The following is a 288,358-nucleotide window of genomic DNA, read 5'->3' as shown; positions in this document are numbered from 1 at the left end:
AGAACTAACGCCACCTCCTGAGGTTGCCAGATTTTGCTAGGAAAACAAGCACTGCTCAGCATGAAAGCTTGCAAGCGGGCTGGTTCAACAGACACTTTAGTTGCTACCAGTGACGTGCAGATGCTATGGCCCAAGGTGCTTGGGCAACTGCCCTTTTGCCATCCTTGGCTGTTATTGCCCTTCCGAGGGAGGGGAAAAAATAATATAGGCAAATATGATTTCATATTTGAACATGATTTTCTTTATAATTCGTAATTTTGATTGAAGTTTCCTAAAAAAAAGTTTTCAGAGTCAATCATTCAGATTCAGACACCTCGAGAGAAAAGGGAGGGGCGCGGGCGTTGCGGGGGACAAGCAGCACGCTTCACAAAAAAAAAAAAAAGAAAAAAAAGCGCAGCACACGACTGGTGTTCTGTCGAGTTGTGCTACCTTGTCAAACCGTGCTACCCTAGTGTATGTTTAAAGGTAAAACTAGGAAAAACTAAAACATTCTCCCAGTAGCAGTCTCGGTATGATATTTAAATAGTCTAAATCGCTGTATCAAAGTAAAATTAAGGCAACATAGGTGATATAGTTTAATATATAGTTAAATATAGATATATTTTTATTACAGTATTTTTTTCACACGGTTGTAAACCTTAAGCAAACAATGAGAGTGAGCTCAGATTGTATAATTGTATGTGTTACTATTTTGTTATTTCCGTCTTTTTCCCGCAAACATGTTCATCGGAACACCACCGCACATGTCCTACCGCCGCCAGACTCTGCTACAGTGGAGAAATCATCCAGAAAACACGCTCCCAGATGAAGTTCTGCAGACGCTACGTGAGCTTAGCCTGCTACGAGACCCAGGCCTACAGTCCGCGGGATCTCCTGAGGACGTAGCCCGGCGGAAGCGGTGCGAGCGAAAGCAGAAGCGCGGGAAGAGAGCCGGGATCCGCGCAAGGCTAAAGGCTAGCCCTAGCCGCCCGGCTATTCCATCGCTATTTCTCGCAAACGTCTGCTCCATCGACAATAAACTGGACCTGATCCGACTCCAGCAAACTACCCAGCGTGAGTTCAGAGACTGCTGTGTTTTGGTCTTTGTTGAATCGTGGCTTGGTGACAACATTCCGGACAGCGCCATTCAGCTAGCCGGGCTAACCGCGTTCAGAGCGGATAGGAGCGCGGCTCTATCCGGGAAGACTCGCGGTGGAGGCGTGTGTGTTTACATCAACACGGAATGGTGTAAGAACGCTGTGACTGTCGCCAAACACTGCTCTCCGCTGGTGGAGTTCCTGATAGTCAAGTGCAGACCTTTTTACTTAGTACGGAGTTCTCCGCCGTGCTGATAGCAGCTGTTTACATCCCACCTAGCACTAGTGCTAATGCTAAGGAGGCACTGTGTGAACTGTACGGGGCCATCAGCGATCTGCAGCACAAGCACCCAGACGGACTGTTTATTATCGCCGGAGATTTCAACCACGCTAATCTCAAGTCAGTGCTCCCTAAATTCAACATGTGGACTTTGCAACGAGAGGAGCTAACGCGCTGGACCTTGTTTACACAAACATCCCCAGCGCGTACCGGGCGGAGCCCCGCCCCCACCTCGCTAACTCAGACCACATGTCTGTGTGGCTCACACCAGCATACACACCTCTCATCAGACGCTACAGACCAGTCCAGAAGCAGGTGAAAACCTGGCCGGCAGGCTCCATCTCTGCCCTTCAGGACTGTTTTGAATGCACTGCATGGGACATGTTCAGAGAGGCTGCAACTGAAGGCAACTCTGTTAACCTGGAGGAGTACACAGCATCAGTCACTGGCTACATCAGCAAGTGCATTGATGGTCACTGTCTCCAGGACCATCACCACACGCCCAAACCAGAAGCCGTGGATGACTGCTGAGGTGCGTGCGCTACTGAAGACCCGCGACTCAGCCTTCAGAGTGGGTGATAAGGTGGCCCTGAGGATAGCGAGAGCCAACCTGTCACGAGCCATCAGAGAGGCAAAGCGCGCACACGCCCAGAGAATCCACAGCCACTTCAAGGACATGGGTGACACAAGGCGTGTCCACCCCCTTCATCTCTCCCTCACCCACCTGGAGAAGAAGGACACTTACGTCAGAATGCTGTTCATAGACTTCAGTTCAGCATTCAACACCATCATCCCACAGAACCTCATCAGGAAGCTAAGCCTGCTGGGCCTCAACACCCCCCTCTGCAACTGGATCCTGGGCTTCCTGACAGGGAGGCCCCAGTCAGTCCGGTTCGGGAACAGCATCTCCAGCACCATCACACTGAACACTGGGGCCCCCCAGGGCAGTGTTCTGAGTCCTATGCTGTTCACTCTACTGACTCATGACTGTGCTGCAAAACACAGCTCTAACAGCATCATTAAGTTCGCCGATGATACAACTGTGCTGGGTCTCATCAGCAAAGGCGACGAGTCAGCATACAGAGAGGAGGTGCGGCGGCTGACAGACAGGTGTACAGTCAACAATCTTCACCTGAATCTTGGCAAGACCAAGGAAATGATTGTTGACTTCAGGAGAGCACAACACACCCACTCTCCGCTCAGCATCGAAGGGTCCTCTGTGGAGATCGTTAAGAGCACCAAGTTCCTTGGTGTCCACTTAGCAGAGAACCTCACCTGGACCCTGAACACCAGCTCTACAGCCAAGAAAGCCCAGCAGCGTCTCTACTTCCTCCAGAAGCTGAGAAAGGCCTGCCTCCCTCCACCCATCCTCACCCTCTTCTACAGAGGCACCATAGAGAGCATCCTGAGCAGCTGCATCACTGCCTGGTTTGGGAACTGCACTCTCTTTGACCGCAAGACCCTGCAACGCATAGAGAGGACAGCTGAGAGGATCATCGGCATCTCTCTCCCCTCCATCACGGACATTTGCACTGCCCGCTGCATCCGCAAAGCAACCAGCATTGTGGAGGAGCACACCCACCCTTCACACACACTGTTCTCCCTTCTGCCATCAGGAAGAAGGTACCGCAGCATCCGGTCCAGCACGACCAGACTCTGCAACAGCTTCTTTCCCCAAGCCGTCAGATTCCTCAACTCCAGAGACTGAACTGATGGTCCACCGCCCTCATTTTTGCACTACAAACTCTACTACCTCACTGGACTGTTATATTGCACACTGCATAACTTGCATTTTTGCACAATATACCATATATTGCACTGTATATTTATTACTTATATATATTTATATATTTCTGCTTTACACTTACCAACATTCTGTACTGTCTGTGTATTGTGTTGTGTTGTACTGTCTTGTCTGCACTTGTACTGTGTTGCACTTGTGTTGTGTCTACACTGTTTATTTTGCACCATGGTCCTGGAGGAACGTTGTTTCGTTTCACTGTGTACTCTGTATATAGTTGAAATGACAATAAAAACCACTTGAAACTTGATGCACCTGATAAAAAAATTATCAGGAGAAACACGAGAAAACAGTTAAAAATAAATAAATTATAAGAGTTAACGCATGCGCAGAGCTGCTAGGTAGCACATATCGATGGGTAGCGCAACTCGACAGAACACCGGCGGCGCTTCAGCCGACTAGCAGAGACCCAAGAGGAGTTTGAAGATGCCTTGGGAGTAGAGCCACAGCCCTGAAGGTGAGCTTGAAAAGTAGCCTTCACAGTATTACAAGACATGATCACAATCAACTTGTCTAAAATCCAATGTCGAGTTTAGGGCGTTTAGTGATCCTAAATAATCTGACAGCCACCTACTGTGCCACGTTTAGGTAGGGGGGGGGGCGGGGTGCCCTTTCTTCAGGTTAGAGCAACTGCCCTTCAAGATTCCTGTGCATGTCCCTGGCTGCTACAGTGCCTAAAAAGCCTCGGCATTCCTCTAAAAGCTCAATGACCTAAAGAGAAATAAAACTAGAGTAAATATTGGCAGTGAGTTTGAAAGATTGAGAAGACTGAGAGCTCAAAATAACTGCAAGACTGAAGCAGAGCTGGCTTCTGAACAGGTAAGCTAACTGGCTAGCTACTTCAGCCTGTTAATGTATCTGTCATACAGCCGGTAATTGATCACAGCCACTAGATTAGGTTACTATGAACTAGTGTATAAATTAATTTAATAATGAGTGTTCTCATTTAGCTTATATCAGTGGTCTGTGTGCAGCTGGGATAACAAGGCAGAGGCAGCCTGAGATAGCTAAGCTAGCTAGCTCGCTACTTTAGCCTGGTAATGTATTCGTCATACAGCTGGTAATTTAACTAGGGACTGGTGTTTAAATTAATAAAAAACTGAGTGTTCTCATTCATATCAGTGCTCTGTGTGCAGCTGGGATAGCAGAGGGTACTCGAGATGAGATTGCAGTTGTATTAGTTAATGAACTAGTCTTTCACATATTCATGTAGGTTCAGTTTCCTCAATCTGGCAACCCAAGTGAGCTTTCTCAAGCGGGGAGAGCGGGGCAGATAACGCTGGCCTGTGTTTTGAAATTGGACTGCTGTAGCCATTTCACACACTCGCTCTCATTTCTTACTGATTGCTCCTTTAAAATGTGATCTATTACGCTTTTGTAGTCTTTTGCATTCATTTAGTTTGTTGTGTAGCTTCTTGTGTTTGTCAAAACCCACCTCTATAGACCTCTTCAATTTGTAATATGGTAATTACTTTATATTGTACTCTTCTGTCTTTTTTTTTTTTACATGTTTTGTGTGACTGTGGGCACTATCGTACACCCCGCGCAAGGCGTGTAGCGTGGCGCGTTGCCATCTTACACCCAGTCAATAGTCTATTTTCAAGCCTTGTGCACACGTCCTTAAAATAGCAATGGACTTTCGGAATATATTAACGCCGATGGGCGTGGTGGTCTGGAAATGAGGTGTGTTCAGGTAAATTTCTGGCGTGTTTCTATCTTGGCGGCGGAAAAACAGATTGCGCGATTGATCCCCAGAAACCACGTCTAAATTCAGCAGTCACTGGCACACACACCCCCGATCCTGATCATCCTGCGCCCTGCGCTCCAAAATACCCCATTCTATCACTTTTTTACCACAGAAAAATACACCTCACCCACAGCCTTCAGCAATCAACGATAAAAAATAAAATATACTGAAAAAAACTATAAATTATTATTAGTTATATTTATTTCTGTCAGTTATAAGGATTTATATTTATCTTCGGTACACAGACTTAATAACTGTAGCTTAATATAGCAGATGTGTGCATTCTGCTGTTTAAGAATTTCAACAGATGCTTATTCTTACTCAAATGCTGGAGTTTTTGAAATGGAAAACTAAAATAGAAAATAACTTTGACTGAACATAAATTTATTTTATTTTCACTTTGCTAATATTTAACTGAAATTCACTTCTATATCTGAACAAAATAAAGTGCATTGTCCTTCTGGCGTCTGAGGCTGCCCGTCAATTATATAAAACTTAAAACATTTGAAATACACAGAAATATAAAGCTATATGTTAGAATTCGTTTCTGTTCACCAGGGCAAATGTGTTAAATTATTAAATATATTAATTTAGCGAGTTAAAATCTCGTCCAACCTCTAAAACATCAGGCACGCAAAGCTTGCATTGCGCGACCTCAGTGAAGCTGGCCCCTCATATAATTAGAAATGGAATAAAAATATTTCCATTGGTTAGTGCTGCGTTTGTGCTGGTTTGTGCAGCAAACATTAACGTTTGTGCTGTTATCGTTATTGAAATATTAAACATTTAATTTTCTTACCTGTTATGTAACCCAGCCCCTCATTTGTGGCCAAATCACACCAAAGTGGTCTCATTGGTTAGTGCTGCGTTTGTGCAGCAAAAATTAGTGTTTGTGCTGTTATCATTATTGAGACATTAAACTTTATTTACTGTTATCGTTATTGAAATATTTAACATAAAAAGTCTTCCCTGTTATGTAACACAGCCCCTCATCTGTGGCTAAATTGCACCAAAGTGGTCTAATTGGTTAGTGCTACGTTTGTGCTGGTTTGTGCAGCAAAAATTAGCGTTTGTGCTGTTATCATTATTGAGACATTAAACTATTTAATTTATTACCTTTTATGTAACACAGCCCCTCATCTAAGGCCAGATTTCACCAAAGTGGTCTTGTTTTTTAGTGCTGTGTTTGTGCCGTTAGAATAAATGTTTGTGCAATTTTAGTTATTTTGTTATTAGGTAAAAAATATGTAATGGGTGGCATTACCCAGCCCCCCAATAAAGCCCAAACCACACCAAAGTGGTCTCGTTCAGCAGTGCTGTAAAAATAAATGTTTCAGGTATTTTGATTATTCAGCTACAGGGAAAACAATATTTATTTACACACGACATCACCCAGCCCCTAATAATTTATGTTCATGACTGCATATTATTTTTCCATGAGTTTTATCGCATGCACCTGATTAGACTCCCACGTGAACAACTCGTGCTGACAGTGTGGATGTGAGAAGATCTACAGGGACGCGCCTTGCTACCGAGCTGAGCAGTCTGTTCTAGTTGGTGAGTTGACTTTTAATACAATCTGCTCATAATAACACTAAGAAGAACGGCTTTCTACTTAGTTTAAAAACCTCTGAGCAACAAGACAACACACCACCTGTAATCTTTGCCTATATATATATATTATTTTTATTATTATTATTATTTTTTTTTTTACTTTTTTTCCACTATCTGGGCTCTTGCTTAGTGTATTAGCTACGATAGTCAGCTTAAAGAGATGGTAAAGAGGTAAAACTACAGCTTCCATGTACCACTCCACTGAGGAGTAACAGGCAGAATAGCATCCCTCTGAATAAAGGAATCCACACCTTGTTCACGTGCTGAGCTCATGGCCAGAGAGTGATCTGCTCAAGCACCAATCAGAACGCTCCAAGAATTACCAAGAACTGAGGTCACCTGGACCTGCTGCTGAGCAGATTTGAGGAGAACGCATGGAGTTACAAGGATATCAGCGCTAACTTTGGATGCTACGAGGCTTTTGGACGTTTTATCGTGCGTCCATGAGACTGTAAGTGTTTATTAATATGTTTCTGTTTGGCTCTGTTTAGTAGTGTATGGATGGAGCGCTGTTGTTTGTTGTTATTGTGTGAGAATATGCATTAGTTCGGTGTTTAGTTTAGTTTTAATAAAACAGTTAAATGTTTAATACAATACACAATGTTCACCCAGTGTAGCATTATTAATGCTTTACTTGAAGAGAAAGTCTCTCTTAAGTTAGAATAGGTGGTAACTGTTACATTCTAAACACATTTGCTACACTACTGCGTGTTGCTTTGTGTGCTGATAAATAGACAGTCTACTAATAGTAAAAGTTACCTTTGTATGTATTTTATTGCCAATTATTCTACTAATACAGATGTCAGATATATTTAAGCTCTCATTTAAAGTATTCTAGAGTATTAGTTGAACTTTACCAGATATTACTTGTCACTGTATTTATGCCTTGCATAACATAATCAGGCTTTATTTTATTTCACTATTATCTTATAGTGATGTGCACAATATTATTGTCACATATTTGTTTATTGCCCTTATTTAATGATTGTTTATGTCCTGTTCATAGAAACCACACACAAACAAGTTTATATGTCAAGTGTAAAGTGGTCAATAAAATAAATGAGTGGCATGTTTATAAGAGTGTGTGAATAAACAAACAGTTTGGAATTTACAACTCCTTGTTCTTGTCAAACAAACCTGAGGCAATTGCTGCTAACTAAATCAGCACTAGTCTACATTACTCTTGTGCTGGCGTCAATTTCAACACCCCTTTCAACACACCTCAATGGAGTGGTGCAGTGATTTTAAAGCTCTAATATTACTTTTTTTTAATAATAAAGAACCAAAAAAATATCTTGGCTTTTTGGAGGAAAAATGAGAACAATTAAAATATTAGAAAACAATGTGTAATTCTGGGTTTTTGAAAAATGCTTTATAATTCCTTTATAGTTATCTGAAAATCTGTAATAGAAGAACATACTTAAGAACAGACTAAGTAGTACTACAATAAGTAGTATTACTATGATTGCAAAAGCAATTAGGAATTATGCAGTTGACTATAAGAAACAGGAACATTTTCAGAACTAAAATGAATAGTGGTGGTTTAAATCACTTAAACACCAAGCTATGATGTTTTAATGTTTCTGATGTATATACAAATGGCTAGGCAAGATTTGAAACCTTTGAATGGCCAGCCAATGTTCTTTAGTCCTTTGTGTAAACTACAACATGTGGTTGTACTCTTGTCTTTTCAGGTGCTGTTGTGACACGATTACAGAAGTCATCTTATCGTTCCCAGGCAAGGTAAGACCTCCTGCAGAAAGCAACATAGTGTCCTAGGGTGTTCTTGGTTGGCCCAGGGAGAAAAGCCACAATGCCTCTCAGTGTGAACTGCTCTTTGCTCAGGGTGATGTTGGCAGGGAATTCGCTTAGTGGAAAACTTTGTTCTGCGGCTGTTTCAATGTACAGTGCTGGACCACAAGCATAACCGTGTGTGATCAAACCAGTGCACATAATTTTCAGTGATGAAGGGTTTTTTGTTTTTAGGCTGTCTGGACAGTTTTCAGGAGATTTAAGTGGCTGAAGACATTTTGAAGGGTTAAGCCGCAGACCATCTTCAAGTGCAGCCTGAAGTGCCTCCATTCCTTCTGTATGTAAAATATCAGCATTCACTGGAAGCAGAGGAATTTCCCTTGTGCGTACCAGACTGCGGCTGCAGTGTGGAGAGGAACACTGACTTTTGCTTGTGGCACTTGGAGTATTTTTCATTGTTGAGGTGATGATGTAAGCAACATTACATTCTGCATTTACTTGTTCCATGCCTGACTTAAGTTCCACAGAGTCAAATATGTCAAACATCATTTTTGCCCGCTATGTGTACACTTCTTTATGTACTCCTATTGTAGAAATGGTTTGGACCAAACAAAACATTTTATTGTTGTTCAGTTACATACTGACTGAAATTGCAACTGTCACAGAAGGCAGAGCAGAGACACTGGCAAAAGGAGTCAAAGGCACAGGTATTGATGACGCTCACAAGGGATTTGTCTAGCTTGATAGACTGCTTGGCTGTGTAATTGCCATTTTTTAATATGGCCATTTGGGTTCTTCTTTTTTTAGGAGTTGAGTCTGTATGTCGCCACTCTGGACAAGGTAGAAGGAAAGAAGATTTCCAAGCCCTCTCCAGTTTTCAACAGGTGTCTCCTGTGTCAGTGGGTCTTTTGTTGTTGATTTGATTCGTTTGTTGTGTGGAATCAATGGGTTTTGATCTTCCATGGTTGAAGTTTCTCTACAACAGGGGTCACCAACCTTTTTGAACCTGAGAGCTACTTCTTGGGTACCAATTAATGCGAAGGGCTACCAGTTTGATACACACTCGTGAAATTACAAATTTTCTCAATTTACCTTTAATTATATGTTATTATTAATAATTAATGACATTCATCTATGTGAAGACACAGATATCAATAGGCAACACTATTATTATAAATCTCTGCAAGTGTTTACATTTTATATTATATTTTAATATAATATTACATATTATATTACATTATATTGTATAATAATATATAAACTATAGGCTATCTCTAAGCTAATATTAATGTAATATAATCTAAAATTACATCAATGCAACTGTGATTTAAAAAAAAAAGAATAGCAACAAAAATGCTATTTTTAGACCAGGCCTGCGGGCTACTCATAAGGTCCTTGCGGGCTACCTGGTGCCCGCGGGCACCATGTTGGTGACCCCTGCTCTACAATAAGTCAATTCTGATGTACTTTTCAGGGTGTTGGCAGATTGTGCTGCAGAGGAAATTCGCATGTTACCTTCAATGAACGAAAGGTGTTAGCTGATGAAACGGTCCAGACGAATTGGCAGGTTTTCATGTTTGAAGAGACCATGCTTTAAATTTTTGAATTCAGCCTCAACGTGGGAAGAGCTGGCAGTGATGTTGTCACATTTGAAAAAAGGAGCCATTACACCTGTCCAGAGAGGTAGGTAAGAGCCTAGTCTAACCAGATGTGGGATAAGCTCTGGAAGGTGGTGCAGATTATCCCGGTCACCATCATGCACAGCTAATGCCTTACTCTCCTCACAGATATTGGTCACCCACTTTTTGACATCAGATGTACATTCTTGGATGGAGTGTGATGGATCTGGAGTGTCGAGACTTTCATCATTCCATGTGAGTTGAGAACGTCCATCTGCAATTCTTTTTTTCAGGCTTGTTTTGCATGTGTCTGAAATGACAGGCAGGCCTTTTTCATCATTGCCTTCTGATTCACTTAGAGCAACAACTGCAATCGAGTGAATGAGCTGTCTGGCATCTTGGATTGTCACAGACTGAAGAACTTGTCCCATGACTCTCAGGTAAAAATCTCTCACTCGTGTTGCTTTTTTCTGGAGACAGTCCCACTGACCAATCATTTTCATACGGTGTGCAACATCAACTCTGATGAAACAAGGTGGCAGTTTTGTTGAGTCGTTGCTTTGTAGAACCCCAAAACATTCATTTATGTATGTTTTCAAATCATCAAGGGGTAAAGGCCTTGACAAGACTTCCCAGCAATGCAAGAGAGAAGTCTGACACAACTTCTTTTGGAACAGCTGCTCCTGCCCTGCGCCATTCAGAGATCCAGTTTGCTATGGCATTGATGTCATGCCGCTCAGACAACATTTGCACCACTGGGATGTGAACAGACTCCTCTCCATGTGAGGACAGAACTCCTTGGTATAGGAAGATATGTCCTGATGTTTCTGTTGGTCTGGTGAGTCTTCTGACAACTGTTCCTGTAGCATCAAAACTCACAATTGATCTCTGATTCGTCCTTAGTGTTTTGTACACCTGTAGCTGAGAGGGGGTCCAGTAATGACAAAAAAACTTGTCAAGGCCAATGTCGTGAATGCTGCCATTGTGAGGCACGCTGTATTTCATTAACTGAAGTGAAAGGATTGGATCTTTGTGCCCTATCTGCTTATCCCCCCACTCTTGTTTGGCTTTTCTTAATGTGGTCAGGCTTGGTAGGTGGCTGGGCTCTGGGTCACCAAGTTCCATTATTTTGTACGCCTCTGCAGCTCGCCAGACATGTGGCAGTTTTCTACCCTCCCAGAGTTCTTCAGAGATTTGCACTCTTTTCTGTCCAGATAGCATGCGCTTTGATTTTCCTGTATGAAGACTGTCATCAATGCTGTTTACTGAACATTTTAGCACAGCTGGTGTGCTTATTTCTGGCAGTGTATCACTGGAAATGCATACTATTGCATTGCACTCAGTACAATGGCCACTGATGTCAATACATTTAGCTGCACTGTGTGGGTACACTTTTGCTCTCTTGAAACTAATTGTACACTGTAATTTAGTCATGTTCCATATCTTTTCATTTAGGACATTAGACCAGGTGCCACGCTTCAGGATGGTATACATTCTTTCGTTGGATGGTGCAGATCTGTTTTTATATACAGCCTCCTCTTACCAGATTTCTCTCCACTCTGGAAAGGAATGGTGAGTTCAAAGTTAATGTCACATGTTTCTTGTGTGGAATGTGAATCATCATTTGGACTGTCTCTGCCTCCATCTGCTTCTATACCTAGGATTTGCCAACTGTTGTGCCGATTTAATTTGACAAATGTGTACAAACTTTTTGGTGACATTTTTCCTCCAAGCTGTTGACTAAGCTCTGTCCACACCTTTTCAGATGGGCAGGAAATACTCTGTCCTCTCACAATAGCTTCCCTGGCAGCAAGGATGAGCTTTATGACCTCATCCTTGTCACAAACTGGCCCCCTCGGCATCTAAGCAAAAAATTCATATTCACATTACTGCAGTCATGATTATTTTCTTTTGTTTTTCAAAATTGAAAACCTCTGAAATATACTCGAGAAAGATGGATGATCACAAGCCATCAAACCAAGCTGAACTGCCTGATTTTTTGCACCAGGAGTGCCATAAAGTTATCCAAAAGCAGTGTGTAAGACTGGTGGAGGAGAACATGCCAAGATGCATGAAAACTGTAATTAAAAAACTTGATTTCTTAACTCTTTTTTTTTTTTTTGCTTTATTTGAGGTCTGAAAGCTCTGTATAATTTTAACCATTTCTCGTTTTCTGCAAATAAATGCTCTAAATGACACCTTTTATTTGGAATTTGAGAGAAATGTTGATTGTAGTTTATAGAATAAAACAACAATGTTCATTTTACTCAAACATAAACCTATAAATAGTAAAATTGGGGAAACTGACAAAACCTTTTTTTTTTCTTTTTTTTTAAACTAAAAGACCACTTCAGTTTCTGAATCAGTTTCTCTGATTTTACTATTTATAGGTATATGTTTGAGTAAAATGAACATTGTTGTTTTATTCTATAAACTACAGACACCATGTCTCCCAAATTCCAAATAAAAATTTTACAGATATTTACAGAAAATGAGAAATGACTGAAACAACAAAAAAAAAATGCAAAAAAACAAGAAATCAATATTTGGTGGAATAACCCTGGATTTTAATCACAGTTTTTTTTCATGCATCTTGGCACGTTCTCCTCCACCAGTCTTACACACTGCTTTTGGATAACTTTATGGCACTCCTGGTGCAATTCGAGCAGTTCAGCTTGGTTTGATGGCTTGTGATCATCCACATTACTCTTGATTATATTCCAGAGGTTTTCAAGTCAAAGAAACTCATCATTTTTAAGTGGTCTCTTATTTTTTTCCCAGAGCTATCTATATATATATATATAAAAAAATATTTTACACACACACACACACATATATATATATATATATATATATATATATATATATATATATATATATATATATATATATATATATATATATATATATATATATATATATGTGTGTGTGTGTGTGTAAAATATATTTTTTTTATTATGTTTTTTTCTCTTCCCTCTGTACCAGTCAAAAGTTTGGGCACCCCTTCATATTTTTTTATTGTCTACCCTTTTCTTCAACAGAGTAATATTAAAGACATGTAGTAAACAAATTATGTGATGAATAATAAAGTGTTAAACAAAGAAGAATATGTTTTACGTTAGATTCTTCTAAGTAACTGTTTTAGCTTTGATGCCAGCTTTGCCCACACTTGGTCATTCTTGTTGTTTTTGGGTTTGTGGGATTTCCCATATGTAGTTCTTGTTTTAGTTGAAGGTGTTTTTGTTGTGTTTTTTTAATAAAGCTTGTGTAAAATGAATGATGTTCTCTCTGATTCCTACAAAAGGTGTTAACATTTGGTGTACTCCCCATAGTGGGATGCAATTAACATGATTAAAAAAATTCAAATGTTAAAATTAAATATATTTTGTACTTAACATAATTACATTCATACATGATTTTCATAATTATGAGAATAAATTGCCAAGCGTAGTGTCATAGATAAACAGCTGAATCAGTATTTTTTAACTGCTACTGGGCCGTGTGTAAGCACCACTATTCCAGCACCAAACTAAGTAATAATTAAGGTATTTGGTGTCTGATTAACTGTGCACCCGCTGACTGATTACAGTCTACAGTGAGGTATAAAACGGTACAGTATTATATTTTACAAGAGCCTTTATTGTGTGGTGTTTTTAAGGTTTTGTAAATACACACACACACACAGAAATCCATAGTGCCAATATGTTCATGTTTATCTGCTCCAGGTAGTCCTATTTTTTGGCATTATTTTTCTACATAACTAGCCAAGCTGTGTGTGCATTTGCACATCTAGCTCCTCTTAGCTAAACGTATTCATTAGAAGGGGTGTCCCCTCTCTTTTGAACATATAGTATAGCTTAACCATGATTGTGTTCTGATGATCTTAAAACAATACAGCTATGGATTGTTCATTTAGTGCATGTATTTATTACCTTAATAATGGTTAAAGTGTGTATGCTAAGTAAACAACATTAATATGTCTTTGGGCTATGTCTGCTACAGTCAGCTAGTGAGCACTGCCCCCTATGCTTCTGGTGCCCAAAACTAAACTTATTTCATACAAAACATTTAACACATTATTTAATGCCACAACACACTATTTAATGTCAAGCCAACATTTGTCTGACAGCAGATAGACTAGTTTATTTTAAGCCCTGTTTTACCTTAAAATCATGTGCAGGTTGTTGAGAGGTTTGTGTGTTTTCTGGTCCTCACAGAAACATGACTCAGAATAAAGATTCCTTTTCTTAGTATTTATTAGAATAATTTGTTTTTACTATATTCTTACCAAGTTACAAATATTTTACACACACAAATAAATATATGCACAATAAAGCCTGTGCACTTTACCTGCTATACTGACCTCACCCACTTGACCTACTACCATATAATGTACATTCCTGACTGTCACCAGGCAAAAACAATTAGTAATTTACAGTGTAAAATGTAAATGTCTTATTTTTGGTTAATGTTCACATTATTCTTTCATAATAAATTATTATAAATTATTATATTATATTATTATTTATAAATTATAAATTATTCTTTCACAGTAAATAATGTTTAATATCTCAATAATGATAACAGCACAAACGTTAATTATTGCTGCACAAACGTAGCACTAACCAATGGAAATATTTTTATTCCATTTCTGATTATATGAGGGGCCAGCTTCACACCTATTCAATATTTTTTTCCTAATAAATCAATAATGATAACAGCACAAACACTAATTTTTGCTGCACAAACCAGCACAAACGTAGCACTAACCAATTAGACCACTTTGGTGCAATTTAGCCACAGATGAGGGGCTGTGTTACATAACAGGGAAGACCTATTATGTTAAATATTTCAATAACGATAACAGCACAAACGTTAATTTTTGCTGCACAAACCAGCACAAACGCAGCACTAACCAATGGAAATATTTTTATTCCATTTCTAATGATATGAGGGGCCAGCTTCACTGAGGTCAGCGCGCGCGGCATTGCGCGCAGAATAACCTCTGTCTTCTTAAAAAAAAAAAAAAAAACGTAATAAATAAGTAAAATGCAGGTTATAAACTCATACTTTTACTAATTAAGAGAAATCAATGCACCACAACACTCTCTTTCTCTCTCCCTGTCTCTCTCTCTTTCTCTCTGGGTGCGGAGCTGAATCCAGCGCGAAATAATATAAAACTCAGTTCAGCTAAATAAAAATAATTAAGGAACTGTAAAGTTAATCAAATAGTCAAAAATAAAGCATAGGTTGAGGTTTTGATGAGCTGTTTCAATTATTTGAAACTGAAACTAACTCAAACTGAAACTTTTATTATTCTGCACACTATCAGAAAGCCTGTGATTGTTTTAAATTAGTTTTTTAATGAGTTTATATTTTATATTATTAGTTTTTTATTCATTTTAATTATTGTTAATATTTTATTAATCAAATTATTAAATATATATATATATCTTTATGATTCCCATGTTCTTAATTTATTGGTATAAATTTGATAATTTCTTATAATTCTCATCATTTTACTTTAATTTCACTGCTATTATTATTTTATAGAGTTGACTGTTCCGTTTGAAGACGAGGTAGATGGAGCTTATGAAAGGAAAAGGCTGAAGTATACAGACTTGGTGGCTGAGGTGAGAGAGCGTGGGTGGCAAGCATATATTAGACCGGTAGAGGTAGGTACTAGAGGCTTTGTTGCGAAGTCTGCCACAAGACTGCTGTCTGAATTCGGAATTAGAGGTCGTGTGCTAAGGACTGTAGTGAAGGAGTTGTCAGATGTAGCTGAAAGATCTAGTCAGTGGTTGTGGTTCAGAAGGGCTGAGGCTGTGTGGGGAAGGGAGTGAGTTTGTGCTTCTACAGCAAGCTTGGAGGGGGGTGGGTCTGGGACACCAGACTTCACTGTTGAGCCTTCTGGAGGTGTCGTGGGCCTAATTCAGAGAAACACTGACGAAGGAAGGTGCCTGCCTGATGACCCCTGAGAAGAGCTTGCACTGAAGTTTGTGTGAGAGTTTGGATGAAGGGGATTGGTGTGGTCCTGCTCTTGTAATAATTTGTCTCATGAGTTTTTGTAGACGTCTGAGTACTTGGCAGTTGAGGCACGGACCATGAACATAGTTCGCTATGCTTCTGGATTCTTGTCGAGCCAGTATCAGATGGTAGTGGTTGCTGTGTTCTGCTCACGCAACTTATAATGTGATTTATTGTGTGTGATTGTGCTTAGGTAAGTGTGTTGTTGCCATAGTTAAAGGAAGTGAGCTTAGATTAAGGAGGGATTCTGTTTGTTCATAGGTTATTTTTTGGTAGGTCTGTTACTTGGCAGTTGAGGCAATGGACCATGAACATAGTGTTAGGCTGTGCTTCTGGATTCTTGTCGAGCCAGTATCAGATTGTGGTTTTGCTATTGTTGTTAGTTGAGTGAGTAGTAGATCCTGGCTGAGCCCTATGCATAACCCCAGCTGTTAGGTGCAGGATTTGTCAATTTCCTGTATTATATTACTTGATATCTAGTTAAGCTAGTGACTGCTGTGAAGAGAACAGTTGACAACAGAGGAAAGACCCTGTGACAGCATGGAAAGACAGCTGACAAGAGGGAATAGACCCTAACGGTGCTGCCATGGGCTGGCAATCCATGGTAGCAGCCACCATGGTTAACCATGTGTGTGCAACCAAGCAAGCTACATTGAGAAAGAAAAAAGCAATACCCCAGGAGTCAGCGAGAGCAGGGGTGGAAGATGACTCACAGGCGGATAACATGGTTACGGACTCTGGAACGGACATGACTACGAGAAGTGGGTTAAGCATAGAGGCAGGTGGGATGGTAAGTGGAAAGGAGTTGCTGACCTGTGTGTGTGGGTGGAGCAAGGTCACATCAGTGAGAGGGCTGAGGATACACCAAGGAAAGATGAGGTGCTTGAGTGAAGGAGTGCAGGGGCCCCGCATTGAACAATACTTTGAACAGAATTGTTTGAGTCAGTCGGCTGAAGTCCAGCGGCAGGTTACGTGCCACATTCCGCAGGATATCAATACCTTTGATACTAGGGAGGCTAACTTAAGCACAGAAGGAGTGGAGGATGAAGGAGGTGTTGATAGGTCAAAGGCTAAGGGAAAGCAGATGGGTAGGGAGAAAGGAAGCGGTCAAAGATCCAAAGTTAAATGGCCTGGCACAGGAGACAAGATGGCATGGAGGAGTATTAATGATGATTTGAAAGGTATGTTTGAGGGTTTGAAGGGAACAGCAGAGAGTACATTGAACAGGCTAGGTAAAGTCATTTATGATTATGGAATGGCAAGATTTGGTGTTGTGCAGAGGAACGTAAAGTGTCAAGATGTAGTTAAATCAAGGCGGCAGGTAGAAATAGAAAAAATGGTTAAGGAATCAAGGTTACTCAGAAAGAAGTGGAAGAAGGGGAATGAGGCAGAAAGAGAGGGCATTGAGTTATTGCAGGAGGAGTTGAGAAGTAAGTTGGTAAAATTGCGGAGAGCAGAGGCTATGAGGAAAAGGAGGAAGAAGAAGGAGCGTGCTAGGATAGAGTTCTTCAGAGATCCATTTAGGTTTGTTAAGAGTCTGTTTAGTAAGGAGAAATCAGGAAATCTAAAGGTCGGAAAGAGGGAGTTGGAGGAGCACTTTAAGAGTGTCTACACAGAGAAGGAAAGGTCTAGCGACCTGGACCTACCAGCAGACATGCTGCCGTTAGGTGATATAGAGTGGAAGATGGATGTTAACCCCCCTAGGTGGAGTGAGGTTCAGGAGGTGGTGAAGGCTGCAAAGGCAGGTTCTGCCCCAGGGCCAAATGGGGTTCCATATAGATTATATAAAAGTGCACCAGATGTTTTGAAGTTTCTATGGAAACTAATGGCTATAGTGTGGAAGAAGGGGATTATTCCAAAGGAGTGGCGCAGAGCAGGTGGTGTTCTTATCCCAAAAGAAAAGGATTCTGTGGCTATTGATCAGTTCCGTCCCATAAGCTTGCTGAATGTGGAGGGTAAGATCTTCTTTAGTGTGGTTGCACGTAGACTAGCAACGTACCTGAAAAGAAATAATTTAATTGATACGTCGGTACAAAAGGCAGGAATTTCAGGTTTTTCTGGTTGCATAGAGCATAATAGTATGATTTGGCATCAGATTCAAACAGCAAGAGCCGAGAAAAAGGATCTACATGTGGTGTTTTTAGATCTGGCTAATGCTTTTGGTTCGGTACCGCATGCATTGTTGTGGAAGGCATTCAATTTTTTTAGGGTTCCAGAAGAGATTTCAAGGTTAGTTAAAGCCTATTTTGAAGACATACAGTTTTGCTTTAGTGTAGGGGAGTGTGTCACATCTTGGCAACGACTGGAAATAGGTATAATGGCAGGTTGTACAATTTCACCGCTAGCGTTTACGATGGCAATGGAGGTGATTATTAGGGCTTCTAAGTGGGTCGTAGGCGGGGAGAGGCTGCATGATGGCACCCGGCTCCCACCAGTTAGGGCGTTTATGGACGATATGACAACATTAACGACCACAGTGCCATGTACCCGGCGACTGCTAGGGAAGTTAAATGATAATCTTAGGCTGGCTAGGATGAAAGTTAAACCGAGCAAGTCTAGGAGTGTATCAATCGTTAAAGGGAAATTGATACAAGAAAGGTTTATGATGGAGGGAGAAGTCATACCATCTATATTGGAAAAGTCAGTTAAGAGTTTAGGTAGGTGGTATACTGCAGCACTGAATGATAAAGAGCAGGTGGAAGGGTTGAGGACAGAAATGGTGGAGGCCATTAATAGAATTGATAAGTCTTTTCTGCCAGGTAAATTAAAATTGTGGTGTCTGCAGTTTGGTTTGTTGCCTCGTCTAAGGTGGCCACTTACAGTTTATGATATTCCGATTTCTGAGGTTGAGAGGTTAGAAAGGGTTATGAGCAAGGCTATAAGGACATGGTTGGGGGTGCCGCGTTGCCTTAGTAGTGTGGCGTGGTGTGGGAGAGGGATGCTGGAACTGCCGTTGACGAGCTTGGTTGAGGAGTTCAAATGTGCTAAGGTAGGACGTGAAATGCAGTTGTTAGGGTCAAAAGACGGGCTGGTTAAAGCAACAGCACCAGTGACTAGGTCTGGGAGAAAGTGGAATGCTCGAGAAGCTACTCAAGCCGCAAGGAGGGCACTGGAGCACAGGGATGTTGTGGGGCAGGTGCAAAATGGGAGGGCAGGATTAGGTTTAGGTGATGCTTGGAAAGCATTCGGCAAGGCCACATCACCTGAGAAAAGGCGTATGGTTACAGGGTTTATTCGTGAGCAGGAGGAGGAAGCAAGGAGGGCAAAAGCAGCAGGGCAGAGTAAACAGGGGCAGTGGATGAGATGGGAAAGTGTAGAGGGAGTGCGGAGAATCACCTGGCGAGAGTTATGGGGATTGGATACAGGCCGTATAAAGTTTCTTTTGGGAGCTACATATGATGTTCTGCCAACGCCACAAAACCTTGCTCAGTGAGTGGGTGAGGATCCAAGTTGTAAGCTATGTGCAGGAAGTGGCACGCTGAAGCACATTTTGTCGGCATGTAAGGTGAGTCTATCCCAGGGGCGCTACACATGGAGACATAATCAGGTACTTAGATCTCTTGCAGGTGCACTTGATAAGAAACGGTTAGAAGTTAATAACATGCCCGTGGTAGGTTGCAGTAGGGTAATCACGTTTGTGCGTGAGGGGCAGCATAGTGGAGAAACAGCACAGTGCTTGAAAACTGCTGGTAAGTGGGCCAATGCACGAGATTGGAAGTTATTAGTGGATGTAGGTAGTAAACTGCAGATCCCAGAGTGCATTCTGGTTACAACCTTGAGGCCGGATGTAGTGTTGTACTCTGAAAGTAAGCGGATAGTGTATTTTATAGAGTTGACTGTTCCGTTTGAAGACGAGGTAGATGGAGCTTATGAAAGGAAAAGGCTGAAGTATACAGACTTGGTGGCTGAGGTGAGAGAGCGTGGGTGGCAAGCATATATTAGACCGGTAGAGGTAGGTACTAGAGGCTTTGTTGCGAAGTCTGCCACAAGACTGCTGTCTGAATTCGGAATTAGAGGTCGTGTGCTAAGGACTGTAGTGAAGGAGTTGTCAGATGTAGCTGAAAGATCTAGTCAGTGGTTGTGGTTCAGAAGGGCTGAGGCTGTGTGGGGAAGGGAGTGAGTTTGTGCTTCTACAGCAAGCTTGGAGGGGGGTGGGTCTGGGATGCCAGACTTCACTGTTGAGCCTTCTGGAGGTGTCGTGGGCCTAATTCAGCGAAACACTGACGAAGGAAGGTGCCTGCCTGATGACCCCTGAGAAGAGCTTGCACTGAAGTTTGTGTGAGAGTTTGGATGAAGGGGATTGGTGTGGTCCTGCTCTTGTAATAATTTGTCTCATGAGTTTTTGTAGACGTCTGAGTACTTGGCAGTTGAGGCACGGACCATGAACATAGTTCGCTATGCTTCTGGATTCTTGTCGAGCCAGTATCAGATGGTAGTGGTTGCTGTGTTCTGCTCACGCAACTTATAATGTGATTTATTGTGTGTGATTGTGCTTAGGTAAGTGTGTTGTTGCCATAGTTAAAGGAAGTGAGCTTAGATTAAGGAGGGATTCTGTTTGTTCATAGGTTATTTTTTGGTAGGTCTGTTACTTGGCAGTTGAGGCAATGGACCATGAACATAGTGTTAGGCTGTGCTTCTGGATTCTTGTCGAGCCAGTATCAGATTGTGGTTTTGCTATTGTTGTTAGTTGAGTGAGTAGTAGATCCTGGCTGAGCCCTATGCATAACCCCAGCTGTTAGGTGCAGGATTTGTCAATTTCCTGTATTATATTACTTTTATTCATAATATATAAATTCTTTACTTTTTTGTCAATTTTTATGATTTTTTTAAAATGTCCTATTTTTCCTTTTTATGTATATATTTTATTCGCCTATAGTAAATGTCAGTTTTTATTTCTATTTTATATATATATATATATATATATATATATATATATATATATATATATATATATATATATATATATATATATATATATTTAATCCCTTCTAAACTGTAAATGAGGGTCCCTATCCAGTGTAAATAATCGATTGCAGGATTAATAGTCAGTGTTGCAAACCCAGTTTTTACGCAAACAATAAACACAATAAAGAATAAAATTAATTTACCCTTCCCTAAGCTGGTTTATCTTCACAGCATGAGGCACAGTCAGTTTCCTATGCGCTTTTAAAATAGGAATGAACAGAAGTCAGCGCGCTCCTGTCTCTTAAAGGGGATGGATACTGACACACTGATTGGGTTATTTCATGTTACGCCCAAAACACACCCATGAATAATTCAGAGAATTAAAACACACCCTTTGCGCCTTTGGAGCTGCGCAAGGCGTATTTTTCGCACCCTCAAGATACCAAAGACACAGGACACGCCTGCGCAAAGCGCAATTACCTAGTGCGCTATAGATCGTTAAAATAGAGCCCTTACTCACTTTCCCATTCTCCCCATTTTTTTCTTTAACTTTCATATTCTTACATTTATGTTTTAATGAATTGATTGAATCTCGTGAGTTTTTAGGGTTCTTGAATTTTGACTTTACTTTGTGCTCTATGCTTGTTTGTATGTAAACTGTCTGCAAACTCCACAGGAAAGAGACTTGTTCTTGTACAGTTTCCAGTTGTTTACAAGTGCGGTGACTGACCAATCAGAACAAAGTGAGTAAGTTGACCACTCAGAGCACACTAGACTAGGGTGGGGCTTAAAAAGCAGGCACTCTGACAAAAAGCATGTAAATCTATTCTAGTAAATACTTAAAATAAAACAATACCAAAATGAGCATAATAGGTCGCTATTACTAATTATGGAAGGTAATTTCTGACGCTGTAATATAATACAATAATATAAATTAAAGATAAACCTTGATCAAGTGATTAAAATGATATTTATGAATGTGTTTTTAAGTCCTTTGTTTATGTACACTTATGTATGTAAAATTTGCTTTGTCAACCAAACATTTACCTCGCATTTTCTTAATTTTCTTTGTTTTTTTAAACTTGTGCTTCTTCATGCATCTCTTCATAGATGTCTTCTTACTTCCTTGTGTTGACTTTTCATCTTCAGAAGACTCAGAAGAAGAGGAGTTGTCTGTTTCAGAACTTTGATTCCTCTGTCCTGTTGCCAGGGACTTGACTGCTCTCTCCTCTTGCATTCCACTTCTGACTGCCAGAGCTATGACAAATAAACAAAATTAATACAGCATTTTCCATATATAGAAACAATCTAGGTGCCACAGTGAGAAATAGTTTACCTTGTTTTTACAGAATCATTTTCAAAGTAGAATGCCAACAAGTTTCAGAATAGTTGCCTCATTAAAAAAACAAATGAGCTTACTTGTGGAGTTTTATGTCTTAGTCTAAGTATTTTGACTGGCTTGCTGAGCTGTAAATAAATTTCCTCTAAAGCCAGACAAACAGTGTAATTTTAAAAAGTTTGTTTTTGAAGGAAAAAAAAAAGCTTGTTTTTGGTGACTTGCACTATACCTTTGAAAAGTATACAGTGGGGAAAAAGTATTTAGTCAGTCACCAGTTGTGCAAGTTCTCCCACTTAAAAAGATGAGAGAGGCCTGTAATTGACATCATAGGTAGACCTCAACTATGAGAGACAAAATGAGAAATAAAAATTCAGAAAATCACATTGTCTGATTTTTAAAGAATTTATTTGCAGATAATGGTGTATAATACATATTTGGTCAATAACAAAAGTTCATCTCAGTACTTTGTTATATATCATTTGTTGGCAATGACAGAGGTCAAACGTTTTCTGTAAGTCTTTACAAGGTTGGCACACACCGTTGCTGGTATGTTGGCCCATTCCTCCATGCAGATCTCCTCTAAAGCAGTGATGTTTTGGGGCTACCTATGATGTCAATTACAGGCCCCTCTCATCTTTGTAAGTGGGAGAACTTGCACAATTGGCCCCACTGTATCATTAAATGACAAAGCTTACAACATATACTCAGACCATTCTACTTGAAATAATACATATTAATCAACCCCTGGAAAGTAATGATAAATGCAAATTAGCTTTACCTTCTTTAAGGCTTTCACGGAGGAAGTCACGGTCTTGAACAAGCAGGTCCATCTTCTCCTTTAAGGTGGCAATCTCTCCCTTTTGGGATACAATTGTCTGTAGTGCTGCTTGAAGGGTAGATGCTTCTGCACAAAACATGATCAAAAATCATAAATAGACTTCTTATAAATAATATTCTTTACAGTAAGAGGGATTGCATAACATGCAACCCTGAGCAGATTAATAACCATCTAAAAGACAGGGTAAAAAAAAACACATTTGATTTTAGTCTATCTATACTTAATTAAACTTTGGTCACGAAGGTGCTACAATGCTACACAAATTATCCACCAGGTTTCTAATATAGACAAATACAAATTCCTGCTTTATATAAACATTTCTGATGTACCTGAAGCATAGCACCCTGCATACTGTTGAGGGAAAACAAATACTCTCTTTTATTTGCCTCTAATCTTAATGTTTTTAGCCTAACAATTATGTTGTGATAGAAGTGGATAATTTGATTAAGTAGTATTGTTATATATCTTTTTTTAACACATATCCCCCTGTCAACACAACATGATCAGACCAAATTGGGCATAAGCGTTATAGCATTTAGAAATACTTTATGCGTAATCGCTTTAGCAGTGCAAGTCCAAAAAAAGTCAAAAAAGTCTTGCTTCTATGCTCTTGGTCAATGGTGGAAGTGACTTTTGTTGTTTTAAAACACAAGAGCAATAGTTGTGCTAATGAAGTTAAAGTAAACCATTATAAACACAGAACAATACATTACTTCAGCCACTCATTCATCTTACTAAAATAACTATATGAAACATTACTAAGTAATTATGTACATTAGTATTTATTTGTTTATATAGTTGGACACACTACACAGGGTTTTTGAATTTTGAATTCAAACTTATAAAAAAATAAGGAATAGGAATACAGTTGATTTGATAGTTTGCTTTCTGATACTTTACAGCACATCTGAAAGAATGTACAATATATAAAAACAACTTACCTTTTTCTGAAGCTTTTGCCTCCTGAAGGGTAGTTGGTTGGTCATGATCAAGGCACTGAAATGCTGGAGAAACAAAAATAAATAATTAAATAATAAAAAAAAAAAATTCTGGCTGTAATTTACCTTTGTCAGCAGTGGTCCTCTCCCTCACAGACAAATCTGTGGTTTACAAAATGTTTTTGCACTTGGAACATCAATCATGGCAAAATATTATTTGCCTTTAGGTTTAAACAGTATTTAACATCAAAACTAGAAGAATATATAGTTTACAAATGCATAGCTTACATCTCTCTGTAGCTTTTCCCCCCCTTACAGGTAGTTGGCTGTTCGTAGCCATAGGGTTGACATTGTGCAGAAGCAAACACACATTAAATTACAACCCTTTAAAACATTACTACCACCTACAGCTCATAATATTACAATAATATTTACTAGCAATGTTGAATGTTCTGTACTTCACAAAAAATAATGATAGCGATTATAATCACCACTTCTGTTGTTTGTCTGTTCTTTGCTTTTTTCTGTAGTGCTCCTTTTCCTCATAGACAAATCTGTAGTTAAAGAAGCAAATTCATATGATTTGAATTAGTGATGAAAGGGCTAAGCTTTAAAGTTTCTGAGTAGAAAGTGTTCATCATGAAAAAGTTAGTGTTAAAACAGGGCCTTGCTAACTAACCTTTTATATTCCAGGATAAAGTCTCTTTTGAATGACTTACCTGCTAACCAAGCTAACATTAGCTATCCACTATTAAGCCATGAGTACATACTACAATGACGGTCAGTGTTGAAATAAAAGTACTCAGTTCTTTTTTTCTTGTACAGTGAAAAAGAAAAGGAGATGGCTGCAGTTGATAAAAAAAACTAATTCTTAAAAATGAATGTTCCCAACTAACATTAAAGCCAATGTCAAATGCCAAACTGCCCCATGCCAAACATTGTTTTCCATTGGTTTGAGAATTATAACTAACCTTATTAAGATTATAGACATCACCTTGTCTCTTTGTCATCACAATGGAAGAGACAAGATGATTAAAAAAATGGCCTAATGTCCGCTTTCAGTCAGTAATTATCCATTTCCAGAATGGTAGGAGTGATTTATTTTACTCTTATACCTTTATAAGTATAGTATACAGTTTATTAGGATTAACCAGTTTGTACATGTTGACCATTTTATCTAGTATAACAATAGTATAGGTGCACCCTGTTTACATTAATCATTGGCCAGGCATTGCATCTGTAATGACACTGACATACCATGAGACCCATGACAAATCCAATAGAGTTCAGTCTGAAGCTTACATCCATTTAATTACTCAATACTTTCCCAAAAGCACTGGCAGAATAATTGGCATATTCCCTAGATCTCTATTTGCATTTTTAGAATATATTAATAATCAATGCTTTATAAGAAAAATAAGCAACAAAAAACATGATTTAAACTGTTAGACATTTTAACCGGCTTTAATGGCACATCAATCAATAAACCATTCACATACCTATGTACACTATAATTAGCTTCAATTTAATAAAAACTAGAAATTATGAATAAGAAGTACAAAAAAGCTTGTGATTATATTTTAGTGTTTTTGCAGTCAATCTTGTTTTTATTTCATGGTTCTTTAAACATGCAATTAATGCTTAGCTTACATTTTTCACAGTCCTCAATAAACAATTACATGTCATCTCAATTCAAAAATAAGAAATTAAATTTTTTATATTCCATATAACTAGTTCTGACAGGATTTCTAAAACAAAATGTTAAAGATAGGTGTTGTAAAATTAAATCAGGAGAGTTAGCTAGCGGCTAGCTATGCTAAAATCCAGATTTGGGATTAATCTAAATTATAATGATAGTAATAATTTGGGGTTACGCGCACTATAAGGCTAAACCGAGCCCGGCACTGTTAACCCGGCGTCCTCCAACGACGCTGACGCCGGACTAAAAAGTAAAAACCATATGATAACGTCTACTACACAAACAATACATGTACAAAAAGTAAGATGCACCATACAAATCTATCGCTAAGGAAATCTTACCATAAATATTAGAATCACACACGGCTGTTGTTTTAAGCTTTGCTCGGCGACTTCGTGTACTTGGTGCTTGATTCATGTCGCTAGCCTTCCCTCTCTGCAGCGCGACGTCTTTACCCAACACTAGGGTCCTGCTGGAAACTGGAAGACCCGCAATGCCTGCAGGAAGAACGCGGAGCCGTCTTTGCGCTGCAACTCCGAAGTGAAGCTCGGGTGGGTCCTGGATTTCCTTGGTATTGTCCCAACTGGTAACTTCTGTAACAGTAGGAGTTACTCCAAAGACACGAACTGCGTTTAACACGTGTATGATGTTTGCAGTCATGTCTAATTTACCCGTCAAATGTGTATGTCCAATCACAGCGCTCGCTTTTCGCGCGATTATAATTTAAATGTAAACGAATGATGGTTAATATGAATTATTTAACTTCACATTTTTCTTTACTAATAATAAGAATGGATGTTATTATTATTAGTAGTAGTATATTAGTAATGTAGTATTATTAATTAAAATTACAATTTACTGAAGCCTGGAGAACACCAGGGCAAGGCACCGCCCCGTTGGCGCTGTTTTCTTGAGCACGAGGGATACTTTTCCGACTCGTCCGAAAACAGCTCGCTGTTTTTCGGGACAATATGAAATTACTAGACAAAATAATTGTTTTCACTGAGGGTAAGCCAACCAAACGCAGGACTGCAAGACTGATCGAATGGATGCAGAAAAAGAAGTTGTTGGCAGTTAGGATGAAGTGCAAACTGTGTCACAAGACAATGAAGCTGACCAGGAAATATGGCTCAAGAGATCTGAAAGTTTATGTCATTTGACTACTATAGGTATAAAAATAGAACAGTATTAACTCCAAAAAGGTAGAATTTAATGAAGACTGGTAAAACCACTATATTTGCAGGAATAATTGATTGTGCATTCATTGTGATTTATATCTGTTTATTTTTTTTATTTAAAGGGTATGCAGAAACAAAAATCACAGGGGGAAAAACAACCAAGACTATCAGATCTGGATCCATATTTGAGGGCTCAAGATCCAGTCTGTTCTCATGGATGAAATTCTATATTAAGCCCCCTAAATTAGTTTCTCAGGGGGACGTCTGTGAAAAATATTTCACACTTCTACTCAGTGATAAAACTCTTGTATCCGGATTGCAATTGAAAAAACAGGAGGACCAGTGAGTTTTTTATCTTTCTCGGTCACATGACATGGTTTATATAACAAACAGACAGTCCTCCTGCATCAGTAAATGCTTTATTTCCTTTATTCGTGACTGGATTTGACTGTATTTATGTTAATTTGGTCGCAAAGTCTTGCTGAAACTTCCGCGGAGGAGCGCCTTCTCTCCCGTTGTTGCACCGAAATCCGACTCCCCGCAGAAACTTACTCCACTTGGCGGGCACGCGCTTGGGTTCTGCAGGGAGTCAGATTTCGGCACACCACCGGTGCGTGCGGCATCTCACGGCAGGGCGCCGAATGCAAGGCTACCGGGACGTGGATCTCTGTGAAATGCGCGCCCAAACTTGTAACTACGGTGCGTGGCAGTGGACAAATAGCTATTTTATTAAACTAAAAAATTACCCCAGGACCCCCTGATAAACTAATCCCGTCATTTTAGGGCTTTATTTATGTTATGAGAAACAATCTCAGAAATTCACACTGTAGTCAAGTAAGTGTTGAATTATGAAATTAATTTGCCTTATCCACAGGTTCGCACAAGGATTACGTATGAGGCAGGTTGATATGAAGACAGAAGGCATAGCAAAAAGTTCAAGAACACTGTCAAAGATGTCCTCTTGTGTAAGAAAAGTGTACACTTGTGCAATGCGTCAATATGAAAGGACAGCAGGACAGCGCCTTGGGGATGGAAGGGAATTTGTGGCGATTGACGAAAGCAACTTCCGACATAAGCAAAAGGTATGTATTATTAAATTGTTTAAAGGACGCATATCTTAGATCAGGGGTTCCCAAATAGAAATGATGAGGGGCCACAATTGATTTTTTCAATGACTCAAGGGGCCATTTATTGGGACCGTGTATGATAACTTATCATAACAATATAACATATAACATTTATAACATTTCCTTTTTATTCAAAACAAAAATATTACCTGAAACTAAATAAAACCAAACATAACCATTTTCAAGATCTAAAACAACTAGCTTTCAGACAGCTCATTTCTTGTGCTTTGTTTAACAAACTATGCATCATTGTGTCAAGAACTCTTTCACATTTCTCAGCTTAATGTGAGAAATGGCCTCTTGTGTCTTTGGCCAATGTTTGGTGGAAATGATGTGATGGCTAAAATGGTGTGATGGCCAGGCAGACACACAGATGCTCATGCACATGCTCATTTGTGAGTCGACTGCAGTACTGATTTTCAACAATGTTCATGGTTGAGAATGCAGATTCATAGCGGTAGGTTGACCCGAACATTGTCAGAACGTGAATTGCCATCTTCTGCAGAAGAGGGGAATTGGCTGCAGTTACCATTTTTAACCAGAAGGTGATGACGTCACACTGAGTCTCTCTCAGTGCAACATGTTCTTGCAGGTCAATGAGCTGATTTTGCAATGCAGCAGCTGGCATCCAAGGGAAGATCTGGTTTGCCTCTGAAGAGAACTCGCTCACATTTCCTACCAGAAATGGGTTTCCAATGCATAGAAGGATTTGTTTTCCAAGATTGAAGTCATCAAATCTTGTTTTGAAATTCTCAATCATCTTCTCCACAAATTGAATATGTTGCAGATGGGCTTTTTCTTTGGTCTGCTCCAAAAGTTTGGGGAAATGGAGCAATTCCTCCTGTACATAAAAATGAAAAATAGTCATTATTTTTGGCATTTCAAATGATTGTTGTTAGGACTATGATTATGATTATTATTATTATTAGTAGTTGTTGTAGTAGTGGTAGTAGTAATAGCAATAGTAACTAGATTGCAGTTCCTACAGAAACTGCGAGTGTGATTGCAGTGCTGGCGTGCATCTGGTTGTTGCTGTGGTGTTGCTAAGGGGTTGCTAGGTGGTTCCTAACGTGTTGCTAAGGGGTTGCTAAGGTGTTGCTATGGTATCTGGGGTGGTTGCTACAGTGTTGCTGAGTGGTTGCTAGGCAGTTGCTAAGGTGTTGCTAGGTGTTGCTAAGGTGTTGCTATGGTATCCAGGGGTGGTTGCTAAGGTGTTGCTGACTGGTTGCTAGGGGGTTGCTAGATGTTGCTAGGTGGTTGGTAAGGTGTTGCTATGGTATCCGGGGTGGTTGCCAAGGTCTTGCTAGGTGGTTGCTAGGTGGTTGTAAATGTGTTTCTATGGTAACCGGGGTGGTTGTTAAGTGGTTGCTAGGTGGTTGCTAAGGTGGTGCTAGGTGGTTGCTAAGGTGTTGCTATGATATCCAGGGTGGTTGCTAAGGTGTTGCTAGGTGGTTGCTAAGGCATTGCTAGGTGGTTGCTAAGGTGTTGCTATGGTATCCGGGGTGGTTGCTAAGGTGTTGCTAGGTGGTTGCTAGGGTGTTGCTAGGTGGTTGCTATGGTATTTGGGGTGGTTGCTAAGGCGTTGCTAGGTGGTTGCTAGGTCGTTGCTAAGCAGTTGCTAGGTGGTTGCTAAGGTGTTGCTAAGGTATATGTGATGGTTGCTATGGTGTTGCTAGGTGGTTACTAGGTAATGTATATGCATGAATGAGATTAACATGTGTTTGCAAATACATGACTCAGCTATTCACACTAGGTTGCTCTGGCCGTTCGGGGGTGTCCAAACTTTTGACCAATAGCTGCTCCATACACTCACTATACTGGTGAACTGGCTGGGGGGCCGGGGGTGTCCAAACTTTTGACCAATAGCTGCTTTATCCCATAGCTGCTCCATACACTCACAGTACTGGAGTTCCTTCGATGGGCCCCATTCATTCCTATTGGGGGGACTTTATACGACAATCGTACGAAATCCGTACATCGTAATATTTCGTGCCACATATTTTCCTGTCAGACGGAGCTTCAACTCCCACCTCCGGGAGAGCTTCAAACACGTTCCGGGGGAGGTTGGGGATATTGAGTCCGAGTGGGCCATGTTCCGCACCTCCATTGCTGAAGCGGCCTACCTGAGCTGTGGCCGCAAGGTTGTCGGTGCCTGTCGTGGCGGCAATCCTCGAACCCGCTGGTGGACACCGGCGGTGAGGGATGCTGTCAGGCTGAAGAAGGAGTCCTATCGGGCCTTTCTGGCCCGTGGGACTCCGGAAGCAGCTGACGGGTACCGGCAGTCCAAGCGGCATGCGGCACGGGTGGTTGCTGAGGCAAAAACTCGGGCGTGGGAGGAGTTCGGAGAGGCCATGGAAAATGACTTCCGTACGGTTTCGAGGCGATTCTGGTCCACCATACGGCGTCTCAGGGGGGGGAAGCAGTATCCCACAAACACTATTTATAGTGGGTGTGGTGTGCTGTTGACCTCAACTCGGGACGTTGTGGGCCGGTGGGCAGAGTACTTCGAAGACCTCCTCAATCCCACCAGCACGCCTTCCATTGAGGAAGCAGAGCCAGGGGACCTTGGGGTGGGCTCTCCAATTTCGGATGCTGAGGTCACCGAGGTGGTTAAAAAGCTCCTCGGTGGTAAGGCACCGGGGGTGGATGAGATCCGCCCGGAGTTCCTTAAGGCTCTGGATGTTGTAGGGTTGTGTTGGTTAACGCGACTCGGCAACATTGCGTGGACATCGGGGGCAGTTCCTGTGGATTGGCAGACCGGGGTGGTTGTCCCCTTATTCAAAAAGGGGGACAGGAGAGTGTGTTCCAATTACAGGGGAATCACACTCTTAAGCCTCCCTGGTAAGGTCTATTCGGGGGTCCTGGAGAGGAGGGTTCGTCGGATAGTCGAACCTCGGATACAGGAGGAGCAGTGTGGTTTTCGTCCTGGCCGTGGAACACTGGATCAGCTCTATACCCTCAGCAGGGTCTTGGAGGGATCATGGGAGTTCGCCCAACCAGTCTACATGTGTTTTGTGGACTTGGAGAAGGCGTTCGATCGTGTCCCTCGGGGAGTCTTGTGGGGGGTACTCCGGGAGTATGGGGTACCGGGCCCTTTGATACGGGCTGTCAGGTCCCTGTATGACCGGTGTCAGAGCTTGGTCCGCATTGCCGGCAGTAAGTCGGACTCGTTTCCAGTGAGGGTTGGACTCCGCCAAGGTTGCCCTCTGTCACTGATTCTGTTCATAACTTTTATGGATAGAATTTCTAGGCGCAGCCAAGGTGTTGAGGGGATCCGTTTTGGTGGCCTTGGGATAGCATCTCTGCTTTTTGCAGATGATGTGGTCTTATTGGCTTCATCAGCTCGTGATCTACAACTCGCACTGGAGCAGTTCGCAGCCGAGTGTGAAATGGCTGGGATGAGAATCAGCGCCTCCAAGTCCGAGGCCATGGTCCTGAGCCGGAAAAGGGTAGAATGCCTTCTCCGGGTTGGGGAGGAGGTCCTGCCTGAAGTGGAGGAGTTTAAGTATCTTGGGGTCTTGTTCACGAATGAGGGAAAGATGGAGCGGAAGATCGACAGACGGATCGGTGCTGCGTCAGCAGTCATGCAGGCGCTGTACGGGTCCGTCGTGGTGAAGAGAGAGCTGAGCCAAAAAGCAAAGCTCTCGGTTTACCAGTCGATCTATGTTCCTACCCTCATCTATGGTCATGAGCTTTGGGTCATGACCGAAAGAACGAGATCACGGATACAAGCGGCCGAAATGAGTTTCCTCCGCAGGGTGTCTGGGCTCTCCCTTAGAGATAGGGTGAGGAGCTCAGTCATCCGGGAGGGACTCAGAGTAGAGCCGCTGCTTCTCCACATCGAGAGGAGCCAGTTGAGGTGGCTTGGGCATCTGATTAGGATGCCTCCTGGACGCCTCCCTGGTGAGGTGTTTCGGGCACGTCCCACCGGGAGGAGGCCCAGGGGAAGACCCAGGACACGCTGGAGGGACTATGTCTCTCGGTTGGCCTGGGAACGCCTTGGAATTCCCCCGGACGAGCTGGCCCAAGTGGCTGGGGAGAGGGAAGTCTGGGTTTCCCTGCTTAGGCTGCTGCCCCCGCGACCCGACCCTGGATAAGCGGAGGAAAATGGATGGATGGATGGATGGATATTTTCGGAAAGAGCTCAATAAGTTCTACAGGTTTCGTCTTCGTATCTCAAAAATTGTGACGTACACGGGCGTTCAAAGTTCTTCCCATTCATTTTCAATGGGCAAAAAAGCGCACATTTACGAAGTTTTTACGAAAAACGTAAGTACGATCGGAAAGCTGTATACAAGCCTTCCATTCCCGATAAGGACGCATGTTTTGTCTTTTGAACGAAGCCGATATTTCGAAAACTGCGGCACTAGTTAACCGGACAAAAATACGGAGGAATAATAATAATAAGAAGAAGAAGAAGTAGACTTAAGAAGAACAGTACTGTGATTGCATTACTGCAATCACACTAATTAGTAGTAGTGTAATTATTATTTTAAAAGGGCGTGACATTTATAAAAATTAAATAAAGATGTGTGTGGCAGACAGTGTTAAACAGCCTACCTGTGAGTCACCCTTGTAGACCTCTAGATTCCTCTGGAATGCCTGCACTGCTGATATCAGCTTACAATGTTGCCCTTCCCTCGGAGCTTCAGATTCAGGTTATTCATGTGAGATGTCATGTTAGTCAAAACTGCCACAGCCTCCATCTTTTCTGGATTGTGCAGGAAATCCATGAACAGTTTTGCTTTTGCACTTTTTTGTTGTGACAGAAATAGTTGTAGTTCATTCCTAATGGCCCCAAACCGCTCCAGGACCTTGCCCTTGCTCAGCCATCTGATATTGTTGTGCAAAAGCAAGTCATCAAATTCAGCATTGACTTCAGTCAGGAATGACCGCAGCAAGCGATGCTGTAGTGCAGATGAAGCTCTCAAGAAGTTCACCAGCTTCACCATTTTGTTCATGACTTCAGTTGATTGAAATAATAAAATTTTACTTTATACTTGGCTTAAATCACTAGGAAATCTTATTGTTACTGAGCTACTGTGTTACTTTTGGTCACATCTAAAACATTTTTAGGAAACATTGGAATAAATTATAAAATTGATCAAAATTATGATATAAATTATTATTATTATTTTAGACAGCTATTCTTATTTTATATACTGTTAAGGATTCAAGGCACATAAGCCATTCCATAAACCATTCATAGACAACTGTCACACATTGCATTATATATAATGTTTATATTATCCTATTTCCTCTTTACTTCTTTACGTTATTTTTTCTGATTGAGTAATTAATAAACACAATTCCTCATTGTAGAGATCATAACTTTGACACGCATATCATGATTCACATTTGAAGATTTCCTCGTGATTTAAGTGAAGCATAAAGCAAAATTTTATTATTTCAATCAACTTTAACATTAAATCAGAGAAACTCTGTAGTGCCTTGGTAGACACACATAATTAAACTACTCATACTTACGAGATATTTATTTCATAATAATCACAATACTATGTCGTTTTAACGTCATAATAACTAAAAAATAGATATTTTCTCGTTATAATAACATGTTGAAGATACTCTCTCTCTCTCTCTCTAGTATAGGCGTGGGAGAATATCAAGCACCTGGAAGCGCAAGAAGTGGGTTTTTGGAATGCTTGGCGTGAAGGGAAACCAACGAAGACCCATTTTAAAGTTAGTGAAGAGGAGATCTCGCCACCACTTAATTCCATTAGTGGTGAAGCATGTGCGTCCTGGGAGTGTCATTGTAAGTGACGAATGGAGAGCTTATAGGGGTGTTCTCACCAATATGGGCTACAGACATTTGTGAATCATTCAAGATGGTTTGTGGATCTTACACTCAGCATTTGGAGAGAGCATGGTTAACATACAAATCAACAGTGTGGCGCTTGAGGGGGAATAGAACTGAAAAACTTTTGAAAGAACATCTCAAAGTGATAGAATGGTCATACTGGCTTGGTAACAGGCATAAGAAAGGTGCTCTTGGTCGTTTACTTAAAGACATAAGGTCTCAGTTCCCTTTGTAAAAAAGTGGATTTAGAAATGTCTAGTGGAAATATGATAAAAGAAAATAAATCTCCAAGCATTTATTACCAATGCAGTTAATGTTACTGGGCTAACTTGAAGACTGTAAATATGTTTTCAGAGCACAATGTATGTATATAAATCGGTCTAACCCAGTCAGATTACATGCTTTGTTGGATTTCTGTAAATAATTGTCAATAATTGCTGTAGCTTGTTTATAATTAATTCACATCCTCTAGAGTGAACACAATTATCCACATTGAACTGCTCAGTTACTATTTATTAATTTGATGTAACATATTAAGAAAAATGTAGTGTGTGCAAATGTTTATGCAAATGCAAATTATGCTAAAACCTGCAGAAAAAAAGTTTACCTTTGTACAAATGAAAAACTTCTTGCCCTCACCAGAACAATGAATTGAATCTAGTTTTTTTGTACATGGTTCAGATTCAAAACAATAATTTATTTTGGCTTAATCAATGGTTTAGTTCCTCTGTTATTTAATCAATACAACAGTTTTATAGAAGGAGTATTGCATCCACTGACGTAATTTAGGTGGGCCGTTGTTTTTACGGCCCAAAAATGTTCCGCTATAAATGGAGATGGATGTAGCTAGGTGGACTAGGACCAAGTGGGAAATTGCAGCTAAACCTGAAGCCACAGCTGTCTGAAGCCCATTTCCCTTTTAGAACCGATTGGCTCTGTCATTTCTTGCTAACTTGTGATTGGCCATCCCCACTTTCACCATCTGGTTGTAAACAATCTGGACTTGCAAATCAGTGTTTTTCAAAAATAGAGAGGCAATGCTATCCAGAGGGTCCATATTCTGAATAATTAATTTATTGATGTTACATTGCACATACAGCAGGTCTCACAGCCTCACCTGTACATTTGTACAGGTACTTAAAACAGCAACTTTTTAAAAAGCACCAACAAGGAAAGCATGTGGAGAAAAAGTCTCCCCCTCCCCAGGACTCTCCAAGACAGTTGTGCCCCCCCCCCACATCTATATTCCACATTTTGTCCATGATTGCATCACTCTACATCAGGAATTCATGAAGAAATAATACTTAAGCTGCAAGTAATGCTGAATATTGTTCCACTTTACTTTGAAGGCCACAAACATCATGAACTCATGAAGAAATAATGCTTAAGTAATGCTGAATATTCTTGTTCTATGAGGTGTTGGCTGACTGTTTTTTTTTACCACAATTTTCCTGATGATTAACATGAAGACCTGCATGAACATCATGAATAACTCATGCCACCAAATGACATTTGTACCTTAATTACTACATGAACTGACATAGTGTTCATGCATTAACACATGTATGAGACATGCTTACTCCATGCATGTTCATCATGACTCATGATGTACTATGTGCATGAATGAATGATTACTCACTCATGAAATACTGCATGAATTTATGCTATTTCATGTACCCTTATTGTAAAGTGTTACCGAAACTTTTATTGTGCTTTACTTGATGGGTTAACCCTCCTATTATGTACATTTGTCAGGAATTTGACCCGATGCATGTTTAATAATCCATAAGATGTTTGAAACCCAAATAAATCTTTACAAGCAATGTAAATATTTTTTTTACTAACTCCATTGCTATCTATTAATATTTAGTGCAATTACCTCTAACAGGTAATCGTTCAATTACGATAATTCACTTGTTTTTCATAAAAAAAATATGTTTAAACTTTTTAAATGTTTCACTACTCTATTACTTTTAAAAGACCAACATATAAAACAATAGTTTTACATAACATTGAAACATAGTTTTAGTTTGAGCAGGGGGTGGTTGCATATATGTGAGATTGACCATTTTCAAATTATATGTTCATTACACTAATTAAGGCAAGCATAAAAGTTTTATACTGAAAAAATATTTGTAATTATTTTTCCTAGATCTTCAAACATTAAAACGTGTCAAACTGACCCGGAACATAACAGGAGTGTTAATGACTTAGGGTGTTTTCACACGTGTAATTGGTTTCTCTGGTCCGAATCAGTTGATGAGTATGTTTACTTGGGAGCGTTTTCTCCCTCTGTTTGGTCTGGTTATCAGTTTAAACTGCGTCTTATCAGCAGTATAGCTCAAATAAATAGACTATATTTAATAGCTGGGTCGGATCGAGACCGGATCACGATCTCACCAAAGCGAACCGCTCCAGAGTTTGTTTGGGACCGGACGTTCACAAACACCTCAGGAATAGGAGACTTGATATATGATCAGTTCTGATTAGATCAGTGTAATCATGATTATAAATTCTATAAATCTGATATCAGTTATGTTACCCATTTTAATACCACAATATTTGTGTAAATGTGATTTTGGCCAGTCTTGATCAAGTGACATACTTAATTTATTGTCAAAGTAAAACAAAAAAAAGTGCTGAAAATAAACTAAAATATGCCATGCATCTCATTTGTCTTTTGCATTTATTTATTTAATCTAACATTGGGAAAGAGAGCATTATAAGTGTCAATTGCCTAACATTTATGTTTATTTTTTTTAGGTTTAGTTTTTTTTTTTATCAGTAAACTACAGTGCATCACAAAGGTTAGTACACCCCCCTCACATTTCTGCTGATATTTAAGTATATCTTTTCATGGGACAACACTGACAAAATTACACTTTGACACAATGAAAAATAGTCTGTGTGCAGCTTATATAACAGGGTAAATTTATTCTTCCATATAAATAACTCAATATACAGCCATTAATGTCTAAACCACCGGCAACTAAAGTGAGTACACCCATAAGAGACTACACCCCTTAATCTCCAAATTTAGCACTGCTTGTCATTTTCCCACCCAAAATGCCATGTGACTCATTAAAGTTACTAGGTCTCAGATGTGCACAGGGAGCAGGTGTGTTTAATTTTCTCACACCCTCTTATAATGGTCACTGAAAGTTCCAGCATGACAACTCATGGCAAAGAACTCAATGAGGATCTTAAAAGACAAATTGTTGCGCTACAAGAAGATTGCCAACACCCTAAAACTGAGCTGCAGCACAGTGGCCATGATCTTTCTGCATTTTAAAAGAGCAGGGTCCACTCAGAACAGACTAACATAGGTCATCCAAAGAGGCTGAGTGCATGTGCTCAGCGTCACATCCAAATGCTGACTTTGAAAGATGTCACCATTGCTGCAGAGATTGAAGAGGTGGGGGGTCAGACCATACACTGCACACTACATTAAATTGGTCTGCAGAAGAGAGCCTCTTCTGAAGTCTGTATTCAAGAAAGCCCACAAACAGTTTGCTGAAGACATGTCTACAAAAGACATGGATTATCATGTCGTCATGGACGAGTGAAAAAGCATTCCAGTGGCAACCAGTGAATCTTAGGTAAACTTCATGCCCAGGAGAGTTAAGGCAGTTCTGGAAAATAATGGTGGCCACACAAAATATTGACACTTCAAGAACTTTCACTAACTGGTGTACTCACTTTTGTTTCTGGTGGTGCAGACATTAATAACTGTATATTGAGTTATTTTGAGGGAAGAATAAATTTAAACTGTTATATAAGCTGCAAACACTACTTTTTAAATACTAAAAAGTATCGGTATCGATATCGGCCAAGGGCAAAGGAGCGTGTTGGGGAGACACATCTGCTAATATGAATCAAAGTCCTGAACAACATTTGTGGAATTACTTTTAATTACAAAAAAAAAAACATTTTTTCTGTACTTCTGCTCTGCTCCCTGCTCTGCTACTCTGGTCTGCTCCCTGCTCTGCTGCTCTGGTCTGCTCCCTGCTCTGCTGCTCTGGTCTGCTGCTCTGCTACTCTGGTCTGCTGCTCTGCTACTCTGGTCTGCTGCTGTGCTGCTGAAAGCTTGCTCTAATCTTCAGCTTCTACACTTTTCTCTGTTTTCTTCTCTTTTACTCTCTTCACACTTACTAATCCACTTTTAGTCTGCTTCCTCTTTGCTCTACACACCTATTAATCCACTCTCAGTCTACTTTTATATACTTTTTCCTCAGGTTTGCTGGATTAGCTGTTTGCTGCTGCAGTTTGTTTGTGTAAGTTTCTAATTTCAACTGAAACAAGGTGAGTGCTTTTTTTTCTCCATGGCTTCTGCTCAGGTTTACTCCTGTTTAGAGTGTGGCATGTTTAGCTTAGATCCCTTGTCCACCGATACTGGTAAAAATAGTGGTATTTGTACTAAGTGTGAGATAGTTAGCACCTTAGTGGATAAGGTGAATAAGTTAGAGCTGCACATCCGGGGTTTAATAAGGGATAGACAGCAGGATTCACTGTTAGCAGCCCCGGGTGTCTCAGGGAGAGTAAGTACCCCCTCGACTCCGGCCTTAGAGCCCTCACAGCGGGGCGAATGGGTAACTTCTCAGCTGGCATAGTCGAAAGGCTAAAGCTAATGCTACTGCAAAGGCCACAGCCAGCCCACCTGAACACCACGCTCCCCCAGTTCACGTTTGCCCCGCTCAGTGAAGCACCAACTGAGGAGCCTGTTAAAGGTACTCTGGTGATAGGAGACTCTATCGTCCGACACGTGAAATTAGCTACTCCTTTAGGGGCACCAGCGGCAACAGTTACTTGTTTACCGGGAGCCAGAGCACCGGACATAAGTGGCAACCTTAGGCTGTTAGGGAATAGGAGATATTCGAGGGTAGTAATTCATGTAGGGGCCAATGATATTCGTCAGCGGCAGTCTGAAGTAACTAAGGCTAATATTAAAGAGGTGATTAAACAGGCCCAGACGCTGTCCGAGGAGGTAATCTGCTCTGGCCCCATCCCAATGAGGCGTGGTGATGAAGCTTACAGCAGGCTTTCTTTGCTGAACTGCTGGATGTCCAAGTGGTGTGCAGAAAATCATGTGGGCTTTATAGATAACTGGCTACACTTTGAGGGCAAGCCTGGTCTTTTAGGTAGGGATGGGGTCCACCCCACGCGGGAGGGTGCTGCCTTACTTTCATGCAGCATAGCTCATAGTCTTTTAGCTAGTCGGCAGAGTAGTGTTAGAAGCTGCTGACAATCCAAAGCTGGGACCAGGCTGCAGACAAAGAGGCTTAACCAACCGTCTGTGAGCTGCAAAGAGACATTACCTAGATACCAATGTATTCAGACTGTGTCTGTCCCCCGAGTCAAACAAAAACGGTGAAAAACTCAGTCAATCTAAATAACTTAACTTACATTAAACAATCGTATCCAGACTGTAGTACTAACACTTCAAACCTAAAGATTGGTTTACTTAACATTAGATCTCTAAATTCAAAAGCAGTTATAGAATTTTTAAAAGAATTTAGTGATTTTGTCACAGATTTAGCAGTATGTAGTGATAAAGCGATTATAGTTGGAGACTTCAGCATTCATTTTGAAAAGTAGGATGATCCATTAAAAAAGACATTCACATCAATTTCAGACTCAGTTGGTATTATTCAAAATATAACAGGACCAACTCATTACAGTAATCATACTCTGGATTTAGTTTTGACCCTGGGTGTGAGCATAGATAACCTGAATATTCGTTCTCAAACCTCTGCAATTTCAGATCATTACCTTATTTCATTTAAATTACATCTCAGTCTTTAATACGTACATCCCCTAGCTACTCTATAAAACGTTCAATTACGCCTTTTACAGCCCAACAATTTACAGATAAGCTTCCCGATTTATCAACTCTAATGTATTCTCCTGTAGACCCAGTAGAACTAGACAAACTAACCGAAGGTTTAAACAATACCTTTCGCTCTACCTTAGATGTTGTAGCACCCCTTAAACATAAAATAGAGAGAAGAAAAAGACAGAAGACAGAAAAAGCTCGCACCGTGTTTCAATGATCAAACTCGTACCTTAAAGTTAGTACGAAACTTGAAGCGTAAATATTGATCAACTAAACTGGAAGTGTTTTACTCTGCATGGAAAGACATGGAAAGACTTAATAAAGCCCGCTCAGCGTATCTGACCTCACAGATCGAGATTAATAAAAATAATCCTAGAGTTCTCTTTAGTGTTATTTCCAAATTAACTAAAAGCCAGGCAGGTACTGAACGTCAGATTCCAGCCATTCACACCAGCAACGATTTTATGGACTTCTTCGATAGTAAAATTGAAAACATTCAGAAAATATGAAAATTATCTAGAGAAATACTAGAGAAAATTATCTCCTCTTCAAACAGCACAACCTGCACACTTGATGCAGTTCCCACAAAATTACTAAAACAGGTACTGCCAGATATAATTAAACCTCTGTTAATGATAGTAAACTCATCGCTCACCCTGGGCCATGTACCCAAAGACTTTAAAACAGCTGTAATAAAACTTCTGATCAAGAAACCAAATCTTGATCCTACTGTACTGTCTAACTATAGACCAATTTCAAACTTACCCTTTATTTCTAAGATTTTAGAAAAAGCTGTAGCTCAACAACTTTGCTCTTACCTGCAAAGAAACCAGGGCCCGTATTTATCAAACTTCTTACAATTGCTCCTAAGAATGCTGCTAAGAATGGACTTAAGTCGAAAATTATTCTTAGTTAAAAGCTGAGACAAAAAAATGATTTATTAAGCCTCTCAGACTCACTTTAAGCGAAGTGTTGGAATAATTCTCAAGTGTCAGTCTAAGAGCTAATTTACGACACCTGTCAGTGCCGCAAAGCTAATTCTGGGATGACGTCATTTCCAAACCCCCGGCAAGAACCAATCACTGCATCGGATTTCAAGTTTAAGATTATTTCCTGAGAAATGTGAAGATCAAAGTTTTAAAAAAGTTGAAATACTTTCACATTTTAATTAAGAATGGTGCAATTTTTATTTTTGTGAAGAATGTCTTAAATAAAACACTGTATTCATGTTGTTAATAAATAATCTGAATAAAAACAAGTCTCCATGTTGTTGCAATCATGTATTTGTTGCTGACAAATTTAAACAGGTGCTAGGCTGATTAAACAATTTGTCACGTGCTTTTCATCAATTAAAAGCTTTCATTGATGCTGTGATCACTAAAGCCATGGATTCTAAAAGGAAACCGAACTGGAGAGTGGAGGAAACACTTGTAGAGTTAATAGAAGAACGAAAAAATATTATAAAAGGGAAGTTCAGTCCCACAGTAACTAGTGCGGACAAAAAAAATGCTTTGGAGGACATCTCACGACTTGTGACTGCATCTCATGTTGCCTGCATTCGCTCACCATCTGACTGTGAAAATAAATGGTATAATATTCTGTCAAAAAGCCGCACAGAAATATCCGCCTATAAGTCATATATGACACGCACTGGTATGTATAAATTTCCATTCTTTCTTTTGTTATTCATATATTTTCTCTGATTTATTTTGGAGACTGTATACATTCTAACTGAATCACATTCAGGCGGTGGACCACCGGGAAAGCCTCTTAGCGCAGTTTCTGAAGTGGTACAGCGTATCCTTGGGGAAGACAATGCAGTGATTTGTGGTGTGGACGGGGGTCAGGATCCAGCATTATTGAAATTTAAAAACCTATCTCAAAGGCAAGTTTTTTTAAATCATTTATTTACATTTTCACACAAACACTGTGATGTTAATTATCAATTCAAATGTATTGCATCGTCAGTAATGAAGAAGCTGATCGTGCTATGGACCCTGCTGGCTTGAGCACTGATTCTGCATCTGCTCCTCCGTTTTTGTCCGAGCTTCCAAACACCTCAAGTCATGACTGGCCGGAGGAAGAGTGGGCGTCTGAAGGAGGTCTGGTAGAGGACTCACTCCCGAATGACATACAGGAACTGAAAAGGCAAAAGTTAAAGCTACAAATTAAAGTATTGAAATTGCAGTCTGAATATTATAGTCTAGCGCTAAAAAAACGAAAGGAACAACAATAAACCTGTAAAGCCATGCTTATCTTGATGCCTAATTATTGTGCACATTTATACATAAAATTGACATCTGTACCTAAAATGAAGGATTGCAAAGTGTTGTCTGTGGCCTGTCGCGTCACGTGTGCTGGCAGGGGTGCTCTCATCGCCATCTTCATCACCGTCATCACGGTTCTCCAGTGTTGGGGGGGGAAGGGATGTTGCGCTTCTTACAAATATTATGCAGAATTGCACATGCCATTATGATTCGGCACACTTTTTCCGGACTGTACCGAATTTCAGAATGTAAAATGTGGAATCTGCGCTTCCACTGGCCAATCCCTCTTTCTACCACACTTCGTGTAGAACGGTGTGCCCTGTGAGATGTTTTCACGAAAATTAATTAGCTATAGCCTAAATTTGGATTATGCAAAAACAAAATACATATGGATAACATAGTAGACATACCTATTGTAGTTGATTTGGGCTTCCGTCACTGTTCTGGAAAACGGTGTGAGCAGCCACCTGCGTAAGGGATATCCTTTATCACCTAAAAGATGACATCCGGGTGGCACAAGTCCTGTTTCAAAGTGTTTGTTCAGGCCGCTTTCAGTGAAAATCCGAGCGTCATGGGTTGACCCAGGCCATTTGGGTACAACATCTAAAATGTTGTATTCTGCATCAAACACAACTTGAGTGTTGATGCTGTGGTACCTCTTTCTGTTCACATAAACATCCTCATTAATGCTGGGAGCAATGATCTTTATGTGAGTGCCATCAATTGCACCTACAACTCTTGGGAATCCAGCTATCTGCATAAACTGGGTTTGCTTCTGTTGGATGACACGGGGTGTTGTTGGAAAGTCAATAAAATGCATGACAATGTGTCGCGCTGTAAGTGCCATAATTGTTTGCATGACAACTCGGCTAATTGTTGGTTGGGATGGTCCCAAATCATCAGCACTACACTGCTGCATTTTTCCTGTAGCAAGAAAACGAAGCATCAGCACTACTTTTAATTCAGCTGGGATGGCGTTGCTGCGTGTAGTTGATGGTGAGATGACATCTCTCACTAAGTCAGTGACAAATATAATTCCTGCTCTGTCCAGTCTATATCGTTTAATTAACTGAAAGTCATCAAACATTTCAAAGACATTTTTCCGCTCTTAGAAGGTTCGCACGCGTCTCTGTCTTCTCAGTGCCATCTCTGCCCCTCGGTGGCGACTCTCAACAACTTAAGAGACCTCTGGAGCAGTCTTAACTTTTCGGGAGAGTAAGAGTGATTCTTAGACTTCAGAGTTTTGATAACTGGCACTTACACTTAACTCTGTGATTAGGAGCAAATCTAAGAATTTTTCAGCACTTAAGTCCAAAAATTCCACGCTAAGAAGTTTGATAAATACGGGCCCAGATCTATGAACAATTTCAATCTGGATTTAGGCCCTGAGACAGCATTAGTTAAAATAACAAATGATCTACTTACAGCCGCCGACCAAGGCTGTGTTTCCCTACTCGTACTTCTCGAATTATGGATGTCGCACAACTTCCTCCTATTAAATAGTGATAAAACAGATGTTCTCCTACTAGGCCCCAAAGCTGCTAGAAATAAATGATCAGACTTAATGCTAAATCTGGCCAACTTCTCCGTCACACCTGGTTCAGCAGCTAAAAACCTTGGAGTTATTATAGATTCAGATCTAGCATTCGATAAACACATATCTAATGTTACTAGAACAGCTTTTCTACACCTCCGTAATATTGCCAAGCTAAGAAATGCCCTATCACTGCATGAAGCAGAAAAATTAGTACATGCCTTCATTACCTCAAGGCTAGATTATTATGTATTAGTAATGTGCTACTGTCTGGATGTTCCTGCAGTACTTAAATAAACTTCAGCTAATTCAAAATGCTGCAGCCACGGTCCTTAATAAAACTAGACAATTTGAGCATATAAGTCCAGTACTATCAGCACTGCACTGGCTTCCAGTCAAATTCCGCATAGACTATAAAATTCTCCTGTTAACGTATAAAGCCCTACACGGGCTCGCTCCTGAGTATTTACAAGACCTCATCTCATATTATGAACCACCACGATTACTTAGATCTCAGGGTGCTGGTTTCTTAGTAGTTCCTAAAATTCAGAGGAGCTCTGCAGGAGGAAGAGCTTTTTGGTTTGGCTTTTATTATCCATTGAGGAACTAGTGTAGGCTGATACTTTGTTAGTTAGGTGTCCGAGAACCAACTTAATGACGTCACTTTCAGCGCTGGGACAAGATGGCGCTACACTTACTTCAAAAAGCAGTAAATTTAGAAGAAATTAAGATTGCTTATTATTTTAATTCCGTTCCACTGACAACTGTTAAACTTATAAGATTTGTTGGAGTGAAAATACATCTTGTGAATTATACTAAATACTGCTTGTACCAGGAGTTGGGTGGCCTGTTGCATCAGAAACTGTCTAATTTTCTGATGTTATAAAGGGGGAATGGGCTGAGGACAGCTGTCCTTGCTATGACACCTTGAACGAGCGCCCAGTGAGGTATGATCTGAACCATGACAGCACATTGTCTGAGATCCCCATGTTTGAAAGTATAGTTAGGAGGAAGTCGTGGTTGACCGTGTTGAAGGCGGTCGAGAGGTCCAGCAGAATGAGCACTGAGGACTGGCCTGCAGCTCTAGCAGTTTTCAACTTCAGTCACAGACAACAGAGCCGTCCCGGTACAGTGTCCTTTTTTGAACCCAGATTGGTTCTGGTCCAGGAGGTCATTCTGGGAGAGGAAGCCAGAGACCTGATTTAAAACTGCTCTTTCTAATGTTTTAGTGAAAAAAGTTAGTAGTGAGACCGGTCTGTAGTTATCAACCTGGGCGGGGTTGAGAGAAGAGAAGGGAAGAGAGAAGGGAAGAAGAAATATTTAGTATAATTCACAAGATGTATTTTCACTTTAACAAATGTTATAAGTTTAACGTACCTAACTAACAAAGTATGAGCCTACACTAGTTCCTCAATGGATAATAAAAGGCAAACCAAAAATCGTTGCAAATGGGGGCCACTTTTGTTTTTTCCTCTGAAAAGCTGGGATGTACAGACCGTCTGACAGAGGGTAGTATGAAAGCAGCAGCTGTGAGCTGCAAGGAACAAGCCAAACGACGCGCCCACCCAGCAGAGCAGCGAGAGGTACCGAAAGTTTAGATAAGCTGACAGTTAAAATATAACATATCTGGCATTAGCTACGTATTAGCTACGCAAGCTAACGCTAACTAGATGAAGCTAGCTACCCAGCAAGCCTTCTAACTTCTAAACTGAACGGTTTACCAACCAAACAGCGTCTGGATGTTTCAATATCTACTTAAATCATGTACATTTCATTCAGTCTTAATAAACTCTTGACTTTACATGCTAAATACCTGAATGTATAAAAACAAGCTAGTTAACTGGATGGCAGGGCAGTACCTGTTGTTGACAGACTGCAGGGTTTCCTCATGGACCTCTCGTAGAAAGAGCAGAGACACTTCAAAAAACAGTCCTCTCTTAGAAAAGCATCTAAAATTTTTTGCTCAGGTTTATACAGGAAAGGTCTCTGAGCAAATGGCCTAGCCTAGTTCAGCTTCATCTTCATCCATAATCTCCACAAACAACAAGCTCTTTTTCTTAACCCTGGCCGCTAGCTATGTACCTAGGCTCTTTAACCAACCAACCTCGTGACATCACCAGTACTGCGTGGGCAAAATGGCAGTGCACTAGCGCAAACATAACAAGCATAAATATATAATAATTTAGTGTGTAAACATTTTATAGAAAAAATTCCCCACACTATTTTAAATGGAGATGGCATGGGGTCACATATTCTGATACCAGCTGTCAGAAAGTGTGACCCCTATTATAAAGCATTATGGTCAAGTCCAGTAATAAATGTTTTTGTAGCTGAAAAGGTGAAGAAATAGTGAGTAATCTGAGAGGATTTGGTTGGTTTTACACTATTTTAAATAGAGATGGCATATTGTCACATATTCTGATACCAGCGGTCAGGAAGTCATCATCTCACGCCTCGACTACTGCAATGCCCTGCTATCTGGCCTCCCGGCCTGTGTAGTAAAACCACTCCAAATGATCCAGAATGCAGCAGCACGTCTGGTCTTCAACCAGCCAAAACGGGCACATGTCACCCTGCTGCTCATTGAGCTCCATTGGCTACCAGTTGATGCTCGCATCAAATTCAAAACTCTTACAATCGCCTACAAGGTGATGACAGAACAGGCTCCTTCCTACCTGCACTCGCTCCTGAAGGCTTACGCTACCTCCCGGCCGCTGCGCTCCTCCAATGAACGTCGCCTCGCTTTACCAAACAAACATTCACACAAAGCCATCCAGACTGTTCTCATACAGAGTTCCCCAATGGTGGAACAAACTACCTTCCACTACCAGATCAGGAGAATCTCTCGCTATCTTTAATAAACTCCTGAAGACAGAGCTCTTCAAAGAGCACTTACTCTCCTAACACCTCTAACTAACTACCTTCTACTACCAGATCAGGAGAATCTCTCGCTATCTTTAAGAAACTCCTGAAGACAGAGCTCTTCAAAGAGCACTTACTCTCTTAACACCTCTAACTAACTACCTTCCACTACCAGATCAGGAGAATCTCTCGCTATCTTTAATAAACTCCTGAAGACAGAGCTCTTCAAAGAGCACTTACTCTCCTAACACCTCTAACTAACTACCTTCCACTACCAGATCAGGAGAATCTCTCGCTATCTTTAAGAAACTCCTGAAGACAGAGCTCTTCAAAGAGCACTTACTCTCTTAACACCTCTAACACACTAACTACTCCTAACCTCATTTCCTTCTTCCCCTCCTTCACTCCTCTATCCTATTACTTCCCTTTGACCTCCTTTAGGCCCTATATAAAGATGTTTTGACCTCTAACTTCTATTACTTTTGTACTTCACTATTGTAAGTCGCTGTGGACAAAAGCGTGTGCCAAATGTAATGTAGTGTAATGTAATGTAACTTAAAATGTTTCATGTCATAACATTCTCTACACTTCAGCTCCTTCTCCAGCTTCAGTCAGTGTGAACTAAAGCGTCAGTGCGAACTAGTGGGCTCTGGTCGAGTTTCTTCTCTTTTCATAGGGGTACACGTCAGGGGGAAGTAAGTAAATTAAATTCTACTAAAAGTGAATTGTTCCCCATTAATATTTTAGTTGAGGAATTGCCTCAGAGTTCCTTGCCCTTCTGTATTATCTTACACAGTTTTAAATATCTCTATGTTACTTTAACCTGTAGATACTCCGACCTTTTTAAATATAATTTCTTGTCTTTACTTTCTTAGATTAAGGATGATTTATCATGTCAGTCTTCTCCTCCCCTGTCCTTAATTGGCCGGGTCAATTCAATTAAAATGAATGTACTACCCAAATTCTTATATCACTTTCATTCAATCCCTTTATTTTTGTTGTTCTGTAAAACTATTGACCAATGTATGGTTAATATTATCTGGAACAAGAAACCCTCTTACACAATTTGTAATGTGGTAATTCAAAGTCCTAAGCATTTAGGTGGCCTTGCATCTCCAAATTGTATTTTTTATTACTGGGCAGCAAATATGCGTAGTATCCTGGGCTGAGCAATTGTGAGCGGCCAGACCCATATCCCTTATGCCTTTGTTATGTGCTCCTCTAGCATCAAGTGTTAACACACCTACTACTAACCCAATTTTAAATGCTTCTTTTTGTATTTCTGCATCATTTTGGTCTTCTGTCCCCATCTTCTAATATGCCAGTTACTGCCAATCCTCTATTTCCACCTTCAACTATAGATTTTGCCTTTTTTTAATTGGCATAAGGCTGGTATCAAGAAGATTCAGGACCTTCTGATGTCACATTTTGCAGTTTCACACAGCTCTGTACCAAATTTCCTCTTCTCAAATCTAATTTTTTTTTTAGATTCTTACAAATTTGTAACTATGTTAGACGTGCTTTTGCTGACTTTCCCAACCCTCCCAAAAAATCACCCCTTGATGATATTCTGGAAATTGATGCTAATACTAGAAGCATTATCTCTATAGTATATAGAGTAAATAGTATATAACATGTTATTTGCTTTAGCCCCTGCCCATAGATCCCTTCTTAAACAACAGTTGGAACAGGAACTACAGTTATTAAGATAATTTTTGTAAGATAATTTGCCGCATTCATTCTTCATTATTAATAATAATGTAACATTAAGTATTTGGGATCAAATGGATAAACAAATATAAACAGTGCGGAAGGTCTCTAACTTTTTTTTCGAAGTTGCCATTGGATTTATTGGTGCACAGGATTTGGTAAGAAGAACCACTCTGTTGCATTGTATAGGAGCATCTACACAGGGGATTTTTGCTCCACTCCAATGAGAAATGTAGTCCTAGAGAGACACAAGTGTATGCAGAGAGCTCAGTGCCCTGATGAGTCAGTAGATGCTTTCCTGAATGCATTGAGAGAACTTGTGTGACTTTGGTACACTTGAACATGACAAGATAAGCGATCCAATAGTGGAGAAATGTGCCATGAAAAAGCTGCGCAACAAATTGTTGCAAAAGTCCAAACTTTCCATGGAAAATGTTAGTCACAAACCAAGGGACAACCAGGTTAATTTCACTAAGAAAAATACACGTGTGTACCGCTGTAATAAGCAAACTGTAATAACACGAGGAGGAAGAGGCAGCCAAGAGCAAGCAAACAACAAGCGACACCCAGTGTCACAGATGTGGAATTGGCACTCACACAGCAGATGAATGTGTAGCAGAGACAGCAACATGTCTTTTCTGTCAGAAAACATAGTGTGACACTATGCTATGTTTTAAGAGAAATAAGAAAGAACAGACAGAAAGGAACAGTAACAAATGCAACAACAAAAATAAATGGAAAGAAAAGATGCCGTCAGGTAAACCTGTGAGAGCAGTTATACAGGATGCTACTGATTCAGATGAGTTCATCCATGCTGTAGATCCTGAAGATACTGAGACAGTCAAGATTAATGAACAATGGCTGAAAATGGTAATAGACACAGGAAGTGGTAAAAACTTCATAGGGGAGGATCTATATAGAAGAACAATGTCTGCGCGAACAAAACTGAACCCAACCAAGAAGAGGTTTTATGCCTATGCTTAAACTACTCCACTTGACTGACATGGAATAAAAATGTAACCAAAGATAACATATATGTAATAAAAGGAAACGTAGAAGCCCTGTTAGATAGAAGAAACATTCTTTGAATTAAAGATACTTCACGTAAGAGAGACAGTGAGCGCAGTGGGACAGACAGATGGATTTGCAAAACTTGTTGAAGAGTACCCACTAGCTTTTAAAGGATTAGGTCAGATCAAAGGTTACAGCTGTAAAGTTACAGTCAATGAGAAAGTTCTACCTGATGTGCAGGGTTTGAGGATAGTTCCCTTTTACATGTTAGAAGCTGTAAATCAGGAGCTAGACAAGATGCTTGAACAAGGTATAATAAAGGAAGTGAATGAAGGGTCAGAATGGCTATGGAATTGATATTATGTGGAATGCCTGGCACTGTTTGCTTCATGGACGATGTAGTCATATATGCAGAAAACGAAGAGCAACTGGAAAAGAGATTGAGACTTTCAAAGATGTGAGAACAGAGGTCTGACTCTCAACAGAGATAAGTGCACTTTTGGATCACAACAGATCCTCGGACATGTGATCTCTGGTGAAGGGATCACAGTGAGGACTGTCAAATCAAATCAAATCAAATGAAATTTATTTGTATAGCGCTTTTTACAACAGGTGTTGTCACAAAGCAGCTTTACAGAAACATGATTACAGAACAAAGAATCAGACAAAACATTAAACATAGAAAATACAGAATACAGAACCTCCAGTGAGCGCGGAGGCAAGGAAAAACTCCCTCAGAGCTGCAGGAGGACCAAGACTCACATTTAAGGGGAGACCATCCTACCACTGGTCAAACGGCTTTTAAATGAGTTTCAAAAAGTCTTTTATACATCCACATAGGTTTTATACATTCAGGAGTATAGCAGCACCACTAATGGCTTGGATGTAATCTGTAGTGGAGAATAAGATGGATGATGAGCAGCTGATCTGTGATGGGTGATGGAGAAGAGCTGACTTCAGAAACTTCAATCAGTCTGGCCGGACAGGAGACGCGAGAGCCTGAGGGTCCAACATCCATCAGTATTGGGTCAGACAGGTGGGCAGTCAGTAACTCGGAGGAAGGCAGAGAGATGGAATTAGTTTTAACTGGATTTATGTAAAAAAGAGAATATAAAACATTATCAGAGTGTGGCTAATGACTCCGGCAGATCTAAATAAAACAGCCTAACTAAAGGCAAAGAGCCAGAAGGTAACATAGACATGGAGGCTCCCTGAAACACTGGCATCCACCCACTCCACCAATCACAAACCTGAGTGACCGTGTGCAGTAGGAGAACAACAGCACCAGCATCTCAGTTTACCACAATTCCCTCTGTCCATGAACCCCTGAATCTGCAGCCTTATCTAAAGGCAGAAACATTAATTACCAAAAGCTAAACTAAACAAGTAAGTTTTCAGTCTAGACTTAAAGATTGAGACTGTGTCTGAGTCCCGAACATATTCGGGGAGATTATTCCAGAGTTGAGGAGCTTTATAAGAGAAAGCTCTTCCTCCTGCAGAGCTCCTCTGAATTTTAGGAACTACTAAGAAACCAGCACCCTGAGATCTAAGTAATTGTGGTGGTTCATAATAGGAGATGAGGTCTCGCAAATACTCAGGAGCGAGCCCGTGTAGGTTTTTATATGTTAACAGGAGAATTTTGTAGTTTATGCGGAATTTGACTGGAAGCCACTACAGTGCTGATAGGACTGGACTAATATGGTCAAGTTGTCTAGTTTTAGTAAGGACCTCTGGAGCAGAGTCCTTACCTTTGTCGTTGTGTGCTCCAGAGCATTTTGTGCTCCAGCATCAATGTGTGGCATGAAAGCCTCCCCAGCACCATGGACATCTACACCTTCAGATGCAGGAAAAGGGCCACCTGCATCAGTAAGGATCCCACCCACCCAGCACACGCACTTTTTGTCCCGCTCCCCTTATGCAGGAGGCTGCAGACAATCAAGTGCAAAACGACCTCAGAAACCGCTTAATTCCAGAAGCTGTACGACTCTTAAACTACTCCTAAACAACACAATGCACTGACACTTACTATTTACAAAAACACTGTCTATTTACCTGCACTGATACGCTTTATCACTTTTCATGTTACTAATATCCACACACAATCATCATGCTGCTTAATTAATTTGCACTTTGGATTTCATGCTGCTGCTATTCCCCTACTCCTTTAAATTTTTCTGTGTATTTATCTTATCTATTTTATTATTGTGTTTTTTATTCTATTTTATATTGTCTTATATTTACCTATTTTAAATTACTCTTTGGATGTAATCTGGACCGTGAGTATACAATTTTGTTCCACCTCATGTACCACATGGGATGTAAATGACAATAAATTCTCCTTGAATCCTTGAATTCAAACTTCTCCACTCATTCTTGGGCACCTGTGGATTTCTTATGAAATTCATACTGAACTATGCAAACTTATCCAAGCAATATGAGCAGAATATGACAGAAGATTATACACTGATTTGGCCAAACCCTGTTCCAGAGGAAATGCAGCCTTACAATACATGTGCTGGAGAGTTAAGCACACAAGATGGACTTGTGAGGGCACAGGATAGTGCTACCAAGTTCAATAGTGAAACAAGCACTGCAGATCGGACACGAGACTCCGTAAAAAACAGAATATGAGAAGCACTCGGATCTCTGCTAGATACACGCCTGGAAACTATTGACGGATGCCTGGACACTTTAACTTTAAGTCTTTCCTCACTGTGTGCAGCTCTGGCTGATTTAACGGAGAGAGTTGCTTCAAACGAGACCAGGCTGTCTGGAGCGGAGAACCGTGTCTCTGATATGGAGGACTGTTCAAACTCTCACAGCAGCCAACTGGCCGCGCTGGAGAAGAGGGCTCAGCTGCTTCAGTCTAAGGTTGATGACCTGGAGAACCGCGGGCGGCGAAAGAATATCAAGATTGTCGGCCTTCCTGAGCAAGCGGAGGGCTCTACGCCTCTCGCGGAATTTCTGTGCGCAATGCTGCCAAAATCTTTTGGCCTTCCATCGGGCTTTGCTCCCGAAATAGAGCATGCTCACAGATCTCTCGCACCGGCGCCGCCTGAGCGCGGCCCGCCGCGGTCTGTGCTGGTGCGCTTTCTCCGATACCCAGATAAGGAGACAGTTCTGCGAGCCGCGCCACAGAAACGCGAGGTAACACACGATGGGGGCAGCTTCGATTTTACCAGGATCTCTCTGCTGAGGTCCTCCGGACACGGCAGAAGTTCGGTCAGCTGAGACAGGAGTTTACGGCTCGGCAGATGTTTAGACAAGTGACTCTGCTGAAAATGTATACTTTTTGGTGTTCTCTCTATTTTCTTTATAGACATCATTAGAGGTAGCTGTTAGAAATATGCTTTAATTTTTTATATAATCAGTAACTTTGCTATAATTAATACTAATCAAGCTAATAAAGTATAATCAATTGCATTACTATAGTCCTAATACTAATAAAGTAAATGAAGTAAAATTAAATGCATTATGAGTAAGAGTGTGATACTATGGTAGGCAACAGAGTTTGACATAAAGCTTGCCCCACTGACCTAGAGGCCAGCTAAAAGAAAGGTGTTGACATGTTACCGGCAGAGTGGAGGAAGGCAGTTGAGACAGTTCTCTAAAATACGTCTCTGTCTTAACTATCAGTTACTTGCAAGATCTGGCTGTTGGTGTTTAGGCCCCAAAACCGCTGTGAGGCAAAAGAGGATTGAGTCCTACTGTATGCGTAGGAAGTTTTTGACAGACAAGCATCTGATCAAGACCAGCTAGAACCAGTTTTTGGGGAACTGACCCAGGTGCCTTTCTCCGTGACCTTTAGGTGTGGTTTGTCTATAAATGCTTGTGTCTGTGAAAAACTCTTCGGACTATTTCTTTTGAACTCCTTGTGAGTGGAAGTGGTCCCCAGAGATCTCTGTACAAATAAATTGTGAGGTGCACCTCCTGGTATCCAGTCTTGGTCATTACCTTTTCCCATTGCAAACGAACACGTGAGTAACGACAAGAGAGAGCAGCCGAGGGCGTACTCAACATAGCCTTTTGTCCGGATCTCATATTTAGCGTTAAGGTGACAGGAATTGCGCTGTCTGACATTTAAACAAGGTAGAAAAATTTCTTACTTCTTACTTCTTGATATATTTTCTGTTGTAATTCAGCTGTAATTCTTTACTTTTCCCTTGAGACCTGGACAAACTTTGGTTAACTGCAAAACTGTGGAACGATGCTTGGTTCCATTTCAGGGTTTATGCGGATGGATTTTTTTTTTGTTTTTCTATCTTGCTCTTTTTTCTGCGAGGTGTGGTTATATTAATTAATAAACATTTACCATTTATTCTTGAACAACAAATAAACAATCCTGAGTGCAGATATGTTTTAATCTCGGGCCTGTTGTTCAATGTTCAATATTTATGCTGCAAAGGAGGACTGCCCTAAATTTATGTCTGATGTAATTCTGCTGTTTAATAATAGCTGCAAAAATTTAGGGATTATGCCCGGCGATTTTAATTGTGTCATGGACCAAAACTTAGACAAGTCTTCCGCTCTTTCAACCAATTCTAAATCGGCAGCGGTGCTCAATCAGATGTGCGCGGAATCTGGGCTAGTTGATATTTGGAGGGAATTAAATCCTACTGTCCGGGACTATACCTTTTATTCTCATCCTCATAGTTCATATTCACGGATTGATTACATACTCATACCCAATTTTTCCACCTAGTATCCCATAGTAAAATAGGTCCTATTGTTCTGTCTGATCACACTCCAGTCTACATGGAAATGAAACTGGGCATTCCAATGTCTAGCAGTAGGACTGACACTGAGTTTAACTCTTCTTTGCTTACAAACAAGGAATTCTGTAATTTTATGCGCCTACGTATCCGTTACTTTTGGGAAGATAATAAGCACTCCCCTGTGTCATCAGCCACTTTATGGGATGCAGCAAAAGCCACAATTAGAGGTGACATTATCTCATATTCTTCTTCAGTAAAAAAGACTCAGGCTCAGGAACGCTTAGATTTGGAAGCAGAAGTTATTTGTTTAGAAGGATTACATAAATCCTTCTCCACTCAGTCATTTTTTGTGAAATTATGTCAGATGAGAGCTAAGCTTAATTTAAACCATATAAAAAAAATACTTCATTTTTCGAGACAGAAGTTTTATGATGATTTGGTAACAAATCTAGTTGGCTGCTTGCTCATCAACTTAAAAAGGAACAGAGTGACAGAGCTATTAAATCTTTAAAAAACTCAGAAGGTTCTGTTACATATGATCCTCTGGTTATAAACAGGTCTTTTAAAAAATTTTATCAGTCTCTATATAAATCAGAGAATACTATGTCAGAGACAGATGTTTTGGCTTCTCTTGACACATTATCTCTTCCTGTCATATCAGAGGAGGACAGGGATGCTCTAAATGCTGAGTTTTCTGTTGAGGAAATTTTTCAAGCACTGCAAGTCATGCCTTCCAATAAATCTCCCGGTCCAGACGGCTTTCCACCTGAGTTTTTTTAAGTTTTCTGGCCTGAGCTTTACCCAATTTTGCTACCTGTTTTTCATGATCTGCTTGAATCTGGTTCGATACCTGACACCTGGAAAATGGCTTAAACTTAATTTTAAGTTCATGCACAGAATCTTTTTAACACCAGTACGAGTACAGAGGATATACCCAGAGAGATCGGACCTATGCTTCAAATGTCAGACACAGAGAGGTACATTCATTCACTCTTTTTGGACCTGTAAAAAATTAAACCATTCTGGAGGGAAGTGCATCTGGTTATTGAGGATATTTTCAGTGTAAAGTTTGCTATGTGCCCCGCACTGTATTTTCTGAGTGCCCAGTTGGATGACATTTTTGATGCCCAGTTGAGACAAGTTTTCATTCTGTTGGTTTTTATAGCCAAAAAATGTATTTTGCTGCTTTGGTCTTCCAAACAAGCCCCATCATTGACCTTATGGCTGTCTCAGTTGACATCTCTCCTTCCTCTTGAGAAACTGACTTATGACCTCCGCCAGAGGTCTGAGAGCTTAGAAAAAAAACAAAAAAACATAGAAAATATACAGAACCCTCCAGAGCTGCAGGAGGAGGAAGAAACCTTGGGAGGACCAAGAGTCACATAAAAGGGGGGACCATCCTACCACTGGTCAAATGGCTTTTAAATTATTTTTAAAAAGTCTTTTATACATCCACATAGGTTTTATATATTCAGGAGTATAATAGTGCCACTAATGGCTTGGATGTAAACTGTAGTGGAGAATAAGATGGGTGAAGAGCAGCTGATCTGTGTTGGTGGATGGAGAAAAGCTGACTTCAGAAACGTCCATCAGTCTGGCCGGGCAGAGGACATGAGAGCCTGAGGGTCCAACATCCATCAGCATTGGGTCAGACAGGTGGGCAGCAGTGATGTCATACTTAGTAACGCGTTACTCTAATCTGACCCTTTTTTTCAGTAACTAGTAATCTAACGCGTTACTATTTCCAATCCAGTAATCAGATTAAAGTTACTTAATCAAGTCACTGTGCGTTACTCTTTCTCTCTCTCTCTCTCTCTCTCCACCTCACACACACACACACACCGCTCCCTTACCGATTCCCCCTCCGCTCTCTCCCAATCACACGCGTCTCGCTTTCTCCCCTGTCTCTCTCTCGCGCTATCTGTTTATAAAGGCGTTTTTTCCCGGCCGCGTCCCAATTCACTAGCCAGGGCAGCGGTCTGCACAGATCTGATTGGCAGAGGAGAGCGTTTGAAGATTTTACACCACACGTGATTGGTCTGCAAGTTTTCGGTGGGCGATACAGGTTGGTGCGATGGCCTCGTGGAGCGGGACCCGTGGGACTACCTGGGGTGCGATCCCAGCAGTTCCGAGGAGGAAGAGCACTTCCTTCCTACACCAGCCCGTCTGCCGCTGCCTCCGGGGGCTGTCCTGCCTCCGGCTTTCACGTGTTCATGCTAGCTCCTGGAGGAAGCGGCATCCACTCCGGGGAGAACTGCAGCAACACCAGCCCTCCAGAAGCCGTCTCCCGTCCGCTCGCCTCCCATGACGCTCTCCGACTCTGTGACTAAGGCACTAGCATCTCTGGCACCTCCCAAGCTAGCTTTTCCAGTGGCTAGAGCGCTAGCATTTCTGGCACCTCCAGAGCTAGCTACTCCCGCGCTCCGTAACTCCCGTGGTAGCAGCCGAGCCGCGCTTCGACACCTACGCGGTGAGCCAGCCGCGGTCTGTGATTTTCACCGCGCCGGTCTCTACCGGTGGCCCTGCGCTTCCCACTATTGACTCTGCCGGTAAAGCTGCAACTCCAGTCCGGGTTTTCATTGCACCCGCAGTCTGAAGAGCTGGCTTTCATGGCGGCTGCAGAGTTGGATTCAGCTGTTGCGCTCCGGGACTATCTCCGCGGCGACCCGGCCGTGCTCTGGGACTTTCTCTGCGGCCACTCAGCCGTGCTCTGGGATTTTCTCTGCGCCGGACTTGTTGGTTCAGGTGAATTATGGGAGTTGGAGTGAGGTCTGATTGTGGGTGCAGGTGAATTATGGGAGTTGGAGTGAGAGCTCATAGTGGGTGCAGGTGAATAATGGAAGTTGGAGTGAGGTTTGATAGTGGGTGCAGGTGAATTTTCGGAGTTGGAGTAAATGCTGATTGTGGATGCAGGTGAATTATGGGAGTTGAAGTGAAGGGCTAATAGTGGGTGCAAGTGAATTATGGGAGTTTTAGTAACATCTGATCGTGGGTGCAGGTGAATTATGGGAGTTGGAGTGAGAGCTCATAGTGGGTGCAGGCGAATTATGGGAGTTGGATTGAGGGCTGATAGTGGGTGCAGGTGAATTATGGTAGTTGTAGTGAGATCTGATAGTGTGTGCAGGGGAATTATGGGAGTTGGAGTGAGGGCTGATTGTGGGTGCAGGTGAATTATGGGAGTTAAAGTAAAGGGATGATAGTGGGTGCAGGTGAATTATGGGAGTTAAAGTAAAGGGATGATAGTGGGTGCAGGTGAATTATGGGAGTTGAAGTAAAGGGATGATAGTGGGTGGAGGTGAATTATGGAAGTTGGAGTGAGAGCTGATAGTGGGTGCAGGTGAATTATGGGAGTTAAAGTAAAGGGATGATAGTGGGTGCAGGTGAATTATGGGAGTTAAAGTAAAGGGATGATAGTGGGTGGAGGTGAATTATGGAAGTTGGAGTGAGAGCTGATAGTGGGTGCAGGTGAATTTTCGGAGTAGTAGTGAGGTCTGATAGTGGCTGCAGGTGAATTATGGGAGTTGTAGTGAGGTCTGATAGTGGGTGCACGTGACTTATGGGAGTTGGATTGAGGGCTAATACTGGGTGCATGTGAATTATGGGAGCTGTAGTGAGTTTTGATAGTGTGTGCAGATGAATTATGGGAGTTGGCCTGAGGGCTGATAGTGGGTGCAGGTGAATTAGGGGAGTTAAAGTAAAGGGATGATAGTGGGTGCAGGTGAATTATGGGAGTTAAAGTAAAGGGATGATAGTGGGTGCAGGTGAATTATGGGAGTTGAAGTAAAGGGCTGATAGTTGGTTATTATGGGTAATTATGGGAGTTGGAATTTGGGTTGACAGTGGGTGCATTTGAATTATGGGACATGGAGTGAGAGCTGATAGTGGGTGGAGGTGAATTATGGAAGTTGTAGTGAGGTCTGATAGTGGCTGCAGGTGAATTATGGGAGTTGGATTGAGGGCTAATACTGGGTGCAGGTGAATTAGGGGAGTTGGAGTGAGTGTTGATAGTGGATGCAGGTTAATTATGGGAGTTGGAGTGAGCGCTGATAGTGGGTGCAGGTGAATTATGGGAGTTGTAGTGAGAGCTGATAGTGGGTGCAGGTGAATTATGGGAGTTGTAGTGAGAGCTGATAGTGGGTGCAGGTGAATTATGGGAGTTGGAGTGAGAGCAGTTAGTGGATGCAGGTGAATTATGGGAGTTGGAGGGAGCGCTGATAGTGGGTGCAGGTGAATTATGGGAGTTGTAGTGAGGTCTGATAGAGGGTGCAGGTGAATTATGGGAGTTGTAGTGAGGTCTGATAGTGGGTGCAGTTGAATTATGGGAGTTGTAGTGAGGTCTGATAGAGGGTGCAGGTGAATTATGGAAGTTGTAGTGAGATCTGATAATGGGTGGAGGTGAATTATGGGAGTTGGAGTGAGGTCTGATCGTGTGTGCAGGTAAATTATGGGAGTTGGAGTGAGGGCTGATAGTTGGTTCAGGTGAATTATGGGAGTTGTAGTGAGGTCTGGTAGTTGGTTCAGGTGAATTATGGGAGTTGGAGTGAGGGCCGATAGTGGGTGCAGGTGAATTATGGGAGTTGTAGTGAGGTCTGATAGAGGGTGCAGGTGAATTATGGGAGTTGTAGTGAGGTCTGATAGAGGGTGCAGGTGAATTATGGGAGTTGTAGTGAGGTCTGATAGTGGGTGCAGTTGAATTATGAGAGTTGGAGTGAGGTCTGATTGTTGGTTCAGGTGAATTATGGGAGTTGTAGTGAGGGCTGATAGTGGGTGCAGGTGAATTATGGGAGTTGGAGTGAGGGCTGATTGTTGGTTCAGGTGAATTATGGGAGTTGTAGTGAGGGCTGATAGTGGGTGCAGGTGAATTATGGGAGTTGTAGTGAGGGCTGATAGTGTGTGCATGTGAATTATGGGAGTTGGAGTGAGAGCTGATACTGGGTGCAGTTAAATTATGAGCGTTGGAGTAAGGGCTGATAATTGGTTCAGGTGAATTATGGGAGTTGTAGTGAGGGCTGATAGTGGGTGCAGGTGAATTATGGGAGTTAAAGAAAAGGGATGATAGTGGGTGCAGGTGAATTATGGGAGTTGGAATGAGGTCTGATTGTTGGTGCAGGTGAATTATGAGAGTTGGAGTGAGAGCTGATATTGGGTGCAGGTGAATTATGGGAGTTGGAGTGAGGGCTGATTGTTAGTTCAGGTGAATTATGGGAGTTGGAGTGAGGGCTGATAGTTGGTTCAGGTGAATTATGGGAGTTGTAGTGAGGTCTGATAGAGGGTGAAGGTGAATTATGGGAGTTGTAGTGAGAGCTGATACTGGGTGCAGTTAAATTATGAGCGTTGGAGTAAGGGCTGATAATTGGTTCAGGTGAATTATGGGAGTTGTAGTGAGGGCTGATAGTGGTTGCAGTTGAATTATCAGAGTTGGAGTGAGGGCTGATAGTTTGTTCAGGTGAATTATGGGAGTTGTAGTGAGGGCTAATAGTGTGTTCAGGTGAATTATGGGAGTTGGAGTGAGGTCCGATTGTGGGTGCAGGTGAATTATGGGAGTTGAAGTACAGGGATGATAGTGGGTGCAGTTGAATTATGGGAGTTGAAGTGAGAGCTGATAGTGGGTGCAGGTGAATTAATGGAGTTGGAGTGAGGTCTGATTGTGGATGCAGGTGAATTATGGAAGTTGGAGTGAGGTCTGATAGAGGGTGCAGGTGAATTATGGGAGTTGTAGTGAGGTCTGATAGTGGGTGCAGTTAAATTATGAGCATTGGAGTAAGGGCTGATAATTGGTTCAGGTGAATTATGGGAGTTGTAGTGAGGGCTGATAGTAGGTTCAGGTTATCGATTTGTTTCGCGATCATTTTTCCCTTGATGACGATGATAAGCCTGTGCGATAGAATTCGATAAACATTCATTTCCATTTCCCGTCTAAGTAGCGCCGCAAACGGGCGCAGCACGTGATCACGCTGAACTGCATGCTCAGCCAAGTACCACTGGGGCTGGATCTGATCCAAGTCCTCCCATAAGTCCGCAGACCAATGAAAACACAACGTAGGAGGCGTTGGAACAGACCCAGCCGCACGCCCATCTTTGCTCAGCCGGAGGACCGCGGTTAATCAATAGCAGGTTACGGGAAGATGGCCAGTAGAGAGAACCCCGAGAGTGAAGAGGAGGGTGAGCCATCTACTCTTGATGACATTGTTCCAAAGAAAGGCCGTACCACTTCCAATATATGGAAGTGGTCCTGGACCCGAATATTCGGGTATTCGGATATTCGTTCGTTGAGTAGGTATTCGGTTTTTAATTTTAGTATTCGGATATTCGTTTTTTTTTTTCTTTCCAGAGCTCCACCTCACTCTAACATCACACTTCTGTTCTCGCAGGTCCTGTCAGAATATCTTGCGCGTGAGACAGAACTAAATTGCTATTGCGGGAGTGGGAGTTTAATCAATCCAGAGGATGCGGGAGCAAATTAATAAATAGTTAAGAAAATTGTAATAATCACGCAGTGATTCTCATGCGCAACAAATAACCCTAAAGAAAAGTGGAGTATGGACCTACACACACACACACACACACACACACACAAACAACGATGGTGTTTGGACTGTGGGAAGAAACGGGCCGCACTGTTCAGCACGTTTTTAATAAAATTTAAAGTAAATTTTAAGCACTAAATGTAATTAATTCAATTTATATTAGGACCGCGGGGCAGGCGCGGCAAAAATGTGTATGTGGCGGGCGCGGGATTAAAAGAAGTGTTTTTTTGCGGAGGGGTAACAGGACAAAAACACCCTAAGAATGATGAATGAAAACATAACTACACAACATGAGTAGACATAACGCACTCCAAATATTCAGGACTGAAGTGAAATAAATGATACTGTACAGATATAATCTGTTTCTAGTAGATATTTAATGAGAAATAAGAACAGTGTGAATAAAAAAAAACAGACGCATATTACAGACTTCTTGAGCCCCAACGGCCCAAGGAAAGGGGTGGGATTTTTTTTTTTTTCGGGCCGGGGGTCTGTGGACAATTTTGCTGTGGATTAATTCGTTTTTAATTCATCTTTAAAAAAAAATAATAATTCAAATATTCGCTACCAATTACTGCAATAATAGCTCAAAAAACGCTATTCGGGCCAGCCCTAATAATATCGAGATACAGAAAAAAATATTGTGATAAAACTTTTGTCCATAACTCCCTTATTCTCTCACGATATCCACTGATATGGAAAACTATATTGTGATAAGATTTTTTTTCCATATCGCCCAGCTCTAGTTCAGGTGAATTATGGGAGTTGGAGTGAGGGGCTGATTGTGGGTGCAGGTCAATTATGGGAGTTGTAGTGAGGTCCAAAAATGGGTGCAGGTGAATTCTGGGAGTTGTAAGATTTGAATGTAGGTGCAGGTGGATGGGATGTTCCATTTCTGAAGTTGTGTTTCAGGTATTTAATGTTCCTCCATCCACATTGTAAAGTAAGTACCAGGTATACACCATAGAATGCTAAAATTATCACCCACAGTAAACAGTGCAGTGCAGTTGGGGACAATGATGGTGAACGGCAGTGTCTGGCTGAAATTGTCTGTGTGAACAGCGACTACAATTTAGAAAAAAATTACATTCATAGCCAGTCCAGGAGACTTTTCCCACAAATCCCACAGGTCAGTGAGATGTTCTTTAACTTCCATTATACATGGTAAAAGTCATGGGACACCATACTAATTTTGGTTGGTAAGTGCATTTGTTCCTTGCAAGCTGCACCATGACCAGAATATGTAACCAGTCTTTCTGGAAAAGTTGAAATTGTTTAAACTTAATGTGCTGGTTTATACAGCTTCATTATTACATCCACTGTATTTGGTACTACCGCCAGCAAAACACCCCAGAGCAACAGCTCCCACCACCATGCTTAACAGCTGCCACAGTGCTCTCTGGTTCCTGTAAGTGGTCTGATAGTCCAAACCTTCCAAAACAGCGTTTCACACTGTAAAACAATCGGACCATGGATCAGCTGTTCCGGACCGAGACCACCTTGTGTTTTCTGACCATGGTTTACAGTACATTTCACTCTTGGTATTGATGTTCAGAGCCAACAAAGACAGGTGTTAAAACATCCTTACATAAACAGAAATTTAAGAGGTTTTGACTTTGGAAGTGGAAGACATTTTGGAACTTTCAGCAGCTCTGTTTATAGACTTTTAGCACTGTATGAATAATTGTAACCCTGATAAAAAATACAGCCATATGACAAAGTATTCATTGTTCAGTATATTGTCTTTTACATATTCTTAATCATTTTAGATCAAATATAATTTAAATCTGTCACATGGCTGATGTGATGATAAAGATCATCTGAAAACAAAAGAAGGGAAACAATAAAAACATTCAATGAAGATTCCTTAAATTACTTTAGGGGTTTATTTCCAAAGAAAAACAAAGGACCATCAGGAAAATACAGGACTTCCTGCCATACACAGAGGATGAACGATACAGTGCCACGACTGAAACACAGACATCCAATCAGCCGGGAACATTTCTGAAAGGTCAGCACACCACTGAGAGATTGCTGCCTGAACGATTATCCTTATAATAACAGCAGACAAATACTGACAAAAAAAATGTTTGATAGAAAAAAGCAAAGAATTCTGTGAGATAACAGAAATATAATATTGATGCACATTAGTGTAAGAAACCTCCGTCTCCATAAACATTCTCAATAGGTCAGCATTATATTACGTGAGCACTAGATTAGGTCATAGTCATAGAATTGAATGAGGAATAAAAAAAAAAAGAAAAATACAGAACCATCTATGGTTAAGCATCTTAACTATGTCTGGAGTTAAAAAATACCCAAAGCTCCTAAACATAAGCCCAGAAATGTTTGTCTTTTTCATGTAGTGGTTTCTTAACACTGGTTCTGGTGTTTTTAAATTTGTCACTTCAGCACAATTTTTATTTTTTTTCATGTTGGTGTTCTTATATGCAAAGCAGCAATATGTTTGCATAAAGCAAAATATTAAGGTTAATTAACTCCCCAAAAATTAATACCTATTACTGCAAAAACAAATCATATGAAGAATCAAAAAAGGAAAAGTGTGTAGTGTATGAATGTGTATTGGTGGTCGGTAGTTTGAAAAGTAGAAGAAAAATGAAAATGTCAGAATTGGTCGGACAGAAGAATCATAAAAACACAGGAGGGGTCGTCCAATCACGCAGCTCCAAAGGTTTACCTAATACGCACGTACGAGTACAGTTTCAGAACCAAAAGCCAGCTCATTGAACAGAAACTGATTTTCTGAACATTTAAACGCATCAACGTATTTCAGCCAATACTGCGTTTGTCTTTACGACATGCAGAAGACAGCAGGCGGGGTTCAACTGTCGAACACAAAAAAAAATGTTGATGTAGTAACTTCACTATACCTGTTTACAGATCATTAATTCAGAGGCTAGATTAAAGAGCAGAGGAAATAAAGCTGCAGAAAGAAGTGATGCGAGAGAACAGGTGAACACATAATACTTCCATCCATAATCCGCTCCAATTATTCATTAATGAAATGCAATCTGTAGCAATAAAACGCAATGTGCAGCCTTAAGCAGGCAGTACAGGACTGCCACTGGAGGTTTTGGCTTGGATACTGCTCTCCACAGAGGTGTAAAAACACAAAGTAAATGGTATTCAGAACCAGCGGACACTGCTCATACTGCTGTCCGTGTTCAGTGTTCATATCAACTGTCCACATCCGCAAAAACACACACCATGAAGCTCTGAAATAACCTGATAAATATTTACAACACTGGAGAAAAACAACTAAACTGTAACGAAGAAGTAAAAATCCTATTTCCCACGCCGCTGAACCGAGTCACTGAACATAATCTCAAAATCACGTACACCAGAATCGATCGGACAGGCTCAGTCGCTGTAGTTATACTGCTGAACATTTTCGGGAAGAAAAACAAGTGGATCCATGCCTTTCATTTCAACGTTAACCACAGAACAGTATTTCATACCACATTCCAACTTGCATCGCATACATCTGAAGAAAATCAAAGGCAAAAAATCAAATAAATAATTCAAAACAATTCTGTTTGATTTCATAACACTTATTCACAGCAGGTATATAATTTCCAACACAGTGAGAAAGAGAGAGAGAGAGGGGGAGACAGAGAAAGAGAGAGACAGAGTGAAGAGGAGAGAGAGGGAGAGAGGGGGAGAAAGAGGGAGATAGAAAGAGAGAGACTGAAGAGGAGATAGGCTGAAAGATGGGGAGAAAGAGGGAGACAGAGAAAAAGAGAGAGTTAGAGTGAAGAGGAGAAATAGCAAGAGAGGAGGAAAGAGAGAGAGAGAGTAAAGGGGAGAGAGAGGGAGAGAGGGGGGAGAAAGAGGGAGACAGAGAGAGAGAGAGATAGAGTAAAGAGGAGAGAGGGGGAGAAAGAGGGAGACACAGAGAAAGAGAGAGAGAGAGTTGGAGTGAAGAGGAGAGAGAAAGTGAGAGAAAGGAGGAGAAAGAGGAAGAGAGAGAGTTAGAGTGAAGAGGAGAGAGAAAGGGGGAGAAACAGGGAGAGAGAGATCATTAGAGTAAAGAGAAGAGAGGGGGGAGAGAAAGAGACACAGGGAGAGGGAGTGAGAGAGATAGAAAGAGAGAGAGAGAGAGAGAGAAAAGTTGAGAGAGAGGAGAAAGGAAGACAGAGAACGAGAGTGAGGGAGAGAGGGGGAAAAAGAGGGAGACAGAGAGAGAGAGAGGGGGGAGAGAAAGAGGGAGACAGAGAGAAAGATGGAGTGAAGAGGGGAGAAAGGGAGAGAGGGGAGATAGTTAAAGTGAAAGGAAAAAAGAAAGAGGGAGAGGGGGTGAGAAGGAGGGAGGAGAGAGAGAGATAAAGAGATACCAAGAGAAAGGGGCTGACCATAAACGTTGGCTAAGTTCACTTTATGTCCAGGTGTGTTCCTTTCTCTGGTTCTTTCAAAAGTAGGGTGACACATTGGGCTCTGATAAAATGTAGGCTATAAAGTGGCTAAAATAGCAGGACACAGGGCATGCAAACCTTGGAGAAAAAAAACTCAGGATATTTAGTGAATATTAACAATAAATAATAATAATAATAATAATAATAATAATATTTAGAATTTTGAAAATATATTCTTTAAAATGGTCTTAGTCCTAGGCCCATCCCACACACACTAAAACCTGTCCACAGTGTGAACAAAGTTCACGTCCACACCTTCCTTACAGGCAAAAAAAAAAAACACAAAAAGCACTAGAGCATGTTTTTTATCTTCATAGTGAAAGACTCACTCCAGCTTCACTCTACCAGCCACTCAAGCAGGGATTCTAGATTAAAAAGGACAAACAGACTAGCATTAATACTGTAATCTCCAGCCTCGCTCCACCTCCCCTCACCCCACCTTTTTTAATCGTCGTCTAAGTTGAAGTTTTCTGTACAGTTTCTGTTTCAGTCTGTCTCACAAAGCAGGAGGACGCTGTCCGATTAGCTTCTGCTTGTCAAATCATGAAGTCGTCGCTCGGTTTTGTGGTGGTTGTTGGTTTTCTGGGTGTCGTAAAGAGACTCGTCATGCGGCAGCTGTGTCTACCAGCTCAGTAAGGAGGTTCGTCCCAGGGTCATGAAGTAAACCTGACTGGAGCCTCCAGAACGCACTGACGCGAAGAAAACCTGAACAAATAAAACATAAGATAAAGATTAAATGGCCGGCTCCACCAAACACATCCTTTTATCTTACTTTATTGTTTGTTTAGTTTTGCATATTTGTGTTTTTTATTTTTATCATTGTCCAGTAAATAATCTGTTTTATTTTATTTGTTGTTATCAAGCTAAAATATTCAGTTAATTGTGCTCTGCATTTGACATCATGGGGCCCTATATATCTACAAGAATACAGTGCCTCCAAGTAGCATTTAACCCCCTGCACATTTTGTAGGTTTACACATTAGGAGTTAACTTGGCATTGTGACATTTGGACTGTAGATCAGCCTGGAAGTGTGAAAAACACTGCAGCAAAAAAAGAATGCCCCTCCCAAAACTTGTGAAAAGCACTTATACATGGTCAACATGGGAAAGACTAAGGAGCATTCCAAGGCCATCAGAGACAAAATCTTGGAGGGTCACAAGGCTGGCAAGGGGTACAAAACCATTTTCAAAGAGTTGGGCCTACCTGTCTCCACCATTGGGAGCATCATCCGGAAGTAGAAGGCTTATGGAACTACTGTTAACCTTCCACGGCCCGGACAGCCTTTCAAAGTTCCCTCCCGTGCCGATGCCAGGCTTGTCTGAACAGTCAAGGCTAACCCATGGACAACAAGGAGGGAGCTCCAGAAAGATCTTATAGCGGTGGGGACACTGTTTTTAATAAGTAACGAACTCCACCGCAATGGTCTCCATTCCAGGCGAGCCCATAAGGTACCTTTACTTTCAAAGTGCCATGTCAAGGCTAGTCTACAGTTTTCTTATGATCACTTGGAGGACTCTGAGGCAGACTGGTTCAAGATCGAGGTCTTTGGTGCCAACCACACCTGTGACGTTTGGCGACAAGATGGCACTCTATACGACCCCAGGAATACCATCCCTACAATCAAGCATGGTGGTGGCAGCATCATGCTGTAGGGCTGCTTCTCAGCCAAGGGGCCTGGTCATCTAGTCTGCATCCACGGGAAGATGGATAGCACAGCCTACCTGGAGAGTTTGGCCAAGAACTTCCGTTCCTCCATCAAGGACCTTAAGATGGGTCGTCATTTCATCTTCCAACAAGACAACTACCCCAAGCACACAGCCAAGAAAACCAAGGCCTGGTTCAAGAGGGAAATGATCAAAGTGTTGCAGTTGCCTAGTCTCCTGACCTTAACCCAATTGAAAACTTGTGGAAAGAGCTCGAAATTAAAGTGCACATGAGACACCCAAAGAACCTAGACAACTTGGAGAAAATCTGCATGGTAGCCAAGATTAATCCTGAGACCAGTGCAGGCCTGATCAGGTCTCATAAAAAAACGATTAATAGCTGTAATTGCAAACAAGGGTTTTTCCACAAAATATTAAACCTAGGGGTTGAATAATAATTTAATAAAAATGTTTATTTTTAAAATGTATTATAATTTAACTGAGCAACTTATATTTTTTGTTTGTATTATTTAGGCATCTGTTAATGAATTTTGCTCTTGTTCAAAGATTAAAATCTCTAACTTATTTGCAACTTGTTAAATTTGCTAAATGTACAGGGGGTTGAATACTACTTGGAGGCACTGTATATCTATACTAAATGAGGTGTGTTCAGGTAACTTTCTGGCATATTGCTATCTCTGCAACAGAAAACACAAGTGCTCCACTGTCAACAGTCAGGCATTTATTGCTATATTGGCAGTGAATTACGTGCACAATGCATGTAAATGCGCACGCAGCAGTGAACAACCCATAATATGTACCAGTTTATTTCGTTACGCCCAAAACACACCCATTATTATTTAAGAGAATTAGTACATGCCTTTTCCGTATTTCAAGCCACGAGTTTCCTAAAGATCTCCAAACAGGCCTATATCTCTTATCTCTCAGAACTAAATATTCTTACACTCATAAGAATGCGTGTGCATGTGTGTGCGTGTGTGTGTATTTTTTTTTTCACCTTATCATTTCGTTCACACAGGAACTTCAGTCTCTGAGCTCTCTTATGCATGAAGACTCCGTCCAGGTGTCCAGTCTCTACAGAGCGAATCTCGATGGCTTTCTCTCCCCATCCCATGATTTGGTTGGAGCGGATGTAGGCTGTGGGACGGGTATAAAAGTGTAAGTTTAACATACAGCCTTTTTAATTTAAATTTCTGGTATAGCTTTTGAAACAGGTGTATTAAAAATATTAGACAGTCTAAATTGTTATTGTAACAAATAAAACAGGAGAATTTAATCATTTTTTTTTATTGACGTATTTCACTGTTCTCTAGCTCTGCTCTGGGACCTTGAACCCTAGTCTAGCCACCAGATCCAACTGAACACTGTGTGAACTAAGTGGGTCAGATTTGGGTTGAAGTCAGCAGGAGCAAACACTACATGGACAAAGTATTGGGATGCATACTTATTCATTGTTTTTTGTTTGTTTTGTATGAAGGGATTTTATCCTGCTTTGTTTGGAGTAACTGTCTCTACTGACCATGGGAGACTTTTTACTTGAAAAGGAGAACAGGATATTGGATGATCTCCACCCCATTTCACCACCAACCCAATAACAGGGTTATAATACTTTTGAGCTTTTAATTATAGTTTAATTTTATTTTGTTTTGGCCCCTCCTCCAGTTCAATTAGTTTAGAGCAGGTTTGCTAGTTTTGATTTGTTTAATTCTTTGTTTACTTACGTTCTAGTATTAGGTTTAGTTTTTTTTTCATACTTTGTGTTATTTGTGAGGTGCAGGATTAAAACATGTATTGTTAATTAGAAACCCAACACAAAAATAATTTAAAAAATGTATGTAAATGTATATAATACTGCTGCATCACATCAGGGAGCTCAATGTGAGAAAACCACAAAGTCAGAAACCCAATAAACTCTAAACTAACCAAAATTTGGCCAAAAGTGTGTAAATGTAGAGATCTGCACGCGACTGCTGTTTTTTTTTTTTGTTGCTTGCATTGGCTATTGACTTGAAACTGCTTCCTTTTTCCTGTGCAACTTTTCTCAGTTAATTTTAGAATTATATTTATTTTTGAGTGTTTTTTTTCAGTGCTGAATGCATTGATCAAGATTTTTGCATTTATTACAGCAAGATTGATTCAGGAATGAATGAATATATGCATTATTATTATTTAATTATTTATTATAAATAATAATCTTACTGATTGATTAACTGTTTTCCTTTATTGTGTGATTAATATAATTTGCGGGATTTTTCTACATATATGTGATCCCATGTCTGAAATACAGCCCTTTAAAAGTGTGTGTTTGAGAGACAGTGAAAGAGTGAAAGAGAGAGGGAGGGCGCGAGCGAGAGAAATTATTCTCGTGTACTACCCAATTAGCAGTTATTTGGTCACTGATGAAAGCAGTAATGTATGATGGTGTGTATATCGTGGAGCTCCTAGCTTTTGGGGAGCTACCTAGAGTGAGGCTGGTAACGGTTCTCGTGCTCTTGTGCTGTGCAAAGGTAAAACTGCATGCTCAAAACTAATCTTCTTGCTTAACCCTTAGAACCCTACGGACGGATGAACGGATTTCAGATGAACATGCTTTCTCGTTAACGTATAAATATAATAACCTTGCTTTCCACCTTATCCCAAAAATACTGGATGGGCTAGACCAGATGTGTGTGTCTGAACTTAAAGTAACTGAATAACGCAATAATATAATAATAATATATAATAACGCATTGGCTAGCAATTAGCATTGGCTAGCGATTAGCACTTTAGTGCATTTCTACTGACTGATAATTTATTTCCCTCATTTCTCTCATTTTCCCTCAAACATCTAAAATTAAACACAGCAGGGTGAACTCCCCCCTATCAGAGATTAGCCTAGCAGAACACAGGACTCACCAGAGCGCTCTTTAAACACTCAAATTACAGCTGTATTTCTGACATAAGAACAGCTTATTAGTCTTAATATATATCTATATCCAATAATTCTTCTAAAACTTCTTCTTCTGTGGTAGTTTTTTGGCAGCTTGCAATCTTAGTGCATTACTGCCATCTACTGGACTGAGGTGTGATCACATTGGGATATCAAAAAATATATATACCAAAAATATATATATATTTTATATATATATATATATATATATATATATATATATATATATATATATATATATATATATATATATATATATATATATATATATATAAAGTTACCGAGTTCTTTGTAACCATCTCAAGACGTTCTCTCTTTTTACAGTAATGCCTGCATGTGAGAAGTACGTGCTTTTTGGTTTCAGTCTCAGTATAATATGGGCACATTCCTGTCTCATGTTTTCCTATAATGTGTAAACCACCGTTCAATCCTGTATGTCCAATTCTGAGCCTGGTGAACCAGATTTCCTCCTGCCGTGTGAGTGAACTGATTTTCCTGACTGTGACCTCTTGTTGTATATTATATGCCTTTCTTCTCCTCATCCCGTTTGTCTTGCCAGATTTTATAAACATCGTCTTTTATTATTGTTTTAAATTCTAATTTGCGCAGTGGAACCTGTACTTCTATTTGCTCTGATTTTAGTGCTTCTTTTGCCATCTTGTCTGCTTTTCTCTTTCCCTCAATACCTGTGTTTTAGATTTTGTTGACTTATTCTATAAATGATCTGGTGCACTTCATCTAACTGTCCTGTCTGCATGTAGATTTGCCAGTCTGAATGCTTGTTAGGGAGAACATAGAGTCTAAGCAGATTACTGTACTATATGGCTTAACTTCTTCTACCCCCTGTAGCGCTAGTATGATGGCCATCATCTCTGCAGAAAAGATAAAAAGGTGATCAGATTTGTTTTTTTTTGTATTTTAACTTTGTATTTGGGGATGTCCACAGCTACTCCTGTTTTACCTGCTGACTCTTTGGATGCGTCTGTGTATATTTGTATTGCTTCATGATACATAATGTCTAGATACTGTTGTACCCTTTGATATATTCTTGTTTTAATTACATTGTTTGCTTCAAGACTGACTATAGGATGCTAGAAAAGCCAAAGTGGAATTGTGCTCAGGTTAACAGTCTTACTACAAGGAATAGCATTTATTCCCATATCATTTGCTGTCTTATTGCAATTCCAACCAAAACTACCATTCACAGTACACCCATATTCCCAGCAGTCTTCTAACACCTGTTTTGTAGGGTGAGTGTTTCCATGCCCTTGTACGTTTACCCAGTATGCTAGAGAAAGCTTTCAACTCCTAAAATATAAAGGCATCTCCCCTACGTTCACTTGCAAAGATGGGATTGGGGAAGTACGAAAGGCTCCACAACACAGTCGGAGAGCTTAGGCCTGCACCCTGTCCAGATCAGCTACTGTAGTTTTTGCTGCTGAATTATAAACCATGCATCCGTTATCGAATACTGAGTGAATTATTGCAGTATATATTCTTTTCAGGGAAAGACCTGACGCCCCTCAGCTGTACCCTGAAAGGCATTTCCAAAGATTGGTAGCTTTCTTACATTTGTCAATCATTTTTGAACATGCATTTTAAAAGTAAGCTTGGTATCAAACCACAGTCCTAGACATCTTAGGTCACTGACCTGCTTTAGAGACTGTCTGTATAACTTAAGATCTATTGTAAGGTTAATTATTTTCTTAGAAAAATAGATGATCTGACTTTTTTTTCAACTGAAAGATGGAACCCCCATTGAAATGTCCATTTTTCAACCTGATTCATTGCTTTTTGCATCTTGCACTTTAAATGATCTATAATATGACCCCTTACCCATAATGCCCCACCGTCTGCATATAATGCTTTACTTATCCTATGATGCACTCCATCAAAGACATCATTACTCATAATATTAAACAGTATTGGGCTGCATACACTTCTAAATTATATCTGAGGTTCTAGTAGCTACATATTTTTTTATGGGTTACATGGGCATTGTAGAGGCTACCGAAGGCCTGTCGGGCCCACACTTGGCAAATGCCCTTATAATATCATTGTAAATGAGCAAAATTAATGTTTTTTTTTATGCCAGAAAGGCATGCCCTAGATCACTGTTTATGTATAAAATTAATAATAGCAAGAAATGACCACAGGAGTGCAGCAACACATCACATAAAACCACTATTTTGCATGACTTGGCTACTGAAGATCTGTCTGGCTCAAATCTGGCAATTAATGAGTTTAACATTTTTGGCATTCCACAAATCTTGACAGAGTTGTGACCAAATAACGGAGAAGGCATTCATGTACCTGTTTGATCCGGGTGTTGAGGCCACAAATATTTTCTTAAAGTGTGTGACTGGCTGACAATATTTATTAGTTGAGCTGATTGAATAATATTCATTTTTACATTTCATATTACTGCACTTTATTTAATTTTGCCTGTTTTTAAATAATGGTAATAATAATAAAAAAAATGTGATTTGATTTAATCTGTGACTTTTTTCTATTTAATATTGGTTCTGCAAGTGTGAGTAGGAGCCCCATGTTGATTTGGAATAGGGCTAAAAACGTACTGCATGTTGGAACTTGACAATATTGATATATCGAAACCGTGGCCCAAGAACCACGATATGAACCGAACTGTTGCCACATTGTACCGTTACATCCCGAGTTCACACTCTCACGAATTGTTTGACATCAAACATGTCAGGATTAGTAAAAAAAAAATCCACAGAGTAGTTCGCAAAAGTAGGGTTTGCATATTATGCAAATTTGCAAAAAATCGAAGTGGGCGGAGCATTATAGTCCAAACTGCAAATTTGTGTCTTGACCCAAGGAATAAGAATAAAAAAGAAAGAAAAGAAAGACATTTCAGAATAGACCAAATGGTTCAAGATTTATGACCCAAAACATAAAAGTCTTTGCTATAGTGCCACCATCAGGCCAATAAAGGTAATCTTTGAGGGTTGAGTTTTTGCTCCAGATTGCGTTTTAGCTGAGAAAAATAATGATAAAAAAACTGACAATTTTCAGAAGGTTCCAGCACTAAATTTTTACTTCTTGTTCTACATACCCACAGATGTGGGCATCTCTCCCCACTGTAGCACCACGTCTTTAGTGATACGGCCGTAGGTGTTGACGTACACGCCCTCATCCTCGTAACACACCAGCAGCTCAATTCCATCTGTATTTGGCAGAATGATGATGGCATGGGACTGAATACTGCTCTGGATCTGAACAGAAAAGAGAAATCCAGAGTGAGTATGTAAAGATCAGAGGTTTGTTAGAAGTCTGACTGACAGTAGATATCAGACACAAGGTATAAACAGCGTAACACCATTTTAATTAATGCTAATTAGTCTGCAAGATCAAAAATCCTGTATGCTATGTTTTACTCTATTCTGTGCCTGTTCATGTGATTTCCCCCACCGGGTTCAACTAAAAACTCAACTTTGCATTGCAAACTATACTTAAAATCCAAGTAAATGTGTGACATAACATAACATAACATAATTAGAATACTGTCTGATGTAATTGTAGGATTAGAATATTCACCCTTCAGTCGAAAAGTTTAATTTTAGTGAACCTCCAATTGCTTTGTCAAATAAAATTGTATAACCTCTGGGAGACCTTGAAGAGTCAGAGGCTGTGATGGTCTGAACTTTTCATATGAATTATGTTGTAACTAATAGAGATGGTTAGAATGCGTACGTGTGTGGGCAGATAGATGTCGTAAACAGCTCCTGAGTCCACATCCACAGCATGGAACCCTGAGCACGAGCCATAGATGACCTTTAACCTCTGGCCTTCCTCCACTGTCAAGTCCACCAAGAGGGGTTTGTGTACTAGGTCACCAAATGACTGTCAGAGAGGAGGAGACAAGGTTATTAATACTCAAATGAATAACTGTGTGTGTGTGTGTGTGTGATCAATTTCAGTACTAGTACTAGTATTGATATTTCTAAGTTCTACTATAAGCTCTTAATAAAATCAATCACAAAAGATCAATAAAATGACCAATGTTCATGTAAAAGATTTTATCAGTTCTAATTTCTTAACCTTTTGAACTTTATGCACATTCAAACAAGGCATTAATTGCATTATGTATCTACATTAGCTCCACTGACCTTAAAAGCCATGAACTTATGGTAAGGCTTTGGAGCCCAGGCGTACACCTCCACAGAGTTCTTCAGAGCAAGAACCAAAAATTTGATTCTCTCATACTTCACTAAACAGGAAAAGAAAAGGTCTGAGTGAAACATCCCAAACCCTCCACCTGATGCATTAATCTACCACACCAGTGTAAGAAATGACTTCTTTAAAGTCACAGCAGGATTCAGTTAATTCTTTAAAACTGAAACGGCTTTACTGTCTTGTGTCCAGAAATGAACTTGGAACATACCAACTTTGTAGTGGACACAGCCTTCCAGGTCCCCAACTGTGGTCCAGCCCTGCTTCTTCTCCACCTCCGGGTCATTGTGCAAGATCTTGTTCCTCAGCCAGGATAGATAATACACTCGCAATTTGTTCTTCTTCCCTGGGGCAAAAAAGGGAAACAGGAAAAAAAAGTGAACTGTGAATCTTCTATTAATTGGATATGAATATAAATATATTTTTATATTAGACATAATACCGTTTGTTAATAAAGAAAAATAAATTTCTCTTAATGGTATATGAATATAAAGGGGGGAATACCAGCTATTATGGGGAGTTTATGGATTTTCATGGGATGTTGTAATTTTGTGCAGCACACATGAGGATATTTAGCCCTGGATGTAAAACGAAGACAGGAGAGACTCTGGAATAAGTGTGGAATACGTTCTCTGGTCTTATGAGATTAAAACTGAGCTTTTTAACAATCAGATGCACCACACATCACCACAGACTAGAGCTGGGAGATTTTTTTTTTTAATGAGGAATGAAGAAATAGCGATCGCAGATGTTTCCATATAAAAGCTAAAGAGTGAATCTCAGTAGAGAAGCTTGAGCTCCTCTCAAACCTGTGAAGAGCTATTTTTTATAAAAAAGATCATTTAAACTTTTGGTTTATACTGGTTTCATGCACGTTTTTGCTGTACATTTTTTACTTTTAAAAATAAATATAAAAAAAACACAGAAATAAAACATTTTTGTTGTGGTTGTAAGAACCAAAAAAATCTAAATCGTAATCAAGTTCATAAGTTGCTTAAATATTTGAATAATATCAAGATTTTTTTTTAACAATATTGACCAGCCTTATGATTCTGAAAGATTTGTTAAGATAAGAGAGTAAAATAAATGCAGTAAAATGCATTAGTCTGATTCTGTCTGCAGGAGAAACATGACCCGGAAGAAGACTGTCTTTACAGCAAGACAACAACCTCCAGTGTACAGGGAAAATGACACAGAAACAGGTTAAATACGAGTTACAATTCAGTTGAATTTAGCTGAACTTTATTCAGTAACATATGCAGTAAATACTGTATCTCTCTTACACCACCACATCCATTTATTATAGCTGCACCTTTATTCAATATTACAAAACTGTTACAGCAGAGGCTCAAACATGCCAGAGGTTATTTTTTAGGAGACTCTACAGTACTCAAATATGTCTTAAAGCATCACTGCTGGCTGAGGGAATGCTAACACAGGCTGTAACTTAACTACCTACACAGTACCTGATATGGTCACCAGCACATTTAACCCCTCCAGCACATCCATCTGCTGAAAGCGTCGGCGATTGATAAGGGGATAGACCTTCCCCTGACCGCTGCGGTCCAGCAGCATAAGACCACTCTCCGTCCCAACCAACAGATTAACACCTGAAGGGAAAGAACACCATCCAGCAGCTCATTCATTAACAGTGATATGTAAACCATTTGGATATATTAGTTAGGACAACAGAAGCAAATGCAGTGTGTTTACAATAGGAATATTTTACACTGTCATGTATGTTTTGTGAAGTGCTGTTATTAGCAACTCCATTATAATGTTCACTTTTTTGGTTAAAAAAAACAACTAGTTTTGTTGTAATTAACCAGTAGTTATCAGATTTAGATAACATGGATCAGAATGCATTTCCATTACACAATTACCATACAATTATTAAAGTGTTTATACTATTATTATTATTTTTTTTATTATTATCATTATTACTGATAAAACTAGTTTTAACATGCATGACCACATCCATGTTTCTCCACTCTTTTTTCTTTTTTTAAGCTCCACAATACTGTTCACTCACTGTCCACCCCAGCTCCACCACCAGTCCAGCATTGACACTGAGCTACTAGCACCTCATACACCACCACCATGCCAATCAGTGTTCTCACTGCTGAGAATAATGACCCAAATAATAGCTGCACTGTGATGGTCCTGTGGGAATCTGGCTGTTAAAGAATATAGGATAATAAAGTATGAAGAGAAAACGATACAGTCCTATAAAATCAGTGCAGCCAAAACCGCTGATAATGGTTACATGGGGTAATCACAATGTTATGCCAGATTGGTGTACAGTACAAGTCAAAGGTTAACACTTAAATTCAGTGTTATTCTGTTTGTTTATGTTCTGCATTGTAGAGATTAACTAATCCAAACTATCAATAAGCACCTGAAATTATTTAGTAAAGAAAAACAAACACTTTTTTTATATATATATTTTAGATTTTTTAAAGTAGGCACATCTTGTTTTGCACATCTTGGCTGGATTTTCTCTGTCAGCTTTATGAGGTAGTACCTGGAATGTCTTTCAGTTAACAGCTGTGCTGAATTTGTAATTTTTGTCATTTGTCTTAATGTGTTTGAGAGCATCAATTTAAAGTTGGTATACAGGTCCTTCCCAAAAAATTAGCATATTGTGATAAAGTTCATTATTTTCGGTAATGTACTGACAAACATTTTTTTACTTTTTTATGTTTTAGATTCATTACACACAACTGAAGTAGTTCAAGCCTTTTATTGTTTTAATACTGATGATTTTGGAAAAAGAAAAAAACTAAAAAGTAGCATATTTCATCCGACCAATAAAAGAAAAGTGTTTTTAATACAAAAAAGTCAACCTTCAAATAATTATGTTCAGTTATGCACTCAATACTTGGTCGGGAATCCTTTTGCAGAAATGACTGCTTCAGTGCGGCGTGGCATGGAGGCAATCAGCCTGTGGCACTGCTGAGGTGTTATGGAGGCCCAGGATGCTTAAATAGCGGCCTTAAGCTCATTTCCTTCTCCTCAGTCTTCCTCCAGACTTGACCTTGATTTCTGAATGACATGCAAAAATTTCCTGCACACGCCTGTGCACGGTGGCTCTGGATGTTTCTACTCCAGACTCAGTCCACTGCTTCCGCATGTCCCCCAAGGTCTGGAATCGGCCCTTCTCCACGATCTTCCTCAGGGTCCGGTCACCTCTTCTGGTTGTGCAGCGTTTTCTGCCACACTTAATTCTTCCCACAGACTTCCCACTGAGGTGTCTTGATACAGCACTCTGGGAACAGCCTATTCGTTCAGAAATTTCTTTCTGTGTCTTACCCTCTTGATTGAGGATGTCCTTCTGGACAGCAGTCAGGTCGGCAGTCTTACTCATGATTGCGGTTTTGAGTAATGAACCAGGCTGGGAGTTTTTAAAAGCCTCAGGAATTTTTTGCAGGTGTTTAGAGTTAAAGAGTTAAGACCTGAAATATTTCAGTTGTGTGTAATGATTCTAAAATATATGAAAGTTTAATTTTTATAATTTCATTATGAAAAAGAATGAACTTTATCACAATATGCAAATTTTTTTAGAAGGACCTTTACAGTGAAAAGACCTATTTGAGTAATGTTCTAATCCATATTATATAAGATCTACTCAACCAAGTATAGAACCTTAAGACATGAAGGTCAGTCAAATCTGAAACATTTCAAGATCTTTAAAAGCATCTTCACGTGCAGTTGCAAAGACCATAAAAACATGACAAAAAAGAATACAGAAAATAAATGTTTTCTTAATGTCTGATTTACTGGTGTGTCAGGTTTTCTGCTGTAAATTAAAGATTTACCCCACAGAGCAGCGCAGAGGATCTCTGAGTTAAACCTCTTCTTGTATTTGCGGATCTCGGGTGTGTCGCTCTGTGGCCTGGTGTTTACTGGGTTGACATTGACTACAGAGCCTTTACGGGACGCATCCTGCCTCAGGGCCTCCTGCAGCCGGGCATCATTTCCATAACCTGCGGAGAAACGAGCAGAGCAGAATGGATTGTGGATGACTATGCGTACCGATCATCTCTAGAGGGATCTCCTACTATAATCAGTTCATCACTGCATACTTCTAAATATGCGAGAAAATTGCTAAATTCTTTAAAAAATAATAATAATAATTAATGTGTTTTGTTTTGTAATTGGACTAATTATATTGGTGTAAAGGAGTGTTTCTGATGGTAAAAAGTATGCAGACGTCACTTCCTCTACCGGACAATATTGGGTTGTGTATATAATTATAGTCTGTAGCGGGCTAAATATTCATTAGGCCTAATCCAGGTTTGTGTCAGGCACAGAACATCAAATTTCTGATCAGTTATGATTTAATTCACTATAACTGCTTTTGAATTCACAGATCTTATGTTAAGTAAACCAATTTTTTGGTTTGAAGTAGGGGTGTAACGGTACAGACAATCCACGGTTTGGTTTACACCTCGGTATAAACCCCACGGTTCGGTTCGTTTCGGTACAGTTGGTGGAAAAAAAAGAGGCAGGGCATTCTGTATTGCCTCACCTGTATTAAATGTATAATGACAATGAATCTTTTATTAACTGCTTAAAACCAGATCCAAAAGATGGAGCTTCTCATGATGACTGTAGGAGGTCTCATCATGAGAGGCTCCATCTTTTGGATCTTGTTGGAACAAATATTGAGCATGATTCTGGCCCTTTTTAAGAACAAAAACAACAGCATTACTTTAACTACAACTACAACTACTACTGGATGCATTTCAGCGTTCAAGTTCTTTTAAGGAAATATCAGCCTTATATTGTTAAAATTATATTAGTGGTGTCAATCACTTAAAAATGAATAAAAGTATTATTGTGATTTTATACAGTATTATTGTGAGGGGACAGTATTAATAGTGCATTTTGGTTTAGGTCTCGCAGACTAGATAATTGTTTACTTCATCATAATATCTAAGAGAGAGAGAGAGAGAGAGACGATGAGAGAGAGAGAGAGAGAGAGAGAGACGATGAGAGAGAGAGAGAGAGAGAGAGAGAGAGAGACGATGAGAGAGAGAGAGAGAGAGAGAGAGACGATGAGAGAGAGAGAGAGAGAGAGAGAGAGAGAAAGCAAACGACTACCCTGCGTTCACACTGGAAAGCGACTGGCGACTATTAGTTTCCTTTAACGGGGCAATTCAGTGCAGTGCCGGTTGTGGATAGTTTGAATCATCTGCTCTCTGCTCTCTAGTTACACATTATGTTCATTGGTTCCACAAGTCTCGTACCGTGTATTCTGTGCATGTTTGCACGAACCGTACCGTGACCCCCATAACGTGACGGTTCATAAAGAATACATGTACCGTTCTACCCCTAGTTTGAGTTTTAGTGCTTCATTCTGGATCCGATTGTTTAATACAAGTTAATTAGATTGACAATAGATTTGAGTTTTTCAACGTTTTTGTTTGACTCGGGGGACAGACACAGTCTGAATACATTGGTATTTAGGTAACGTCTCTTTGCAGCTCGCAGACGGTTGGTTAAGCCTCTCTGTCTGCGACCTGGTCCCGGCTCTGGATTGTCAGCAGCTTCCAACACTACTCTGCCGACTAGCCAAGCGACCATGTAGCCAGTTATCTATAAAGCCCACATGATTTTCTGCAGACGACTTGGACATCCAGCAGTTCAGTAAGGAAAGCCTGCTGTAAGCTTCATCACCACGCCTCATTGGGATGAGGCCAGAGCAGATTACCTCCTCCTTTAACAGGCTCCTCAGTTGGTGCTTCACTGAGCGGGGAACGTGAACTGGTGGTGTTCAGGTGGGCTGGCTGTGGCCTTTGTGTTAGCCAAGACATTACCCATTCGCCCCATTGGGAGGACTGTAAGTCAGAAAATCCTGCTGTCTATCCCTTATTAAACCTGGATGTGCAGCTCACCCACCTTATCCACCAAGGTGCTAACTAGCTTACACTTATCACAAATACCACTGTACATATGAATTTTGGTGGACAAGGGGTCTAAGCTAAACATGCCACACTCTGAACAGGTGAAAAACCCAGCAGTAGCCATGGCAAAAAAAAAAAAAATCTCTTAATTAATCATGAGTGTGGTTTGGGTGTAACGTGAGATAAAATGTGTGTGTGAGTGTACCTTCCTATTACATTTAAAAGGCAGGTGCGCTCTGTCTTTGGCATTTTCGTATCTTAATATGCGCATCTCAGCAGAGGATACTGACCTGCTCATTCCTGTAAAGGTGTGCCAGCAGCTCATTTAAGGGAACAGCAATGCTATTTTACTCTTTATTCTGTTTACTCTTAAGTTAAAAGTTTGCGCTCTGCAGTGTGTCCCAACAAACTGTAGATACAGTATTTCACAAAAGTGAGTACACCCCTTACATTTCTGTAAATACTGTATGATACCTTTCATGGGACAACACTAAAGATATGACACTTTGATATAATGTAAAGTTGTCAGTGTCCAGCTTGTATGTCTGAATTTTTTATACCCTCAAAATCAATCAACACACAGCCATCACTGTCTAAACCACTGACAACAAAAGTGAGTACACTCATGTCAGTTTTCCAACATGATAACGACCCCAAACACACCTCCAAAATGACAACTGTCCTGCAGGGTAAGCTGAATATAAAGTGATGGACTGTCCAAACATGTTTCTCAATTTTGTAGGGCATTCTCAAACAGAGGGTGGATGCTGGAGTGCAAAGTCTCTAACATCCACCTGCTCCATGATGGCAAGCTGTGAAGCTCTAGTAAACTCCATGGCCAAGAGAGTTATAAGGCAGAGCTGGAAAATAATGGCAGCCACATATGACACTTTGGGCAACATTTGGCCACTTTTACTTAGAGAAGTTTTATGAGACAAGCTGGACACTGACATTCTATCAAAGTGTCATATCTTTAGTGTTGTCCCATAAAAAGGTATAATTGAATATTTACAAAATGTAAGGGCCGGGATTCACTTTGGTGAGATACTGTATGTTTTTGTATGTTCCTAATCACTCCTCACATTTTAATAAAGAGTCTTTTGTGGTAAAAAAGGAACAAGACATAAAACCGACTATCTTTTTTCATTACTTTATATGCCCTTATTTTATTATTCAGTTTGGAACACAACTTTTTCAGTGAGAAATGGCTGCCGTTACTGTGGGTGGGTGGAGTTAACTTACCCACGTTGTTGAGTGCGCTGCCGGTAGATGGAGAGATCTGTAGGAGGCGTGGGTCGATGAAGGGAGTAAATGAAGAGGAGGACTTATGTTTCTGCATTGTGGTGGACTGGGACTGCACCCGGGCAAAAGGAGAGACATGGTTGTACAGAACAAATCAGCAGAGTTCACAAACCTCTTTTACTGAAACTATTTCACCTTATAGAAGCTGTTTATATCCAGGTGTAACATCTACAAACTAACTGTTAAACACCATTCTACTTCATTCACCTCATTGAGACATTCCCATTTGGGGTTGTACATTACATTAGAATATACAACATTTCTCAAATACAGTGGTGTAAAAAAGCCTCCTTCCTGATTTTTTGCATGTTTGTCATACTTAAATGTTTTGAAACATCAAACCAATTTAAATATTAGTCAAAGACAACACAGGTAGACACAAAATGCTATTTGTAAATGAAGATGTTTATTATTAAGGGAGGAAAAAAATCCAAACCTACATGGCCCTGTGTGAAAAAGTGATTGACCCCTTGTTAAAACATACCGTCATTGTGGTTTCTGACACCCAGGCCTGTTCTTAATCAAGACCTCACTTAAATAGGACCTGGTTTACAAAGTGAATTCCATCAAAAGATCCTTAAAAGCTACACATCATGCCGCGATCCAAAGAAATTCAGGAACAATTGAGAAAAAAGGTAATTGAGATCTATCAGTCTGGAAAGGTTTATAAATTCATTTCCAAAGCTTTATGAATCCAGCGAACCACAGTGAGAGCCATTGTCCACAAATGGCGAAGACATGGAACAGTGGTGAACCTTCCCAGGAGTGGCCGGCCGCCCATAATTACAGCAAGAGCGTCATCCAAGAGGTCACAAAATGGCTGAAGAAAAACAAAATGAAGACTTTGGAATGACCTAGTCAAATACCTGTCCTGAATCTGATTGAGATGCTGTGGTATGACCTTAAAAAGGTCGTTCATGCTAGAAAACCCTCCAATGTGGCTGAATTACAACAATTCTGCAAAGATGAATGGAGCCAAAATTCCTCCACAACGCTGTAAAAGACTCGCTGCAAGTTATCGCAAACACTTGGTTGCAGTTGTTGCTGCTAAGGGTGGCCCGACCAGCTATTAGGGTTAGGGGGCAATCACTTTTTCACACAGGGCCATGTAGGTTTGGTAGATTATTTTTTTCTTCCTTAATAATAAACACCCTCATTTTAAAAAAGAGTTTTGTGTTGACCTGTGTTGTCTTTGACTAATATTTAAATTGGTTTGATGTTCCAAAACTTTTAAGTGTGACAAACATGCAAAAAATCAGGAAATCAGGAAGGGGGCAAACACTTTTTCACACCACTGTATACACACTTCTCATAAAATAAATAGCTGCATCCAGAAGGACTTGAATAAAAGGAATGAAACTTGGTGGGTAAGCTGCTGTCAGCACCAACGGTTTTTCACACATCACACGTTCAGAAAGGTCTGGTGTCATGGTGTGGAGTGGAATTCTGTACAATGCCAGATCACCTTTTTAGTCTTACATTAATGAAGTTCTGCAACCAGTGGCCTACCTTTTCTGAGCGCATACTCCAGTGCTCTATTCAAACAGGACTAGCCCACACACTGCAGCCCTCTGAACATACTACCAACACTCCACCCCTAAACCACAGTCTGCAGGAACGGTGTGAGGACATTGGCGCTGTGTGGGACTATTGTATTTATTCCATTAGGAACCTCTACAACTCCATGCTCAGGTGTCTGGCATGTTGCAGAATTAGACATGCGCTACACACTGCTTCTGTATTGGTCAAAACATATTACCTATATCAGCCTTAATTTGCAATCATTTATTGATCCTGCTTACTTTTATCTTCTTTCTAAATAGCATAACAATCCCCAAAAATATTTTTGCAACTACTTCTTTGATGAAGAAACATACATCACTTGATCATTATTTATTACACTGGATTATAGCAATAAAATGATTTCAGTCAGGTGGGATTTGTTATGCCTGTATGATTGGGGTGAACAATATGAGTACAGTTATATTCATTCATAAATAAACTACTTTATAAACAAATTATCCCAAAAAGTGTCCCAAACTAATGTAATACCAACAAGCTAAAATGCTAATAATCTTCCAAACTGCTTCACCACTCGAGAGCTCAGCAATGTGGTGAATTATAATTTCACACTGCGCTGTTTAAAATAACATTTACTTTACTTCAGTGTTACTGACACAGTACTAATAACGGTCTGATTTAGTTTATTATAAATTATTTTAAAGAAGTATTATTGACTGTTATATTGCCCACACCAAGCAGATCTTTAATAATGATGCACAACAGATGTCACCACCACACTAAAGAGGAGACTTTTTTACCAATATACTATAGACCATTTACTGCTATAATAAAATGTGACAAGTAATGATCACAATATTAATTTGCAACAAAGAAAAGTTGGAAAGCAGGCGCACTTATACATCTGAGAACTACTGAGCATAAACTATGTAAATGTGTAAATGCATTTCCAATAAGAGTAAATGCTATCTGATGTAGTTGATGTAGATAATGGGGATAATGGGGATGGTGGTTAAATAAAAAAGGAAAAATGATATCTACAGAGAAATGAAAAGTATGATAAAAATAATTAAAGTCTATTGAGTAGATAATTTCCCAGTGATCCCCAAAGCAGACCAGACCAGTCAGTGAAGTGTCCCGTATTAAACAGAGTGAACACTGAAGACTGGACAGATTTCTGGGAAGTGTTATTTAGGCGTTAGCAGACATGTGGTCAGTGCTGAATTAAAAGCCAACATCCAGACTTACCACTACCACTACCTTGTCCCACTGGGAGGACTGGACAGAGTAACTCGGAGAAAGCAGAGGAGGGGAAGAGGACATGAGGAGAGAAATAGGAAAACCTGAGTTCAGAACTTCTACTTAAAATAAGCCTGGAATAATCTCATGCTGTATTAAATACTGCTGCTGGCCGTTTTCATTTTCTTAATTTCTTTAAATTACTGCTTACTTTATTTAGTTATTTTATGAGTTGTTATACCCAAATGCCTTTCTAAAATATGATAGTACATTTATCAGTACAGGGGGGGAATGATCACTGACAGGAACCAGTCAGAAATTGTGATTACATTTAATCTGATAACTGCAAAACATTACATTTGTTACTAATCCAATCAACACATTTATATGAACTTGGGTAATGATGGGAAAACATAAAAAGAAAACAATTTCTGATTTCTGATAACATAACAAGCGAATAAACTCACAGAATAAGACATGAACAGCCACTAAATTAGAGGCTGTTCAAACTCTTACATTGGTCTGAACAATTCATACTCCTAAACACATGCATTAAAGAGCAGCACTTCATGTAAACTTCTAGTTTCATGTTCTCCAGTGTCTGGCACTGGAAAGCCCAGTGCCAGACACTGGAGCTGCTTGATATCACCTGTGATTCTTCACCTGTGATTCTTCACAGGTGATATCAAGCAGCTCCAGTGTCTGACACTGGGCTTTCCACCCCTCTGTCCAAAGAACATGTTATTCATGATAGTGTGTGTCCTTGGTTTCTTTAAACTTTGTTTTCAAGCGTTTTATTTAATGTTGATGCTGCAGCCACATTCAGCGATTGTTTTTTTTTCTCCTTGACCTAAAAGTCATGAATTCTGATCTAGATGTTTAAATTGAGTCGCACTGCCACAAATCGGATACTGGATTTTAATACCATATTTAAGTGGTTTCAATACCCCATTCAGTACCAAACTAAAAGTCATACAATTTCAGGTTCAGTGTGTTTTTCAGTTTTGGTAAATTTTTCTATATGGCTAGTCATTCAGGCTGCACCAGGACGTACCTCCACGGGGCAGGACGATCTGTCTGGGGGTGACAGGGGGGACATGGCGGGACTGCTGTAGCAAGGGGATGAGGAGGGGGTGGAGGGGCAGGAGAATGGGGGAAAGGGTTGACTCTGCTGGAGCAGGTCGGGCAGAAGGTGAATTCGGCCCAAAAAGCCATTCCGGTCCTGGATGCCTTGCAGACCCACAACAAGGGGAGAACCAAAGGCTGAGCCCGGCACTGGCAATGTTTTTACATCCCCTGAACTCTGGAATCGAAAAGAGGCATGTTGTCTATGGAAGCTTAGAGGTAAAAACCCACGAACCATGGATCGGTTCCTCACCGTGAGGTCCAAACATCAATTTACTGACAGCACAACCTCACCCTCGTCTGATGGGAAAAGAGATTTGAACTGATAATAGACATTGTTCATGAAAACTTAATAAAAACAAGGCAAATTCAATTTGTGAGATTTAAGTCTATAAAAAAAAACTTTTAAATAAGCTTGTTATTTTATTATTTTTACAATACAGTGCGTGTATTGTTACTGTTGAGGTATATTTGATCATTTTAATATTTATGGATAAAGGATTGCACTGAACTCAGTCTGGGATCTAGAACTGGCTCACGCTTTCAGTTTGGCCTCTGTGGTCTTCACTGGCAGAAATGATGAACACAAATCATAAAAACTTAACATAATGTAAACATAAGGATGTGCGACACATAATAAGAATAATAACTGTTAATGGTAAGGGTTAAATAAAGATGATAATGCTGGACTGTAGTAATGTACTGGATGATGTACTGAAGTAGATATTGTCTGATGTGTTAGTGTGAATAAGTGTGCGGCACCTGTCGGACCACGAGCGTGCTGTCCTTGCACGGAGTGGATGAGGCGTCATCATCTTCATGGACGACCACCGACTCCGTCTCTCCATTGCTCAGCCTGGAGGAGCTGTCAAACACATGTCACTTGATGACGTGATTTAGAATGTTGTTTTCAGTGAAAATATGAACATATTTAAGTATGAATAGCATCAAATCCCTTACCCACTGTATCAGAAACCTCAACACTCATCTTGTTTTTAAAACAAATCACAGCTTTTGGTCTAGACATTCTGATACTGGTTTGACTTTTTATGATTATCCTTTTTAAATCATTGGTTGTTTGGATCAGCAATTTCAATTAAATGTATCATACAGCAGACGAACACAGAGATATTTGAGAAGTGAAATGAAGTTTAATATAAACTCACAGCAGAATCTTTCCATTTCCTCAAAGTGCTGTACAGCCTCGGGTATAAAACAAGCTAATATATGCTGTTACTACAGCTGCAATCAAAATTATACACAACCTGCTGTAAATTAGCTGTCCAGACTATCAGTTTAGATATCAATAATCAGATCATTAGATCTGAAGCCTTACAGGCCTTCACTGAGTTTACAGTGCAGCCTAAATGACCATAAGCAGAGTATTCCCAGTGTGTCCAGTAGGTGTAATGTTTTACCAGTAAAAGTGCAGTTCATGTATCTTATTACATAAACATTTATATTTTTTCAGCACTAGAGCTCAGCTAAGAGGAAACAAAGCTACTGCGTTCCAGTTTAACCCCCAAGCTGCTGGCAGAGAGTCAGCACCAGAACAGAACATATATACATGTTGTATTAGAACTCGGTCTCGGTCAGCACTCTCATCACATAGTCCAGCATGTCTAACTAGTTACACTAATATTAGCAGACTGGATAAATACTACTTAAGATCACATCGGCCATTTTACGCTCCTTCTTAGTGAAAAAACTGTAAAGAGTGTCTGTTAATGTAACCAACAGCACACTAACAGCACGTGACCAATAACTCAGATACTTTATGAAATAATGGTGTGTTCCAGCAGAGACAGTTAAGTGTTTTCGGTGAGCTGCTCCGATAGGCTTACCCCACACGCGAGTCCTCTGGGCCTGAAGTCGACTCCTCCCCTCCCTCCTGATCCACCTCCTCGTCGTCCTCGTCATCGGTGGTCCCAGAGTCGTCACTAGAGGAGGAATAATCTGTGACCTTGTGGGGAGGTCGCACATCTTCCACCGCACGCAACTCTTTGGCCAGCGCTGTCAGATCCTGGAGATGAGTTCAAAGGTCAAACATAGTCAGAACAAAGTGGCCAACTGCAGTTGCATTCTGGTCAATTTTCATTGCAGCATCAACATCTAGCTGCCCTCTCTCTCTCTCTCTCTCTCTCTCTCATGTTATTGTCAGCTTTAGATCAATGACGCTCTCGTTTACTTTTTATGATTGTTAGTTTGCCATTCATTGCTGTGGGATTCGGTTGCGAGTTAAGAAGGCTTACGGTCAGTCTGAAGCCCAAAAAGCAAAGCCAAAAGAATAAAAACCCCAAGCACATGACTGACCACACACCAAACAATCCCCGCCCCCCCAGCCTGCCTGTATGGAGGTGAGCTGGTTCAGATGAGTGTGGCTGTAGTTTTGATCAAAGTGTGTTAATGCAGTAGCCTGACGCAGATGAGCTCCAGACCAAGCCCAGAGATACACTAACCGTTAGTAGAAGACGAGCCGTTAGTACTTCTGTATAGCCAACCAACCATTCATCAACACAACCCACTCACCACTTCAGCCTGTCAGAACCACAGCGCAGCCCATTTCCACAGTGGGTGATCATAAACAAACACATACAGAAACAAAGGCTTAATCAGAACCTGCTGTATCAGTAGAAAAGTAGCATAACCTTAAAAACTTTGGACATCAAACAGTAATGTACCCCCCCCCCCACACACACACACAAAAACACACACCCTCCTCTACTACACCTCTGAGTTCTCTCACCACCATAGGCCCAGCCCGGCCCAAATCCCTCCTCTCCTCTGATTTTCTGGATACATGCTTTTCCCACTGCGGGGAAACCTCTGATTTTGAAGAGGCTGAAAAAGATGTCAGAATAAGATACACACTCACACACACACATACGTATACATACAATTTCCTTAATCTAATGATTAATTAATCAAATCATCAATTACCCTTAAAGGGAATTTTGTGTATGTCTCATTAAATTATTCCACCATAATTAAGAAAAATATTAATAATCATCTTCTTTTACAAACACAAAGTAACCTGTAAAAAGGCTCTGCCCTTTCCACTATTTGAATGTATCAGAATAAACTGAATAGAAACAGACCAGAATGGCTTTTTAAACTGCACTTAAGACAATTTCCTGTAATATACATCCCGCACCATTCAGACTCCACAGGTTTAAACTATTTAAAGCAAATCAGTGAGCTTTATGGATTTGGAGCCTTTTCCTTTGCACTTTTAATGCAGGTTAATGTAGATAATGGTGTGTGTGAGTGTGTGTGTGGTCTGTGTGTGAGTGGTCTGTGCGTGTGTGTGGTCTGTTTGTGAGTGTGTCTGGTGTGTGTGTGTGGTCTGTATGTAAGTGTGTGGTGTGTGTGTGTAGTGTGTGTGTGTGTGGTCTGTGTGTGAGTGGTCTGTGCGTGTGTGTGGTCTGTGTGTGGTGTGTGATTGTGTGTGTGTCTTGTGTGTGTGAGTGTGTGGTGAGTATGTGTGGTGAGTGTGTTGTGTGTGTGTCAGTGTGTGGTGTGGGTGTGTGTGTGGGTGTGTGTGGTGTGTGTGGTGTGGGTGTGTGTGTGAGTGTGTGTGTGAGTGTCTGTGTGGTGTGCGTGAGTGTGTGTGTGTGTGTAGTGTGTGTGTGTGTGGTCTGTGTGTGAGTGGTCTGTGCGTGTGTGTGGTCTGTGTGTGGTGTGTGATTGTGTGTGTGGTGTGTGAGTGTGTCTTGTGTGTGTGCGTGTGTGGTGAGTGTGTTGTGTGTGTGTCAGTGTGTGGTGTGGGTGGGTGTGTGTGTGGGTGTGTGTGGTGTGGGTGTGTGTGTGAGTGTGTGTGTGAGTGTCTGTGTGGTGTGCGTGAGTGTGTGTGTGTGTGTGGTGTGGGTGTGCGTGAGTGTGTGTGGTGTATACTCACTGCGGAGTCTGAATCTCTCTCCGGATCCAGTGAGTGTGTGTGTGGTGAGTGTGTTGTGTGTGGCGTGTGTGGTGTGTTTGTGTGTATGTGTGAGTGGTGTGTGAGGTGTGTGTGTGTGTGTATAGTGTGTGTGTGTGTGGTCTGTGAGTGAGTGGTCTGTGTGTGATGTGTGTGTGGTGTGTGTGTATGGTGTGTGTGTGTGTGAGTGTGTGTGTGTGGTGTGGGTGTGTGTGTGTGTGTGGTGTGTGTGAGTGTGTGTGTAAGTGTGTGTGTGATTGTGGTCTGTGTGAGTGTGTGTGAGTGTGTGTGAGGTGTGCGTGAGTGTGTATGTAGGTTTGTGTGTGGTGTGTGTGAGTGTGTGTGTGGTCTGTGTGAGTGTGTGTGTGGTGTGTGTGTGAGTGTGTGTGAGTCTGTGTGTGGGTGTGTGTGAGTGTGTGTGAGTGTGTGTGGTCTGTGTGAGTGTGTGTGGTGTGCGTGAGTGTGTGTGTGGTGTGGGTGTGTGTGAGTGTGGTCTGTGTGAGTGTGTGTGGTGTGCGTGAGTGTGTGTGTGGTGTGGGTGTGTGTGAGTGTGGTCTGTGTGAGTGTGTATGTGTAATATACATCCCGCACCATTCAGACTCCACAGGTTTAAACTATTTAAAGCAAATCAGTGAGCTTTATGGATTTGGAGCCTTTTCCTTTGCACTTTTAATGCAGGTTAATGTAGATAATGGTGTGTGTGAGTGTGTGTGTGGTCTGTGTGTGAGTGGTCTGTGCGTGTGTGTGGTCTGTTTGTGAGTGTGTCTGGTGTGTGTGTGTGGTCTGTATGTAAGTGTGTGGTCTGTGTGTGAGTGGTCTGTGCGTGTGTGTGGTGTGTGATTGTGTGTGTGGTGTGTGAGTGTGTCTTGTGTGTGTCAGTGTGTGGTGTGGGTGTGTGTGGGTGTGTGTGAGTGTGTGTGGTGTGCATGAGTGTGTGTGTGGTGTGGGTGTGTGTGAGTGTGGTCTGTGTGAGTGTGTATGTGGTGTGCGTGAGTGTGTGTGTGTAAGTGTGCGTGTGTGAGTGTGTATGTGGTGTGCGTGAGTGTGTGTGTAAGTGTGAGCGTGTGTGTGTGTGGTGTGTGAGTGTGTGTGGTGTGGGTGTGTGTGAGTGTGTGTGTGGTGTGCGTGAGTGTGTGTGTGTAAGTGTGCGTGTTTGAGTGTGTGTGTGTGTGTGTGTGTGTGTGAGTGTGTGTGTGGTGTGTAAGTGTGTGTGTGGTGTGTGTGAGTGTGTGTGGTGTGCGTGAGTGTGTGTGTAAGTGTGTGTGTGAGTGTGGTCTGTGTGAGTGTGTGTGTGGTGTGTGTGAGTGTGTAGTGTGTGTGGTGAGTGTGTGTGTGTGTGTGTGTGTGTGAGTGTGTGTGGTGTGGGTGTGTGTGGTCTGTGTGAGTGTGTGTGGTGTGCATGAGTGTGTGTGTAGGTTTGTGTGTGGTGTGTGTGAGTGTGTGTGTGGTCTGTGTGAGTGTGTGTGTGGTGTGTGTGAGTGTGTGTGAGTCTGTGTGTGGGTGTGTGTGAGTGTGTGTGTGAGTGTGAGTGTGGTGTGCGTGAGTGTGTGTGTAAGTGTGCGTGTGTGAGTGTGTATGTGGTGTGCGTGAGTGTGTGTGTGTAAGTGTGAGTGTGTGTTTGTGGTGTGTGAGTGTGTGTGTGTGGTGTGGGTGTGTGTGAGTGTGTGTGTGGTGTGCGTGAGTGTGTGTGTGGTGTGCGTGAGTGTGTGTGTGTAAGTGTGCGTGTTTGTGTGTGTGTGTGTGTGAGTGTGTGTGTGGTGTGTGTGAGTGTGTGTGGTGTGTGTGAGTGTGTGTGTGTGGTGTGGGTGTGTGTGAGTGTGTGTGGTGTGGGTGTGTGTGAGTGCGTGTGTGAGTGTGTGTGGTGTGGGTGTGTGGTGTGTGTGTGGTGTGTGAGTGTGTGTGTGGTGTGTGTGAGTGTGAGTGCGTGTGTGAGTGTGTGTGGTGTGGGTGTGTGGTGTGGGTGTGAGTGTGTGTGTGGTGTGTGTGTGGTGTGTGAGTGTGTGTGTGGTGTGGGTGTGGGTGTGTGTGTGAGTGTGTGTGGTGTGTGTGTGGCGTGTGAGTGTGTGTGTGTGAGTGTGTGTGTGTGTGGGTGTGTGGTGTGTGAGTGTGTGTGTGGTGTGGGTGTGGGTGTGTGTGTGAGTGTGTGTGGTGTGTGTGTGGCGTGTGAGTGTGTGTGTGTGAGTGTGTGTGTGTGGGTGTGTGGTGTGTGAGTGTGTGTGTGGTGTGGGTGTGGGTGTGTGTGTGAGTGTGTGTGGTGTGTGTGGTGTGTGTGTGGCGTGTGAGTGTGTGTGTGAGTGTGTGTGTGTGTGGTGTGTGTGAGTGTGTGGTGTGTGTGGTGTGGGTGTGTATGAGTGCGTGTGTGAGTGTGTGTGGTGTGGGTGTGTGTGTGGTGTGTGTGTGGTGTGTGTGAGTGTGTGTGGTGTGTGTGAGTGTGTGTGTGGTGTGTGTGGTGTGGGTGTGTGTGAGTGTGTGTGTGTGGTGTGTGTGAGTGTGTGTGTGTGGTGTGTGTGGTGTGGGTGGTGTGTGTGAGTGTGTGTGGTGTGTGTGTGGTGTGTGTGTGTGGTGTGTGTGGTGTGGGTGTGTGTGAGTGTGTGTGAGTGTGTGTGAGTGTGTGTGGTGTGGGTGTGTGTGGTGTGTGTGAGGTGTGTCAGTGTGTGTGTGGTGTGTGTGTGGTGTGAGTGTAAGTGGTGTGTGAGTGTGTGTGTGGTGTGTGTGAGTGTGTGGTGTGTGTGGTGTGGGTGGTGTGTGTGTGGTGTGGGTGTATGTGAGTGTGAGTGTGTGTGTGGTGTGGGTGTGTGTGAGTGTGTGTGGTGTGGGTGTGGGTGGTGTGTGTGGTGTGTGAGTGTGTGTGTGGTGTGTATGAGTGTGTGGTGTGTGTGGTGTGGGTGTGTGTGGTGTGTGTGTGTGTGAGTGTGTGTGGTGTGGGTGTGTGTGTGGTGTGTGTGTGGTGTGTGTGAGTGTGTGTGGTGTGGGTGTGTGTGTGGTGTGTGTGGTGTGTGTGGTGTGGGTGTGGGTGGTGTGTGTGTGGTGTGTGAGTGTGTGTGTGAGTGTGTGTGGTGTGGGTGTATGTGAGTGTGTGTGTGAGTGTGTGTGGTGTGGGTGTGTGTGAGTGTGTGTGGTGTGTGAGTGTGTGTGTGGTGTGTATGAGTGTGTGGTGTGTGTGGTGTGGGTGTGTGTGGTGTGGTGTGTGGTGTGTGAGTGTGTGTGTGTGGTGTGTGTGTGAGTGTGTGTGGTGTGGGTGTGTGTGTGTGTGGTGTGTGTGAGTGTGTGGTGTGGGTGTGTGTGTGGTGTGTGTGAGTGTGTGTGGTGTGGGTGTGTGTGTGGTGTGTGTGGTGTGGGTGTGTGTGAGTGTGTGTGAGTGTCTGTGAGTGTGTGTGTGGTGTGGGTGTGTGTGTGGTGTGTGTGTGGTGTGTGTGAGTGTGTGTGGTGTGGGTGTTTGTGAGTGTGTGTGTGAGTGTGTGTGGTGTGGGTGTGTGTGTGGTGTGTGTGTGGTGTGTGTGAGTGTGTGTGGTGTGGGTGTGTGTGTGGTGTGTGTGAGTGTGTGTGGTGTGGGTGTGTGTGTGGTGTGTGTGTGGTGTGTGTGAGTGTGTGTGGTGTGTGTGAGTGTGTGTGGTGTGGGTGTGTGTGAGTGTGTGTGTGAGTGTGTGTGGTGTGGGTGTGTGTGTGGTGTGTGTGTGGTGTGTACTCACTGCGGGGTCTGAATCTCTCTCCGGATCCAGTGTTGGAATTGCTGGAAGTGGAACTGGACCCGGAAGAGCTGCTGGTACTGTCGGGCTGCGGGCCCATCCTCTCTACTCGCTCCCACAGCGCCCTCGAATCAGCACTGCTAACAATACACATACAGCTGTAACACACACATACACCACCAAACAAACCCACACACACACCACCACCAAACACACATCACCAAAAACAAACTCACTCTTACCACCAAAAACACCCCCACACAACCACCGCCTACACACACCCACACACACACCGCCAAACAAACCCACACACACACCACCACCAAACACACACTCACTCTTACCACCAAAAACACCCCCACACAACCACCGCCTACACACACCCACACACACACCGCCAAACAAACCCACACACACACCACCACCAAACACACACTCACTCTTACCACCAAAAACACCCCCACACAACCACCGCCTACACACACCCACAAACACACCGCCAAACAAACCCACACACACACCACCACCAAACACACATCACCAAAAACACACTCACTCTAACCACCAAAAACACCCCCACACAACCACCGCCTACACACACCCACACACACCGCCAAACACACACCCACACACACACACACAGCCAAACACACACCCACACACACCGCCAAACAAACCCACACAAACAGCACCACCAAAAACACACACTGCATACACACACCCACACACAGCGCCAAAACACACCCACACACACCGCCAAACACACCCACACACACAGACACCGCCAAACACACCGCCAAACACACACACTGCCAAACACACACACACACCCACACACACCGCCAAACACACACGCACACCGCCAAACACACTGCCAAACACACCCACACACACCGCCAATCACATCCACACACACCGCCAAACACACACCCACACACCGCCAAACACACCCACACACACACCGAGAAACACACCCACACACACAGACAACGCCAAACACACCGCCAAACACACACACCGCCAAACACACACACACACCGCCACACACAGCCACACACACACAGACACCGCCAAACACACCGTCAAACAGACACACACACCTCCAAACACACCCCCACACACACCGCCAAACACACACATACTGCCAAACACACACACACACACACACACACACACACACACTCACCGCAAAACACATCGCCAAACACACACAACGCCAAACACACCGCCAAGCACACCCACACACCGCCAAACACACACACCACCAAACACATACCCACACACACCGCCAAACACACCCACACACACACACACCGCCAAACAAACCCACACACACCGCTAAACACACCGCCAAACACACACACACACACACACCGCTAAACACACCCACCGCCAAACACATTGCCAAACACACTGCCAAACACACCCACACACACCGCCAAACACACCCACACACACACCGCCAAACACACCGCCAAACACACCGCCAAACACACCCACACACACAGACAACGCCGAACACACCGCCAAACACACACACACACTGCCAAACACAGACACCGCCAAACATACCTCCACCCACACCGTCAAACACACACACCGCCAAACACACACACACCGCCAAACACAGCCACACACACACACACCTCCAAACACACCCCATACACACCGCCAAACAAACCCACACACACACCACCAAACACACATCACCAAAAACACACTCACTCTTACCACCAAAAACACCCCCACACAACCACCGCCTACACACACCCACACACACCGCCAAACACACACCCACACACACCGCCAAACACACCCACACACACACCGCCAAACACACACCCACACACACCGCCAAACACACCCACACACACACCGCCAAACAAACCCACACACACACCACCACCAAACACACATCACCAAAAACACACTCACTCTAACCACCAAAAACACCCCCACACAACCACCGCCTACACACACCCACACACACCGCCAAACACACACCCACACACACACACACAGCCAAACACACACCCACACACACCGCCAAACAAACCCACACAAACAGCACCACCAAAAACACACACTGCATACACACACCCACACACAGCGCCAAAACACACCCACACACACCGCCAAAAACACCCACACACACAGACACCGCCAAACACACTGCCAAACACACACACTGCCAAACACACACACACACCCACACACACCGCCAAACACACACGCACACCGCCAAACACACTGCCAAACACACCCACACACACCGCCAATCACATCCACACACACCGCCAAACACACACCCACACACCGCCAAACACACCCACACACACACCAAGAAACACACCCACACACACAGACAACGCCAAACACACCGCCAAACACACACACCGCCAAACACACACACACACCGCCACACACAGCCACACACACAGACACCGCCAAACACACCGTCAAACAGACACACACACCTCCAAACACACCCCCACACACACCGCCAAACACACACATACTGCCAAACACACACACACACACACTCACCGCAAAACACATCGCCAAACACACACAACGCCAAACACACCGCCAAGCACACCCACACACCGCCAAACACACACACCACCAAACACATACCCACACACACCGCCAAACAAACCCACACACACCGCTAAACACACCGCCAAACACACACACACACCCACACACACCGCCAAACACACACGCACACCGCCAAACACACTGCCAAACACACCCACACACACCGCCAATCACATCCACACACACCGCCAAACACACACCCACACACCGCCAAACACACCCACACACACACCGAGAAACACACCCACACACACAGACAACGCCAAACACACCGCCAAACACACACACCGCCAAACACACACACACACCGCCACACACAGCCACACACACAGACACCGCCAAACACACCGTCAGACACACACACCTCCAAACACACCCCCACACACACCGCCAAACACACACATACTGCCAAACACACACACACACACACACACTCACCGCAAAACACATCGCCAAACACACACAACGCCAAACACACCGCCAAGCACACCCACACACCGCCAAACACACACACCACCAAACACATACCCACACACACCGCCAAACACACCCACACACACACACACCGCCAAACAAACCCACACACACCGCTAAACACACCGCCAAACACACACACACACACACACCGCTAAACACACCCACCGCCAAACACATTGCCAAACACACTGCCAAACACACCCACACACACCGCCAAACACACCCACACACACACCGCCAAACACACCGCCAAACACACCGCCAAACACACCCACACACACAGACAACGCCGAACACACCGCCAAACACACACACACACTGCCAAACACAGACACCGCCAAACATACCTCCACCCACACCGTCAAACACACACACCGCCAAACACACCGCCAAACACACACACACCGCCAAACACAGCCACACACACACCTCCAAACACACCCCATACACACCGCCAAACAAACCCACACACACACCACCACCAAACACACATCACCAAAAACACACTCACTCTTACCACCAAAAACACCCCCACACAACCACCGCCTACACACACCCACACACACCGCCAAACACACACCCACACACACCGCCAAACACACCCACACACACATCGCCAAACACACCCACACACACACCGCCAAACACACACCCACACACACCGCCAAACACACCCACACACACACCGCCAAACAAACCCACACACACACCACCACCAAACACACATCACCAAAAACACACTCACTCTAACCACCAAAAACACACCCACACAACCACCGCCTACACACACCCACACACACCGCCAAACACACACCCACACACACACACACAGCCAAACACACACCCACACACACCGCCAAACAAACCCACACAAACAGCACCACCAAAAACACACACTGCATACACACACCCACACACAGCGCCAAAACACACCCACACACACCGCCAAACACACCCACAGACACAGACACCGCCAAACACACCGCCAAACACACACACTGCCAAACACACACACACACCCACACACACCGCCAAACACACACGCACACCGCCAAACACACTGCCAAATACACCCACACACACCGCCAATCACATCCACACACACCGCCAAACACACACCCACACACCGCCAAACACACCCACACACACACCGAGAAACACACCCACACACACAGACAACGCCAAACACACCGCCAAACACACACACCGCCAAACACACACACACCGCCACACACAGCCACACACACAGACACCGCCAAACACACCGTCAAACAGACACACACACCTCCAAACACACCCCCACACACACCGCCAAACACACACATACTGCCAAACACACACACACACACACACACACACTCACCGCAAAACACATCGCCAAACACACACAACGCCAAACACACCGCCAAGCACACCCACACACCGCCAAACACACACACCACCAAACACATACCCACACACACCGCCAAACACACCCACACACACACACACCGCCAAACAAACCCACACACACCGCTAAACACACCGCCAAACACACACACACACACACACCGCTAAACACACCCATTGCCAAACACACTGCCAAACACACCCACACACACCGCCAAACACACCCACACACACCGCCAAACACACCCACACACACACCGCCAAACACACCGCCAAACACACCCACACACACAGACAACGCCGAACACACCGCCAAACACACACACACACTGCCAAACACAGACACCGCCAAACATACCTCCACCCACACCGTCAAACACACACACCGCCAAACACACCGCCAAACACACACACACCGCCAAACACAGCCACACACACACACACCTCCAAACACACCCCATACACACCGCCAAACAAACCCACACACACACCACCACCAAACACACATCACCAAAAACACACTCACTCTTACCACCAAAAACACCCCCACACAACCACCGCCTACACACACCCACACACACCGCCAAACACACACCCACACACACCGCCAAACACACCCACACACACACCGCCAAACAAACCCACACACACACACCACCACCAAACACACATCACCAAAAACACACTCACTCTTACCACCAAAAACACCCCCACACAACCACCGCCTACACACACCCACACACACACACCGCCAAACACACCCACACACACACACAGCCAAACAAACCCACACACACACCACCACCAAACACACATCATCAAAAACACACTCACTCTTACCGCCAAAAACATCCCCACACAACCATCGCCTACACACACCCACACACACCGCCAAACACACACCCACACACACCGCCAAACAAACCCACACACACACCACCACCAAACACACACACTGCATACACACACCCACACACACCGCCAAACACACCCACACACACCGCCAAACACACCCACACACACAGACACCGCCAAACACACCGCCAAACACACACACTGCCAAACACACCCACACACCCACACACACCGCCAAACACACCCACACACACGCACACCGCCAAACACACTGCCAAACACACCCACACACACCGCCAATCACATCCACACACACACCGCCAAACACACACCCACACACCGCCAAACACACCCACACACACCGAGAAACACACCCACACACACAGACAACGCCAAACACACCGCCAAACACACCCACACACACACCGCCAAACAAACCCACGCACACACCACCACCAAACACACATCATCAAAAACACACTCACTCTTACCGCCAAAAACATCCCCACACAACCATCGCCTACACACACCCACACACACCGCCAAACACACCCACACACACCGCCAAACAAACCCACACACACACACCACCACCAAACACACATCATCAAAAACACACTCACTCTTACCGCCAAAAACATCCCCACACAACCATCGCCTACACACACCCACACACACCGCCAAACAAACCCACACACACACCACCACCAAACACACACACTGCATACACACACCCACACACACCGCCAAACACACCCACACACACCGCCAAACACACCCACACACACAGACACCGCCAAACACACCGCCAAACACACACACTGCCAAACACACCCACACACCCACACACACCGCCAAACACACCCACACACACGCACACCGCCAAACACACTGCCAAACACACCCACACACACCGCCAAACACACCCACACACACACCGAGAAACACACCCACACACACAGACAACGCCAAACACACCGCCAAACACACACACCGCCAAACACACACACACCGCCACACACAGCCACACACACAGACACCGCCAAACACACCGTCAAACAGACACACACACCTCCAAACACACCCCCACACACACCGCCAAACACACACATACTGCCAAACACACACACACACACACACACACACACACTCACCGCAAAACACATCGCCAAACACACACAACGCCAAACACACCGCCAAGCACACCCACACACCGCCAAACACACCCACACACACCGAGAAACACACCCACACACACAGACAACGCCAAACACACCGCCAAACACACACACCACCAAACACACACCCACACACCGCCAAACACACCCACACACACCGAGAAACACACCCACACACACAGACAACGCCAAACACACCGCCAAACACACACACCGCCAAACACACACACCGCCAAACACACACACACACACCGCCACACACAGCCACACACACAGACACCGCCAAACAGACACACACACCTCCAAACACACCCCCACACACACCGCCAAACACACACATACTGCCAAACACACTCCCACAAACACACACCGCCAAACATACCCCCACACACACACCGCCAAAAACACACACCACCAAACACACACACACACACACACACACACACACTCACCGCAAAACACACCGCCAAACACACACAACGCCAAACACACCGCCAAGCACACCCACACACCGCCAAACACACACACCACCAAACACACACCCACACACACCGCCAAACACACCCAAACACACCCACACACCGCCAAACACACCCACACACACCGCTAAACACACCGCCAAACACACACACACACACACACCGCTTAACACACCCACTGCCAAACACATTGCCAAACACACTGCCAAACACACCCACACACACCGCCAAACACACCCACACACACACACCGCCAAACACACACCCACACACACCGCCAAACACACCCACACACACACCGCCAAACACACCCACACACACAGACAACGCCGAACACACCGCCAAACACACACACACTGCCAAACACAGACACCGCCAAACATACCCCCACCCACACCGTCAAACACACACACACACCGCCAAACACACCCACACACACACCGCCAAACAAACCCACACACACACCACCACCAAACACACATCATCAAAAACACACTCACTCTTACCGCCAAAAACATCCCCACACAACCATCGCCTACACACACCCACACACACCGCCAAACACACCCACATACACACCGCCAAACAAACCCACACACACACACCACCACCAAACACACATCACCAAAAACACACTCACTCTTACCACCAAAAACACCCCCACACAACCACCGCCTACACACCCCCACACACACACCCCCAAACACACCCACACACACACCGCCAAACACACATCACAAAAACACACTCACTCTTACCGCCAAAAACATCCCCACACAACCATCGCCTACACACACCCACACACACCGCCAAACACACACCCACACACACCGCCAAACAAACCCACACACACACCACCACCAAACACACACACTGCATACACACACCCACACACACCGCCAAACACACCCACACACACAGACACCGCCAAACATACCGCCAAACACACACACTGCCAAACACACCCACACACACCGCCAAACACACCCACACACACCGTCAAACACACTGCCAAACACACCCACACACACTGCCAAACACACCCACACACACACACCGCCAAACACACACCCACACACCGCCAAACACACCCACACACACCGCAAAACACACCCACACACACCGAGAAACACACCCACACACACAGACAACGGCAAACACACCGCCAAACACACACACCGCCAAACACACACACACACACACCGCCACACACAGCCACACACACAGACACCGCCAAACAGACACACACACCTCCAAACACACCCCCACACACCGCCACACACACAGACACCGCCAAACAGACACACACACCTCCAAACACACCCCCACACACACCGCCAAACACACACATACTGCCAAACACACTCCCACAAACACACACCGCCAAACATACCCCCACACACACACCGCCAAAAACACACACCACCAAACACACACACACACACACACACTCACTGCAAAACACACCGCCAAACACACACAACGCCAAACACACCGACAAGCACACCCACACACCGCCAAACACACACACCACCAAACACACACCCACACACACCGCAAAACACACCCACACACCGCCAAACACACCCACACACACCCACACACACCGCTAAACACACCGCCAAACACACACACACACACACCGCTTAACACACCCACCGCCAAACACATTGCCAAACACACTGCCAAACACACCCACACACACCGCCAAACACACCCACACACACACACCGCCAAACACACCCACACACACACACCGCCAAACACACACCCACACACACAGACAACGCCAAACATACCCCCACCCACACCGTCAAACACACACACACACACCGCCAAACACACCCACACACACACCGCCAAACAAACCCACACACACACCACCACCAAACACACATCATCAAAAACACACTCACTCTTACCGCCAAAAACATCCCCACACAACCATCGCCTACACACACCCACACACACCGCCAAACACACCCACACACACACCGCCAAACAAACCCACACACACACCACCACCAAACACACATCACAAAAACACACTCACTCTTACCGCCAAAAACATCCCCACACAACCATCGCCTACACACACCCACACACACCGCCAAACACACACCCACACACACACACACCCAAACACAAACCCACAAACACCGCCAAACAAACCCACACACACACCACCACCAAACACACACACTGCATACACACACCCACACACACCGCCAAACACACCCACACACACAGACACCGCCAAACACACCGCCAAACACACACACTGCCAAACACACCCACACACACCGCCAAACACACCCACACACATCGTCAAACACACTGCCAAACACACCCACACACACTGCCAAACACACCCACACACACACACCGCCAAACACACACCCACACACCGCCAAACACACCCACACACACACCGCAAAACACACCCACACACACAGACAACGTCAAACACATCGCCAAACACACACACCGCCAAAGACACCCACACACACACCTCCAAACACACCCCCACACACACCGCCAAACACACACATACTGCCAAACACACCCCCACAAACACACACCGCCAAACATATCCCCCCACACACACCGCCAAAAACACACACCACCAAACACACACACTCACACTCACTGCAAAACACACCGCCAAACACACCCACACACACCGCCAAACACACCGCCAGGCACACCCACACACACCCACACACACCGCCAAACACTCACACCACCAAACACACACCCACACACACACACACCGCCAAATACACTCACACACACCGCCAAACACACCCACACACACAGACACCGCCAAACACACACACACCGCCAAACACACCTCCACACACACATCGCCAGACACACACATTGTCAAACACACCCACACACCACCAAACACACCCCCGCACACTGGCAAACATACCCACACACACACTGCCAAAAACACACACACACACACTGCCAAACACACATCATCAAAAACACACTAACTCTTACCGCCAAAAACAACCCACACAACCATCGCCTACACACACCGCCAAACACACACCACACATACACAAAACTACACCCCCCACACACAAACCACACATATTCAAAACTATCCCTACGCACACACACCACACATATACAAAACTATCCCCCCACACACACCCCACACATATATAAACTACCCCCGCACACACACCCCACACATACACAAAACTCCCCCACACACCGCCAGACACACACATTGTCAAACACACCCACACACCACCAAACACACCCCCGCACACTGGCAAACATACCCACACACACACTGCCAAAAACACACACACACACACTGCCAAACACACATCATCAAAAACACACTAACTCTTACCGCCAAAAACAACCCACACAACCATCGCCTACACACACCGCCAAACACACACCACACATACACAAAACTACACCCCCCACACACAAACCACACATATTCAAAACTATCCCTACGCACACACACCACACATATACAAAACTATCCCCCCACACACACCCCACACATATATAAACTACCCCCGCACACACACCCCACACATACACAAAACTCCCCCACACACGCAACCACGGCACACACACACCACACATATATAAAACTACCCCACATACCGTATATATATATATAAATCTACCCACACACGCAACCAAGACACCCAAACACACCCACCACACACACCACATTTACAAAACTACCCCACACACCACACATATACAAAACTCCCCCACACACGCAAACCCGATACCCACACACTCCACACATTTACAAAACTCCCCTGCACACAAAACCACGACACCCACACAACAAAACTCCCACACACACGCAACCACGACACCCACACACACACTCCACACATATACAAAACTCCCCCACACACAAAACCACGACACCACACACACAAAACTCCCCCACACATGCAACCAAGACACCCACACATATACAAGACTACCCCACTTACGCAACCACGACACACACACCACACATACACAAAACTCCCCCACACACGCAACCACGACACCCACACACACTCCACACATATACAAAACTCTCCCACACACACAACCAAGACACCCACACACACCACACATATACAAATCTACCCAACTCCATCACCCACGCACACACCCCCACCACCACACACACAACCACCACCCACTCAGCCAGCCAAATCAATCACCCACAAACACACACCCACAAAACCAGCCTATGCATACACCTCTCTCACTCCCACACACACAAACACTATATCACATACCTTCCTGCATTCCTGTGAGGCTGCAGAGGGACACCCTGGTGAGGGGATTCTTGATGGGAGAGCGCAGGTGACCTAGACGTGGTTCTAACCGGAACCTTCCAGAAAGACAGGCAGGAAGTGATCAATGTTTTGTGTGGTCAAGTGATGATTTGACACAAATTGTCTGAGCAACGGCAGCCCTTTTACAGCTGAGCAGAACAACATCCAGCAGGTCCAGAGTCATCCACTCATCACCAGTTCACCAGTCCACTCATCACCAGTTCACCAGTCCACTCATCACCAGTTCACCAGCCCACTCATCACCAGTTCACTCATCCCCAGTCCACTCATCACCAGTTTTCCAGTCCAATTATCACCAGTCCACTTATCACCAGTTCACCAGTACACTCATCACCAGTTCACCAGCCCACTCATCATCAGTTCACCAGTCCCCTCATCACCAGTTCACTCATCCCCAGTCCACTCATCACCAGTTATCCAGTCCACTTATCACCAGTTCACCAGTACACTCATCACCAGTTCACCAGTACATTATTCACCAATTCCCCAGTCCACTCATCATTAGTCCACTTATCACCAGTCCATTCATCACCAGTTCACCAGTCCACTCATCACCAGTCCACATATCACCAGTTCACCAGTCCACTCATCACCAGTTCACCAGTCCACTCATCACCAGTTCACCAGTCCACTTATCACCAGTTCACACATCACTATTTACCAGTTCACCAGTCCACTCATCACTAGTCCACATATCACCAGTACACTCATCACCAGTTCACCAGTACACTATTCATCAGTTCACCAGTCCACTCATCACTAGTCCACTTATCACCAGTTCACCAGTCCACTCATCACCAGTTCACTAGTCCACTTATCACCAGTTCACCAGCCCACTCATTACCAGTCCACTCATTACCAGTTCACCAGTCCACTCATCACCGTTTCCCCAGTCCACTCATCACCAATTCACCAGTCTATCAATCCACTCATGTCCAGGTTACAATTTACTCATCAGTAAATTGACTCAACACCACTATAATCACACTTGCACCAAAACCACAAGTACAACTTCATCAGAAGTATTGTCAAACTTCAACATCTTCACAATTGTGATTCATCCACCTAGTAATTAGTGGAACAATCACTATTCATATATTTATCCCTCGATTTATCTATTTAAAATTCTGTATAAAACACTCCCATCTGCATTACTGAAGCACTGCATAACAGTGAGAAATGTTTGAGGTGGGCTGCTGGTGTTTTCTGTGGCATATACTATATATATATATATATACAGATAACACAGACATGGGGAGTAAATGAACTCAAATCATACCTTTATTTGGCTTTGAAATGCCCTCCACCACACCAAAACAAACTTAAAGCAGCATAACGCTAGCCCAGTGGGGCTCTAGTCGCGTTTAGGTTATTTAGTCTTATGTTTTAAGGTCCGTGCGGCTTCAGCCCTCAGCTCCCCAGTGAAAGTCCTCTCTGAGTGAGGGCTGAGGCTCAGTTTATATGCCTGTCCTAGCTGGCTGTTTAATCCGTCCTGATGCAGACCAGCTGAGACAGACAGGGCTGAGCGTTGCTAAGTGTGGGGAACCCCGGTTCCTCCGCCTCCTCACGCCACAATGTATATATATATATATATATATATATATATATATATATATATAGTACAGGCCAAAAGTTTGGACACACCTTCTTATTCAATGCTTTTTATTTTTATTTTCATGACTATTTACATTGTAGATTCTCACTGAAGGCATCAAAACTATGTATGAACACATGTGGAGTTATGTAATTACCAAGAAACGGTGAAATAACTGAAAACATATTTTATATTCTAGTTTCTTCAAAATAGCCACCCTTTGCTCTGATTACTGCTTTGCACACTCTTGGAATCCTCTCAATGAGATTCAAGAGTTTGTCACCTGAAATGGTTTTCTTCACTCTGTGGTCCAGCTCACCCCAAACCATCTGGATTGGGTTCAGGTCCGGTGACTGTGGAGGCCAGGTCATCTGCCGCAGCACTCCATCACTCTCCTTCTTGGTCAAATAGCCCTTACACAGCCTGGAGGTGTGTTCGGGGTCATTATCCTGTTAAAAATTTATTATCGTCCACCTAAATGCAAACCAGATGGGATGGCATGTCGCTGCAGGATGCTGTGGTAGTCATGCTGGTTCAGTGTGCCTTTAATTTTGAATAAACACCCAACAGTGTCACCAGCAAAACACCCCAACACCATCACAGCTCCTCCTCCATACTTCACAGTGGGAACCAGGCATGTGGAATCCACCCATTCACCTTTTCTGCATCTCAAAAAGACACGGCGGTTGGAAAGATCTCAAATTTGGACTCATCAGACCAAAGACCAGATTTCCACTGGTCTAATGTCCATTCCTTGTGTTTCTTGGACCAAACAAATCTCTTCTGCTTGTTGCCTCTCCTTAGCTGTGGTTTTCTAGCAGCTATTTGATCATGAAGGCCTGATTTGAGCAGTCTCCTCTTAACAGTTATTCTACAGATGGGTCTGCTTCTAAAACTCTGTGTGGCATTCAATTGGTCTCTGATCTGAGCTACAAGAGGTAACTTTTGGGCTTCCTTTCCTGGGTCGGTGCTCATGTGTGCCAGTTTCAATGTAGCACTTGATGTTTTTTGCGACTCCACTTGGGGACACATTTAGAGTTTTTGCAATTTTCCAGACTGACTTCATTTCTTATAATATGAAAAGTAATGATGGCCCCTTGTTTTGTCCAATAGGGCTGTCAGCTGTGTATAAGATATTCCACTAATTAACTCTGATAAGGCACACCTGAAAACCATTTCAGGTGACAAACTCTTGAAGCTCATTGAGAGGATTCCAAGAGTGTGCAAAGCAGTAATCAGAGCAAAGGGTGGCTATTTTGAAAAAAAAAATAGAATATAAAACATGTTTTCAGTTATTTCACTTTTTTTTGTTAAGTACAAAACTCCACATGTGTTATAGTTTTGATGCCTTCAGTGAGAATCTACAATGTAAATAGTCATGAAAACAAAGAAAACGCATTGAATGAGAAGGTGTGTCTAAACTTTTGGCCTGTATGTGTATGTGTATATATATATATATATATATATATATATATATATATACACACACACACACACTATATATGCATACATACAGTCTCTTGCAAAAGTATTCATACCTCTTGAAATTTTAAATTTTGTTACCTTACAACCACAAACACTAAGAAGCACATCATTGTAAATTGAATTTAAAATTATACATTGTTTAAAAAAAACATTATTAAACAAAATCTAACAAGTGTTTTATGCAAAAGTATTGAGTTTATTCTGAAACCCCTTTATTAAATCCAGTGCAGTCAACTGCCTTTAGAAGTCACCTAATTAGTTAATCCAGTCCAGCTGTGTATAATTTAGTCTCAGGTATAAATTCAGCTGTTTTGTGAAGGCCTCAGTGATTTGTTAGAGAAAACTTGTGAACAAACAGCATCATAAAGACCAAGGAACTCACCAGACAGGTCAGAGACAACGTTGTGGAGAAATTTAAACAGGGTTAGTTTATAAAAATATATCCCAAGCTTTAAGCATCCCAATGAGCACCTACCAAGACATGGCTGTCCACCCAAACTGACAGATCCAGCAAGAAAAGCACTGGTCAGAGAAGCAGCCAAGAGGTCCATGGTCACTCTGGAGAAGCTGCAGAAATTCACAGCTCAGGTGGGAGAATCTGTCAACAGGACAACTATCAGCCGTGCACTGCACAAATATGTCCTTTATGATGTAAGAAGTGCTGTTTGTACAGCAAACATGTGGAAGAAAGTGTTGTGGTCAGTTAAGATGGGTGGAGCTAAATACAGGGCAATCCTGAAAAAAAACCTGGTGGAAGCTGCAAAGGACTGGCAGACTGGGAAGGAGATTAAAGACAATGGCTGTATTCGGAATGGCATACTACTATACTGCGTACTGCATACTGCACTAGTATGTACTGCATACTACACACTGCCCAGTATGTAGTATTCGGTACTGCAACACTTTTGATTGTAGTACCCTACACGGTCCTGCTGTGACACACCAGTCAGTGCTCTGTAGTGCTCCGAATTCCTCAGAGTGAGTTGTAAACAGAAACAACCCAAGAAAGTTCCAGTTATATTTAAATACGTTTTCCTATTTATTTTAGTAGATTACTATTTTCATCTATGTAAGTACCATCAAGAAGAAAACATTTAAACAAACTCTTATTCATATTTACACAATCTCAACAATAAAAGAAATGAGACACGTTGCACAAGTGAAACAATTTTATTAATTTGTATTCAAATCATTCCCTTATTTAAAAGAAAAATATGTATTAAAACTGAGGGAATTATTTATTAAATCAAAAGAACGATTTTTTAAACAAAGGTAATTATTTATTAAATTAACAGAACGATTTATTGGAATTATTTATTAAATAAAGAGAACGATTTATTAAAACTGAGGGAATTATTTATTAAATCAACAGAACGATTTTTTAAACAAAGGTAATTATTTATTAAATTAACAGAACGATTTATTGGAATTATTTATTAAATAAAGAGAACGATTTATTAAAACTGAGGGAATTATTTATTAAATCAACAGAACAATTTTTTAAACAAAGGTAATTATTTATTAAATTAACAGAACGATTTATTGGAATTATTTATTAAATAAAGAGAACGATTTATTAAAACTGAGGGAATTATTTATTAAATCAACAGAACGATTTTTTAAACAAAGGTAATTATTTATTAAATTAACAGAACGATTTATTCAACAAAGGTAATTATTTATTAAATAAAGAGAACGATTTATTAAAACTGAGGGAATTTTTTATTAAAGTAACAGAATAATTTATTAAAACTGAGGGAATCATTTATTAAAATAACAGAATAATTTATTAAAACTGAGGGAATAATTTATTAAAACTGAGGGAATCATTTATTAAAATAACAGAATAATTTATTAAAACTGAGGGAATTATTTATTAAAACTGAGGGAATCATTTATTAAAATAACAGAATAATTTATTAAAACTGAGGGAATTATTTACTGCATCAAGGAAAGTAATGGCTCACCGCTGTCGAGACCCTCCACTGTCCCGGCCGCGGAAAGCGCTCGGTCGCGGCAGCGGAGGGTCCCGGCGGCGGACAGCGCTCGGCCGCGGCAGCGGAGGGGGCTCGACAGCGGTGAGCCAATACTTTCCAAAATAATTCCCTTAATTTAAAAATATATTTATTTATAAAATTTAAAAATCTCTCGCACTCGCCTCCATCTTGTTTTTTTCTGAAGCGAGCTGGAGAAGCCAGTCGCAATGCATGATGGGATGCAGTACACCGCGAAGATAGCTCCCCATGCACACTGCGGAATCGGAGCGGAGTAGTACACCATCCGGGTACATGTAGTGCACTACAGATCCTCAGTTTGGTCACACACTGCGTACTGCATACTGGCTTTAGGCAGATTTAGTACGCGAGTAGTATGTAGTATGCCATTCCGAATACAGCCAAAGACTCTTCACATACAGCCACAGAGCTACAGTGGAATGGTTTAGATTAAAGTATATTCATGTGTTAGAATGGCCCAGTCAAAGTTCTGACCTAAATACAACTGAGCTTCTGTGGCAAGATGAGAACATTGCTGTTCACAGACGCCTTCATCCAACTTGGCTGAGCTTCAGCTGTTTTATAAAAAAGAATGAGCAAACAGCTCAGTCTCCAGATGCATAAAACTGGTAGAGACAACCCCCAAAAGACTTGCAGCTGTAATTGCAGTTCAAAGTAGCTCCACACCTCCTTGCTAGAATCCAGAGAGCCCTGACATTTAAAAACGAGGCATAAATGACTTAAAAAGTGCACAAGAAGCTTATTAAAAACCACTGTTCACATCCCGTGCCGCTAGCTTCAGCTCTGAGCTCCGCCATCATTGTACTGATAATGACATAGACATACTGTATATATACATAGACTCCTGGCGTAGCAGCTATCTATGCAGAGTCTATGTATAAATATGGCTGTCATTATCAGTACAATGATGGTGGAGCTCAGAGCTGAAGCTAGCGGCACGGTATGTAAACAGTGGTTTTTAATAAGCTTTTTGTGCACTTTTTAAGTTATTAATGCCTCGATTTACATGTCAGGGCTCTCTTTTTTATCATGTTTTACCACACCAAAAGTCCATTTTACACCAGAGTTTACATTTGTGGTTATAAGGTGTCAAAATGTGAAAAAGTTCAAGAGGTATGAATACTTTTGGAAGCCATGCAGCATTAGATAATTAGTCTGTAAGCATGCTGCATTTAAATCGATCTTCATTTGAATGATCCAATATCGATTCATATAAAGCTAGGACAGGATATGGCACTGTGGGGACTTTCTGTAAAAATGTAAGTAATTATTTGTTTTTCCACTCAATTCTGCCTGTGTTTATCAAACGAGTATATTTAACACTGTTTTAAGTTGTTTTCCAGTGTTGTTTTCGCCTGTACTTTAAAGTAAGTGAATCCACCGTTAGCTTAGCAGGTTAGCCTTTTCACTGGGTAAGCTATTCCCCCTTTAGCCGGGTTTCCTAGCCTTACACGCACACAAAGCGCTAATCTAACCCCTGCTGGTGCTCTAGCAGCATCAGGCGGCCGTACAGTGTAATAGGTTAGACAGAATAACTGTAGATTAATCTGTAACTGAGTGATTTAATGTGTAAATAGTTGAATTATGATCACATTTTCTATAAAGCTTCTTTAACTAATTCAGTGATTTAATTCAGAGGCTCTTATAACTGGGGAGAAAAGCTCCTCTCAGACTGGCTGTTTTTTCCTTTAAATTTAATAAAGTTTTCTCTCTTTACATTATTTATTCAACAATACTTTTATTCGCAAATAAATAAGAAATGTATGAAGCATGTAATGTTTTTGTTTTATGTAACTAAAATGTCAGTATATACATTCATACAGCGCTGTTGAGAACGATGGCTTCCAAAGCCACATTAATGTTCTGAATTATATTTTACCCACATGTAAACATTCGAGTAATGTGGCTGTTCCAAACCTGTATAGAGATGTACGGTGTAGCAATTAACTGAGCTACATGATTTTAAAAGAAGAATGTAACTGTTGTGTTAATAATGGAAGTTTAATAATGGAAGTTTAAATGTTTTTTGTATAATTTCATACATTTCATATTTAAAATACAATTTTTATTGTAACTGAAATTTACCTAAATAAAACGATTTTGAATCCAATCGGGACCTTGTGAATCTGAATTGAATCGAACTGGAAAATCAGTGACGATGCCCACCCCTACTGATTATGTATATATCACACACATATTTACATATACATACACATGAATGCACAGTGGCATCGCAGTTTAACAACTTAGAAAAATTAGAAAACATTTGTAAAGTATTATAATAAAAACATATTATAGTGCCTGTGGTGATTCTAGTAACTAGCCAGCAGAACCTATTTCCAGTGCAAAGCTTCTCTGTGTCATCAGATTATATCAGACTTCAGATGAGGGAGGGACAGCTGATGAGCACATTAAAATAGAGGATTATATTAAAATCATCCAGCTCATCAGCCACACTATGGACATCCGTCATACACCATCAGAACACCGGACCCAGTGCTCAGCAGGCAGACCGGAGCTTACCCGAGGGGGCTCCTCGTCCAGCTGTGGTGGGAGCTGGTTGGGGGCTGGCGGGCTCACTGAGTTAGAGTGAGCAAGGCGTGAAGTAAGGAGCGGCCTGCTGGGACCACTGCACCTTTCCACAGGTGGAGCAGGAAAGACAACAGGAGGAGGAATGAGGTGAAATCAATGAATAAACAATCCAAACATGGAGGAAAAAAAAGATAGGACACAGTGCTGTTACTAAAGCCAAAACTCGACTTTACATAAGTACTTTATTTCTTTTACATGTAGCTCACAGCTGGCATATGATTAGCTTTTTGTAAGATCTGCATTAGGCTTCGAGACTAATGTACAGTTATAAGAAAAAGTTAGGACACCCCTTAAAAAACTTTAAATAAAAACTGTGACCCCTCCACCCACATGCATTAGTAGCAGGTTCTCATGCTCAAGTTCTGTGTTTAGTTCATACTAAACATGTAGTCTGTTACTGTGCCAAAATAATCTGTCCAAAAAACACTGTTCCATAGGTCAGTCTCATTGTCTCCCTATTGTTTTTTTGCATTCCTTCAATAAAAACAAAACTTGATTGGTCTCCTTCTGAAGGTGATGCTGCACAATGACATCAACTGCGGTGCTACCAATAACATTTTAGGATATATTTCAGGATCCTTTGGGCTGAACTTGCTAGGACGGCCTAACCTGTCATGTTGGTGATTGTTTCACTTGTAAATGATTTAGCAGACGGTAAAATGTTAATTATTTTGAGATCTTTTTAAACCCTTTCCCAGACACAAATGCATCTATAGCTTTCTTTCTGAAGGATCAAGGAGCTCTTTAGATCTGGTCATTGTGATCCACTCACTTGAATAATCATGATTAAATCAAACATAATGTCTGAGGTGTAAATAAGACTCTCTCTAACAATGTTATTGTTATGTGCTGCAGCTGTATGTGTTTTTGGAGCTTTTACGTGATGATAATTAATATTATCACTTAATATTATTAAATATTATTAAAATGAATATCTCTGATGTGACGTTTCACAAATTATTTTTACAAGACATTTCTTTTGTTTATTGTTTACCGGTACATATAATACCCCAGTCCCTAACCATCAAAAAATGGATTATGTGGAGGAGAGGGTTTTTGAGTCAGGAGCATTAGTCTATTGCCAGACAAATAAGCTGAAGCCCGAGGCTTTTTTCCTCTAACCAGCTGGGATGTACAGACCGTCCGACAGACGGTAGTATGAAAGCAGCAGTTGGGGGCCGCAAGGAACAAGCCAAACGATGAGCCCACCCAGCAGAGCAGCGAGAGGTACCAAAAGTTAATAATAATAAGCTGACAGTTAAAAGATAACATAGCTAGCGTTAGCTAAGCATCTGCATATCTTAACATAGCTAGCTTTAGCTACTTAGCTTGCCATGTTAAGATAGCTAGCCAACACTAACTAGATGAAGCTAGCTACCCAGCAAGCCTTCTAACTTCCAAACTGAACGGTTTATCAACCAAACAGCGCCTGGGTGTTTTATTATCCACTTAAATCATGTACGTTTCATTCAGTCAAGCTAGTTAACTGGATGGCAGTAGCTGCTGTTAACGTACTCCAGGGTTTCCGCACAGACCTTACATAAAGAAAGCATAGATGCCTCCAAAACATTTCTCTCTTAGAAAAGCATCTGAAAAGTTCTGCTCAGGGTTATGCAGGAAAGATTCTCTGGTGGTCCACGTTAGCCTCCTGACAGCAAATGCACTCGGTTGCAGTCGGCACAGCAGTGCAGTGACCGCATCTGCACCAGGCAAAGTGTTACCGACCCTCTCCACCTGTACGGGAACCGCTGGCTGCTCCTTTGTATAAAGCTTGTACCGTTAATCTGTCTCGTTTCCTCACTGGCTCGAAAGCATAATCCATTGGGTTTCTAGGAACCTGATAAAAACCCTTCAGCTTCGTCTTCATCCATAATCTCGACAAACAACAAGCTTTTTTCCTGTACCTGGGCTCTTCAACCAACCAACCTCCTGACGTCCCTAATGCTGCACAGGCAAAATGGCGGCGCACTAGTGCAAACGTTTAGAGTAATAAATGTATTACATATATATAATATATTGTAAATAATATTATATAAATTATATAATATATTATAAATATATTATAATTTAGTGTGTAAACATATATAAAAAATGCCCCCCAAATAACTTCCATCATATTTAATCCCTTAGAAAACTTAAAACTGAAATGTTTCATGTCTCTACTGATAAACGATACACTGACCTCAAACAATACGATGCACAGTGTTCCCAATAAAGAAATATAAATATATATAAATATATATAAAAAGAAGAAGGTCAGAATGTGGTAAAGTTTAAAGGGAGTTGGGGGTGGGGGTGGTTGATGAAGCCAAAAGCAGGTGCATGGACAGGGTATGAAGCTGCAGTGGGAATGATCTGTTTAGTCACAGCATCCCAGTTTATCAGCCCAACCACCACAACACATCGCTAATTACAGACAACGCCACCAAACTGGCCCAATTTCAACACCAGGGAACTTACAGAAACCCCTACGATTATCAAAATACCAGAGAGGGAGCAGAATCCCCTACGATTATCAAGAAATCCCAGAAAGGGTGCAGAAACCCCTACAATTATCAAAAAATTCCAATGAGAGGGTGCAGAAACCCTTATGATTATCAGAAAATGCCAGAGAGACCGTGCAGAATCTCCTACGGTTTTCAAAAATCCTAGAGAGGGTGCAGAATCCCCTATGATTATTAAAAAATTCAAATGAGAGGGTGCAGAAACCCTTATGATTACCAAAAATCCCAGGGAGGGAGCAGAATTCCCTTACGATTATCAAAAAATCCCTGAGAGAGTGTGCAGAATCCCCTATGGTTATCAACAAGTCCCAGAGAGGGTACAGAAACCCCTACGATTATCGAAAAATCCCAGAGAAGGTGCAGAAACCCCTACGATTATCAAAAAATCCCAGGAAGTGCATTCAGAATGCCCTACGATTATCAAAAAATCCCAGAGAGGGTGCAGAAACCCCTATGATTATGAAAAAATGCCAGAGAGGGAGCAAAAAATCCCCTTCGATTAACAAAAAATCCCAGAGAGGGTGCAGAATCCCCTACAGTTATTAAAAAAAATCCAATAAGAAGGTTCAGAAACCCATATGATTATCAAAAAATGTCAGAGAGGGAGGACAAATCCCTACGATTATCAAAAAACCCAGAGAGAGCACACAGTAACCCCTAAAATTATCGTAAACTACCAGAGAGAGCACACAGTAACCCCTAAAATTATCGTAAACTACCAGAGAGAGCACACAGTAACCCCTAAAATTATCGTAAACTACCAGAGAGAGCACACAGTAACCCCTAAAATTATCGTAAACTACCAGAGAGAGCACACAGTAACCCCTAAAATTATCATAAACTACCAGAGAGAGCACACAGTATCCCCTGCAATTATCATAAACTACCAGAGAGAGCACACAGTAACCCCTACAATTATCATAAACTACCAGAGAGAGCACACAGTAACCCCTACAATTATCATAAACTACCAGAGAGAGCACACAGTAACCCCTAAAATTTGCGTAAACTACCAGAGAGAGCACACAGTAACCCCTACAATTATCGTAAACTACCAGAGAGAGCACACAGTAACCCCTGCAATTATCATAAACTACCAGAAAGAGCACACAGTATCCCCTGCAATTATTATAAACTACCAGAGAGAGCACACAGTAACCCCTACAATTATCATAAACTACCAGAGAGAGCACACAGTATCCCCTGCAATTATCATAAACTACCAGAGAGAGCACACAGTAACCCCTACAATTATTATAAACTACCAGAGAGAGCACACAGTAACCCCTACAATTATCGTAAACTACCAGAGCGAGCACACAGTATCCCCTGCAATTATCATAAACTACCAGAGAGAGCACACAGTATCCCCTGCAATTATCATAAACTACCAGAGAGAGCACACAGTATCCCCTGCAATTATCATAAACTACCAGAGAGAGCACACAGTATCCCCTAAAATTATCGTAAACTACCAGAGAGAGCACACAGTAACCCCTAAAATTATCGTAAACTACCAGAGAGAGCACACAGTAACCCCTACAATTATCGTAAACTACCAGAGAGAGCACACAGTAACCCCTACAATTATTGTAAACTACCAGAGAGAGCACACAGTAACACCTGCAATTATCGTAAACTACCAGAGAGAGCACACAGTAACCCCTACAATTATCATAAAGTACCAGCGAGAGCACACAGTATCCCCTACAATTATCAAAAACTACAGGCGAGAGCACACAGTATCCCCTAAAATTATCATAAACTACCAGAGAGAGTACAGAGTAACTCCTGCAATTATCATAAACTACCAGAGAGAGCACAGAATATCCCCTGCAATTATCATAAACTACCAGAGAGAGCACACAGTAACCCCTACAATTATTATAAACTACCAGAGAGAGCACACAGTAACCCCAACAATTATCGTAAACTACCAGAGAGAGCACACAGTAACCCCTACAATTATCATAAACTACCAGAGAGAGCACACAGTAACCCCTACAATTATCGTAAACTACCAGAGAGAGCACACAGTAACCCCTACAATTATCGTAAACTACCAGAGAGAGCACACAGTATCCCCTGCAATTATCATAAAGTACCAGAGAGAGCACACAGTAACCCCTACAATTATAATAAACTACCAGCGAGAGCACACAGTATACCCTAAAATTATCATAAACTACCAGAGAGAGCACACAGTAACCCCTACAATTATCGTAAACTACCAGAGAGAGCACACAATATCCCCTGCAATTATCATAAACTACCAGAGAGAGCACACAGTATCCCCTAAAATTATCGTAAACTACCAGAGAGAGCACACAGTAACCCCTACAATTATTATAAACTACCAGCGAGAGCACACAGTATCCCCTAAAATTATCATAAACTACCAGAGAGAGCACACAGTATCCCCTAAAATTATCGTAAACTACCAGAGAGCACACAGTAACCCCTAAAATTATCATAAACTACCAGAGAGAGCACACAGTAACCCCTACAATTATCGTAAACTACCAGAGAGAGCACACAGTATCCCCTGCAATTATCATAAACTACCAGAGAGAGCACACAGTAACCCCTGCAATTATTATAAACTACCAGAGAGAGCACACAGTATCCCCTGCAATTATCATAAACTACCAGAGAGAGCACACAGTATCCCCTGCAATTATCATAAACTACCAGAGAGAGCACACAGTAACCCCTACAATTATTGTAATTTACCAGAGAGAGCACACAGTAACCCCTAAAATTATCATAAACTACCAGAGAGAGTACACAGTAACCCCTGCAATTATCATAAACTACCAGAGAGAGCACACAGTATCCCCTGCAATTATCATAAACTACCAGAGAGAGCACACAGTAACCCCTGCAATTATTATAAACTACCAGAGAGAGCACACAGTATCCCCTGCAATTATCATAAACTACCAGAGAGAGCACACAGTATCCCCTGCAATTATCATAAACTACCAGAGAGAGCACACAGTATCCCCTAAAATCATCGTAAACTACCAGAGAGAGCACACAGTAACCCCTACAATTATCGTAAACTACCAGAGAGAGCACACAGTAACCCCTACAATTATCGTAAACTACCAGAGAGAGCACACAGTAACCCCTACAATTATCGTAAACTACCAGAGAGAGCACACAGTATCCCCTGCAATTATCATAAAGTACCAGAGAGAGCACACAGTAAACCCTGCAATTATCATAAACTACCAGAGAGAGCACACAGTATCCCCTGCAATTATCATAAAGTACCAGAGAGAGCACACAGTAACCCCTACAATTATTATAAACTACCAGAGAGAGCACACAGTAACCCCTACAATTATCATAAACTACCAGAGAGAGCACACAGTATCCCCTAAAATTATCGTAAACTACCAGAGAGAGCACACAGTAACCCCTAAAATTATCGTAAACTACCAGAGAGAGCACACAGTAGCCCCTACAATTATCGTAAACTACCAGAGAGAGCACACAGTAACCCCTAAAATTAGCGTAAACTACCAGAGAGAGCACAAAGTAACCTCTACAATTATCGTAAACTACCAGAGAGAGCACACAGTAACCCCTACAATTATCGTAAACTACCAGAGAGCACACAGTATCCCCTGCAATTATCATAAACTACTAGAGAGAGCACACAGTAACCCCTGCAATTATTATAAACTACCAGAGAGAGCACACAGTATCCCCTGAAATTATCATAAACTACCAGAGAGAGCACACAGTATCCCCTGCAATTATCATAAACTACCAGAGAGAGCACACAGTAACCCCTACAATTATTGTAATTTACCAGAGAGAGCACACAGTAACCCCTAAAATTATCATAAACTACCAGAGAGTACACAGTAACCCCTGCAATTATCATAAACTACCAGAGAGAGCACACAGTATCCCCTGCAATTATCATAAACTACCAGAGAGAGCACACAGTAACCCCTGCAATTATTATAAACTACCAGAGAGAGCACACAGTATCCCCTGCAATTATCATAAACTACCAGAGAGAGCACACAGTATCCCCTGCAATTATCATAAACTACCAGAGAGAGCACACAGTAACCCCTAAAATCATTGTAAACTACCAGAGAGAGCACACAGTAACCCCTACAATTATCGTAAACTACCAGAGAGAGCACACAGTAACCCCTACAATTATCGTAAACTACCAGAGAGCACACAGTATCCCCTGCAATTATCATAAAGTACCAGAGAGAGCACACAGTAAACCCTGCAATTATCATAAACTACCAGAGAGAGCACACAGTATCCCCTGCAATTATCATAAAGTACCAGAGAGAGCACACAGTAACCCCTACAATTATTATAAACTACCAGAGAGAGCACACAGTAACCCCTACAATTATCATAAACTGCCAGCGAGAGCACACAGTATCCCCAAAAACTATCATAAACTACCAGAGAGAGCACACAGTATCCCCTAAAATTATCGTAAACTACCAGAGAGAGCACACAGTAACCCCTAAAATTATCGTAAACTACCAGAGAGAGCACACAGTAGCCCCTACAATTATCGTAAACTACCAGAGAGAGCACACAGTAACCCCTGCAATTATTATAAACTACCAGAGAGAGCACACAGTATCCCCTGCAATTATCATAAACTACCAGAGAGAGCACACAGTATCCCCTGCAATTATCATAAACTACCAGAGAGAGCACACAGTAACCCCTACAATTATTGTAATTTACCAGAGAGAGCACACAGTAACCCCTAAAATTATCATAAACTACCAGAGAGAGTACACAGTAACCCCTGCAATTATCATAAACTACCAGAGAGAGCACACAGTATCCCCTGCAATTATCATAAACTACCAGAGAGAGCACACAGTAACCCCTGCAATTATTATAAACTACCAGAGAGAGCACACAGTATCCCCTGAAATTATCATAAACTACCAGAGAGAGCACACAGTATCCCCTGCAATTATCATAAACTACCAGAGAGAGCACACAGTATCCCCTAAAATCATCGTAAACTACCAGAGAGAGCACACAGTAACCCCTACAATTATCGTAAACTACCAGAGAGAGCACACAGTAACCCCTACAATTATCGTAAACTACCAGAGAGAGCACACAGTATCCCCTGCAATTATCATAAAGTACCAGAGAGAGCACACAGTAAACCCTGCAATTATCATAAACTACCAGAGAGAGCACACAGTATCCCCTGCAATTATCATAAAGTACCAGAGAGAGCACACAGTAACCCCTACAATTATTATAAACTACCAGAGAGAGCACACAGTAACCCCTACAATTATCATAAACTGCCAGCGAGAGCACACAGTATCCCCAAAAACTATCATAAACTACCAGAGAGAGCACACAGTATCCCCTAAAATTATCGTAAACTACCAGAGAGAGCACACAGTAACCCCTAAAATTATCGTAAACTACCAGAGAGAGCACACAGTAGCCCCTACAATTATCGTAAACTACCAGAGAGAGCACACAGTAACCCCTAAAATTAGCGTAAACTACCAGAGAGAGCACACAGTAACCTCTACAATTATCGTAAACTACCAGAGAGAGCACACAGTAACCCCTACAATTATCGTAAACTACCAGAGAGCACACAGTATCCCCTGCAATTATCATAAACTACTAGAGAGAGCACACAGTAACCCCTGCAATTATTATAAACTACCAGAGAGAGCACACAGTATCCCCTGAAATTATCATAAACTACCAGAGAGAGCACACAGTATCCCCTGCAATTATCATAAACTACCAGAGAGAGCACACAGTAACCCCTGCAATTATTATAAACTACCAGAGAGAGCACACAGTATCCCCTGCAATTATCATAAACTACCAGAGAGAGCACACAGTATCCCCTGCAATTATCATAAACTACCAGAGAGAGCACACAGTAACCCCTACAATTATTGTAATTTACCAGAGAGAGCACACAGTAACCCCTAAAATTATCATAAACTACCAGAGAGAGTACACAGTAACCCCTGCAATTATCATAAACTACCAGAGAGAGCACACAGTATCCCCTGCAATTATCATAAACTACCAGAGAGAGCACACAGTAACCCCTGCAATTATTATAAACTACCAGAGAGAGCACACAGTATCCCCTGCAATTATCATAAACTACCAGAGAGAGCACACAGTATCCCCTGCAATTATCATAAACTACCAGAGAGAGCACACAGTATCCCCTAAAATCATCGTAAACTACCAGAGAGAGCACACAGTAACCCCTACAATTATCGTAAACTACCAGAGAGAGCACACAGTAACCCCTACAATTATCGTAAACTACCAGAGAGAGCACACAGTATCCCCTGCAATTATCATAAAGTACCAGAGAGAGCACACAGTAAACCCTGCAATTATCATAAAGTACCAGAGAGAGCACACAGTAACCCCTACAATTATTATAAACTACCAGAGAGAGCACACAGTAACCCCTACAATTATCATAAACTGCCAGCGAGAGCACACAGTATCCCCAAAAACTATCATAAACTACCAGAGAGAGCACACAGTATCCCCTAAAATTATCGTAAACTACCAGAGAGAGCACACAGTAACCCCTAAAATTATCGTAAACTACCAGAGAGAGCACACAGTAGCCCCTACAATTATCGTAAACTACCAGAGAGAGCACACAGTAACCCCTAAAATTAGCGTAAACTACCAGAGAGAGCACACAGTAACCTCTACAATTATCGTAAACTACCAGAGAGAGCACACAGTAACCCCTACAATTATCGTAAACTACCAGAGAGCACACAGTATCCCCTGCAATTATCATAAACTACTAGAGAGAGCACACAGTAACCCCTGCAATTATTATAAACCACCAGAGAGAGCACACAGTATCCCCTGAAATTATCATAAACTACCAGAGAGAGCACACAGTATCCCCTGCAATTATCATAAACTACCAGAGAGAGCACACAGTAACCCCTACAATTATTGTAATTTACCAGAGAGAGCACACAGTATCCCCTGCAATTATCATAAACTACCAGAGAGAGCACACAGTATCCCCTGCAATTATCATAAAGTACCAGAGAGAGCACACAGTAACCCCTACAATTATTATAAACTACCAGAGAGAGCACACAGTAACCCCTACAATTATCATAAACTGCCAGCGAGAGCACACAGTATCCCCAAAAACTATCATAAACTACCAGAGAGAGCACACAGTATCCCCTAAAATTATCGTAAACTACCAGAGAGAGCACACAGTAACCCCTAAAATTATCGTAAACTACCAGAGAGAGCACACAGTAGCCCCTACAATTATCGTAAACTACCAGAGAGAGCACACAGTAACCCCTAAAATTAGCGTAAACTACCAGAGAGAGCACACAGTAACCTCTACAATTATCGTAAACTACCAGAGAGAGCACACAGTAACCGCTACAATTATCGTAAACTACCAGAGAGCACACAGTATCCCCTGCAATTATCATAAACTACTAGAGAGAGCACACAGTAACCCCTGCAATTATTATAAACTACCAGAGAGAGCACACAGTATCCCCTGAAATTATCATAAACTACCAGAGAGAGCACACAGTATCTCCTGCACTTATCATAAACTACCAGAGAGAGCACACAGTAACCCCTACAATTATTATAAACTACCAGAGAGAGTACACAGTAACCCCTGCAATTATCATAAACTACCAGAGAGAGCACACAGTATCCCCTGCAATTATTATAAACTACCAGAGAGAGCACACAGTAACCCCTGCAATTATCATAAACTACCAGAGAGAGCACACAGTATCCCCTGCAGTTATCATAAACTACCAGAGAGAGCACACAGTAACCCCTACAATTATCATAAACTACCAGAGAGAGCACACAGTATCGCCTAAAATTATCGTAAACTACCAGAGAGAGCACACAGTATCCCCTGCAATTATCATAAACTACCAGCGAGAGCACACAGTAACCCCTACAATTATCGTAAACTACCAGCGAGAGCACACAGTATCCCCTAAAATTATCATAAACTACCAGAGAGAGCACACAGTAACCCCTACAATAATCGTAAACTACCAGATAGAGCACACAGTATCCCCTGCAATTATCATAAACTACCAGAGAGAGCACACAGTAACCCCTACAATTATCATAAACTACCAGAGAGAGCACACAGTATCCCCTGCAATTATCATAAACTACCAGAGAGAGCACACAGTAACCCCTAAAATTATCATAAACTACCAGAGAGCACACAGTAATCCCTGCAATTATCATAAACTACCAGAGAGAGCACACAGTATCCCCTAAAATTATCATAAACTACCAGAGAGAGCACACAGTAACCCCTAAAATTATTGTAAACTACCAGAGAGAGCACACAGTAACCCCTACAATAATCGTAAACTACCAGATAGAGCACACAGTATCCCCTGCAATTATCATAAACTACCAGAGAGAGCACACAGTAACCCCTACAATTATCATAAACTACCAGAGAGAGCACACAGTAACCCCTGCAATTATCATAAAGTACCAGAGAGAGCACACAGTAACCCCTGCAATTATCATAAAGTACCAGAGAGAGCACACAGTAACCCCTACAATTATCATAAACTACCAGCGAGAGCACACAGTATCCCCTAAAATTATCATAAACTACCAGAGAGAGCACACAGTAACCCCTAAAATTATCGTAAACTACCAGAGAGAGCACACAGTAACCCCTACAATTATCGTAAACTACCAGAGAGAGCACACAGTATCCCCTGCAATTATCATAAACTACCAGAGAGAGCACACAGTAACCCCTGCAATTATTATAAACTACCAGCGAGAGCACACAGTATCCCCTGCAATTATCATAAACTACCAGAGAGAGCACACAGTATCCCCTGCAATTATCATAAACTACCAGAGAGAGCACACAGTAACACCTACAATTATTGTAATTTACCAGAGAGAGCACACAGTAACCCCTAAAATTATCATAAACTACCAGAGAGAGTACACAGTAACCCCTGCAATTATCATAAACTACCAGAGAGAGCACACAGTATCCCCTGCAATTATCATAAACTACCAGAGAGAGCACACAGTAACCCCTGCAATTATTATAAACTACCAGAGAGAGCACACAGTATCCCCTGCAATTATCATAAACTACCAGAGAGAGCACACAGTATCCCCTGCAATTATCATAAACTACCAGAGCGAGCACACAGTATCCCCTAAAATCATCGTAAACTACCAGAGAGAGCACACAGTAACCCCTACAATTATCGTAAACTACCAGAGAGAGCACACAGTAACCCCTACAATTATCGTAAACTACCAGAGAGAGCACACAGTATCCCCTGCAATTATCATAAAGTACCAGAGAGAGCACACAGTAAACCCTGCAATTATCATAAACTACCAGAGAGAGCACACAGTATCCCCTGCAATTATCATAAAGTACCAGAGAGAGCACACAGTAACCCCTACAATTATTATAAACTACCAGAGAGAGCACACAGTAACCCCTACAATTATCATAAACTGCCAGCGAGAGCACACAGTATCCCCAAAAACTATCATAAACTACCAGAGAGAGCACACAGTATCCCCTAAAATTATCGTAAACTACCAGAGAGAGCACACAGTAACCCCTAAAATTATCGTAAACTACCAGAGAGAGCACACAGTAGCCCCTACAATTATCGTAAACTACCAGAGAGAGCACACAGTAACCCCTAAAATTAGCGTAAACTACCAGAGAGAGCACAAAGTAACCTCTACAATTATCGTAAACTACCAGAGAGAGCACACAGTAACCCCTACAATTATCGTAAACTACCAGAGAGCACACAGTAACCCCTAAAATTATCATAAACTACCAGAGAGAGTACACAGTAACCCCTGCAATTATCATAAACTACCAGAGAGAGCACACAGTATCCCCTGCAATTATCATAAACTACCAGAGAGAGCACACAGTAACCCCTGCAATTATTATAAACTACCAGAGAGCACACAGTATCCCCTGAAATTATCATAAACTACCAGAGAGAGCACACAGTATCCCCTGCAATTATCATAAACTACCAGAGAGAGCACACAGTATCCCCTAAAATCATCGTAAACTACCAGAGAGAGCACACAGTAACCCCTACAATTATCGTAAACTACCAGAGAGAGCACACAGTAACCCCTACAATTATCGTAAACTACCAGAGAGAGCACACAGTATCCCCTGCAATTATCATAAAGTACCAGAGAGAGCACACAGTAAACCCTGCAATTATCATAAACTACCAGAGAGAGCACACAGTATCCCCTGCAATTATCATAAAGTACCAGAGAGAGCACACAGTAACCCCTACAATTATTATAAACTACCAGAGAGAGCACACAGTAACCCCTACAATTATCATAAACTGCCAGCGAGAACACACAGTATCCCCAAAAATTATCGTAAACTACCAGAGAGAGCACACAGTAACCCCTAAAATTATCGTAAACTACCAGAGAGAGCACACAGTAGCCCCTACAATTATCGTAAACTACCAGAGAGAGCACACAGTAACCCCTAAAATTAGCGTAAACTACCAGAGAGAGCACACAGTAACCTCTACAATTATCGTAAACTACCAGAGAGAGCACACAGTAACCCCTACAATTATCGTAAACTACCAGAGAGCACACAGTATCCCCTGCAATTATCATAAACTACTAGAGAGAGCACACAGTAACCCCTGCAATTATTATAAACTACCAGAGAGAGCACACAGTATCCCCTGAAATTATCATAAACTACCAGAGAGAGCACACAGTATCCCCTGCAATTATCATAAACTACCAGAGAGAGCACACAGTAACCCCTGCAATTATTATAAACTACCAGAGAGAGCACACAGTATCCCCTGCAATTATCGTAAACTACCAGAGAGCACACAGTAACCCCTGCAATTATTATAAACTACCAGAGAGAGCACACAGTATCCCCTGAAATTATCATAAACTACCAGAGAGAGCACACAGTATCCCCTGCAATTATCATAAACTACCAGAGAGAGCACACAGTAACCCCTACAATTATTGTAATTTACCAGAGAGAGCACACAGTAACCCCTAAAATTATCATAAACTACCAGAGAGAGTACACAGTAACCCCTGCAATTATCATAAACTACCAGAGAGAGCACACAGTATCCCCTGCAATTATCATAAACTACCAGAGAGAGCACACAGTAACCCCTGCAATTATTATAAACTACCAGAGAGAGCACACAGTATCCCCTGCAATTATCATAAACTACCAGAGAGAGCACACAGTATCCCCTGCAATTATCATAAACTACCAGAGCGAGCACACAGTATCCCCTAAAATCATTGTAAACTACCAGAGAGAGCACACAGTAACCCCTACCATTATCGTAAACTACCAGAGAGAGCACACAGTAACCCCTACAATTATCGTAAACTACCAGAGAGAGCACACAGTATCCCCTGCAATTATCATAAAGTACCAGAGAGAGCACACAGTAAACCCTGCAATTATCATAAACTACCAGAGAGAGCACACAGTATCCCCTGCAATTATCATAAAGTACCAGAGAGAGCACACAGTAACCCCTACAATTATTATAAACTACCAGAGAGAGCACACAGTAACCCCTACAATTATCATAAACTGCCAGCGAGAGCACACAGTATCCCCAAAAACTATCATAAACTACCAGAGAGAGCACACAGTATCCCCTAAAATTATCGTAAACTACCAGAGAGAGCACACAGTAACCCCTAAAATTATCGTAAACTACCAGAGAGAGCACACAGTAGCCCCTACAATTATCGTAAACTACCAGAGAGAGCACACAGTAACCCCTGCAATTATTATAAACTACCAGAGAGAGCACACAGTATCCCCTGCAATTATCATAAACTACCAGAGAGAGCACACAGTATCCCCTGCAATTATCATAAACTACCAGAGAGAGCACACAGTAACCCCTACAATTATTGTAATTTACCAGAGAGAGCACACAGTAACCCCTAAAATTATCATAAACTACCAGAGAGAGTACACAGTAACCCCTGCAATTATCATAAACTACCAGAGAGAGCACACAGTATCCCCTGCAATTATCATAAACTACCAGAGAGAGCACACAGTAACCCCTGCAATTATTATAAACTACCAGAGAGCACACAGTATCCCCTGAAATTATCATAAACTACCAGAGAGAGCACACAGTATCCCCTGCAATTATCATAAACTACCAGAGAGAGCACACAGTATCCCCTAAAATCATCGTAAACTACCAGAGAGAGCACACAGTAACCCCTACAATTATCGTAAACTACCAGAGAGAGCACACAGTAACCCCTACAATTATCGTAAACTACCAGAGAGAGCACACAGTATCCCCTGCAATTATCATAAAGTACCAGAGAGAGCACACAGTAAACCCTGCAATTATCATAAACTACCAGAGAGAGCACACAGTATCCCCTGCAATTATCATAAAGTACCAGAGAGAGCACACAGTAACCCCTACAATTATTATAAACTACCAGAGAGAGCACACAGTAACCCCTACAATTATCATAAACTGCCAGCGAGAGCACACAGTATCCCCAAAAACTATCATAAACTACCAGAGAGAGCACACAGTATCCCCTAAAATTATCGTAAACTACCAGAGAGAGCACACAGTAACCCCTAAAATTATCGTAAACTACCAGAGAGAGCACACAGTAGCCCCTACAATTATCGTAAACTACCAGAGAGAGCACACAGTAACCCCTAAAATTAGCGTAAACTACCAGAGAGAGCACACAGTAACCTCTACAATTATCGTAAACTACCAGAGAGAGCACACAGTAACCCCTACAATTATCGTAAACTACCAGAGAGCACACAGTATCCCCTGCAATTATCATAAACTACTAGAGAGAGCACACAGTAACCCCTGCAATTATTATAAACTACCAGAGAGAGCACACAGTATCCCCTGAAATTATCATAAACTACCAGAGAGAGCACACAGTATCCCCTGCAATTATCATAAACTACCAGAGAGAGCACACAGTAACCCCTGCAATTATTATAAACTACCAGAGAGAGCACACAGTATCCCCTGCAATTATCATAAACTACCAGAGAGAGCACACAGTATCCCCTGCAATTATCATAAACTACCAGAGAGAGCACACAGTAACCCCTACAATTATTGTAATTTACCAGAGAGAGCACACAGTAACCCCTAAAATTATCATAAACTACCAGAGAGAGTACACAGTAACCCCTGCAATTATCATAAACTACCAGAGAGAGCACACAGTATCCCCTGCAATTATCATAAACTACCAGAGAGAGCACACAGTAACCCCTGCAATTATTATAAACTACCAGAGAGAGCACACAGTATCCCCTGCAATTATCATAAACTACCAGAGAGAGCACACAGTATCCCCTGCAATTATCATAAACTACCAGAGAGAGCACACAGTATCCCCTGCAATTATCATAAACTACCAGGGAGAGCACACAGTATCCCCTAAAATCATCGTAAACTACCAGAGAGAGCACACAGTAACCCCTACAATTATCGTAAACTACCAGAGAGAGCACACAGTAACCCCTACAATTATCGTAAACTACCAGAGAGAGCACACAGTAACCCCTGCAATTATCATAAAGTACCAGAGAGAGCACACAGTAAACCCTGCAATTATCATAAACTACCAGAGAGAGCACACAGTATCCCCTGCAATTATCATAAAGTACCAGAGAGAGCACACAGTAACCCCTACAATTATTATAAACTACCAGAGAGAGCACACAGTAACCCCTACAATTATCATAAACTGCCAGCGAGAGCACACAGTATCCCCAAAAATTATCGTAAACTACCAGAGAGAGCACACAGTAACCACTAAAATTATCGTAAACTACCAGAGAGAGCACACAGTAGCCCCTACAATTATCGTAAACTACCAGAGAGAGCACACAGTAACCTCTAAAATTAGCGTAAACTACCAGAGAGAGCACACAGTAACCTCTACAATTATCGTAAACTACCAGAGAGAGCACACAGTAACCCCTACAATTATCGTAAACTACCAGAGAGCACACAGTATCCCCTGCAATTATCATAAACTACTAGAGAGAGCACACAGTAACCCCTGCAATTATTATAAACTACCAGAGAGAGCACACAGTATCCCCTGAAATTATCATAAACTACCAGAGAGAGCACACAGTATCTCCTGCACTTATCATAAACTACCAGAGAGAGCACACAGTAACCCCTACAATTATTATAAACTACCAGAGAGAGTACACAGTAACCCCTGCAATTATCATAAACTACCAGAGAGAGCACACAGTATCCCCTGCAATTATTATAAACTACCAGAGAGAGCACACAGTAACCCCTGCAATTATCATAAACTACCAGAGAGAGCACACAGTATCCCCTGCAGTTATCATAAACTACCAGAGAGAGCACACAGTAACCCCTACAATTATCATAAACTACCAGAGAGAGCACACAGTATCGCCTAAAATTATCGTAAACTACCAGAGAGAGCACACAGTATCCCCTGCAATTATCATAAACTACCAGCGAGAGCACACAGTAACCCCTACAATTATCGTAAACTACCAGCGAGAGCACACAGTATCCCCTAAAATTATCATAAACTACCAGAGAGAGCACACAGTAACCCCTACAATAATCGTAAACTACCAGATAGAGCACACAGTATCCCCTGCAATTATCATAAACTACCAGAGAGAGCACACAGTAACCCCTACAATTATCATAAACTACCAGAGAGAGCACACAGTATCCCCTGCAATTATCATAAACTACCAGAGAGAGCACACAGTAACCCCTAAAATTATCATAAACTACCAGAGAGCACACAGTAATCCCTGCAATTATCATAAACTACCAGAGAGAGCACACAGTATCCCCTAAAATTATCATAAACTACCAGAGAGAGCACACAGTAACCCCTAAAATTATTGTAAACTACCAGAGAGAGCACACAGTAACCCCTACAATAATCGTAAACTACCAGATAGAGCACACAGTATCCCCTGCAATTATCATAAACTACCAGAGAGAGCACACAGTAACCCCTACAATTATCATAAACTACCAGAGAGAGCACACAGTATCCCCTGCAATTATCATAAACTACCAGAGAGAGCACACAGTAACCCCTGCAATTATCATAAAGTACCAGAGAGAGCACACAGTAACCCCTACAATTATCATAAACTACCAGCGAGAGCACACAGTATCCCCTAAAATTATCATAAACTACCAGAGAGAGCACACAGTAACCCCTAAAATTATCGTAAACTACCAGAGAGAGCACACAGTAACCCCCACAATTGTCATAAACTACCAGAGAGAGCACACAGTATACCCTAAAATTATCATAAACTACCAGAGAGAGCACACAGTAACCCCTAAAATTATCGTAAACTACCAGAGAGAGCACACAGTAACCCCTACAATTATCATAAACTACCAGCGAGAGCACACAGTATCCCCTAAAATTATCATAAACTACCAGAGAGAGCACACAGTAACCCCTAAAATTATCGTAAACTACCAGAGAGCACACAGTAACCCCTACAATTATCGTAAACTACCAGATAGAGCACACAGTATCCCCTAAAATTATCATAAACTACCAGAGAGAGCACACAGTAACCCCTACAATTATCATAAACTACCAGAGAGAGCACACAGTATCCCCTAAAATTATCATAAACTACCAGAGAGCACACAGTAACCCCTGCAATTATTATAAACTACCAGAGAGAGCACACAGTAACCCCTGCAATTATTATAAACTACCAGAGAGAGCACACAGTAACCCCTGCAATTATTATAAACTACCAGAGAGAGCACACAGTATCCCCTGCAATTATCATAAACTACCAGAGAGAGCACACAGTAACCCCCACAATTGTCATAAACTACCAGAGAGAGCGTGCAGTAAACCCTAAGAATATCGTAAAATACCTGAAAGAGTGTGCAGAATCCTCTACAATTATTGTAAACTACCAGAGAGAGAGCGTGCATTAAACACTAAGATTATCGTAAACTACCAGAGAGAGAGGACAAACGAGTTATCTAGTCTACAGAACTGGAAAGCACAGACAGAAAACTACATGGCTAATAACACACCTAAAAACAACACAATGCTAACTATGTCCTTTCAGCCTTCACTGATTGATGAGCACAGAATGGAACATCAGAGTTTAAGACGATAGCTGCAGAACTCGTCTGCAACTGGCCTATGCCACGACCAGCATTTTTCTGTGTGCTGGTGAATCTGTGGCCAAAATAGTCATTGGCAGGAATATGAAGGTAGGAAAATGATGCTCAGCATGGTGGAACAAATGGCTGGTTTGTTTTGGCCCTGATTGCTTTAACATGAAAATAAATCTTATTTATGCCATTTATTTTATATTGATTAGACTGCGTCTTGCACTGCATTTTGCCAGGTCATGACCACTGTTGGTAATGAATCAGATCAGCAGCGACTGTGACAGGCTAAGCTTGCACCCCCTACTTATGTTACCACAACACTGTGTGATAAAGTTCAATTCTATCACATCTTACCGGTCAAGGCTGGAGGATTATATCTGAGCTAAGCAACAGTAAGATGAGGGTGTACCAGTGTATGGGTGGGGGTTACCTGTTAACACTGTTACCTGTGCTTCCATGGGGCGGTGCATGGCGGGCGGGGCTTGCTCGGATGCGTTCCCGTTGGAGAAGGTTTCGGCCCGCGGCGGCACAGCGGGGGGCTGCTTCTGCGCCCCTGCAGCCTGCGGAGAGCCCTGCGCATTCCTGCGGTGCCGCTCATCTGCCTGCAACCCGAGAACAGCACCATGCGTCAGACCACTTCACTTAATTTACAGCAGGAAAACACCACCACCACAACAGGTCAGGCAGACAACAGTTAACCTGTGCAGAGTTTTGTCTGGGGTTAATAGTTCCAAACTAAAAGCAGTTGAAAATTGTGAGTAATCAACATTAGACATCTGCTGGAAATACAACATTAAGGAGTCTATTCTGTAGGAAAGCGCCAGAAAGAAGACCAGCCAAAGGCTCAGAAAAAAGAAGCTTAATTCAATAGAGAAGTACCTGATTTATGATAGGAATGCACCAAACGGGAAAAATGGCCGAAATTATAAAAAATAAAACATTTCTCTAAAAATAGTGACATTTTTGTAAGAGAAGAACTACAATTTAAAAGAACCTATTGAACAAGTAACATTCCAGAATACCAAAAAAATACAATATGAAAAAGGAGACTTTATCTATCTATCTATCTATCTATCTATCTATCTATCTATCTATCTATCTATCTATCTATCTATCTATCTATCTATCTATCTATCTATCTATCTATCTATCTATCTATCTATCTATCTATCTATCTATCTATCTATCTATCTATCTATCTATCTATCTATCTATCTATCTATCTATCTAATAGTGTATTAGTGGGTTAGCCAGTATGCTAACTGTTTTTCTCAACACCCGCTGCACGCAGGCATCGTCCTACAAGAGCTCATTTTGTTTACATGGTTCATCCCTTACTCACCAAAATCAGAACAAAATAAAGCACAGGGAGAATTCTTTTAGCTTTCAGTGCTAAAAGAGCTAAACACCAAGCAGTCACCTCAAGCAAAGGAATGTACGGGTAAACAATATTACACACTTGTTTACTGATATGTTGTTATAAAATAAACAAATTAATAAATATAACGGCAAATATGGGAAAACTGGGAAGCAAAACCTAGCTAAACCTGGAGCAACAGTTATCTTCTACAGACTGTCATGCTGATGCAATTATCTTCAGAAGTGCATTTTTAAATATTATCTAGCTAAGCAATAAACCCACAGGTCCACAGTGGAGTGATTAGTGTCTGTGAGCATGCGGAGCGTGAAGCAGCAGCGGTGGTGGTTAAGCTCTGTAACGCAGACAACCAGCAGTGTCAGTCAGAGAAGAGAGAGAGAGAGAGATTAGCCAGTCGGGTTACTGTAAGAGTTAGGGGCGGGGCGTCTGTCTCTAATCAGAGAGGCTCTTGTTGTCCAGTCGAGTTTGGTGAATTTTCTGCTCTAAAAAAATTATATTAATTCACTGGCCTGCAGATCCTGCATGCCTGCTTTCATCACAATCTCCAACACCACCCAACAACCTCCAACACCACCCAACAACCACCAACACCACCCAACAACCACCAACACCACCCAACAACCTCCAACACCACCCAACAACCACCAACACCACCCAACAACCTCCAACAACACCCAACAACCTCCAACACCACCCAACAACCACCAACACCACCCAGCAACCTCCAACACCACCCAACAACCTCCAACATCACCAAACAACCACCAACAACACCCAACAACCTCCAACAACACCCAACAACCACCAACATCACCCAACAACCTCCAACACCACCGAACAACCTCCAACATCACCTAACAACCTCCAACATCACCCAACAACCACCAACACCACCCAACAACCTCCAACACCACCCAACAACCACCAACACCACCCAACAACCTCCAACATCACCCAACAACCACCAACACCACCCAACAACCTCCAACACCACTCAACAACCTCCAACACCACCCAACAACCACCAACACCACCCAACAACCTCCAACATCACCCAACAACCTCCAACAACACCCAACAACCACCAACACCACCCAACAACCTCCAACAACACCAAACAACCTCCAACACCACCCAACAACCTCCAACAACACCAAACAACCTCCAACAACACCAAACAACCTCCAACACCACCCAACAACCACCAACACCACCCAACAACCTCCAACATCACCCAACAACCACCAACACCACCCAACAACCACCAACACCACCCAACAACACCCAACAACCTCCAACACCACCCAACAACCTCCAACACCACCCAACAACCACCAACACCACCCAACAACCTTCAACACCACCCAACAACCTCCAACACCACCCAACAACCTCCAACAACACCCAACAACCACCAACACCACCCAACAACCTCCAACATCACCCAACAACCTCCAACATCACCCAACAACCACCAACACCACCCAACAACCACCAACACCACCCAACAACCTCCAACATCACCCAACAACCAACAACACCACCAAACAACCTCCAACACCACCCAACAACCTCCAACACCACCCAACAACCTCCAACACCACCCAACAACCACCAACAACCTCCTACAACACCAACACCACCCAACAAACTCCAACACCACCCAACAACCTCCAAAACCACCCAACAACCTCCAACACCACCCAACAACCTCCAACACCACCCAACAACCACCAACAACCTCCTACACCACCAACACCACCCAACAACCTCCAACACTACCCAACAACCTCCAACACCACCAAAAAACCACCAACATCACCCAACAACCTCCAACACCACCAAACAATCTCCAACACCACCCAACAATCTCCAACACCACCCAACAACCTCCAACACCACCCAACAACCACCAACACCACCAAACAACCTCCAACACCACCAAACAACCACCAACAACACCCAACAACCTCCAACATCACCCAACAACCTCCAACACCACCCAACAATCTCCAACACCACCCAACAACCTCCAACACCACCCAACAACCACCAACACCACCGAACAACCTCCAACACCACCGAACAACCACCAACAACACCCAACAACCTCCAACATCACCCAACAACCTCCAACAACACCCAACAACCACCAACACCACCCAACAACCTCCAACATCATCCAACAACCTCCAACACCACCGAACAATCTCCAACACCACCCAACAACCTCCAACATCACCCAACAACCACCAAAACCACCCAACAACCTCCAACACCACCCAACAACCACCAACACCACCCAACAACCTCCAACATCACCCAACAACCTCCAACAACACCCAACAACCAACAACACCACCCAACAACCTCCAACATCACCCAACAACCTCCAACATCACCAAACAACCACCAACACCACCCAACAACCTCCAACACCACCCAACAACCTCCAACACCACCCAACAACCTCCAACACCACCCAACAACCACCAACAACCTCCTACAACACCAACACCACCCAACAAACTCCAACACCACCCAACAACCTCCAAACAACCTCCAACACCACCCAACAACCTCCAACACCACCCAACAACCTCCAACACCACCCAACAACCTCCAACACCACCAAACAACCACCAACAACCTCCTACACCACCAACACCACCCAACAACCTCCAACACCACCCAACAACCTCCAACACCACCGAACAACCACCAACATCACCAAACAACCTCCAACACCACCCAACAATCTCCAACACCACCGAACAATCTCCAACACCACCCAACAACCTCCAACACCACCCAACAACCTCCAACATCACCGAACAACCACCAACACCACCCAACAACCACCAACACCACCCAACAACCTCCAACATCACCCAACAACCTCCAACAACACCCAACAACCAACAACACCACCCAACAACCTCCAACATCACCAAACAACCTCCAACATCACCAAACAACCACCAACACCACCCAACAACCTCCAACACCACCCAACAACCTCCAACAACCTCCTACAACACCAACACCACCCAACAAACTCCAACACCACCCAACAACCTCCAAACAACCTCCAACACCACCCAACAACCTCCAACACCACCCAACAACCTCCAACACCACCCAACAACCACCAACAACACCCAACAACCTCCAACATCACCCAACAACCTCCAACAACACCCAACAACCTCCAACATCACCCAACAACCTCCAACACCACCCAACAACCTCCAACACCACCCAACAACCTCCAACACCACCCAACAACCACCAACAACCTCCTACACCACCAACAACACCCAACAACCTCCAACACCACCCAACAACCTCCAACACCACCGAACAACCACCAACATCACCAAACAACCTCCAACACCACCCAACAATCTCCAACACCACCGAACAATCTCCAACACCACCCAACAACCTCCAACACCACCGAACAACCACCAACACCACCCAACAACCTCCAACAACCACCAACACCACCCAACAACCTCCAACATCACCCAACAACCTCCAACAACACCCAACAACCAACAACACCACCCAACAACCTCCAACATCACCAAACAACCTCAAACATCACCAAACAACCACCAACACCACCCAACAACCTCCAACACCACCCAACAACCTCCAACAACCTCCTACAACACCAACACCACCCAACAAACTCCAACACCACCCAACAACCTCCAAACAACCTCTAACACCACCCAACAACCTCCAACACCACCCAACAACCTCCAACACCACCGAACAACCACCAACATCACCAAACAACCTCCAACACCACCCAACAATCTCCAACACCACCGAACAATCTCCAACACCACCCAACAACCTCCAACACCACCCAACAACCTCCAACATCACCGAACAACCAACAACACCACCCAACAACCTCCAACACCACCAAACAACCACCAACACCACCCAACAACCTCCAACATCACCCAACAACCTCCAACACCACCCAACAATCTCCAACACCACCCAACAACCTCCAACACCACCCAACAACCACCAACACCACCCAACAACCTCCAACACCACCCAACAACCACCAACAACACCCAACAACCTCCAACATCACCAAACAACCTCCAACAACACCCAACAACCACCAACACCACCCAACAACCTCCAACATCACCCAACAACCTCCAACACCACCCAACAACCTCCAACACCACCAAACAACCACCAACACCACCCAACAACCTCCAACACCACCCAACAACCACCAACACCACCCAACAACCTCCAACATCACCAAACAACCTCCAACACCACCCAACAACCACCAACACCACCCAACAACCTCCAACATCACCAAACAACACCTAACAACCACCAACACCACCCAACAACCTCCAACATCACCCAACAACCTCCAACACCACCCAACAACCTCCAACATCACCCAACAACCACCAACACCACCCAACAACCTCCAACACCACCCAACAACCTCCAACACCACCCAACAACCTCCAACATCACCCAACAACCACCAACACCACCCAACAACCTCCAACACCACCCAACAACCACCAACACCACCGAACAACCTCCAACATCACCCAACAACCTCCAACACCACCCAACAACCACCAACACCACCCAACAACCTCCAACACCACCCAACAACCATCAACAACACCCAACAACCTCCAACATCACCAAACAACCTCCAACAACACCCAACAACCACCAACACCACCGAACAACCTCCAACATCACCCAACAACCTCCAACACCACCAAACAATCTCCAACACCACCCAACAACCTCCAACACCACCCAACAACCACCAACACCACCCAACAACCTCCAACACCACCCAACAACCACCAACAACTTCCTACACCACCAACACCACCCAACAACCTCCAACACCACCCAACAACCTCCAAAACCACCCAACAACCTCCAACACCACCCAACAACCTCCAACATCACCCAACAACCACCAACAACCTCCTACACCACCAAACAACCTCCTACACCACCCAACAACCTCCAACACCACCCAACAACCACCAACAACCTCCAACACCACCCAACAACCTCCAAAACCACCCAACAACCTCCAATACCACCCAACAACCTCCAACATCACCCAACAACCACCAACAAACTCCTACACCACCCAACAACCTCCAACACCACCCAACAACCACCAACAACCTCCAACACCACCCAACAACCTCCAAAACCACCCAACAACCTCCAATACCACCCAACAACCTCCAACATCACCCAACAACCACCAACAAACTCCTACACCACCCAACAACCTCCAACACCACCCAACAACCACCAACACCACCAAACAACCTCCAACATCACCCAACAACCTCCAACACCACCCAACAACCACCAACACCACCCAACAACCTCCAACATCACCCAACAACCTCCAACACCACCCAACAACCACCAACACCACCCAACAACCACCAACACCACCCAACAACCTCCAACATCACCCAACAACCTCCAACACCACCCAACAACCACCAACAACCTCCTACAAAACCAACACCACCCAACAAACTCCAACACCACCCAACAACCTCCAAAACCACCCAACAACCTCCAACACCACCCAACAACCTCCAAAACCACCCAACAACCTCCAACACCACCCAACAACCTCCAACACCACCCAACAACCTCCAACAACACCCAACAACCACCAACACCACCCATCAACCTCCAACATCACCCAACAACCTCCAACACCACCCAACAACCACCAACACCACCCAACAACCACCAACACCACCCAACAACCTCCAACACCACCCAACAACCTCCAACACCACCCAAAAACCACCAACACCACCCAACAACCTCCAACACCACCCAACAATCTCCAACACCACCCAACAACCTCCAACACCACCCAACAACCTCCAACATCACCCAACAACCTCCAACACCACCCAACAACCACCAACAACCTCCTACACCACCAACACCACCCAACAACCTCCAACACCACCCAACAACCTCCAAAACCACCCAACAACCTCCAACACCACCCAACAACCTCCAACACCACCCAACAACCACCAACACCACCCAACAACCTCCAACATCACCCAACAACCTCCAACACCACCCAACAACCACCAACAACTTCCAACACCACCCAACAACCACCAACAACTTCCTACACCACCAACACCACCCAACAACCTCCAACACCACCCAACAACCTCCAAAACCACCCAACAACCTCCAATACCACCCAACATCACCCAACAACCACCAACAACCTCCTACACCACCAAACAACCTCCTACACCACCCAACAACCTCCAACACCACCCAACAACCACCAACAACCTCCAACACCACCCAACAACCTCCAACATCACCCAACAACCTCCAACACCACCCAACAACCTCCAAAACCACCCAACAACCTCCAGTACCATCTAACCTAACCCTAACCCTAACCCTAACCAACAAATTCCTACACCACCAAACAACCTCCTACACCACCCAACAAACTCCAACACCACCCAACAACCTCCAATACCACCCAAAAACCTCCAACATCACCCAACAACCTCCAACATCACCCAAAAACCTCCATCACCACCCAACAACCACCAACAACCTCCTACACCACCAACACCAACCAACAACCTCCAACACCACCCAACAACCTCCAACATCACCCAACAACCTCCAACATCACCCAACAACCTCCAACATCACCGAACAACCACCAACACCACCCAACAACCTCCAACACCACCCAACAACCACCAACACCACCAAACAACCTCTAACATCACCCAACAACCTCCAACACCACCCAACAACCACCAACAACCTCCTACACCACCAACACCACCCAACAACCTCCAACACCACCCAACAACCTCCAAAACCACCCAACAGCCTCCAACACCACCCAACAACCACCAACACCACCCAACAACCTCCAACATCACCCACCAACCTCCAACACCACCCAACAACCACCAACAACTTCCTACACCACCAACACCACCCAACAACCTCCAACACCACCCAACAACCTCCAAAACCACCCAACAACCTCCAAAACCACCCAACAACCTCCAACACCACCCAACAACCTCCAACATCACCCAACAACCACCAACAACCTCCTACACCACCAAACAACCTCCTACACCACCCAACAACCTCCAACACCACCGAACAACCACCAACAACCTCCAACACCACCCAACAACCTCCAAAACCACCCAACAACCTCCAATACCACCCAACAACCTCCAACATCACCCAACAACCACCAACAAACTCCTACACCACCCAACAACCTCCAACACCACCCAACAACCACCAACAACCTCCATCACCACCCAACAACCTCCAAAACCACCCAACAACCTCCAATACCACCCAACAACCTCCAACATCACCCAACAACCACCAACAAACTCCTACACCACCAAACAACCTCCTACACCACCCAACAACCTCCAACACCACCCAACAACCTCCAATACTACCCAACAACCTCCAACATCACCCAAAAACCTCCATCACCACCCAACAACCACCAACAACCTCCTACACCACCAACACCACCACCCAACAACCTCCAAAACCACCCAACAACCTCCAACACCACCCAACAACCTCCAACACCACCCAACAACCTCCAACACCACCCAACAACCACCAACACCACCCAACAACCTCCAACATCACCCAACAACCTCCAACACCACCCAACAACCACCAACAACTTCCTACACCACCAACACCACCCAACAACCTCCAACACCACCCAACAACCTCCAAAACCACCCAACAACCTCCAATACCACCCAACAACCTCCAACATCCCCCAACAACCACCAACAACCTCCGACACCACCAAACAACCTCCTACACCACCCAACAACCTCCAACACCACCCAACAACCACCAACAACCTCCAACACCACCCAACAACCTCCAAAACCACCCAACAACCTCCAAAACCACCCAACAACCTCCAATACCACCCAACAACCTCCAACATCACCCAACAACCACCAACAAACTCCTACACCACCAAACAACCTCCTACACCACCCAACAACCTCCTACACCACCCAACAACCTCCTACACCACCCAACAACCTCCAATACCACCCAACAACATCCAACATCACCCAAAAACCTCCATCACCCAACAACCTCCAACACCACCCAACAACCTCCAAAACCACCCAACAACCTCCAACATCACCCAACAACCACCAACAACCTCCTACACCACCCAACACCAACCAACAACCTCCAAAACCACCCAACAACCTCCAACATCACCCAACAACCACCAACAACCTCCTACACCACCCAACAATCTCCAACACCACCCAACAACCTCCAAAACCACCCAACAACCTCCAACACCACCCAACACCACCCAACAGCCTCCAACACCACCTCCAACACCACCCAACAATCTCCAACACCACCCAACAACCTCCAACACCACCTAACAACCTCCAACACCACTCAACAACCTCCAACACCACCCAACATCCTCCAATACCACTCAACAACTTCCAACAACCACCAACAACCTCCTACACCACCCAACAACCTCCAACACTAAACAACACAGTAGGACGTACAGCTCATTCTGTGGGTGGGTGGGGTTGTGCTGTAGTTTTAGTTGCTGAACTGAGTTAAGCTGCAGTTTTAAAATGAGATTTCTTTAAAATTAAATAACACATTAGCTGGATACACCATTACAGAATCTAGCACGCTAACCTGATGTACAAACTACAAACAAAATCTTCTAAAGTTGTATTGTTTCAGCGCTTTAATGTTTACATGCACTCAAAACAGGTTTAGAATCAGATTTACGCAGTTATCTGATTATTCCAGTACTGATGTAAACAGCATAAACTGATTTTATACATCAGAGAAAAATCTGAATTGATCTAAATCTGAACACCGCTTCAGCCCAAACTGATTTTAACTTAAACTGCACTTTTACTTACTCATTCACTTTTTGTTAAGCACTTTAGATGTTTTTGTTTTCAAAAGCACACTGCATTTTATGTGTCCCTTGTTTTTAGACAAAAATATAATTATATATATAAAATATTATATAAAAATATATATAATTAATCAGTTTAAATTTAATTGCCTTTCAGTTGTTTATGATGTAAAATGCCGCTTAAACTAACAGGCTACTCTAATATACAGGATATGGCACTGAATTGTAAACATAAAAATTGATAGCGAAGCAGAAATCTGATTACTGCCTGACTCATGTAAATTTGGAGTTTTCCCATTATCTGACTACTCAAGTTAAGACTCCTATGTCCTGGGGTAATCTGATTATAAAAATAAAAATATTAAATAGACAGTTTAACACGTGTGTTTGAGCAGGAAAATCACCAGACTGCACTGGGCCAGAACTGGACACCTCTGCCTTACGGGTTCACCTCTGGAACTTCCTCAGAGTCTGGTCCTCGAGGTTCTGCCTGAGGCACCGGGTTGGTCTGGCCCTCTTCCTTGGTGGGCTGCTGTGGCTGGGAGTTGGGGATGCTGTGTGTTTGGACTGGCTGGATGTTGATTCCGTGGGTCACTTTTGGCGAAAGCTGGCGGTCCGGCTGGGCCAGATGCCGAGGCTGCAGCAGTGGTGTTTCCTGCAAGCTCGGCTGCAGCTGGGGAATTCTTCCGCGGTCCTGTGGGGACGGTTGAGGTAATGGGGGGGTTCCGGTCCGGTCCACAGCACAGTGCTGTAGCTGTGGAATTGTAGACCTGTCCTGATTTGCTGCTAGGGCGTGTTCCTGCTTTTTGCTACTGTCTCGGTGCTGTGCCGGTGGAGCTTTCTTGCTCTTTTCGGATGAAGGTGGCGGATGCTGCTGCTGCTGAGGGATTCTGCTCTTCTGAGCTGCAGATGGAGGCTGCTGAGGGGTTCTGGGTTTGGGCTGCTGGAGGGAGAGCAGGTAGACTTGCTCCTGCTGTAACTGTCTCTGCAGCCTCTCAGCCTGCCTCTGCTCCTCCAGCTCCCTCCACTTAAACTCCTGACACACACAGTGTGTAAAACGCTCATCAATCACACTGCCGGTTAAAAGTTTGGACACACCTTCACATGGAAATCTAATTGTACCTTTTCCTGCAAAGAATGTGTTAACAGTTATTAGCTAATGCCTCTAGAACATTGTTGGGTGTCCAAATCGAAAAGTGAAATTTAAACATGATGCACCACAATCTCCCACACTGCACTGGAAATGTTGATTGTCACATTAACATCGGCCAGCGGTTTCTAACTTTATTTATTATTTATTATTATTTTGGCAAATATGGTTCAGTGTACAGGCAGGGCGTAGAGGAGATGAACACATAATAAGAAACCAGTGAATGAGCTTATTCCACATAAGCACATAAAAAATAATGCCACATTACATCTTCAAAAAAATAAATAATTCAATATATCAATGCAGCAGGGTTCATCAAATCCAGTCCTGGAAGACTGCTGTTACAAACAGTTTGGTGTCACAACTGCAGTGAGCAGAAACTTACAGATTAGTGCACAGAATTAGCTATACTGAGTTTCTGTAAGTCTACCAGCTCAAAGATTCAGGACTCCTACCTTCTAGCTTCTTCTCCTACCCAACGTCTATATAAACACACATGTGGTTGTAATATTATTATGTTCTTCATTACGTTTCATAATATTACAGTAAATCTGATAATCAACATATATACGCAGATGATGTTCTAAAGCTACATTTTATTTATGTTTTTAATTTGGTCTGAATCTGCTTTTAGCATCTGTACTGTAGCAAAAGAGCTAAGTACTCAATGCAGCGTACTGTGATTTATCAAAATGATGACACCACCTTCTCCCAGCCATTTTTAAAATAAAGAATTTTAGCAATACTGTTTGTATGCTCACCAGCAGCATAGCCTGCTCATGCAGAAGTTGCTGCTGTAGTATTTCGAGATGCCGCTGCTCCTCCTCCAGCTGTCGACGGATGTACTCCTGTTAAACAAACACAAACAAGCAAAGGCAATTCAGCATCAGAGCTCAGCTAATCGCAGCCAATCAATACTCCTGTCCTACATCTGCACGTTCAGGACAGAAACTTTTACACACATTACCATCCAGAAAACTCCAGCTAAAAAAGTCCCAGTGGTCAGAAACTGGAAACCAGCTAGATGCCATGTGAGTCTGAGGCCAGGGTGTCATGATTTGGGCAGAGTTTGCATTAATTCTGATTGGTGAGGATTACACATTAGCCTTGTAGCTACAATACAAATTTAAAGAGAAACTTTACACACCAAACACACCTTACTTTAGGCCACTAAACTGGATTTTTGCTGTGGTCTGGCTGCAGTTAGATTCTTCCACAAACTTTTATGTTGACAGTTTTAGTTATAGAACTTCGCTCAGAAGTGTTTAAATACAACAGAAATGTTTTGCTGATATCAGGTCTGCACTGTGGAGCCTTAACTGCAGCTGGACTCCTCTCATATCTGTGTAAATTGTGTAATTTTGAGGGTTGTGTGGTTCTTGCATTTTAGCTTTAGAACCTGTCAGTTCTTCCTTCAGACTCGCCCGGCCGTTTACCCACCTGTTCCCGATCTGCCCTCCTCTTCTCCTCCTCTGCCCGTCGTCGCTCCTCCTCCTCCTTACGCCGGCGCTCCATCTCCTCCAACCGCCGCTTTTCCTCCTGCTCACGCCGCCGCTGCTCTCTCTCCTGCTGCCTCCGCATCTCACGCTCACGCCTTTGTTGCTGTGGATAGTCAGCAGGGGGAGACAGAGTGGGACAGACAGACAGTGATACAGATTTACAGAGAGAGGAGAGAAATGGAGAAGTTAGTATTAGTGTAGATTCAGTATAGCTAAATTTAGGATTACTGTGCTGTAAAGACACAGACATGTGATGTAGCCTTAAAAAGTACTGTGAAATTCTGTTTTAAAATGAATATATCAGACGATACAGGAATGATCACACAGCAAACTGATACCATTCAGTACAATCTTTTATTCTCTTCCAGCTCAGATGGCGGTAGTTGTTTTTTGAGAAGAGAGAGTAATAATAGTGTAGTGTGGTGTAGACCTGCCAGACTAGACTCATACTTGATTGGTTACTGTATTATAATATCTATATTATATTATTATATAGTGAAGTTATATAAATTACTGAGTTTAACAGAGCTTTAAAAGAGAAAATAAATTATAGTGTAGCTATTTTTTTCAAATTGGAAGGAGGAAATGCGGTGTGTGTGTGTGTGCGTGTGTGTGTGTGTGTGTGCCTGTAGCAGGGTTGGACTGAACCAAAAATTCCATGGCCAATTTTTTGTTCTAGACCGGCCCCTCATAATTAGCGGAGCACAACCGACTTGTAATTCATGTATGTGGGGTTCCATAGAAGCATAATATATCATCAACATATTAAATATAAGAAGTGTAGTATCTTATTGTTAACTATTTTTGTCTGCTCTGTGTAGTAGATTTTTGTATCTTTTTTTTAATCACCTCTAATATGTGTTTTCTGAATTTCTATGATATAACAGATCTATTCTAATTCTTCAGGTTAAAGGTGCTTCCTCCTTTGAACAGCTATAACATGTATTTGTATCAGGCTACAAACAGGGCTGCTTTACTCTTATTCAGTGTCGGCATATCTTTTGCTAATACTACTTTTATACTTTTTTACACTTACTTTAGTCATGCCTAAATTGCGAAGCTTCTACTTGTCATTAATCAGTTTTAAAAATCTGTTATTTCACTTGTTTAAGTGCTTTAAAACATGTTGAACCCCAGCATAGATGCTACAAATTCAAACTACTATGCAGCTTTCTTAACACAGCTTCAACCTAAATATCTAAAATGCTATGCTGCAGCCTAAAATGGACACTTGCTGCTCATCCAACACTTCTCAGTCTTTTTATCAGAATAAGGGGGTGTGGCTGGAAGATTTTGTGAGGTATCTCTCTCTCTCTCATCTCATTGTCAACCGCTTAATCCGTGAAGGGTCGGGGGGTGTGGGGGGGGGGGGGGGGTGCTGGAGCCTATCCCAGCAGGCATCGGGCGGAAGGCAGGGCAGACGGACACAGACAGACAAACAGACACATTCACTCACACACACACACCTAATGGGCAATTTCAATCAAGTTCCAATTAGCCTGAACGTGCCGTTGGACTGTGGGAGGAAACCGGAGGAACCCGGAGGAAACCCACGCAGACACAGGGAGAACGTGCAAACTCCACAGAAAGACCCGGGTTGCCCCAGCCGGGAATCGAACCCTGTGTTATCCTAACATTACTTACGTTACTTCTATCACCTCAAAGTCCCTGTATTATCCTAACACTACTAAAGTTAACTCCACTCCCTCAAAGTCCCTGTGTTATCCTAACGTTACCTCCATCACCTCAAAAGTCCCTTTGTTATCCTAACATTACTTACGTTACTACTATCACCTCAAAGTCCCTGTGTAATCCTAACCCAGGCCGTCTTGCGCCACTGTGCCGCCCCTTTGTGAGGTATGCAAATACCAATTAATACTGATACTAATCGATGGCCATTGCTTATCATCCTCATGTAATAGAGCTAACATTACCTCCATCAACTAAAAGTCCACGTGTTTTCCTAACATAACTGACTTTACCTCCACCCCCTCAAAGTCTCTGTGTTATTCTAACGTTATGAATGTTACCTCCATCACTTCAAAGTCTCTGTGTTATGCTAACGTTACTAACATTACATTTATTACCTCAAATTCCCTGTGTTATCCTAATGTTACCTACATCACCTCAAAGTCCCTGTGTTATCCTTACGTTACCTACATCATCTCAAAGTCCCTGTGTTATCCTAATGTTACTATGACCTCAAAGTCCCTGTGTTATTCAAACGTTACTAAAGTTACTTCCATCACCTCAAAGTCTCCTCAAGTCACCTCAAAAATGAATGTTACCTCCATCACAAGTCCCTATGTTATCCTGACGTTAAAAATGTTACCTCCATCACTTCAAAGTCCCTATGTTATTCAAATGGCACTAACGTTACCTCCACCACCTCAAAGTCCCTGTGCTATTCTAATGTTAGTAACTTTACCTCCACCCCTAAAAGTCCCTGTTATCCTAACATTACTAACGTTACCTCTATCACCTCAAAGTCCCTGTGTTATCCTAATGTTACTAACGTTACCTCCACCACCTCAAAGTCCCTGTGTTATTCTAATGTTAGTAACTTTACCTCCACCCCCTCAAAGTCCCTGTGTTATCCTAATGTTACTAACGTTACCTCCACCACCTCAAAGTCTGTGTTATTCTAATGTTAGTAACTTTACCTCCACCCCCCCAAAGTCCCTGTGTTATCCTAATGTTACTAACGTTACCTCTATCACCTCAAAGTCCCTGTGTTATTCTAATGTTAGTAACTTTACCTCCACCCCCTAAAAGTCCCTGTTATCCTAGTTACTAACTTTACCTTCATCACCTTAAACTCCCTGTGTTATCCGAACATTACCTCAATCACATCAAAGTCCCTGTTATCCTAACGTTACCTGCATCATCTCAAAGTCCCTGTGTTATCCTAACGTTAATAACATTACCTCAATCACCTCAAACTTCCTGTGTTAATCTAACGTTACTAACGTTACCTCTATCACCTCAAAGTCCCTGTGTTATCCTAACATTACCTCAATCACATCAAAGTCCCTGTGTTATCCTAACGTTAATAACATTACCTCCATAACCTCAAACTCCCTGTGTTAATCTAACATTAATAACGTTACCTCCATCACCTCAAAGTCCCTGCAATATTCTAACGTTACTAACATTACTTCTATCACCTTAAAGTCCCTGTGTTAATCTAACGTTACTACCTGCTTATGCACTACACTACACGGTAGTATCTACAGTGACACTCTTTAGTTTCTTCATACGTTTAGTTTCTTTACTTCTCCACACCCCTTTCTGCTGCTTCTGTTTCTCCATACTGCCTCTCCTCTAAAATACGCTCAACACTGAACATAGCAGGACTTCACATGCAGAGAAAGGGTGGGGCCTTTTTCATCTTATATCCTGATCGGTTTAGTCTATATTGGAAATAGGCCGCCCCCTCTAAAGCCGGTCTCTTTGAAAAAAAAAGGAAGAAAACCTCCCGGTATGCCAGATTACCAGTCCAGCCCTGGTCTGTGGTAAAGTTAATGAGTAACAACGTATCATCACTTTTTTGATTAATTAGTAATCCAAATCTTTTCCACACGATTCTTTAAAAAATAACATGATTGTCCTGATTTCTGATCACGAGATTGGATTGGGAAAATCTCTACAAAGAACGTTTATGGAGGAAAATACTAGTTTAGAATGTGTTCTGGGTGTATCAGAGACTAGAGGGAGTTCGGAGCGTTTTTACTTATAAAAATCTAATTTCAACAGACACAACAGAGCACCAACTAGACAAAACACTTGGGGATTATTTCGATATAATTCATAAATTGGTCATTAGATGTCTTTTGATCTTCATCTAAGTCACAACAATAGAAAACATAGTCTGCTTAAACTAATAACACAAAAAAATATATGTTTGCAACATGTTAACATTCACAGTGCAGGGTGGAAAAAGTATGTGAACCTTTGAATTTAATAACTGGTTGATCCTCCTTTGGCAGCAATAACCTCTCCAGAAGGCGTATTTTCTTCTGCTGAAGCTATTTGGTTGTTGATTTACTTCTATGTTTTGGGTTGCTGTACTGTTACATCATCCGTCCTCTGTTGAACTTTAGTTGGTAGACAGATTGTCTTAAGTTTTCCTGCAAAATGTCTTGGTTTACTTGGGAGTTCATTTTTCCGTTGATGATGTCAATCCGTCCAGGCCCTGAGGAAACAAAGCAGCTCCAAACCATGATGCCCCCTCCACCATATTTCACAGTTGGGATGAGGTTTTGATGATGGTGCGCTGTGCCTTTTTTCTCCACACATAGCGTTTTGTGTTCCTTCCTAACAACTCAATTTTGGTTTCATCTTTCCACAGTTTATTTAGCCAGTACTGCTGTGGAACATCCAGGTGCTCTTTTGCAAACTTCAAATGTGCAGCAATGTTTTTTTTGGACAGCAGTGGCTTCCTCCGTGGTGTCCTCCCATGAACTCCATTCTTGTTTAATGTTTTCCTTATTGTAGATTTGTCAAGTCTTCAGCCGACTCCCTCACCTCATTGATCATTCTGCGCTGTGCTCTTGCAGTCATCTTTACAGGATAACCATGCCTAGGGAGAGTAGCAACAGTGCTGAACTCAAAACTGGTGTGTGTTTTTAAAAGGCAGGATAGCTTTAACCTACTCATACAATCTCATCACATCCTGGCTCAAATTATCTCTTAGAAAAGTCATTAGCCTAGAGGTTCACATACTTTTTCCCTAACTAAACTGAATCACCTGTATAGCGCTGCCCTTCAGCAGAGTGGCTTTACTGCTTCTTACAATCTGACTGGTAAAATTCATACATAAGACACACCAGAATAAAAGGTGCACTGACATTTTTTGGGAACATAAAAGGATTTTAAGTGCACCTTATAGTATGATAAATACTGTAAATAACACCAGTAAGCTAAGATGTAGGATATGACGTTGGTTCCTCTCATCTTCAGGGAAAGAAGTAAAACCCATTACTGAAGTATATCTAAAGAATATGGGGCAGAAAGTTTACCATTCCCACCTCTGACAAAACCTCACTTTGATATTTCTGTTTCTTCATGTTAAGCTCGACACACATACTGTAAAACAGCAGCTGGGCAAGAAGGTGCTGGTATAACATGCTACGAGCCAACTAAAACCAAAAATGCACTGCCGCATGCACCTTTCCTCAGAGTGAAACAGGTCATGGTATTAAATTGGGTAACATTACTACTGGAAAGCAAGCCTATTTCGGTTACCTCCTCCAGCCTCCTCCGCTGCTCCTTCTGCTGCTCGATGCGCTTCTGTCGCTCAGCCAACAGCTGGCGCTTGTACTCCTCCTGCTCACGGAGCTGCTGTTCCTGCAGGAGCTGCTGCCTCCTCAGAGCCTCGGAGCGCTCCTTGTTCTCCTGCTGGAGGCGGATGAAGTCCCGCCGCAGGGTTGACTCGCCCGGGACATTAACGATTGAGCTGCGGTTAGAGAGACGTTAGCTTAGCAACTTATAACTATAGGTTATATGGGCTTTCTTTTACTGTTTTTGTACCAAGAATACAGTGATATGAAAAAGTTTGGGCACCCCTTATCATTTTCATGATCTTCCTTTATAAATTATTTTTTGTTTGGATCAGCAATTTTAGTTAAATATATCATATAGCAAACAGAGTGATATTTGAGAAGTAAAATTAAGTTTATTCTATTTACAAAAAGTGTGCAATAATTATTTAAACAAAATTAGGCAGGTGAATAAATTTGGGCATCCCTGACATTTTACTGATTTGAATACATTTAGCACTAATTATTGAAACACAAAAACTTGTTTGGTAAGCTCATTGACCTTTGATCTACATAAACAAGTAAATCCAGTTATGAAAAAAGAGTTAAGGTGGATAATTGCAAGTTTTTCTCCTCTTTGAATCTTTTCTGAAAAGTGGCAACATGGGAGCCTTAAAACAACTCTCAAATGACCTGAAAACAAAGATTGTCAATAGGCTTTTTTTGTACAGGTACACAGTGTAGTGAAATTGCGTTCCTCCGGAACCATGGTGCAACATGGAACAAGAAACAATAGACAACATAAAGTGCAAGAGTGACGACAGTGCAACATAAAACTATAAAACTACAATAAATACAATAAATGCAAAAGACGAGACAATTAAAAAAAACAGGACAGTGCAGTACCGATACGGTATAATAAAGTGCATATTGAGGATAAGGTGCAGAGACGTGTAACATACTGTAACATATAGAACATACATAATCACAGCAGTTACTGAGGTAGGGCGTTTATAGTTTTGAGAGTAGCAGCAAATATTGCTGAAAAGGTATAGAGACATTTTTGTCTCTGTGTGCTGAGTGTGAGTGTGTGTGTGAGTGAAGTTCAGTCTTTGTGTGTTTAAAGGGTGGTGGGGGGATTCACTTCAGTTCTGTGTGAGTGTGTTGGGTGTGTGAGTGTGTTGGGTGTGGGGTGGTGTTCCGCTCTGTCTCTGTGTGTTGAGGAGTCTGACTGCCTGGTGGATAAAGCTGTTGCAGGGTCTAGTAGTGGAGGCTCGGATGCTTCTGTGTCTTCTGCCTGACGGCATCAGAGAGAAGAGTCTGTGTGAGGGATGGGTGGGGTCGTCCACAATGCCGGTGTCTTTGCGGATGCAGCGTGTGGTGTAGATCTCGCTGATGGAGGGAAGAGAGACTCCGATGATCTTCTCAGCTGTCCTCACTATCCACTGTAGGGTCTTACGTTCTGAGGTGTTGCAGTTCCCAAATCAGACGGTGCTCAGGATGCTTTCTACAGTGCCTCTGTAGTACATGGTGAGGATGGGAAGTGGGAGATGTGCTTTCCTCAATCTCCGCAGGCAGTAGAGGTGCTGCTGGCTTTCTTTGTTATGGTGCTGGTGCTGAGGGACCAGGTAAGGTTCTCAGCAATGTGAACACAGAGGAAGTTGGTGTTCTTCACAATTTCCACTGCAAAGCTGTTGATGTTCAGCGGGTGGTGGACACCTGAAGTCAACAACCATCTATTTGGTTTTAACCAGAGATAGGATGTTGGTCCTGCACCAGTCTGTCAGCCACTGCTCTTCTCTGTGCGCTGACTCGTCGTTCTTGCTGATGAGGCCAACTACAGTTGTGTCATCAGCAATCTTGATGATGTGATTTGAGCTGAACTTCGCAGTACAGTCATGAGTCAGCAGAGTGAAAAGCAGTGGACCGAGCACACAGCCCTGGGGGGCGCTGGTGCTCAGTATGGAGGTGCTGGAGGTGTTGTTTTCCCTGCCACATGTGCATAGTGTCAGCAGTGTCCTGGAAATGGGCATGGATTTTCTTCAAGTAGGTGCGCTTTGCCTCTCTGATGCCCCAGAAGAGCCTGGTTTTGGCTGTTCTGAGTCCAGCCTTGTCTCCTGACTTAAGGGCCTTGTCTCGGGTTCTCAGCACACACACACCTCTGCAGTCATCCACGGCTTCTGGTTAGGGCGGGATGTCATGGTTTTGGAGACAGTAACATCAATGCACTTGCTGATGTAGCCAGTCACTGAATCTGTGTACTCCTCCAGGTTGATGGAGTCATCAGATGTAGCAGCTTCTCTGAACATGTCCCAGTCAGTGTGCTCAAAACAGTCCTGAAGAGCAGAAAGGGATCCTGGAGGCCAGGTTGTCACTTGCTTCTTCTCTGATTTGGCACGTCTGCTGAGCTGTCTGTATGCTGGGAAGAGCATCACCGAGATGTGGTCCAAGTAGCCACAGTTGGGGCGGAGCTCTGCTCTGTACACACCGGCAATGTTAGTGTAAATAAGACACAGCATGTTAGCTCCACGCGTTGGAAAGTCCACATGTTGGTGAAAGCTGGGCAGCAGAGCCTTCAGATTACTGTGATTGAAATCACCAGCAACAATAAACAGTCCGTTGGGGTGTGAGTTCTGGAGTTTGGAGATAGCAGTGTACAGCTCATGCAGAGCACTGTTAGCATTAGCACTGGTTTCTACATACACTGCTATTATGTACACGTTGCTTAGCTTTCTGGGCAGGTAAAATGGCCTAGCTCTGACTATAGCAAACTCCACAAGGGGCGAGCAGTAGCTGAAGACCAGCGCAGCGTTGTTACACCATGCTGTGATGATGTATGGACACAGCCCCCCTCTGCAGATCTTACCGGACAGCTGAGCCCCATGGTCCGCACGGAAGCATATCATGCCGTTCAGCTCAATGGCAGAGTCCGGGATGGAGTCCGTTAACCATGTCTCCGTGAAAACGAACACACAGCAGTCCCTTAACTCGCGCTGGGTTGTCCGCTGGATCCGGAGGTAGTCTAGCCTATTCTCCAGGGAGCGTTGGAGAGGAGGATGGATGGCAAAAAAAAAAAGCATTGTGTTTGCTCCCGGAGTGGCCGCTGTGACTACTCGCCATCAGGAAGTGAAATCTCAGATAAGCAGAGGAGAAGGATGGTGAGAACAGTTATAGTCAACCCACAGACCAGCTTCAAAGACCTACATCATCTTGCTGCAGATGTCTATGAGTCACTGTGCATTGTTCAACTATTCAGCGCACTTTACATAAGGAGAGGCTGTATGGGAGAGTAATGCAGAAGAAGAATTTTCTGAGTACACGCCACCAACAGAGTCGCTTGAGGTATGCTAAAGCACATTTGGACAAGCAAGCTTCATTTTATAATACAACGCCGTGGTCTGATGAAACTAAAATTTAGTTATTTGGAGGGTTGTTATGCATGGTGGAAAAAGAACACACTTGGTTGGAACACACATGGTGGAAAAAGAACACACTTGCTTCCCACAGTAAAATGTGGTGGTTCATGATGCTGTGGGGATGTGTGGCCAGTGCAGTGCAGTACTGGGAATCTTGTAAATATCAGCAGATTGCACACTTTCTGTAAATCCTATAAACCTAATTTCACTTCTTAAAAATCAATGTGTTCTTCTGCTGTATGATATATTTAATTGAATTGCTGATCTGAACAACCAATGGTTTATAAAGAAAAATATTTAACAATATTGCCCAAACTTTTTCATAGTCTCCTTTATAGGTTCCTTATCATGGGAGCTCATAAGCAGTTGTAGAAAAACAGCAGTGGCTGTACTGTAATATTGATTTTTATTTTACATGCTATATGACGCCAGTGTTCATGTATGGTATGTCATACTGGTGCTAAGATGCTATTAGTGGTGTATTAGCTTCCATTACTTGTTAGCTACCTTAGCCTAGCCATTCCAGCTAAAGAAATACAGACAGCAGTCATTTACTGGCTAATTAAAAAACGTGTACAGTCAGGAGAATACAGGAAAGCACTTTTTAAAGGATGTAAATTTTTACCAAGTCAGACAATAATGAAGAGGTGGATGAGGTACGTGTGTGTGTGTTACTACCTTGGTTCTCCTTCCTGTTCTGGGGTTTCTTCCTCCTCTTCCTCACTGCCACTGTATTCATATTCAGTCTCATCTGGAAAAAAAAATCATGCATTCAAACTACACACAAACTACACCCACACTCAGTCATAATGATCACAGTAAAATGCTTTGTTTGGTACTAACCAAAAGGAGCTCCCACCACAGGCCCAAATATGGATAAACTGAAGTTAGGGTTTGTTTTTGGAGGAGGTTGAGGGAGGTTATCGTCACCCATTAAACAATAGAATGAGAAATATATCTCCCCTTAGTGTGCAGACACAGCAGGATGGGTGTCACACAGCAGATGGGTACAAGAGATTATACAGGCGATTCTGTACCTACTGTAACTGTAGAATACCAGTCACCAACTGCAGTTTTCCTGAACCTACAGATTTTATCGAAAGTCTGACCTACCAATAAACTTTATATATTGCAGTGTAACAAACATTATCCTTTTACAAACTAACATTTATTGGTGCATCTCTAAATTTCAAGCAGCAAAAGTTGCCAGATACTAATTTTGAATACTAAACTTTTATACCCAATTAGACCCAAACACAGGGTTAAAACACACTGGTCCTGCTGGACCCAGCGTCAGATTCAGAGACTGCGAGGTACAACTCCTTGGAAAAATATTGCTTTATCTTCTAGAAATCATTAGTTAATTTATTGTAATTTTATTTTCAAATTTTACCTAACCCCCTGTAGACATTACCACATGCACCTTACACCCTCTTTGTACACTGTGCTCTGAGAACAAGTAAGTTTGACCAGTAGCTCTGGTCCAAGCTCTGGTTACCTTTCTTTTATATTATTATTATTATTATTATTATTTTTATTATTATTATTATTATTATTATTATTATTATTGCTATTGCATCTATTTACCTTCAATTATTCTGCAACTCTTTTTCTTTGCAAATGTGAATGTCATTGTTGTTCATTTTTTACTGAGTTGTTCTGGCCATTAGAAGGTGCGGTGGGGTGGGGTGCCATTTTGAGGGGTGGAACTGTAGGGAAAGAGGTTGCAAGGTGGAATATACAATTGTTTTCTCTTTCTATGCCTTCCTTCTAAAATTGTTTTTATATATGTTATGTTATATCTCTGCAATGTACCCTTATAGCTCAGTCTACTTAAAATGACAATAAATATTTGAACACAAAAAAAGAGACTGCGGGATACCACACCTTTTTCTCCCCTCTTCTTGCGAGTGCGGTCAATGTGGTCTTTGAGTTGGATGCGCACTTGTCTCTCGTTGGGCTGGTCCCGGATGAAGGGGTGCTTCAGCAGCTGGTCTGTTGGAGGTCTCTGGGTGTAGTTTTTTACCAGGCAGCCTTCAATAAAGCTAAAAAACTTCTTGGACCTGAGAGAAAACAGACATGATGAAGTAAAGAATGAAAAAATAATAATAATAAGAATAATAGGAAACATAATGGCCAATTAGCCAAAGATGTTAGAAATGATTATTCCGTTTTTACTCAATTGTCAAATTCTACAAACAACACAGAAGCGTTTACATTCCCAAATATCCATTTATAATCGGATTACTGCACTTACCTGATTATATTATTACTGATGTAAAGTGTAAAGTGTAAAAGTATAAAGTGTAAAAATTGCATTTATTAATCTGATAGAGAGAGCTGCATTATATCTCAGTAATCAGTTGCAGATGCATCAATGAATGTATACTCCTAACTGAAGAATTCTGGGGTGTGTCACTACATGTATACTCTTAACTGGAGGATTATGGTCTCTCACTGCATGTATACTCTTAAATGGAGTATTCTGAGACGTTTCACTGCATGTAAATTCTTAACTGGAGTATTCTGAGGTGTTTTACTGCATGTATACTCTTAACTGGAGTACTCTGAGATGTCTCACTGCATGTATACTCAACTGGAGTATTCTGAGATGTCTCACTGCATCTATACTTTTAACTGGAGTATTCTAAGATGTCTCAATGCATCTATACTTTTAACAAGAGTATTCTGGGATGTCTTATTGCGTGTACCATCTTAAGGGAAATATTCTGGGATGTCTCACTGCATGTATACTTTTAACAAGAGTATTTTGGGATGTCTTATTGTGTGTACACTCTTAAGCAGAGTATTATGAAATGTCTCAGTTCAACACTTTGGAAGTGATACTGAGACTGAAAGAGTTCAATAATCTTTTTTCTAGCTTATATATTGTTGCAGCATTTTTATGCTGTCAGGTGCAGGGCAGAAAGACATTTCCAACACACCTTTCTTGAAGTCAAGGTCTTGAGTCTTCCAATAAGGTTTAACATGTTTATTTGTCTTTCAGGCATCCAAGGGTTCATTTATTACAGTACATTGCCTGTCTTACATCCTTAACTAAAATTAACCAAAAAGGGGTGGTTGAAAAGCTGTACTGCTCCCACCCTGCTAACCTTCTTCCTGCTGCCACTCTCTGCCTGCCATTAGTTTGTGTCAGTTATTACATGCTGCCACACAATAGAGTCAGTGACTGGTATGACCTCTAGAGATGGTGGTGATAACTGCAGGTAGGCATTAAAGTGAGGAAATGGTGGAATCAGTACAAGCATAATACAAAATCAAAATAATCTACAACATACTAACTCAAATCCCAACTAACACATTTACATATACAGCTTAAATTTAATTTACTGTAAACATAAACAAATAATTTACCAAAAAATATATATTGGCTCCAACATATATATTCAGAGTGCAGAGTGATATGTTAAAGTCACAGTGTGACGTTCTGTTTTTACGTGATATTTACATCCTATCTTGTTATTAGAGTTTATTAGGTGATCGCATCGCAAAAATGAGTGTCTGATTACCCAAGTTCATGTAAACACGATCAACAAAATGTAATGCAGTATTCAGATTATGATGACTTTGATTGAAACAGACATACTACACACTTAAATAAACCATGAAAGCATTTTCTCACATTTAATTATTCTGAATACTGAAGACTGAACAGATCCGAGACCAGTGCAGGACACTCACCATTTTTTTGACTTAAGTCTGGGTGGAGGGTTTCTAGGGATTAGGAAGAGCGCTCGCATCGGGTGCATATCACACAAAGCTGCAATCACCAAGAAAACATATACAGACACAAACTTTAGAAGTGTTAATGCAGATTTCTGTCACTGAACTAATTGTTCCTAAAATCTGAGGAAACAGGTTTAGCCTAAACATCAACAACTCACAAACATACAACATAATAGATAGGAACACAACAGTAGAACAACTTGATTAACCTGAATAACCTGAATCTGATTAAACTGAGATGTCTCTCTGCATGTATATTCTTAACTGGAGTATTCTGGGATGTCTCACAGCATGTATACTCTTAACTGGAGTATTATGAGACGTCTCACTGCATGTATACTCTTAAATAGAGTATTCTGGGATGTCTCATAGCATGTATACTCTAAACTGGAGTATTATGAGAAGTCATAATACTCCAGTACAAGCATAAGATTTTGTATTATGCTTGTACTGATTCCACCATTTCCTCACTCATCCCAGAATACTCTTAAATAGAGTATTCTGGGATGTCTCACAGCATGTATACTCTTACCTGGAGTATTATGAGACGTCTCACTGCATGTATACTCTTAAATAGAGTATTCTGGGATGTCTCACAGCATGTATACTCTTAACTGGAGTATTATGAGACGTCTCACTGCATGTATACTCTTAAATAGAGTATTCTGGGATGTCTCATAGCATGTATACTCTAAACTGGAGTATTATGAGATGTCTCACTGCATGTATACGCCTAACTGGAGTATTCTGGGATGTCTCACAGCATGTATACTCTAAACTGGGGTATTAAATAGATGTCTCTGTCATGTCTGGTGCTGAAAGCACGTCTGTGTCTCCCACATCCAGCTCTATCTGCGATTCTCACAGTAACAACTACAATACCCAGAACGCACCACTCCATGACACAACACACACTCCCGATCACGTGTCACGTCACATGACGCCACCAGGAAGCCCCGAGTACTGATTACCCACAGTATTTAAGGATCATGCTCACGCTCACACCTCGCCGAGTATCTGTTTGGTAAATCCTACAATACAAAGCGTTTCTCTTGCCCTTGCTATTCTCCGTGTATGATCTTGTTTTTGTTTTCTACCGACTTTGATTTTTGCCTGCTCCCTTGTGTTGGATACCCGTGTATGACCTGGACTGTTTATTGTACTTTGGATTTTTGACTACCCTGTTATACTGCCTACCCGTGTATGAACTCTGGACTGTCCTCTGGTTATGGTATGGTTTCTCTACACTGTGTATTTTTGGTACTGACCCTGTTTCCGTTGACTACCCCTGTCTGCTCTATAACTTTAAATAAAGTTATTTTATTGTATCTGCACCAGTCTCATTCCTGTCTGGCCCTGACAGTCTCTTTGCACGTTTAAACTTACGCGGAGCTCCTTCAGCCATCTCGATAGCCGTGATTCCACAGGACCACAGATCACTCTGAAGAAAAAAAAAAAACAAGAAGTAGCCAGACTTAAAGAAAGAATTAATGCATAAATAGAGCATAAATACACAGTCAAAGCGTAAAAACAGAGTGAGAGTTAAGATGTGAAGACAGAGTTTGTGAGGTAAGATAAGAGGAGTTGTGAGGTAAGATAAGAGAGGTGTGCGGTAAAATAAGAGGGGGTGTGGGGTAAGATAAGAGGGGTTGTGGGGTAAGATAAAAGGGGTTGTGAGGTAAGATAAGAGAGGTTGTGAGGTAAGATAAGAGGAGTTGTGAGGTAAGATAAGAGAGGTTGTGAGGTAAGATAAGAGGAGTTGTGAGGTAAGATAAGAGAGGTTGTGAGGTAAGATAAAAGGGGTTGTGAGGTAAGATAAGAGGGGTCGTGAGGTAAGATAAGAGAGGTTGTGAGGTAAGATAAGAGGAGTTGTGGGGTAAGATAAGAGAGGTTGTGAGGTAAGATAAGAGAGGTTGTGAGGTAAGATAAGAGGAGTTGTGAGGTAAGATAAGAGGAGTTGTGAGGTAAAATAAGAGGAGTTGTGAGGTAAGATAAGAAGAGTTGTGAGGTAAGATAAAAGAGGTTGTGAGGTAAGATAAGAGTTGTTGTGAAGTAAGATAAGAGAGGTTGTGAGGTAAGATAAGCGGAGTTGTGAGGTAAGATAAGAATTTGTCAGGTAAGATGAGAAAAGTTGTGAGGTAAGATAAGAGGAGTTGTGAGGTAAGATAAGAATTTGTCAGGTAAGATGAGAAAAGTTGTGAGGTAAGATAAGAGGAGTTGTGAGGTAAGATAAGAGGAGTTGTGAGGTAAGATAAGAATTTGTCAGGTAAGATGAGAAAAGTTGTGAGGTAAGATAAGAGGAGTTGTGAGGTAAGATAAGAATTTGTCAGGTAAGATAAGAAACGTTGTGAGGTAAGATAAGAGAGGTTGTGAGGTAAGATAAGAGGAGTTGTTAGGTAAGATAAAAGGGGTTGTGAGGTAAGACAAGAGGAGTTGTGAGGTAAGATAAGAGAGGTTGTAAGGTCAGATAAAAGAGGTTGTGAGATAAGAGGAGTTGTGGGGTAAGATAAAAGGGGTTGTAAGGTAAGATAAAAGGGGTTGTGAGGTAAGACAAGAGGATTTGTGAGGTAAGATAAGAGGAGTTGTGAGGTAAGATAAGAGAGGTCGTGAGGTAAGATAAGAGAGGTTGTGAGGTAAGATAAGAGGAGTTGTGGGGTAAGATAAGAGGGGTTGTGAGGTAAGATAAGAGAGGTTGTGAGGTAAGATAAGAGGAGTTGTGAGATAAAATAAGAGGGGTTGTGAGGTAAAATAAGAAGAGTTGTGAGGTAAGATAAAAGAGGTTGTGAGATAAGATAAGAGTTGTTGTGAAGTAAGATAAGAGAGGTTGTGAGGTAAGATAAGCGGAGTTGTGAGGTAAGATAAGAATTTGTCAGGTAAGATGAGAAAAGTTGTGAGGTAAGATAAGAGGAGTTGTGAGGTAAGATAAGAATTTGTCAGGTAAGATGAGAAAAGTTGTGAGGTAAGATAAGAGGAGTTGTGAGGTAAGATAAGAGGAGTTGTGAGGTAAGATAAGAATTTGTCAGGTAAGATAAGAAAAGTTGTGAGGTAAGATAAAAGGGGTTGTGAGGTAAGATAAAAGGGGTTGTGAGGTAAGACAAGAGGATTTGTGAGGTAAGATAAGAGGAGTTGTGAGGTAAGATAAGAGGAGTCGTGAGGTAAGATAAGAGGAGTTGTGAGGTAAGATAAGAGGAGTTGTGAGGTAAGATAAGTGGAGTTGTGAGGTAAGATAAGAGAGGTGTGTGGTAAGATAAGAGGAGTTGTGAGGTAAGATAAAAGGGGTTGTGAGGTAAGATAAGAGGAGTCGTGGGGCAAGATAAGAGAGGTTGTGAGGTAAGATAAGAGGAGTTGTAAGGTCAGATAAAAGAGGTGAGATAAGATAAGAGCAGTTGTGAGGTAAGATAAAAGGGGTTGTGAGGTAAGATAAGAGGGGTCGTGAGGTAAGATAAGAGAGGTTGTGAGGTAAGATAAGAGGAGTTGTGGGGTAAGATAAGAATTTGTCAGGTAAGATGAGAAAAGTTGTGAGGTAAGATAAGAGGAGTTGTGAGGTAAGATAAGAATTTGTCAGGTAAGATGAGAAAAGTTGTGAGGTAAGATAAGAGGAGTTGTGAGGTAAGATAAGAGGAGTTGTGAGGTAAGATAAGTGGAGTTGTGAGGTAAGATAAGAATGTCAGGTAAGATAAGAAAAGTTGTGAGGTAAGATAAGAGAGGTTGTGAGGTAAGATAAGAGGAGTTGTGAGGTAAGATAAAAGGGGTTGTGAGGTAAGACAAAAGGAGTTGTGAGGTAAGATAAGAGAGGTTGTAAGGTCAGATAAAAGAGGTTGTGAGATAAGAGAAGTTGTGGGGTAAGATAAAAGGGGTTGTGAGGTAAGATAAAAGGGGTTGTGAGGTAAGACAAGAGGAGTTGTGAGGTAAGATAAGAGGAGTCGTGAGGTAAGATAAGAGGAGTTGTGAGGTAAGATAAGAGGAGTTGTGAGGTAAGATAAGAGAGGTGTGAGGTAAGATAAGAGGAGTTGTGAGGTAAGATAAAAGGGGTTGTGAGGTAAGATAAGAGGAGTCGTGAGGTAAGATAAGAGAGGTTGTGAGGTAAGATAAGAGGAGTTGTAAGGTCAGATAAAAGAGGTTGTGAGATAAGATAAGAGCAGTTGTGAGGTAAGATAAGAGGAGTTGTGAGGTAAGATAAGAGAGGTGTGAGATAAGATAAGAGCAGTTGTGAGGCAAGATAAGAGGAGTTGTGAGGTAAGATAAGAGGAGTTGTGAGGTAAGATAAGAGGAGTTGTGAGGTAAGATAAGAGGAGTTGTGAGGTAAGATAAAATGAGTTGTGAGGTAAGATAAGAGGAGTTGTGAGGTAAGATAAGAGGAGTTGTGAGGTAAGATAAGAGGAGTTGTGAGGTAAGATAAGAGAGGTTGTGAGGTAAGATAAAAGGGGTTGTCAGGTAAGATGAGAAAGGTTGTGAGGTAAGATAAGAGGAGTTGTGAGGTAAGATAAGAATTTGTCAGGTAAGATGAGAAAGGTTGTGAGGTAAGATAAGAGAGGTTGTGAGGTAAGATAAGAGGAGTTGTGAGGTAAGATAAGAGAGGTTGGGAGGTAAGATAAGAGGAGTTGTGAGGTAAGATAAGAGGAGTTGTGAGGTAAGATAAAAGGGGTTGTGAGGTAAGATAAGAGAGGTTGTGTGGTAAGATAAGAGGAGTTGTGAGGTAAGATAAAAGGGGTTGTGAGGTAAGATAAGAGGAGTTGTGAGGTAAGATAAAAGGGGTTGTTAGGTAAGATAAGAGAGGTTGTAAGGTCAGATAAAAGGGGTTGTGAGGTAAGATGAGTTGTGAGGTAAGATAAGAGGAGTTGTGAGGTAAGATAAGAGCAGTTGTGAGGTAAGATAAGAGGAGTTGTGAGATAAGATAAGAGAAGTTGTGAGATACATCATAGATCACTCTGAAAAAAACAAGTAGCCAGAGTTAAAGAATAAAGACACAGTTAAAGCATAAAATAGAGCTAAAGCATAAATTCTCAAAGCGTAAAAACAGAGTTAAAGAAAATAGAGTTAAGATTTGAAGACAGAGTTTGTGAGGTAAGATACGAGGGAAAGAGGTAAGATAAGAGAGGTGTGAGGTAAGATAAGAGGTTGTGAGGCAAGATAAGAGGGGTTGTGAGGTAAGATAAGAGGAGTTGTAAAAAAAGATATTAGGGGTTGTGAGGTAAAATAAGAGGAGTTGTGAGGTAAGATAAGAGAGGTTGTGGGGTAAGATAAGAGGAGTTGTGAGGTAAGATAAGAGGAGTTGTGAGTTAAGATAAGAGGAGTCGTGAGGTAAGATAAGAGGAGTTGTGAGGTAAGATAAGAGGAGTCGTGAGGTAAGATGAGTTGTGAGGTAAGATAAGAGGAGTTGTGAGGTAAGATAAGAGAGGTGTGTGGTAAGATAAGAGGAGTTGTGAGGTAAGATAAAAGGGGTTGTGAGGTAAGATAAGAGGAGTCGTGGGGTAAGTTAAGAGAGGTTGTGAGGTAATATAAGAGGAGTTGTAAGGTCAGATAAAAGAGGTTGTGAGATAAGATAAGAGCAGTTGTGAGGTAAAATAAAAGGGGTTGTGAGGTAAGATAAGAGGGGTCGTGAGGTAAGATAAGAGAGGTTGTGAGGTAAGATAAGAGGAGTTGTGGGGTAAGATAAGAATTTGTCAGGTAAGATGAGAAAAGTTGTGAGGTAAGACAAGAGGAGTTGTGAGGTAAGATAAGAATTTGTCAGGTAAGATGAGAAAAGTTGTGAGGTAAGATAAGCGGAGTTGTGAGGTAAGATAAGAATTTGTCAGGTAAGATAAGAAAAGTTGTGAGGTAAGATAAGAGAGGTTGTGAGGTAAGATAAGAGGAGTTGTGAGGTAAGATAAAAGGGGTTGTGAGGTAAGACAAGAGGAGTTGTGAGGTAAGATAAGAGAGGTTGTAAGGTCAGATAAAAGAGGTTGTGAGATAAGAGGAGTTGTGGGGTAAGATAAAAGGGGTTGTGAGGTAAGATAAAAGGGGTTGTGAGGTAAGACAAGAGGATTTGTGAGGTAAGATAAGAGGAGTTGTGAGGTAAGATAAGAGGAGTCGTGAGGTAAGATAAGAGGAGTTGTGAGGTAAGATAAGAGGAGTTGTGAGGTAAGATAAGAGAGGTGTGAGGTAAGATAAGAGGAGTTGTGAGGTAAGATAAAAGGGGTTGTGAGGTAAGATAAGAGGAGTCGTGAGGTAAGATAAGAGAGGTTGTGAGGTAAGATAAGAGGAGTTGTAAGGTCAGATAAAAGAGGTTGTGAGATAAGATAAGAGCAGTTGTGAGGTAAGATAAGAGGAGTTGTGAGGTAAGATAAGAGAGGTGTGAGATAAGATAAGAGCAGTTGTGAGGCAAGATAAGAGGAGTTGTGAGGTAAGATAAGAGGAGTTGTAAGGTAAGATAAGAGAAGTTGTGAAGTAAGATAAGTGGGGTTGTGAGGTAAAATAAGAAGAGTTGTGAGATAAAATAAGAGGAGTTGTGGGGTAAGATAAGAGGGGTTGTGAGGTAAGATAACAGGAGTTGTGAGGTAAGATAAGGGGATTTATGAGGTAAGATAAGGGGAGTTGTGGGGTAAGATAAGAGGGGTTGTGAGGTAAGATAAGAGAAGTGTTTATTTTAATTTTAGTGTATCCAGGTCTTACCCTGTAGTCGTATGTAGCGTCAGGGTTTTCATCGCAGGCGATGACCTCAGGTGCCATCCAGTACGGCGTTCCAATGAAGGTGTTCCTACGGCCAACAGTCCGGTCTAGCTGGGCGCTCACACCAAAGTCCACTGCCAGATGCAAACAGAGCAAACCAGTTCACTACTTCATCTTAAACCAGCAGACAACAGGATAGGCTTTAGCAAAATGTTAAAATACTGCACTTTTGAATAAACAACTGATACATTGATATGCACAGTTGATTACTAGTATTCCCTGTCTGTTTAGAGGGCAAACAGGCTAACCGGGAGGCAATTAACATAAAGCTATCATACTGTGCAACTGTACCATAAAATAAAAGTCTTCTGATTCAAGACAATGTGTAAAATTATTTATGAGGGCAGAAAATGAGTGTTTGTGTATTTCAACAACATTAATGTTATAACAAAGACCGATTGAGTCTGTTGGCTTCATCTTTATCAAAATAAGTTTTGGTTGAGAACCTCAGACAGTACACAGCAGGATTAGCCAGCAGACTTCGTCTGACAGGGATCTGTACCTACACTGGAGGGTTCTGCGCCACACGCCGCCTGGGTCAGCCCCCACACTGCTGGCTTTTCCGCGCCATGGGGTTAGCCGCTTACATCGCCGGCTACTCCACACCACACACCGCCAGGGTCAGCCGCTTACATCGCTGGCTACTATGAACCACACGCCGCCTGGGTCAGCCGCTTACATCGCTGGCTACTATGAACCACACACCGCCAGGGTCAGCCGCTTACATCGCTGGCTACTATAAACCACACGCCGCCTGGGTCAGCCGCTTACATCGCTGGCTACTATGAACCACACGCCGCCTGGGTCAGCCGCTTACATCGCCTGCTATTCCACACCACACGCCGCTTGGGTCAGCCGTTTACATCGCTGGCTACTCCACTTCACCTGCTGCGTGGGTCAGCCGCTTACATGGCTGGCTACTATGAACCACACGCCGCCTGGGTCAGCCGCTTACATTGCCTGCTATTCCACACCACACGCCGCCTGGGTCAGCCGCTTACATTGCTGGCTACTATGAACCACACGCCACCTGGGTCAGCCGCTTACATCACCTGCTATTCCACACCACACGCCACCTGGGTCAGCCGCTTACATCGCCTGCTATTCCGCACCACACGCCGCCTGGGTCAGCCGCTTACATCGCTGGCTACAATGAACCACACGCCGCCTGGGTCAGCCGCTTACATCGCCTGCTATTCCACACCACACGCCATCTGGGTCAGCCGCTTACATCGCCTGCTATTACGCACCACACGCCGCCTGGGTCAGCCGCTTACATCACCTGCTATTCCACACCACACGCCACCTGGGTCAGCCGCTTACATCGCCTGCTATTCCGCACCACACGCCGCCTGGGTCAGCCGCTTACATCACTGGCTACTATGAACCACACGCCGCCTAGGTCAGCCGCTTACATCGCCTGCTATTCCGCACCACAGAAAGAAGAAAGAAGAAACTCCGGAGCAGGTGAACAGCAGCAGACTATCAGTCAGAACTACAGGATCGGCTCTGCTTTCTCAGTACAAAGTTTGGTTTTGTTTTGTTGTTTCTGCTGTTTATATGTGAAGGATTAACAAGCTTCTTGGTGGAAAGATAATAGCCCTCTTCAGAGTGCATCTGTCAGCCCATTTAGTGAGTAACAGAGCTAACTAACCATACAAACCAGCAAACACTGCAGATCACATTAACCACCATCAAGCTGCTGTAAAAAAGCTAAAAATGATTGTAAACATGCCAGAGTGTTAGATTGTCCCAGATAGCAGTAACAGTAAGAGCAGCCAACATTTTAATAAAAATATACAAAATGATCAATGTAAATTAAAATTATTATTGCATGGGTGTTGGGATTTGGAATCATATTTAAAATCAAAGTGGAAAATCAAATCACAGGCTGATCCAACTTCCAAAAATTCTTTAAGATAAAATGAGGCTCAGTAGTGCGTGTGGCTCCACGTGCCTGTATGACCGCTGTACGGAATCTTGTTGTTCTCTGGCAAATGCCAATCGCCCTGCACTGTGTTTTGCGCTTTAAGCACAAGCCCTACTTGTGGATGTTGGGCCCTCACACCACCCTCATGGATTCCGTTTCTGACAGTTTGAGCAGAAACATGGATTAGTGGCCTGAGGGAGGTCATTTTGCAGAGCTCTTGCACTGTTCCTCCTGTTCCTCCCTGCATAAAGGAGGAGGTTCCTACGGCCCCCTCTGTGTCTCCTGGTGTACTGGCCTGTCTCCTGGTATCTGCTCCATGCTATGGACACTGTGCTGAGAGACACAGCAAACCTTCTTGGCACAGCTCGCCTTGATGTGCCATCCTGGATGAGCTGCACTAGCTGAGCAACTTCTGTGGGTTATAGAGACCGCCTTATGCTACCTCTATGGTAAGAGAACTGACAAATTGAAAAGTGACTAAAACATCAGCCAGAAAGGATGAGAACAGAGAACAGGTCTGTGACCACCTGCAGAACCACTCCTTTACAGGGGTTGTCTTGCTAATTGCCTCTCATTTCTACTTGTTGTCTGTTCCATTTGCACATGTAAAATTGATTCACAATCAGTGTTGATTCCTAACTGGACAAGTTGGAGTTACATTGTGTTTAGATAGATAGATGGATGGATGGATGGATGGATGGATAGATAGATAGATAGATAGATCTACCAAGAGAAGGACTTTGGATAAACTGCTTTCTATCATGAACAATGAATCATGATCTACCAAGAGAACAAAGAGAACATCTTTAGACCTACATCTTCAAGATTACAACTTTAGCCAAACGTCTGATCAACGTTTCCACATGACTATTTCTTCAAGACAAGCTTGCACGAGATACACAGCTCGGAAAAGACAAGAAAAGTGGCCCGACCCTTCTCTTAACTGTGTACAACTTCCCTGGGTCCAAAACCAGAAGGACGAATCATTCCCAGAAGATTTACCTGGACGTCGTCAAAACCCTTTCTACAAGAAGGCTGAAAATTCCCTCAATCCAGTGAGGACGGAAAACATGGATACTGTCTAACATATCCATTGCGTAAGACTGAACTTTAAAACATCTGGGCATAGTTTAGATAAAGAACATTTTATCTTTAACTTACTGTATTTTACATTTTACGTAAGTGTAATTTTATTAATGAAATCTGCAACTGTTTAGACTCTAAACTAAAATCTGGGAACAAACCAACCTATATTTTTCTCTGCATGCAAATCTCTTTCTCTTTTCTAACACTGAAATACAGCTACTGTATTTCTCTCTTCTAAAAATTAGAATCTAGCAATAGATTTAAGACTGTCCCTTTAAAATAGTCAGCTTCAGTCTTTGTTCTGGCTCAACAGAGCCACGCTCCACGTTTAAACTCAGCGCCATTTATCCTTTGTTTGTGTTCGCGCATGCGCGCGCACGCACACACGCACGCACGCTCCACTCGCGCACACAGCGAAACCCCCCTTTCGTTTCTACCGCGCGCGCACACACGCGCACGCACGCACGCACACACGCTCTCTCTCTCTCTCTCTCCCTCTCTCTCTCTCTCTCTCTCTCTCTCATACACACACCCTTAGCTAAATAACCATTTAGCTCTCATATTGTAAATATACTGACTGCTGTTTGTAATATTTGTGTTTAGATTAGTTTGTGTGTTAATAAATGTCCATTTATTTTCACCAAGTTGTCTGTGTTGATTTCATGAATGCTGGTTGCTGCCAATAACCATATAAAAGAATTCAATTTAAAACCTTCTGAGTCAGCAATATCAGAATTTTTGTCATTGATTAAAACCCTGATATTGTGATATCTTTTTAATTAATAACTTTATAAAAACAATTGTAGTTTTAATATTAATTAAAACCACAATATTTGTAAGGTGCAAGTAATTTTATGATACTGATTACTTAATGAGATTTATGCCACCGGAAGAAACATATTCAAACATAAATTAAAACACAGAAGAACAGAGAAAAATATACTATAAAAAACTTACTATACAAGGTAAGATATATCTGTAAACAGAGCAGTGCAGTAGATGTTGCTAATGGTCATTAACTAATTAACAGAGTAAAGTGCAATGTGCAATGACATTGATTATGAAAGTGGCTGATGTGACAGAGAAACATAGTATAAACATGCATCTGTAACAAATATAGTTCTAAAAAGAGAATGTGAACATGTGAATACCCAATCATGAGTAAAGTGTACTTGAATGTAAGTGAGGTTGGGGAAGTGTTAGTGTAAATAATTAAGTGGTTGAATAATGTCCATGTGGTGTGACTGGATTAAACTCAGTCGGCAGCAGCATCCCGTCCCCGATGGGAGGAGTTAAATAGTCTGATGGCTCTCGGAATGAAGGATTTTCTGAGCCTGTCTGTTGTGCAGCTCTGTGACAGCAGTCTGCCGCTGAACACACTCCTCTGCTTCATGATGGTGGTGTGAAGTGGGTGAATATCATTGTTCATGATAGAAAGCAGTTTATCCAAAGTCCTTCTCTCAGCTATTGTAACCAGAGAGTCCAGCTCCACTCCAACCACTGCCCCTGTCCTCCTGACCAGCTTGTCCAACCGTGATGCATCTCTCTTCTTCATGTTGCCTCCCCAGCACACCACAGCATAGAAGAGAATGCTGGCCACGATTGATTGGTAGAACATCTGCAGAAGCTTCTTACAGATGTTAAAGGACCGCAGTCTCCTCAAGAAATAGAGCCGGCTCTGTCCCTTCCTGTACAGGGTGTCTGTATTTGATGAGCAGTCCAGTTTGTCGTCCAGCTGCAGACCAAGGTACTTGTAGGTCTTTACTGTCTCCACATCAACCCCCTCAATGGAGACTGGCTGCAAGGGTAGTCCAAACCTACGGAAGTCCACCACCATCTCCTTGGTCTTGGATACGTTCAACTGCAGTTGGTTCAGTCGGCACCAAGCAACAAAGTCATCCACCTTTCTCCTGTACTCCTCCTCCTTACCACCCTTGACACACCCAACGATGGCAGTGTCATCCAAGAATTTCTGCAGATGGCACATCTCAGAGTTGTACTGGAAGTCTGATGTGTAGAGAGTGAAGAGGAAGGGGGAGAGCACAGTCCCCAGTGGTGCTCCAGTGATACTGACCACAGTCTCCGATGTACCGTCAGTGAGCCTCACGTACTGTGGTCTGCAGGTGAGGTAGTCTGTGATCCAGGACACCAGGTGAGGATCCACATGCATCTTCACCAGCTTGTCTCTGAGAAGTGGAGGCTGGATGGTCTTAAAAGCACTGGAGAAATAAAAAAAACATGATTCTCACAGCACTACTGCCCTTGTCCAGATGAGAATAGGTTCGGTGGAGGAGGTAGATGATGGCATCCTCAACACCAATCTTCTTCCGATATGCAAACTGGAGAGGGTCCAGTGCATGCTGTTCCTGGGGTCTGAGAAGCGGGAGAAGCAGTCGTTCCATGGTCTTCATAATGTGGAAGGTCAAAGCTACTGGCCTGAAGTCATTGAGCTCTCTGGGACGAGGTTTCTTGGGAACAGGGACCAGGCATGAGGTTTTCCACAGTGTTGGAACCCTCCCCAACTGCAGGCTCATGTTGAAGATGTTTGACAGGGGTAATCCAAGTTCAAAGGCGCAAGCCTTGAGGAGTCTCGGGCTCACCTCGTCAGGTCCAGCTGATTTTCTTTGACCTGTGACCTGGTTTGCAGAGAGGTGGAGGGGGGAGGTGAGGGGGGGGCGGACTGAATGTGCTGACAGTCTGTGGGAGGGAGACCTGAGCAGCACTCAGAAGAGGTAGGGAGGTGTCCAGTGGGGCAGAGGCTGAGGTTGCTGAGATAGCAGGACAGACAGAAGCAGGTGAGGATGAAACAGGGCAATCAAACCGGTTATAGAAGAGATTGAGTTTGTTCGCTCTCTCCACACCACCAGCTGTTGCACTATCAATCACTCTTTGGCTTGCACCCTGTGATTGTCCTCATACCGTCCCAGACTTCCTTCATGTTGTTAACGTGTAACTTCTGCTCAACCTTCTTCCTGTAGGTCTCCTTAGCCTCCTTTAAGCAGGACTTGAGTCCACGCTGGATGTTCTTCAACTCCTCCTGGTTCTTGTCTTTAAAGGCCCTCTTCTTTTTGTTTAAGAGGTCCTTTACATCACTTGTAATCCAGGGCTTGTTGTTGGCAAAGCAGCTAACAGTTCTTACAGGAACCACAATGTCCATGCAAAAGTTCAGATAGTCAGTTGTGCAGTCTGTTACCCCCCCAATGTCCTCGCCGTGAGAGTCCTGCAGCACACTCCAGTCTGTGGATGCAAAGCAGTCCCTCAGGGTCTCCTCTGCCTCCTGAGACCACTTCCTGAAGGAGCGTGTTGTGGTAGGTTGCCTCATCACACAGGGTTTGTACTGAGGCTTCAGAAAGACCAGGTTGTGGTCAGATTTTCCAAGTGGGGGCAGTGGGATGGTGCTGTATGCATCACTGATGTTAGCATACATAAGGTCAATTGTCCTGTTTTTTCTGGTTGGACAGTCCACATACTGGGTAAAAGAAGTCAGTGTGGAGTCCAGCGTGATGTGGTTGAAGTCACCAGATAGAGCGACAAAAGCATCCGGGTGTTGTGTCTGGAGCCTAGCGATGGTCGCGTGTATGACGTCACACGCAGCCTCCGCGTCTGCTCGGGGGGCACGTATACACAAACAACAATGGAGAGAACCCCCGGCAGCAAGTCTCTTTAACAGTCACATGCCCAGGATTACACCATCTGTTGTTAATGAGGATAGCGAGCCCACCGCCCTTAGCTTTGCCGCTCCGTGCGCTGTCTCTGTCCGCTCTCACAGTGACGAAGCTGGGGATGTTTACATTAGCGTCGGGAATGTTAGCGGTTAGCCAAGTCTCTGTGAAGCAGAAGAGACTGCACTCCCAGTAGGTCCTCTGGTTCCTCACTAATGCTGTGAGCTCGTCCGACTTGTTAACCAGCGAGTTCACGTTCCCCATCACCACTGCCGGAATACAGGGCTTGTATCTCCAGCGGTTCTCCCTTGTTTAGCCTTTAGCTTAGCTCCGGCTTTACAGCCCCTGGAGCGTCGCTTTAGCTCAGCCGGAATGGGGTGCCTCGCGCCGGCGCGGCTCTTTGTTCTCAGCACGAGAAGTTCTTCCCTCAAGTAAACAAAGTTTCTGCAGCCCATGTGCAGAATTTGGCCATCCGTATCCATGGGATACATATTAACACACACTACAGCGTAGTAAGAGACGAAAAAACGAAAGTAAACAGTGAAAAAAGTTCACTCAAGGTGAAACGCTACACGGAGCAGCTGGAAGGCTGCCGCTCTCGTCAGCGCCGGAAACACTATTGAAATTATGCATTGTCGCTGTTTCCCCGTTTCTCTGTTTTTAAGTTACTCGCAGTGTCTCCAGACTCCAGGCAGAGACGGTCACTAGAAATCACCGGCGAATCGCAGCGATTATTTATCTACACGCTGATCAAAGGTAAGATATGTGTTTTGGGATTAATGTAAAAGGAATTAATGCACTTTATATGATGACACTGACGCACGCGAGCGAGCACGCACGCGTGCACGCACACACGCAGTGGTGGACAAAAAGCAAACAGTGTAGTTCATTTAAAATATTCATAATAAAATATTACTCCAGTAAAAGCAGTTCTTCCTTGAGTTTCCCACTTTAGTAAAAGTAGAAAACTATTTACTTAAGTATGAAACCAGTGCTGGACGAAAGTAAACAGTGTAGTTGAGTTTAAATACTCATATATAATATAATACTGAAATATTACTCCAGTAAAAGCAGTTCTCACTGTAGTAAAAGTAGAGAACTATTTATTTAAATATGGAACAATGATTTATTACAGCTCCAATGACAGTATAATTTTTTGCATTGTAATCATCTCATTTAGGTAAAAAGTGTTATTCTTGGTCAACGTTTTTTTGGAATGTCATTTGATTAGTTGTATATATATATATATATATATATATATATATATATATATATATATATATACAGTATGTGTATATTTCTATGCTGTGTTCTGTAATGGTTTCATGTGTGATGGTCAGTCACTGTTTGTATTAACTTCATCCCCACAGATTTCACATAATGTAGCGGAGTAAAAAGAAAGTTATTTGCCTTTGAAATGTAGTGGAGTTAAAGTAAAAAGTCATCCAAAATGGATGTACTTCAGTAAAGATACTCAAAAAAACTACTTGAATACAGAAACAAATTACATTTACTTTCCACCACTGATTATTTGGTTATCAAATGTAAAACAATTCCTGGAATATCAGTATTTGCGTGTCATCTTAAAGTAAACTTAAAATAGTGTTTTATTTATGGTAGGTCAAGATGCAAAAATCCTGAATCATGAAGCACAATGAACCACCCAGGTTTCTTCTCCAGGAGCCACCTAAAGAAGCCAGACTAAATGAAGACGACCCCGCCTTGCAGGACAAGTCTACGTTTTAACATTTTTAAGCATTTAAATCAATTTGAACATTAACAATTTTAGGCACAACTGAAATAAAGATTTTTATGAAATATACCATGATATATGTATAAGTTGTTTTGCTTAAAGCTTCTTTTTAAAATAGTCTTTTTCCTTGTTTATAACTACTTGCTACCCGTTTGCTTGTTGTCACTGAAAATGTTAATAATAAATTAAATAGAATTTAGGTTGGTCATTCTACAGAATGAGTGCCATTTGCTCGTTCTAACTTTTTCAAATTAAACCTAATTTGTAACCTTTTGTTCAACTTGAATATGATAACACGCATATTAACTATTCATAACATGTACTGGTCAATCTCAGGAAGCTTTACGTAACTTTTCTCAGTCCTGTTACCAAAACTCAGGTGACTTTTAAAAAGCATGTTTAAAAGCAAGTCCACTAATTCCTTTGATTTTCTCTCAAGAAAGTGTTTATTTTAAAGAAATGGTTGACTGCATATTCAAATAATTGATATTCATGACAAAAAAAATCACTATATATATACATGCACATTGTATTTTTCTAAAATATGCAAAGCCTTTTTATCTTTTCAAGAAGACCCAACCCTGAAATTGATCAAATTTATTATAATGTGATATTAAACAATTAAACAAATGGATAAATGATCAACCAAACAGAATTGGGTAAAAAAAAAAAAGTGGACCATACTCATTCCTGTTACTTTTTTCTGTTATGAGTAACAGGAATGAAAGTAACAATAATGAGTATTTAGCATATAATTAGCAAAAACATAAAAAATAGCTAAATGGTGGCTATGCAAATAGCATGAGCACATTCTAGTGATTTTCCCAAAATTTGTATTTTTAAAATTAACCAATAAGATCCAACAAATTATTTAAAGTTTATAGTTAGAGCATGGGGACAGGTAACACAAGCAGTTTTTTAATGTTCTAAGTAGTTTTTATTAATGTTTTAATCACTTATCTTACTTTTGCAATTAGGTAAATGTGAATATTAATAATATACAAAGGAATAACTTTTCAGTCAAAGTAAAACTATTTTCAGTGTCTTCTTCTCATACTTCCCATGTTTTATAATACTTCAGTAGGTCTTTATACCCTGTATTTTGTGGAATTTAAAGTATTGAAAGGCACAAGAAAGTATTTAAGCACCTTGGACAAAGAAAATATTAAGCTTCCTTCCTATTGGCTGTTTTTCTGTTACAACTATTCACAACTGGCCCCCGCGTGGCAGGCGAGAATTCTACCACTGAACCACCAATGTTGACTAACTGTTCCCTTTATTTTTTTGAGCACTGTATGAATAAATTACATAGCTGGTTCATTTTGTTACCTGTGTGTGCCCAGCTAACACACAATGAACCAGCAACATAATTTACTTGTCTTTTCCTAATTCTTTAAGCCTAAAATAAATAGAAAAAGGCTATTTTTTTTACACATACGTTACTTCTGTGGTAAGCACAATAATATTCAACCTATCCAATCTCTTTTTTGTAAATATTCATGAAATATACAGGGCTGAGCATAGACTTTAAGAAGCTTCTAGGATTAAGCTAAAGAAGTTTCTAGGATTGTCGAGAATTGTCTAGACCTTTCTGGTTTTGACCAATGGGAGCATGTTATCGGTGTTAGGGGCTTCTCCCTGTCTGTTCAGTAATACACCTTTCCGGTGCAGCTTGGACACATCATCAGTGATGAACCCCTGGGTCATAGTGTATGTATATATAGTGACTGGCCCATGTGTTATCAAACCCCAGAACCTACTAAAATAACCAGCACAGCCCCATGATCTGCTATCAAACAACAGTACCTATTCATATAACCAGCACAGTGCCATTGATCTGCTATCAAACACAAGAACCTACTATTCTAACCAGCACAGCACCATCCATCTGTTATCAAACCCCTGACCATACTAATTTAACCTGCACAGTGTCATCAATCTGTTATCAAACCCCAGACTCTACTAATCTAACCAGCACAGCTCCATCTATTTGTTACCAATCCCCAGACTCTACTAATCTAACCAGCAAAGCGCCATTGATCTGTTATCAAACACCAGAACCTACTAATCTAACCAGCACAGATCCATCCATTTGGTATCAAACCCCAGACTCTACTAACCTAACCAGCACAGTGCCATTGATCTGCTATAAAACTCAAGAACCTACTAGTCTAACCAGAACAATGCTATTCATCTGTTACCAAACCCCAGAACCTACTAATCTAACCACCACAGCGCCATTGATCTGTAATCAAACACCAGACTTTACTAATCTAACCAGCACAGCACCAATGATCTGCTATCAAACACTAGACCTACTAATATATCCAACACAGTGTCACCTATCTGTTATCAAACCCCAGAACCTACCAAGCTAACCAGCACAGCGCTACTGATCTGTAATCTAACACCAGGATTTACTTATGTAACCAGCACAGCACCATCCGTCTGTTCTCAAACCTCAGTATCTACTAATGTAGCCAGCACAGTGTCACCCATCTGTTTTCAAAAACCAGAACCTACTCATCTAATGAGCACAGCTCCATCCATTTGTTATCAAACCCCAGACTCTACTAATCTAACCAGCTCAGCGCCATTGATCTTTTATCAAACCCTAGAACCTACTGATCTAACCAGGACAGCTCCATCCATCTTTTATCAAACCCCAGACCGTAGTAATTTAACCAGCACAGCACCATCCATCTATTACCAAACACCAGACTCTACTAATCTAACAAGCATAGCTCCAGTCATCTGTTATCAAACCCCAGACTCTACTAATCTAACCAGCACAGCGCTGTCCTTCTGTTATCAATCCCCAGACTCTACTAATTTAACCAGCACAGCGCAGACTATTTGTTATCAATCCCCAGACTCTACTAATGTAACCAGCACAGCGCCATTGATCTGATATGAACCTACATATTGTCGTGTTTTTCTCTTGTTATCGCACTCGCTCTGCCGCTAGCATTAGCCACCTGCTATCGGGGATGGTCGGCCCACCTGGCCGCTGCGCTTGCCGCTCATCCGTCGTGGATATGTGGGCCTGCCGCTGCGTGCGATGGTGGAGGTGTGGGGAATAAGGCACACGACAAGGTATGATGCAGTTTAACTGTTTAGTCAGGATCAGGAACGTTACAACAGTTGGACTGCCTAGCTCCAGCACCCGAACTACATTTAGTGTTCAATGCTAGGGCCGTGCGGCAAGTCTCCTAAACTGTAACTAACTCAGAACGTAAGAACACGCGTACATATACAACTGGGTGCTGGATTCTGATTGGAGGAGCCAAATACCCACGTATTGCCGCTACACTATCCCCTCTCTAAGCATGCTGAGTCCCTTCAGCTTCTTAACACATTTTTTTACAGATACTGTACTGTACTTAATACTGTAAACCTGTGCACTTCAACTAGTTGCACTTGAACCAAAATAAAAGTCTCTGGCTTCTGAACTGTTAGCACTACAATGCTCTAACCCCTAAAATAACAACCTGGTCTAATAACAGTCTTTAGTCTGAACTGTCCTTGTAGCGCTGGGGTAGGCGCACAACACGACCTCTGCGTGTCATTTGCATGTTCGCTGTATTCTCTTTTATGTCTGATGAACACTTTGGTGGAGATTCAGGATCAGCCATCAGCCACTGGGGTTTCTTGGCTTGTTGAACCTCTACAGGCAACACGCCTACTTCATTGTCATCGCTGGATTCATGGCAAGGGGACATATTTGATTTGCCTTTTCAGGTGACGTAGAAGAGCCTCTTTGGCATTCAGCACCTCTGCTACTCTCCCCTTGCAACGAGTGTCTGAGTCGCTTGATCCATCCTGGCACCCTGTCAGATTTATAGGGCTGTAGCCGATCGTGATGGAGGACTTTGGCACTCCGTTGATCGCGAACTTCAAAGAGCACAGGGCCCAGGCATTTGCTGATGAGTAGGGGACCTTTCCAAGGGGGTTGAAGTTTCGGACTCAAGCCCTTCTTCTTCGTGCTATCCTTTATGTATACCAGATCTCCCACCTCATAGGTCTGCTCTTTTGCACGGAGGTCATGTTGCCTCTTCTGCCTGATCTGGGCAGCTCGTAGGTGTTCCCTCGCCAGATCATGTGCTTGTTCCATCTTTTCTTCCAGGTTTCCCACAAACTCAGGGGGTGGGGCTCTATTACTGTCAAGGTGAATAACCTGCAACAGGAGGTCTTGTGGCTGATGTACTTCTCTGCCCAGCATCATTCGGTTCGGGGTGAACCCTGTGCAAGCATGTGGTGAACTTCGATAGGCTGCTGTTAATAATGGAAGGTACTTGTCCCAGTCTCGTTGGTTTTTGTCCACAAAACACCTTATCATTTGGAGCAAGGTCCTATTGAACCTCTCTACCTGGCTGTAGGAGCCACATTTAAGTTTATTTTGCATGGACTTATGTTTCTTGTTTTTTGCGTTTTGTGAGCTTGTGCCCTGCTTAGATGGTGAAGGACGTTGCCTCGAGTGTATGAAGGGAGGCCAACTGCGCATGACGGGAGGAGGGCAGACGCAGCATACAGTTATTGACCTCGCTCGCTCGCTGGTTGACTCACCTGGCTGACACGCTGCTTGCTGAAACCTTTTTGTGCTGCAGTTGTGTTAATAATAGACTTTATCATTTTTGCATCCCATTGCATTCTTTTATTTGTATTTATTTTACTTTGTAATAAAAACGGCAACTATTCCAGATAAACCATCTCCATTGGATTATTTAGAGCGTGTGTCAGACACTGCCAACCTGCCTTCTCACCTGGAGGAAAACAGATAGGACAGGGGCTAAAGGAAAGGCAAAAACCTGTTTTCGCCAGTACAATTAGTCAATAACTTCTGCAACACTGGATTACTTCGGAATACTTGGAAAAGGAGAGACCATTGCACTGCGCGCTGAGGACAAAAGGAACTCTCTCATTTAAGAAAAATCTTTGGATTATTTGGAAGCAAGTTTGATTCGTGTTTTTCGTTAAGATTTTTTGGACTCCTTGTGTTTTTGTAATTAATACCGGCCAAATTATTAAAGCTGCAAACGCAGTTTATTTTTGAAGGACACCCGACGTTTAAGTTTGAAAGGAAAAGGAACTGCTTTGAACTTTGTTGGACATTGTGGACATTGAATTACTTGAAAGAAGGAAAGGAATCATTTAATATTATTTAGTATATTAATATTAATATTGATATATATTAAGGATTACTGATGTAGTTAATATTGATATTGATATATTGATTGATATTAATTATGATAATTTTATAATTAATTTTTGTGACCTTCTGTAATAAAAAAAAAAAAAAAAAAAAAAAATTCTGAGACACCTGTTACAAATATGGAGGACGAAACACTGACGCGAATGCACAAGGCAAGGCAAGGAAAGTTGTCTCACATTACTAGGAGAATTCACATCTTAACTGACTTAATGGCAGACAATGAATTTATTGATGAAGTGAAACAAAATATGTCTAAGTTTAATGACCTTTTTGAAGAATTCAAAGCGTTACATGCAACATATGCGGATATGCTTGAGGAAACCACACGCATGGAAGATGAAGAAAAATGGTATAAGCCGAAACTTGCGGATATTGTTGCTTTTATTGATAAAGTGTGGGGATGGATTAAGTCTGTGGAAAACCCTAGCTCCCCTAGCGCAACTGAAGTGACTTCTTCAGCCAATGAAGTGCTTCAAACCGCCCCATTAGTTTCTGGCACAGTCCAGGTAGACCTAGATTCAATAGATACGCAATCGCATAGGTCTAGCGCTTCATCAGGCAGATCCCACACATCCACCCGATCTTTGCGCATTAATGCTGAAGCAGAGCGAGAAGCTTTATTGGCTAAAGCATCTAAACTGCAGCAAAAACATGCAATTGAGGAACAGGAGCAATTGTTGCGCAAGCAAAGAGAAGCGCTGGAGCTTAGCGTTAAATTGGATGCAGCAAACGCAAAAATCAAATACTTAAAGGCTGCAGAAAGGAACCCCCATGGTCCCATTTCTTTTGATTTAGACACAGCTCATATGTCTATGTTGGAAGGAGGAGCATCACAAACTGCACATATTGAAGAGCTAGAAAGTTCAATGTCTTTTCTTGACACCCCATCAGTGAAACCCAAAGCAGGTGTTGCTCATGTTAACGTTCCTCTGCTTAATCCAGATCCCGGCAGACATGCATCACCCCCCTGGCCCACCAGTAGTGACCAGGTGCAGTAAACGGCACTACATAGTCGCCCGTATGGAGGTGATTCAAGTATTCCCCCACTAGCTCAGCCAGCTGATAGTTCTGCTCAAATCACTTTGCTTACACAGCCCTCTACTCAGCAAATCTTTGAACCTCAGCTTATGACACCGCAGCCACCAACTTGTCTTCAGTCACCACCTCAGCCTCCGCTTCAAGCTCCTCTGCAGTCTCAGCCACTGCAGCTACCTCATCTGCAGCCTCAGCAGCCACAGCCAGTGCCTCCGCCTCATCTGTCACCACCTCAGCCTCCGTTTCAAGCTCCTCTGCAGTCTCAGCCACTGCAGATACCTCATCTGCAGCCTCAGCAGCCACGTCCATTGCTGCAGCCTCAGCAGCCACAGCCAGTGCCTCTGCCTCATCTGCGACCACCGCAGGCTCGGCCTCAGCTTCAACTGCAGTCTCAATTGCCACCTCATCCACAGTTTCAGCCTCAGCCTCAGGCTCAAACACCCTCTATGCCCAGCTCGCCACATGACAGTCACATGATAAAGGTATTGGAAAATCAAAATGAATTGACCAGACTCCTCATGAAACAACAGTTGTCATCCACCTTACCACAGGGTAGCATTCCGTTCTTTGATGATGAGGTCCTCGAATATAAGTCATTCATTCACAGCTTTAAAAACATGATTGAACGTAAAACCGACAACCATAGAGACCGTTTACAATTTCTCATTCAGTACACAAAGGGCCAAGCCCAGCGGTTAGTTAAGAGCTGTGAATATATGGCCCCAGATAGAGGATACCAAAAGGCCTTGAAATTACTGAAGGAAAACTTTGGCAATGAGTACCAAATCTCTTGCGCTTATTTAGAAAAGGCCCTCTCATGGCCTCAGATCAAACCTCAGGATGCCAAGTCCCTGCAAGATTATGCCATGTTCTTGAGGAGCTGCTGCAATGCAATGGAAGAGATGTCGTACATGGAGGAGCTGGACACCATATCCACCATGAAAAGCATTGTGGTGAAGTTGCCCCATAAACTCAGGGAGAAATGGCGCAACAAGGCGTTTGAGTTACACCAACAACGCGAAAGCAGGGTAAGAATTTTAGACCTTGTCTCTTTTTTGGAAAAACAGGCTCGCATAGCAGGTGACCCCATGTATGGTGATCTCCAAGACCAGTCAGCTGTTAAAGGAAAGGCAAAGGCTTCTGTTAAAACAAGGCCTTCCAAGCCCTCTAGCAGTAGCTATGCAACTAGTGTAGCCCATGTTGTAGGAGCAAATCCTGACCCATTATGTCCATTTTGCAGCTATAAACATGCACTAAACTCATGCCAGAAGTTCATGAAAAGGGCCCATAGAGACAAGTTAAGCTTTTTGAAAACCAAGGGCATCTGCTATGGATGTCTTAACCCAGGACACATTAGTAAAGATTGCAATAGGCGTCTTACTTGTAATGTGTGCAAACGAACCCATCCCAGCATCCTTCACATTGCAACCAAGGAAACAGACAGTCCATCTGTTATTAGTGTAGCAGAGTCTTGTGGTCATATAGGGGCCGGAGACCATGAGAGTGTTCTTTCCATTGTTCCGGTTAAAGTCAAGGCAGCAAAGGGCAGCCATGTCATACAAACATACGCTCTGCTGGATCCTGGGTCTTCTGCCACTTTCTGCTCGGAGGCGCTCATGACACGTCTCAATCTAAGAGGAAAGAGAGCACACATACTTCTGCGCACCATGAACCAGGAAATGTCAGTCCCAGCACATGTCATATCAGGATTAGAGGTCTCAGCACTGGACAGCGACACATTCTTCCACCTTCCTGACACCTTGACTCAAAAGGATATGCCAGTAACCAATAGCAGCATCCCCAAGCAAAGTGACCTGGCGCATTGGGCGTACTTAGGTAAGGTCACTATTCCCTCCATTACTTCAAAAGTGGAACTGTTGATTGGCACAAATGCTCCACATCTATTAGAACCATGGGAGGTAATACATAGCCAAAATGGGGGCCTCTATGCAGTTAGAACACTGTTAGGGTGGGTGGTAAATGGGCCATTGAGAAGTGCTGCTGGTACTGGAGGTAGTGTGACAGTCAATAGGATCTCCGTTGCAAGTCTGGAAAAGCTGCTAATCTCACAGTACAATCAGGATTTTCAAGAAAATGCATCAGAGGAAAAGACAGAAATGTCTGTCGAGGACAAAACTTTCCTACGCATGGCGAATGAGGCAATACTGGAGAATGGCCACTACAGTTTGAAGCTTCCTTTCAGGAAAGACAATGTGTACATGCCAAGCAATAGGCAAATGGTAGAACAGCGTCTGTATAGCCTTAAAAGAAAGATGTCAAAGAATGAGCAGTTCAAACAGGAATACACAGCATTTCTCACTGACGTCTTTAAAAACAACTACGCAGAGGAAGTCCCACAGGAGGAACTCCTGCAGCCACCCGGAATAACCTGTTTTTTGCCACACCACGGGGTTTACCACCCTAAGAAGAAAAGGCTCAGAGTAGTGTTCGACTGTGCTGCATCATTCCAAGGTGTGTCGTTCAACACCGAACTGCTACAGGGTCCAGACCTCAACAACTCTCTTCTTGGGGTCATCATGAGGTTTCGCAAAGAACTCATTGGAATCATGGCTGACATCAAATCGATGTTCCATCAGGTCAGAGTGGCAAAGTCTGATGTGAACTACCTGCGATTCCTTTGGTGGCCACAAGGTGACATCAGTCAGACCCCAAAAGAACATCGTATGCTTGTGCACATCTTTGGTGCGGTGTCCTCCCCAAGTATTGCAACCTATGCTCTCCAAAAAACTGCCACTGACAATGAAATATGCTTCCCCCCTCAGGTAGCAGAGACCATCAGGCACAACTTTTATGTTGACAACTGTGCCAGGTCAGTGTCCAGAGAGTCCGATGCCATCCAGCTGGTAAGAGATCTCACTGCATTGTGTAGCAAAGGTGGGTTCCAGCTAACTCAGTGGGTGAGCAATAGTCGTGCAGTACTGGCATCCATTCCCAAAGAGCACAGAGCTAAAGATATTAAGTCACTTGATCTTGACAAAGACAGCCTGCCAGTTGAAAGAGCATTGGGACTGCAGTGGTGTGTAGACTCAGATAGCTTCCAATTTAACATAAACCTAAGCCAAAAGCCACATACACGCAGAGGCATACTGTCTGTTGTCAGCTCTATCTTCGACCCACTCGGCTTTCTTGCTCCTCTCATTCTTCCAGCCAAGCAGATGCTACAGGAGCTCTGTCAGGCGGGCTTTGGGTGGGATGAGCCTTTGCCACAGGCCATAACAAAGCGATGGATGGAATGGACCAACAGCTTGGAGATGATCAAAGGCTTCAGTGTGCAGCGATGTCTGAAACCAGAGGGCTTCGGAATGACCAGGTGCGTTGAACTGCATCATTTTGCCGATGCCAGTGAGAGTGGCTATGGCTCTGTAAGCTACATCAGACAGGTGAACTGTAAGGATGTAGTGTATGTCACCTTTGTACTTGGCAAGTCTAGAGTGCTACCCTTAAAGAACGTCACAGTGCCAAGACTGGAGCTGGCAGCAGCTGCTCTTGCAGTTAAAGTGGACAGAATGCTGAGAAAGGAGTTACAGCTTGACTTAGAACCCTCTGTGTTCTGGACAGATAGTCAAACGGTGCTTAAGTACATTGCCAACGACCAAGCCAGATTTAAAACCTATGTGGCAAACAGGGTCTCATTTATACGAGACAATACAGAGCTGTCACAGTGGAGATACGTAGGCAGCAAAGACAACCCTGCTGATGACTCATCCAGAGGGTTGAATGCCAGAAAGTTCATGGAGCAGAAGAGATGGATTCATGCACCAGAGTTTCTATGGAAACCAGAGGAAAGGTGGCCATTAGTGCAGGCACTAGGCCCCATGCTTCAGGATGATCCAGAGGTTAGGAAACCCACTATAGTATTCACAACCATGGTGAAATCTAGAACCCCTACTGACCAGCTTATCGTGCATTTCTCAAACTGGATCAGCCTCTTAAAGGCTGTAGCTTGGTACCTCAAACTAAAGAGAAATTACATGCTGAAAATGAAAAAAGGAAAAGAGCTCATCCAATTCACCCACTCCGACAGGTCACAGTCGAGCCAAAAGGTAGGTATAAAGCCCTGTAGTGAACAGCATCTAACAGTGAGAGATCTAGCGGATGCAGAAAGGGCAGTTGTCATATACATTCAGAGACAAGCTTTCGCTAATGAATTCTCAACATTGCAGATGACACCTCCAAGAGTATCCAAAAGCAGTAGGCTGTGTAGGCTCGATCCTGTACTGGATAATGGCCTTCTGAGGGTAGGTGGCAGGCTACATCGATCCGCAATGCCAGAGGACGCTAAACACCCCTGCATCTTGCCCACAGATTCCCACATTTCAGTACTGTTGTTACGGCACATTCATGAGCACAGTGGACACAGTGGCAGAAACCATACGCTCTCAGAGCTCCACAAGAGGTACTGGATTATAAAGGGCAACTCGGTAGCGAGAAAGGTGCTCTCCAAATGTGTCACATGCCGCCGTGTGAGAAGCAAAGTAGGCCAGCAGAAAATGGCAGACTTACCGCTGGAAAGAATCCTACCCGACCTCCCACCCTTTACCAACGTTGGACTGGACTACTTCGGCCCGATTGAGGTGAGGCGAGGGAGAAGCACCATCAAAAGGTATGGAGTAATCTTTACTTGTATGTCCAGTAGAGCTGTTCATTTGGAAATTGCTTATACTTTGGACACAGACTCATGTATTCATGCTTTGAGGAGATTTATGTGCAGGAGAGGCCAAGTCAGGCACATCAGGTCTGACAATGGGACTAACCTGGTGGGTGCGCGTGCTGAGCTGAAGAGGGCCCTGATGTCTCTCAATGAGAAGAAAATTCAAGATGCCCTGCTTCCTGATGGCATTGAATGGAGTTTTAACCCACCAGCTGCATCACACCATGGCGGTGTCTGGGAAAGACTGATACGATCCGTACGGCAGGTGCTCTACTCCACTCTGCACCAGCAAACCACTGACAATGAAGGCCTTCATACCCTGTTCTGTGAGGTGGAGGCCATCCTGAACAGCCGCCCCCTTTCCAGAGTGTCCTCAGACCCCCATGATCTGGAACCGTTGACCCCCAATCATCTCCTTTTGCTGAAGACCATGCCCAATCTGCCCCCTGGAGTCTTCCAGAAGTCCGACATCTATGCCAAGCGCCGCTGGAAACAGGTCCAGTACATGGCTGATCTCTTTTGGCTCAGATGGACAAAAGAATACCTTCTCCTGCTCCAAGAAAGACAGAAATGGACAAGCACAAAGAAGAACTTCAGTATCGGAGACGTTGTCTTGGTGGTCGATCCCAGTGCTCCACGAGGGTCCTGGCCATTAGGAAGAGTCCTGGAGACCACCTCAGATTCAAAGGGTCTGGTCAGGTCTGTGAAGTTGAAGACAAAGACGTCAGTCCTTGAGAGGCCCATTACCAAGCTGTGCCGGATCCTTGAGGCTGACGATGAATCCTGATGACAAGCCTCAATGAGGTCACTGATAACACTATACAGGGAAGTACTGTTTTTTAGTTATTTCGTTTGATTTACATACTTACCTTTCGATTGGCTTACATACTTACCTCATTAGATGACTGTTCTATTTGGCTTATTTTTGTTAAACATGTTTGATTAAAACTTTATTACTTGGCTCCTTTTTGTATATTATAAAATAATTGATTCTTGGAGAACAATTAGGGGCCGGGGTGTAGGAGCCACATTTAAGTTTATTTTGCATGGACTTATGTTTCTTGTTTTTTGCGTTTTGTGAGCTTGTGCCCTGCTTAGATGGTGAAGGACGTTGCCTCGAGTGTATGAAGGGAGGCCAACTGCGCATGACGGGAGGAGGGCAGACGCAGCATACAGTTATTGACCTCGCTCGCTCGCTGGTTGACTCACCTGGCTGACACGCTGCTTGCTGAAACCTTTTTGTGCTGCAGTTGTGTTAATAATAGACTTTATCATTTTTGCATCCCATTGCATTCTTTTATTTGTATTTATTTTACTTTGTAATAAAAACGGCAACTATTCCAGATAAACCATCTCCATTGGATTATTTAGAGCGTGCGTCAGACACTGCCAACCTGCCTTCTCACCTGGAGGAAAACAGATAGGACAGGGGCTAAAGGAAAGGCAAAAACCTGTTTTCGCCAGTACACTGGCCATTTGAGGATGGGTGGTAAGGTGTAGTTCGGGTCTTTGTCACTCTAAGCAGATGGCCCACTTGAGCAAAAAGATCACTCTCAAAGTTTCTGCCTTGATCTGTGTGAATTTCCAAGGGTGAGCCGAATCGAGCAACGAACTCAAATACGAGCTTCTGAACAGTAGTCTCTGCAGTCTGGTCCGGTATGGCATATGCCTCCACCCAACGTGTAAACTGGTCTATTATGACCAGTATGTACTTGTTACCCAAAGTGGAGATGGGAAAGGGGCCCACAATGTCCAGATGCAGCCTGTCCATGGGTGCACCCGCCTGGTACACCTGCAACGGAGCTCTTCCTGTTGGGCCAACAGCCTTGCTTGCTTGACACTGAGGGCATTTTTGGATGAAAAGCCTAACATCTTCCCCCATCCCATGCCAGAGGAAGTGTTGTCGTGCTCTGTGTAGAGTTTTACCAACACCCAGGTGACCGGATAGAGGTGAGTTGTGGCAAAGTTCCATCAACTCTTTTATGAGGGACTTGGGCACCAGCAAGCGAAGTTGGGGAGGGGCCCCAGTGTCACTCTCCCATCTGTAATAGAGAACTCCTCTGTGCCGCTCCACTTGAGGCCAACACAGCCAGTACTTCCTAATGGCTGGGCTCTTAAGGGCAACTTGCTCTCGTCTGGGAACCTCTCCCATTTCCATCCACTGGTGGAGGACACCCAAGCATGGGTCCTGCCTCTGCTTATCCTCCAACTCTTGCATACTGTATTGAGACATCCAGTTAGCTTCTGGGAGTTCCTCATCTGGGTTCTGAGTGCATGACAGTGAGCATAGGGCATTTTTTGGTGAGGGTGATATGCCAACTGTCTTGATTTCTTGGCATTTTGTTACATGTCTGATGGCAAGTGGTACCACATCATCCACATCAGCTTCAAATCTGGCCCACTGACCTTGTTGCCTCCGGCAGTGCGTACATCCACCACAGGGCAGTGCAGATAGGTCCTTTCCTGCTTGATAGCAGTCACACTGTGATTGAACCACCTTTCTGGACAATGCATCCGCATTACCGTGTCGCGCCCCAGGCCGATGCTCAATCTGGAAGTCGTACTGGCCTAACTCTTCCAGCCACCTTGCCAACTGCCCTTCTGGATTTTTGAAACGGAACAGCCAAGACAAACTGTTATGGTCGGTTCGAATAAGAAACCTTCGGCCCAGTAAATAGTGTCTGAACTGTCTCGTAAATTTCACCACTGCAAGCAATTCACGTCTTGTTACACAGTAGCGTCTTTGGGTTTTCTGCAAGTGAGAGCTGGCATACGCTATAACTTTTTCTTCCCCATGCTGAAACTGCGAGAGCACTGCCCCAATGCTGCAATTTGATGCGTCTGTGTCCAGGATGAAGGTACCTTGAGAGGTGGGGTAGGTTAGTATGGGGGCTGTTGTCAGATGCTTTTTCAGCTCCATGAAAGCGGCTTCTTGGGCCTCCCCCCAGTGAAACTCAGTGCCTTTATTCAGAAGCTCATGAAGTGGGCTACAAATTTGGGAGAATGACTTCACGAAGCGGCGGTAATAGTTACATAATCCCAGAAATGTTTGGAGCTCTGAAGGGCTTTTGGGGCAATCCCAGTCGGTGATTTCCTGGACCAGTTTAGGATTTGGTCGGATTCTGATGACATGGCCTAGGAACAGAACCTCCTCCTTTAGCAGGTGGCATTTAGATGGCTTCAGCTTCAGTCCGTATTGCTTCATCCGTTCGAAAACCACCTCTAGGTTTCTTAGGCTGTCGTCAATGTCTGTTCCAAGTACAATTACATCATCAAGGTAAATAAGTAGGTTTCGCCACTGCATCCCCCGTAGCACCACCTCCATGGCCCTCTGGAATGTGCTTGGTGCATTGCACAATCCAAACGGCATCCGTGTATACTCATAAAGGCCATACTTGGTGACAAAGGCAGTCTTGCAACGGTCCCGCTTGTGTACTTCAATCTGCCAATATCCACTTTGAAGGTCCAGGGTGGAAAACACAGTAGCACCTTCCAAGGTGTCAAGGCATTCTTCAATGTTGGGCAGTGGGTAAGCATCCTTCAGAGTGAGTTCGTTGAGCTTCCGAAAGTCAATACACCATCTAACTCCACCATCCTTTTTTCTTACAAGGACAACAGGTGATGCCCACTCTGAGGTGGAAGGCACAACGACACCTGAGCTCAACATTTGCTTGAGGTGCTCTTCTTCCTCTTCCTGAAATCCAAGTGGTGTGCGACGGGTTGCTTGTCTGATGGGCTTGGCGTTGCCAGTGTCGATATGATGGGTCACTGTATTGAAGTGACCTAGATCTCTGTCACTGGTGGCAAATTCAGACTGGTACTTTAAGAGAAGTAGAAGAAGCTTACTGTCTTGCTCTTCACTAAGACAACTACCAGCTGCTGTAAATAGTTCTTGAAGGTGGGCTGGTAACTCTAGAACGTCGTTATGTTCGCAGCACTGGCGTACCTGCCGTAACAGTTTTTCTTTACCAGGACAATCGCTTTGGCCAGGACTCTTTGTCGTCTCTGGGTTGTCTTGATCTTGGCTATGAAGCTTGCATTTGTCTTTAGAGCACTCCTCTTGTAAGGGAAGTGTTTCGCTGAGAATTCCCAGACAGATGCCTTTGTTGAGGTGTGTGCTAACAGCAGATATATTGCATAATCTAACAGGAACTTTCGGCTCCATGTTTACGAGGACACTTCCTGAGGAAACGCCATCGGCTTGGTGATCGGGAAGTGTTTGTGTGGTTGGGCTCTCCGGGCCTACGCACAAAAGTTCTTCCACGCTGTTGTTCCATCCTTGTCTCAGAGCGTGGGAGTGCTTCCTCTCCAGATGACACTTTATGGGCTAATGCGTCCACAGTGGCTTGGAGTTTCTCCAACTTTTCCACCAGCAGCTTCAGTTGGTCTACTGTAGCATATGCAGTCCGCTGTGGTACTTGTACATTGAGTGAAGTAGACATGTCAGCTTCAGCATGTTCATCTGCCCAGGAAATACGCCTGACTTTTCCCCTTAGTTCTCCATCTCGGCCTATTGTTGCTTTAAAATTGTGTTCATGTGCTTCCACCAGTTTTTGGGCCTCAGTGAGTGTGGGTGGATCCTTGTTCATAACCTCATATGCAATTCGCTGGTTGCAAAGGCCACGAAGGAATGCGTCGGCTGCCAGTTGGTCCTGCAGTTGGAGGTCCACACCTGGGTACGCTAAGGTGACCAAACGATGAATCTCCTCTGCAAACTCAGCTGTAGCTTCCTTCTGTTACCGTAGCTCATTTAAGCGGCGGCGTGCTGTGTTTGGTGGGTCTGTGTGGCCATACCTTTGCGCCAGCTGCTCCGTTAGGAGAGCATAATCTTCTCTGACATGTTCAGGCAGCGAGCATACAAATTGAATAGCCGCTCCTCTCAGCCTTTCATGTAGTCTATCCACTCTTTCTGTGCTTGTCCAATTTTGTCTTTGAGCCATTCTTTCAAAAGGGATAAAGAAGGAGGCCCAGTCATCTTTTCCTTCAAATGATGCAAGGGCCCTCGAACTGGAACAGCACGTGGAGTAACGTGGCGCTGCATGGTCGCTGTGGTGGCTATTATTGTTGTGCATGCCCATACCTCTGTCGGGACTGGGGAACTGAGGGTTGACACTGTTCTGAAGTGTTGCTGCAATAGATGAGGGTCCCCCACCTCTCCTGCTAGTACAGCGTCTACGCACTGCTGGCTCTACAGACTCGTCCACATTCCATTGTCTAACAGGGGCTGATGTACGAGAGCGCTGCCGGATCACCTCTAGCTCTGGAGAAAAGTCAGGAAGCCCGGACGAAATGGGGGGGAGCACCTCCTTGTCACCCTCGATGAGGATGGGTGATGAACTTGACACAAGGTATGACTGATCATTTCCATCAGGCTGCTTAAGCCAAGATGTCTGGATGTCTTTACCAGCTGTCTGAGTCAGTACAGGTGACAAAATTTGCTGCAACTGCTTGGTCTGGTGCTCCAGTAAAGTCTGTAGCCAAGCTGGGGGTTGTTCTTGGTTGCTAACAGCTCCCGCTTCTGCACCTGAATGAATAATTTCTCCACTATCCATTTTGTTTTATTTGTTTTACTGTAATACTTCCTCTCTCCTTAATGCTTATTTATCCACTTCTCTTTTTATTTCCTCTTCACGTTTTACTGTTTAATTATCTTCTTTTCTCTTTTTTCTGTTTATTTATCCAGTTTTGTCTTCTTTCTTTTTTTTTCTTCACGTTTTACTGTTTAATTATCTTCTTTTCTCTTTCTTTCTGTTTATTTATCCAGTTTTGTCTTCTTTCTTTTTTTTTCTTCACGTTTTACTGTTTAATTATCTTCTTTTCTCTTTCTTTCTGTTTATTTATCCAGTTTTGTCTTCTTTCTTTTTTTCTTCACGTTTTACTGTTTAATTATCTTCTTTTCTCTTTTTTTCTGTTTATTTATCCAGTTTTGTCTTCTTTCTTTTTTTTCACGGTTTACTGTTTAATTATCTTCTTTTCTCTTTTTTTTCTGTTTATTTATCCAGTTTTGTCTTCTTTCTTTTTTTCACGTTTTACTGTTTAATTATCTTCTTTTCTCTTTTTTTCTGTTTATTTATCCAGTTTTGTCTTCTTTCTTTTTTTTTTTCTTCACGTTTTACTGTTTAATTATCTTCTTTTCTCTTTTTTTCTGTTTATTTATCCAGTTTTGTCTTCTTTCTTTTTTTTTCACGGTTTACTGTTTAATTATCTTCTTTTCTCTTTTTTCTGTTTATTTATCCAGTTTTGTCTTCTTTCTTTTTTTTCACGTTTTACTGTTCGCCAGTACAAGTCTTTTATTTTGACATCCAGCGCTGGCGCAGGGGAGGTCACGTGACCTTGCTTCTCCGGCGCGTTAGCCTTTCTGTGGCTATGTAGTTAGCTTGCTAAACGCCGATGCTAATTCTAGCTTCGCTTCACGGAGCTTTATTATGGAATGTTCTTTATTTGGCGTTCATTTGGATTAGACACTCACCACACCGCAAATGCGGTGTCTTGATCCCACTTCTGACACCAGTTGTCGTGTTTTTCTCTTGTTATCGCACTCGCTCTGCCGCTAGCATTAGCCACCTGCTATCGGGGAGGGTCGGCCCACCTGGCCGCTGCGCTTGCCGCTCATCCGTCATGGATATGTGGGCCTGCCGCTGCGTGCGATGGTGGAGGTGTGGGGAATAAGGCACACGACAAGGTATGATGCAGTTTAACTGTTTAGTCAGGATCAGGAACGTTACAACAGTTGGACTGCCTAGCTCCAGCACCCGAACTACATTTAGTGTTCAATGCTAGGGCCGTGCGGCAAGTCTCCTAAACTGTAACTAACTCAGAACGTAAGAACACGCGTACATATACAACTGGGTGCTGGATTCTGATTGGAGGAGCCAAATACCCACGTACTGCCGCTACAATATCTAACCAGCACAGCACCATTGATCTGCTATCAAGCACTAGACCTACTAATCTATTCAGCACAGTGCAATTCATCTGTTATCAAACCCCAGAACCTTCTAAGATAATCAGCACAGCGCAATTGATCTGTAATTTAACACCAGGATTTACTTATGTAACCAGCACAGCACCATCCATTCATTAGTAAACTCCAAGAACCTACTAATCTAACCAGCACAGCGCCATCCATCTCTTCTCAAACCTCAGTATCTACTAATGTAGCCAGCACAGTGTCACCCATCTGTTATTAAAAAACAGAACCTACTCATCTAACCAGCACAGTGCCGTCTATCTATTATCAATCCCCAGACTCTACTAGTCTAACCAGCTCAGAGCCATTGATCTTTTATCAAACCCTAGAACCTACTAATCTAACCAGCACAGCGCCGTCCTTCTGTTATCAAACCCCAGGACCTACTAATCTAACCTGCACAGCTCCATCCATCTGTTATCAAACCCCAGACCCTAGTAATTTAACCAGTACAGCACCATCAAACTATTACTAAACACCAGACTCTACTAATCTAACCAGCACAGCTCCATTCTTCTGTTATCAACCCCAGACCCTAGTAATTTAACCAGCACAGCGCCATCTTCTGTTATCAATCCCCAGACTCTACTAATGTAACCAGCACAGCGCCATTGATCTGATATGAATCCCCAGAACCTACATATCTAACCAGCACAGCGCCATTGATCTGCTATCAAGCACTAGACCTACTAATCTATTCAGTATAGTGTCATCCATCTGTTATCAAACCCCAGAATTTACTAATCTAACCAGCACAGTTCCATTAATCTGTTATCAAACACCAGAACCTATTAATCTAACCAGCACAACACCATCCATCTGTTATCAAACCACAGACCCTATCCAGCACAGTGTCACCCATCTGTTCTCAAACCCCAAAACCAACTAATCTAACCAGCAAAGTGCCATTAATCTGTTATCAAACAACAGGATTTACTAATCTAACCATCACAGCACCATTGATCTGCTATTAAAAAAACAGACTCTACTAATCTAACCAGCACAGCTCCATCCATCTGTTATCAAACCCCAGACCCTAGTAATTTAACCAGCACAGCTCCATCCATCTGTTATCAAACATCAGGCCTTATTAATCTAACCAGCACAGTGCTATTTATCTGTTGTCAAACCCCAGAACCTACTAATCTAACCAGCACAGTGCCATCCATCTGTTATCAAACACCAAACTCTACTAATCTAACCAGCACAGCTCCATCCATCTGTTATCAAACACCAAACTCTACTAATCTAACCAGCACAGCTCTTCCATCTGTTATCAAACACCAGGATTTACTCATCTAATCAGCACAGCTCCGATGATCTGCTATCAAACACAAGAACATATTAATCTAGCCAGCGCAGCACCATCCATTTCTGTCTTTTGAAATCCAGTAAAATATTAATTTAAGAACAATAAAATATTGCATGGTCAATTTTTTTTATAACATCATGCATACCTTCTGGCATGAATGGAAAATGCTAAACAATAAATGAGGTTATCATTTTGACACACTGCCAGTTTTTTACTGCATGTTTTAATTTTAGGTTTAAATTCATATTAGATTATTATTGGAGGAAAATGACTTTGGGTATAAATCATTTCTACTTAATACTTGCTGTGCTTTATTATATATGTTAAACTGTTATGAATTATATGGGCTTTGTGTTTAATTTTCTGGTTGTTTGTCTTACCCAGTTTGACCTCTGCGTTTTCCGTCAGCAGGACATTCTGTCCTTTAATATCTCTGTGGATGACGTGATGGGCATGTAGGTGAGCTAGTCCCTAAAGAGAAACAAAAAAACACAGGTGTGTGTGTGTGGGAGGGCATACAACCTATTCATATTTAGATTACTGCAGTTATCTGATTATTCCAGTATTGATGTAAACAGCATAATCTGATTTCATACAGTAGATTACAGTATAAAATATGTTTAATAAATCTCATACAGAAAGATGTATTTTATTTCATAATCAGATTTTACTGCTTGTATACTCCTAACCAGAATACTCTGGGCTGTCTCAATCTGTGCATGAGTGAAAACTTTGTGCTGGTGGTAATAAGCGAGCAGTGTTTAACACAGCACCCACAAGATGCTGTTCAAACACTTTGGGAGCGATGCTGAAACTGAAGCAGTTAAATCGTCTTCATCTTCTAGCTGATGTATAATCATTATTTGGCTTCTGTGTAAAAAAAGCTGCATATAATGTATAAAAATGCACTCAGTGTTTCTGTTCTGATACAGATGCAAAATTAGAGAAACTGTATAAGTGTGCAGTAGTTTGTGAAGATGTTTTGAATGAGTAGGTGCAGTCTTGTACCCTGAGGATTTCTCTAGAGATGTACGCAATCCAGTCTTCCTTTAGCGAGTTTCCTTTAGTGTTCTTTACCAGGTCTGTGATCGATCCGGCACCGCAGAACTCCATCACCAGCTGAACAGAGAAAGAAAATCAGTTCTACAGTAGAACACTCAGCACATCAGATCACTAGGCTTCTCCTGCATGTGTGAGGAGATCACAGTGCTGTACAAGTTTATCATGTCTAGCACTGTGCTTATCTCAGGAGTAGAGTGTGAAGTGGTACAGGAACAAAGAACTGGCTTCAGCCAATTTATCCAAGGGTTTAAATTCAGAATAAGAAACGGTCTATCAATGCACTTAGACCAGTTCAATCAAAAAAATGCTCATTAATAGAAAAAGCTGGAAAACTTTTATATTAGTGGTAACAATCCATAAAAAAATTGTATCAGATTAATCATGAAAACATTCTTTGATTAACTGCGATTAATTGCACTAGTTTTTCTTAAAGGCTAAGCACCAGCTACATAAATACAGTCTAAGCGGAGTTTCTGACTTGTAATCATCAATGGTTAAAAACATTTTTTTACCACAAATTTAAGAAAATACAGACTTTTATTTGGCAACACCCGCTGTCTTCGGAGTCTGTCACATGTCAGATAGTGAAAAAACACCCAAGAAGTTGAACCAGATTGTCTCAGCTTTCGATTTAAGCAACACAGCACATGCTCCTGAGAGGGGGTGCTTTTCCTGGCGGGGGTGCTGAATTCGACACAACATCGGATTCACATGACAAATCGATCTTAAAACTGGCGCTTTTCCAAAAATATGGGCACAAAAAGATTAACAAGAGGTGTTCAAGTAAACAGGGTAAGTGCAATTAGTTTGTCCATTTACGCTGCATTCATTAGCCTTACTAGTTAGTAATTTAGCTAATTACATAACGTGCTCAGAGCCATTCTCCCCTGCAGTCAGAAGACTAACACTAGTTCAGGTAGTTGAATTATGATTTATAGAGTTGTTTATAAATTTAACTTTCACAATCTAAACTATACTACCTATTCCAAGTCTTGAATAGCTCACCACAAAATCTTTGTTATTTACTTGGTAAGCATTAGTTAACTAACCTAGGTTAGCTAACTAGATGCCTGGCTAGCGTGTGGTTCAACTAAAATGTCAGAAACAAATAATATCATCTGTTTTGTGGAATTTCTGTAGCGACTTAGGTTTTTCTGTCAATTTCCTTGAAATACATCGATTTTACAGTAAATTAAATATGTGGTTATCATTGCTAAAATAACAAAATCTTCAGGGAGGTCCTTTAGGTAGTGCTTAGCCTAGAAACAAGACACAAGTTTTTATAGTGGGTATTTCAATGTAAATAAAAGAATAAGGGGGAGGAATGCAATTATATATTTTTTTGTGGTGTCAATTAAAATACTAGTATACACTGAGGGGGAAAAAAGCCAACCGTGGGGCACTAGAATAAAAAATGCATGATAAATTGGATATAAGAAACTTTTTTTGACTTTATTGTAAACATCTTAGCTTGGTTGTAAGGATTTCTGAATTACAACTTAATTTGCTGAATATAAAAATTTCAGGAAATGTTTGCTCACAATGGGGGGATGACCATTTAAATGGGCTGGGGAATGGCCAGTATTCAGTAATGTGTACACTGTCCCTTTAAGAGCTCCTTACACTAATTAAGCTGGGACTACCCCGAAAGCATAGAGAGAACCAGTGTGTGTGTTGTGCTGTACCACAGAGGCCTTTTTAAAAATTTATTTCTGTAAGTAACGCCATTAATGTGCGTTGGTGCTGCATTACTAGCAAATAGGCAAGTGTAGCGAGTTTCTGCTCAACGTGCTTTTGTTTCACCTGACCCAAAGTTGTGTAATTAACTTAAAAATACTTACTGTTACTGATTATAAATTGATCACGTGTGTTAGCACTTCAACATTGACAGCCCTAGTTTATACCCATAATATGCATAGAGTATGTGTAGGGTACATGTAGAACACACACAAGCTATGGCATAAACTTGGTACAGAAATGTAAATTGGCCTTAATGCTACATCTCTATGATTAGGATTAAAAACTGTTTTGTTCGTTCAGTTTCTTCCACCAGTACTTTTGCCTCAACACATCCTATTCATTTATTTATCGCATCAAGTATGGCAGAACATGTTAAAAAGATGTGAGAATGGGCCCTATCTTCTGAATTAGCTCTACAATTTTCTCTCAATCTCCTCTCACTTTTAGAACTTCTCTCACTGGTGGTCTGGAAATGAGGAGTGTTCAGGTAAATTATTGGTCTCTTGGAAAACACAGGTCCTCCACTGACTGAATACAACTGAAACAAGCATCACCACATGCAAGACAAACTGACACGCCCTAAAAGGCTGTGCTATTGACGACTCGCCTAAACATAGCTAAAATAGGGCACTTGGTGTTATATTAACTACAAATGGGCTGTCCAGTGTTTTGGGGATGATCACCCATCTTCTTTCGATCAGCCGAACACCGATAGCGATCTAGGGTGTGGCCAAATGCCACATGAACCTTTCTAATCAAATTTGCTAATCTTGCCTAATTTTAGCCACCTTTAAACATACTTCGGACTTTATTTTTTGTAAAATCAACAACATTAAAAACACTGTAAAACTCCAGCTGAGAAATTCTGTGTATCCCCCATAACTACAACACTGGAGATTAAAATAGAAACACTAGTGAAAAAAGCTGCATTATACAGCGCTAAAGACTGAACTGTTATTTTGTGCTGTTTGTTTGGTTACTGGTATTTGTTATTTCCGCTACTCACAATAAGGGCTGAAACATAGACATATATACAAAGATGCCGCATAGCCCGCCTCCTGGAGTGTCAGTGTGGCCGCCATATTCTAGGAGTCAACCATGCACCCCCAGTGCATTAATTAGTACTGAGGAAGGTGTTTAATGCAACTATAAAAATCACAACTCTATCTCGTTTTACCCAATTTTCAAACTGTTTCAAACAGAGGAACATTTGTGAGGCACAGGACCAATTAAAAGATGCATGATTATCTGTAAAGCATGGCAGAGATGTAGTAATGTTACAGGACGCCGTCATACATTACAAATACCTGCTTTCATACAAATACTTTGTATTATGCTCTTTAACAAAGACAGACATATGGTATCAATTTCCTCATACATACACATACATTCAAATAAATACACACATTTTATACACACACACACACAAAGTTTAGGACAACTTGCAAATGTCCCTCTTTTTGAAAGAAAATGTTTAATTTTAATGCAATTTACAACAATATTGTACTTGTGACAATTAATTTAAGTGTATCAAATGATTTGCAAATAATAATGTTTTATTAAATTCTATTTGTTGTATAGAGGCTCTTTTTGCATATAGTCCTATTATCAGCAAATCTCAGTCCCCTGCCTTAATCTCTTGGTATGGCCACCAATCAAAGTTAAGGATGTTATTGGGCTAAATGCTAGAATGTGCAGTTTGAGTATACAGCCTGTTAATTGACAGCTGCACTAAATGGAAACTGTCAAACACCAGTGTCAGCATCAACTGTCAAAAGGTGACTTCAGGATGCTAGACTTCATGGCAGAATTGCAAAGGCCAATAAAAGAAAAAAAAAAGACATTGGACACTGAATGATTGGAAGAAGGTGTTGTAGACATATGAGTCCAATTAAAAAGAGGCACAGGTCCAATTAAAAGATGCATGATTATCTGTTAAGCATGGTGGAAGTAATCTTAAAGAAAGAAGGATACCACAAGATTTTGTAACGTCATGCTATACCCTGTGGACAGCGCTTGACTGGGGCAAATTTTTTCCTACAAGATTAATAGCCCCAAACACACCTCCAAATTTTGTCTGCAAGAAATAAGGAGTCAGTCTGCGGATCTAAACCCTATTGAGCTGTAAAAAAGTTGACTGCTAGAATGTCTAGAGTCTGCCAGGCTGTAATGGCGTATTTTAAAACCTACTTTACCAATTACAAATTACTCATTAAATCTACTTTATTACAGTAACCTGAATAAATGCAATTTATTACTTTCCATCACTGTATATATATATATATATATATATATATATATATATATATATATATATATATATATATATATATATACACACCTTCTCATTTAATGCTTTTTTTATTTTAATGACTATTTACATTGTAGATTCTCACTGAAGGCATTAAAACTATGAATGAACACATGTGGAGTTACATACTTTACAAAAAAAGGTGAAATAACTGAAAACATGTTTTATATTCTAGTTTCTTCAAAATAGCCACCATTTGCTCTGATTACTGCTTTTCACACTCTTGGCATTCTCTCAATGAGCTTCAAGAGGTCGTCACCTGAAATGGTTTTTAGGTGTGCCTTATCAGAGTTAATTAGTGGAATATCTTGCTTTATCAATGGGGTTGGGACCATCAGTTGTGTTATGCAGAAGTCAGGTTACAACACAGCCAACAGCCCTATTGGATAACTGTCAAAATTCATATTATGGCAAGAACCAATCAGCTAACTACAGAAAAAGGAGTGGCCAGCATTACTTTAAGAAATGAAGGTCAGTCAGTCTGGAAAATTGCAAAAACTTTAAATGTGTCCCCAAGTGGAGTCGCAAAAATCATCAAGTGCTACAACGAAACTGGCACACATGAGGACCAACCCAGAAAAGGAAGCCCAAGAGTCCCCTCTGCTTCTCAGGACAAGTTCATCCGAGTCACCAGCCTCAAAAAATCGCAAGTTAACAGCAGCTCAGATCAGAGACCAGTTAAATGCCACACAGAGTTTTAGCAGCAGACCCATCTCTAGATCAAACATTAAGAGGAGACTGCTCAAATCAGGCCTTCATGATCAAATAGCTGCTAGGAAACCACTGCTAAGGAGAGGCAACAAGCAGAAGAGATTTGTTTGGGCCAAGAAACACAAGGAATGGACCAGTGGAAATCTGGTCTTTGGTCTGATGAGTCCAAATTTGAGATATTTGGTTCCAACCGCTGTCTTTTTGAGATGCAGAAAAGGAAAATGGATGGATTCCACATGCCTGGTTCCCACTGTGAAGCATGGAGGAGGAGCTGTGATGGTGTTGGGGTGTTTTGCTGGTGACACTGTTGGGTATTTATTCAAAATTGAAGGCACACTGAACCAGCATGACTACCACAGCATCCTGCAGCGACATGCCATCCCATCTGGTCTGCGTTTAGTTGGACGATCATTTGTTTTTCAAGAACACACCTCCAAACACACCTCCAGGCTGTGTAAGGGCTATTTGACCAAGAAGGAGAGTGATGGAGTGCTGCGGCAGATGACCTGGCCTCCACAGTCACCGGACCTGAACCCAGTCCAGATGGTTTGGGGTGAGCTGGACAGCAGAGTGAAGGCAAAGGGGCCAACAAGCTCTAAACACCTCGGGGAACTCCTTCAAGACTGTTGGAAAACCATTTCAGTTGACCATCTCTTGAAGCTCATTAAGAGGATTCCAAGAGTGTGCAAAGCAGTAATCAGAGCAAAGGGTGGCTATTTTGAAGAAACTAGAATATAAAACATGTTTTCATTTATTTATTTATTTCACCTTTTTTTTGTAAAGTACATAAAACTCCACATGTGTTCATTCATAGTTTCGATGCCTTCAGTGAGAATCTAGAATGTAAATGGTCATGGAAATAAAGAAAACGCATTGAATAAGGTGTGTACTATTTACATATATATATATATATATATATATATATATATATATATTCATTGCTTCTTGAAAGTTTGTGAACTAATTGAGTGGTTTAGATTTTTCTTTTGTTTTTTACCACAAATCTCTTATTTTATCATCACTGTTTTTTCTATATAAAATGTTAGGTTTATGTTCATCGATTCCATTTACCTATTTTGAGGGAAATGTGTGAGTTGCAAGCTGACTACATGAAACATGGAATCAGAGCATGTGCAAAAGTAAATGAACCACAGCTGCACTGGTAAAGTCAATTAGGTAAAAGACTCAGGTGAAACACATGTAAGTGCTCAAGTAATAAATTAAGCAGACCAATCAAATGAAACATCCTTGGGAAAGGTTCTGAGCCACACTGGTTCAAAGGGAGAGGAAACCAACCAAACCACTGTTGTGTCAAGGTATAAAGAACAGATCAACTATGCTGAGAGGAAAGGAGACATCTGAGGACATCAGAAAGAAGGTGGTAACAGCCTATCAGTCTGGGGAAAGCTACAAGACCATCTCCAAAAGATTCCAGCTTCATCCATCCACTGTAAGACAAATCATTTACAAATTGAGGGCACTCGGCATCACCGCATCTCTGCCCAGAAGTGGACGGCCATCAAAACTTACACCAAGAAGCATCAGTAAAATAGTAATGCAGGTAAAGTCCAACCCACACATCACCTCCAGAGCTCTCTGTCAGCCTTTGGGATAAATGTACATGGAGAGTTGCTAGAAGGAAGCCTTTGCTCTCAAAAAAGAACAAAGTTGCCCATTTAAACTTTGCCAGAGAGCACTTGGACAAACCAGAGGATTTCTGGAAGTCCATTCTCTGGACGGATGAGTCCAAACTTGAATTATTTGGCCACAATCACAGGCGGCATGTTTGGAGAAAAGTCTACACTGCATTTAAAGAGAAGAACCTCCTCCCAACACTGAAGCATGGTGGTGGAAATGTGAAAGTCTGGGCCTGCTTTTCTGCTTCCGGACCCAGACGACTCCATATTATCCATGGGGACCATCAATTCCCAGAGTTATCAACAAATTCTTGACCAGAATCTTCTGCTTTCAGTCAGGGAGTTGAAGCTAGGATGGAAATTGATTATGCAACAAGACAACGACCCAAAGCATGCCAGCAAAACTACCAAGGAATGGCTTAAGAGGAAGAAGATTCGCACTCTTCGGCCCAGTCAATGTCCGGACCTCAATCCCATAGAAATGCTGTGGCAAGATCTGAAGTGGGCGGTACATGCCAGATGTCCCTCCAACCTCGCTCAACTGGCGGAGTTCTGCAAGGAGAAGTGGACAAAAATCCCAAAGTGCAGGTGTGAGACACTCGTTTGTGGTTACAGAAGACGCTTGGTTGAAGTAATGGCTGCAAAAGGAGGTGCCACAAGCTACTAACTAGCTTTACAATTTGGCATTTGGATGTTAATTTCATGTGCTTTGTATACTTTTTCTTTAGAAAACAATGACCATGTTTGGGTGGTTCACAAACTTTCAAGCAGCACTGTATATATATATATTGTGATACGCCCCTGGGGTTAGGGGCGTGACCACTGTGACCCGGAAGGAGGAAGCACACAGAGAACACAGACACGGGGAGTAAATGAACTCAAAACGTACCTTTATTCGGCTTGAAAATGCCCTCCACCACACCCAAAACAAACTTAAACCATAACTCAGCCCAATGGGGCTCTAGAGTCTGTAGAATAAACTTTAGTTTAGTTCTAAAGGTCCGTGCAGCCTCAGCCCTCAGCTCCCCAGTCAAGAGTCCTCTCTCGTGAGTGAGCTGAGGCAGAGTTTTTAACCTGTCCCAGCTGGCGGCTCAATCAGTCCGGATGCGGGCCAGCTGGGTCAGATTGGGCTGTGCGCTCTGGCGTGGGGCGGACCCACAATTCCCCCGCCTCCTCACGCCACAATATATATATATATATATATATATATATATATATATATTTTAGCATGCCAGGCAGCTGTTGGAGGAGAAGAAGACTGGAAAGATTGAAACTACCAGGAAGCGGCTGGACCCCAGGGTATGTGCCCAAGCTCGCACCTCCGACTACTTCTTTTAACTTTATGCCTCCCAAGCTCAGCGAAGTCAGACAAGTCGTGGAGAAGACAAGGTCCTCGTCTGCACCAGGCCCCAATGGAATCCCCTACAAGCTCTATAAAAACTGCCCCAAGGTACTAGAGCTGCTGTGGTACCTCATGAGAACAGCTTGGAAAAAACAACTCATTCCATCTGAGTGGCAAAGAGCTGTAGCGGTTTTCATCCCCAAGGAAGCAAACTCCAAAGACATCAGCCAGTTCAGAAACGTAAAATCTTCTTTTTAGTTCTGGCCAAACGGATGACCACCTACCTGCTTGAAAATGGCTACATAGACACCAACTGCTAGAAGGCTGGAGTCCCAGGTTTCCCAGGTTGTGTAGAGCACTCTGCAATGATCTGGGGCCAGATCCAGAGGGCCAAGAAGAAGAGAAGAGACCTTCACGTTGCCTGGCTTGACCTCGCAAATGCAAATTGATCAGTCCCACATCAGCTGATCAACTATGCAATGGAGTTTTTCTATATATCCCCCTGCATCAAGAGCATGATTGCAACCTACTTTGCCGATCTGAAAATGTGTTTTGCCCTTCAAGAGTTTACCATTGGATGTCAACAAATAGAAGTAGGAATCGCAATGGGGTGTGCCATTTCCCCCACCCTGTTTGTGGCAGCCTTCGAGGTAATTCTGATTGGGGCAAGACAGATGGCAGGGGGAATTAAGCTATCGTCTGGACAGAGACTACCTCCACTGAGGGCGTACATGGATGATGTCACTAGCCTCCTTCAGAGAGCAGCATGCACATCAAGACTACTAAAAAGAATGGACGAGTTGATGTGGGCAAGATTGAAGATCAAGCATCAAAATCACAGAGCCTGCCTCAGAAGAGAAGTTAGTTAGCAAGGATAGGCAAAAGTCAGCTACCAGGGAAATACAAGGTCTGGTGCTATCAATTCTTACTCTACAGGAGGGTGATGTGTGTGCCACTATAGATGAGTGAGATCCCCTCATCAACCGCAAGTAAGATGGATGGGAAGGCCAACTCATTCATCCGAAAGTGGTTGGGGCTGCCACGGTGCCTCTCTGAAACAGGCCTCTTTGGAAGAAACATCCTTCAGCTGCCACTCCAATCCATCAGTCTAGGCTACTAGCAGGAATGGACCAGACTCGTTCTCGAGTTGAGAGAATCCACTGACCTGACGGTAAGGAACGCAAAAACCAAGGTTCTTACAGGCCGGAGGTGGAACGCCCAAACCGAGGTTGACCAAGCCATCAGTCGCCTGCAACAACAAGAAATTGTTGGCAGAGTCCAGGCAGGAAGAGCAGGTCTAGGGTGGGGAGAAGCACCACGGTTTCGGTCCAAGGCCAACCGTAAAGTGAGAAAGGAGATGGTGGTGGCAGAGGTAACTAGAATGGAGGAAGAGCGCTACAAGATCAAGGCCGTGTCACAGGGTCGACAGGAAAGCTGGACAACCTGGGAGGGAGTCGCTAACCGAGAAGTAACCTGGTCAGACCTGTGGAAGATCCCACAGGCAAGACTCAGCTTCCTTATCCGTGCAACCTATGACACGCTCTTATGTCCTCGAAACCTTCACCTGTGGTTTGGGAGTGAAGAATGCTGCACACTCTGTAGAACCCCTAATGCAAGCCTTCAGCACATATTGGCAGGCTGTAAGATTGCGCTCTCCCAGGGGAGCTATAGATGGCGCCATGAACAAGTGCTGAGAAAGCTAGCTGAGGTGCTGGAAAAGCTGGAAGTTAACACCAACAAGAAACCACAACTACATAACCCTTGTCACAGAAAGCGGGGGGAGGAAAATCACCAAACCAAAAGAAACACCAAGGCCTTTTTCCACTGATCAGGAGTGGAACATGACAGTTGAGGCCAAGTACTTAGAGCTGGCTGCTGAGTGCCGGGAGGCAGGCTGGAAATCTACCATCTATCCAGTGGAGGTCGGATGCAGAGACTTTGTGGGGCTGTCAACCATACGCCTTTTCAGGGAAACAGGAGTGACCGGAGGGGACCTAAAGAAGGCAGTAAAAGAGCTAGTAGAGGAGGCTAAAAAAAGAAGAGTTTCTGGCTCTGGCTAAGGAGAAGAGACAAGTGCTGGGAAAAGAACACCTAACCCCGACAACAGTTATGTAACACCTACCAGTTGCAGGGAGAGACAGGACAATGTCCCTGTCACTGCTCCACCACCAGGAGACGTCCCAGGACTAAAGGAGCGAAACGTTAAGGAATGTTGGTTCTTGGCTTATAACCCTACAGCAGACCCGTGGGCACCGGAGGAGGTGCGACAAGCAGCAATGCTCGGCAGATATTCCATCTTTCTGTATATGTATATATATATATACGTATATATATATATATATATACGTATATATATATATATATATATATATATATATATATATATACGTATATATATATATATATATATACGTATATATATATATATATATACGTATATATATATACGTATATATATACATATATATATACGTATATATATATATATACGTATATATATATATATATATATACGTATATATACAGTGAGTCCAAGAAGTATTTGATCCCTTGTTGATTTTCTTCGTTGGCCCACTAATAAAGACATGATCATTCTATACTTTTAATGGTAGATGTATTCTTACATGGAGAGACAGAATATTAAAAAGAAAATCCAGAAAATAAATCTAAGGAATATATATTAATTGATTTGTATTTCATGGAGTGAAATAAGTATTTGATCCCTTAGTATTCATTAGCAGTTCTGGCTTTTACAGACCAGTTAGACACTCCCAATCAACTTGTTACCTGACCTGAAGCCACCTGTTCTCACTAATCACTTGTGTGAAAAACACCTGTCCACAGAATCAGACAGATCACACAGATTTCAAGTCTCCAACATGGGTAAAACCAAAGAGCTGTCACAGGACCTCAGAGTCAGAATTGTTGACCTTCACAAAGCTGGAATGGGCTACAAAAAGATTAGTAAGGTGTTGGATGTGAAAGTAACAACTATTGGTGCAATTATCAGAAAGTTTAAAGAGTATAACATGACAATCAACAGACCTCGGCCCGGTGCTCCAAAGAAGATTTCGCCTCGTGGGGTGGCAATGATGCTGAGAACGGTCAGAAATCGTCCTGCAACCACTCGGCAGGAGTTAGCAAATGACCTGAAGGCAGCTGGGACCACAGTTTGCAAGGAAACAATTGGCAACACTTTGCGCAACAATGGATTCACATCCTGCAGTGCCCGAAAGGTACCCCTGCTGAAGAGAGCACATGTGGAGGCGCGCCTCAAGTATGCCAATGATCATTTGAAAGATGAACCAAGTTATTGGGAGAAGGTTTTGTGGTCAGACGAGACCAAAATTGAACTTTTTGGCCTCAACTCCACCCGCCATGTGTGGAGGAAGAAAAATGCTGCCTATGACCCCAAGAACACTGTGCCCACCGTCAAGCATGGAGGTGGAAGCATAATGTTTTGGGGGTGTTTCTCTGCCAAGGGTACAGGGCTACTTCACCGCATCACTGGGAAGATGGATGGAGCCATGTACCACACAATCCTGAGGGACAACCTCCTCCCCTCTGCCAGGGATCTGAAAATGGGCCGTGGTTGGGTCTTCCAACATGATAACGACCCTAAACATACAGCAAAGGATTGGCTCAAGAAAAATCACATTAAGGTCATGGAGTGGCCCAGCCAGTCGCCAGACCTCAATCCGATCGAAAATCTATGGAGGGAGCTGAAGGTCAGAGTTGCCAAGCGACAGCCCACCAACCTTCATGATTTAGAGAGGATCTGCAAAGAAGAATGGGCCAAAATTCCCCCTGGTGTGTGTGCTAAACTTGTGGTTAACTACAACAAACGTCTCACCGCTGTGCTTGCAAACAAAGGCTTTGCCACAAAGTATTGAGTGTGTTTGGCAAGAGGGATCAAATACTTATTTTCCTCATTGAAATACAAATTAATTAAAATATATTCTTTAAAATTATATTCTGGATTTTTGTCTTGATATTCTGTCTCTCCATGTTAGAATATATCTACCATTAAAAGTGCAGAAGGATATTGTCTTTATTAGTGGGCAAACAAAGAAAATCAGCAAGGGATCAAATACTTCTTGGACTCACTGTATATATACACATACATATATACATATATATATACACATACAGTGCTGGCACCCCTGCAATTAGATAATACTCAATTTCTTTCAGAAAATGATTGCAATCACAAATGCTTTGGTATTTATATCTTCATTTATTTTGCTTGCAAAGAAAAAACACAAAAGAGAATGAAAAAAAGTATATTATTGTTAATATATATTAATAGGATATATAATAATATTATAAATATATAACTCTTATTATTAAACCCCGCTCCATGCGGGGATTGAACCCAGGCTGTCGCGGTCGCAGTCCAATGCTCTAATCGCTGCACCAGCGAGCGGATTGGGTAACAGCCGCTTTAATCGCCCTTAGAGAACCTCCGCCGAAAGGGGCGGAGCAACGAAACAGGCGGAGAGTGAAAACGGGTTGAAAATAAAAAGCCACGCCTAGTGTGCATGAGAGTGAGGGGGAGAAAATGTAAACAAGGATCGCTGAGGAAGTGCGGCTACCTCTTATGAGACGAGGTGAAGGATTAACTAAACAAAAGGGCTTCCAAATAAAACAAAACTGAACTGAGGTGATTGTGGATTTAACGCTGCTCCACCAGAGAGGAGAGGAACAGCGCGGGAGAGAGAAGGTGAGCAAGCCGTGTGCCTCGCAGCTTCACACACAGAGACACACAGACAAAGAACGAGAGGAGAGCGGTGGAGCACACAGCTCTACACAGCTACACCAAACTCGAGAATAAAAAGGGGATAGAGGAAATACTTTGGTGGGAGGAGCACACCAGCGATGCTGAACAATACTCTCTCCAAAGGTGAAGAAGGAAAACGGCACTTGCCGTGGATAGAGCAGGGAGGAAAAGAAAGAGCCAAGGCTCACTCAAGAAACCAGCATAGATTCGCTCTGATAGCGTCAAAGATCCAGCGCCGAGTGTCTGGTTGGCGCTGCTTAAGAGGTGTTGCAAGCAGGTGTTGGTAATTAGCCAATTAACCCTCGGCGCTGGCCTGGCGCGCCCTCCGATGCCCTGGAGGGTGCCTCGATCGGGCACCAGCCTTTACAAATACTTGGTATCACAACCTTTAGACAAAATAACTGCGAACAACCGCTTCTGGTAACCATCAATAAGTTTCTTACAATCCTCTACTGGAATTTTAGACCATTCTTCTTTGGCAAACTGCTCCAGGTCCCTGAGATTTGAGGGGTGCATTCTCCAAACTGCCATTTTAAGATCTCTCAACAGGTGTTCTATGGGATTCAGGCTGGCCACTTTAGAAGTCTCCAGTGCTTTCTCTCAAACCATTTTCTATTGCTTTTTGAAGTGTGTTTTGGGTCATTGTCCTGCTGGAAGACCCATGACCTCTGAGGGAGACCCAGCTTTCTCACACTGGACCCTACATTATGCTGCAAAATTTGTTGGTAGTCTTCAGACTTCATAATGCCATGCACACAGTCAAAAGCAGTTTAGTGCCAGAGGCAGCAAAGCAACCCCCTGTAAACTCTATGTTGATGCCTTTTCCCAAAAAGCTCTACTTTTGTCTCATCGACCAGAGAACATTCTTCCAAATCGTTTTTGGCTTTCTCAGGTAAGTTTTGGCAAACATCAGCCTGGCTTTTTTATGTCTCTTACTACTTCCTGCGCCGACGTGAGTTGCTGCCTGTTCCAGTAGCTCCGTCTCTTTGTGTGTTTTTTCTAGTTTTTTTTTTACATTTATTCATTGTCTCTGTGCTACTACACATGTGTAGTGTGCATCTTATTTATATCCTAAGGATATTTTTAGTATAAATATGCGGGGCAGCGAGGAATATCATGTTTATTCCCGTGAAGAACTGCTGGCCCTTCAACCCGCAGGATGTGGGGGCACACAATACCGGGGGAACTGAGGAGGAATTACCTAGGCTGCAGGGCTGGAGCTAAGCTGAAGGCTAGGATAAAGGCTCAGTTCCGTCGGTGGTTATGGGGAATGTCAACTCACTGACCAACAAAACCGAAGAGCTAGCCTGGTGTCTGGTGAAGATTGAGAAGCTCTACAGGGAGTGAAGCGTGCTGTGTTTCACCAAGACCTGGCTCACCCCGACACGCCGGATGCTAACGTGGAGCTAACCCGGCTTCTCTACAGTGAGGGCGGATAGGGACCCGGCGCTATGCGGGAAGCGGAAAGGTGGGCAGATCACGCTTTTCATTAACACCAGATGGTGCAACCCTGGACATGTGAACGTGAAGGAGGTGATCTGCTGTCGGGATATTAAACTGTTAGCGGTGAGTCTCCAACCGTATTACATGCTGCAGGAGCTCTCTCACGCGATTCTCGTCTGTGTTTACATTCAGCCAAGACCGGACGTGCAGTTTGTAGACTGTCCCACCAGGAAAAACAGAACCATAGACTTGCTGTATGCTAATGTGAGGGATGCATACAGGGATATTCCACTACCACCGCTGGGGAGATCAGATCACAACCTGGTCTTCCTACAGCCTCAGTACAAACCGCTGGTACTGAGGCAGCCCACTACCACATGCTCATTCAGAGTCTGGTCTCCTGAAGAAGCCCTCAGGGACTGCTATGACACCACTGACTGGAGTGTGCTGCTGCACCCACATGGAGAGGACATTGAGGGGGTGACTCACTGTGTTACAGCATCATCACCATCATCCCCATCTCCACCATCACCTTCATGTCCAACTCCACCATCTTCATCTTCATCATCACCACAATCACCCTCACCTCCACCATCTTCATCACCACCACCATCCCCCTCACCCCCACCATCTTCTTCATCATCATCATCACCACCATCACCACTATCAGATGGCAGACAAATCAGCTCCTCCAGTCCACCAACCTTTACTGCAGACTGCAGTCAAGAGACAGCTGAGGAGACTTCACCCCAGCAAAGCAGCTGGCCCGGACAGAGTGTGCCCCAGAATGCTCAAGGCATGTGCTGTTCAACTGGGTGAGCCCCTCCAACATGTGTTTAACCTGAGTCTGCGTCTAGGGAGGGTTCCTGCCACGTGGAAGACAACCTGCCTCATTCTAGTTCCCAAGAAGGCACACCCGAAGGAGCTGAATGACTACAGGCCGGTTGCTTTGACATCTCACATGATGAAGACCATGAAGCGACTGCTGCTGGACCACCTAAGACCTCAGGTCCACCATGCTGAGGACCCACTGCAGTTTGCGTACCGGGAAAAGGTGGGAGTGGAAGATGCCATCCTCTATCTTCTGCACAGAGCTCACTCCCATCTGGACAAGGGGGGAGGTGCTGTGAGGGTCATGTTCTTTAACTTCTCCAGTGCCTTCAACACCATCCAGCTCCTACTACTGAGAGACAAGCTGATGAAGATGGAGGTGGATATGCACCTGGTCACCTGGATCACTGACTACCTTACTGGGAGACCTCAACATGTCAGGATCAGGGACTGCTCCTCTGTTACAGTGATCAGCAGCACAGAAGCACCACAGGGGACTGTTCTCTTTCCATTCCTGTTCACACTGTACACATCAGACTTCATATAGCACTCAGAGTCCTGCCACATGCAGAAGTTCTTTGACGACACTGCAATCGTGGGGTGTGTGCGTAATAGTGATGAGAGGGAGTACAGAACCCTGGTTGAGGATTTTGTGGTTTGGTGCGAGACGAACCATCTGCAGCTGAACATCTCCAAAACCAAGGAGATGTGCATAGACTTCAGGAGATCAAGGCCCTCTGCTCAGCAGCCAATCTCCATCGAGGGGGTCGATGTCGAGGTGGTCAAATCCTACAGATACCTTGGTGTTCACCTGGACGATAGGCTGGACTGGCCTCTACAGGAAGGCACAGAGCAGACTCTACTTCCTCTAACTCCTGCTGATGTTCTACCAGTCTGTGGTAGCCAGCGTCCTCTTCTACGCTGTAGTGTGTTGGGGAGGCAGCATCAGCAAGAGGGACAGGCTGGTGAGGAAAGCTGGTTCTGTGCTGGGATTAGAGCTGGAGTCCTTAACACCACTGGCGGAGAGGAGAGCCCTCAGCAAGCTGCTTAACATTATAGGCAATGTTCACCCTCTGCACAGCACCATCACCAGGCAGAGGAGCTCATTCAGTGGCAGACTGCTGTCCCAGTCCTGCTCCACCGACAGACTCCGAAAGTCTTTTGTCCCTCAGGCCATAAGACTGTTCAACTCCTCTCAGCACAGCAAACTGAAGACTCTGTGACACTTTTTCATTCCAGCAATTCAGCCCACACATGGACACACCCCCATCTATGGACACACTCTCAGTCTTGCTGATGCCTATAACACTATTTTAATAGTTCTACCCTATTTTACACTAGTAGTTCATTCACTAGTTCATTCATCTACTGTTTACGGATCTTTTGCACTGCTAAATTTAAATTTTAATTTACATAACTGTATTTGCACTTTCTGTATGGTTGACATCAGTTATCCTCAGCTTATAGACATCAACTGGTGTTTACTGTCTATTGTGTTCAACTGCACTACCTCCATTCTCCATTACACACACACACACACACACAAAAGACTGTACTTTTATACTTTTAATTATTTTTTTTTATTGTATTTATATGTATCGTTATATCTTATCTTTTTTAACTTTGTGTACTATACATACCTGCTGCTGTCTGTCTGTCTGTCTGTCTGTCTGTCTGTCTATCTATCTATCTATCTATCTATCTATCTATCTATCTATCTATCTAAGTGGGGTCTCCCTGTGTCCCTTTTCATTCAGACGCCGACCAATCTTTCGTTTAAATCTCTCGTCAATTTTTCTTTTCCGTCCACATCTAGGGAGGTTAGCCACAGTGCCATGGGCTTTAAATTTCTTGATGACACTGGGCACGGTAGAAACAGGAACATTCAGGTCTTTGGAGATGGACTTGTAGCATTGAGATTGCCCATGCTTCCTCACAATTTTGCTTCTCAAGTCCTCAGACAGTTTTTTGGTCTTCTTTCTTTTCTCCATGCTCAATGTGGTACACACAAGGACACAGGACAGAGGTTAAGTCAGCTTTAATCCATTTTAGCTGCAAGTGTGATTTAGTTATTGCCACCACCTGTTATGTGCCACAGCTAAGTAACAGGTGCTGTTAATTACACAAATTAGAGAAGCATCACATGAATTTTCAAAGGGTGCCAATACTTTTGTCCACCCCCTTTTTTATGTTTGGTGTGGAATTATAAAAAATTTGGCTTTTTGACTATTCTTTTTGTGGTTTTCCATTGAAGACAAATTAATTAAACATTTTAATACCAAAGCATTTGTAACTGCAATCATTTTCTTGGAGAAATGGAGCACTAACTGACAGAATTGCCAATTGCCAATACTTTTGGCCAGCACTGTATATATATATATATATATATATATATATATATATATATATATATATATATATATATATATATATATATATATTTCTTTTTACAATATTCAATCAACCCAAATCTATGACAGTCCCGAACATAGATTTTGAATAAAAACAAGCAAATAAATAAGTTTTTGTTTCATCAATCATATATTGACAATCCAGGTGTCTACCTTTCTGTCTACCTTTTCGTCTGCTTGGCTAAAAGTTCGGGCATAATATTTTGAAGCCACCATTAACTAAAACATTTTGTCCCAAAAATGAATATCGTATGTACAGAGCCCCTGAAGGGGTGTGGTGTATTTTTTTTTACATACTAAGTGGTCAGCACAAGATAATGGTAGCTAGCAAGCTATAGTTAAAACTGTTCCGCAGAAAAATAATTTTGCTAGCTAGCTAATTTAGCTAATATTAACTATAACTTTAGCTAGGTTAGCTAATGTTAACTACTTTATTTAAGTGAGGAATGTTTTAGTTAGGTAGCCAAGGTAACACACACACACACCAAACACAGACCCTGATTTCACCCAAACCTACCTAGGCCTACCCAAGCCTACCATATATTGTACAGAGAGCAATGAAAGCCTTAAAGCTAAGCTAACTTGGTAGGTTAGCTAGGTTAGCTTACCACTTTTTACGTAAAAAAAAAAAAATACACCACATTCCTTCAGGGGCTCCGTAAGTATGGCGTGACGCCATACTCCTTTTTTTAAACGGGCAATTTAGTTCCCTTTTGCATTGTAATATGGTGTGACTTTTTACACAAAAATGCCCAAATGAAATTACTTTTCAGTGAATATTACCTTTAAAACTATTGTCATATTTTAGTTAGCATGGTTTTATGATGTTAGCATGACATTAAGCAATGTGCCTTTACGCTAAGTACATGAAACGTCATATGGTGTGACACAACGTCAAACGTGACAGTGTTCTTGTCACACCATATGATTATTTTGTAATAAATGTAATAATTATACAGTAACACTCACTCATTAATGCAGATTCACTTACTTACTCACACTCAGCTACTCCTGAACACAAAAGGAAAAGTTCAGTCTGAGCCAGTTGCAGTCCACTGTAGCACACCTGAACATCCAGCTTCAGCACAAAACCAGGAAAGGCATATATTAAACACATGCTTCTTCTGTTTGTTTCTGTTTTAACAATACATTATCAGCTTTATGATCGATCATTGTTTAGCTCATTCTCATAAAAAAATGATGTATTAAATATAAAAAAGTTCAATGATTTACTAAAGATTATTAGAATTCCCGTAGCTAACAGTCAACAGATTAAAATAAAAAGTGCGACATCTAATGAATACAGTAAGTGGATCAGTTAATATCTTAAAAACATTCTTTACTATGCTGAGTAGAATTCACTTGTTCTTCAACAACTTTGTGATCCTGCTGTAACTGAAAATGATTTCAATCACTTGCCAAACCAGTTTCTTTGTTTGCTAAATGCAGCTAATGCAGATTTTTGCATAGAGATTTTTGTGTGGTGTGATTCGTCATATGGTGTGACATTAAGAAAAAAAAAATGGGAGGATTTTGGTTATTTATCATAAACTCATCAGTGTGACATATGAGGAATAGTGCCAGCAAAGTTTACAGTTAATTTGGTACTTTTATAACAAGGTATTGCCAAAATAATTTGTATGTGAGTATTTGCACGTGAACAGTGCTATACTTTTCTATAGTACACAATAACATTCAAGTCATAACATATGACAATTTTAGTCACTAAGACCGTAAACTAGTGAATAAATGTTAATTTCAAGAACCAAATCATATATATTTGGAAAAATAAGAGTTGGTAGAGATTTATTTTTAAACATTTTTTTTGCCAAATATGTAAACCACCCATATTTATACATGTATATGCATACATAAATAAAAAAAAACATTCATTCCTGATTTTCTGATATTTTGCATGTTCGTCACCCTTAAATGTTTCGGAACATCAAACCAATTTAAGTATAAGTCAAAGACAACACAGGTAGACATAAAATGCTATTTTTAAATGAAGGTGTTTATTATTAAGGAAGAAAAAAAATCCAGACCTACATGGCCCTGTGTGAAAATGTGATTGCCACCTGAGTACATGGTCTCTAGCCACACCTGTACTCAATCAAGACATCACTTAAATATGACCTGTCTGACAAAGTGAAGTCCATCAAAAGATCCTTAAAAGCTACACATCATGCCAATGTCAGGAACAATTGAGAAAGAAGATAATTGAGATCTATCAGTCTGGAAAGGTTTATAAATTCATTTCCAAAGCTTTGGGAATGCAGCGAACCACAGTGAGAGCCATTGTCCACAAATGGCGAAGACATGGAACAGTGGTGAACCTTCCCAGGAGTGGCCGGCCGCCCAAAATTACTGCAAGAGCGCAGTAATGACTCATCCAAGAGGTCACAAAAGACCCCACAACAATATTCTAAGAACTGCAGGCCTCATTTGCCTCAGATAAGGTCAGTGTTCAGCCTCCACCATCAGAAAGAGACTAGGTGAAAATGGCCTACATGGCAGAGTTCCTAGAAGAAAATCACTGCTGAGCAAAAAGAACATTAAAGCTCGTCTCAATTTTTCCAGAACACATCTTGATGATCCCTAAGACTTTTGGGAAAATATTCTTGGGACCGATGAGACAAAAGTTGTACTCTTTGGAAGGTGTGTGTCCCAGTACATCTGGCGTGAAAGAAACACTGCATTCCAGAAAAAGAACATTATGCCAACAGTAAAACATGGTGGTGGTAGTGCGATGGTCTTGGGCTGTTTCAGGACCTGGAAGACTTGCTGCAATAAATGAAACTATAAATTCTATTGTTTACCAAAACATCCTGAAGGAGAATGTCCGACCATCTGTTTTTGACCTCAAGGTGAAACGAACTTGGATTCTGCAGCAAGACAATGATGCAAAACGCACCAGCAAGTCCACCTCTGAATGGCTGAAGAAAAACAAAATGAAGACTTTGGAGTGGACTAGTCAAAGTCCTGTCCTGAATCTGATTGAGATGCTGTGGTATGACCTTAAAAAAGCAGTTTACGCTGGAAAACCCTCCAATGTGGCTGAATTACAACAATTCTGCAAATATGAGTGGAGCCAAAATTACTACAAAACGCTGTAAAAGACTCGCTGCAAGTTATCGCAAATGCTTGGTTGCAGTTGTTGCTGCTAAGGGTGGCCCGACCAGCTATTAGGTTTAGGGGTCAATCACTTTTTCACACAGGGCCTGGTCTGGATTTTTTTCCCCCTTAATAATAAACACCTTCATTTAAAAATAGCATTTTGTGTTTACCTGTGTTGTCTTTGACTTTGACACTGTGACATACATGCAAAAATTCAGGAAATCAGGAAGGGGGCAAACACTTTCACACCACTTCACATATGTATTAGGGTTGTGCCGATGAACAATATCATCGTCATTTATGACCCACCATAGCGATGGATGGTAACTGTTCTGCCCCTGTTGAACGTTACTTGCCAACTCGACAGACAGCTAACAAAGTTGGCCTTGAAATAAGTGAGAACCAAAGGTATCTTGTCTTTGAGGTTTTACTTGTATCCAAGCACCAAATGTGAAACTGAAATACAAACAATAAATGGTATCACATTAACAATCTACATTTATGCAACATGAACTAAAAATCTAAACATACACATTGTAACAGCCAAGATTATAATTTAATAACTTAATAAACAGATATAAAAACTGAAAACTGCTTAAACAAACCAACTAAACTTACAAACAATGATTTCCTGAACATTAAACGTGAAGATGCTAAGGGATTATAAGTCTGCTGTAAGCCTGCCTCATGGAACTGTAGGAACCGAAAAGAACATAAGAACATGGCTGCACACCCCCATCTGCTCCACATCACCTGACTGACATCATCCAATCAGAATTGATGCTGTCCTACCAAGCCTTTGTTAATTATAAATAAATGTCTACTAGGTGGTGCCAACACGACACTCCCCGTCTGGTATTTAAGAATACCACTATGAGTCTCTAAAGTTGCGACACTGGAAAGTGTTGTCCTATTCAGTTTACATGTCCTTTTCCGGTGACATGAGAAGAATCACTTGATGAACAGGTCTCAGAAAGATTTTGGAAGTTCCATTTTTTGTCACTTTGAGTTCAATCTTGCGTACCCTTCCATCGCTGCTAGGGAACACCTTTGTGACCAAACCCAATGGCCATTCATTTCTTTTTGCCTGATCATCTTTCATGAGAACTAAATCACCTGCTTTGACATTAGGCGTGTCAGAATGCTATTTACGACGGTTCTGAAGAGTCACAATGTACTCACGTCTCCAACGTTCCCAGAAAACATTTGCTAGGTGTTGCACTTGCCTCCATCTGTTGCGACTAAGATCCTGGTCAAACTCGCCTGGTGGACAAGAAAGCGTACCTGACTTCTGGGTCAACAACATAGCTGGAGTTAAAAGGTCAGGTGAATCTGGGTCACTGGAGATAGGTGTGAGGAGACGAGCATTCATAATAGCAGAAATTTCTGCCATTAATGTTAATAAGACCTCATGAGTCAGCTGGGAACAGCTTGTCTGCATAAGCATGGAGTCAAGTATCCTCCACGCAACTCCTATTAGCCTCTCCCAAGCTCCTCCCATGTGTGATGCATGGGGTGGGTTAAAGACCCATCTGCATCCTTCTTCACTCAGGTAGTTCTTCACATGTGTTTGTTCTGACAGCATATTCAGTTCTTTACAGGCACCAACGAAGTTTGTGCCACAGTCAGATCTCATCTGTTTCGCTGGACCTCTCAAGGCAAAAAAACGTCGCAAGGCGTTAATAAAGCTGGATGTATCAAGAGACTCAATTATTTTGAAATGCACTGCACAGATGCTTAGACAGGTAAATATTACTACCCATCGCTTGATGTTTGACAAGCCACCTCGGGTTCGGTGAGCATTGACTGACCATGGCCCAAAAACATCAATGCCAACATAGGTGAATGGGGGGTCCATATTCAGGCGATCAGGAGGTAGATCAGCCATTTTTGTTCTACCACTCTTTTTTTACAGAGCAAGCAGTTATAGAGGACACTGTTTATGCACCTCTTACCCCCAACAATCCAAAATCCTGCACTCCTGACTGCACCCTCAGTAAACAGGCGACCTTGGTGTTTAACTCTCTTGTGAAAATGTCTCACCAGTAGGATGGCAATATGGCTTTTTCCTGGGATGACAATTGGATGCTTTTCATCCTTTTCTATGGGTGCATGGATAAGTCACCCACCTACTCTCAATAGGCCCTCTTGATCAAGAAAGGGATTCAGCTTTCTCAGGTTGCTAGTTTTTGAGACTTCCTTTCTTGACAAAATACAATCCAACTCAGGTGAGTAAGCCTCTTGTTGCACTGATGCAATTATGACAGCTTTTGCCTGAGACATTTCACCTGACATATGTGATTTGTCACAGTAATGCCACCCTTTACAAGTGCTTCCTTGGTCTTCTTTGCTGAGTTTGTGAGAACGAGCAATGTGAATTAAACGACTTACACCTTGTGTTAGAGACTTCCATGTTGAAAATTTCTCAAAACGTTCAGCTTCTAGTTTGGCATGAGCACTGCTGGTGGTTAGAATTGTACAGTTGGACCGTACCTCTTCATCGTGATCTGGATCAACAAGATCATAAGGTTGCTTGTCTGAAGGTAGCTTTGCCTTAGGGTTGAGAAAGAAAGCTGGCCCAGAAATCCAGGTAGAATCATTCATGTCAGAAGCAGGAACAGACCTTGTCGCCTGGTCAGCAGGGTTCAGGCTGCTGGGAATGTAGTGCCACTGTTCTGGCTTAGTAGACGTTGTATTCTATTGCTGACATACACATAAAAACGTCGCGTTTGATTGTGGATATATCCCAGCACAACTCTACTATCTGAATAGAAATCTACAACATCTGGATTAATGCCCATCTCACTTAAGACAAGTTCTGCCACTTCTACAGCCAACACAGCAGCTCCCAACTCCAATCGTGGCACAGTAAGTTCAAACAGAGGTGCGAGTTTTGCTTTTCCCAGAAGAAACCCCACATCACATTTACCCTTAGCATCTAATGTCCTTAGATACGCTACTGCTGTGATTGCTTTGGTGGATGCATCTGAGAAAACATGCACTTCTGTTTTTCGTGCTGAGGATGGTGGAACACTTGAGTACACTCTAGGAATTCCGAATTGTCCAAGATCTTGCAAAGAATCTCTCCAATCCTTCCATCTGATTCTTTGTCCACTGGTAAAGGGGAGTCTCCATCAGTGGACCTTACTGTCAACTCACGAAGAATGAACTTCCCTCAAATTGTTACAGGGGCAACAAACCCCAGAGGGTCAAAAAGGCTATTTCCGTAGCCAAAACACCTCTGCGTGTAAAGGGCTTATCCTCAGCTGCAACATGAAATGTGAAAGTGTCACTCTTTAGATTCCAGCACAATCCCAAACTCTTTTGAATTGGAGGAGTGTATACTTTTAAATGCAAGTTCTTTAGACCTTTTGCACGATCTCCAGCAGGGAAGGCATTCATGACATCTGGAATGTTTGATGCTATTTTGTGGAGCCTTAAGTTGGAACTTGCAAGCATCTCGTGTGTTCTTCGAAGCAAATCAATAGCTTCCTCCACAGTTGGCACTGACTTTAATGCATCATCACAATAAAAATCATGCTCAACGAAGTCTTTGGCATCCTTTCCATACTCATTTTCTTTCTGAGCTGCACGATAGAGTCCATAAATAGCAACAGCCGGTGATGGGCTGATCCCAAATACGTGGACTGTCATTCTATAGTCAATGATCTCTTTTGTGACGTCATTGTCTTCAAACCACAAGAAACGCAGGAAGTTCCTATGGTCTTTCCTTACCACAAAGCTGTGGAACATCTGTTCTATGTCAGCTGTTATAGCTACTGCTTCTTTTCTGAAGCGCAACAGCACTCCCACTAGGCTATTATTCAGGTCAGGTCCTGAGAGCAGCACTTGATTCAGAGAGTGACCTTTGAACTGAGCGCTAGAATCAAACACCACTCTTATCTGGCCTGGTTTTCGTAGGTGATAGACACCAAAAAATGGTAAATACCATGCTTCTTCCCCATCTTCCAGTGGTGGTGCTGGTTCTGCATGGTTCTGGTCAAAAATCCTCTGCATAAAGGTGACAAAATGCTGTTGCATTGCTGGGTTTTTCTCCAGAGACCTGCATAGAGACATTAACCGCTTTGCAGCTTACTTTTTGTTGCTAGGGAGTCGTTGCCGTGGTTCACGGAATGGAAGAGGAGCTACCCAGCTATTGGAATCATCCATATATACTTCCTTTTCCATTATGGCTAAGAACATCCTGTCTTCTACAGAAAGATCAACTTTGTCATCGTTCTGAGATTGCTCAAAGACTGTGCTACCCAATGTTTGTTCTTTTTTCGATTGTGAATGGAAGTAGCTGCTTTGCTGAGAAAAGCCTTTGTAACTCATGCAAGTGAGATCCTCTTTCAACCGTATATGATTAGGGCATGGTGTACACAAGCTAGGGCGTCCATTAGAGAGTATGTTAGTGCGGAATGTACTTACAATGCTAGGCTTGTGAGCCGAGCCTAAGCAGACATTTCCGACTATAACCCAACCAAAGTGGAGGCGCTGGGCGTACGGTGCATTCTGTGGACCATTGCGACTCTCTCTCACTTTGTGTTCTTGAAGGATGTCTCTCCCTAAAAGGAGCAAAATTTTAGCATTGGGATCTATTTCTGGGATTTCATGAGCCATCGTTTGCAGGTGTGGGAACTTGTGCGCTATTTCAGTGGGGGGATCTCTGAGCGTTCGTCAGGTACATGGTTGCACTCTATAAGCGTAGGTAATGATACTTGAGTCCTTCCATCTATTGACTCTGCCATAAAACCTGTTGCTCTTCTTCCAGACGTTTCCATGACCCCAGCACAAGTACAAAGTGTGTACGGATGTTCTTGTCCTGTGACCCTAAAAAGGTAAAAACATTCAGTAATAGCCAGGGACCTATTGCTTTGGTCATCAAGAACCACGTACATCCTCACCATATTCTCTGGATGACCACTTGGGTAAACTTTGATCAGGCAAATTTTTGAGCAAGATCTAGGACCTGTCTTTGTGCCGCAAACTTCAGTGCAGTTTGTAGTAACATCAGCAGTAGGGGTGTTTCCTTCCTCCCCGCCATACTCCTCTGTGGAGTTCTCTTTCAACCAGGGAGGTAGACCAGGATGAAGAGCAGATACATGCCTAACACTCTCACATTCACTGCATTTAACCTCTACCTTACAACTCTTTGCGGTGTGAGATGTAAAAGAACAACATCTGTAGCACACACCATTTTCCTTTAAGAAAAGCTTCCGTTCTTCCAAAGGTTTTGCCCTGAAGGCACGACAGTGTCTGAGTGCGTGAGGTTTTTTCTTATGCATAGGACACTGCTTTCCCACATCAACAGACTGGTCTGCAGATCCAACAGCTAGAAATCCAACACCTGTCTTGTGAGTAGTTACAGAAATCTTTCTGTTTGTTGGGTGTTTGAAGAATGAATTAGACTTTGACTGATTTGTGTTGAAGGAGCTAAGACTAAAGCTCGGGTCATTTCTTGCCTTTGCTTCATCGTTAACGAAATCCACAAAAAATGAGAATGGTGGGAATGAGACGTTGTACCTCTTTTTATACTGAGACCCATTATAAATCCACTTCTCTTGCAAATGATAAGGTAATTTCTCTACGATTGGGTTTACCCCCCTAGAGGTATGCAGGTAAGAAAGCCCTGCCAAATAGCCTTCTGATTTTGCTGACTGGATTTCACGTAGGAGATCCCCTAACTCTCTTAACTTCAGAGAATCCTGCTTGTTTACTTTTGGAAACCTCTCTCTAGAAATCTTGCTGTGTCACTTATACCAGCATGTCCATCAGTATGTACACGTGCCTTGTGAGATTGTGGAAGATGTTGGTAGTCAAGTGGAATGTGTGACCACAGAGGCTGGTTTTGGTCGGGATAACTAGCATTATTATTTGAATTATCACCATATCTCTGCTGGTTTGGTGGCATAAGAGGAATGTCCCTCTCAGAACTGTGTTGAGGCTGACTGACTTTGCGGTTGATATCACCTACAGGATTCATGGGTGTAGTCATAGGCTCTGTCTTTGCTGTCAGCTCAGTAGCATTTTGTAGACTTGAAAACTGCTCTACATATTTACTGGTGTGATCTGTAGGATCTACCTGTGGGACAATGTCTTGACTCACACACAGGTCACCTTCATCAATTGTAAGCTGAATAGCATCTTCAAGCACTTTAGCTTCAGCTATAGCAGGTGCAGCCTCTTTTTCATGTTCTAAGGCCAGTAACGCACCTTCCATGCGGACCTTTTCTAACTTCATTTCTGTTTCTTTTTTAACAAATGAGGCGCGTGTGCGTGCAGCCTCGGCTCTTGCTCTTGCTTTAGCAGCGGCCATGCTGGCTGTTGACTGGTTAGAGCGTGAGGATGTAGTGGATGAGCGTGAAGCGACTGACCTTGTCTCATATGTCTTATCCACCTCAACTTCTTCCATGCTTTGAACGTTGTATCCGATGTAGATACGAAAATACCATCAATGGACACCTCTATATGCTGCAGACTGCAAATCCCTTCGATTCTCGTGTTGGATGCTCGTTAAGGATCCGTTTTTTCACTGTTCTGCCCCTGTTGAACGTTACTTGCCAACTCGACAGACAGCTAACAAAGTTGGCCTTGAAATAAGTGAGAACCAAAGGTATCGTGAAGATGGTACGGGATTATAAGTCTGCTGTAAGCCTGCCTCATGGAACTGTAGGAACCGAAAAGAACATGGCTGCACACCCCCATCTGCTCCACATCACCTGACTGACATCATCCAATCAGAATTTATGCTGTCCTACCAAGCCTTTGTTCATTATAAATAAATGTCCACTAGGTGGTGCCAACACGACAGTAACCACCGCGATGCCACGCCCACCTTTTTTCCAGAAACATGCACTAACCTTCTTTGGGTCTCCTTCACCTAAAACTTAAGCAGGGATTGTACAAAAAATGATCAAATCAGGTATTTAACTTATATGAATATGAGTCAGGGATGAAAATTAAAATACCCTACTGCTACAAATATGCCTAATTGATATTATTTATATCTAGGTTATAGCTTGTCTTCGTTTTTTTCTACGTCTGTATTAATTTTAAACATTTCATGTTTAAAAAGCCTGCTCGTTGTACATCGGGAAACTTGCACATTGACAACCAGTGTTGGGCACATTACTTTAAAAAGGAAATTAGTTATAGTAACTAGTTACTTCTACAACGAAGTTATTCCACTATAAAAGTAACTAGTTAAAAGTAAAAGTAACTAACTATCGCATTACTTAGCTTACTCACCCTGTAAAAAAAATAAACAAAAGAAAATAAATTATGTAATTTCTATTATTATTAAAAAATAACAAACAAAAATAAACCCAAAATGTTGACAAAAATATAATCTAATGAAAAAAGTTAAAATGGTATTAATATAACAGCTGGATCAAACAGTTATAAGGATTTATATTTATGTTTAGTACACAGACTTAACTGTAGCTTAATATAGCAGATATAGGCATTCTGCTGTCGAGAATTTTAACAGATGCTTACTCTCACTCAATAGCTGGAGTTTTTGAAATAAAAAATTAAAAGAGAAAATAACTTTGAACATAAATTTATTTTATTTCACTTTGCTATTATGTAACTGAAATTTACTTTACATTTTTTTTTTCATATCTGAAAACTAAAGCATCACCCTGGTATCTGGTGCTGCGTGTCAAGTATATAAAACTTAAAACATTTGAAATAGACAGAAATATAAAGTTATATGTTAGCGTTCCGTTCTTATCCGCAGGGCAAATTTATTAAAATATTAAATATATTAATTCATTATCTAAAATCTCGTCCAGCGTTCTAAAACGCCGCAGTTACGCAGAGCAAGCTTGAAAGCATGCGTGGCATTGCGAAAAAAAAAAAAAACTTTTTAATAACCAATGATTAATATATGATTAAGATTAATAGGGGTGCCCAACATTTTTCATATGACACTGTGTGTATATATATATATATATATATATATATATATATATATATATATATATATATATATGAAGAGTTTGCCACCAAGAGAAAACCACCGTTTTCTGTTTCCAACTATCAAATACCATACTAAGGTTAAAATAACACAAAAAAATCAAATCAAGATTTTAATATTTAAAGATTTATTTTTTTTAAATAATTCATTTTTCCGTAAAACGCAATAAATCCATGCCATGTTTTTTTTCCAAAATGTCTTATATATCCTTTGGCATCAATAGAACATTTTTTTTGACTGAAAATGTGCAAAATACAATAATAAATAACAATAAATTGTACATCTGAATATAAGCCCAAGCAACATAAGGCCATTGGGCCTAAAAACACAAATTTCAAAACATTTCTCATCGAAAAAGTGCAAAATTCCATTAACGAACAAGACATTAAGACTATACTATATACTATACCCCAAAATCACGTTACATTCATGTGCTGTAGTGTAGTGTAGTGTGGCATAGTATAGTGTGTATTGTGTGTGTTTGTGTGTGTGTGTGAACTGCAGATGACAGCCGGAATTTTCCCCCCTCCCGAATGCCTCATTTTCTTTACCTTTTCACGTACATGAGAATTTTTTGATGGCTTTCTCTTTTTTCCAATAACTGCTACACGAACAGGCTCCTCTATACCATCAAAAGCGTTCATTTTTGAGGACTTTGAGAGTGAAAAACGAAAGTGAAAGTAGGCTACACGAAATGCTGACCGTCTCAACAGGGTGCGTGCTATGATGTTTACATTCTATAGCTCGTGGAATGCTGCACTGTGATTGGATGAGTGGAGATGTGGCGTTCTGGGGGAAATCAAGACTGGCGTTTGTCGCGTTTTGGAAAGAAAGAGAGAAAGCAGGGCAGTATTACACGGCGGATGTGGCGTTTTGATGAAAATTGAATATTGGCTTTTCAAGAGTGGTCACATAACATTCTGATTCTGGCTCTAACAAATTTTTTTTTAAAACAGCGTTTATCGCGTTTTGGAATCAAACTCTTCATATATATAAATTAAAATTCTTGGATATTTGTTCGCAAAGAAGGTTTTACATACACTTGCACACTGGTACAGTTGGATAATTAGGAGTCTAACCACATGGCAATGCTAATTAGGTATATTTCTGCCCTTTCTGTTTGTAGAACCACACACACACACACACATACCACACTTACAATTACGAACTATCATCAAATACTAAATACATCTAACTAGAAATAATGACATTAGTAATTTACATACATGTCCTTGAATGCACACAGAACACAAAAAACAGCGGATGGCGAACTAAACGTAAGATTAGATTGTGTCTTCACACATCCTTCCACTGAACTGCCGTGTTGGGAATGAAGGAAATTAACAAGGAACATGACTAAGCAAATCTAACCTGCAATACCTACCACTAACCAAAGGGTAACTTCTGCATACTACAAATAAGAATAGACCTAAATAAATTACTCAAAAAACACCTAGCCCAAAGTTCTTCAATACAGCCTCCCCCAGATATGAAAATCATATTTGTTATCCAGGAGAAGAACTCTCATCGGAGCCCGGCAGTGGGACCAGACGTTGACCTGGATGTCCGCTGTCCGGATACTCCCTTTGTGATGCGGCCTACAGGCCACGAGACTCTGGGAAGTTGTGGGTCCACGATCATGGCGACAGCGTCTAGCTGTAGTGGGGTGGTGTCCCTCCGCCACGTCGACCATGTCTGGAGGCCGTGTCTTATAAACTTCCTCCAAAAATGGTCTGGCAAGACCTCGGCGTGTCTCCAGCGACGTCGGCTCAGCAACTCAGATTCTGTGTACACAACCTGAGGCAAAGAGGGGTCGTGCCGCCCCATCAAGAGCATGGTGGATGTCACTGGATCTGGGTCTGCAATGTCACTGGATACGTAACCCAGTGGCTTTGAATTGAGTATACCCTCAATTTCAATGAGGACTGTGCAAAGGACCTCTTCTGTTACAGTCTGTGACTGGACGGTGGCATACAGGGCCGCATTAATAGACCTGATTTCTCTCTCCCAGGCCCCACCAAAGTGGGGAGCACTTGGTGGATTAAACAGGAACTTCACCTGGTGCTTAGCCAGCTCGGACTGTAGGGCAGGGTGCAAAGCCTTGAAGGAATCTTTAAGTTCCCTCCTCTGAAATTCGTGCCCTGGTCTGAGAGTAACTCGGCAGGTTTCCCTTTGCAGGAAATGAATTGGCGGAGTGCCATCAGAAAGGAATCCTGGTCCAGACTACTCAAGAGGTCTATGTGGATGGCACAGGGGATAGCTGGGGAGTGAGGCAGTGGTTATGGAACCACAGAATGCGGTCTTGCGCAACTCTTCACCCTCCAGGGACTCTGCTGTGGATTTGGTTGGCCAGTGCTCGGGGGACTGATGCAGGAATGCTGGGTCATGGCTCCAACAGCTGCTTTTCCCTGCAAGGTCTCTTAGGCTCTTCCCACGAGTTATGTTGTCTGCAGGACTGTTCGCAGAGTCCATGAACCTCCAGGATTGAGCCTCTGTCATCTCCTGGATTTCAGCGACTTTGGCACCCACAAACACGTTGAATCTGCAGGCGTTTGACTGGATCCAAGTCAGTACGGTGGTTGAGTCTGTCCAGAGTGTAACCTCATCAAGGCTCAGGGTTAGCTTGTGTTGTCCAGAGGGGGCTTGTATAGCAACGAGGCAGGACAATCTCTGGAAGGTGTTGCAGCTCAGCTTCCCAACTCAGCCACGCCTTAAGAGCATCCTCTGGCAAGAAGGGATCATCCCATTCTCTTTCCTTTTTACACAGGTACTGCACGATGATCTTGGCTCGCGTGGTGAAAGGTATGAGAAAGCCTAGTGGATCGTAAAGCCTTGCCAGCGTGCTTTAAATATTCCTTTAGTAGGAGTGGGGCTTTCTGGGGAGCGATACTTGTTGCCTAGTGTGTCTGATGCCACAGCCAACGGAGTCCAAGGGTGAGCTCTTGAGGATCTTCATGGGACTCTGTGAGCCATAGCTCACTGCTCTCAGATCTTGACTCCTTCGGCAGGTGGCCGATGACTTCCGGGGCATTGCTAGCCCATTGGCGCAGGTCAAAGCCACCTGTAGCAAGCTGAGCCTTGAATTTGTCAATCAGCTGCCGGGCTTCTTCAGCGGAGGGGAGGCTTTGCAAGTGGTTGTCTACATAGAAGCACCGCTCAACAGCAACAAGAACATCATCCCCTGGCTGACAGTGGGCTGCATGTGGTCCCGAAGGGGAGGACATGCCATTCGTAGACGCTTGCTTTTCAGATCCCTCCACAAGAATCGGAGCAAAGGCCTGTCCTCTGGTAACAGCCGTACTGGCAGCTGCACTTCATAATCATCCATCCATGCTGGGGGGCATATCTGACGTTGAGGGCGATTATTAGCATGTGTTGTCATATCTCTCCTCTCATATGGAAACATTTTAATGTGCACAGTGATCACTCCTCCCGGGTTTCGGCACCAAATTGTAATGAGGGGTTCCAATAATTATATTAAACTGGTTGTGGGAGTGGTGACCGCTGTGAACCATCAGTCAAAATGATCTCTGTCAAATTCTTGGATATTTGTTCGCCATCAAAGAAGGTTTTACATACACTTGCACACTGGTACAGTTGGATCATTAGGAGTGTGGTATGTGTGTGTGTGTGTGGTTCTACAAACATAAAGAGCAGAAATATACCTAATTAGCATTGCCATGTGGTTAGATAGTCATCGTAATTACAATTACCAACTATCATCAAATACTAAATACATCTAACTATAAATATTGACATTAGTAATTTACATACATGTCCTTGAATGCACACAGAACACAAAAAACAGCGGATGGCGAACTAAACGTAAGATATTAATTAGATTGTGTCTTCACACATCCTTCCACTGAACTGCCGTGTTGGGAATGAAGGAAATTAACAAGGAACATGACTGGGCAAATCTAACCTGCAATACCTACCACTAACCAAAGGGGGGGCTGGGTGGCTACTTCTACATACTACAAATAAGAACATAAAATTAATTAAATTACACACTTTAATTAATATTACATACAATGTCTGTCTTTGTTAAAGAGCATATTCGTGAGTATTTCAGCATAAAAGCAGGTATTTGTAATGCGGGACTACATCTCTGCTGTTTGTAACAAACCAGATCATGTAAAAATCAGCTAAAAATTGGTGGAGTTGTGATTATTATAAATGTATTAAACACCTCCCTCAGTACTATCTTGCATTTTGGCTGCTGACGAAGAAGAAACATGAACCATTTTTAATATTAGCCTTAAAAGTAAAGTGCACTGACCCAAAGCTGGTCATCGTGTCCTGGAGGACTCTTCTTGATGAATGCTCCGTAGTAGGTGGCAATGTTCCGATGGTGGGAATACTTCTTTAGCATATTTATCTCCAACTTAATCTCCTCCTCTTCATCCTAGATAAAAACAACAGCAAAAACAACAGCAAAAAAAACAGCGAGGCATGAGTAACAGCTAAAACACTGACACCACGGAAACACTGACACTTGCTCTCCATCTCGCTCTCCCTCTTTCTCCCTTACCCTCCCTCACTCTGCCACTCTTTCTCTCTCCCTAACCCTTTCTCCCTCACCCTTACTTTACCTCTTTCTCTCTATCTTTTTTCTCTCTCCTTCTCCCTAATGCTTTCCCCCTCACCCCCCCTCTCTTTCCCGCCTCACCCTCCCTCCCTCTCCCCAAAACCCTCCGTCTATTTCTCCCTCACCCTCCCTCTCTTTCCCCGTAACCCTCCCTCTCTTTCCCTGTCACCATACCTCTCTTTTCCCCCCTCACCCTCCCTCTCTTCCCGCCCCTCACCCTCCCTCTCTTCCCCCCCTCACCCTCCCTCTCTTTCCCCCCCTCACCCTCCCTCTCCCCTTAACCATCCCTCTCTTTCCCCCTAACCCTCCATCTCTTTCTCCTTCACCCTCCCTCACTTTCCCCCCTCACCCTCCCTCTCTTTCCCCTTAACCCTCCCTATCTTTCCCCCTAACCCTCCCTCTCTTTCCCGCCTCACCATCCCTCTCTTTTCCCCCTCACCCTCCCTCTCTTTCCCCCTCACCCTACCTCTCTTTTCCCCCCTCACCCTCCCTCTCTTCCACCACTCACCCTCCCTCTCTTTTCCCCCCTCACCCTCCCTCTCTTTCCCCCCATCACCCTCCCTCTCCCCCTAACCATCCCTCTCTTTCCCCCTAACCCTCCATCTCTTTCTCCTTCACCCTCCCTCTCTTTCCCCCCTCACCCTCCCTCTCTTTCCACCTCACCCTTCCTCTCTTTCCCCCTCACCCTCCCTCTCTTTCCCCTTAACCATCCCTCTCTTTCCCCCCTCACCATCCCTCTCTTTTCCCCGTCACCCTACCTCTCTTTTCCCCGTCACCCTACCTCTCTTTTCCCCGGTCAACCATCCCTCTCTTCCCCCCTCACCCTACATCTCTTCCCCCCCTCACCCTCCCTCTCTTTCCCCCTCACCCTACCTCTCTTTCCCCCCTCCCCCTCCCTCTCCCCGTAACCATCCCTCTCTTTCCCCCTAACCCTGCATCTCTTTCTCCTTCACCCTCCCTCTCTTTCCGCCCTCACCCTCCCTCTCTTTCCCACTCACCCTACCTCTCTTTTCCCCCTCACCCTCCCTCTCTTCCGCCCCTCACCCTCCCTCTCTTTTCCCCCCCTAACCCTTCCTCTCTTTCCCCCCCTCACCCTCCCTCTCCCCATAACCATCCCTCTCTTTCCCCCTAACCCTGCATCTCTTTCTCCTTCACCCTCCCTCACTTTCCCCCCTCACCCTCCCTCTCTTTCCCCATCACCCTCCCTCTCTTTCCCCATCACCCTCCCTCTCTTTCCCCTTAACCCTCCCTCTCTTTCCCCTTAACCCTCCCTCTCTTTCCCCATAACCTTCCCTCTCTTTCCCGCCTCACCATCCCTCTCTTTTCCCCCTCACCCTCCCTCTCTTTCCCCGTCACCCTACCTCTCTTTTCCCGCCTCACCCTCCCTCTCTTCCACCACTCACCCTCCCTCTCTTTTCCCCCTTCACCCTCCCTATCTTTTCCCCCCTCACCCTCCCTCTCTTTTCCCCGCTCACCCTACCTCTCTTTCCCCCCATCACCCTCCCTCTCCCCATAACCATCCCTCTCTTCCACCACTCACCCTCCCTCTCTTTTCCCCCCTCACCCTCCCTCTCTTTCCCCCCTCACCCTCCCTCTCCCCTTAACCATCCCTCTCTTTCCCCGTAACCCTGCATCTCTTTCTCCTTCACCCTGCCTCTCTTTCCGCCCTCACCCTCCCTCTCTTTCCCACTCACCCTACCTCTCTTTTCCCCCTCACCCTCCCTGTCTTTCCCATTCACCCTACCTCTCTTTTCCCCCTCACCCTCCCTCTCTTCCGCCCCTCACCCTCCCTCTCTTTTCCCCCCACTCACCCTTCCTCTCTTTCCCCGCCTCACCCTCCCTCTCCCCATAACCATCCCTCTCTTTCCCCATAACCCTCCATCTCTTTCTCCTTCACCCTCCCTCACTTTCCCCCCTCACCCTCCCTCTCTTTCCCCCTCACCCTCCCTCTCTTTCCCCCTCACCCTACCTCTCTTTCCCCGTAACCGTCCCTCTCTTTCCCCCTCACCTTCCCTCTCTTTCCCCGTAACCCTCCCTCTCTTTCCCCCTCACCCTCCCTCTCTTCCCCCTCAACCTGCCTCTCTTTCCACCCCTCACCCTCCCTCTCTTTCCCCCGTCACCATCCCTCTCTTTTCCCCCTCACCCTCCCTCTCTTTCCCCCTCACCCTACCTCTCTTTTCCCCCATCGCCCTCCCTCTCTTCCCCCCCGTCACCCTCCCTCTCTTCCCCCCCTCACCCTCCCTGTCTTTCCCGCCTAACCCTCCCTCTCTTTCCCCCCTCACCCTCCCTCTATTTCCCCCCTCACCCTACCTCTCTTTCCCCGTAACCTTCCCTCTCTTTCCCCGTAACCGTCCCTCTCTTTCCCCCTCACCGTCCCTCTCTTTCCCCGCCTCACCATCCCTCTCTTTCCCCCACTCACCCTCCCTCTCTTTCCCCCTCACCATCCCTCTCTTTTCCCCTTCACCCTCCCTCTCTTTCCCCCCTCACCATCCCTCTCTTTTCCCCCTCACCCTCCCTATCTTTCCCCCTCACCCTACCTCTCTTTTCCTCCCTCGCCCTCCCTCTCTTCCCGCCCCTCACCTTCCCTCTCTTCCCCCCCCTCACCCTCCCTCTCTTTCCCCCCTCACCCTCCCTATCTTTCCCCATCACCCTCCCTCTATTTCCCCCCTCACCGTACCTCTCTTTCCCCCTAACCTTCCCTCTCTTTCCCCCTAATCCCTCTCTTTCCCCCTCACCGTCCCTCTCTTCCCCCCCTCACCCTACCTCTCTTTCCCCCCTCACCCTCCCTCTCCCCCTAACCATCCCTCTCTTTCCCCGTAACCCTCCATCTCTTTCCCCTTCACCCTCCCTCTCTTTTCCCCCTCACCCTCCCTCTCTTTCCCCCTCACCCTACCTCTCTTTTCCCCCATCGCCCTCCCTCTCTTCCCCCCCGTCACCCTCCCTCTCTTCCCCCCCTCACCCTCCCTGTCTTTCCCGCCTCACCCTCCCTCTCTTTCCCCCCTCACCCTCCCTCTATTTCCCCCCTCACCCTACCTCTCTTTCCCCGTAACCTTCCCTGTCTTTCCCCGTAACCGTCCCTCTCTTTCCCCCTCACCGTCCCTCTCTTTCCCCCCCTCACCATCCCTCTCTTTCCCCCCCTCACCCTCCCTCTCTTTCCCCATCACCATCCCTCTCTTTTCCCCCTCACCCTCCCTCTCTTTCCCCCCTCACCATCCGTCTCTTTTCCCCCTCACCCTCCCTCTCTTTCCCCCTCACCCTACCTCTCTTTTCCTCCCTCGCCCTCCCTCTCTTCCCGCCCCTCACCTTCCCTCTCTTCCCCCCCCTCACCCTCCCTCTCTTTCCCCCCTCACCCTCCCTATCTTTCCCCATCACCCTCCCTCTATTTCCCCCCTCACCCTACCTCTCTTTCCCCCTAACCTTCCCTCTCTTTCCCCCTAATCCCTCTCTTTCCCCCTCACCGTCCCTCTCTTCCCCCCCTCACCCTCCCTCTCTTTCCCCCCTCACCGTCCCTCTCCCCCTAACCATCCCTCTCTTTCCCCGTAACCCTCCATCTCTTTCCCCTTCACCCTCCCTCTCTTTCCCCCATCACCCTCCCTCTCTTTCCCCCTCACCCTCCCTCTCTTTCCCCCTCACCCTCCCTCTCTTTCCCCCCTCACCCTCCATCTCTTTCCCCTTCACCCTCCCTCTCTTTCCCCCTCACCCTCCCTCTCTTTCCCCCTAACCCTGCCTCTCTTTCCCCATCTTTCTCTCTCCCTAACCCTTTCTCCCTCACCCTTACTATACCTCTTTCTCTCTATCTTTTTTCTCTCTCCTTCTCCCTAATGCTTTCCCCCTCACCCTCCCTCTCTTCCCCCCCTCACCCTCCCTATCTTTCCGCCCTCACCCTACCTCTCTTTCCCCGTCACCCTACCTCTCTTTCCCCCTAACCTTCCCTCTCTTTCCCCCTCACCCTCCCTCTCTTTCCCCATAACCTTCTTTCTCTTTCCCCGTAACCCTCCCTCTCTTTACCCTTCACCCTCCCTGTCTTTCCCCCTCACCCTCCCTCTCTTTTCCACCCTCACCCTCCCTCTGTTTTCCCCCTAACCTTCCCTTTCTTTCCCCCTCACCCTGTTTCCCCGCTCACCCTACCTCTCTTTCCCCCTAACCCTCCCTTTCTTTTCCCCCCTCACCCTCCCTTTCTTTTCCCCCCTAACCCTCCCTCTCTTTTCCGCCCTAACCCTCCCTTTCTTTTCCCCCTCACCCTCCCTTTCTTTTCCCCTGTCACCCTCCCTTTCTTTTCCCCCCTCACCATCCCTCTCTTTCCCCATAACCCTCCCTGTCTTTCCCCCTCACCCTCCCTCTCTTTTCCCCCCTCACCCTCCCTCTCTTTTCCCCCCTCACCCTCCCTCTCTTTTCCCCCCTCACCCTGCCTCTCTTTTCCCCCCTCACCCTGCCTTTCTTTTCCCCCCTCACCCTACCTCTCTTTTCCCCCCTCACCATCCCTATCTTTCCCCATAACCCTCCCTCTCTTTCCCCTTCACCCTCCCTCTCTTTCCCCTTCACCCTCCCTCTCTTTCCCCCTCACCCTCCCTCTCTTTCCCCCTCACCCTGCCTCTCTTTCCACCTCACCCTACCTCTCTTTCCCCCCTCACCCTCCCTCTCTTTCCCCCTCACGCTCCCTATCTTTCCCCCCTCACCCTACCTCTCCCCCCAACCGTCCCTCTCTTTCCCCCTAACCCTCCCTCTCTTTCCCCTTCACCCTCCCTCTCTTTCCCCCTAACCCTCCCTCTCTTTCCCCCTCACCCTCTTTCCCCACTCACCCTCACTCCTTCCCCCTCACCCTCCCTCTCTGTCTCCCTCTCTCTCTCCCTCTCTCCCTCCCTCCCCTCCCCCTCTCTCTCTCCCTCCCTCCCTCCCTCTCTGTCTCCCTCTCTCTCTCCCTCCCTGCCCCTCCCTATCTGTCTCCCTCTCTCATTCCCTCCCTTCCCCTTCCTCTCTGTCTCCCTCTCTCCCTCCCTCCCCCTCCCTCTCTATCTCCCTCTCTCCCTCCCTCCCTCTCCCTCCCTCCCTCCCTCTCTGTCTCCCTGTCTCTCTCCCTCTCTCCCTCCCTCCCCTCCCCCTCTCTCCTTCCCTCCCTCCCTCCCTCCCTCCCTCTCTGTCTCCCTCTCTGTCTCCCTCTCTCTCTCTCCCTGCCCCTCCCTTTCTGTCTCCCTCTCATTCCCTCCCTCCCCCTCCCTCTCTGTCTCCCTCTCTCCCTCCCTCCCCCTCCCTCTCTATCTCCCTCTCTCTCCCTCTCTGTCTCTCTCTCTCTCCCTCTCTCTCCCTCCCTCTCTCCCTCCCTCTCTATCTCCCTCTCTCCCTCCCTCCCTCCCTCTCTGTCTCCCTCTCTGTCTCCCTCTCTCTCTCTCTCCCTGCCCCTCCCTTTCTGTCTCCCTCTCATTCCCTCCCTCCCCCTCCCTCTCTGTCTCCCTCTCTCCCTCCCTCCCCCTCCCTCTCTATCTCCCTCTCTCTCCCTCTCTGTCTCTCTCTCTCTCCCTCTCTCTCCCTCCCTCTCTCCCTCCCTCCCTTTCTGTCTCCCTCTCATTCCCTCCCTCCCCCTCCCTCTCTGTCTCCCTCTCTCCCTCCCTCCCCCTCCCTCTCTATCTCCCTCTCTCTCCCTCTCTGTCTCTCTCTCTCTCCCTCTCTCTCCCTCTCTCCCTCCCTCCCTCCCTCTCTGTCTCCCTCTCTGTCTCCCTCTCTCTCTCCCTCCCTGCCCCTCCCTATCTGTCTCCCTCTCTCATTCCCTCCCTTCCCCTTCCTCTCTGTCTCCCTCTCTCCCTCCCTCCCCTCCCCCTCTCTCTCCTTCCCTCCCTCCCTCCCTCCCTCCCTCTCTGTCTCCCTCTCTGTCTCCCTCTCTCTCTCTCTCCCTGCCCCTCCCTTTCTGTCTCCCTCTCATTCCCTCCCTCCCCCTCCCTCTCTGTCTCCCTCTCTCCCTACCTCCCCCTCCCTCTCTATCTCCCTCTCTCTCCCTCTCTGTCTCTCTCTCTCTCCCTCTCTCTCCCTCCCTCTCTCCCTCCCTCTCTCTCTCCCTCCCTGCCCCTCCCTTTCTGTCTCCCTCTCTCATTCCCTCCCTCCCCCTCCCTCTCTGTCTCCCTCTCTCTCTCCCTCCCTGCCCCTCCCTCTCTGTCTCCCTCTCTCATTCCCTCCCTTCCCCTGCCTCTCTGTCTCCCTCTCTCCCTCCCTCACCCTCCCTCTCTATCTCCCTCTCTCTCTCCCTCCCTCCCTCCCTGTCTGTCTCCCTCTCTGTCTCCCTCTCTCTCTCCCTCCCTGCCCCTCCCTGTCTATCTCCCTCTCTCTCCCTCTCTGTCTCTCTCTCTCCCTACCTCTCTGTCTCCCTCTCATTCCCTGCCTCCCCCTCCCTGTCTATCTCCCTATCTCTCCCTCTCTGTCTCTCTCTCTCCCTACCTCTCTCCCTCCCTCTCTCCCTCCCTGCCCCTCCCTCTCTGTCTCCCTCTCTCATTCCCTCCCTCCCCCTCCCTCTCTCCCTCCCCCTCCCTCTCTATCTCCCTATCTCTCTCCCTCTCTGTCTCTCTCTCTCCCTACCTCTCTGTCTCCCTCTCATTCCCTCCCTCCCCCTCCCTGTCTATCTCCCTATCTCTCCCTCTCTGTCTCTCTCTCTCCCTACCTCTCTCCCTCCCTCTCTCCCTCCCTGCCCCTCCCTCTCTGTCTCCCTCTCTCATTCCCTCCCTCCCCCTCCCTCTCTCCCTCCCCCTCCCTCTCTATCTCCCTATCTCTCTCCCTCTCTGTCTCTCTCTCTCCCTCCCTGTCTCCCTCCCTCTCTCTCTCCCTCCCTGCCCCTCCCTCTCTGTCTCCCTCTCTCATTCCCTCCCTCCCCCTCCCTATCTGTCTCCCTCTCTCCCTCCCTCCCCCTCCCTCTCTCTCTCCCTCTCTGTCTCTCTCTCTCCCTACCTCTCTCCCTCCCTCCCCATCCCTCTCTATCTCCCTCTCTCTCTCCCTCCCTCTCCCTCCCTACCTCCCTGTCTCCCTCTCTCCCTCCCTCCCCCTCCTTCTCTATCTCCCTCTCTGTCTCTCTCTCTCCCTCCCTCTCTCCCTCCCTCCCTCTCTCCCTCCCTCCCTGCCCCTCCCTCTCTGTCTCCCTCTCTCATTCCCTCCCTGCCCCTCCCTCTCTGTCTCCCTCTCTCATTCCCTCCCTCCCCCTCCCTCTCTCCCTCCCTCCCCCTCCCTGTCTATCTCCCTCTCTCCCTCCCTCTCTCCCTCCCTTCCTCTCTCCCTCCCTCCCTGCCCCTCCCTCTCTGTCTCCCTCTCTCATTCCCTCCCTTCCCCTCCCTCTCTGTCTCCCTCTCTCCCCCTCCCTCTCTCTCTCCCTCTCTGTCTCTCTCTCTCCCTCCCTCTCTCCCTCCCTCTCCCCCTCCCTCTCCCTCCCTCCCTCTCTGTCTCCCTCTCTCTCTCCCTACCTGCCCCTCCCTCTCTGTCTCCCTCTCTCATTCCCTCCCTCCCCCTCCCTCTCTGTCTCCCTGTCTCCCTCCCTCCCCCTCCCTCTCTATCTCCCTCTCTCTCTCCCTCTCTGTCTCTCTCTCTCCCTCCCTCCCTCTCTCCCTCCCTCCCTCCCTCCCTCCCTCTCTCCCTCCCTCTCTCCCTCCCTCCCTCCCTCCCTCTCTCCCTCCCTCCCTGCCCCTCCCTCTCTGTCTCCCTCTCTCCCTGCCCCTCCCTATCTGTCTCCCTCTCTCATTCCCTCCCTCCCCCTGCCTCTCTGTCTCCCTCTCTCCCTCCCTCCCCCTCCCTCTCTCTCTCCCTCTCTGTCTCTCTCTCTCCCTCCCTGTCCCTCCCTCTCTGTCTCCCTCTCTCTCTCCCTCCCTGCCCCTCCCTCTCTGTCTCCCTCTCTCATTCCCTCCCTCCCCCTCCCTCTCTGTCTCCCTCTCTCCCTCCCTACCCCTCCCTCTCTATCTCCCTCTCTCTCCCTATCTGTCTCTCTCTCTCCCTCCCTCCCTCCCTCCCTCTCTCCCTCCCTCTCTCTCTCACTCCCTCCCTCCTTCTCCCCCTCTCCCTCCCACTCTCTCTCTCTCTCTCTCCCTCTCCTACTCACACTCCCTCTCCCACTCTTCCTCACTTTCACTCCTTCCCTCCTTTTCTCTCTCTCCCTCTCCCTCCCTCCCAAAATTACTAGAAACTAAGAGTTCCTACCTCTGTGACGTCCATAACCTTGATGGCTGCCAGCTGTCCTGTTTTGACATGTCGACCCTGTAAAAGAAAAATGCATGAGTTAATTGGAATAGCAGAGAACTTCTTATATTTTTATACAATATAAGAAGTAATAACAGTGATTACACATGTTTCACATTACTTCTGCATATGTAGCACAATTGATATCACCCATATCAGTCTAGTTCTAATAAACTTTTATATCTAATATCTATATGATTACATTTATTTATTTGTCCTGGAAACTTTTATCTTCCTTCTGATTAGCATTAAAATCCCACACATCCTTCTGGCTGCAACAATTTGTGACATTTAATGTACTGTGGGGCAAAAAAGTATTTAGTCAGCCACTGATTGTGCAAGAGAGGTCTGTAATTTTCATAATAGGTACATTATAGGTTCTTATATATACATGTTTTTTTAGGCAAATGCTTGGCTAATATTTCTAACAAAAACTAAACACAGAATCACACTAACTTATCTCTGTAAACTTAATAGACAATCCCAATTTGTCAGGAAGGGGTGACCCAGGCAGGGAGACGAGGAGACGGACGCAAGTGCAGATAAGGGCGAAATAAATAAATAATTTATTAAATAAATAACAAAGAAACAAGGAACAAGTAACACGAAACAAAGATACACAAATAACCAATAACCAAAACAAATCAGAGAACATAAACTAAACCAACTAGAGATAATAAATAAACAGGGAATATATATACAAGGGAAGAAACTAGAAATAAACATGTAAATAAACTATAAACAAGAAAACAAGAAATAAACGAGAAACAAGGGACTAAGGCTTTAGGAGACAAGGAAACACTGAGAGAAGCTATTAAACACTGAGAGAGACAAACGACAGGTGAAGGTGCAAAGACCGACGAGGAACAAGTGGCACAGGGGATCTATTTAACCAAACAGGAAACACACTAGAATAGGAAACACCTGGGGAAGGGGCGGAGCTACAAATGAGAAACACATGGTGGAAAACTACTGACAAGAGACACAGAGGAGCACAGGTCACATGGGAAAAACACATAGAGACATGAGACAAGACCAGGACGTGACACAATTGTAATATTTTAGGGTAAAAATAAACATATATACATATAAATGAAAAAAGTATGCTGCCTGTTTGACATTGTGCAGTAATATGTATAAATCAGGATTGGTTTTTGTGTATTTATGTGAATGTGTGCGTGTGTGGCCATTTGGTAATTACCAAAGTCTTGTTGCAACACCTGTATCTCACTGCAGAAGCATATAACCCGTTATAATACAGTCTCCTGAACACAGCGCCAGTTCTGCGCTCAGCACACTAACCTACAATCCCTCCAAACTCCACGGCAAAGCTATAAAAAGCCCTCGGCTCAGCAATTAACCCCAACATGCCCTGCAGACTATGCAGCCTACCAAGAGTTAATGCCATCCACACTGAGGGATAAGGCGCGACCAGCAGCAAAAAAAGGGAAGAGTAAGAGAGGTCTGTGAATATCTGGGTCGAGTGTGAGAAAGAGAGTGTGTGGGGGTGGGAGGGTTTGTGTGTGAGATGAGTTAGAGGGCGCGGTGGGCATGAGGGGTAAGGTTGTCCCACTCCTGCATCATTTTCCACATCTTTCAGCACCAACAAAAGTATCATATACAGTACACACTAATTGGGCATAGCATTATGACACCCATTATCGATATGTTCAGCTGTACAGATCATATAGGATACTCTGTAGTAGGGTGTGCCATATCATATCGTACGCGATAATATAGCCAAAATTTTTCAATATCGTGAACAATATTATACCCTGAAATATCGTGCCATATCACTCACCCCTAATTATTATATGAAGGTACTACTTTTTACTGTTTTTAGCAAAAAAAAATTCACACTGTTCTCCTTTTTCACATTTTATATCTATTAGAGAAAGATTATATATGTCCAGTATCATTTATTTTACTTTAATCCTGAATATATGGAGATATGTAGAGCGCATGTTATTAGTACCAGGACATTCATGTTATTAGTACCAGGACATTCTGAATCATTGATTTCTGTTACAAATCTGATTAATTTCTTGTATTTTAAAAAATCTCAGTTAAGGGTTGAGAGATTCTGTCAACAACAAATTGTACTTTTATTAAGTTTCCAACATTGAGAGTTTGTCATTTACAAATTGTGATTTCCTTAGGTTCTAAACTTACTCACTCCCTACCTCCCTATTCCCCTTTATCATTGCTGAAGGTAGTTGATGCTCATCTGTCTCAACATTGCCTTCTTTGTTTATAAGTCATTTATATGGTAATTTGAAATCCCAACCAAGGTGACGACCATCTAATGGCCATCAACCCCCAATGAAGACACCCCCATCTACACCTCTCTAAACCCCTACCTTTCTTCCCCCTGCTGTATTCAAAGCAGTTTCTACTGTATGTAAAGTCCTACTGAAATGTCTTAGTAGTTCAGTCTAGTTCAGTCTCAGACAGTAACAGACAGACAAGTCACATGGACTAGTCAGGCGGACACAGAGAGAGCAACGACCAACTAAGCTGTGCCCGTATAGATTTTCTGTCTGCATGAGAATAAACTCAGTCATCTCTCAAGCTGTCTCCTGATTCCTGATTCTGACTCCTGATTCCTGAAAGCAGAATTTCTAACAGGGTGTGCCATATCATATCGTATGCAATAAGAAAATGTATTTATTTATTTTGGTGCAGTAGTGTATTTTTGAAATCCTTCTTTAAATTAAGTATTTTGTCATATTTTCAAGAGTAGCGTTATCGCAAAAATACCATGACATATCGTGATATTATTTTAGAGCCATCTGTCATCTGGTGTGGCTGATTTAGAACAAAACCCTGTTACCGAAGTTAGGTTGGAAGTCTTTAACCCACTTCCACAGCTAGAACTAGAGAAAATTATCTCCTCTTCAAACAGCACAACCTGCACACTTGATGCAGTCCCCACAAAATTACTAAAACAGGTACTACCAGATATAATTAAACCGCTGTTAATGATAGTAAACTTATCGCTCACCCTAGGCCATGTACCCAAAGACTTTAAAACAGCTGTAATTAAACTTCTGATCGAGAAACCAAATCTTGATCCTACTGTACTGTCTAACTATAGACCTATTTCCAACTTACCGTTTATTTCTAAGATTTTAGAAAAAGCTGTAGCCCAACAACTTTGCTCTTACCTGCAAAGAAACCAGATCTATGAAAAATTTCAATCTGGATTTAGGCCTCATCACAGCACTGAGACAGCTTTAGTTAAAATAACAAACAATCTACTTACAGCTGCCGACCAAGGCTGTGTTTCCCTACTGGTACTTCTCGATCTGAGCGCAGCCTTTGATACAATAGATTATAATGTCCTTTTAGAAAGATTAGAGAACATGGTAGGTGTAACTGGAACTGCATTATCATGGTTTAAATCATACTTAACCGATCGCTATCAGTTTGTGAGGATAAATGATATGTCTTCCAGTTATACTAAGGTAAGATATGGAATTCCACAAGGCTCTATATAAGGACCGTTATTATTTACATTATATATGCTCCCACTGGGCAAAGTTATTAGAAAACATGACGTAAATTTTCATTGTTATGCGGATGACACGCAGCTCTTCATATCAGCCAAACCTGATGACAGAGTGAGATTAAAGAAAATTGAGGATTGTGTAAAAGATGTGAAATTGTGGATGTCGCACAACTTCCTCCTATTAAATAGTGATAAAATAGAAGTTCTCCTATTAGGCCCCAAAGCTTCTAGAAACAAATTATCAGACTTAATGCTAAATCTGGCCGACTTCTCAGTCACACCTGGTTCAGCAGCTAAAAACCTTGGAGTTATTATAGACTCAGATCTAGCATTCGATAAACACATATCTAATGTTACTAGAACAGCTTTTCTACACCTCCATAATATTGCCAAGCTAAGAAATGCCCTATCACTGCATGACGCAGAAAAATTAGTCCATGCCTTCATTACCTCAAGGCTAGATTATTGTAATGCGCTACTGTCAGGATGTTCCCGCAGTAACTAAAATAAACTTCAGCTAATTCAAAATGCTGCAGCCAGGATCCTTACTAAAACTAGAAAATTTGAGCATATTAGTTCAGTCCTATCAGCACTGCACTGGCTTCCAGTCAAATTCCGCATAGACTATAAAATTCTCCTGTTAACATATAAAGCCCTACACGGGCTCGCTCCTGAGTATTTACAAGACCTCATCTTTCAAGACCTATTATGAACCACCACGATTACTTAGATCTCAGGGTACTGGTTTCTTAGTAGTTCCAAAAATTCAGAGGAGCTCTGCAGGAGGAAGAGCTTTCTCTTATAAAGCGCCTCAACTCTGGAATAATCTCCCCGAATATGTTCGAGACTCAGACACAGTCTCAATCTTTAAGTCTAGACTGAAAACTTACTTATTTAGGTTTACTTTTGGTAATTAATGTTTCTGCCTTTAGATAAGGCAGCAGATCCAGGGGTTCATGGACAGAGGGAATTGTGGTAAACTGAGATGCTGGTGCTGTTGTTCTCTCACTGCACACGGTCACTCAGGTTTGTGGAGGGTGGAGTGGGTGGATGCTGGTGTTTCAGGGAGCCTCCATGGCTCTCTTCCTTTAGTTAGGCTGTTTTACTTAGATCTGCCGTCATTAGCCACACTCTGATACTGTTTTATACTCTGTTTTACATAAATCCAGTTAAAACTAATTCCATCTCTCTGCCTTCCTCCGAGTTACTGACTGCCCACCTGTCTGACCCGATACTGATGTTGGACCCTCAGGCTCTCATGTCCTCTGTCCGGCCAGAATAATGGAAGTTTCTGTAATCAGCTCTACAGTGTATACTACAGTGCGCTCCATAGCACATACAATAGAACGCTCTACAGTGTATAAAACAGTGCGCTGCATAGCACATACAATAGCACGCTCTACAGTGTATACTACAGTGCGCTCCATAGCACATACAATAGCACGCTCTACAGTGTATACTACAGTGCGCTCCATAGCACATACAATAGCACGCTCTACAGTGTATACTACAGTGCGCTCCATAGCACGTACAATAGCACGCTCTACAATGTATACTACAGTGCGCTCCATAGCACGTACAATAGCACGCTCTACAGTGTATACTACAGTGCGCTCCATAGCACGTACAATAGCAAGCTCTACAGTGTATACTACAGCGCGCTCCATAGCACATACAATAGCAAGCTCTACAGAGTATACTACAGCGCGCTCCATAGTACATACAATAGCACGCTCTACAGTGTTTACTACAGCGCGCTCCATAGCACGTACAATAGCACGCTCTACAGTGTATACTACAGCGGGCTCCATAGCACATACAATAGCACGCTCTACAGACTATACAACATAGTCTACAGCACATTCCACAGCATATTATTCAGCATATTCTACAGAACTTTAGACAGCATATTTACCCATACAGCATATTCGGTAACGCTTTCTTTTACAGTACCCTAAGTTCTAGGTATTAACCAGGTAATAGTGAGGTACAAACTCTGAAGTACTAAGTAATTATTTTTGGTAACAAGATGGTAAGTACCAGGAAAGTCTTGCCTAATTACACTGAAATGTCTAGGTATTAACCAGGTAATAGTGAGGTACAAACTCGGAAGTACTAAGTAATTATTTTGGGTAACAAGATGGTAAGTACCAGAAAAGTCTTGCCTAATTACACTGAAATTGAACAAGGTAATAAACAGGTACATGGGTGGTACAAAGTCCAAAGTACTAGGTAATTATGTTGGTTAACAAGATGGTAAGAACCAGACAGTTCAATTTAATTACACTGAAATATCTCACAGGTTCTAGGTAATAACCAGGTAAGTGTGAGGTACTAACCCCAGTAACATGATGATAAGTACCAATATAGTCTCCTTACCCTGATATACCTCACAGGTTCTAGCTAATAACCAGGTAAGTGTGAGTTACTAACCCCAGTAACATGATGATAAGTACCAATACAGTCTCCTTACCCTGAAATATCTCGCATGTTCTAGGTAATAACCAGGTAAGTGTGAGGTACTAACCCCAGTAACATGATGATAAGTACCAATACAGTCTCCTTACCCTGAAATATCTCGCAGGTTCTAGGTAATAACCAGGTAAGTGTGAGGTACTAACCCCAGTAACATGATGATAAGTACCAATACTGTTCATTTTAATCAGTCTCTATTTATTTGACTGAGAAATCCCTAAAAATGAATTTAAGGTTTATAGAGTGGAATTCTTCACTAGGAAGACAGCACAGGAATGGAATACTTGGCCATATGTTTAAAGACATTAGAGCATGTTACAAGGTTTAAGGGTGAAAAAGTATACCATAAGAATAAAGTGTTGAATATGTGTATTTACCCCCTTTTTAAACATAATTTGTAGAATAAGGTCTTACATGTTAAATATATATATATATATATATATATATATATATATATATATATATATATATATATATATATATATATTTATTTAACTTATATATATAAATTAAAACTGCTTAAAAATCAGGGTTATTAAAACTACCAAATATTGATTTCTGAAATCTTAAAACATTATTATAGTTGTTTCTAAATTAATATTAACTGCTTTTGTTTGCATTATTTGAGATCTGAAAGCACTAAAGCATCTTTTTCATTATTTTGACCATTTCTCATTTTCTGCTCTAAATTACAATATTTTTATTTAGTATTTGGGAGAAATGTTGTCAGTAGTTTATAGAATAAAATAACAGTGTTCATTTTACTCAAACATGTACCTATACATAGTAAGATCAGAGAAATAGAAAATTTGAAGTGGCTTGGAAGGGTCAAGGGGGCGAAGGCAAGCTCCTGCCCGCAAGCTGCTTACCCCAATAAAAGCTGTCCTCAGCTTTCATTGTATATATATAAGTTCAGTAATGCATGCTTGGTTGTGTCAAAAAAGAGATAAATAATAAACAGTAAACAGTTCTGTTTTGTTTTGAAGTTGTATGTTGTTCTTTTTGAAGTGCTTATTTGTTGAACTACATGGTAAGAACTGAGTAAAACCAGAGAAATAAGCTCTGCTCTCTTTTACAGTCCTTTTACTCCTTTATTAAGCAGAAAGTTCTGTTAGTTACACAGTGTTTTATATGGTACTTACAGAAAGTTGTGTCACATTTAAGTAGTTATTATATATATTTTAATATATATATATATATATATATATATATATATATATATATATATATATATATATATATATATATATATATATAAAATAATAACTACTTAAATGTGACACAACTTTCTGTAAGTACCATGTAATATATATTCTTTTGGGTTTCTGAATGGGTTTTTGTATGTGAAACGTGAAACATCCAGTCCTGTAGGGGGAGCAGTGCCAGGGGGCGGGCGCTAGGCTGTGGCTTAGGTGAGCAACAGGAGATGGGTCTCAGATTCAGCTGAGAACTGGGAACACCGTGTCTTCTCTGTATCCAGGTGGGGAAATATGTGGAACTGTGCATGTATAAATGTTTCAAAAGCACTATAAGAGGGATAGTTGAGTGTATATGTTCGTTAAAAGGTTTTGCTGTGTAATATGAGCCGCTATGGTCTTGTGTGTTGGTGGACGCTCAGCATCGGGGAGCATTCACTCCCGCGGCCCGCGAGCCGCGCGCCTGGCCGGCGCTCTTGCCTCTGCCACTAGCATTAGCCACTGCCCCCGCTAACCGCGCTCCTTACCGGCTCCCCGCTGTTATTCCTCTCGCTCTTTCGGTCGCTAACTTCGCTCTATAACCGTGTTTAAGCCTGTAATTATCTCTCGTGTGTTCGCGCTCTAGTTTTAGCTATTTTCGCTCGGTAATTGTGCCCGTGTGTCGCTGTTTCTCAAAGTAGCTCGGGCTAATTTCGCGCCTTTATTCCTATTGTTTCTCTATACATTTACGCTAGCATTAGCAGTCGCTGTTAGTTAAATACATGTTTATTAAAAGTCAAGTCAATTTTATTCTCTTTTTAAGAGCCAGTTTGGCCTTGTTAAAGTAAATATAGAGCCTCTGCCAACCACAATAATGAGTTATTACAGCTAGATAAGCTACAGTTTAAGGTTTCTCTAAGTAATCATGTTTTTATACACTTTGTTCAAGTTTTATACTTTGGTCAATTCTATACACTCTATGCAGATACAAATATTAGAAACTCTGCTTAAAATGAGATTTAAAAGCACTAAGATGTAGTTAGTGTGCTCAGTAAAAGTTAAAGGTGTTTTTGGTAATGTAGTGTGTTAATATGAAAGAAGTTTGAGTATTGGTATATGTATGCATATGTAAATGTATTAATATAGAGTAGTATTTTTATATTCATATATATATATATATATATATATATTCTTTTTTTTGTGTAGAAACAGTATTAAGAGGGTTTGCTGATTAAAAAGTAAAGGTAATATGTACTGTGATATACAGAGTTTTGTTAACTGAAAAAAAGTTAAAAAAAAAAAGGATTCTCTGTGAATGTATGTAAAATGCAGATGAGATGCAATGTGTATGTTGAAACTGCAAAAGAAAGAGAAAAGAGACCAAAGTAAAAGTGGTTTAGTTTGTGTATGTTGTTAAATAAAGAGATTAAGCTGAGAACTCACTGGAAACACCGTCTCACTGTGTCTTCTCTGTATCCTGTATTCAGCTGATCTAGGCCCTGCTCACCCGGGGTCGCAAACTGTTATAGCCTAACCCACGCCTGGGGAGTGTAACAGTTAGTGTTTTTACATGGTACTTACAGTAGGATGTTCTACAGAGGGTTATTTGTTGAACTACACGGTAAGAACTGAGTAAAACCAGAGAAATAAGCTCTGCTTTCTTTTACAGTCCTTTTACTCCTTTATTAAGCAGAAAGTTCTGTTAGTTACACAGTGTTTTACATGGTACTTACAGTAGGATGTTCTACAGAGGGTTATTTGTTGAACTACACGGTAAGAACTGAGTAAAACCAGAGAAATAAGCTCTGCTTTCTTTTACAGTCCTTTTACTCCTTTATTAAGCAAAAAGTTCTGTTAGTTACACAGTGTTTTACATGGTACTTACAGTAGGATGTTCTACAGAGGGTTATTTGTTGAACTACACGGTAAGAACTGAGTAAAACCAGAGAAATAAGCTCTGCTTTCTTTTACAGTCCTTTTACTCCTTTATTAAGCAAAAAGTTCTGTTAGTTACACAGTGTTTTACATGGTACTTACAGTAGGATGTTCTACAGAGGGTTATTTGTTGAACTACACGGTAAGAACTGAGTAAAACCAGAGAAATAAGCTCTGCTTTCTTTTACAGTCCTTTTACTCCTTTATTAAGCAGAAAGTTCTGTTAGTTACACAGTGTTTTATATGGTACTTACAGTAGGATGTTCTACAGAGGGTTATTTGTTGAACTACATGGTAAGAACTGAGTAAAACCAGAAAAATAAGCTCTGCTTTCTTTTACAGTCATTTTACTCCTTTATTAAGCAGAAAGTTCTGTTAGTTACACAGTGTTTTACATGGTACTTACAGTAGGATGTTCTACAGAGGGTTATTTGTTGAACTACACGGTAAGAACTGAGTAAAACCAGAGAAATAAGCTCTGCTTTCTTTTACAGTCCTTTTACTCCTTTATTAAGCAAAAAGTTCTGTTAGTTACACAGTGTTTTACATGGTACTTACAGTAGGATGTTCTACAGAGGGTTATTTGTTGAACTACACGGTAAGAACTGAGTAAAACCAGAGAAATAAGCTCTGCTTTCTTTTACAGTCCTTTTACTCCTTTATTAAGCAGAAAGTTCTGTTAGTTACACAGTGTTTTATATGGTACTTACAGAAGGATGTTCTACAGAGGGTTATTTGTTGAACTACATGGTAAGAACTGAGTAAAACCAGAAAAATAAGCTCTGCTTTCTTTTACAGTCCATTTACTCCTTTATTAAGCAGAAAGTTCTGTTAGTTACACAGTGTTTTATATGGTACTTACAGAAGGATGTTCTACAGAGGGTTATTTGTTGAACTAAATGGTAAGAACTCAGTAAAGAGAAATAAGCTATTTCTTCTCTGTTATCAGGTATTGACCTTTTATTTTTAAATCAAATAAATAGAGACTGATTAAAATGAACAGTATTGGTACTTATCATGTTACTGGGGTTAGTACCTCACACTTACCTGGTTATTACCTAGAACCTGCGAGATATTTCAGTGTAAGGAGACTGTATTGGTACTTATCATCATGTTACTGGGGTTAGTACCTCACACTTACCTGGTTATTACCTAGAACCTGTGAGACATTTCAGTGTAATTAAATTGAACTGTCCTTGTTCTTACCATCTTGTTAACCAACATAATTACCTAGTACTTTAGAGTTTGTACCACCCATGTACCTGTTTATTACCTAGTTCCATTTCAGTGTAATTAGGCAAGACTGTCCTGGTGCTTACCATCTTGTTACCCAAAATAATTACTTAGTACTTCCGAGTTTGTACCTCACTATTACCTGGTTAATACCTAGACATTTCAGTGTAATTAGGCAAGACTTTCCTGGTACTTACCATCTTGTTACCAAAAATAATTACTTAGTACTTCAGAGTTTGTACCTCACTATTACCTGGTTAATACCTAGATATTTCAGTGTAATTAGGCAAGACTTTCCTGGTACTTACCATCTCGTTACCCAAAATAATTACTTAGTACTTCCGAGTTTGTACCTCACTATTACCTGGTTAATACCTAGATATTTCAGTGTAATTAGGCAAGACTTTCCTGGTACTTACCATCTCGTTACCAAAAATAATTACTTAGTACTTCAGAGTTTGTACCTCACTATTACCTGGTTAATACCTAGAACTTAGGGTACTGTAAAAGAAAGCGTTACCGCATATTCTACATCATATTCTAAATTATGTTTTACAGAATATTCTACAGCATATTCTGAAGCGCATACAACAGTATATTCTACAGAGCTTTCCATAGCATATCCTACAGCATATTCTACAGCGAGTTCTACAGCATATTCTACAGCACGTTCCACAGCATATTATACAGCATGTTCTACATCATAGTCTAGAGCGCGATCCATAGCAATGCGTCTGACAGCATATTCTACAGTATATTTTACAGCATATTCTACAGTATATTTTACAGCATATTCTACAGTATATTTTACAGCATATTCTACAGCACGTTCAATAGAATATTCTACATCACGATATTTTAGAGCTCGCTCCACAGCATATTCTTCAGCACGTTCCACAGCGCGTTCCACAACATATTTTACAGCATATTCTTCAACACGTTCCACAGCATATTCTACAGCACGTTCTACAGGATGTTCTTCAGTGTATTCTACAGCATATTCTACAGGATATTCTACAGCATATTCTACAGGATATTCTACAGTATATTCTACAGCGCGTTCCACAGCATATTCTACAATGCGTCTGACAGCATATTCTACAGTATATTTTATAGTATATTCTACTGCGCGTTCCACAGCATATTCTACAGCATATTCTACAGGATATTCTACAGTATATTCTACTGCGCGTTCCACAGCATATTCTACATCACGCTCCACAGGATATTCTAGAGCCCGCTCCACAGCATATTCTTCAGCACGTTCTACAGCACGTTCCACAACATATTTTATTAAAGCGCATTCCAAAGCATATTCTACAGTGCATTCCACAGCATATTCTACGGCGCGTTCTACAGCATATTCTATAGCTCGATCTACAGCATATTCTACACCATATTCTACAGCACATTCCACAGCTTCTTAAACAGGACGTTCTACAGCATATTCTACAGCGCGTCCCACAGCATATTCTACAGCATAGTATTCAGCATATTCTACAGTGCGTTCTAGAGCACGTTCCTCAGCATATTCTACAGCACGTTTTACAGGATATTCTAGAGCATTTTCTATAGCACGTTCTGCAGGACATTCTTTTGCGAATTCTACAGCACATTCTACAGTGCGTTCCCCCAGAATATTCTACAGCATGTTCCACAGCATATTCTACAGTGCGTTCCCCCAGAATATTCTACAGCGCGTTCCACAGCATATTCTACAGCGTAGGCCTGGACAATATTTCGATATCGGTATTTATCGCGATAAGAAATGTTTCAATAACGGTGATATAATTTTTGTGATATATCGATATGTATTATTTACATACAGGCGTTTTTTAGCGGCGTCAGTTCACTGCAGCCCTGAACATAGCCGGGCTACGTCAGTGCGTGATGACGCAATCATACAGGCACGTAGCCAGATAGGCTAGGCTAGGCTAGGATAGGCTAGACCTGGGTCGCCTCCTCTCCGCTCCGCACCTAAAATCTCCGAGCGGATCTCGACTGCGCTCCGCTCCGGTCCGCACCTGAAACCCACCCGCGATGAAACGAAACCGACCCTAACCGAGCGGATCTCCGCTCCGTACCTAAAACCCGCACGAGATGAAGCGAAAACGACCCTAACCGAGCGGATCTCAGCTCCTCTCCGCACCTAAAACCCGCCCGCGATTAAACGAAACCGACTCTAACCGAGCAGATCTCAGCTCCTCTCCGCACCTAAAACCCGCCCGCGATTAAACGAAACCGACTCTAACCGAGCGGATCTCGGCTGCGCTCCGCTCCTCTCCGCACCTAAAACCTCCCGCTCGTTTTCATCGCAGGACATTTTAGAGGGAGGCAGGTCTAAATCAGTGGTTCGTCATTCAAAGATCTGATAAACTTCAGACTTCAGCTTGCTCCAAATTGTTCTGGAGAGTGGAGCCGACCAGCAACAGTAATACATCCGTTCCTCTACCTCAAGCAGATTCACTACACACAATATCTTCCTTATTCGGGCTAAAACACTTTTGTAGTTTATGTTGTTTCTAAGTTATTTATAGTTAATATAGGTTTGTTTATTTGACAGGGATATCATGTTCCCTGAAGGCTTTTTGTATTCCCTATTCTGGTTGAAGCACTTTTGTTTTGATCTGTTAAATATGTTTACAAAAGAATAAGAAGCTCTGCCTCTGTTGTAATGTAAAGTTATTTATATTGGTAATTTGTATATAGGTTATAGGTTTATGTTTGACAGGGATGTCATGTTTTTAGTTTGCTACATGCAAATAAAAGTGAGCATTGATTTATTCTGATCATTTTTTAATTATAAAGTATTATACAGTTTTTTTGTGAGAGGAGGCTTTAAAGACTTAAATTTAAAATTTAATTAGTGTACAGATTTCCATTGCAGGGATTCTTAGCAGAGGCCTTCAAAGTATTTATATCGATATCGAAATTATATCGTATCGACCGAAATTAAGGAATATATCGTGATATAAATTTTGGCCATATCGTCCAGCAATACTACAGCGTGTTCCACAGTATATTCTACAGCGCATTCCACAGCATATTCTACAGCGCGCTCCATAGCATATTCTACAGAGATTTCCACAGCATGTTCTACAGCACATCCTACAGGACGTTCTACAGCGCGTTCTACAGAATATTTTACAGCGCGTTCCACAGCATATTTTACAGCATATTGTACATCCCGTTCCACAGCATATTCTACAGCATATTCTACAGCACGTTCTACAACATGTTCCACAGCATATTCTACAGCATATTGTACATGCCGTTCCACAGCATATTCTACAGCGCCTTCCACAGCATATTCTACAGCACGTTCTACAGCATGTTCCACAGCATATTCTACAGCATATTGTACATGCCGTTCTACAGCATATTCTACAGCGCGTTCCTCAGCATATTTTACAACATATTCTGCAGCGCATTCCACAGCATATTCTACAGCACGTTCTAGAGCATGTTCCACAGCATATTCTACAGCACGTTCTAGAGCATGTTCCACAGCATATTCTACAGCACGTTCTACAGCATGTTCCACAGCATATTCTACAGCGTGCTCCACGGCATATTCTACAGCGCGTTCTACAGCATGTTCCACAGCATATTCTACAGCATGCTCCACAGCATATTCTACAGCACGTTCTAGAGCATGTTCCACAGCATATTTTACAACATATTCTACAGCACGTTCCACAGCATATTCTACAGCGTGCTCCACGGCATATTCTACAGCGCGTTCTACAGCATATTCTACAGCACGTTCTACAGCATATTTTACAGCATATTCTACAGCGCGTTCTACAGCATGTTCTACAATGTGTTCTACAGCATATTCTACAGCGCGTTCTACAGCATATTCTACAGCATATTCTACAGCATGTTCTACAATGCGTTCTACAGCATATTGTACAGCACGTTCTACAGCATATTCTACAGCATGTTCTACAATGCGTTCTACAGCATATTCTACAGCACGTTCTACAGCATATTCTACAGCATGTTCTACAATGCGTTCTACAGCATATTCTACAGCACGTTCTACAGCATATTTTACAGCATATTCTACAGCACGTTCTACAGCATGTTCTACAATGCGTTCTACAGCATATTCTACAGCGCGTTCTACAGCATATTCTACAGCATATTCTACAGCATGTTCTACAATGCGTTCTACAGCATATTTTACAACATATTCTACAGCGCATTCCACAGCATATTCCACAGCATATTCTACAGCACGTTCTACAGCATGTTCCACAGCATATTCTACAGCATATTTTACATGCCGTTCCACAGCATATTCTACAGCGCGTTCCTCAGCATATTTTACAACATATTCTGCAGCGCATTCCACAGCATATTCTACAGCATATTCTACAGCGCGTTCTAGAGCATGTTCCACAGCATATTCTACAGCACGTTCTACAGCATGTTCCACAGCATATTCTACAGCGTGCTCCACGGCATATTCTACAGCGCCTTCTACAGCATATTCTACAGCATATTCTACAGCATGTTCTACAATGCGTTCTACAGCACGTTCCACAGCATATCCTACAGCATGTTCTACAGAGCGGTCCACAGCATATTCTGCAGCATACTTTACAGCGCGTTCCAAAAATATTCCACAGCATATTCTACAGTTCGTTTTACAGCATATTCTACATCATATTCCACAGCATATCCTACAGCATATTCCACAGCATATCCTACAGCATGTTCCACAGCATATCCTACAGCATGTTCCACAGCATATTCTACAGCATGTTCCACAGCATGTTCTACAGCGTGTTCCACAGCATATTCTACAGCATATTCTACAACACGTTCTAGAGCATGTTCCACAGCATATTTTACAACATGTTCTACAGCATATTGTACATCCCGTTCCACAGCATATTGTACATCCCGTTCCACAGCATATTCTACAGCATGTTCTACAATGCATTCTACAGCACGTTCCACAGCATATTCTACAGCATGTTCCACAGCATATTCTACAGCGCCTTCCACAGCATATTCTACAGCACGTTCTACAGCATATTGTACAGCGCCTTCCACAGAATATACTACAGCACGTTCTAGAGCATGTTCCGCAGCATATTTTACAACATATTCTACAGCACGTTCCACAGCATATTCTACAGCGCGTTCTGCAGCATATTCTACAGCATGTTCTACAATGCGTTCTACAGCACGTTCCACAGCATATTCTACAGCATGTTCCACAGCATAGTCTACAGAGCGGTCCACAGCATATTCTGCAGCATACTTTACGGCGCGTTCCAAAAATATTCCACAGCATATTCTACAGTTCGTTTTACAGCATATTCTACAGTGTGCTCCACAGCATATTCTACAGCGCGTTGTACAGTGCGTTCTACAGCATATTCTACAGCATATTCTACAGCATATTCTACAGCATATTCTACAGCATATTCTACATCCCGTTCCACAGCATATTCTACAGCATGTTCCACAGCATATTCTACAGCGTGTTCCACTGCATATTCTACAGCATGTTCCATAGCATATTCTACAGCATATTCTACAGCATATTCTACAGCACGTTCCCAGTTTTGGGAAGGTCACTTTTAAAATGTAAACCCTTACAGATTACTGATTACATCACTCAAAATGTAATTTGTAACGTAATCAGTTACATTACTTCAAGTGAGTAACGTAATCTGATTACTTTGGATTACTTACAATATTGTCGTTTTTTTAAACCTGAATGAATGTAGCAACCACATATTGCATATTATTCTTTTATTTTTCTTTCCAGTTAACAAATAGATAAACAAATAAAACAGCCTTTTCAATCACCCTATAAAAATACTTATGAAACCAATGAAAACCAATGAAAACAATTTTATGAAACACTTCTATAAATTGATGATAAAACCATTAAAAAACACTAAAAACCAAACAATGTAAGAACAACTGTAAGCTATATTTTTGCAGGTTTCCCACTTTCTGCAGGTGGATTTTTTGCCAGGATTATCTAGGGGTGTAAATTAGAGGTTAGATCGGGCCCAAAAAATCCGACCCGACCCAGCCCGAGCCTGTGCACGTTCTGCCCAAGCCCGACCCGAACCATAAACTGTCATTATGAGCCCGAGCCCGACCCGACACGCCCCATAAACTGTCATTATGAGCCCGAGCCCGACCCGACACGCCCCATAAACTGGCTGTTTTCGGGCTGTTTGAATGAGTGAAATATGATCAGAATTATGTTAAATAACACTGTAACATAGAAGCATAGAACTATTATTTAATAAAAATTATTTTTAAGAACAGCTAAACACAGTTCTGCAAGTCAAACGCGGAGGAGTTCACGTGCGAGAGAGAAAGAGAGAGAGAGAGAGAGAGATGAGCTACTCACAGGTACAGGTTCTCTTACTGTATCTCCTGTTTCTATTTTATTTTATTTTATTTTCCCTCGTGTCGGTTCTTGTGCTTTGTTAGCCTGTTATGGTTGCGTCTCTTCCCCGTGTTTCTTGTTTTCAGTTTAGTTCCAGTTTATTTGTTTATTTTTGTCTTTTGTTGTTTGTTTAATAAAAACCCTCGTGCGTCTGCTCTCCTCGTCCTTCCTTCCCGCACCCTGACAGGATTACAGTTACTCATAATTTGTAATCTGATTACGTTACATGTAATCCGTTACTTCCCAACACTGCACGTTCCACAGCATATTCTACAACATATTCTACAGCATATTCTACAGTGCGTTCTACAGCATATTCTATAGCGCGTTGTACAGCATATTCTACAACATATTCTACAGCATATTCTACAGCATATTCTACAGCGCGTTGTACAGCATATTCTACAACATATTCTACAGCATATTCTACAGCACGTTCTACAACATATTCTACAGCGCGTTCCACAGCATATTCTACAGCATATTCTCCAGCAGGGGTTGGCAATAGGCGGCCCGCGAGCCAGATGTGGCCCGCAAGCGTGAAACATCTGGCCCGTGAGGTTGTTTTTACTAGAACTTTAATTTACATGCCTTCCCTGTCTCTCTGTCGCGCTCAGCGTGACTTTAGTTTTTACCTGTTTTTGTTTTTCCGCCCGTTGTCGGGCTCCCTTTCTCATTATAAGGGGTTTTTCCAGCTGTAACTCAGTTCACTAGCCGGGCAGCAGTAGTATTTTGAACTGCGATCGTGACGATTTGGGTCGATCCCGCGTGAAAAACAGATTTTTTTTGGGCGGCCCGACGCATAATGGCTTGGAAAATATCTAACTAATTGTCGGCCTCTGTTCTACAGGTCCTACCACAGTATATTATACAGTCCATTCCGCACCTCATCCTACAGTTCTTTCCACAGCCTGTTCTACAGATCCTACTAAAGTATATACTACAGTCCATTCCGCGTCTCGTTCTACAGTGTGTTCCACAGCCTTTTCTACAGCCCGTACCACAGCCAGTTTTAAAAAAATGATACGTCAATTACCACACCGTCTCATTAGGGCTCCATAATCACTTCTAATGCTCCAGTATTAGAGACGGAGCAGACGGGAGGCGGATTTATACGCGGGTAAGACAGACTTTAATAAATAACAAATAAACAAATAAACAAACAGGGGAATAACGAATAAGTATATGTACATAAACAAACAGGGGAGACCAACAGACTGCTAAGCTAAACAGATAATAACAAAACAGGGCTAGGGATATATACAGGGATAAATACGGATATATGTACAAAACAAAGAAATAGCGTGACTAACAACAAACTAGAAATAAACAAGAGCGTGTAAATACAAGAGCAAATAACGTGACGTAGCAAAACAATAGCAATAACGAGACAACGTGGGAAGGTGCAAAGACCGACGGATAAACATGGACAAAAGTGTACTATATATAGGAACATGAAACACTGAACACCTGGGGAAGGGGCGGAGCTACAAATTAGACACACATGACGGAAAATGACAGGAGAAACAGAGGGGGAACAGAGCGAGGCCGTGACACATATATTTAAATCTGTGGCACACCACGCTACTGTACACAGCTTTGGTGACAATCAGAATTCTGAATAAGTGAATCTAATTACACATGCTTATTTGATTCGGACAGCAACAGTAGAAGCTTTAGCAGTGAACAGGCACCTTATAATCTTGCAAAGCTCAGGCACCTTATAATCAGGCACCTTATAATCTGGCAAAGCCAATAACAGACAAATAATGCAACTCTTCTACTGTGAAAAATCAATGTGTAAATCCAATAATTCCGCTCCATACATATATATAAGACACACACACACACACACAACACAATGTAACTACAAGTCAACCTGTCCAGTTAGGAATCAACACTGATTGTTAATCAATTTCACATGCTGTTGTGAAAATGGAACATACAAGCAATTAGCAAGACAACCCATATAAAGGAGTGGTTCTGCAGGTGGTGACCCATACCTTTTTATCCTATCTGGCTGATGTTTTGGTCAGTTTTGCATTTTTCAGTTATCTCACCATAGAGGCAGCAAGAGGTGGAGTCTACGACCAGGGCCCAAATCTGGCCCACTTTTTCCATGGAGGAGGAATTTGAATAAATGAACTAGCAGCTAGCTCAGCTAGCTCATCAGTTTCAGAGAAGCCTGTGAAGAGCCTGGGGAAGATATTTGACAGCACCCTGAAAGACAAGGCAGCAGTCCAGTCTACACAGGCAGAGCTCAAGAGCTGGCTCTCAGCAGTGGAGAAGTCAGGACTTACAGGAAAGTTCAAGGCCTGGATATATCAAGATGGTATTCTGCCAAGAATCTTGTGGCCACTGCTGATATATGAGGTCCCAATAACCATTGTGGAGGGCTGGGAGCGTAACATTAGTCACTACCTGCGAAGGTGGCTGGGCTTGCCAAAGAGCCTATGCAGCATTGCCCTTTATGGGCAAACCAACAAGTTGCAGCTTCCTTTCACTGGTCTGACAGAGGAGTTCAGAGTCACCAGAACCAGGGAAGTGCTGCTTTACAGAGACTCAGCGGATAACAGAGTCTCCTCTGCAGGCATCACTGTCAGAACTGGAAGTAAGTGGAAAGCACAGGAGGCAGTTGCACAGGCTGAAGCAAGGCTGAGGCATGGTATCTTGGTTGGATCAGTGGTGGTTGGACGGACTGGGCTTGGTAGCTATACAAGACCACGCTACGATAAAGCCCAGGGAAAAGAAAGACATCAGATGGTCCAGGCAGAGATCCGTGCAGGGGTGGAGGAGGAACGCCCAAGCAGGACTGTGACCATGCGCCAACAGGGAGCCTGGACTAACTGGGACAATGCATCGGCACGGAAGATCACTTGGACAGGGGAACTGAACTTTGGAAGTCAGAGCCAGCAGGATTTTCTGATCCAGTCTGTGTATAATGTCCTCCCAAGCCCATCCAACCTGTATTGCTGGGGGCTAGCAGAAACACCAGCATGTCCGCTGTGCCCGGGTCAAGGCTCCCTAGAACATATTTTAAGCTGCTGCCCTAAAGCCCTGGGAGAGGGGAGATACACCTGGCGCCATGACCAGGTGCTAAAAGCAATAGCAGATGCCATCTGCTCCAGAATTAAGGAGAGTAAGCATCAGCTCCCACAAAAGCGCAGCATCACCTTTATCAGGGCAGGGGATAAACCTCAGGTGGTTCACAAGGTCTTTTCTGGGCTACTGGCAACAGCTCATGACTGGCAGTTGAAAGCAGACCTTGGGAGACAGATGAAGTTCCCAGAGCACATTGCAAGAACATCACTCAGGCCTGACCTGGTCTTAACATCTGAGTCTACCAAGCAAGTAGTGCTGCTGGAGCTCACAGTTCCCTGGGAAGATCGGATGGAGGAGGCCCACGAACGGAAGAAGGCCAAACATCTGAAGCTGGTAGAGTCCTGCAGAGAGAGTGGCTGGAGGACCCGCTGTGAGCCAATTGAGGTGGGCTGTACGGGATTACTAGGACAGTCTGTGCACCGGGCATTCAAGCTCTTTGGTATCAGAGAGTTGCTAGAGTAAAGAGCCACCAGAAACATCAGTGAAGTGGCTGAAAAAGCCTCAAGGTGGCTGTGGATCAAGAGGGGAGATGGATGGAGTAGCGCTGCTTGGACACAAACCGGGGATTGATCACCCTGGGTTGGGTCGCCCAGGTGAGGGTGTCTGATGATTTAAGACCCGAAACACCCTATGACCCAGGGTTCATCACTGACGATGTGTCCAAGCTGCACCGGAAAGGTGTATTACTGGACTATTACAATCCCTTTTTATTGCATAAGTTCAAATATATGTTGGTAAGTTAACAGAACACCCTTCACTTAAACATGTTTCATTCAAATTTAAACCAGATAAAGATTTAAAAGGTAAAATATGTAATTTTATGAATTAAATTTACTTAGAAGTCTTTACAAAATTAATGTAAAAACACTTAAAATTATTTAATTGAACATGTAATGGTTAAAATATGGTAAAAAACAGGATTTTTTTTGGGCGCTTTTCAGATTTTCTATTTTCAGATCCATAAAATTAAATATTGTGCAGCTCTATATTTTGCTTTAAAGTGTTTAGAATCACCATGAAAAATTATAAACTGCTCCCTACTGGTTAGATATTAGAGAGATTTAAACTTGGAACTTTCTTCGATTTCTTCAAGCACTGTTTGGATATAAATGAGGATTACTTGAGACTGGTTTGGTGGATCTGCGGGTTTGTGAAGCGGTGTTTGAGGCAGGAGTGTGAAGTGAGCGCACGGTAGGGGTTGCGCGTGTCCTGAAGTGACCCCAGCTGATCAAAGAGCCTGTTTTTAAAACTGCGGTAAAAAGTATAAGCACTCTTTCAGCTCTAATTCAGGAACCGTACATACTACAGTAAAAAGTTCCATAATGTTCCGTAATTCGAAGGTTTAGGCTCTTCGAATGATGTATAACATATCCGCATTTGATCAAATGTAATACGTACAAAAAATGCAATATGGAAATTATGAATCATAATTCTAATCAACAAGGCATATTTTGCTCTAAATGTTTATTTCCTGAAAGGATATACAGCTAAATATGCTAGATAACTGAAAAGCAGAGATTCGAAGCTTTAAAATGGCAAATTGAGTGTCTATAATTATTCATAAACACAGACAGATGGGCGTGTTTAATGTGTATTGGGCTCTACAAAATAAACTACGCTAAGTCGACATTGCAAAGGTAGCGCTGACAATTCAAGATTATTCCCATATCTCTGTTTACCGGCTGCAGCTGGAGTCTGTCCTCTGGAAAACAAGTTTGTTAATTTTGCACATTTGGCAGCATCCTTCTTTTTTTTTTATTTGGCCATTTCGGCTCTACCTGGCCTCTTTTTGCCCTCCATCACAGCCAACTGACGTTTCGTGCTATTGTGTTGCTATATTTAATTTTATCGCTCCAGAAAAGACCACTCATGGCGGCAAACAACTTAAACATTTGTGAGGGGATAATTCCCTCAGATGGTTAAACACATCTAATGTACTGCGAAGTAGGGGCTGTGCTGTCAGATGGCTAGATAATGCACACGTAATTGATTGGAAATAAATGCAAGAATAAGATTAGATAAGTGACAGATAAGTGTCAAAATTATTTTTTCCGTCCAACCGGCCCAAACTCGAGATTGACATGAGCCGGCCCATCGGTATTCCTCCCCAATCTCCCGATTAGCCACTCCGGGCCTATCTACAACCCACAGAAGTTGCTCAGCTAGTGCAGCTCATCCAGGATGGCACATCAATGCGAGCTGTGGCAAGAAGGTTTGCTGTGTTCGTCAAACAGTGTCCAGAGCACGGAGCAGATAACAGGAGACAGGCCAGTACACCACTGCCGCCTCATCAGGAGCAGCCCAGGCATTGTAGGGAGGTCATACAGGCACATGGAGCCACACACACTACTGAGCCTCATTTTAACTTGGATTTTCCACTGAAGCTGTATTATTTGTTTTTCCATTTTGATTTTAAGTACTCCAAATCCATAATAATTTTGATTTAGATTGATCATTTTTATGTTATTTTGATTTTAACATATGGCCAAAAATTTTTTATCACGATATATTCCTTAATTTAGGTCGATATGATATAATTTCAATATCGATATAAATACTTTGAAGGCCTCAGAAAAACTGCTAAAAATCCCTGCAATGGAAATCTGTACACTACTGTCTGAAATTTTAATTTAAGTCCTTAAAGCCTCCTCTCACAAAAACTGTATAATACTACAGAAATAAAAAATGATCAGAATAAATCAATGCTCACTTTTATTTGCATGTAGCAAAATATCTCTGTCAAACACAAACCTATAACCTATATACATAATACCAATATAAATAGCTTTACATTACAACAGAGGCAGAGCTTCTTATTCTTTTGTAAACATATTTAACAGATCAAAACAAAAGTGCTTCAACCAGAATAGGGAATACAAAAAGCCTTTTCATATATAAAGGAACATGATATCCCCGTCAAATAAACAAACCTATATCAACTATAAATAACTTAGATACAACATAAACTACAAAAGTGCTTCAGATCCGCCGAGATCCGCTTGTTAAGGGTCGGTTTTGCTTCATTGCGGGACATTCAAGGTGCGGAGCAGCGCGCAGCCGAGATCCACTTGTTAAGGGTCGGTTTCGCTTCATTGCGGCAAGGTTTAGACGCGGAGCGTCGCGCAGCCGAGATCCGCTCGGTTAGGGTCGTTTTCGCTTCATTACGGGAGGTTTTAGATGCGGACCGAAGGGCAGCCGAGCTTCATCACGGGACAGTTTAGATGCGATGCGGAGCGGAGCCTAGCCTAGCCCATTGACAGTATATATTAACTGGACCAAGCCATCCCGCTAATTTCAACGGAGACAGGTGAGGCCAATCGTGTCACTTTCTGATCGGCTTCTCGTGGGGCGTTAACCGGGAAAGTGGGAGACTGCGCAGGCGCCAGCATGACGCGAATCTTCCGCGTGCCGTGCAAACAACTGTACTGTTTATAGGAGCTGCACAGAACTATTCACTCCAAAAAGAACACAGTGAGAAAAGCTTAATTCCATCCCAGAATGGGTCTTTTATTGAATGAACAGCAGTCCACGGATTTACTGAAGAATATTCATAGTTTGTCTATATAACAAGCATTTAGAAACGCAGTAATGATAATAAGTGTGAAATATAAACTATAGTTCTATCTATACATTATAATTTACATCTTACTTCTATTTACTACTATCTTACTATCTACAATGTATTATCACTGTTAGTAGTAGGATTATATTATTATATTTGCATAATAAGAGGTTACTTTGACCCTGTTCGACGGCAATCGCTCAGTACTTTTGAATTATAAGGAGCAACTTCTCCAAACATTACAGCACTGTATTTTGGGATGACGATTTTTTCACGTCATCGTTAGCATAAGTGAATAAAAACGTAATTTTCTAAAGCTATGAACAGATTATTAATCTCATGGATCAAATTACAGAAAATCTGTTCTTTGTAGAAAAGAACACGGGCCGTGTCATAATCAAAAACGGCTTGAAAATAAATTTATTATTGGTTCAAAGACACCTCAAAATGAATGGAAGTGAATGGATAGCTTTGCTCAAATGGTCCTCTCATCCCTCAGCAGCACACTTCCGGTGGCACGTTTTGGAAGGGAAAACCTGGGGGCCTGGCCTAGCCTAGCTGGCTACGTGCCCGTCTATGGAGGCTGATTGCGTTCAGTGAACTGAAGCCGCTAAAAAACGCTGTGATAGATTCTGTAAATAATGCATACCGATATGCCACAGAAATGACATCAATGTTATTGAAACATTTCTTATCGCGATAAATACTGGTATTGAAATATTGTCCAGGTCTATCTTAACACATTCCACTATGTATAGATTTTCAACTGGAATATTTTATTCATTGATATCTAGGATGTGCTATTTTAGTGTTTCTTTTATTTTTTTATATATACATATAAAAGCTCTGGAAAAAAGAGACCACTTCAAAATAATCAGTTCCTCTGATTTTGAATTTTTTAATTCATAGGTATACATTTGAGTAAAATGAACATTGTGTTTTTATTCTAGAAACTACTGACAACATTTCTCCCAGTTTTCAAATACAAATATAAATTTACTGCATTTATAAGTCAAAATAATGAAAAAGGTACAGTGCTTTTAAACTGTAAATAATGCAAAGAAAACAAATCATATCATTTAGAAACAACAATGCTAATGTCTTAGGATTAAATCACCAAACATGCCCAGTTCCACACAGCTAGACCAATTAAAGTGTCGATAAGGATCACCAGATCAAGACAGTGTCGTGGCCAGCCCAATCTCCAGACCTGAACCCCACTGAAAACCTCTGGAATGTAATCAAGTGGAAGATGAACTGCTTGAATTTTTGAGCCAGGAGTGGCATAAGGTCACCCAAAAGCAGTGTGAAAGACTGTTGGAGAGCATTCAGAGACACATGAAAGCTATGATTAAACATCTGGGTTAGTCTACCAATTACTGATTCTGAACTCTTCATTATAATTTGTTTCACTGTAGATAAAACGTATAGATAAAAAAAGTATTGTTGTTGTTTGTAAATTAATATGAACTTGTTTTCTTCGCATTATTTAAGGTCTGAACGCTCTGCATTTTTTCGTTATTTCATTTCATATTTCTCATTTTCTGCAAATAAATGCTCTATATTACAATATTTTTATTTGGAATTTGGGAGATATATTGTCCGTAGTTTATATAATAAAACAACAATGCTCATTTCATTCAAACAAATACCTATAAATAACAAAATCAGAGAAATTGATTACTTTGATGTGGTCTCTTAATTATTTCCAGAGCTGTATTGAGCGTGTGTGTGTATATGTGCATGTTTAACGCAGTAGAATTTAGTGACACCTTATTGCAGGAGTTAAGTCTGCCTAGATACAAGAATTTTTTTTCTCCAGCCAATCAGTGGCTCTAGTTTTAGTCAGCTGACCGAAAGAGAAGGAGAAATGTGTGATGAGCTTAGAATAAGGCATGGGATATTCAGTATGTGAGGGTATGTGTCAGTCTTTGAGTAAGAGTGTTTGGGAGTGTATGTTTGAGAGTACAGGTCCTTCTCAAAAAAATTGCATATTGTGATGAAGTTCCTTATTTTCTGTAATGTACTGATAAACATTAGACTTTCATATATTTTAGATTCATTAAACACAACTGAAGTAGTTCAAGCCTTTTATTGTTTTAATATTGATGAAAAAAAGTAAAAGAAAGAACAAATCCCTATTTTAAAAAATTAGCATATTTCATCCGACCAATAAAAGAAAGGTGTGTCCAGAGTCCAGAGTGTTGAGTCTTGCGTCTCTCAATTTTCTCTTCACAATAGCCCACAGATTCTCTATGGGGTTCAGGTCAGGAGAGTTGGCAGGCCAATTGAGCACAGTAATACCATGGTCAGTAAACCATTTACCAGTGGTTTTGGTACTGTGAGCAGGTGCCTGGTCGTGCTGAAAAATGAAATCTTCATCTCCATAAAGCTTTTCAGCAGATGGAAGCATGAAGTGCTCCAAAATCTCCTGATAGATAGCTGCATTGGCCCTGCCCTAGATAAAACACAGTGGACCAACACCAGCAGCTGACATGGCACCCCAGACCATCACTGACTGTGGGTACTTGACACTGGACTTCAGGCATTTTGGCATTTCCTTCTCCTCAGTGTTCCTTCAGACTCTGGCACCTTGATTTCCGAATGACATGCAAAATTAGCTTTCATCTGAAAAAAGTACTTTGGACCACTGAGCAACAGTCCAGTGCTGCTTCTCTGTAGCCCAGGTCAGGCGCTTCTGCCGCTGTTTCTGGTTCAAAAGTGGCTTGACCTGGGGAATGCGGCACCTGTAGCCAATTTCCTGCACACGCCTGTGCACGGTAGCTCTGTTTCTACTCCAGACTCAGTCCACTGCTTCCGCAGGTCCCCCAAGGTCTGGAATCGGCCCTTCTCCACGATCTTCCTCAGGGTCCGGTCATCTTTTCTCGTTGTGCAGCGTTTTCTGACACACGTTTTTCCTTCCCACAGACTTCCCACTGAGGTGTCTTGATACATCACTCTGGGAACAGAGTTTCTGAATTTCGTTCAGAAATTTCTATGTGTCTTACCCTCTTGCTTGAGGGTGTCAATGATGGCCTTCTGGACAGCAGTCAGGTCGGCAGTCTTACCCATGATTGCGGTTTTGAGTAATGAACCAGGCTGGGAGTTTTTAAAAGCCTCAGGAATCTTTTGCAGGTGTTTAGAGTTAATTTGTTGATTCAGATGATTAGGTTAATAGCTCATTCAGAGAACCTTTCCATAATATGCTAATCTTTTGAATTTTGGGTTTTCATGAGCTGTATGCCAAAATCATGAGTATTAAAACAATAAAAGACCTGAAATATTTCAGTTGATGTGCAATGAATCTAAAATATATGAAAGTTTATTTTTTATCATTTCATTATGGAAAAGAATGAACTTTATCACAATATGCAACTTTTTTGAGAAGGACCTGTATGTGTAAGTGGGAGTGTGTAAATGAGAGTTTTCACACCTGTAGTTCGTTTCTCTGGTCCGAATCAGTTAATGAGTTTGTTAACTTGTAGCATTTTCTCGCTCTGTTCGGTCTGGTTTCACATAGGCATAAATGTAAACGCACCAAAACGCGCATCAATAAACCACGCGAGCAGCCTGTGTCCTCTGATTGGTCAGAGCTGTCTGACACGGGAGTACATTAAATATAAATATACGAAAAAATAAATACAGCGAGAAGATTTTGTGTTCCAGCGCAAATATCTGTGCTTTGACACTGAACGCTGAAACGCTGCACTTTCAAACACAGTGTTTCTACGTGCAGCGCAGATTTATGCATAATAAACACGGGGGGCGTGGCGAGAGAGCTATGGAGTAGACGTGTATTTTAAGGCTCTTCAGAACTTTCAGTTTAAAATTGCTTTTAGGCACTTTTGGTTTAAGTACACAAGGATTTAAATTATCTTCAACTTTGGGACAGTTTTCCCATCACACTCAAGCGAAGGAGAATGGCTGGTAAGGCTGCAAAAAACAGAAACACAGCTACACCTGCTCCAAGGCCTGGTGCCTCCGGCTCATCTTCGGACCAACGTGACGACCCGGCCCCCGCCGGCGCGACAGCGGCGCTGGGAACTAGCGCCTTCAGAGCCGAGCTTCTCGAGTCGCTCTGTGAAGATATTGGGGATATAATCAAGTCAGAAATCAGAAGTGTTCTGGAGAAAGAGATGCCGGGGATCAGAACTGACATTAATACGGTCAGAACTGCAGTCCTATCAGACCATGGTCGCCGCAGACCTAACCACGCTAAAGAACACAACCGGTGAGATGGAGAGAGCCCTGTCAACTTGTACAGACGATATTGTCACTTTACAGCGAGAGGTGGCTCATCTTAAGACCCAGACAAAGCTACTAGAAAACAAATGCGAAGATTTAGAGGCGAGGTCGAGAAGAAACAATATCAGGATTGTAGGATTGCCGGAGAGCCATGCTAGCTCCACAGTAGCCGTCTCCGCGTTGCTGCAGAAGGCGCTCAGCCTCACAGAGGCACCAATGCTGGACAGATCTCATTGCTCCCTGGCACCGGCGCCGAGAGAGGGCGAACAACCTCGCGCTGTGGTGGCCCGTCTACACTACTTTCAAGACTGCGCTAACATCCTCTGCCTGGCCAGGGAAAAACAACGGATCAAATTAGACGGGATGACCATCTCAATCTACCCGGATTACACCGCGCGGGTGTAATATCGGCCAACAGGCCAGCCCCCAGCCCCTAGGGTTTGACGGCTGAGTTGCTAATAGCGCCAGGTGCTGGTGATATCTAAAGCTAAGGTTTTATTTCGGACACCGTATGCATAAGTACTGTTCTCGTTAAAGTTGTGTTGGCGCATACAGCTGTGCTCAACACGGATCTTATTGCTGTTATTTGTGTTGCTAATGTGATCGTCATGCTTCTCTCTGGTTCTATTGCTACCACCCAACCATTTGATTAGGTGCTCCTTCCTTCAGACGCGAATATGCGGAAATGTTTGGTTGTAATAGGATATATAATAGTCTCATGTGCATGTGTGCGGCGGACTGACACAAAGCGCTCTCTTTGTTTCACAATAGTTTTAATGGTTATGTGCTGTACTTGTTTATTATATATGTTCTGATGGCCTTAGCGAATGTCTCAAGCGTAGCCCACCTAGATACTTATGTGTGGGTTTAGCCTCAAGTTAGGTGAGGCTAGGGCGACCTGGGAGTTTAGTACAGGTCAGCCGAGGGACCCAAAGCAACCATACTTAAGCTTTTGTTGTTATTTTCTGATTGCTGTTGAATCTATTTTGTCTGCATGCCATTTTGGAATGTGCCTAATGCCTTGTTTTGTATTACCCAGTTTGACTATCCATCCATATTCCTTTGCAGTATCTTATGATTATGGCTGATATCCTAGGTTCAATAAGATTCATCAGTTGGAATATTAAGGGGATTCAGCATCCTATAAAGCGCAGCAGGGTTTTCACACATCTTAAGTCAATGAGTCCAGACATTCTATACCTCCAGGAGACTCATCTCCGGACTGGCGAACATGTAAAGCTAAGGAAAGGTTGGATTGAACAGATAGGGAGCCAGGTCTAGGGGTGCTGCAATATTAATTAAGAAGGGAGTCCCATTTGTATCCACCAGTGTTATTTCAGATAATAATGGTAGATTCGTTATTGTATCAGGCAAATTATTTGGCATCCTCGTGGTGTTCGCGAACATCTATGGCCCAAATTGGGATAACCCTGAGTTTTTCTCTTGCTTCCTAGAGAAATTACCTGACCTAAAGCAACACTTGCTAATACTAGGGGAAGATTTCAATTGCGTACTACAGCCAGGATTGGACAGATCTGGACAAAACAGATCTGCTTCTAAATCAGGTGCTACAATACTATCCTTCATGGAATCCTATAAATTGTTTGATCCTTGGAGACACGCCAATCCCACCACTAAGCAGTTTTCTTTTTTTCACTGGTCCATCTTTCATATTCAAGAATCGACTATTATTTGATTGATCATAGGGTTATATCTTGGGTATCTAACTGTCAATATCACAGTATAGTGATTTCTGACCATTCTCCAGTTCAGATGGATGTGGCGTTTCCAGGTAGCCCCAGCTTTCAACGATTCTGGCAACTTGATCCTTTATTATTATCATATAGTTCATTAAAAAAATTCATAGCTGGCCAAATTGATTTCTTTTTGGAGACCAATAGTACCCCAGGAATATCATACACAACTATATGGGAATCACTTAAAGCCTATCTACGGGGACAGATCATTTCATACGCTTATCACAAGAAAAAAGAACGCACAAGCGTTGCACAGAATTAATTAAACAAATAGCAGATATTGATAGAAGATTAGCTGATAATTCTATACCCGAACTATTTAAAGAACGTCTATTGTTGCAAACTGAATTAAATACTCTTTCAATTAGACAGACAGAACGTACACTATTAAAAACAAAACAGAAGTATTATGAACACAGTGAAAGAGCAGGAAAAGTACTATGCCATCAACTTAAACAAACAGCAGCTTGCAGTGCAATTCCCGAAATTCGTATTACACCCAATAACACCTCCACACATCCCCAAATTATTAACGACACTTTCAGGTCATTTTATGCTAATCTTTATATGTCACAATCCTCAAATGCAACAGACATTCAATCTTTCCTTGACAGTTTAGAAGTTCCCAAGATTAATGTAGAAGACCAAAATATACTGGATGCACCCATAACAGAAGAAGAAATCTTACAAGCAATAAGCTTCCCATTACCTTGGCAGGCCGAGTAAATATAGTTAAAATGACTGTACTGCCGCGATTTTTGTATTTATTTCATATGATTCTGATACTGTTAACTAAGTCCTGGTTCAACACCTTGAACAGCTACATCACTACGTTTATCTGGAGCAATTCTCACCCACGCATTAAAATGAAATTCCTGGAGATGCCCAGATGCAAGGGGCATCTATTACTGGGCTGCCAATCTCTCTAAGCTGAATTACTGGCTGACCGTACGTGAATATAATCAAGGCCCAGCTTTGGGCTACCATAGAACTTGCATCCAACTCACTGCTTTCCCCTATCTCTCTCTTAAGTTGTGCCTTGCCTGTTGGCCTAAGCTTACAAAGTTTGAGCATGACTATTAAGAATTCTCTCAAAATATGGTTCCAATTTAGAAAGCACTTTCATTTTAACCAAGCAATTGTTTCCTTTCCGTTAATAGACAATCACTTGTTCCCCGCATCTCAGACAGACAATGGTTTTAAATTATGGCACAGAAATGGACTTATATTCTTTAGTGACTTATATATGGAAGGTACATTTGCCTCCTTTGATGCACTGCAGAAAAACCACAATATTCCTAAGAACCACTTTTTCAGATATCTTCAGGTGCGAAGTTTTGCAAAAAACACCTCCCATTCCCTTTTATACCACCTAAAAATGCAATAGACTACATTTTGGAATTGGATCCACATGGAAAAGGAGTGATATCAAAAATCTACCAATCAATCCAGGGAATCAGCCCCCCTACTAGTGAGGCTAAGAAACAAGCATGGGAGGAGGACTTAGAAATTGCAATTCATGAAGAGACCTGGCAACATAGCTTAAATCGTATACATACCACCTCCCTTTGCATCAGGCATGGACTCACCCAGTTTAAAATTATTTATAGGCTACACTATTCAAATGCAAAACTAGCCATAATCTTCCCCTGTCCAAGATGCCATTATAGTCCAGCCACATTAGGTCATATGTTCTGGTCATGCAACCTATTAGTAGATTTTTGGGAGAAGATCTTTGAAGCAATCTCTTATATCTGTGGGGGGACAGTGGATCCTAATCCCACAATTGCGGTTTTTGGCGTGTTTCCATTCGAAGAACAATTTACTGCCCTTCAGTCGAATGCTGTAGCCTTCGCCACATTGATGGCCCGGAGGCTGATTCTCCAGGGATGGAAATCAGTGAAACCTCCTTTCAAACAATGGGTCAGAGAAGTACTGTCAATGATTCCACTGGAGAAGATGAGATATAATCGTAGTGGCAGCCGTGCTAAGTTTACTAAAACATGGACTCCTTTTATAGAATTTGTTGATAATATGTCCTCAGTCTGATACACCCTGCTGCAATTTTTTTTCTTATTTATATGTAGTGCAAGCAAGTTGTAGTGATGCTTATCTAGCCTAGGTTAGTAGCAAGATGGTATGGTCCCTGGTCAAGTACAATGCAAGGCAGATAAAACTTATCATGTGTGTAGGTCACATTTCTCCAAGATTTTTATTTTTTTATTTATTTCATTATTTTTTATTATTATTATTATTTTTGTGTTTATAATTATATATGGATAAATGCATATGACTATGTGAGTGCTATTCACAGTTACATGTGATACATATTTTATATATTTATGTTTTGAATGTTTTATATACACCTTTATGCTGTTTTCTTTGCATTGCTTTGGGGGTGGGAGGAGGGGAGGGTTGGGATGGAAAAGGGTTGTTTCTTTTAATGCTGTATTCCAAAGAAAACCTATAAATAAAATTATGAAAAAAATAAATAAATAAACAGAGTCACGTGGCTGTGAGCAGTGAATGCAGCGCAGACGCCGCGTGCATGGACACAGCGTTTGTTCTTAGCTGTGGTAATTAGCGTTATTTGGCTAAAATATCAGTTAAAACTGTGCTTGCTTTATCAGCAGTTTAGCTCAAATAAATGGCTTATATTTAATAGCTGGATCCGATCGAGACCGGATCACGTTCTCACCACACAAGCGAACCGCTCAAAAGTTTGTTTGGTACCGGACCGAGACCACCTCCTCTAGCTGGTCTCTGTCTGGTTCTTTTGATCCGCACCCGAGTGCGATTACTGTTTTCACACCTGCTCAATCGAACCGCACTAAAGTTACAAACGGACCAGAGTTCGTTTTAACCGGACCAAATAGTGCTGGTGTGAAAACGCCCTAAACAATCACAATATATCACCTTGCTTACAGTATCATAATATATTGTGATATATTGAACCTTGTATTGTGAAATGTATCGTATTGCTAAATTCTTGCCAATACACAGCAAACTAATGACATAGACTAAAGTTGTCCCGCAAAGTGTCTCCTAAACTAGATTAGTTCATTTCAAAAAGAAAATGCACTACAGTGCTCTATTCGAGCAGGTCATTGCTCATCCAGGTACAGCTGTTGTCTCAAGACCTTACCTGGAAGACACAGATACTATGCCATAGCCAGCTGCACCTCCAAACCTATCCCCTGACTGAAAATGTGTGGGAGGCTATTGGACGAACTATGCCTACTGTAATTTTTCAATTAAAATTGCTCTTTATTTTAATGGTCCAATTCATATAAACCTAAAATCGACCTTTAAGCCAGTCGACAGACATAACTTTTTGTTATCAGCTTTAAGGCGACATGGTGTTCTGAATACTTTAAACAAATGGGTATAACAATTTAAGCAAATGGCTACAAGGTGAAATTAAGAAGATATGCAAAAATGCCCCCACAGGATATTGTCTTGTAAATTTTAAATGAAATATCCCTCAATTAATAAACATTAAAATTGAATTAAAAATCAAATCAAATCTGGACCTTGTTAATTGAAATTGAATTTAAAATGGTAATACCCAGTAGGGGTGAAACGCCTACAAGTAATTAGAGTTACTCGATTAAAAAAATTGATCGATTAAATGTTCTGTGCCACGAGGAATCGTTTTATTAATTTTAAAACGCAGAGCAGGAATTTTGCGTTGCGTCACCCACCCACAGGAAGCAGGTGGAGAAGGCAGAGGTTTTTGGAGCAGTGGAGCGGAGAGCAGGTAAATTTAACTTATAACAAATTAATAAGATTGACATTAAATGTACCTTAATAACATAACAGTGCTGTAGAGTGCTTATTATTAGGTTAGGTATATATTAAGATACTGTTGAATATGTGTGGAGACAAGTTTTGGACTTTATGTAATCAGTAAACACAGCGCTGTGGAGTTCAGAAGGTAAACAAATACAAGATAGCTGAGCTAAAGTTACTTTGGCCAGAATACACGGCCATGAACTTACTGTATTGTTGTTTAGTCTTAGTGATGTCAATTAATTAGACCTGAGTAGTGCTGGGCGATAAAACGATATCGATAGTTATCGAAGAAAATACATATCGCGATAAATAGGATAAGCTGGACGACAGGATTCAACAAACGTTATTTTCTATTTCCAGTTTTAATTAGCGCTGTGAACAGTTCACACAATCAGTTCAACACCTCCCCTCCCCCCATCACCCCACCCCCGAGCCCTCACACAGCTGATCCACAAAGCGTCTCTTTCTCTCCCATTTACTGGATAAACATCATTTATAGGATCAGCTGAGCTACCCTGGAACACTCAACTCCTAAATATGTGGCATGGAGTCTCCACACCAATATATTTAGAGAGGTACACTTGTTCAGATTTCTGAAGGCAGGTAACGCTGCTCTGCTCTGATACGTCTCCGATTCAGAGTTAGCGATGTTTAGGTGTAAAAGGGATCTGTGCAATGTGTCATCATTAGCTAAGGTGCCTTCACTGCTTTTTACATTCTAATAAACTAATGGGTACCGCATGTTAGCCACGTTAATCCACTTTCCGTGTAAATTAACGTTAATTTCAGCACGAGTGATGGGTTAGTATATAAACACTCTTTTTTCCTAACTCTCACTGTTTCTGTCAGAAACCCATGTGGACAGTTTTCTTCTCTGTTTATACAATGACTACTTTTTAACAGACAGAGAGTCTGTTGTGCTGGATATTTTACTAAATACAAAAGATTATATAATCTGTGTAGCTGTATTTAAACTGAGCTAAACATTGCCGTTACTGAACTGGAGGAGTTTTAAATACACTTGTTAAGTAATGTAAGTCTAGTGTCCTGAAAGCCAGTAATGTTAGTATAAATCTGTACTGCAGTAGAAGTGGATCATTTCAGAAACTTGACTTTATTCATCCTACCTCCATTACAGGTCACTAGCTTTAAAATATTTAAATGTTAGCATAATGAATTAAATGCAACAAAACTTAAAGGCTACTATTTTAATAAACATTAGCAGTAAATAATCTCAAAATAACAACAAATATAAAATAAAAAAACAGTAAAACATATTTAATACTTTTTATATGACCAACATTTATTAGACTAAAATGTAACTAAAACTATTATTCACTTTAATCAAAAGACTAAGACTAAAACTGTATCAAAATCACCTGTCAAAATGAACACTGATATACTCTTGTATTTTGCTTTATGTAGTTGCCTGCATTCAGAAAGGGAATAATTCTTTGATTAATTATCATTTAATTAAAAATCCAAGTGCTATTGCAATTTAAATTAAACAAACAATTAATGTAAAGGGTCTGAATTTATTTTTTTGTTTATATATTTGTCCCCTTGTTCTTGTTTTAAGAGCCTAATATGTGGGGGTTCCGGACCTGTGTGGATGTATAATGACTTTTTAATATTGATTTAAAAGCTGTCTGAGCACCTTGTGCCCACCTGGCAAGATGTGGACATCCTAGTGTCTGTCCACAAGGCTCTGAGCCTGCTAGTGATTTTGGTCATAACTCCCTTATTCTGTCACTTATGAGTAAAAAGAAAACTTTAATCGTGATACATACCTATATCGTGATTTTTTTCCCATATCGCCCAGCCCTAGACCTGGGGTGCGTTTCCCGTACAACGACGGAGCCTAGCATTGAACTAACGTGGTACGATGCTTCGTTAAACTAACTAACATCTGAAGTACGACCGTTTCCCGAAACCATCGTACTTTGTTGGTACCACAGAAGTCTGAACTATGTTGGTTTGAACTAGGGCTGCCACAAACGATTATTTTTATAGTCGACTAATCACCGATTATTTTTTATGATTAGTCGACTAATCGGATCATACGTTAATTGAATATAAAACACAGTTTATCACAATAGAATGCAGCTGCTATTATACAACCAACATTAGATTTCAGCTATATGCTAACTAAAAATAAAAACAATTAAAATCATAGTTCATTAAACCTTTAATGAAATATGCAGCTTGTTGTAACAGACAATTATTTTACTGTTTAGCATAAAGTGTAAACAACTGTGTAAAATAAGGATAAGGCACTGGCATTTATGAAACATCTCAACCGTGAGGTTGTTTGAACTATTATGAAAAAAAAGTATATTAATAAAAATGCCTCTCTGTCCAGATATTGTGTACATTACCGTCTCTCTGTCGCACTCAGTGTGTCTTTAGTTTCTGCCCGATCTTGTTTTTCTGCCAGTTCTTGGGCTCCCTATCTCTTTATAAAGGCGTTTTTCCCTGTCCGCGTCCCAATTCACTAGCCAGGGCAGCGGTCTGCACAGATCTGATTGGCAGAGGAGAGCGTTTGGTGATTTTACACCACACATGACTGATCTGTGAGTTTACTGCACCGAAAAGCACTGAAAACAGAAGCCACTGTCAGAATGAAATCCTTCTCTGTAGTTTATCGGTTTGGGACGGCATTTGTGACAACGTCTGGGTCCGGATCCGGATCGCGGTCCGCCTATTAGTGACCTCTGTTTTAAAGCTATCAAGATGAGTAAGTTAAGTACTAAGTTAACGCTCTGTTTACGCTAATTTTAGCAGCTAAATAGCAATTTAGCTTCTTCGTCATTTAATCAGCCACAACATGCCTCCTTTTCAGGTGCTCGTGCATCGCGGTTGTGCTGCCGAGGAAGGCAAGTTCTTCATTGCAGATATTGCATTGCACGCGTTTCACTTTTATTTTCTTGGTGATCCCACACTTTTGAGTTCTGTAGCGGGGTAGCCATGAAACCAGAGCCTGTCTGTATAATGTCCTGAGATGTCGTCCACTACCTACCCCGGTTTCCACTACTGCGCATGTGCGTCCAGGACAGAAAGGCAGTCGCAGCAGTTTGGAGAGAAAAACAAAGAAAAAAAAAAAACGACTAATCGACTATTAAATTAGTCGTCGACTATTTTAATAGTCGACATAATCGTGACTAGTCGACTAATCGTGGCAGCCCTAGTTTGAACCACTGTGGTCTTAACTAAGGTGTTTCCAGAAGTGTTCGGCCAGACTTTCCCAGCAGAAAACGTGCAAAACTCACAATCTTTAAAATATTATGTCAAAAATATGTTACTAATGTATCATTCAGGCTATTTATATTGTAATTATCACCAGAACATAACGGACAACAATACTATTAATACAACTATTAAAACATTTGCTATATATTAATTATTAATTGTAACAGACAGTGTTACTTAAAAAAACATACACATGTTTGCTATTGCAATATATTTTTTAATAAAATAATCACCATTCTGAATGAGACCTGAGAAATGTGTGATACTCAGTGGTTCAGCAGAGCGCCTAAGACGGTGCAGCGGGCGGTGTTCTGTCGAATTGTGCAACCCATCGACATGTGCTTCTTAACACCAGTGTCCATGCGTGGAAACATTTTTTATTTATTTATTGTTTTTTTATGGTAATTCTGTTCTTTTTGGGTGCATTAAACAACCAGAAACCCCTTGCCATTTTTTCTGAGTATTACAAATGCGTAAATGACAGCTGATAATAATGAAAGTAATAATAAGTGAGCAATAATAAAAGAAAATAAGGGTTATAATCACCCCTAATAACCCTAAACTGTCTCCTGATATTTTGATTCAGGCTTTCCAAATATTCTACCAAAAGCATGTTTAAATATGGGGCTTTTTCTAGCAATTTTATATTTAAAATTTAAATATGCACTAGGGTAGTACGGTTTGACAGGGTAGCAAAACTCGACAGAACACCGGATGGAAGCCTAGTTCGAATCCCAGTAATGGTTTTATTCTCTTAATGTTTTTTTCATAATAGCAATTAATGTTATTATTTTTTTACATCTATATTAATGTAGCCTACACATTTCTACTTATTTCCTGTAATATATTATTTAACAAATACTAATTGATAACATTTGTATAGGCCTAGAAACACACACGTTGTATTGGCTAAATGATACATTTTCTTTATTCACACTCTGTCTGGCCCTGTTACCTCCAGAGGATAATTAGGTAATTCAAAACACCTGCTTATTGCATGTCTCTATTTATTTTAAGATACTTTTTACTTAGTTTTTTCTTGTTATGAATATATTATTAAAAGACACTTTCTTGTATGGATACATTTGTTTCACTGGGTAGAAACAATGCAAATATACCCTCAAAGGTCCTTAGGGTACAGGTGTTTACGTTAAAGCCATTTTAGAGTATTACCCCAGTGACAGTTTAATAGCCTTATTCAGAGAGTGCATATAGCACAGTGGGTTTAAAAAAATAATTATTAACTAATTCATAAAAGTGCACAGCACAAGTTATCTTTACTCAAGAGACGCCTGCTTAAATAATTGACATACATCTTTCCAAGACTGTAAAATACATTTTAGCTAAAGAGCACTTCAGTGCACTTTTTTTTCTACACTGAATTCATGTTTGCCAAATAAAGCTAAATGTTAAAGACGTACATTAAAAATGGGCAATTAACTTACATTTTCCCAATACATTTGAGTACTAGATTTTATTATTTTCCTTGGGCGCACATGGGTAAAAGTGAAGTGGCTCAATTAATATAATTAACACAAACATTTAAAAAAATTAGGTACACTTGACATCTTAAATCCTCGTGCAGCAATATTAATGTGATTTATCAGCTTTCTGAATCATACCGTCCATCGTCTGCACTAACCACCAGGAACTAAGCTCCTAACGACATGTCTAGAGCTGTTGTTGGAAAGACGCAGCAGAACCACGGTAGTTGCGAACGTTCGCTGGAACTACGGTTCTGGGAAACACCTGAGTAGCCTAACAAAGGTTCGCACTATGTAAGTTACTAACGTGGTTACCTCCATAGTTCCAACTACGCTTTTGGGAAACACCTGCGTCGCAGCTGCATCGTCCAGACTATGTAAGTTGCTAACGTAGTTAGCAACTACGCTTTTGGGAAACGTACCCCCGAGTAGTGTAAAACGTAAATAAACAAAAAAACAACATTTTTAATACTTTTGTTATCACAATTATTTCACAGGTCTTGATGTATTGCCGAAAACATCTGCTGTCCAAGAAGGAGAATCCACTGACTTGGTTGGAAAAGAATGCAGCGCGCTTATCCAACACTGGCAGAATTGGCAACGTCTCTGCTGTTGAAAAGCTAAGATGCACAACATAAAACCCATGTTTATGCCTTTATTATTGATTAATGACCTATATTTTAGATATTTACAAGAAATACTAAATTGAACCTGAATTTAATTTCTTAAATTATTAATTGTTAAATTATTACTTTTGGTATTTATGTCTATTTTGTGTTTTATTTAATTCTATTTGTATTCGCAATTTGGAAATTTGTGAATTAAAAAATTAAACCAATTGGTCATTCATTATTAAGTGAATTTTCTTGTTTTCTCGTGTATTTTAATTGCTTTTAAGGCAAGCAAATATGCTTTATCTGATTAATCAAATAAATTTCTTAGTACAGTACTCGATTACTCAAATAATCGATAGCTGCAGCCCTAATACCCAGCATTATTGTAAGGTCACCGTAGTCACTGGAAACTATAGTTCTTCATTCAACCTCTAGAGGGAATTACAGAGATGAGTGCACTGCTTTTAACTTTTAAGGTATTCCTTACTCAACTCAATCTAGCTTTTCTGACTTAAACTTCTCTATATGTAAAAAGTGTAAGACTAATGCATCTCATGTGCAATTTTTAGCCCATACAGAGAGCAGCTATTAGCAAAGCAACACAGCTGTGCTTAAAAAAACACCATTAACCAGTTTAGGTTGTGTTTACACTATGAGCTCCACAGTGCAGTTTTGTGCTGGTATTCACTGCTCTCTAGGGGGAAACTCAGGCCAATTTATACTTACAGTTAAAACTAGAAGTTTACATGCACTATACAAAAGAGCATGTATTTTCTCACTGTCTGACATGAAATAAAAAAAATAACTTTTCCATTTTAGGTCAATTATGATTATTAAATTATTTACATTTGTCAAAATCCAGAAAGACGTTTACATACACTAAGATTCCTTCATCTTTAAACAATTTGGGACAGCCCATATGATGTCATGTCTTTGGAAGCTTCTGTTTATTTCTATCATCTGAGTTAATTGGAGACACACCTGTGGACATATTTTAAGGCACAACTGAAACATACTGCTTGTTTGTGTAACATCAAAGAAATCAGCCAAGATATCAGGAAGATAACTGTGGACTTGCACAAGTCTGGTTCATCCTGGGTGCAATTTCACGAAGGTGCCTCATTCACCTGTACAAACAATTATATGTACAAACAAGTACAAATAGTTGGCAATGTCCAGCCATCATACCGCTTAAAAAAGGAAACGGGTTCTGTGTCCCAGAGAGGTTCTTTGGACCAAAATATGCATATCAACCCAAGAACAAAAGGAAAATACGTTATGAAGATACTGGCTAAAGGTGGTAAGAGTGTGTTATTTGCCACTGTAAAACTAGTTCTGTATGGACATGGGCTGAAAGGCCACTCTGCCAGGAAGAAGCCAAAAGAAAAGAAAAAGCTCAGTGCTAGCCTGTTCAGGATAGAATTTGCAGCTTTCTGGACTTTCCATCCAACCAAACACCTTGAAAAATTTACTGGTGAGTGTTTTACTTTGTATCTGTTTTTGGAGCTTTTTAGGAGGCTCGCCTGCTATTTTGTTCTACACCTGGCAACCAAGGGTAAGGAGGTAGCACTGGGAAGTGGGCAGTGGACAGGGTTAGTGTCTAAAATACGAGCAGATGATCCATAAAATATAATCTGAAGAGGAAACGATTGGCTAAAGCTTTGCTGTCAGGGGATGCCAGATTTTAAACTTGTTTAGCATGTTTCATTAAATCTGATCCACATCCAGCCGCATCATTATGGCTTGCTGGTTCTTTTAGATCAGCATCGGCTACTAAAGACACTGTTGAAGCGTGAGGCTGTGTCTGTGATGCTGATATCATCCGGACACCAGTGCCCATCACAGTGTCGCTCACCGAGGCCTGCTGTTGTTTTCCACAGCAATCTAGCTGGATAAAGCCAAAGCTGAAAACCAAAGGCCAAAAACAAGGACAGTGCTATTGGGCAGTTCTGAGTGTGAAATGAATGAATCAGGGATCTGCAAATCCTGACCCCCCTGCTGGACCACAGCAGCGCGAGAGCTACAGAGCGGAGACTGCGCATTCGGATCACACCCAGCAGCAGCGCACGCGCCTCCGCAGCCTCCCCAGCCTCCCTGTCCTGCTGGCACTGACCCAGCTGCAGCGGTTCGGCTAAATGAACCCGACCAGAGACTCCAAACCCTACTAACACTACAGCAGAGACACTAAAACCCCACCCCTCCCAGTACAGTCACTCATAACAAAGACTGTCTGATCCTGCATCCGCACCAACACACCGCCCGGGTTCGGTTAATCACAGCAGACCCACCTTATAGACCTGCCCGTAGGTTCCGTTCCCCACCACCTCCACCAGCTCAAATATCCCAGCGGGGTCCTGTAATAAACACAAACACACACCGTTATTCATCTCAGCGCGACGGAATAACGGAGACAGAACCGTAACCCGGGCCCGAACCCGGAGCTCTGCGCCGCGACCGCTCTGCACAAACAAAGAGCTCAGGCGGTACTGGAGACCCCGATCCGCCGCGCTCCAGCACGTTCACCCGCCAGAACCCCCGGTCCGGCCCGAGGCCCGCTGCGGGATGGGTTTCGCACCGGCACCGTACGCGGGCTCAGAGCGGCGGGGTAGATGAGCCGGACTCACCCGCAAAGAGGCGAGGTCTATTTCCACCAGGCTCTTCGCCGGGGACTCGTTCGCCATCTTATCACCGATTCACCGATCCTCCCTACGAATTCTTCCGCGATTACCCACTGATCTCACGCGCTCGCCGTATCCGCGAGGCAGCAGCTCATCATTCGGTTACTGATAAGAATCCGGATTTATTTTCCCGTGGACTAGGTGAGATTCCCGGATTGATCCGCACACCTTTGTATCCCGGAGAGCTCGCGCTGAGGCTGGGCTGCTTATTTCATGACGGAGCTCTCCCCCACAGGCCAACCCGCGAAACAACGCACACAAGGGCGGAGCTGGGGGAGGGGGGAGGGTGTCCCAGAGAGCAAAGAACATCGGACGAATGTCCAGTTTTGGTTACATTACATCTTTTATGCGTTATATAGACACTAGCTGATTATGTGTGTGTTTAGATTTGGTGTTTAACAAAGATGAATTAAACATGAGTTTAGTTTATAAGAGCTACAACAAACAAATGACTCCCTTTCAGCAGATGACCCTACTGTCCATGACCATGACAGAAAACACATCCTTTTACTAATCAGCTGAGCCAGGAGCTGAATATTAAAGCTAACTGCAATCAGAGCAAACCCCAGTTTGGTCCACACTACCAGCAAAAACCTTTAGTCAATATAGGACTTTCTTTCTTTAATTGGTGAAACAGTTATGTAAACACATTGTGAGCTGGACAGATAAAACATACTGTTTTACAGCAAACTGAAGGCCTCTATGTTGGCAAAAAGCAGAGTACATCCATGTAAATAGGTGGGGTGTGGGGTGAGGTTCAGAAGTGCCAGCAGCTGCCTATTTGCTTTTTAGGTAAAGGATTAATAACAATATTAAATGTTATTTATTTAAATCATATGCTCTGTTAAATGGCTCATATCTGTGATATCTAAATTATCTATTTTTGGAAACCGAGTGGAAAACAGCATATTTAAAAATGAATTCTCATTAAAATGTATTTCTAATTGGTTATTTCTAGTACATCAAACCAAATCATCTTTGAGGAAAAATAAACTACAAGAAACATGTAAGCTAGATCATGGCTTCTGTTTTTTTTAGCGTCATCAGCTTCTTGGACAAGAACACCAACTGCACTTCTATTACATCACCTACCAAATGGCTACCATCACATTCTACCCATGCTCTCTCAGATACAGACTGAAACAGACAGACAACACACAGGAGGTCCACTATTCAAATACTTCACCTGTTTGATGAAGGAAATGAGCTGCAGGTATATCAGAGATTCCCAGTCATCTTAAACTAGAACTACACCCACAGCTACACCTCACAACTAGAGCTACACAAATAGAGCTCACCAACACAACCAGAGTAACACCTAACAACCAAGGGTACGTTTCCCTAACTACGTTAGCAACTTACATAGTCTGGACGATGCAGCTGCGACGCAGGTGTTTCCCAAAAGCGTAGTTGGAACTATGGAGGTAACCACGTTAGTAACTTACATAGTGCGAACCTTAGTTGAGCTACTCAGGTGTTTCCCAGAACCGTAGTTCCAGCGAACCTTCGCAACTACCGTGGTTCAGCCGTGTCGTTCCAACTACAGCTCTAGACCTGTCGTTAGGAGTTCCTGGTGGTTAGTGCAGATGATGGACGGTAGGATTCAGAAAGCTGATAAATCACATTAATATTGCTGCACGAGGATTTAAGTTGTCAAGTGTACCTAATTATTTTTTTTAATGTTTGTTTATAACATTTGTTGAGCCACTTCACTTTTACCCATGTGCGTCCAGGAAAATAATCAAATTCAGTACTCAAATGTATTTTGGAAATGTAAGTTAATTGCTCATTTTATATATTTTAATGTTAATGTCTTTAACATTAAGCTTTATTTGGCAAACCTGAATTCAATGTAAAAAGTGAAAAAAGTGCAATGAGGTGCTCTTTAGCTAAAATGTATTTTACAGTCTTGGACAGGTGTATGTCAATTATTCAAGCAGGCATCTATTGAGTAAAGATAATTTGTGCTGTGAACATTTATGAATTAGTTTATAATATATTTTTTAAACCCATTGTGCTATATGCACTCTCTGAATAAGGGTACCAAACGGTCACTGGGGTGAAACTCTAAAATGGCTTTAACTTAAATACCTGTACCCTAAGGACCCCTTTGAGGGTATATTTGCATTGTTTGTACCCAGTGAAACAAATTTATCCATACAGTAGGAAAGATTGTGTCTTTTAATAATATTTTATACTTAACAATAAGTAAAAAGTGTCTTAGAATAAAAGTGAAAATTATAGAGACATGTAATAAGGTGTTTTGAATGACCTAATTACTCCTCTGGAGGTAACTGGGCCAGACAGGGTGTGAATAAAGAAAATGTATCATTTACCCAACATTTACAACTTGTGTGTTTCTAGGCCTATACAAATGTTATCAATTAGTATTTGTTAAATAAAGAATATCACAGGAAATAAGTAGAAAAATGAAGGCTACATTAATAGATATTTTAAAAATAAGAACATTAATTGCCATTATGAAAAAAAAAAACATTAAGAGAATAAAACCATTACTGGGATTCGAACTAGGCATCTAATCCGGTGTTCTGTCGAGTTTTGCTTCCCTGTCAAACCGTACTACCCTAGTGCATATTTAAATATAAAATTGCTAGAAAAAGCCCCATATTTAAACATGCTTTTGGTAGAATATTTGGAAAGCCTGAATCAAAATATCAGGAGACAGTTTAGGGTTATTAGGGGTGATTATAACCCTTATTTTCTTTTATTATTGCTTACTTATCATTACTTTCATTATTATCAACTGTCATTTACGCATTTGGAATACTCAGATATAATGGCAAGGGGTTTCGGGTTTTTTAATGCACCCAAAAAGAACAGAATTACCATAAAAAATAATAAATAAAAAATGTTTTCACGCATGGACACTGGTGTTAAGAAGCACATCTCGATGAGTTGCACAATTCGACAGAACACCGCCCGCTGCACCGTCGTAGGTGCTCTGCTGAACCACTCAGTAACACACATTTATCAGGTCTCTTATTAATAAGTAATGTATACATATATTATTTAAAAAAATATTGCAATAGCAAATATGTGTAGGTTTTAAAAGTAACACTGTCTGTTACAATTAAAAATGAATATATAGCAATTATTGTGTATATTTTACTTGCAGTTTATTGTTATTTTATTAATAGTATTGTTATTTGTTTATGTTCTGGTGATAATTACAATATAAATAGCATAAATTATACATTATTAATATATTTTTGGCATAATATTTTAATAGATTGTGAGTTTTGCACGTTTCCTGCTGGGAAAGTCTGGCCGAACACATCTGAAAACACCTTAGTTAAGACCACGGTGGTTCAAACCAACATAGTTCAGACTGTGGTACCAACAAAGTACGATGGTTTTGACAAACGGTTGTACTTCAGATGTTAGTTACGGGAAACGCACCCCAGAGCTACACCAATACAACTAGAGAGCTACACCAACAACCAGGCCTACACTAACACAACCAGAGATAAACAAACAACCAGGGGTGCGTTTCCCGTACAACGACGGAGCCTAGCATTGAACTAACGTGGTACGATGCATCGTTAAACTAACTAACATCTGAAGTACGACCGTTTCCCGAAACCATCGTACTTTGTTGGTACCACAGAAGTCTGAACTATGTTGGTTTGAACCACCGTGGTCTTAACTAAGGTGTTTCCAGATGTGTTCGGCCAGACTTTCCCAGCAGAAAATGTGCAAAACTCACAATCTTTAAAATATTATGCCAAAAATATGTTACTAATGTATCATTTAGGCTATTTATATTGTAATTATCACCAGAACATAACGGACAACAATACTATTAATAAAATAACAATGAACTGCAAGTAAAATGTAGACAATAATTGCTATATATTCATTATTATTTGTAACAGACAGTGTTACTTAAAAAAAATACACATATTTGCTATTGCAATATTTTTTTTAAATAAAATAATCACCATTCTGAAGAAGTCTTATTAAAATGAGACATGAGAAATGTGTGTTACTCAGTGGTTCAGCAGAGCGCCTACGACGTGCAGCGCGCGGTGTTCTGTCGAATTGTGCAACCCATCGAGATGTGCTTCTCAACACCAGCGCCCATGCGTGGAAACATTTTTTATTTATTTATTGTTTTTTATGGTAATTCTGTTCTTTTTGGTTGCATTTAACAACCAGAAACCCCTTGCCATTATTTCTGAGTATTACAAATGCGTAAATGACAGCTGATGATAATGAAAGTAATTATAAGTTAGCAATAATAAAAAAATAAAGTTTATAATCACCCTAATAACCCTAAACTGTCTCCTGATATTTTGATTCAGGCTTTCCAAATATTCTACCGAAAGCATGTTTAAATATGGGGCTTTTTCTAGCAATTTTATATTTAAAAATTAAATATGCACTAGGATAATACGGTTTGACAGGGTAGCAAAACTCGACAGACACCGGATGGAAGCCTAGTTCGAATCCCAGTCGTGGTTTTATTCTCTTAATGTTTTTTTTCATAATGGCAATTAATGTTATTATTTTTTACATATATATTAATGTAGCCTACATATTTCTACGTATTTCCTGTAATATATTATTTAACAAATATTAATTGATAACATTTGTATAGGCCTAGAAACACGTTGTATTGGCTAAATAATAAATTTTCTTTATTCACACTCTGTCTGGCTCTGTTACCTGCAGAGGATAATTAGGTAATTCAAAACACCTGCTTATTGCATATCTTATTCACAGAGTGCATATAGCACAATGGGTTTAAAAAAATAATTATTAACTATTTCATAAATGTTCACAGCACAAGTTATCTTTACTCAAGAGATGCCTGCTTGAATAATTGACATACATCTTTCCAAGACTGTAAAATACATTTTAGCTAAAGAGCATTTCTCTTTTCACTACACTGAATTCATGTTTGCCAAATAAAGCTAAATGTTAAAGACATACATTAAAAAAAGGACTGAATTTTATTATTTTACCTGGGCGCACATTGGTAAAAGTGAAGTGGCTCAATTAATGTAATTAACACAAACATTTAAAAAAAATAGGTACACTTGATATCTTAAATCCTCGTGCTGCAATATTAATGTGATTTATCAGCTTTCTGAATCCTACCGTCCACCGTCTGCACTAACCACCAGGAACTAAGCTCTTAACGACAGGTCAAGAGCTGTAGTTGGAACGACGCAGCTGAACCACGGTAGTTGCGAACATTCGCTGGAACCACGGTTCTGGGAAACACCTGAGTAGCTTAACTAAGGTTCGCACTATGTAAGTTACTAACGTGGTTACCTCCATAGTTCCAACCACGCTTTTGGGAAACACCTGCGTCGCAGCTGCATCGTCCAGACTAAGTAAGTTGCTAACGTAGTTAGCAACTACGCTTTTGGGAAACGTACCCCAGAGCTACCAACACAACCAGAGCTACATCAACTACCAGGGGTCCGTTTCCCAAAAGCATAGCATAAATCACATTATTATTGCTGCACGAGGATTTAAGATGTCAAGTGTACCTAATTATTTTTTATGTTTGTGTTTATTACATTAATTGAACCACTTCACTTTTACCCATGTGCGCCCAGGAAAAATAATAAAATTCAGTACTAACGTGGTACGATGCATCGTTAAACTAACATCTAAAGCAGGGATGGGCAACTGGCGGCCCGGGGGCCGCACACGGCCCTCGTCATCACTCAGTGCGGCCCGCGACTAGATCAAAAATAATTTCATAATTTCATAATACAAAAAAAAAAACAAAAAAAAACGTAATTCTACTTTTGACCGCTAGAGGGCGCTGCCAAACAACCACGAAAATTGACATTGACATCCAGTCCATTGTGAGCCAGCAGGCCAAACCACAGCTCTCTCATTAGCTTCAATAAATGTTGGGCCTCTGTGGTCTAGTTTTCTGCTATTATTGAATGAGCTATTTGCAATCAGTTTTTAAATCTTTTTTGTTCTTTGTTATAAATGAGTTCAAATGCCTTTTGCACTTTTATAAGCAAATGTTTTGTCCTTGTTGCTTATGAAGGACTTGTTATAATGAACTTATTTTACACAGAGGAACTACTGTATTTGCAATCAGTTTTTTAAGCAAACTTTTTGTTCTTTGATATGACTTCCTTTTTGCACTTTTTTTAAGCAAACGGTTTGTCTTTTGCCGTATTAAAATGCATTAATATGCAGAAAATAGTTGTTGATAAATGTTGGTGCTGTAAACATACAGATATAAATTCATATAAAATTTGTTCTTATTGAAAATCATTTGTAGCGTTTTTCATATTCAATTATTTGAAGTGCGAGGTCATGTGGCCCTCCAATGGTCATGCTGAAAAAAATGTGGCCCTCTCCATCATGGAAGTTGCCCATCCCTGATCTAAAGTACGACCGTTTGCCGAAACCATCGTACTTTGTTGGTACCACAGAAGTCTGAAATAGGTTGGTTTGAACCACCGTGGTCTTAACTAAGGTGTTTCCAGATGTGTTCGTACAGGCTTTCCCAGCAGGAAACGTGCAAAACTCACAATCTTTAAAATATTATGCCAAAAATATGTTACTAATGTATCATTTAGGCTATTTATATTCTAATTATCACCAGAACATGAACGGACAACAATACTATTAATTAAATAACAATGAACTGCAAGTAAAATTTACACAACATTTGCTATATATTAATTATTAATTGTAACAGACAGTGTTACTTTAAAAAAACATACACATATTTGCTATTGCAATATTTTTTAAAATAAAATAATCACCATTCTGAATGAGTCTTATTAATATGAGACCTGAGAAATGTGTGTTACTCAGTGGTTCAGCAGAGCGCCTACGGCGGTGCAGCGCGTGGTGTTCTGTCGAATTGTGCAACCCATCGAGATGTGCTTTTTAACACCAGTGTCCATGCGTGGAAACATTTTATTTATTTATTTAATGTTTTTTATGGTAATTCTGTTCTTTTTGGGTGCATTAAACAACCAGAAACCCCTTGCCATTATTTCTGAGTATTACAAATGCGTAAATGACAGCTGATAATAATTAAAGTGTAATAAGTGTAAGGCTTAATAACTCTAAACTGTCTCCTGATATTTTGATTCAGGCTTTCCAAATATTCTACCAAAACCATGTTTAAATATGGGGCTTTTTCTAGCAATTTTATATTTAAAATTTCAATATGCACTAGGGTAGCACGGTTTGACAGGGTAGCAAAACTCGACAGAACACCGGATGGAAGCCTAGTTCGAATCCCAGTCGTGGTTTTATTCTCTTAATGTTTTTTTCATAATAGCAATTAATGTTATTATTTTTTTACATCTATATTAATGTAGCCTACACATTTCTACTTATTTCCTGTAATATATTATTTAACAAATACTAATTGATAACATTTGTATAGGCCTAGAAACACACACGTTGTATTGGCTAAATGATACATTTTCATTATTCACACTCTGTCTGGCCCTGTTACCTCCAGAGGATAATTAAGTAATTCAAAACACCTGCTTATTGCATGTCTCTATTTATGTTAAGACACTTTTTACTTAGTTTTTTCTTGTTATGAATATATTATTAAAGACACCTTCTTGCCTACTGTATGGATACATTTGTTTCACTGGGTAGAAACAATGCAAATATACCCTCAAAGGTCCTTAGGGTACAGGTGTTTACGTTAAAGCCTTTTTAGAGTATTACCCCAGTGACAGTTTAATAGCCTTATTCAGAGAGTGCATATAGCACAGTGGGTTTAAAAAAATAATTATTAACTAATTCATAAAAGTGCACAGCACAAGTTATCTTTACTCAAGAGACGCCTGCTTAAATAATTGACATACACCTGTCCAAGACTGTAAAACACATTTTAGCTAAAGAGCACTTCAGTGCACTTTTTTTCTCTACACTGAATTCATGTTTGCCAAATAAAGCTAAATGTTAAAGACATACATTAAAAATGGGCAATTAACTTACATTTTTAAAATACATTTGAGTACTAAATTTTATTATTTTCCCTGGGCGCACATGGGTAAAAGTGAAGTGGCTCAATAAATGTAATAAACACAAACATTAAAAAAAAATTAGGTACACTGAATCCTACCGTGCATCGTCTGCACTAACCACCAGGAACTAAGCTCCTAACGACATGTCTAGAGCTGTTGTTGGAAAGACGCAGCAGAACCACGGTAGTTGCGAACATTCGCTGGAACTACGGTTCTGGGAAACACCTGAGTAGCCTAACTAAGGTTCGCAACGTGGTTAGCAACTACACTTTTGGGAAACGTACCCCAGCATAGGAGAATATAAAAAAACAAGCAAATATCTAGCATAATTTTGTCAATGTTTGTATTGTACTAAATGTTATGTTTCTTTACTTATCTAAATTAAACATTATTGTTGTGTTATCTTTGAAATCTAATTTGATATCACAATGACAGCTATATTTATTGTATTAAATTTTAGTTTCCTTTGACCACATCTAGGTGAACCAATTTTGGTTTTCAGACCAATTACAGGAGGGACTGAGACCGAAAATCTGGGTTTATTGTAGATTATATTTACATGTGGTGGGAATCCTTCACACTGTGAAAAGAGTGAAAATGTGTTAAATAACAATATTTTGGTGAAATTCTTTTTCCTTTAAATTGGTATTGTGTAGTGTCCTGTCTGTCATACCTCACTAATTGAATGTTTAAAAAACAAATCAGCTAACGTTGGTTAATCACATGATTTGATACAGACAAGAAGAATGAAATCAGATTTAAAAAGAGCTTGAAATAGAGTTTCAGGTAATATCAGAATCTCAAAAAGATCAAATTCAACCATGCAGAGTTTTTTCCTAGATCCTATGATGTATAACAGCCTGTTAGGTCTATTGTGTGTAAGAATTAGCCTGCTTGACCAATTTAATAGTATTATACTGTTGCACTTTTGTTAGCTTATAAATGATGCCTAATAAAAGACATACAACTAGACTATTTGCAAATTACACAATACAACATTGCTGTGATTAATTATGATACCAATATACTTTTATAAAAATCAACCTTCAACACCGCAGTTTGTAAGAAGGTTGTGTTCCATGTAGTCCATAATGCTAATACAAAAGAGAAGATGAACATAAACAGCTTAGATCTCAAATGAAAAACATTCCCCTCCTGAAACGTTTGGATAGAGCTTTAGCTCCCCTGCATATAAAGAGTGTGGATGGTGCTTTTCTACAGAAATAAACTTGCTGATCATAAGGAGATGAAATTGTGGTCATTTATATATTCATTTTTATTCTGTTGTTAAATTAGTTTGGTAGTTAAGAGTTGGATTTGACAGCAATATAAAATACATATATCTCATCATCATGACGATAATCCAGGTAATAGAGGGTCAGTTAGAGGGTCACTCAGTGGCGCAACTAACTACTCTTCCTCCGGTGAGATTCCCCTGCTGTCTGTCCCTCATCATCACCTTCTCTTCCTCTCTTAATTTCTCCATATGTTTTCTGCTGTATTTCTGCCAAAATTAATGGTTCACATTAGCGTTCTTTGTTGGCTTTTAGGTCTATGGAATTTATGCTTGACCAATAGACAAATTATTCTATTAGTACTCCCTGCTGCTGTTAGTTAGACTTTAATTTTAGTTAGAGTTAAATTAGATAGATTAATTAGCTTAATAGATTATTTATCAGGGCTGACTACTGTATACTTTTTCTGCTGTGGGATGCAGCCGTGCTCAAAAGAAGTCACATTCTGGCAGGCATGCAGATTTCAGCACAACACCTGGAGAAGCAATTCCAAACTGTGAACATGCCTACATCCAATGCGTGTCCATCTGCAATCCAATCAATATAAAGTCTAGTAAAACCTCACCTACATATGGAATGATGACAGGATAGCACAAAGTTTCTAAATCAACCTGCATAACCTCCCTACAACACCTGGGCATGCTCCTGATGAGGCAGCAGATGTTCTCCTGATGAATCTCCTTTCAGACCTGGATTAAAGCATCAGTCAATTCCTGGACAGTCTGTGGTGCAACATGGCGTTGGTGGATGTAATGATGAGACATGGTGTCCCAGATGTGCTCAATTGGATAAAGGTCTAGGCAGACCAGTCCGTAGCATCAATGCCTTCTCAATGCAGGAACTTCTGACATCATGATATCATCCCGGTACCTAATGGCAGTCAGGGTACCTCTGGCTAGCACATGGAGGTCTGTTAAAGACCCACTGCTTAACCGGTCATGCTGGAGGATGTTGCAGGCAGCAGAAATTCATGTGGACTCGTAGACCTTCTTCCACAGAGCTTCTAAACTTAATATTGAACCCACAGCAGACCCGCAGGGTTGAGTGAAATGCTGCTGAACAGAACCCTCAACTGCCTTGCATTTCCTCTGTCCTTCCCTCCAGTTTATATTAACCATAGGATTACATGATTTGGTAAGCAGTCATGCATATTTATTTTTTTCCAGATTTTACACCAGTCACATTTATCCTCTCAACCGCAACCCAAAGCACAGCTAACGTCCAATCATCTGTCGCCCAGTACTCTTTTATTGTCCTCCCCCTTCTGCTTTCAACTCCTCAGCTGTTCTTTGCCTTCCAAAGAACTCTCACTTGTCATTGGTCAAAATTAAAGGCGTGTATATTACTGTAGCAGCTGACCAATAAAAAAGGTCATGGTGATCTCATATGGCACAGAATCCAGAAGCAACAGGAGTCTCACATCATTTTAGTCTATGGAAAGGACACAATTAAATTTAGGTCTGTCTACACCATAAACTCTGATTACAGTCCCATTTAAGATCTGAATATTTTCACTTAAACTGACCCACTAATGAGGATCTGCTCAAGCTCACTTACTCTGAACCACATGTCCGTAGGGTTTTTAGGTTATATTAAGTTCAGCAGTTCTAAAGTAGCAATAGGAACTACTGGATTACTTCAGGTGAAGGTCAGAACAGAGAGTTGCTTACAAACATGGTGAGAGAGAGTTTCACAATGTCTTCTTTGTAATATTTATTTCATTATTTATTTATCTGAAGAAATTTGCTCAGTCATTTCACCTTTTTTGTACATTTTAATTATGTTTGGCACTAACTGGCCCACTGGATGCACAAGTTAGGTGGCGTTTTGTGTTGAAAAAACACTAAGCAGACATAAGAATAAAACTACTGACAAAAGGATCTTTGACAATGTACAGATTTTCTGGCTGTTTCTAGCTGCAAGTTTTTGCAAGTTTTGAAGATTTTCTAAAAAAAAAAAAGGAAAAGCTACTTCATACTCCCCTGTACTACCCTATTCTACCATACACTGCCCAGTACTCCCCTGTACTACCACATGTCTGTGATGCTCATCCCAGCATACAGACAGCTCATCAGATGTGACAAATCAGAGAAGAAGCAAGTAAAAAACCTGGCATCCAGGAGTCATCTCTGCTCTTCAGGACTGTTTTGAGCACACTGACTGGGATATGTTCAGAGAAGCTGCTTAATCTGCTCATCAACCTGGAGGAGTACACAGATTCAGTGACTGGCTACATCAAATCAAATCATATCAAATTTATTTGTATAGCGCTTTTTACAACTGGTGTTGGCACAAAGCAGCTTTACAGAAACATGATTACAGGACAAAGAATCAGGCAAAACATTAAACAAGAAAATACAGAATACAGAACCCCCAGTGAGCTCAGAGGCAAGGAAAAACTCCCTTTAGAGCTGCAGGAGGAGGAAGAAACCTTGGGAGGACCAAGACTGACATTTAAGAGGGGACCATCCTACCACTGGTCAAACAGCTTTTAAATTAAAATTTAAAAAGTCTTTTATACATCCACATAGGTTTTATATATTCATCAGCAAGTGTATTGATGTTACTGTCTCTAAAACCATCACAACCTGCCCCAACTAGGGGCCTACTGCCACGGATGACTGCAGAGGTGCGTGTGCTGCTGAGAACTAAGAAGACAAGGCCGGGGGACAGGTCAGGGGACAAGACTGGCCTCAGAACAGCCAGAGCCAGGCTCTCCCAGGGCATCAGAGAGGCAAAGCACATCTACCTGAAGAAAATCCATTCCCATTTCCAGGACACTGCTGACACTCTGTGAATGTGGCAGAACATCCAGGCCATCACCAACTACAAAACACCGCCACCTGATTGAAACAGTGATGCCTCCCTTCCAGATGCACTGAACTCCTTTTACACAAGGTTTGAAGCACAGAACTACACGACAGCAAAGAAGACTACACCTCCTCCAAACAACCAGGTACTGTGCCTGTCCTCAGCTGATGTGCGGAGAACTCTACTCAGAGTCAACCCACGGAAAGCCCCAGGACAGACAGCATACCTGACAGAATGCTCAGAGCATGTGAATAACAGCTCACAGATGTTCTCATAGACATTTTTAACATCTGTGTAAGCACTGTGGTCATGCTGACATACTTCAAGGCCAGAGGTGGAAAAAGTACTGAAAAATTGTAATTAAGTAAAAATACCTTTACTTTGCTAAAATTCTACTCAAGTAAAAATAAAAGTACCCATCTAAAAATCTACTCAAGTAAAAGTAAAAAAGAACTCAATTTAAAATGTACTATGTGTAAAAGTTACATAATTTCTTTATATTATTTGATGTAAAAAAAGTACAACAAATCGTAAATTAATTACTATTAATTAATATATATAAATTATTATTCCACATAATAATTTGGACCTTTCAGGCAGTATTTGTTCAGAGCACCGCATAAAACAAGTGGCATAGGTTTTTATGATCCATTTTTTTTCTTTACATGTTTTTTTTTAATTCAAGCAGATTGTTTAATGTTTCCAGTAAAAACCATGAATGTTTTTATCAAAACATGAAATCATACAAAAAAAACCTGTTGGTCGGCGCATGCACAGTGCCCTAAAGAAGCACATATCGATGGGTAGCATAACTCGACAGAACACCGGTTCCCCTGAGCCGCGCACAGACCCCAGCTGATTCACACAGCGTCTCTCCCGCTAACCATAATAAACACTGCTGGGAAAAGTTCAGCTCTGCTGCCTGAGGCATTTCTCTCACCACCAAGACTTTCAGAAAGGTAAACTTTATTTGTGGCCCAGGTTATGCACCTAACGTAGCGCAGCTCTGTTAACTTGTTAGCTAACCTGCATTTAATATACTATTAATTTAGGTGTTAATACACATTAGTCAATTAATTAACATACAGGATAAACACCACCTACCCCCACATGCTTTCGCAGGTTTGATGTGGAAGTTTTGAAAGCTGACAGCTCTGTCCGGCAGGCATTACTGCCTCTTATTCCATGCCCCAGCATCCGTGCGCTGGCGCGTGTTACTTGTGTCAAAATGTACTCGAGTAAAAGTAAAATTACCTATTTTAAAAACTACTTTAAAAATGACAAATTATTCATAAAATCTACTCAATAACAGTAACGTGAGTAAATGTAATTCGTTACTTTCCACCTCTGTTCAAGACCACCACCATTGTTTCTGTGCCAAAGACGTCCACGGTGTCCTGTGGCACCATAACCAAGAAAGCCCAGCAGCACCTCTACTTCCTTCGGAGACACCTCCTATCTTCATCATGTTTTACAGAGGGACTGTAGAAAGTATCCTGAGCACCTACATCACCGTCTGGTTTGGGAACTGCAACACCTCAGAACGTAAGACCCTACAGTGGATAGTGAGGACAGCTGAGAAGATCATCGGAGTCTCTCTTTCCTCCATCAGCGAGATCTACACCACACGCTGCATCCGCAAAGACACCGGCATCCCTGGCATGGACTCTTCTGATGCAGAAGATACCCGAGCTGAACCCCCCTAACACACACACACAAACACACAGACTGTATAGAACCTACCCATCACTCTACATACACACACACACTCACAGACTGTAAAGAACCTACCCATCACTCTACACACACACACACACTCACAGACTGTACAGAACCTACCCATCACTCTACACACACACACACACACACACACACACACACACAGACTGTAAAGAACCTACCCATCACTCTACACCATGAGTATTTAATTAGAATTTAGTATGGTCCAGTTAGAGAAAATTTCAGACAGGCCAAGATCTGGACCGATTGTTAACTTGTGTTATAATTAAGTGCTATATCCTGTAAGGTTGCTTGAACTGAATAATAATAATAATAATAATAATAATAATAATAATAATAAATGCCTCTCTGGTCAGATTTTGTATACATTCCTCGCCTGTGGGCTAGGTGCTCTGACTGTGAGACTGACGCTGTCTACTGCTCTCACTGAGGTGGCTCAGGGATTATGTCACACGCAGCGCCGTGCGCAGTGCCCTAGTGCCTGTAAATTTAATGGTCCAATGAAGGTATTTTAAAAACCAGGACATTTCCTCACTTTTTGAAAAAAAACGGACAGGATGTGAAATACGGACATGTCCCGGGAAATACAGACGTTTGGTCACCCTAGTTTATTTATTTATTTTTTCATTTATTTATTTTTTCCTTCCTTGGTCTGTGATTTACTGCGCCGCAAAGCGTGTATACAATTAAATCCTTCTCAGTAGGTTTGGGTCCGCATTGGACAACGTTTGGGTCCGGACCCGGACCGCAGTCCACCCATTAATGACCTCTGCTCCACACACACACAGACCAAAATGTTTCTATGCCTTTCAGCATACACTACCCTATACTGCCCTACATGACACTATACTACCATACACTACCATAAACTACCATACACTACCCTATACTCCCCTACACTTCCCAAACTACCCTATATAACCATACACTAGCCTATACTCCCCTACACTATACTACCATACACTACCCTAAATTACCATAAACTACCCTATACTCCACTACACTACCCTATATGTCCATAACCTACTATATACCCCCTACACTACCCTATACTACCATAAACTCCCATACATTACCCTAAATTACCATACACTACCCTACACTACCCTATACTACCATAGCCTACTATACAGTCCCCTATACTCCCCTTCATAATTATACAGTACACTATACTGCCCTACATGACACTATACTACCATACACTACCATAAACTACCATACACTACCCTATACTCCCCTACACTTCCCAAACTACCCTATATAACCATACACTAGCCTATACTCCCCTACACTATACTACCATACACTACCCT

General features: G+C 42.3%; 2 protein-coding genes and 1 long non-coding RNA gene across 10 annotated transcripts; 1 reads left to right on the top strand and 2 right to left on the bottom strand.

Annotated features, from left to right (window-relative positions):
• Window positions 1-9,747: 9,747 nt before the first annotated feature.
• On the top strand, window positions 9,748-11,448 carry LOC111197603 (uncharacterized). Its single transcript, XR_002652495.2, has 5 exons — window positions 9,748-9,953; window positions 10,058-10,144; window positions 10,249-10,329; window positions 10,567-10,727; window positions 11,345-11,448. It is a non-coding gene; the product is annotated as an uncharacterized LOC111197603 (long non-coding RNA).
• Window positions 11,449-29,874: 18,426 nt separating this feature from the next.
• On the bottom strand, window positions 29,875-30,659 carry LOC125804945 (uncharacterized). Its single transcript, XM_049484863.1, has 2 exons — window positions 30,468-30,659; window positions 29,875-30,345 (listed from the first exon to the last, which is right to left on the bottom strand). Exons 1-2 carry the CDS (start codon window positions 30,657-30,659, stop codon window positions 29,875-29,877), a joined length of 663 nt encoding a protein of 220 aa, XP_049340820.1.
• A 31,425-nt stretch (window positions 30,660-62,084) lies between these two features.
• Window positions 62,085-273,436, bottom strand: map4k4 (mitogen-activated protein kinase kinase kinase kinase 4). Of its 8 annotated transcripts, XM_049485385.1 has the most exons (32): window positions 273,143-273,436; window positions 272,807-272,872; window positions 231,913-231,969; window positions 223,444-223,569; window positions 190,801-190,911; window positions 190,173-190,263; window positions 162,104-162,234; window positions 156,839-156,893; window positions 155,408-155,486; window positions 153,593-153,768; window positions 152,384-152,456; window positions 148,276-148,486; window positions 142,970-143,131; window positions 142,291-142,377; window positions 140,831-141,415; window positions 130,408-130,563; window positions 103,408-103,502; window positions 92,143-92,279; window positions 87,284-87,378; window positions 86,382-86,560; window positions 85,300-85,402; window positions 84,467-84,715; window positions 83,422-83,451; window positions 80,593-80,704; window positions 77,260-77,427; window positions 74,908-75,051; window positions 73,653-73,787; window positions 73,378-73,478; window positions 72,962-73,111; window positions 72,324-72,483; window positions 67,313-67,452; window positions 62,085-65,355 (listed from the first exon to the last, which is right to left on the bottom strand). In XM_049485385.1, exons 1-32 carry the CDS (start codon window positions 273,197-273,199, stop codon window positions 65,272-65,274), a joined length of 4,305 nt encoding a protein of 1,434 aa, XP_049341342.1. In that variant the 5' UTR covers window positions 273,200-273,436; the 3' UTR covers window positions 62,085-65,271. The 8 variants fall into 8 exon arrangements, with proteins under 8 accessions (XP_049341342.1, XP_049341335.1, XP_049341336.1 ...); XM_049485378.1 differs by lacking the exon at window positions 83,422-83,451; XM_049485379.1 differs by lacking the exon at window positions 83,422-83,451 and having other exon boundaries at window positions 92,143-92,276.
• Between the last annotated feature and the right edge of the window lie 14,922 nt (window positions 273,437-288,358).

This window comes from Astyanax mexicanus, chromosome 11 (genome assembly GCF_023375975.1).
Source record: "Astyanax mexicanus isolate ESR-SI-001 chromosome 11, AstMex3_surface, whole genome shotgun sequence".
NCBI classification, from domain to species: domain Eukaryota; kingdom Metazoa; phylum Chordata; class Actinopteri; order Characiformes; family Acestrorhamphidae; genus Astyanax; species Astyanax mexicanus.
The sequence above is the reverse complement of the archived record's forward strand: the minus strand, read 5'-3'. Positions and strand labels throughout refer to the sequence as shown.

Coding starts and splice junctions, on each gene's coding strand:
- map4k4 (XM_049485385.1), bottom strand. CDS start 273,199: ATGGCGAACGAGTCCCCGGCGAAGAGCCTGGTGGAAATAGACCTCGCC. Junction 77,428..80,592: donor CAGCGCACTCAACAACGTGG/GTAAGTTAACTC, acceptor GTTTCTCCGCAG/GTTATGGAAATGATGCCCGG. Junction 73,479..73,652: donor CTGTGTCCACTACAAAGTTG/GTATGTTCCAAG, acceptor TTTCCTGTTTAG/TGAAGTATGAGAGAATCAAA.
- LOC125804945 (XM_049484863.1), bottom strand. CDS start 30,659: ATGTTGCCGAGTCGCGTTAACCAACACAACCCTACAACATCCAGAGCC. Junction 30,346..30,467: donor CCTCAATGGAAGGCGTGCTG/GTGGGATTGAGG, acceptor CCCCCCCCTGAG/ACGCCGTATGGTGGACCAGA.